General features: G+C 46.0%; 6 protein-coding genes across 12 annotated transcripts; 4 read left to right on the top strand and 2 right to left on the bottom strand.

The window, feature by feature from the left end:
* Positions 1–25,932: 25,932 nt before the first annotated feature.
* PARM1 (prostate androgen-regulated mucin-like protein 1) lies at positions 25,933–63,027 on the bottom strand. Its single transcript, XM_081836354.1, has 4 exons — positions 62,793–63,027; positions 33,339–34,055; positions 30,559–30,637; positions 25,933–27,806 (listed from the first exon to the last, which is right to left on the bottom strand). Exons 1-4 carry the CDS (start codon positions 62,848–62,850, stop codon positions 27,722–27,724), a joined length of 939 nt encoding a protein of 312 aa, XP_081692480.1. The 5' UTR covers positions 62,851–63,027; the 3' UTR covers positions 25,933–27,721.
* A 12,797-nt stretch (positions 63,028–75,824) lies between these two features.
* Positions 75,825–80,170, top strand: LOC309327202 (uncharacterized protein; the record flags this gene model as incomplete). 4 transcript variants are annotated; one of them, XM_081836366.1, is made up of 9 exons in its annotated part: positions 75,825–76,299; positions 76,644–76,705; positions 77,476–77,555; positions 78,886–78,929; positions 79,064–79,131; positions 79,230–79,512; positions 79,617–79,693; positions 79,879–79,933; positions 80,067–80,166. In XM_081836366.1, exons 1-9 carry the CDS (start codon positions 76,281–76,283, stop codon positions 80,069–80,071), a joined length of 693 nt encoding a protein of 230 aa, XP_081692492.1. In that variant the 5' UTR covers positions 75,825–76,280. The 4 variants fall into 4 exon arrangements, with proteins under 4 accessions (XP_081692492.1, XP_081692494.1, XP_081692491.1 ...); XM_081836368.1 differs by lacking the exon at positions 79,230–79,512 and having other exon boundaries at positions 80,067–80,170; XM_081836365.1 differs by lacking the exon at positions 80,067–80,166 and having other exon boundaries at positions 79,879–80,055.
* A 9,264-nt stretch (positions 80,171–89,434) lies between these two features.
* BTC (betacellulin) lies at positions 89,435–121,241 on the top strand. 2 transcript variants are annotated; one of them, XM_081836388.1, is made up of 6 exons: positions 89,435–89,531; positions 98,760–98,858; positions 114,354–114,471; positions 115,814–115,960; positions 118,976–119,083; positions 119,962–121,241. In XM_081836388.1, exons 1-5 carry the CDS (start codon positions 89,486–89,488, stop codon positions 119,079–119,081), a joined length of 516 nt encoding a protein of 171 aa, XP_081692514.1. In that variant the 5' UTR covers positions 89,435–89,485; the 3' UTR covers positions 119,082–119,083; positions 119,962–121,241. The 2 variants fall into 2 exon arrangements, with proteins under 2 accessions (XP_081692514.1, XP_081692515.1); XM_081836389.1 differs by lacking the exon at positions 89,435–89,531 and adding an exon at positions 95,606–95,654.
* A 9,267-nt stretch (positions 121,242–130,508) lies between these two features.
* Positions 130,509–169,859, top strand: SMYD1 (SET and MYND domain containing 1). Of its 2 annotated transcripts, XM_081836334.1 has the most exons (10): positions 130,509–130,703; positions 147,283–147,459; positions 153,359–153,572; positions 155,731–155,861; positions 158,769–158,807; positions 163,614–163,806; positions 164,816–164,908; positions 166,185–166,348; positions 167,774–167,942; positions 169,444–169,859. In XM_081836334.1, exons 1-10 carry the CDS (start codon positions 130,582–130,584, stop codon positions 169,600–169,602), a joined length of 1,461 nt encoding a protein of 486 aa, XP_081692460.1. In that variant the 5' UTR covers positions 130,509–130,581; the 3' UTR covers positions 169,603–169,859. The 2 variants fall into 2 exon arrangements, with proteins under 2 accessions (XP_081692460.1, XP_081692461.1); XM_081836335.1 differs by lacking the exon at positions 158,769–158,807.
* Positions 169,860–171,359: 1,500 nt separating this feature from the next.
* On the bottom strand, positions 171,360–177,781 carry FABP1 (fatty acid binding protein 1). Its single transcript, XM_081836392.1, has 4 exons — positions 177,636–177,781; positions 176,444–176,616; positions 174,474–174,566; positions 171,360–171,475 (listed from the first exon to the last, which is right to left on the bottom strand). The coding sequence occupies exons 1-4, from the start codon at positions 177,700–177,702 to the stop codon at positions 171,425–171,427; spliced, it is 384 nt and encodes a 127-aa protein (XP_081692518.1). The 5' UTR covers positions 177,703–177,781; the 3' UTR covers positions 171,360–171,424.
* Positions 177,782–198,844: 21,063 nt separating this feature from the next.
* Positions 198,845–224,931, top strand: THNSL2 (threonine synthase like 2). Of its 2 annotated transcripts, none has more exons than XM_081836338.1 (9): positions 198,845–198,981; positions 203,243–203,482; positions 211,010–211,204; positions 214,408–214,560; positions 218,019–218,249; positions 219,699–219,847; positions 221,783–221,908; positions 222,827–222,978; positions 224,601–224,931. In XM_081836338.1, exons 2-9 carry the CDS (start codon positions 203,260–203,262, stop codon positions 224,809–224,811), a joined length of 1,440 nt encoding a protein of 479 aa, XP_081692464.1. In that variant the 5' UTR covers positions 198,845–198,981; positions 203,243–203,259; the 3' UTR covers positions 224,812–224,931. The 2 variants fall into 2 exon arrangements, with proteins under 2 accessions (XP_081692464.1, XP_081692465.1); XM_081836339.1 differs by having other exon boundaries at positions 198,972–199,103.
* The last annotated feature ends 6,864 nt before the right edge of the window (positions 224,932–231,795 follow it).

Below are 231,795 nucleotides of genomic sequence, written 5' to 3'. Positions count from 1 at the left end.
CAAATAATACAGTTTTAAAATACACTATCTTCTACTTCTAACCCTACAGCCTATATCCACTTCCAAAGCTATTCTAAGATTTAAATATTAACATATTTTTTTCAAGTATTCTTTAAACTTCTTCCAATCTTCTTCCACCTCTTCTCACTGGTCTCAGAGTCTCTCAGTCAGTTCGGAAAGTTCCATATAGTCCATCATCTTCATCTGCCATTCTTAAAAATACTGTGCAACTCTTATTTGGACTAATCTCAAAATGGTATGTATGTAGTGATGTATGGAAGTGAGAGCTGGACCATAAAGAAGGCTGATCGCCGAAGAATTGATGCTTTTGAAATATGGTGCTGGAGGAGACTCTTGAGAGTCCCATGGACTGGAAGAAGATCAAACCTCTCCATTCTTAAGGAAATCAGCCCTGAGTGGTCACTGGAAGGACAGATCCTGAAGCTGAGACTCCAATACTTTGGCCACCTCATGAGAAGAGAAGACTCCCTGGAAAAGACCCTGATGTTGGGAAAGATGGAGGGCACAAGGAGAAGGGGTTGACAGAGGACGAGATGGTTGGACAGTGTTCTCAAAGCTACCAACATGAGTTTGACCAAACTGCGGGAGGCAGTGGAAGACAGAAGTGCCTGGCGTGCTCTGGTCCATGGGGTCACGAAGAGTCGAACCCAACTAAACGACTCAACAACAGCAACAACAAAATGGCAGGTGGCCTGTGTTTCTGGAATCTACTGCTAGTGTTCCATGGAACTGTTTTCCTCCATACATGCTTGGGTGCAGATGATGCCTGTATATGGTATATAGATAAATGAAAAGAACAAATGGATGAATACTTTCCATCATTTTCTCTTTGAGTAAAACCAAGCAGGAAGTTGTTGCCGAAACAGAGGCTTTTAATTCCTTTTTGCTGCGACTAAATTGTGCTTCAGTCCTGATGGCTTAGTAGTATGCCATTTCTTAATTCCCCAGGTGCCCTGACTGAGAAACTGAGGAAACACTGGCCAGCAATGACTCACATGCCGTCTAGTAGTTAAAAGCTCAAACCTATGAATGATACATGATGAGCGTTATTTTCCACCACAGTGCTGGTACCTAATGCATTAAAGGATGGTTGCAGAGATCTAGTATGATGGCTGCTAGAAATTTAGGTACAGGACAGGAAATTTTGCCAGTTCCCCCTTTTTAAAATCGGTCTAGACACACAAAATATAAAAAACAGGAACAGTAAACACAGAATCACGATGGATGAGGTAAAAAACTGGAGCCTGTTCAGTGATTCTTAACAAGGTATGTAGTTGTTACTACATTCCATCTTTTAAAAATGTTCATTACAGGTAGCACAATGGCAGCAAATACCAAATAATACTGAGGAGGAGATCTTTAACCTAGGACATCTGTTTTTCCTTGGATTTCGGTTGATCCAGATTTGTGTTTGCGCTCAGATAAAGAAAGCTCACAAGCCACTATCTGAGATTTTGAGCCATTTCTCCTCCTTCTGTAAACACAGAGATAGGCAAGGTGGCTCACTGTTACTCCGGCTTGGGGTGGCAATGTGTGGCAAAGCATTTGTCCGTAGTTTAAAGGTGCTGGGAATTGTAGTTCCGGGAGGGGTAAACTATAGCTCCCATGATTCAGGGTGGGGGCGTACACAGTCTCTGCCTGTCCATTTCCATTCACTCTCTGGTGCATGGTCAATGGGCAGCCTTCCCCTCAAAGTCCAGGTGCATAGCGGTACCCAAGGCCAAATACGTTAATTTGGCACCTGAGGCCGACAAACCTACAAGCACTTCTCCCCTTCCCCAGGTACAACAATAATGAATTAAATAACAACCCTTTTATGAGACCCAAATTCAACTCCCCAAGGCAGCCACCTCACCTTGCCTTGGGTTTGTGAGGCTAGACCTCTCTCTCACTCTTTGACCTTAAACCAAATAATAATAATAATAATAATAATAATATTTATATCCCGTCCTCCCCAGCCAAAGCCGGGCTCAGAGCGGCTAACAACAGTAAAATAATACAATATTCTAAAATTAGTTCAAATCAGATTAATGGCAACCATTGGGCTAGAGTTCTGTGAAGATTGCCAAAGGAGGGGGTCAGACTGTGCCCTGGCCAAAGGCCTGGGGGAACAGCTCCATCTTGCAGGCCCTGCAGAAAGATGTCAAGTCCTGCAGGGCCCTAGTCTCTTGTGACAGAGCGTTCCACGAGATCGGGGCCACAGCCAAAAAGGCCCTGGCTCTGGTTGAGTGCAGCCTAACCTCCCTGTGGCCCAGGATCTCCAAGATGTTTAGGTCCTCCATTGGACATACTAGGAGAGGCGATCCCGTAGTCACGAGGATCCTAGACCGTATAGGGCTTTAAAGGTTAAAACCAGCACCTTAAACCTGATCCTGTACTCCACTGGGAGCCAGTGCAGCTGGTATAGCACCGGGTGAATGTGATCTCGCAGCAAAGACCCCGTAAGGAGTCTCGCTGCGGCATTCTGCACCCGCTGGAGTTTCTGGGTCAGTCTCAAGGGCAGCCCCACGTAGAGCGAGTTACAATAATCCAGTCTGGAGGTGACCGTCACGTGGATCACAGTGGCTAGGTCAGTGGCTATTTCATCTTCTCAAGCCCCCTGTATACTGCTAACTTTCCTGTTTGATTCCACATTAATAAGGCCATATGGACAATTTAACATTCACAAGTTGCCTGGTGCAGATGATATCCACCTGAGAGTCCTTAAAGAACTCAAATGTGAATTGCTGATCTTCTAGCAAAAACATATACAGTGGTACCTCGGGTTAAGTACTTAATTCGTTCCGGAGGTCCGTTCTTAACCTGAAACTGTTCTTAACCTGAAGCACCACTTTAGCTAATGGGGCCTCCCGCTGCCGCCGCACCGCCAGAGCACGATTTCTGTTCTCATCCAGAAGCAAAGTTCTTAACCTGAAGCACTATTTCTGGGTTAGCAGAGTCTGTAACCTGAAGTGTATGTAACCTGAAGCGTATGTAACCCGAGGTACCACTGTACTTTGTTCCTAACATCAGCCTCCATACCTGAGGGCTGAAAAGTGAGCAATGTGACACAATTTTTTTAAAAAGGGAACCAAGGGGATTCAGGTAAGTACAAAATAGCTAGCTTAACATCTGTTTGGAGAAAGCTTTATTAAAGATAAAACTACTAAGCATATAGAAGAACAGTTCTTGGTGAAGCAGAGTCCTGTCTCACTACCGTCTAGAGTTGTTTTTGTTTTGTTTTTTTAGACTATGATCAAACAGAGAGAGATGATCCAGTCAGCATTATATATTCAGACCTGTGGTTCTCAAAGGTTGTGGTGCGCCACACTGATGTGGCAGGAGAGGATGGCAATATGGCAGGAAGATTCAAGGATAATATATTTTGGGAATGATTCATGTTCTTATGTAGCTGCATTGTTTTATACTTTCTGGGTGTCCCATGATCATATTATAAAGTAGTTGTGTTCTATGCTACCTATAAATAAATAAATAGATAGATGAGAGAGAGAGAGAGAGAGAGAGAGAGAGAGAGAGAGAGAGAGAGAGAGAGAGAGAGGATAGACAGACAGATAATAGATATACAGGTGAAACTCGGAAAATTAGAATATCATGGAAAAATTCATTTATTTCAGTAATTCAACTTAAAAGGTGAAACTAATATATGAGATAGACTCATGACATGTAAAGCGAGATATATCAAGCCTTTATTTGTAATAATTGTGATGATCATGGTGTACAGCTGATGAAAACCCCAAATTAACAATCTCAGAAAATTAGAATATTAAATGAAATCAGCAAAACAAGGACTGCAAATAGAGGAATATTGGACCTCTGAGAAGTAGAAGCATGCATATGTACTCAGTACTTGGTTTGGGCCCCCTTTTGCATCAATTACTGTCTCAGTGTGGCGTGGCATGGATGCTATCAGCCTGTGGCACTGCTGAGGTGTTATGGAAGACCAGGATGCTTCAATAGCAGCCTTCAGCTCTTCTGCATTGCTTGGTCTCATGTCTCTCATCTTTCTCTTGGCAACGCCCCATAGATTCTCTATGGGGTTCAGGTCAGGCGAGTTTGCTGGCCAATCAGTCACAGTAATCCCATGGGCATTGAACCAGGTTTTGGTACTTTGGGTAGTGTGGGCAGGTGCCAAAGTCCTGCTGGACAATGAAGTCAGCATCCCCATAAAGCTCGTCTGCGGAAGGAAGCATGAAGTGCTCCAAAATCTCCTGGTAGACGGCTGCATTGACCCTGGACTCAATGAAGCACAGTGGACCAACACCAGCTGATGACATGGCTCCCCAAATCTCTTTTCTGATGAGAGCAGCTTTTGTATCTCATTTGGAAACGAAGGACCCAGAGTCTGGAGGAAGAATGGGGAGGCACACAATGCCATAATAATAATAGAATCATAGAATCATAGAGTTGGAAGAGACCACAAGGGCCATCGAGTCCAACCCCCTGGCAAGCAGGAAACACCATCAGAGCACTCCTGACATATGGTTGTCAAGCCTCTGCTTAAAGACCTCCAAAGAAGGAGACTCTACCACACTCCTTGGCAGCAAATTCCACTGTCGAACAGCTCTTACTGTCAGGAAGTTCTTCCTAATGTTTAGGTGGAATCTTCTTTCTTGTAGTTTGGATCCATTGCTCCGTGTCCGCTTCTCTGGAGCAGCAGAAAACAACCTTTCTCCCTCCTCTATGTGACATCCCTTTATATATTTGAACATGGCTATCATATCACCCCTTAACCTCCTCTTCTCCAGGCTAAACATGCCCAGCTCCCTTAGCCGTTCCTCATAAGGCATCATTTCCAGGCCTTTGACCATTTTGGTTGCCCTCCTCTGGAGACGTTCCAGTTTGTCAGTGTCCTTCTTGAACTGTGGTGCCCAGAACTGGACACAGTACTCCAGGTGAGGTCTGACCAGAGCAGAATACAGTGGCACTTGAATACAGATGCTTGAAGTCCAGTGTGAAGTATCCACAGTCTGTGTTGATTTGGGGAGCCATGTCATCAGCTGGTGTTGGTCCACTGTGGGCTTTTCATCAGCTGTACTCCATGATCATCACAATTATAACAAATAAAGGCTTGACATATCTCGCTTTGCATGTCATGAGTATCTCATATATTAGTTTCACCTTTTAAGTTGAATTATTGAAATAAATGACCTTTCCCACGATATTCTGATTTTCCGAGTTTCACCTGTAAATAAAGCAAGTAAGCCCACAAGCAATTCATTTCTTTCAAAGAGTCACTTGTGAACACAAATCTCCCTTTCCTGCCTCTGGCACATGATTTGCATTGTGCTACACCTGTAGTACCTCTCCGTTATCAGTTGGGGTTGCTCAAGCCATTGTACAAGGACTGCATGGTGTCCGGCTGTCCGTCTGACAAAATGCCTGCCTTCTCAGTGGAGCCGTCCCTGAGAATTAAGAAGGTCCCCAGTTCTGCTTAGTTACGTGTTTCATTGATACGTCAGCGAGTGGTGACTATTTCTGGAAAGCTCATAACCCTGTTCACATAAGCCTCAATCTTTACTGCCAGACAGCATGAGTGTACAGTGAGCATTGCAGCTTTAAGACTTTGTGCAAATCTCTGAAACTCCTGTGGTCTCCCATATGGTGTGTCAAAGCCCACCCCCTAAATAAGGCAGGGAAAATAAAGGGGGATAATTATAAACCACCTGAGATGGAAGATTTGGAGATTAGTTTTGTCTCAGCCGTCAGCTTAGGCTGTTCAGTCCAGTCACACCTAGGCTAGTCTCACAGCTAAGCATTCAGAGGTAGCTTTGCGGTTTTATTAACTAGTGTATTGTTGCTGTCGTTTTTCACTTATTCACTGTATTTCCCCTTCAGAGTTCCCAATATGGTGTATAAACATAAAGCACAAATAAGAAGATTGGATAAAAGAACACCAATCGCAATAAAATCGCTGAAACACAAAATATCAACTTAAGCTGAAAACTTATTCTGATAAGATATTCACATGTACCACCATTCAGCCAGTGTACACCAGGCCATAAAGAGACTTTCTAGCAATTGAATCACTTGATTAACCAGGGGAAGATGGTAAGGGGTGCCACAATAGAGAAGGCCCTGTTCCTCATTCTCACAGATTATATCTGTCAGACAGAGCATGGAACACATCTTCTCTGGCAGACCCAAAGTCTGCAGAGGGACAAAGGCTGTGTGCACTCTGGCTAACTCTGCACCCAGTGTGCTCCCACACTGGGAAGTAGCGTACGCATGACGTTAGCCCCGATCCATAGCTATCCTGCATCCTGTGGTAAAATACTATGCATCTCCCCTGAAACCAATCTGAATTGAGAAAAAGAATGGCCTAGCCAGCGATCTCTATCAGACAACATCTACACTTAACCAGATCCTTTGAAGGAAGCCATGCCAGTTAGTAATTTAAAACCAGTATCTGTTCTTAACATAAATAGGATCACTGTGTCGTGGTAGGACAAATTGCCCCTAGTGGATTTTGTCCCTTTAAAGGTAAAGGGACCCCTGACCATTAGGTCCAGTCATGGCCGACTCTGGGGTTGCGGTGCTCATCTCGCCGGCGTACAGCTTCCGGGTCATGTGGCCAGCATGACTAAGCCACTTCTGGCAAACCAGAGCAGCGCAGGGAAACACCATTTACCTTCCCGCCAGAGCGGTACCTATTTATCTACTTGCACTTTGATGTGCTTTCGAACTGTTAGGTTGGCAGGAGCAGGGACCGAGCAACAAGAGCTCATCCTGTTGCAGGGATTTGAACCGCCGACCTTCTGATCAGCAAGTCCTAGGCTCTGTGGTTTAACCCACAGCGCCACCCGCATCTGTTAAAACCTACTCAATGAGCTGAGTAAATGCTGCAGTTTTGCAGTTGTCCTGGGCTTCTATGGGCTCCACCTGCCGCAGAGACATTCTTTGTACCAGAAATGTAACTGCCTCTGGGGCAGTTAGAATCTCTTTCGGGGGCCTCCCAGTATTTTAATAATTTGCTGTCTGGAGTTCAACGGGAGGGCTGTAACCTGACATGGAAACAGCTGAAAAGCTATGTGCGCTATGTGCTATTTTCTAATGGCAGTTGTTGAGTTGTTCTGGCCCGTCCATGTAATCCTATTCCAAGGATGCTGCAATGTCTGGCAGATCATATTAGATCCAGTTCACCTGCTGCCATAAGGAGCGTGTGTGTATATTATGAACAATTTCAAGTTTCTTCCATGTGGAAGCACAGTGTTGAAAATTGCTTGCAGCTGAGCAGTACCTGTTGTCTTTGTCCATGGAGTTTACTTGGCAGGGATACTGGAGTGGCTTGCCGGTTCCTCCTCCAGGAGGAACCATTCTGAAGGAAATCAAGCCTGAGTGCTCACTGGAAGGACAGATCGTGAAGCTGAGGCTCCAATACTTTGGCCACCTCATGAGAAGAGAAGACTCCCTGGAAAAGACCCTGATGTTGGGAAAGATGGAGGGCACAAGGAGAAGGGGACAACAGAGGACGAGATGGTTGGACAGTGTCTTCGAAGCTACAGACATGAGTCTGACCAAACTGTGGGAGGCAGTGGAGGACAGAAGTGCCTGGCGTGCTCTGGTCCATGGGGTCACAAAGAGTCGGACACGACTAAACGACTAAACAACAAAGAGAAGTACCAGGCCTTGAGAGTGGTTTCTTCCATAGGTGAACTTCACAGAACATTTGTTATTAGAATCACAGAATTGTAGAGTTGGAAGGGACCCTGAAGTTCATCTCACCTACCACCCTGTAATGCAGGAATATGCAGCTGACCGATACAGGAGTTGAATCTGCAACCTTGGCGTTCTCCGCATCATGCTCTAACCAACTGAGCTATCCAAGGTATTACTGAATGAGTTCCGTATACTTTATGTAAGGATGTAGACTAGCAGTGGGACGCGGGTGGCACTGTGGTCTAAACCACTGAGCCTAGGACTTGCCGATCGGAAGGTTGGCGGTTCGAATCCCTGCGACGGGGTGAGCTCCCGTTGCTCGGTCCCTGCTCCTGCCAACCTAGCAGTTTGAAAGCACGTCAAAGTGCAAGTAGATAAATAGGTACTGCTCCAGCGGGAAGGTAAACAGTGTTTCTGTGCGCTGCTCTGGTTCGCCAGAAGCGGCTTAGTCATGCTGGCCACATGACTGTCCGCTGGCTCCCTCGGCCAATAAAGCGAGATGAGCGCCGCAACCCCAGAGTCGTCCGCGACTGGACCTAACGGTCAGGGGTCCCTTTACCTTTAGACTAGCAATAAGAAACAGTCCACATTCAGGTGGTAATTCAGTACTCACTGAAGAGAACAGTAACGTTGCCTTTTCTCAACAGCTTTATGCAAGTAAGGTGTATATAGGAGAGGGGCAGTACCTCTGGTGGGGGACTCCGACTCCTCCTTCTATCCACTTTTGGTCTCTATCCTGCACCCTCACCTGTGGCTCCTAGAAGCTGTTAGCATGTGATGGCGGCCACACCCTGGGAACGTCTTCAACTGGCCGGCTAAACCAGGTGAGGGCAGCTGATGGGTCTCAAACCCTTGGTGAGTTCAGGCAAAGACAGGCTCTGGCGAATTGAGCAGATGAGACCAATAGCGGGTCCAATGGTCAAGAAGGTGGTTTCTGCGCATGCTGTAGAGGGAAGTGAGGTGCGGATGGGGCTCGTCAACCAAGCAGCAGGAAGATTATATTGCTTTGTGGGATATACAGTGGTACCTTGGTTCTCAAACTTAATCCGTTCCGGAAGTCCGTTCCAAAACCAAAGCGTTCCAAAATCAAGGCGAGCTTTCCCATAGAAAGTAATGCAAAGCGGATTAATCCATTCCAGACTTTTAAAAACAACCCCTAAAACAGCAATTTAACATGAATTTTACTATCTAATGAGACCACTGATCCATAAAATTAGAGCAATAAACAATGTACCGCAGTCACACAATCAGTCAGTCAGTCAGTCAGTTGAACTGGGTTCCACACAGTCACAAAAACAAAACAAAAAAGAGCCACAAAAACGCAAAATAAATAGCAAAAACAGACAGACCCCAGTGTAACACTCAAAATGGAAGCGTAACACTCAAAACGGAGCATGCCCAGATTCTGAAAAAAAGTTTGCAAACCGGAAAACTTACTTCTGGGTTTGCAGTATTTGGGTATCAAGTTGTTTAAGTACCAAGGCGTCTGAGAACCAAGGTACCACTGTATACATCATGGGTAGGCAAACTAAGGCCCAGGGGCCGGATCCGGCCCAATCGCCTTCTAAATCCGGCCTGCAGATGGTCCAGGAATCAATGTACTGTACTATAAAATATTTTTTTTATATATAAAATATTTATTAGGGTTTTTTATAAAAGAAATACAAAGATAATAAACAGCATTGCTTTGTTTTAACAAAATTTCATAACTTCTTTGGACTTCCTCACGTCTCCCGCTCCCGCTTACATCGTTAATAATTTTTTTCAAGCAAATTATCATCTTATTTGCAAATTTATAACCACTCAATTCAATATAGTGTAACAATTCTCCAACAAATTTTTGTTTCTCTTAATCTCATTTATCATCAATTTCCGATCCAATTTAGTGATGGCCAATTATTTATAACCAAGCATCCTTATTAACATTCCTCTAAATCACAATATTTTTGTAGATAAATCTTAAATTTCTTCCAATCTTCTTCAATCCTTTCTTCTCCCAGGTCTCGAATTCTGCCAGTCATCTCCGCCAGTTGCATATAGTCCATCAGCTGCATCTGCCATTCTTCCAGTGTGGGTAGATCTTGAGTTTTCCAGTTCTTAGCGATGAGTATCCTTGCTGCCGTTGTTGCAACTGTACTATAAAATAAATAAAAGAGCATTGTAGAGGATAAAAATTAAAATGAACATTTTGTCTCACCTGCGCTGATGATAGTCATTGTTAGGATGGAGAGCTTTTATCCATTTCCTCAGTCACACAATCAATCAATCAATCAATCAATCAATCAATCAATCAATCAATATGTAGCTGAACTGGGATCCACACAGTCACAAAAACAAATTAGGTGAAAATGCCTCAAAACCGAAAACGCAAAATAAATAGCAAAAACAAAAGCACCAAATATAAGCTCCAAATATCACCTTAGAACACTGTAATCGGAAATGGAAGGCTTGAATTACAATGGGGGGACGCAAATTAGCAGCGCAACAGGAAACACAGGGGGACTCAAAATGGAGCATGTTTGGCTTCCGAAAAAAAGTTCGAAACACCTACTTCTGGTTTTGCAGCGTTGGGGTTCCAAGTTGTTCATGAACTAAGCTGTTTGAAAATCGAGGTACCACTGTACAGTGGTGCCCCGCAAGACGAATGCCTTGCAAGACGAAAAAACCACTAGACGAAAGGGTTTTCCGGTTTGGAGGCGCTTCGCAAGACGAATTTCCCTATGGGCTTGCTTCGCAAGACGAAAATGTCTTGCGAGTTTTTCCGACTCCCCCCCTTCCCCCCCTTTTTCTAAGCCGCTAAGTCGCTTATCCGCTTATCCGCTAAAAGCCGCTAAGCCGCTAATAGCGCTAATCCGCTAAGCCGCTAATGGGCTTGCTTCGCAAGACAAAAAAAACCGCTAGACGAAGAGACTCACGGAACGGATTCTTTCGTCTTGCGAGGCACCACTGTATTTGGGAAAAGAACAGGCTCAGGAGTAAAGCCTACACAAATCCGGAGGGGAATCCCTAGGACAGTAGAATGGTTCCTTGTATGCCTTTTCCTGGCAAATCTGGCAGCCAATCTGATGCCAGACATATTGCTCTGCTTTCCCTTGGACCCCATCAGTAAGGCTGAGAGGGGGATCTTATTGTTTGGGCAGCTCAAGACCTCCACACCCACTGCCCAAACTTTCACCCTGGAGAGGTCACTTTGGTGCTGCTAACACAGCAGTTTGACTTCACCCCTGAAGGCGCACTCCATTGTCTCTTGAGACAAACGGATGCCGACAACAAATACGCTAGCAATTAAATATGCCTTTGTGCATCTGTGTAGTCAGTCATAGCCAGTTTATTTATATACTGCGTATTCCACAAATAAATCTGTGCTCAAAGGGGGTCACTTAGATTTTGCTCTGAGAAAGAGGTGCTCTTCAATTCCTCGTCCCACCTTTGGGTGAAGCTGCTTCTGTCTGATACTTAAAGGTAAAGGTAAAGGGACCCCTGACCATTAGGTCCAGTCGTGGCCGACTCTGGGGTTGCGGCACTCATCTCGCTTTACTGGCTGAGGGAGCCGGCACGCAGCTTCCAGGTCATGTGGCCAGCATTCTGGCGAACCAGAGCAGCGCACGGAAACGCCGTTTACCTTCCCGCCGGAGCGGTACCTATTTATCTACTTGCACTTTGACGTGCTTTTGAACTGCTAGGTGGGCAGGAGCAGGGACTGAGCAACGGAAGCTCACCCTGTCGCAGGGATTCGAACCGCCGACCTTCTGATTGGCAAGTCCTAGGCTCTGTGGTTTAACCCACAGCGCCACCCGCGTCCCTGATACTTATCAACATATTAAAATGTAAACCACACACTTCAAAATTCTTGCCCAGCCCTTTTACAGCAAAGTTGGAGAAACCAACTGTTGTTGGACTCCCAACGCACCTCAGCCCTCACTGGTTTGGCGGTGTGTCTGCTGCTCTATAACAAGTCCACTCATTCCAGGTTCCAATGGGATGGGCTGTTTTATTTTTCAGGGTATTCCAAAGCACTGTGGTAGTCTTTACATTGCAAATACATCCGTCAAAAGATAAACCACTACCAGAATGTTGGTCATCTATATCTGGGTCCCAGTACATTTCCAAGCACAATTCAAAGTGTTGGTGCTGACCTTTAAAGCCCTAAATGGCCTTGGTCCAATATATTTGAAGGAGCGTCTCCACTCCGATCATTCTACCCAGACACTGAGGTCCAGCACTGAGGGCCTTCTGGCAGTCCCCTCACTGCGAGAAGCCAAGTTACAGGGAACCAGGCAGAGGGCCTTCTTGGTAGTGGCGCCCTCCCTGTGGAACACCCTCCCACCAGATGTCAAAGAGAACAACAACTACCAGACTTTTAGAAGACATCTGAAGGCAGCCCTGTTTAGGGAAGCTTTTAATGTTTAATAGGTTATTGTATTTTAGTGTTTTATTGGAAGCCGCCCAGAGTGGCTGGGAAAGCCCATCCAGATGGGCAGGGTATAAATAATAAATTATTATTATTATTATTATTATTATTATTATTATTATTATTGGCAAATATATCACCTAAAGTATTTTAAAGGCAGGCAAATGCTGCTTTTCACTGAACAGCAATAATTAAAACAAGCTTTTAAAAAGTAGGAAAAGCCCAGCCTGTTTCACCGTTGCTGTTTTCAGAGCTTGTTGTTGGAGTCGCTATCTTGACCCATTCTTGTTGAACTGTAAATTCCTGAAACGCTCTGCACAGTTTGGCGGCTGTACAAACTGAAAATATCCTTACAGGGCAACCTTATGCACGTCTACTCGGAAGTAAATCTTGTCAAGTTCAATGGGCCTTACTCACTGGAAGTGAGTGTAGAATTGCAGCCTAGAATGTGTCTGGATAACTTTAACACCACCCATGCACAAAAGCAAAGTATCCGTTGGCTTAGGGCAGTTCAAAAGATACAATAAAATACATTTTTAGAAGGGGGAAAAAACCCTAAGTGGGCAAAACCCTAAAACAGCCCAATGAGTCATAAGTATGCTGTTTGACCTGTGTGTGTGTGTGTGTGTGTGTGTGTGTGTGTGTGTGTGTCTTGGATTGAAGACCGGAGGTGGAGCTGGAATTCTGAACAGAAGGACTCCATATTGCAAGTCTCACTCCTAAGGCTCAATAACAGCCTCTATAGATTTGATGAAAAAAGCAGGACAAAAAAATTTTAAATTAAATTTCACTAAAGTATTTTTGTCAGAAGAATGAAGATCATGCTGCTTTGCAAATATGGAGCACCAAGGCAAACAGCCCTTCATCCTAAACCTGCAGCACCTGCCCCATGTTGAATCCAGACCCCTTTTTGCATTGCTGATGTAAGCAACAAATAGACATGGGTCAACTCATAGGATTCCTCTAAGCAACACAGTATAGTCCAGATGCTTCATAAGGTGAAACAGTTTTGCTGATCCCAGGTACTCTGTCCTCCTCATCTGGATCTGGGCCTGAAAGACCAAGTAAAAATATGGGTGTATAGAGGGTAAATAATGCACAGATTGCTTTGGGCAGGTGGAGGTGGTCAACATTACTTTTTCCAATAGCAACAGCGATTAAATGATTAAGCTTCCTTAGCAATGGTACTGCCTGTCCAGTGCTGAAGCCTTAGATTTGTCTCCACAGTTTGTTTTATAACTTTCCTTAGAAATATTTGATTGAGTTACTTTTTTTTAAATAAAAAAATAAAGCTTAGAGTTTGGAGATGTTCTGGTTTGGGGCCTGGTATATGTATACCTCCATTGGTGACCCCACAAAAAAGACATTTATCTAGTCCCTTTTGAAGAGCTTCTTGCCCATTTGACTAGCAACTGGCAGCTTCTCACCAATAATATTGTAGGTCATGTTTATCAGGTAGTCTGTAATCATCTTTTTTGGGGTGGAATGGGAGGGCTGACACTTTTTGCAATCTGGAGAAGTGGCCAGGTAAAGGGACCCCTGACCGTTAGGTCCAGTCGTGGCCGACTCTGGGGTTGCAGTGCTCATCTCGCTTTATTGGCCGAGGGAGCCGGTGTACAGCTTCTGGGTCATGTGGCCAGCATGACTAAGCTGCTTCTGGCAAACCAGAGCAGCGCACGGAAACGCCGTTTACCTTCCCGCCGGAGTGGTACCTATTTATCTACTTGCACTTCGTGCTTTCGAACTGCTAGGTTGGTAGGAGCAAGGACCGAACACCGGGAGCTCACCCAGTCATGGGGATTTGAACTGCCAACCTTCTGATCAGCAAGCCCTAGGCTCTATGGTTTAGATCCCCAGGGTTGCTTGTTTGCTGCCAGACAGAACCTATCCTGTACATTTTGGGAACTTGGTGAGAAGGACTTGCCTGGTTGGCTCAGGAGAAATGGAGGACAAGAGATTAGGGTTTTTTTCACTACAGCCTGTACCCTTGCAGCATGACCCTTGTCTGAGATTGTTCCTGCTTCAAGTCAAATTCCTTTCTCCCTTCACATAGAGTCAATTAGCACATTCCACATCTGGGAATAGGAAGGTAAGGCTCTGGGGGGGGGGGGGGACAACGACCAGGTAGAGAATCATCTCCACAATAAGGAAAGGTACTTGGCCATTTTACCAGACCATTAAGGTAATCACCATGAGTTCCAGTGGTTTTCTTACCTCTTTGCTGCCCAAAACTACTACTACTACTAATATATTTATGGGACATGGGTGAAGCTGTGGTCTAAACCACTAAGCCTAGGGCTTGCTGATCAGAAGGTCAGTGGGTCGAATCCCCGCGACGGCTGCCCATCTGGCAGGGTTTCCCCAGCCACCCTGGGCAGCTCCCAACAGAATATTAAAAACACATTAAAACATCAAACTTTAAAAACTTCCCTAAACAGGGCTGTCTTCAGATATCTTCTGAAAGTCAGATAGTTGTTTAATCATAGAATCATAGAGTTGGAAGAGACCACAAGGGCCATCGAGTCCAACCCCCTGCCAAGCAGGAAACACCATCAGAGCACTCCTGACATATGGTTGTCAAGCCTCTGCTTAAAGACCTCCAAAGAAGGAGACTCCACCACACTCCTTGGCAGCAAATTCCACTGTCGAACAGCTCTTACTGTCAGGAAGTTCTTCCTAATGTTTAGGTGGAATCTTCTTTATTGTAGTTTGGAACCATTGCTCCGTGTCCGCTTCACTGGAGCAGCAGAAAACAACCTTTCTCCCTCCTCTATGTGGCATCCTTTTATATATTTGAACATGGCTATCATATCACCCCTTAACCTCCTCTTCTCCAGGCTAAACATGCCCAGCTTCATTAGCCATTCCTCATAAGGCATCGTTTCCAGGCCTTTGACCATTTTGGTTGCCCTACTCTGGACACGTTCCAGTTTGTCAGTGTCCTTCTTGAACTGTGGTGCCCAGAACTGGACACAGTACTCCAGGTGAGGTCTGACCAGAGCAGAATACAGTGGCACTATTACTTCCCTTTATCTAGATGCTATACTCCTATTGATGCAGCCCAGAATCGCATTGGCTTTTTTAGCTGTCGTGTCACATTGTTGGCTCATGTCAAGTTTGTGGTCAACCAAGGCTCCTAGATCCTTTTCACATATACTGCTCTCAAGCCAGGTGTCACCCATCTTGTATTTGTGCCTCTCATTTGGGTTCGGTTAGTCAGCCAGTTACAAATCCACTGAGTGGTAGCATAGTCAAGACCGCATTTTACCAGCTTCTTTACAAGAATATCATGGGGCACCTTGTCAAATGCCTTGCTGAAATCAAGGTAGGCTACATCCACTGCATTCCCTTCATCTACCAGGCTTGTAATTCTGTCAAAAAAGGAGATCAGGTTAGTCTGACATGACTTATTTTTCAGAAATCCATGCTGACTATTGGTGATCACAGCATTCCTTTCTAGGTGCTCACAGACTGTTTGCTTAATGATCTGCTCCAGAATCTTCCCTGGTATTGATGTCAGACTGACTGGGCGGTAATTATTTGGGTCCTCTCTTTTCCCCTTTTTGAAAATAGGGACAACATTTGCCCTCCTCCAGTCTGCCAGGACTTCGCCTGTTCTCCAGGAATTCTCAAAGATGACTGCCAGTGGTTCTGAGATCATTTTCCGAGTTTATTTCCTTGACATCTGGTAGGAGGGCATTCCACAGGGCGAGCACCACCCTCTGCCTGTTTCCCTGTAACCTCACTTCTCACAGGGAGGGAGGCCCTCGGAGCTGGACCTCTGTGTCTGGGCAGAACGATGGGGGTGGAGACGCTCCTTCAGGTCTAGTGGGCTGAGGCTGTTTAGGGCTTTAAAGGTCAGCACCAACACTTTGAATTGTGCTCGGAAACATGCCTTTAACAATTATTTAATGGGTTGAAGGTGATGCAAAGAGAGTCTCAAGCCCAACTAACCACTGTCATACAGAAAGGAAAATTGAATATACCACCCCTCTCCTCCGACACTAGTAATTTAATTCATGAAAGTGTGTTGTGCTGCGGTTGTGCAAATCCTGAGTACGGCAACTAAAAACTGAACACCACTCTGCTCCCAAGTGTCACAGGGCTCATTTTTCCTTTGGCTCAAGCTCTATCTAGAGTAACCAACTCTCTTGGCTGTGCTACACACAAATCACAATAGTCTCTCCACTCTCATTTTTAAGAGCAAGGGACCAGCTGGACTTGCCCTTAAAAGGTACTATGTTGGTGTGATATTTTTAGATGCTGAATTAGCTTTCAGATAGGAGCTGCAGACTAGGAGAGGGAGTGACGTGACCCAGCTAAGACTCTAAATCTATTGCCTCTGTCCCCATGGTTACAGTTTCCTCTTCTTGACTGGGATCAAGCATAACAAGACACCACAAACATAATCTTGGCGAGAATGTGGACTGCCTTGCTTAACACAGAAGGAAGATGAGCAACAAAGAGAATAAAGTGGGAAGTGATGTAATGTGAGATAAATAATTGCTAGGAAGTGCACGTGCATGTATGTGTATGTGCATTTTAAGATGGAAGCAAACTATTTGCTATGCAAAAAATAACAATCCAATCCCCAATGGGGTAGTTCACAGCCTGTCATAATTAACTGAACAGTGGTACCTCGGGTTACATATGCTTCAGGTTACATACGCTTCAGCTTACAGACTCCGCTAACCCAGAAATAGTACCTCGGGTTAAGAACTTTGCTTCAGGATGAGAACCGAAATCGTGCTCCGGCGGAGCGGCAGCAGCAGGAGGCCCCATTAGCTAAAGTTGTGCTTCAGGTTAAGAACAGTTTCAGGTTAAGAAAAGACCTCCAGAACGAATTAAGTATTTAACTCGAGGTACCACTGTACTGTAATACATATTGGTGTATATAGGAACTTGACCAATACTGGGTGCAACCACAAAGTCCTGGTCCTCATCAATTTTGGAAGTATCACCTCTTAGAAGAAATATCTTCCCCCAGTTTTCTTGCCCATTTACCCAATTTTGAAGGAATCTTTTTGCAGCTTTTCACAGTCCACTTGGGCTTTCGCCATCCTGAAACATTTGATGCCAGCGTTCAAACTTGGTGTACTTTGCTGCTGATTTCTGATCCTTTATGAAAAAGTTGAATGGCTAGGAGAGCCTTTTAGCAGCTCTGTCTAGTTTGCCAGCTATGGCCGTTCCTGGAGGGGAAGAGTCTGACCACGGTAGTGCCTCCATCGGCAATCTTGAGGCAGGATTGCTGCAACATGCTTGATGTGGGGCTGCGCTTGGTTCCGGTTTGGAAGCTCCAGCTGGTGCAGAATGCAGCGGCCGGACTGCTGATGGGGGCATATGGATGAGAGCATGTGATACCATTGTAAAGACATATGCAACTCTTCTCCCTGGTCTCGGATTCTGCCAGTCATTTTCGCCATTTCCATATAGTCCATTACTTGCATCTGCCATTCTTCCAAGGTGGGTAGGTGCCCAAGGATTAAGGCTTTCTGGGAGATGATCTATAATGAAATGAAAAAGGTATTTAAATATACTTTCCTGAAGAAACCAGAGGCCTTTCTCCTGGGCATGGTCGGCTAAATGGTGCCAAAGAAGGATAGAACTTTCCTTATGTATGCTACTGCAGCAGCAATAATACTCATCGCAAAGCATTGGAAGACACAAGATCTACCCACCCTGGAAGAATGGCAGGTGCAAGTAATGGACTATATGGAAATGGCGGAAATGACTGGCAGAATCCGAGACCAGGGAGAAGAGTTGGTGGAAGAAGATTGGAAGAAATTTAAAATTTATTTACAGAAACATTGTAAAATTTTTGAATGTTGATGACGTTGAAATGAAATGAAGGGGTTCTAGTAATAAGGCAAAATAAGAATATGTAAGAATGAATTGATACTAGATGAAAATTTGAAGCTATAATATGTGAGGGGAAAAAAATTAAGGATAAATCAACAGGGTATGAATTTGCTGAATCAATTTTTAAATGGAATACAAAAAAGGGAGGTGTGAGGAAGTCAGGAAAATAAGTTAATGAACAGTGAGAAATTAAAAAGAGGGATTTTTATTTTTATTTTTAATTTTTCTTTCTATGTTAAATGTTTGTATTTTTGTGTTGTATTTTTCTTGTGTTTTTTTCTTTTTTATTTATTGTCTTATAATTTTTTTCTTGTTAAACCTTAATAAAATATCATTTTTTTAAAAAAAGTAAAGACATATGCAATAGGCACCCATCTATTACGCAGCAAGGTTTAAGGTCCTTGTATTCATTTCCTCATATGAAACTGCCTGGGTTCTGAGATCTTTGGAGGAAGCCCTTCTCATGGTTCTACCACCCTCAGAGCCACACTTGGTGGGGACGCAGGAGAGGGCCTTCTTGTGGGATGTGACATCACTGAAGCAGTCAAATACAACATTTCCTGTTTTCCCAGAGTGGAAGCACAGGGGAATGTTGCTCCAGCCAGGAGGACTTCCTGTCACACCTGGTCTGGAGCATCTTCCCCCTGCGTGTGACCAAGTAGATGGGCATGACCCTAGCAGACCCTACAAAAGGGCTGGTCACACAGCCATCTTCCCTTTTTGCCTTTTTGCATTTCCCCTTATGCTGTCTGCTGGGTCTCAGCCAGTAGCACATGGTCTCATTCCTCACATTCTTCTCTGTACGTTTCCAAGCACAATTCAAAGTGTTGGTGCTGACCTTTAAAGCCCTAAATGGCCTCGGCCCAGTATATCTGAAGGAGCGTCTCCACCCCCATCGTTCTGCCCGGACACTGAGGTCCAGTGCCGAGGGCCTTCTGGCAGTTCCCTCATTGCGAGAAGCAAAGCTACAAGGAACCTGGCAGAGGGCCTTCTCAGTAGTGGCACCCGCCCTGTGGAATGCCCTCCCTTCAGATTTCAAAGAGATAAACAACTACCTGACATTCAGAAGACATCTGAAGGCAGCCCTGTTCAGGGAAGTTTTTAATGTGTGACATTTTAGTGTATTTTTGGTCTTTACTGGAAGCCACCCAGAGTGCAGGGTACAAAATAATAATAATAATAATAATAATAATAATAATCTGTAACTCTAACTACAAGATAAAACCTGCCTTCAGGACCATACTGTGAACTGAATGTAAGTAAACCTTAGCATTCCTTTTAAAAGAAGACTGTTGTCTCATTATTGTTTTTAAGAGGGAACTAAAAGGGATTTTGCTGTCACACGATTTCTGTTCTCATCCTGAAGCAAAGTTCTTAACCTGAGGTACTATTTCTGGGTTGGCGGAGTCTGTAACCTGAAGCAACTGTAACCTGAAGCATATGTAACCCGAGGTACCACTGTAGCTTTGTCCTTCCAGTTGACACACTTGTTGTCAATGGTATAGTCCAGAGGTAGTCAACCTTTTTATACCTACCTCCCACTAATGCATCTTTCTTGATGGTGAAATTTCCTTACCGCCCACCAGTGCTCGATGGAAGGACTCAGCTTGTGCCGTAAAACCCCCTACCGCCCACCTAGAATCCTGAAACGCCCAGTAGTAGGGTGTAGGGGCTAGGTTGACAACCCCTGGTATAGTCAATCACATATACAGTATGTATATATAACATATACCCGGTAGTTTGCATATTTTTTTAGATGTGGTTGTGAATGTAGGAAAAGCTGTTTGTGGCTGCCGCAGCAGGAAAAGGCTGATTGCATCTGGTTTTATGTTGCCTGGCCTAGTTGCCTTTGGAGATAAGATCATTGGACCTGGATTGTTCTCCACGACTTGGCTCTTGACAGTTTCTGACATGGAGATGGCTACGCAGTTAAGTGCCTGGCTGCCCTACTTGCTGTCAGCCTTCATGAAACAGAGCTGCGACTCAGCATCCATTAACAGACAAGTAACCAATTACCGGTACTTATGTTACATCTAGACACTAACACTTCACGGCTATAATAAGAGCCTGAGGTGAGTCAATCAGATGTTGTCATCAATGATGACACCTCAGCATACCTGTTCCCTTTCAAAGGTAAAGGTAAAGGAGCCCTGACAGTTAAGTCCAGTCGCAAACGACTCTGGGGTTGTGGCGCTCATCTCGCTTTACTGGCCAAGGGAGCCAATGTTTGTCTGCAGACAGTTTTTCCGGGTCATGTGGCCAGCATGACTAAGCCGCTTCTGGCGGAACCAGAGCAGCGCACGGAAACGCCGTTTACCTTCCCGTCAGAGCGGTTACCTATTTATCTATTTGCACTTTGACGTGCTTTCGAACTGCTAGGTTGGCAGGTGCTGGGACCGAACAACGAGAGCTCACTCTGTCGCGGAGATTTGAACCGCCGACCTTCTGATCAGCAAGCCCTAGGCTCAGTGGTTACACCACAGCGCCACCCGCGCCCTCTACCTGTCCCCTTATCTGAGGGATATACGCAGGACTGCAAAGTGGCAAACTTGGAGGCGGTCTTCCATATAACGTCGTCTGATTTGACATCCTGCCCACAACAGATCCTCATTGGAACAGATGCAAGACTCGCCAGAATTCAGCGACTTCTGTTACGACTCCAAAAGTTTTAATGGATACAGTAGGCCTGCTTATGCTTTTCAGAACAGCCTTGCCAACTTTGCAATTAAAATGCTGGCACGGGGTCAGGGACTGGGATTCCCGCAGCAACAGGGCTATTAGCAATGAGTGTACTTCTTCTCCCTGCATTTTTGTGGCCCTGAAGATTGAATAGTCACAGGGGCCCCTTCGCAACCAGAAACGAGGTCTGTGCAACCACAGTTATCTTCTTCTTCTTTTTTAAAAAGATTTTTATTAAAATTTTAAAGGTTACATAAGTAATAAAAAAGATAACAACAAAAAAACCCAATTAAACCAAAAAAGAAAGCAATACATAAAAACAAGTCATAACAAAGAAAAAAGATAAAAAATGGAAAACAGAAAAAAACACAACAACAAAAAAAGAACAATTCAAACCTTTACATGACTTTCCTTCTTTAAATTATTTCCTTGACCTCCTTGCACCTCCCCTCTTTGTATTCTGGTTCAGTTATCTTCTTGAATGGGATTGTTCCATGACAGATCACCACACCTTTACAACAGCTGACTCTCAAAAACTTTGGGATTGAAATATATCAATAAAATAATAAAAAATTATTATTTATACCCCGCCCATCTGGCTGGGTTTCCCCAGCCAAATTAATCAATTTGAGTTGTAGAACTCAAATTGGGTCTACTAGACCCAATTCTTTTAATCTATGTCTTTTGGGCCAAAGGAATCTGTTGGGGGTGACTTTGGAGCATGTACACCAAGGTGGAAAGGGGAGTCGAGGCAGAGCTCAACCACCCGGCTTCGAAAATGGGTGCTAAGCAGCTCAAGCATGTGCTGAAAATGCTGCTGTGTGTCTGTGTGCATGTCTGAACTCCAAGCAAACATGACCCTTGGTGTTAAAGAGGTTGCCTGACCTTGGGATGCAGGTGCCGCTGTGGGTTAAACCACAGAGCCTAGGGCTTGCCGATCAGAAGGTCGGCGGTTCGAATCCCCACGATGGGGTGAGCTCCCGTTGCTCAGTCCCAGCTCCTGCCTAATGGACCTAATGGTCCTTTACCTTTACCCAGTGGCGTAGCGTGGGGGGTGCCAGGGGTGCCGGCCGCACCGGGCGCAACTTGGGCAGGGGCGCACTCGCACTAGCAGCTCTCTGCCCCTACTAAAATCCACTGGTTAGGGAGCCCGCGCTCGCTCGGCTTGGCGAGGAGGTCGCAGAAGGGGGAGAGCAAAGCCTTCTGCCGCTGGCAAAAAAAGGAGAGGAAGCCGGGCGGGCGGGCGGGCTGGCTGGCTCGCGGGGGTCTGGCTGCGCCTGCTGCTGCCGTTGCCGCTGCTGCCGGGCTTTGACAGCTTGGCGAAGCGGAGGGAGAGGTAATTGCGTCTCTCTTTCCACTGGCCGCCTGGGTAGTGAGCCGAGCGGAGCAGGGAGTCTGGCGAGGGGGCGGGAAGAGACTTTCCCCCCTTTTTCCCACCTCGCCTGGTCAAAAAGGAGAGCGGAGTCTCCTCAGGGTGCCCTCAGGCAGGGCAGGGCAAGGCAAGCAGAGCGAGGAGGAGAGAGAGGGGAAGGGGGGGGGGAGCAGCCAGGAAACGACGCGGTGTGGAGGGGGAATCAATTAAGGAGAGAAGCCTCGCTGCTGCTGCTGCTTGGGAGAGTAAATTACTGTACTTGCCTTGCCCCGGGTTAGGGGGCGCAAATTATTTGCCTTGCCCCGGGTTGGGGGGCGCAAATTACTTGCCTTGCCCCGGGTGCTGATAACCCACGCTACGCCGCTGCCTTTACCTCCTTGACCTAGATGATTCATCTAATTATTGGCTGGCCATGAATCTTTTTCTTGGGCATGCTGATTGAGTTGATGATGGCAGCTCAGCTCTATGCTATTGGTCCTTAGTAAAGGTAAAGGGACCCCTGACCATTAGGTCTAGTCGTGGACGACTCTGGGGTTGCGGTGCTCATTTCACCTTATTGGCCGAGGGAGTCGGTGTACAGCTTCCGGGTCATGTGGCCAGCATGACTAAGCCGCTTCTGGCGAACCAGAGCAGGGCTCGGAAATGCCGTTTACCTTCCCGCCGGAGCGGTACCTATTTATCTACTTGCACTTTGACGTGCTTTTGAACTGCTAGATTGGCAGGAGCAGGGACTGAGCAACGGGAGCTCACTCCGTCGTGGGGATTCGAACCGCCGACCTTCTGATCGGCAAGCAGGCTCTGTGGTTTAACTCACAGCGCCACCCGCGTCCCTATTGGCCCTTAGTAGATGATGCTAATTATCTGGGCCCATTTCAATCTAGATTCTGGCACACACATGTCATCTAATTGTAACCCTTACAGCTATAGCATGATTATTACCCCAGATACAGGAGAGGCGTGCTCAAGGCTGCCTATTGGTTTCACGGCACAGGCAATATTACAACCAGAGATTCCTGGTTCATAACTCAAGTCTCCTAACCACAATGTTCTGCCACCTCTATGCTGCTACCTGCCTAAGTGTAACCTCCTTTATAGTATAAAAACATGACACACGTTATGGCAGTTCCTACCTAGAATTAGGAAAGGGCAAGTGTCCTGCAGCTATATCCGATGAACTACTTTGGGATTACTGTTGGGTGTTAAAATATTTTTCACGCGCTTGTTTTTTTGATTTGTTGAAGTTAACACAGTGAATGCTGTTCATATCTGAACTGATTGGGTGAGAGGCAATTCATACTAGACTTAGATTTAAAAAAAACCCTGAGGTCATCCAAATTCACCCCCAACAGATTCCTTTGGCCCAAAAGACATGGCTTAAAAGAATTGGGTCCAGTAGACCCAATTTGAGTTGTACAACTCAAATTGATTAATTTGGCTGGGGAAACCCAGCCAGATGGGTGGGGGTATAATTATTATTTTACTGTATATATTTCAACAATCCCAAAGTTTTTGAGAGTCAGCAGCACAGATGTTGTAAAGGTGTGGTGATCTGTCATGGAACAATCCCATTCAAGAATATAACTGTGTGGTTGCACAAACCTCGCTGCTGGTTGCGAAGGGGCCCCAAAAAAGTAGGCGGATGAAGTACACTCATTGCTAATAGCCCTGTTGCTGCGGGAATCCCATACCCTGACCCCGTGCCAACATTTTAATGCATGCTATCGGTTGTGAATGGCCGAAGCACACTTAATGGCTGGGTTCTCCTCCAGCAAGCATGGAAGCAAAAGACAGTACAGTGGTGCCCCGCAAGACGAATGCCTCGCAAGACGGAAAACCCGCTAGACGAAAGGGTTTTCCGTTTTTTGAGGCGCTTCGCAAGACGAATTTCCCTATGGGCTTGCTTCGCAAGAAGAAAGCCCATAGGGAAATCTCCGGGGATCTCTTTTAAATGCTGGCGGTGGGGAGCAGAGCCTTCCCCCCCCTCCAGCCTTCAGAAGAGGTCCAGGAAGGCCGGCGGGGGCCGAAAGGCTTTGCTCCCCACCGCCAGCATTTTAAAAGCGGTCCGGGATAGCAGGGAAGCGCTTCCCGCTATCCCGGATGGCTTTTGAAGGCAGGCGGGGAGGGAGCAAAGACTTTCGCCCCCCGCCGGCCTTCAGAAGAGGTCCTGGACCTCTTCTGAAGGCTGGCGGGGGGCGAAAGTCTTTGCTCCCCCCCGCCTGCCTTCCCGGGGGCTTTAAAATCGCCCCGGGACAGCGGAGAAGTCCGCTGTCCGGGGCGATCTTAAAATGCTGGCGGGCGGCAGCGAAGCCTTCGCTGCCGCCCGCCAGCATTTTTAAAAACCCCGGGACAGCAGAGAAGTCCTCTGTTGTCCCGGGGTTTTTTAAAATGCTGGGGGTGGGAAGAAAAGCCCTTGTTCCCCCCCCCCAGCCTTCAGAAGAGGTCGGGGGACAGACTGTCCCCGGACCAGGTCTGAAGGCGGTTTCCATAGGAATGCATTGATTGATTTTCAATGCATTCCTATGGGAAACCGTGCTTCGCAAGACGAAAAACTCGCAAGACGAAAAAACTTGCGGAACGAATTAACTTCGTCTTGCGAGGCACCACTGTATAGAACGCTTAATAAATGCCCAGTGCTAGTTCCCAGATTTCCCTCTTCCCGCTTTTAGCCATGTGCTCTCTAGCTCCCTCCCTCAAACCATTCCCATAGTTCCTGTGGGCAGTATTTCTTTTTGATGTTTCCCATCACCTCCTAATTATTTTATTCAGGCTTGCTTTCTTGGATGTGCTTAGGACTGTGCCCTTCATACTCTGCGGATGATGACAGCAGTGTCTGAAATTTGCCAGGTGAAATTTTGCACCAGGCTACTAGCCACTTAGGTGGTGCTGTGAGTTAAACCACAGAGCCTAGGACTTGCCAATCAGAAGGTCGGCGGTTCGAATCCCTACAACGGGGTGAACTCCCGTTGCTCGGTCCCAGCTCCTGCCAACCTAGCAGTTCAAAAGCACATCAAAGTGCAAGTAGATAAATAGGTACTGCTCCGGCAGGAAGGTAAACGGCGTTTCCTTGTGCTGCTCTGGTTCGCCAGAAGCGACTTAGTCATGCTGGCCACATGACCCGGAAGCTGTACGCCGGCTCCCTCAGCCAATAAAGCGAGATGAGCGCCGCAACCCCACAGTCGGCCACGACTGGACCTAACGGTCAGGGGTCCTTTTTTATTGGCCACTTGCGACCAAATGAAGATACCAGGACGTCTTCATCATCTGGGGATCACTGGATCTTGGCTGTTTTCACACACTAATAACACTTTAGAATTCTATTAGTGATATTTTATCTGCACAATCAGAATGAATTTCAGGAACCAAAAAGCCGTATTGAAAATTACGACTTTGGAGCCATCTGGTCCTCAAATGACAAACTAGATGTTTTGGCGACTGTAACCCTGGTTTAAGGAGTTATATATCTGAGTTTCTAACACTGGTATGGTATTACTGTGAAGGTTTTGCTACAGAAGAGAGCTAAAATGGGGGGAAGACCTACTCCTAGCCCCAAAAGGCCTTGCACTTAGATGTGACCAACAGCTTTGCAAAGCAAAAATGGGGAAGCAATTTTTTAAAGGTTAGTAAGAAAGCAAGACTGGGCGCACAATCCAGTTATTTTGCATTCAATGTGCTCCCAAACTGGTTTGGGAAGTGGCACACGACATTGGCCAGAATCCATCTTTATCCCGTCCTTTCTTTTGAAAGACTGTGTTTTGATGCATTTCCCCCCAAATCCAGCTTCGAGCCAGACTGAGAAAAGCAATGGCCTAGCTGTGCTTTAAGCTGGCAATGTGCATGCACCCCCATACTGTGTGCTAACTTCTGTTTAACAGGTTTACTGTTAGAAAACTGTTACTGTTAGGTTACTGTAGAAAAAAAGTGTGAAACAGAGATCTTTATTATTGTCAAAGTTTATTTGTAGTGCAAACAAGTAGCTGTTTAGCCTCTGGGAGGGGGGAATCAATCCCCCCCCCTTTACACTGTGCACTAAAGTGTTTAGCACAAGAATCTTCCTCCATCCAGCTTTTAATGCAAAAAAGTTGCAGAGACAAGAGTGCTACGAAACAGAAAAACGAAAAAACAGAGAAACACAGGTGTTTTGCTGGAGGTTCATACTGTGTCTCTGCCATCCAGCACAGCAGCAACTTTTTAAATGTGCGAGAATCATTCCTTCCTTCCTCACTTGCCCTAGCATCTAGCCACACACATGCTGCCCTATCTTTTTGGGGGTTGATATAAAAATAAGAGGAGGGTACCCTCCCCAACTCTGGATAATATGTTGTTCAAACCTCATTGTGACAGCAGACTTGCTTGCAAAATCAATTCAATGTACCAATGTGACTTTGTGCCCTTAAAAATGGAAGGGAAAGAGATAAAAAAAACAACAACTGGTAGACTTTGCATACTGAGAAGGCAGAAAGCAACCCTGTAGTACTGAAAATGTCTTTTCTGAAATGGAATCCTTCTTTCCTACTTTCTATAATGGAAAATCACCAAAGGCTTGTGTCTAGGGTTCAGCTTAATGTTAGCTGCCATCGGCTGGAACTCAATAATGCAGAATGAGGTGTTTTACTTCTATTTGGCTTGAGAAGTTTTGATTCGTAATGCAAATTATCCGCTGGCCTTCGCTACCTTTGCATTACAAACCTGCCTTTTCTGCTTTTTCCTAAGCTATATGCACAGAGAGGCTCAAAAGGCGAGGACCCCCCTTATCTAACACACTTCTGAAAACATGTCTGAACTGACAAGGAACAAACTTGGGGTGTGGAAAAATAGCCCTTGAGAGTTTACTTTTGCAAATGGTCCCCACAAAACAAACTTTATTGGAGACAATTCCATGGAGAGCCTCTATATTTGGGAAGTAACAATAACTTTACCATGAGCTGGTGGGCTCATGACTCAACACTGGGCTTCAATAAATTTCCAAAAACAATTGCCCAAACTGTAATAGATTTTTGTGAAAGGAGGCCCCAATGAACTGGACACTATAGAAGGCTGGGCAGGGGATCAGGACACCAGACCTCCATTTGTGACTCTAGCCCCTATTACTGTTAGCGTTACATTCTGTCTTTCTCTAGAGAAACATTTAACAAGAACTTCAGTGCTGAATCAGGTCGCTCCAACCTTCAGCTGAATTCTAATCAGAATGCTTTCTTAAGGAGACCAACTGCAAAAGGCAATTAAAGCAAGAATCAAGACCTGCCATTTAATTCTGGGAGACCCCTGAGCAACTTCTACCACGAATTTTTGCTATCTGACAACTCTAAAAGGTCACATTCTTCATTGCAGGTCTCCTGTTACAACCGAGTTGCTGGGAGCCCAAACGGCCACAGCAGAACTGGTGGCGAAACTTTCCACGGATTTCGTTCCTTTTTTGCAGGAATCCTAATCACTTTGCAGAACGTTAGGGTTTGGAGGCAACGGCACCCGCAAGCAAGTATTCTCGTAGCTACGGATTCCAACTCTTGCTCGATTTGTTGCTGAACGCTCCGCTCTGGTTGGCTCGTTTTTCGTTTGGGGCCTGCGCTGCAAAAAGGTATGGTGACAACGCATCAGCAAAACAGCAGGAGGAGCAACAACACGGACATTGTATGCGGAAGGATTATCGGACCATGGCGCTTTTGGTGAAATAAGTGCTTCATAAATACACGAGCAGTTTTTGGCTTTGATGGATTCTCCTCCATTTAAGAGTCGTCATAGAGAGGGTTGTTGTAGTTTCCCCAGGATCCATAGTCGTGGTCATCCAAGAGTCTCCCATACGAAGAATGCCTGAGGGAGGAAACAGAAAGAGAACCGTACTCCGGTCAGCCTATGCTTATTACAGAAATGTAAGGTTCTGGAGTAAAAATTATAACAATAACAATCCCTCTTTCATAGAATCATAGAATCATAGAGTTGGAAGAGATCACAAGGGCCATCGAGTCCAACCCCCTGCCAAGCAGGAAACACCATCAGAGCACTCCTGACATATGGTTGTCAAGCCTCTGCTTAAAGACCTCCAAAGAAGGAGACTCCACCACACTCCTTGGCAGCAAATTCCACTGTCGAACAGCTCTTACTGTCAGGAAGTTCTTCCTAATGTTTAGGTGGAATCTTCTTTCTTGTAGTTTGGAACCATTGCTCCGTGTCCGCTTCACTGGAGCAGCAGAAAACAACCTTTCTCCCTCCTCTATGTGGCATCCTTTTATATATTTGAACATGGCTATCATATCACCCCTTAACCTCCTCTTCTCCAGGCTAAACATGCCCAGCTTCATTAGCCGTTCCTCATAAGGCATCGTTTCCAGGCCTTTGACCATTTTGGTTGCCCTCATCTGGACACGTTCCAGCTTGTCAGTGTCCTTCTTGAACTGTGGTGCCCAGAACTGGACACAGTACTCCAGGTGAGGTCTGACCAGAGCAGAATACAGTGGCACTATTACTTCCCTTGATCTAGATGCTATACTCCTATTGATGCAGCCCAGAATTGCATTGGCTTTCACTTGCCTCCTCCTTCTGTCCTTTTGGGGATTGTAGTTCCATTATTTAAAACATCCAGGCTGATCAGACATTTAAAAGTGCTTGTGAAAGGACTGCTATCTTAGAAGATCAAATTGTGATTACAGTGGTACCTCAGTTTACGAACTTAATCCGTTCCGGAAGTCCGCTCTTAAACCAAACCCGTTATTAAAGCGAGGAACATTTTTCCTAATGAGGCCTCCTGCCGCCAGTGCCTTTCCACAGTTCAGATTCTGTTCTTAGACTGAGGTAAAGTTCTCAAACCGGGACACTACTTCCGGTTTTGCGGAGTCCATAAACCGAATAGTTCATAAACAGGACTGTTCTTAAACTGAGGTACCACTGTAATTTAAAAAGTAGATCTAAGGATTTTAGCAGACCACAACCTTAACATGAGTCAACAGTGTGATGTAGCAGTTGTTCGAGGGTACATCAACAGGAGTCTAGTGTCCACATCTAGGGAAGTGATAGTCCCACTCTATTCTGCTTTGGTCAGACCCCATTTGGAGCACTGTGTCCCGTTCTACGCAGCAGAAGAATATTGACAAACTGGAGCATTTGCAGAGGAAGGTGACCAAGGGTCTGGAAACCAAGCCAAGGAATGGTTGAGGGAATTAATATGTTCAGCCTGGATAAGAGGAGACCAAATGGAGGTATGATAAAAAGGTAAAGGACCCCTGACAGTTAAGTCCAGTCATGAACGACTCTGGGGTTGCAGCGCTCATCTCGCTTTACTGGCCGAGGGAGCTGATGTTTGTCCGCAGTTTTTCTGGGTCATGTGGCCAGCATGACTAAGCCACTTCTGGTGAACCAGAGCAGCGCATGGAAACACTGTTTACCTTCCCCCCAGAGCATGGAAACACTGTTTACCTTCCCCCCAGAGCAGTACCTATTTATCTACTTGCACTTTGACGTGCTTTCGAACTGCTAGGTTGGCAGGAGCAGGGACCGAGCAACAGGAGCTCACCCCATCGCGGGGATTCGAACCGCCAACCTTCTGATCGGCAAACCCAAGGCTCTGTGGTTTAACCCACAGCGCCACCCGTGTCCCTTCTTAAGGTATGATAGCCATCTTCAAATATCTAAAGGCCTATAACACATAAAGGATGGAGCAAACTTGTTTTCGCCTGCTCCAGAGGGTGGGTCTCAAACCAATGGCTTCAGGTTATAAGAAAGGAGATATCGACTAAAGATCAGAGAAGGACTTTCTGACAGTTGGAGCTGTTCGACAGTGGAGCTGATGGACTCTCCTTCTTTGGAGTTGTTAAAGCAGAGGTTGAGTGGCCATCTCTCATGGTTGCCTTAGTTGAGATTCCTGCATTGTAGGAGGTTGAAGACCCTCAAGGTCCCTTCCAATTCTAGGATTCTAAGTTTCTCACCTGTGGTAGCCTGTTGTCAGTTTGCTGTTGTGTTTGGTTATCGGTTGACACTCCTATCGTTGTTGGGTTTTGGCACAGCTTCTGTATGCCTCCCTGGGAATAATTTGGGGTTGGGTACTCCTCACCAAATGGGACGTGGGTGGCGCTGTGGGTTAAACCACAGAGCCTAGGACTTGCCAATCAGAAGGTCGGCAGTTTGAATCCCCTCGACGGGGTGAGCTCCCGTTGCTCGGTCCCTGCTCCTGCCAACCTAGCAGTTCGAAAACATGTCAAGTGCAAGTAGATAAATAGGTACCGCTCTGGCGGGAAGGTAAACGCCGTTTCCGTGCACTGCTCTGCTTCGCCAGAAGCAGCTTAGTCATGCTGGACACATGACCCGGAAGCTGTACGCCGCCTCCTTCGGCCAATAAAGTGAGATGAGCGCCGCAACCCCAGAGTCGGCCACGACTGGACCTAATGGTCAGGGGGTCCCTTTACCTTACTCCTCACCAGGTGTCTATATGCTATGTGGATAAGAAGTGAATTTTATAGGGGGTCTTCTCACTTTCAGCTGTGGAGGAGTGAGTGTAAGAACCATAGTTAAGAAGCCAGCCTCTCCCCAAGGAACTACTGCCTCTCCTCTAAGTAAGGGCACCAATTCTTACCTGATCTTCAGGAATGCGGCTATGCCAAACACCAACAGAACGATTGCAATCACTGTGATGGTAATAGCTGCAATGCTACCTGCACAACAAAGGAGATGTATCAGAGATCACAGTTTCACCTTCAACCATTCAGATTATTTTTCATCCTACGATTCAGTCCGCAGGCACACTGCCCTCTAATGTAGAAAACGTGGCAAACCAAGGAAGCTTTCAGCATGGAGTGCTCAAAGCATATTAAGCGTCGACTCCAAATCCTGCGATTTGAAAATCTGCACGCACGCAGACAGACAGTGTGGCGTAATTATAATAGCCACTAGGACCTAAATAGCGCCTTTCTTCTCTGAGGTCAGTCCTATCATCCTCCTATTTAAGCAGCAGAGGTGAGGGGGAGAGAATGGTTGCGTGCTTAAGGCCATCAAGTGACGTTATGGCTATGAGATTTAATCTCTGGAGCCTTGAACTTCTGCGTTCAAAGCCTGTGTGCTCTTATTAAGTGGCTAACAGCTATTCCAGCTTTTTTATACTAGCTTGTAAAAGCAAGGAGAGGGATTGGGGGGACAATATTAATCTTTGTAGTGGGGGAAAAACAGCCAATGACTGCCTGAGTACTAGAGGCCCTCCATCTGCTCTCTCTCTCTCCTTGTCTCATTCACAAAAGACAGCCTAGAAGGTTCCATGTCTTTCAAAGTCAAGACTGCAGAACCTGTGGCTTTCCAGTTGTTGGTGCTCCAGTTCCCACCAGCCCCAGTCAATGGTCAGAGAGGATGGGAGTTGCAGTCCAACAATATCTGAACCGAGGGTCCTGGCTGGTAGCCAGGTTCTGTGCCCAGATTTGTAGGCACAGATCATCCTCTAGAATAAAATAGCTTACTAGGGAAATGCTGAAGTCACCCTTTGGGGTCCCTCAGGGTCAATTTTTATGGTAGCCCAAATCTCAGTTGTACAGATACATGTATATATCTACCCCTGAGCTATTGCTGCAATCTGCTCTGATTGTATATTTTATCTTTATGAACTCTGTTTTTATTGTGTTATGCGAGCTGGTCTTTGACCATAAGAAATTATCTATCTATCTATCTATCTATCTATCTATCTATCTATCTGTGAACTGAGGATCACAGGTCCCATTCCGGTCCAATAAACATGGAAGCGCACCATCTTAGCTGTGTGTCCTGGAAGACCTGCTAGATTTTTTCCACCTGACTGAGTGACAAAAACTGAAGCTGCTGAACAGATGCTTGGGCTGAGGTATTGTTCGGGTTTCTTTTTCTTGCTCTTATTGATATTAATTTGGTGGATCTTTATTTTTCGATCTTACGGTTTATGTGGAAACTGTTCAGTTTGGTTGTGTACTTTTCTATGTGTTTTATTTATTGCTTGTGCCTATTTTGTTATACTTGTAATTATGTAGATCTTTTCGCGTAGTAAGTTGCCTCGAGCGTGGTTTTAATTATGGAAAGGTGGCATACAAATGAAATTATAATGATATTAAGGATTTATTTACAGCTTTCAAGCATGATCTCTGCAACTTCCACTATTATGATTTAAACTCTACAGACGAATTTAGACATCACTCTAAACCATGGCTAAGTTTAATTTTGCTCTGGCCTGTTGTGCGAATTGACAAGACATGGTTTGCAATTGGCTGGCAAACCGGAATTGGGAACTACAGGGAGAAGCCACCTCTCTCTTTAGAATCTGTTAATAATTTATATTTTATTCTTGGCTTCTTCCCCTGCCAGATAAACTTAGAGATATATTTTTGCAGCGACTAAGGGCCAGACAGAAGCATTATAACCCTGGTTTATTCTAATTATGATCTGGCATGATGCATCCATGGAGTGATGGGAGAAACACAATAGTTGTGGCCATCACTCTACAAGTTGCTGTATCACAGACAGGAATGCACCTTCAAAGTTGAGGGCTGAGAGGACGGCTAAAGAAAGCAGAAAAACAGCTCTAAACCACGGCTTGCCTATTATATATTGTAGTATGGCCTCTATGCTATGGTGAATAACAAACCATGGGCTAGCACAAGGTCTGCACTGAGTCCATTTTTCAGAAGATAAGCGAGAACGTTAAAATGTATCAGGGTGGACAGAAATTTTTTAGTAGGTGTGTACTGTTGTGCATTATTATTAATTAAATTTACTGGTTGCTTTTGCTTGCCAAAGTGACTTACAAACAAAACAAGCAAAAATATATTATATATTAACACACCCAATTAAAACAATACATTAAAAACGCCCCACCCACTCTTTAGAGGGTACAGGCCTGGTTAAAGAGGAAAATGGATGCATCCTTTTCTATTTTGACATTTATTTATTTTTAGGGGGGAAATACTGTATTTTTCGCTCTATAAGATGCACCAACCAGACCACAAGACGCACCTAGTTTTTGGAGGAGGAAAACAAGAAAAAAAATATTCTGAATCTCAGAAGCCAGAACAGCAAGTGGGATGGCTGCACAATGAAAGCAGCAATCCCTCTTGCTGTTCTGGCTCCTGGGATAGCTGCGCAGCCTGCATTCACTCCATAAGACGCACACACATTTCCCCTTACTTTTTAGGAGGGAAAAAGTGAGTCTTATAGAGCAAAAAATACGGTATTTATTTTTTAGGGGGGAAATAATCTGTCTTGAGTCTTTCCAATTATTTAATAAAGAATAATAATTTAAAATAATAATTTAGGGAGCCTTTTGAACTCCCTAAAACAGACAACCATAAGCCGCAAGGTTGACAAAACCATTGCCGTGCAAAGCGCGGAAACAGACCAACTCACCCGAACTCAAAGCCCGTTGAACTTCTTGTATGGTTACCCCCACAGAGAACGTGGTACTGCCAGCAGGGGAGGTCGCTGGAGTAGCCTTACTTGACACAGCCGCTTGTGAAGAAATAGTAACCCCTTGTGTGGAGCCCAGGGAGGATGCTGCCACAGATGTCTCTCCAGATGTTGCCTCTCCGGTAGGGAGTTTGCTCGAGGACACAGCTGCTGGAGATGTTCCTGCACTCGGCACTTGGGTGGCACCAGCGGTGCTTAGATAGGTGGCATTAGTAGGAAAAGGGTTGGTGGACGATCCATTTAGAGTAGGCGAAGAGCTGACTGGTGCGGTTTCCGAGTGAGGAGTGGTGCCTGTGACCAGGCCGGCAACTGATGTTGCAGGGGCTGATGTGTCTTCCGTGGTTTGTAATCCAGTGTTTGGCTGTGGTGATGAATGGGTTGCTGCTGAGCTATCCGGGGCCGTTGCTCTTGACAGGGGCGTTACAGCCGAAACGGGGTTTGCAGTCAAAGCTTCCACTGTGGTGTTAGGAGCAGTGATGCTATCCTGAGTTGAAAATCTCAATGGGAGCGAAACTGTCACGGAGGCTCCCTTCTGGGTGCTCAAAGGAGTGCCAACACTGGTTGTAGCAGCGGAATCATTCAATTCTGTTGTTCCTGAGGGAACCGTGCTTGAGGGAGGAGGTGGACCAGGTGAAGAGGCACAGGAGATATTTAAGCCTGCACAGGTGAAGCACACGCACAAATATTATTACCTTCTAGATTTATAACCAGTTGGCCATATTATTAGCGTGAGCGGGAAACAGAACCTAGAGGGGATGGGTGGGCGATGCAGGTGGATTGGAAGGGCTGTGAAGGAAGGAGGAGGCTGGATTCTCAATGACCAAAGCAGGGATATTGCAGGTTGAGTTCCCCAACCCAACAGTGCCTCTGAGTCACCCCTATACTTTCTTTGCTGGTTAAAAGAATGGATTAAACTCAAAAATACAAAACTCCTAGACCTGGAAGGATTCGACAACAGATTCGGGTGGCACGCATATCTTTGGAAAGAAAAGAAGAAGGGATATAAAACTTTTGAAAACCACATCTTCCGGAAATCGTTATGGGAAGTTTGGGACAGATACAAAAATATATTGGAAGGGGGGGTGCCACATTGGCTATCCCCGTTAGAGGTCATGGGGGTCAAAAAAGAAAATATGAGAAGCGATTGGATTACCTATGGAGATTTGGTGGAGAAAGAAGGAGGAAAGTGGAGATTAAAACCATACGAACAAGTTAAAGAATATGTCTTTGATTGGCTGCATTACCATCAAATAAATGAAATGTTTAAAAAGGATGTGAAAGAAAAGGGGTATAAAGAAAAAGATTCGAGATACCAAACAGAGATAGTGAATAACGACTCCAAAACAATTTCTAAAATGTATAAAATTTTGTTAGAATGGCACACAATAGATGAGGAGGTGAAAGTAGTTATGATCCAATGGGCCAAAGATTTAGGATACAACATAGACCTTGATGATTGGCAGAAAATATGGAATGAAAACTTGAAATTTACGGCATGTGTTACATTAAAAGAAAACGTAATGAAGATGGTTTACAGGTGGTATATGACACCAGCAAAATTAGCAAAGATGTACAAAACCTGTAATAAATGTTGGAGGTGTAAGGAGAAGGAAGGTACATTTATGCACATGTGGTGGGACTGTAAAAAAGTAAGGGGGTTCTGGGAGATGATACATAATGAACTAAAGAAAATGCTAAAATATAGCTTTGTTAAGAAACCAGAACTCTTTCTGCTGGGAATAACAAGAACGGATATAAGTAGGAGAGACTGTAAACTGTTTCAATATGCTATCGTCGCAGCAAGGACATTGTTGGCCCAGAGGTGGAAACAAGAAGAGGTTCCGACTTTGGAGGAATGGAGGTTAAAACTAACAGACTACGCAGAGTTAGACAAATTAACAGGGAAAATTAGATACCAAAAAGACCAGAAATTCATTGAGGACTGGGGGAAATTTACAGAGTATTTGAAAAACATATGTGAGGACAGCACAACGCTAGCGTGTTTCAAAGAAGCTTTGTGAAAATAGAAGGAGTATTGCCAAAAGGCAAGCAAGGATAGAAATAAAATATTTAATGGCAATATTTAATGAAGGAATGTGAGGAGAGGATTTGAACTACGAAAGATTGTCAGAGAAGTTGAGGGAGGTCCAAACAAGGCGAAATATGTGATATATAAATGGATTGGTTTATTGTTTTTTATGGAAAAATTTCAATAAAAATTTATTATAACACTATACTTTCTCCCATCTAAATGAATGGTTTACCTGAGGCCCTTCACCAGGTGTTGCCAGGTATCAGATGGCTACATATCTGACCACTGGAGAGAAGATCTTTTCTGTGGTGGCACCTCAGTTGTGAAGTTGCTTCTCCAGGCAAATTCACTTGGCACTATCAATGCATTTTGAATGTCAGGCAAAATTTGCCTGGTTAATAAAAACAGTGTTCTTTTATTGATTTTTTAAAGGTCCGTATAGTAAAAGCTATGGTTTTCCCAGTAGTGATGTATGGAAGTGAGAGCTGGACCATAAAGAAGGCTGATTGCCAAAGAATTGATGCTTTTGAATTATGGTGCTGGAGGAGACTCTTGAGAGTCCCATGGACTGCAAGAAGATCAATCCTATCCATTCTGAAGGAAATCAGCCCTGAGTGCTCACGGGAAGGACAGATCCTGAAGCTGAGACTCCAATACTTTGGCCACCTCATGAGAAGAGAAGACTCCCTGGAAAAGACCCTGATGCTGGGAAAGATGGAGGGCCCAAGGAGAAGGGGACGACAGAGGACGAGATGGTTGGACAGTGTTTTCGAAGCTACCAGCATGAGTTTGACCAAACTGCGGGAGGCAGTGGAAGACAGGAGTGCCTGGCGTGCTCTGGTCCATGGGGTCACGAAGAGGCGGACACGACTAAACGACTAAACAACAACAAAGAAGATCCCACCGCCATATACCAACTGTGGCAGATCCCACCTACATACACACCATGTAGTAACTACCACAGGTTATCTTTTGGATTTTGTGTGAGGAAATACTTACTCAGGCAAAAGTTGAACGAATAAGAAATATTTATTATATAGAACAAAGTGAATAAAACAAAGGATGTTATCAGGAGATAATGTCCTTTCAGGAAACAGTTAACCAAGTACTAAATTATACTAATTATACTAAATCTAACAGATGTTACAGGCTTCTAATCTAGCACAGCTTCTTTTAAACTTCAGTTGCTTTTGTTCCGTTACAGTGGTACCTTGGATTACAGATGCTTCAGGTTACAGACTCCACTAACCCAGAAATAGTACCTCGAGTTAAGAGCTTTGCTTCAGGATGAGAACAGAAATCACGCAGCGGCAGTGGGAGGCCCCATTAGCTAAAGTGGTACCTTAGGTTAAGAACAGTTTCAGGTTAAGAACGGACCTCCGGAACAAATTAAGTTCTTAACCCGAGGTACCACTGTATTGCGCTTCAGGTAGACCTTACAGGTTTCTGGACTAGAAGGTAAATGCTCAGCTTATTTCCAGTTCCATAACTTGGTTGTTGCAACACATCTCACTACTTTGGTTCTTAAACAAGGTGGCCCTTTCTGTCAGTGACCCAACCTTTTATCAACCACACTCCTGAGGTTCTTCCAGCAGTATAACGGACATAGAGGGTCACCATGCCCCTCTTAACTGGTTTGGGTTTCTTCTCCATCTAGGACGAACACTCCCCTCGTGACTGGGATGAGACCCAAGTAGGTTGTATCCTCACAACTTCTATTCTCCTGGCTCAAACTCAGCCCTCTGAGGATCAAGCACTCAGTTGTCAGGGGCTAGACGGAGCCTCCATAATTCCTAGCTTCTCCCCACACTCCACCCTGACTCGCATTAGCGGAGTCAATTGTGAAAAAATAAGAGACACAGGCAAATCTAATCAGCCCATCCATGCTGCAAAATCCAACTGGTGGAAAATTTAAGACTCCCGGCTTCCTTTTTGTTTGGCAAAGCACTCACTGAACCCTGCTTAGTATCTGCTTGCCCAAACGTCGCATTTGTCCCATCGAGCTGAAGCTTAGCTCATTCATTCTGGAGCGAGCAGAGTCTGCATCGCTAAATCAAGCCCAATTAACTTCCTGTTTTCAAAGGGTGAAGACAAGCGTAACATTGCAACGGGGACCGCAGCGTGTTTTCCGCCCAAAGGGCAAGAACACAGCTCAGTATGACTTTGCAATTTGTCCCCCACGCAGCTGCACACCAGCAAGGTGAATGCCGTCTCCTCCCTCGATCTTGGCTTCTCTCCTCAGGCCTCAAGGCAGGCTATCTTTAAATAAAACTAAAGTGAAAGCAGCCCACCCATTCTTGCTTTATTTGCTTGCCCTTCGTTAGATGAAAAAGTGAAAACTTTCCGAACCGGCCAAACTACTCCAGCGATCGACAGGGAAGTTGTGCCAGCCAACTGGTGTCAGCCACAGCTGTGGTTTCCTCCAGTTGAGTGGAGCAGATTCTAAAAAGCCACAGGACGCTTTTATAGCTCATCTTGAAAAATTTATAACGAATGCAATTCCAGCTCCCTTTTGCCTATTGCTCTGTGAATGGGAAATCTGTTTTCACCCAGGTTTTCATTTTCCCAGCAAGCAGGGCAGCACAAGACGTTTTGGCACCTGAGGCAAACCGCAAAATGGTACTTCTCTCTCCCACCCCCCCTGGGTACCCCTAGCCAGGAAAGAAAAAGTGAAGATCTACATCAGGACGTGGGTGGCACTGTGGGTTAAACCAGAGAGCCTGGGACTTGCCGATCAGAAGGTCAGTGGTTCGAATCCCTGCGACGGGGTGAGCTCCCATTGCTCGGTCCCTGCTCCTGCCAACCTAGCAGTTCGAAAGCACGTCAAAGTGCAAGTAGATAAATAGGTACCACTCCAGCGGGAAGGTAAATGGAGTTTCCGTGCGCTGCTCTGGTTCGCCAGAAGCGGCTTAGTCATGCTGGCCACATGGCTCGGAATCTGTACGCCGGCTCCCTCAGCCTGTAAAGCGAGATGAGCACCGCAACCCCAGAGTCGGTCATGACTGGACCTAATGGTCAGGGGTCCCTTTACCATCAGGAACAAGGGGAGAAAAGGATGTACATCAGCAGTGCTCAGTGTTAGAAACTCAGATATAGAGGCTAGGTGCCAAACGGAACCTTAAACCAGGGTTGCAGTCTCCAAAACAGAACCTCTAGTTGCTGTTTGGGGGCAAGACGGCTCTAGAATCATATTTTTCAAATGAAGGACTGATTGTATTGATTATTAGTTAAGCATACGGCTAATTTAGAAGACAACCTTGAACTAGGTTGAGAACTGTGAGAACTTAAGGAAGAAGTCACTTGATTCAGGGACATATATTATCCCTACGTCTTTTTCTTAACGGTCCATTCATAACGTAAGAATATTATTCACAACTGTGGGGAGGGCATTGGGGGGGGTTAAGTAAGTAAACATAAGCTACAACAACTGTTCGCCGCTCCTGCTCTGGCTGCACAGAGGCAGCATTTTGCTTCATGAAATTCACTCCGATTGTGCAGATAAAACACAACTGCTAGAATTTTACAGGATGGGGTATTAGTGTGTGGAAGCACACTTGGTCCATCTTCACTTGGTCGCAAGTGGCTGATAGCCCGGTCCAAAATGTGCCAGACGCCTGGCTAATTTCGAACAATGGCACTGCCACCTATTTGCCAAGAGATGGCTGTACAGGTGGCATTGTGGGGTCAGCTAAGAAGGTGACAGATCCAGCAGAAAGAGGCGATGCGTTCCTTGGAGGCTGGCTGCCCCTGTGGATCCTGAGGCCTGAAAGTCACCTCACTTTGCCTCAGGGGTGCGCCGGCTCTGCCAGAAAGCCTCTTTCCACACCCACTGTTACACCAATTTCAATCGTGGAAAATGAAACCCAACGTAACAGTATGGTTAAAGGTAAAGGGACCCTGGACCATTAGGTCCAGTCGTGACCGACTCTGGGGTTGCGGCGCTCATCTCGCTTTACTGGCCGAGGGAGCTGGCGTACAGCTTCCGGGTCATGTGGCCAGCATGACTAAGCCGCTTCTGGCGGACCAGAGCAGCACACGGAAACGCCGTTTACCTTCCCGCCAGAGCAGTACCTATTTATCTACTTGCACTTTGACGTGCTTTCAAACTGCTAGGTTGGCAGGTGCAGGGACCGAGCAACGGGAGCTCACCCCGTCACGGGGATTCGAACCGCCGACCTTCTGATTGGCAAGTCCTAGGCTCTGTGGTTTAACCCACAGCACCACCTGCATCCCAACAGTACAGTTAGGCAATAATAATAATAATAATAATTTATTATTTATACCCTGCCCAGGGCTTCCCCAGCCACTCTGGGCGGCTTCCAACAAAATATTAAAATACTATAATACATCAAACATTAAAAGCTTCCCTAAACAGGGCTGTCTTCAGATGTCTTCTAAAAGTCTGGTAGTTATTTTTCTCTTTGACATCTGGTGGGAGGGTGTTCCACAGGGCGGGTGCCACTACCGAGAAGGCCCTCTGCCTGGTTCCCTGTAGCTTTGCTTCTTGCAGTGAGGGAACTGCCAGAAGACCCTCGGTGCTGGACCTCAGTGTCTGGGTAGAACGATGGGGGTGGAGACGCTCCTTCAGGTATACAGGACCGAGGCCGATTAGGGCTTTAAAGGTCAGCACCAACACTTTGAATTGTGTTCGGAAACGTACTGGAGGCCAATGTAGGTCTTTCAAGACTGGTGTTATGTGGTCTTGGCGTCCGCTCCCAGTCACCAGTCTGGCTGCCGCATTCCGGGTTAGTTGTAGTTTCCAGGTCACCTTCAAAGGTAGCCCCACGTAGAGCGCATTGCAGTAGTCCAAGTGGGAGATAACCGGAGCAACCCACTCATAAGATCAAACAACATAATTATTATTTATTTGGACCTGGGTTGTATTCAAGCATCTCACATGTGCCTGTCTTTGGACAGAACTAGATCCTGAAATTATGCCAATTGTTTCTCTGTCCATTTGCTTGACAGGAATTGTACTGTCAAGAACTGTCGCTGAAAAATGCAGAACTGCCCTGTGGGGTTAATAATATACGCACTCAAGAACAATTTCTTTTGTCCCTGTGGAAGCGTATCTATTAAAAGTCATTATCGCTTTTGTGCTAGGAGGACTACATCTTCATGAATGAAATTCCTGAAGCTTCTGTACATCTCTTTGGTGGCAATGAAAAATAGAGAGTATCAAAACTTTCCAGTCCTTCTGAGACGGTTAATACATCTGTTTCCTCCCTCACACTTAACCATTCGGGGACCAGAAGACACTGATCTGAGCATTTCAGATAATCCACAAATTACCCCCACCCCCAAGATTCCTAAGAAGTATGTTATTTTTAAGCTTCAAGTGAATTGGTCATGGCAGGTGTTTTCCATTTAAGAGTGAATATAGATGCAATATTTAACAAGGGAGCACAGCAGGTTCATCATCCATGGTGTTAATTCTGGCTTTGCAACTTGTAGAAAGTTAAACACAGGTTCAGCTGCTTCCCCCAGAGTCATGTATTAGATAGCCAGTCCTGCTTTTTCCCCAAAGTGCCATATTTACCAATACAGTGGTGCCTCGCAAGATGAAAAGAATCCGTTCTGCGATTCTCTTCGTCTAGCTGTTTTTTCGTCTTGTGAAGCAAGCCCATTAGCGGCTTAGCGGCTTAGCGCTATTAGCGGCTTAGCGGATCAGCTGATAAGTGGCTTAGCGGCTTAGAAAAAGGGGGGGAGGGGAAAAAACCCGCAGGAACTCGCAAGACATTTTCGTCTTGCGAAGCAAGCCCACAGGGAAATTCGTTTTGCGAAGCGCCTCCAAAACGGAAAACCCTTTTGTCTAGCGGGTTTTCCGTCTTGCGAGGCGTTCATTCTTGCAGGGCACCACTGTAACTGTAGAAATACATCCACACCCAATCTTACTTTAAAAGGTCCACAGATACGGTGGCAAAATTCCTGTGGGAATTGAGGTGGCTTCCTTTTGAGTCAGTCATACTGCAAGCGTGCAAAAGGTAAAGGTAAAGGGACCCCTGGCCATTGGGTCCAGTCGTGACCGACTCTGGGGTTGCGGCGCTCATCTTGCTTGATTGGCCAAGGGAGCTGGCGTACAGCTTCCGGGTCATGTGGCCAGCATGACTAAGCTGCTTCTGGCTAACCAGAGAAGCACACGGAAACGCCGTTTACCTTCCCGACGGAGTGGTACCTATTTATCTACTTGCACTTTGACGTGCTTTCGAACTGCTAGGTTGGCAGGAGCTGGGACCGAGCAACGGGAGCTCACTCCGTCGTGGGGATTCGAACCGCCGACCTTCTGATCGGCAAGCCCTAGGCTCTGTGGTTTAGACTACAACACTCCTCGCGTCCCTTTAATACCAGTACAGTATATTAAAAATGTCTGGGGATGCGGCTGGAGTACAGTGGTAAGACATCTCCGGGTAGCGCTGAGACCAAATGCAGCGCTTGCTTGCCAGTCCAAGTAGGGAAAGCTGGAATAGCAGAGTCCAACTCTGTCGAAAGTAGCTTCCTATGTTCCTACAGCATAAAACCTAGACAGCATCTTAAAAAGCAGAGACATCACCTTGCCGACAAAGGTCTGTATAGTTAAAGCTATGATTTTCCCAGTAGTATGGAAGTGAGAGCTGGACCATAAAGAAGGCTGATTGCCGAAGAATTGATGCTTTTGAAATATGGTGCTGGAGGAGACTCTTGAGAGTCCCATGGACTGCAAGAAGATCAAACCTAACCATTCTTAAGGAAATCAGCCCTGAGTGCTCAGTGGAAGGACAGATCCTGAAGCTGAGACTCCAATACTTTGGCCACCTCATGAGAAGAGAAGACTCCCTGGAAAAGACCCTGATGGAAAGATGGAGGGCACAAGGAGAAGGGGGCGACAGAGGATGAGATGGTTAGACAGTGTTCTCGGAGATACCAGCATGAGTTTGACCAAACTGTGGGAGGCAGTGGAAGACAGGAGTGCCTTGCGTGCTCTGGTCCATGGGGTCATGAAGAGTCGGACACAACTAAAGAACAACAACAATGTTTCTGCAGTCTGATTAATGCATTGCCTTGGTTTAATTATTTTCAAATGCAAACACAATAATTAAAAAAAGGCCCTGGCTAACTCCAGCCAGTGACCAGCATCCAACAAAGAAATAAGTAGCTGACGGAAAATAACCCAGCCTGACTTTTTAAAAAGCATGTGTAATGGTCTATATATAAACAGACAGCATATGCAATTAACCTGCCTTCTAGGATGCCTCCAGCAGATAAACAGCTTGGCTTAAAAAATTCTACAACAGGATACATTTGCCCTGAGAACTGGGAAGGTTTAGCCTTTTGGTTTAAGCATTTACTATAATCTTCAGGTCAAGTTACTGAAACTGCTTTTGGGAGTTGGGTGTGGGATAGCTTTTGACACACTATAGTGGCTTGTCAGTCTGAAGCCTGACAGCTTCCTTACTCCCAACCCGCAGAAGGCTGAATAGTTGTTTTAAATGAAACATCAGCTGCTTTTTAATGTTTATTACTGCCAATCAAGTCCAGGGACACGGGTAGCGCTGTGGGTAAAACCTCAGTGCCTAGGACTTGCCGATCGCATGGTCAGCGGTTCGAATCCCCGTGACGGGGTGAGCTCCCGTCTTTCGGTCCCAGCTCCTGCCCACCTAGCAATTTGAAAGCACTCTTAAGTGCAAGTAGATAAATAGGGACCGCTTTATAGCGGGAAGGTAAATGGCGTTTCCGTGTGCTGTGCTGGTGCCGGCTCACCAGAGCAGCTTCGTCACGCTGGCCACGTGACCCGGAAGTGTCTCCAGACAGCGCTGGCCCCCGGCCTCTAGAGTGAGATGGGCGCACAACCCTAGAGTCTGTCAAGACTGGCCCGTATGGGCAGGGGTATCTTTACCTTTACCTTACTGCCAATCAAAATTTAACTAGGTTTTGGGGCTACTTGTTATTACATTTCTTATCACTGGTTTAGGTTTATGGGCTGCCTGGTGGACAGGAATACGGGCAAGAAGTAGAACGGAGTAATTTTCTTTTCTTTTCAAACTGCCCTTCAAGAAATAATAAGTTTCGGATCTCTCTGGCTGGTGAAAGGCCTGTTTGCTCCATCTGTCTCCCAACATTAGCTGGTTGGCGCTTGATAAGGGTTTTGGGTTGCCAAAGATTCTCTGGAAGAGCAGCAACAGCAACAGAGGAGGAGTTATGAGGGCCACTCCAAACTGTGACGGTGAACAGATAAAAGACATTGACTTCTCCACCCTACTGGTCCTTATCCGGTCCCTTTCAGAGAAATACAGAAGCAGCCCTAGTAGCTTTAGCAATGCAAGCGTCTGGTAGCAAATTGCTTTGTAGAATCATATTCATTATCTGGTCGCCAGATTCTGTGTACAAATCTGTAGGCGCAGACCATCGCCCAACTCAGAATAGTCCGGCATGAAAATCCCCAAACTCGGTTCCATGGGTGACTCGCGAGTCAACTCCCTGGGATAGTTTATTGTTGTACATTGTTCTTAAATTTATTGTTGCACATTGTTTTAATTGTCTGTTTTAACCATATTTGCACATCAGTTTCTAATGTTGTGAGTGTCCTCTATTTCAGAGACTTTTACTCTGCAGCCTCTTATACTTGTTTTAACTGCAAGTCTTTTAGTTCTTATGCTCTTACAGTTGTTTTAACTGTGCACTTTTGTTTTTAGTTCTTATCTGTTTTAATTATCAGTTTTTATCCATCCATTATCCGTGCTTAATCTTATACAGTGGTGCCCCGCAAGACGAACGCCTCGCAAGACGGAAAACTCGCTAGATGAAAGAGTTTTCCGTTTTGGAGGCGCTTCGCAAAACGAATTTCCTATGGGCTTGCTTCGCAAGACGAAAATGTCTTGCGAGTTCCTGCGGGTCCCCCCCCCCTTTTCTAAGCCGCTAAGCCGCTAAACCGCTAATAGCACTAATCCGCTAAGCCGTCAATGGGCTTGCTTCGCAAGACGAAAAAACCGCTAGACGAAGAGACTCGCGGAATGGATTCTTTTCGTCTTGCGAGGCACCACTGTATTTTATTCCGATGTTTTATCCTATGCTTGTTTCTTTGTCCTTATTTGCTCTAACAATTATTGGTTAAAAAAAAAATCCTAACTGCTATTTTATTTATATTTTTTGTTTGTTTCTTTGTTTTATTTGTTTGTTTTTTATCCTGGTCTGTGACCGTAATAAAGTTCATTCATGTTCACTTTATATTGGTCATTCTGTTTGCTATAATTCCACCAGGGTGGAAGCCAGTGTGGTATAGTGGTTAAGAGCGGTGGACTCGAAATCTGGTGAACTGGGTTCGATTCCCCGCTCCTCCACATGCAGCTGCTGGGTGACCTTGAGCCAGTCACACTTCTCTGAAGTCTCTCAGCCCCACTCACCTCACAGAGTGTTTGTTGTGGGGGAAGAAGAGAAAGGAGAATGTTAGCCGCTTTGAGACTCCTTCGGGTAGTGATAAAGCGGGATATCAAATCCAAACTCCTCCAAATCCAAACTCCAGGGGTGCTAAACATGGGAGGGTCAAAGCACATGTTTTGCACGCAAAATGTCCTCTCCCCAGTGCCCAGTAGCTGCATGCAGGGCTGGAAAAGATGCCAGTCTGACTGGCAATTAGATGAGCCAATGGTCTCACTTGGTACAAGGCCCTATAATGGCGGGGTTATACTATTCCTCATGTCTGCAACGGAATTTTTTCTCTAGTGAAAAATCTCCCCTATCCTCGCCTTTCCCCCCTTTGCAGAGCTGGCAGGTGAGTTTAGGGCAGGCTAGGCAAACTCGGCCCTCCAGATGTTTGGGGACTACAACTCCCATCATCCCTAGCTAACAGGACCAGTGGTCAGGGATGATGGGACTTGTAGTCTCAACACATCTGGAGGGCACAGTTTGCCTAGGCCTGGTTTAGGGGTTTGTTGGGATGAATCACAGAAGGAAAAGAGTCAAAACCATACCCCAGAGCTTCACCTCTCTGCTCTGCAGGGCAGAGCATCCCTACAGGGTTGTGAATGAGCAAAAAAACCCCAAACAGCCAGATATCAAGCTTATAATGTTTCTGTCTGGAACTCAGCCTGAGTGGGATTGAATTCAGAAACAGAATGCTGGTAGAGCCATTATATTCTGAATGATTTCCTGCAGCAATTAAGGTTTGATGTAGGGATAAAATGGCTTGGGGGGAGGGAGGGAGAGAGAAAAAGAGGTGGGGTGGGGGGAAGCATATTGTTTCAAGCCACGGAAATACAGTAGCCGCTGTAATTTTCTGTGAAGTCTGTAACTTGAGACGTTGCCTTGCTGCAGCGACGAGCCGCGATAGCAGACCCACAGGGATGTCTGAACTGGTTTTTAAACCTAGGCATTGCCAAAATACAATCAAGATTTGCTTGATGACAAGCCTGTAACATTCCGTAATTGACAGAATGCATGCAAGGGGCAAGGCTGTCAAGGAAAACAGAGACAAGGCAGATATGTCTGCTTCGAGGGTGGAAAGACCTTGCAAGAAGCCGTCACGAACTGGCCGTTACTAAAACGCGCTGTAGCTTATTGTTATCGGGACACTTAATTTCACATCTTCATTTCTGTACAGTAAAATGTCAAGATGACTTTCCTTTCCTCTTACTTACTTTCCGTACCCCACCCCCCAAAAATCACTTTCTTTTAACTCTCTGCTTAATAAGGTCTTTGCTGGGAAATTTAACCTGTGCTGACGTCGCAAGGTTGAGTGTTGTGTTTGCTGAAGGCAGGGTGAAACTATATGTGACACAGCTATTTCCCTGAAAATTTGCCCTCCCAAACCTGCTATTTGAGCCTGACGTTGCACCTTCCTATTTTCACCCTGTGAAGATAATAAGGGTTTTCTGTTATGTTTTGCAAGGGGTGGGGGGATTAAATCAGGGAAATACCATGGCAGAAAAGGATCAGACCCCCCCTCTCCCCCCAGTGCCAATTCCTTAATCAAAGCTTACAGTCTCCTACAGCTGCTTTGAAGTCAACACAAATAAACAAGCTGAATGCATGTGGAAAATTCGGATCATGCCTTGTCTGGCCCTTCAATTCCAGAGATATGGCATTTAGTCGCACAATGGCGGCAGTAGATGCTATTATTTAAAAATTCTTCTGTTTTCCCTTTTATTTTATCTGCTCTGTGGATCCCATCCCCTAGCATCGGGATATCTCAAATTGAGGGTTTTACGTAAATGTGACCTCTGGTTCAAGCACTTGAGCACATTGAGAAATGACAGAAAATGTTTCCAATGGAATGACACCTTGCGCAAATGGAAGAGGTCGCTGGAACAAATTTTAGCATACATGTGTGCTTATATAACAGTTACAGTGGTATCTCGGGTTACATACGCTTCAGGTTACAGACGCTTCAGTTTACAGACTCCGCTAACCCAGAAATATTACCTCAGGTTAAGAACTTTACTTCAGGATGAGAACAGAAATCATGCTCTGGCGGCGCAGCAGCAGCGGGAGGCCCCATTAACTAAAGTGGTGCTTCAGGTTAAGAACAGTTTCAGGTTAAAAACGGACCTCCAGAACAAATTAAGTACTTAATCCGAGGTACCACTGTATATAGAATCTTGGATGAAACTTGTAGCACAGCTGTACCTTGGTTCTTGAACAGAATGCGTTCCAGAAGTCCATTCGACTCCCGGAACTGTTAAAAAACCAAGATGTGGTTTCCAATTGGCTGCAGGAGCATCCTGCAGCCAATCGGAAGCCGCGCCGGATGTTCAGCTTCCTAAAATCGTCCGAAAACTGGAACACTCACTTCCGGTTTTTGATCATTCAGGAGCCGAAATATACTTGTTTCAAGGCGTTCGGCATCCAAGGTACGACTGTATTTCCAAAGTGACTTCAATATTAATGTCCAACCTTCTACCAGCAGGTGCCGCCAATCGATGGTTTGGGAAGGTGGGTCAGGGTGAAGAGTGTTGGACAAAACACCTGTGGTCAACTTACCTGCTGGCAGAGGGATCTAGCAGGTGCATGAGGGAGGTAAGAAGGAGTGCTGCTTATCCCTTTGCCTTGCCCTTTCTTTACCAAGTCTTGGTGCGCGAGCCGGTCTGGCAGGTAAAGGTAAAGGGACCCCTGACCATTAGGTCCAGTCGTGGCTGACTCTGGGGTTGCGGCGCTCATCTCGCTTTATTGGCCGAGGGAGCCAGCGTACAGCTTCCAGGTCATGTGGCCAGAATGACTAAGCTGCTTCTGGCGAACCAGAGCAGCGCATGGAAACGCCGTTTACCTTCCCACCAGAGTGGTACCTATTTATCTACTTGCACTTTGACGTGCTTTCGAACTGCTAGGTTGGCAGGAGCAGGGACCGAGCCATGGGAGATCACCCCATCATGAGGATTCGAACCACAGCCCTCTGATCAGCAAATCCTAGGCTCTGTGGTTTAACCCACAGCGCCACCCGCATCCCTTGTCTGGCAGGTAAGGAAGGGCAAAAGGGAAGAGGGAGACTTTGCAAGACAGAGGGAGGCTGGAGCAAAGGGTCAGCACAGAGGGAGGGAACCCCATTCCCTCCCCACACGCTGATGACCTGTGAGCCCCAGTGCATTCTCCTATTTTTAAATCAAACTTAAGCTTTTGTTTTAACCGCTGAGCAAATTCTCTCACGCCAAGTCTTTACGAATGGACAAAGGTGGTGTGAATTGCCCTTGTGATCATCTCTGTCCATATGATGGGCATATACTAAAATCAGACAGCTGCAGGAACCAGGTGTTTTTATTATTTTGTTGAGAGAACACACTATCGCCTTTCTGCAGCTAATAATCACTTTTGCAATGCAGTGTTAAAACATGGGTTGCTTATTATTTTTCACTTGTCGTTTCCTTCGCTGGAACTGTCCATCTGCCAATAAGAACTTGTTTATAGGCCTACTCTCCAGCTCAGTGATGGCCAAACTTGGCCCTCCCGCTGTTTTTGGACTACAACTCCCATCATCCCTAGCTAACAGGACCAGTGGTCAGGGATGATGGGAACTGTAGTCCCAAAACAGCTAGAGGGCCAATTCTATGATTCTAAGCACTTACTACATTCAGGTTTTCCCTTGCTGTGTTTGAGGCAGGCATAAATGTCATAAAGCACATATCCAGCCAAAGTGAAGTGCTGAGGGGTAGTTGAGGGGAACGACAAAGTGAGTTTGTTTTCTGATGCTTTTATATCGATTGAGATTAATGCGCCTGAACTCTCTGCTGCGTTATATTGCAGAATTGGCACCAGCATAGATTTATTAAGACTTTCCTTTGGAGAAAGGCATTATGGGAGATGGAAGGCTTGAGAGGCTATATGCTAAACTGCAATCAATCTGATGCAACAGCCCTATAGCATGTGGGGAAACAACAGCGAGTCTCTAAATTCACACATAATGGGTTAGGTAGAAAGGCACTCAAACCCACTTGCCACTGTAACAACAGCAACCAGTTCTGATCTTGAACTGATGACAACCACCGGAACATGCTGCCTGAGAGGACTAAATTCTCGCTGAGATGCTAAACCTATGCCTACCGTATTTTTTGCTCCATAAGGCGCACCTAGTTTTTAGAGGGGGAAATCAAGAAAAAAACCTGTCCACTTCTCCCAGAGCTTCTTTGGGCTGCCGGGGGAAGCCCGGGTTTTCCCCCCAGCCCCAAAGAGCAAAGCCAGCGGGATCCCACTCGCTGTCCTGGCTTCTTCTTTAGCTGCGCGCAGCCTCTCCTGGGCAAGGGGAGCCTTCATCCCCTGCCCGGGAGAGGCTCCCCCAAGAGCCGTGTGGAGTTTGGGGGCTTTTCCTGCCTGCCTCCCCCCTGCATTTGCTCCATAAGACGCACACACATTTCCCCTTACTTTTTAGGAGGGGAAAAGTGTGCCTTATGGAGCGGAAAATACGGTAGGTCCTAGGGTGTACCACATCAGACCGGAATTTGCATGACTAAATGCCCTGCCACACATTTCTGCCCTCCAAATCCCTGCACCTGGAAAACCAGCTGTCGGGGAGAATTCCAGCAGAATATTCTCCTTGATATACCAATTTTCTATCTGCAGGTGACTTTTAAACATGCCCCCACCTGTACCCTGAAGTGGTTCAATCCCCTCTGTGCCTTTTTGGCTGCCACGCAAAGTTTTCTGAAAATCCTAGGATTTGGCATGATGATATTTTTTGCAGGGACAGCAATACTGAGCTATAATCTTTTCCCCCAGCATACTGAGAGTTGAAGGGAAGGTTTATTCTAAGTTTCCTGTAAGAAAGACTTATCTGTTAACGATTGAGAGCAGTCTGCCTTCCCTCCAAGTAATTAGATTGCATATTCTTGGAGTCACGCATCCCTGTCGGTCTTGCGTAAATCACTCTCTATAGCTCTATAGTTCTGGGCAGCTGCTGCTTAGGAGATGACATCCTATCACCACATTAATAAGCTTCACTGCCAGGCCTATTTTATTGAGTTTACTGGTCTCTGCTTTCTGTCACTAAGGCACTGTGCAAGCCAGCCGATAATTCGCTGGCAGGCTTGGCCTCGACTGTGACAGCACACAGCCTGTTTTTGTACGGTGTTTCCACTATGAATATGCATTTAAAAGCGGGCTGTGTAGCAAAAGCTATGGGGAAAGGCATGGGAAAATGCACTCTATAAGTGTGGGATAACAACTCCTTGGCACAAGATTGGGCAAGAGATGTTGGACACAATATAATGTTTGAAGACTGGGAAAGGTTGTGGAGGAAAGGGGTTAAGTTCACTGCATGCACGGTGTTAAAGGAAAATGTTATGAAAATGATGTATAGATGGTACTTAACCCCTGTAAAATTAGCAAAGATTCACCATAAGACTGATAACCTATGTTGGAAATGTAAAGAAAAAGAAGGTACTTTTTATCATATGTGGTGGACCTGCCCCAAGGTGAAAGACTTCTGGGAAAAGATATATAATGAATTGGGAAAAAATGTTGAAATATACATTTAAGAAACCAGAAGCCTTTCTACTTGGCATAATAGGTTTGGAGTTGCCCCCAAAAGATGTTAGATTGTTTGTGTATGCCACAACTGCAGCTAGAATTTTGCTGGCCAAAAATTGGAAATTACAAGAAGTACCAACCGTGGAGAAATGGAGGATGAAGATGATGGAATTTTCGGAGCTAGCTGACCTGACCGGAAAAGTCCGTGACCAGAGGGAGGAGGACCACCAAGAGGAGTGGAAGAAATTCAAAGACTATTTAGCTAAATATCTTAAGATAATATAAACAGAATTACTTGTGAGTACCAAATAGGTCTGGGATTTGAAAATGTGATGTGTAAAATATTATGTTAAAGTTAAAAATGAAAAGAAAGTAAGACGTTAATTGACCAAGTAAATTTTATGTGAAAATACTTTTGGAAAACTATTGCAATGATTTATATGGAAACTCAGCCAGGGGGATTCGAGAAAGTCACTTAACAATGTTAACAAACGTGGAATTACTATAATCAGGATAAATGTTTGTTGGTTTGTTTGTTTTTTGATTTTCTTTTTCCTATCTGTTTGTTATAAATTTGGAAAATTAATTGAAAAAATTGAAAAAACACACAAAAAAACAACTCCTTGGCGCAGAATCGTCTAACCTCCCCACAAGCAAATCAGAATGAATGATCAATATATAGTTGATGCTGTCTAACCTCCTTGCAAACTTTGTGCCAACAAATCAGGGTTTATGCTCAATCGAACAGATTGCCTGAAGCACCCGCTGTCCTTGGCGGCTGACATTTAAATTTTTTTGGGACAGTGGTTGGACTGACTGGAAATGAAGTGCAGGCCAACCACCAGCCCACCTTCTTTTCATTCTCTGCTGGAATCCCTGTTGTGTTGGGGGTGGTCTGTGTGTGGGTGTTTTTTGGGGGGAATGGTGTATATTGCTTTCCTTATTATTTATTATTATTTTGGTACCACCATATGGTGGTTGGGTATTGCCTGTTTGTTTTCCCCTGTGTTTTGGTAGTTCAGGACATTGTGTGTGTTGCCAATTTGAGCACTGCCTTTCCTTCTTAGGAGAAAAGCAATGACAAACCTAGACAGCATCTTAAGAAGCAGAGACATCACCTTGCTGACAAAGGTCTGTATAGTTAAAGCTATGGCTTTCCCAGTTGTGATGTATGGAAGTGAGAGCTGGACCATAAAGAAGGCTGATCGCCAAAGAATTGATGCTTTTGAATTATGGTGCTGGAGGAGACTCTTGAGAGTCCCATGGACTGCAAGAAGATCAAACCGATCCATTCTTAAGGAAATCAGCCCTGAGTGCTCACTGGAAGGACAGATCCTGAAGCTGAGGCTCCAATACTTTGGCCATGTCATGAGAAGAGAAGACTCCCTGGAAAAGACCCTGGTGTTGGGAAAGATGGAGGGCACAAGAAGAAGGGGACGACAGAGGACGAGATGGTTGGACAGTGTTCTTGAAGCTACCAGCATGAGTTTGACCAAACTGCGGGAGGCAGTGGAAGACAGGAGTGCCTGGCGTGCTATGGTCCATGGGGTCATGAAGAGTCGGACACGACTAAATGACTGAACAACAATATCCTTCTTCTGTGAAATGGGTACATTTTTTGGTGACTGTGACGGTTCCTTATATTTCCGGAATGTTCCGCCCTTGAGCCTGAAAAGATCGTGGAGCCCTGTCTCAGTCTGAGGGAAGTACTGGCCTGAGAGACAGTACCGTCCTTCCACACAGTTCCCATTTTGTCCAAAGCGGTTTTAAAGGGATGGCTTCTCAAGGGTTGCCAAACAAAGGAGATGGAATTGCGTCTCTACTGACCCCAAGAACTCAAGATATCAGCTCTATAGCGGGGGCACTCCAAAAAGAACTGTAAAAGCAAACATTTTGGGTTCTCGAGTGGGCTCAAAAGCCATGCTGCTAAATGTTGAACTTATTATTGAATGATTATTCTTTTCATGTCACCACAGTGCCCTCAGGTCCCAGAAGCCAGGCTTCTGATTCTTGAAATTGTTTAGTTTGCTGTCACCCGCCTGTACATTAAAGCAGCAACAGGGCACTAGTTCAGAATTTAAACCCATAATGAGGCAACTGGCTCGTTTTGTAGCTTTTCATCTCAGCATGAGCTTTGATCTCATTAAGACAACAGTTCATGGCATCAAATCCTTCTAAATTATTCTTCGCCACCCTGCTTTTCAAAATGGAGTGTTTGTTTCTTAAGGCTTGCATTTAACAAGCTTCTTTCCAGTGCATGAGAAAAAGAAAATGCCTTAACAGTTAAATCTCAGTTGCAGCCTACAGGGATTTGAAGAACCATTATTCAGAAAAGGGGCAGGACCCACAACTAGTCATCTAAGGTTTTAAAAGAATAGCAATGGATTTCTTACAGGGTCAAAGCAAAGTGCCACATTTTTTTCTGGTGGGAACCAGAATAGATCCAGAATTATTAAGTACAGTGGTACCTCGGTTTACGAACTTAATCCGTTCCAGAAGTCCATTCTTAAACCGGGGCACGCTTTCCCTAATGAGGCCTCCGGTGCCCTTCCGCCATTCAGCTTCCCTTCTTAGACCAAGGTAAAGTTCGCAAACCAGGACGCTGCGGAGTTCGTAAACCGAATCGTTCGTAAACAGGACTGTTCTTAAACTGAAATACCACTGTATTGCTGAGTGCTGAGAGTTCGTTTCTAGACACACGGCGCTGGTATCTCATTTATGTACAAGGCATGTGAACACATGCGTGGTTTCTGCAGGAAACAGCTGTCCCTATGTAAAACTGGGAGGGGGGGATGGGGACAGACTGCTTATCACTATGGTGGCTGAGTGTGCATATATAGCAGGGAATCTATTTTCTCTGTGTATAGAGGAATGCGTCTCTGTGTGCAGCAGGGACAGGTGAGAAGGCCAACACCACAAATATAGTGTTTTGCTTTGGCCCATAGGAGTTAGGTTACCTGTTTAATATTTTTATGCCTCTCCCCTAGCATCAAGACATACTCACGGAAGTCTACAGAAGCCGTGCCAAAGCCCAGCGACAACAGGAGTGTGTCAACAGATAAACAAACACAATGGTATGTTTCCGAGCACATTTCAAAGTGTTGGTGCTGACCTTTAAAGCCGTAAATGGCCTCGGTCCAGTATACCTGAAGGAGCGTCTCCACATCCATCGTTCTACCCGGACGCTGAGGTCCAGCTCCGAGGACCTTCTGGCGGTTCCCTCATTGTGAGAAGGGAGGTTACAGGGAACAAGGCAGAGGGCCTTCTTGGTGGTGGCCCCCGCCCTGTGGAACGCCCTCCCTTCAGATGTGAAGGAAATAAGCAGCTATCTTATCTTTAAAAGACATCTGAAGGCAGCCCCGTTTAGGGAAGTTTTTAATATTTAACGCTGTATTGTTTTTAACACCCGATTGGAAGCTGCCCAGAGTGGCTGGGGAAACTCAGCGAGATGGGCAGGGTATAAATAATATATTATTATAATAATATTATTATAACAGTAAAACTGACAACAGGCTACAAGCACCCATTGCAAATTCTACCACAGATGAGAAACTTAGCATCATGGGATCATAGAATTATAGAATTGGGTCGCCTAGTCCCATGGTTCCACAGGGGAGCAATCTGATTTTTAGGGGGGCAATTAAAGAATGAGTTATTAACAGTGAATGGCCTTTTGGGCTTCCTCCACGTGAATAAGAGTTCACTTTTTGACTAATCCGAATTATATGTCACCGGGGGGGGGGGGATCAAGGTTTTAGAGATGCTTAGGTAGGGCATAGCCAAAAAAATGGTTGGGAACCGTTGGCCAATGCCATCCCTTCCAATGCAGGAAACCTGTAACGCTGAAACACCTGTAAAATTAAAACATATTCTGCCAGGGGCTGAAAAGATGTCAAGAGGTGATGGTAGGTGACTCCCCCCCCCTCAAAAAAACTGAGAAATTGCTACCCATCTCACCTCAATATAGAGTGATATAATCTTGGGTAGACTTGGGATTCCAGTCACACTGTGTGTGTGTGTGTGTGTGTGTGTGTGTGTATAATGTTTATATGTTTGTTTGTTTGTTTATATGTACGCTTAATGTATATATAATATACATATACATTACAATATAGTAGTATATAGTAGTGGGGGTGGGGTGGAAAGGCTATCACTGAGGAAATGTGGTGATTTCTTTTTTCTACTGAACCTGGAGGTCATCGATCAGAAATGGATCCCCAGATTTGTTCCCCAGCTCTACAGGAGTCAGAAGGATCACACTTGCGCAGATGGAAAGAAGATTCTGTATCAACCAAGGAGGAGTGGCAGATTAAACTACAGTGGTACCTCGGGTTAAGTACTTAATTCGTTCCGGAGGTCCGTTCTTAACCTGAAACTGTTCTTAACCTGAAGCACCACTTTAGCTAATGGGGCCTCCCGCTGCTGCCGTGCCGCCGGAGCACGATTTCTGTTCTCATCCTGAAGCAAAGTTCTTAACCCAAGGTACTATTTCTGGGTTAGCGGAGTCTGTAACCTGAAGCGTATGTAACCTGAAGCGTATGTAACCCGAGGTACCACTGTAATGGGAGCAATAAGGAACTAAGAGGAGAGAAACTTTATGAGAGACACGGGAAAATTTGTAGATTATTTGAAATGCCATTGTACGCACCAAAGTTCATTAGCAGGATTAACTTGAACCAAACAGTTAAAATGAAACTTAAAAGGAAACCAAGGAGTAGTTAATAATTGGAGTAATGAAGAAACTGCAAAAGGGGAGGGGGAGGGAGTCAAAACATTTTTGTTTATTGTAATATTGGATTTGTATTGTTGTCAAAAATTTTTTTAAGAAAAACAGAGAAATAAAATAAATATAATTTTAAAAACTGCATGCACACACGCATTCCTTAGGAGCAGTCATGTGCAATGCCAGCTGAGTTATTCTACACACCACTCCTATCTTCTAAACACCCCCCCCCCGGCGAGGCTCAGTCCCAGCCAGACACCCTGTCATTCTCTTGGGCTTTTATAAAGGCTTGTGTTGTTTTCTGATTGTGCTTTTATTTATTATGTTTATCCAAAGGTTTGTAAATCTGCCCTGAAAGATGGTACCTGGGGTTACATACGCTTCAGGTTACAGACTCTGCTAACCCAGAAATAGTACCTCGGGTTAAGAACTTTGCTTCAGGATGAGAACAGAAATTGCGCAGTGGCGCAGCAGCAGCAGGAGGCCCCATTAGCTAAAGTGGTGCTTCAGGTTAAGAACAGTTTCAGGTTAAGAACGGACCTCTGGAATGAATTAAGTACAGTGGTACCTCAGGTTAAGTAGTTAATTTGTTCCGGAGGTCCGTTCTTAACCTGAAACTGTTCTTAACCTGAAGCACCACTTTACTAATGGGGCCTCCCGCTGCTGCCACACAATTTCTGTTCTCATCCTGAAGCAAAGTTCTTAACCCAAGGTACTATTTCTGGGTTAGCGGAGTCTGTAACCTGAAGCGTATGTAACCTGAAGCGTATGTAACCCGAGGTACCACTGTACTTAACCCGAGGTACCACTGGATAAGAAGCGGTTTTTGTTTTGTTTTTAAAAAGAAAAAACAAAATGAAGAGGTTCCATTGTTATATTTCATTTCTCCCACTTCAGGCAAGTCACAACGGACTAGATGCAGTCAGAGCCAGGCTTCCTAATTCAAGAAGGAAAGAGGTATCTATTTGCCCTCCACAAAATTGAGGTAAAATAAAAATCTTAAGATCCAAGTGTCATGGTGAAAAGAGAAAATTCGCAAAGCCTTGGGTCAGCAGGTTTCCCTGATGATCTCATAAACGCTCACTAAAAGGTAGGACTTATAGCCAATAAACTGTTTTCACTGTCCAGGTAAGTAGGGGCAAGGAGGAAAGTTTGCATTCCTTTTCACGTGAGCAAGGTTCACAAAAGGCTAAGGTGTCCTGCAATTTCCTTGGTGAATTTTGGACCTAGAAAGTTACAGGATAACTAAGCAAGAATTGCATGGTGCCAAAAGTCATTCAGCATGCAGAGGATGCCATAAAGTCAGGTGGTAATAATAATAATAATAATTATTATTATTATTATTATTATTATTATTATTATTAATTATTTATACCCAGCCAAGGCAGGGCTCAGAGCTGCTTACAAGCAATAATAAAAACAAGTTGAATGATTACAACTTAAAAACAAAATTAAAATACAACATTAAAATATGGAAACATTAAAATATTAAAATGTAGCCTCATTGCAGGAGGAGAAGGAAAGGAAAAAAGAAAGAGAGGGAGGGAGGGAAACAAATTGGCTCCAAGCCAAAGGCCAGGCAGAACAACTCTGTCTTACAGGCCCTGCGGAAATAAATCAGATCCCACAGGGCCCTGGTCTCATGAGGCAGGGAGTTCCACCAGGCCGGAGCCAGAGTTGAAAAGGCCCTGGCTCTGGTCGAAGCCAATCTAACTTCCTTAGGGCCCGGGACCACTAGTCCAGGGGAGAAAGATTAAAAATGTTATTTTGGATTGCAAGGAGATGGCTCTTTGCAAAATAACTTGATTATTTAGAAAACCGGAAACAATAATAGAATTGAAGTTGGGAGGGATCCGGAAGAACATCTAGTCCAGCCCCTACAGGACCGCCTCTCCTGGTATGCCCCGTGGAGGACCTTAAGGTCCACAAAAAACAACACTTTGGAGGTCCCGAGCCTCAAGGAGGTTAGATTGGTTTCAACTAGGGCCAGGGCCTTTTCAGTGCTGGCCCCGACTTGGTGGAACGCTCTGTCACAAGAGACCAGGGCCCTGCAGGACTTGACATCTTTCCGCAGGGCCTGCAAGACAGAGCTGTTCCGCCTGGCCTTTGGTTTGGACTCTGTCTGACCCTTATGTTTCCCTCCCCTTATGGTCTTGATTTATCAGCTACATTAAAATGAGGCTGCATTTTAAATTGCATTTTAACCTGTATTTTAAATTGGTCCCCCCCCTTTTCCCCCTATTATGTTTTTACTGTGATTTTATTAGTGTTAGCCGCCCTGAGCCCGGCTCTGGCCGGGGAGGGCAGGGTGTAAATAAAAAATTATTATTATTATTATTATTAATCCAGGAATATGCAGGGCTCGAACCTCCAACCTTGGCATTATCAGCACCACACTCTAACCAACTGAGCTATCCAGGCTGACATAGCTGAATTCACTTAGGCCGAATCACACTGAAGGTGCAACCGTTTTACTGCACACTTTGTCAGGTGCATGAAAAGTTATCAAATGGATGGAGGGCTGCGTGTCGAGATTCCTGCATTGCAGGGGGTTGGACTAGATGACCCTCGGGGAGGGGGGTTCCCTTCCAACCCTACAATTCTGTCCTTCATCAGCAGGTGTCTATACATACATCATGCTAACAAGAAAAAAAGGAACCGGATCTCTGACAAAGCCTAAATGCAATACAGTGGATGCTCGGGTTGCGAACGTTCGCAATCCGCAATGCTGCGTCTGTGCACACGCAGGTTGCGATTTGGCGCTTCTGCACATGTGCAAAGCACGATTTAGTGCTTCTGAGCATGCGCCGAAACCCGGAAGTAACCTGTTCCGGTACTTCCTGGTTCAGTGTGTTGTGCAACTCGAAAATGTGCAACCCACAGCATCTGTAACCCGAATTATGACTGTATAAGGACAGAGTGATCCACTCACAGCAGCTGATTATCTGAGAGGAAGATTTGACAAAGCGCCATATGGGCTTGTACTGTCAGGAACTGTGCTCTGAAGCAAAGCACGAGGTTTGAGTGAGCTTGCAAAATACTTTGTGACAGTGGAAGCTGCTGGATACCTTTCATCAAGCTGGGCTTGTCCCAAGACTGGCTTAAAAGTCCCGGGTCCCCAGGTTGTTTTGTACAACAATAAATACTGCAGGAACAAAGGAAAGGGCAAATTATCGCAAATTATGTCAACAAGCAGAAAAGCCTTCCTGTATCCAGGCAACCACAAAACCATGCAACAACAGGCATCAGAATGGGGAGACGCCGCCTGCCACCGCTGTCGAAAAGATCCAGAAAGCGGGAACTGGGAAAACGAAAAGCACAGCTTTGATGGTGCTGCTTTGGAGACAGCTTGCAGCCCCAAACATGTTCAGCGACTTGTTTTGAGTGAGTTGCTTGCGACTAACAGTGTTTAGCTAAATTGTAGAGTGTGAGGAAGACTGTACAGTGCAAGTACAGCCCTCTTGACAGCAGGAACATGGTTAACCTTGGGAAACGTAGCAAGAAAACAAATGAAGTGGAATATTGTGGGGATAGGTAAAGATAAAGGGACCCCTGACCATTAGGTCCAGTTGTGGCCGACTCTGGGGTTGCGGCGCTCATCTCGCTTTATTGGTCGAGGGAGCCGGCATACAGCTTCCGGGTCATGTGGCCAGAATGACTAAGCCGCTTCTGGCGAACCAGAGCAGCGCACGGAAATGCCGTTTATCTTCCCACTGGAGCGGTACCTATTTATCTACTTGCACTTTGACGTGCTTTTGAACTGCTAGGTTGGCAGGAGCAGGGACCGAGCAACGGGAGCTCACCCCGTCGCGGTGATTCGAACCGCCGACCCTCTGATCAGCAAGTCCTAGGCTCTGTGGTTTAACCCACAGCGCCACCCGCGTCCTATTGTGGGGATGGTCCAGTATAAACCCACTTGCTGGCATCACAGGAGACAATGGGGTGTGCCTCTGAGGGTGAAGCCAAACCGTTGCATTAGCAGCACTGAAATGACCTCCCTGGGGCGCTGGTCTGGGCACTGTGTCTGGAGGTCCTGGGCTGCCCAGATGACAAGACTCACCCACCCCTCGTCCTTACTGATGTGGTTCAAAGGAAAGCAGAGCAAGACATTTGGCACCAGCTTGGCTGCAGGAGTTGCCAAAATTCCTTCTTTTACACATCTGTTAAAGATCACAGCCTTGCCTCTCTCTGACGCTGTGGCAGTTCTGCCAACCAGCGAGCAAGGCGTCATCCCTTTCCCAAGCTCCCTTCAAGAACAAAATCTTGTACTGAGTTACTCTGTAAAGGTAATTCTCCGAATCGTATGTTGAACATTTTGACCTTCTGCTGTAACACTGGCTGCTTTCAATTATTTACTGGATGTTGTAGGTCGGTCAATACATCTATCCGCTCTTTCTTAAGGGGAAAAAACATCTCATGGTTGCGTACTTTGCACTGTGACAGTCACCTTCGGTGAGCAATGGAATTTTACTATTTTTGGACCCTGAAGGCAAATTGCTTTGGTGACGGCAACTGACCTGATAAACTGCGCGAAACTTCCAATACAAAGTGAACCATTCTTTTAGTACTGCTTGGGAGAAACTCTATTTCTGGGGCTGGCTGGCCTGAACCATTCCAGTACAGTGGTACCTTGGTTGTTGAATGGCTTGGCTCCTGAACAAATCAGCTCACGAATGCCGCAAACCCGGATGTGAGTGTTCCAGTTTGCAAATGTCTTTCGGAAGCCAACATCCAACTGAGTGCAGGAAGTTTCTGCAGCCAATCAAAAGTCACACCTTGGTTTTCGAATGGTTCCGGGAGTTGAACGGGCTCCCGGAATGGATTAGGATTGATAACCAAGGTACCACTGTAAAGGTAAAGGGTAAAGGGTCCCCTGACCATTAGGTCCAGTCGTAACCGACTCTGGGGTTGCAGCACTCATGGCCGAGGGAACTTCTGGGTCATGTGGCCAGCATAACTTAGCCGCTTCTGGCGAACCAGAGCAGCGCACGGAAACGGCATTTACCTGCCCGCCAGGTAAATCTACTTGCACTTTGATGTGCTTTTGAACTGCTAGGTTGGCAGGAGCAGGGACTGAGCAACGGAAGCTCACTCCCTCGTGGGGATTCGAACTGCCACCTTCTGATCAGCAAGTCCTAGGCTCTGTGGTTTAACTCACAGCACCACCCAGTCAATTTTGCCCTCTCTTGAGTTTTCCTGTGACTTGAAGAACCCCAGCCTGTGGCAGCCAGGCTGCTTCCCTCTAAAGTTGCATGCTTCAAAGAAGCACAGAAAAGCCCAATAATATGGTACTGAGAGCTTGAAGTCAGCTTTGTTGACTCAAAAGCTAGTTCCACTGAGTTTAGTGTAATGTATCCTCAGGTAAGTGTGTATAGGACTGCAGTCTTCACCCCATCTTTTAAAGCAAATCTCTAACCCTCCCTTATGGAGCAGTGTGCTTGGAAGTATGCAGGCAACACCTGCTGAAATCTCAGAAGTCCAAGGAGTTTCTGAATTTTTTTTCCTGGTATTCAGGGGAGGCACTCCAATGTTTGGGGGTTTAGTTTTTCATCCTTCATCAAGCTTTGCATGAGCCAAAAAAATTATGAAAAAGAAGAAGAAATGGCGATGGGAAGCAGAAACAGATTTAGGCAAATCTATCCAATAGGCATAATCTATAGGTTATGGGACACAGGTGGCAGTGGGGTGCGGGTGGCGCTGTGGTCTAAACCACTGAGCCTAGGTCTTGCCGATTGGAAGGTTGGTGGTTCAAATCCCCGCAACGGGGTGAGCGCCCGTTGCTCTGTCCCTGCTCCTGCCAACCTAGCAGTTCAAAAGCACATCAAAGTGCAAGTAGATAAATAGGTACCACTCCGGCGGGAAGGTAAATGGCGTTTCCATGAGCTGCTCTGGTTTTGCCAGAAGCGGCTTAGTCATGCTGGCCGCATGACCTGGAAAACTGTCTGCAGACAAGCGCCGGCTCCCTTGGCCAGTAAAGTGAGATGAGCGCCGCAACCCCAGAGTCGTTCGCAACTGGACTTAACTGTCAGGGGTCCTTTACCTTTACTTATAGGTTACAATTCAGCTTTCCCAGCGTGGAATCTCTATGAAACAAAAAAAGTGGTGGCGGAGACAGGATGCCAAAGGGAATGGTGAACCCACCAAAAGGATTATCAAAGAAACTTGAAGAGAAATGGGACAACTTGGGTACAAACTTATTTTTTTAGCTCGTGGAATACAGTCTACACAGCTCTGTTTGCGCTGCTGTACTATGCCTGCCCTACGTGATGAAGAGTTGAATGTTGTTAGCCTGCTATTTCTGGGTGATGTTGTGACTACTACTGTTAACCAGTTATGGAAATCTTGCAGTGCAATGCTAATATTTTATGTTAGGATTTACTCATGTTTTCTCAGAAGTACACTAAATAGGGAGCTATAGACTCATAGAATGGTAGTTGTCTAGTCCAACCCCCTGCAATGATCTCCAAACTCTAAAATGTCATGATTCTAAAAGGGATTTATTTACAGTTATATGGTTTGCATAGGTATCTGGTATGTTGCTATGTTTAAGTATAGCATTTAAAATAGCCTAATGAATATTTTGGAAACTGATCTGGGTTTAAGAAGGATAGGATATATGTAGCAACACAAGGAAAGAAGCTAACTGTGGCACTGATCCATGTATAAATGGAATAAACAGCAGCTAAGTGAGTTTGCCACCCAATTAATACTTGACGCGCAGCCAATCCTGGCTTTTCAACTAACACGCCAAAACAATAGGTGCATTTGCAAATATATGTTGGACGCAGTCACTTTAGATGTAGGCTTTTACAAAAGTTATGAAAATAGCCCTCTGCTATTAATGACTGCCCCTCCAGCTGAACTTTTCACAGGTATTCTGTGACAGGTCACAGAAGGGAAAATTAGGGACTTGTTTTAACCCTTTGCTTCTTAGTTGCTATCCCATGACAAGGGAGCAGCCAGCTTAGCCATACCTACCTAATAGAGACGAAATAAACCCCCGGGTCCATTGCAATTTGCTGAGTAAAACTCTGGGCACGGTACAGCACCCTTTGCTTCATATTCCTGCTCTCACCAGCAAGAGAGCCACCTTTGCAACGCTTAAGTTTCGATTTTACACACCACCTCTCCTCTTTCTCCGCCAAATATTTGACGATAAGTAAGTGCCCCCCCCCCGCCCACGAGGACACGCGCGCACCCTCCTTCGAGGAACCCGGAGAGATGATGGGCCTGGGCACATTCACTCCAATCCATGCCTTCAAATGCAAACCATCGGCTTCTAACTATTGCCCTGTTCACTGGCACCCCCTGGCGCTCTTTACTCGCGAGTAAGCGCCCCCTGGTTTCAGCGTCCCATACTTCCGGATCGAACCCAAAACGCTGCGCTTGGAAATCTGGTCCTCGCGCTTTTTGGGGGAAGGAAAGGCGCGCGTAAAGAAATCTACATTTCCCCGGGGACCTACCAGACGGCTCCTTCCACCCAGTTTATTTCTGGTCTCTGCCGCCTACCCTCGTGCGCTTCCAAGCCGGTACCAACGCCTCCCAAGAGCGCAGCGCTCCCCCTGCCTACCCAAGAAAGCGAGTGGCGTCGCCTTCTGCGCGCCTCTCTCCCTCCTAAGGAAAAGCGGCGTTAAGGACGGCAAGCCTGCTTTTTTGAAAAAGAGAGGGAAGGCTCGGAGCGCGCTGCTGACTTTCCAGCCCCCGCCGCGCTTACCTGCCGCCGTGACAGCCAGGAGGAAGGCGGCGAGCGCCCGGCCACCCCGGTGCGCCATGACGCGCGCCCTGTTGCGCACGGGGGGACCGCGGCGCCGGGAGGGTGGGGAGCTTTGGCGCCCCGTTTGGAGACGGCCTTGGGGGGCAGAGGAGCTGCTGCGATCCGGAGCCGGCGGCACTTCCTCCGGCTGCTCCGAGGAGCGCGCGTCTTTCTCTCTTTCTCTCTCTCTCTCTCTCTCTCTCTCTCTCTCTCTCCTTTCCTTCCTCTCTGGTCCGGAGCTGCTGGTGCTGCAGTGCAACGCCTCCTCTCCTCCTGCTCCTCCTCCCTTCCCCGGGACTCGTCCGCTGACTTCTCGCCTCCCCTTTCGCCGCCTGCTGCAACCGGCCCTCGCTCGGCCTCAGGGCGGCCCCTGCTGGGCGTTGCGCGCAGGCTTAAGCAGCGCGCTCGCCTATCGGAAGCCCCATGGGAACCTAGAGGGGGGAAAGGAGACCCCGGGCCGGGAGGAGCAGAAGAACCATCTCCCCCCCCCCCACTGTCCCAGGACCTGACCACTGGATGGATTGATTCAGTTTCTATGCCGCTTTTCATTCAAATAAATGCCAAAGCGGCTTACAAGCAATAGAATCCTAGAAATGTAGAGTTGGAAAAGACCCTGAGGATCATCTAGTCCAACCCCTTGCAATGCAGGGATTTGCAGCTGTTGTTTCTGCTGATAATAAGTTAGTAATTATTTAGAATAATGGTTGAGGGGGATTTCTCTTTACTTATTATTTGCTGGTATTTTGAGACTTAATTTTATTGTGTATTATTATATTCTAATGAATTGTTGAATATTACTTTATTTTATAGAAGTTGTTTACAGTGGTACCTCCGGTTAAGAACTTAATTCGTTCTGGAGGTCCGTTCTTAACCTGAAACTATTCTTAACCTGAAGCACCACTTTAGCTAATGGGGCCTGCTGCTGCACGGCTGGAGCACAATTTCTGTTCTCATCCTGAAGCAAAATTCTTAATCCGAGGTACTATTTCTGGGTTAGAGGAGTCTGTAACCTGAAGCATCTGTAACCTGAAGCATCTGTAACCCGAGGTACCACTGTATTAAAAATCATTTTTTTAATTATTGACTTATTTGTACTGGGACAGACTGTTATAAGACGTGTTCTATTTATTTTGTTGGTTCTTCATCTTGTAAACCGCCTTGTGCATAAAGGTAAAGATCAAGGACCCCTGACAGTTAAGTCCAGTTGCGAACGACTTTGGGATTGCAGCGCTCATCTCGCTTTAGTGGCCGAGGGAGCCGACGTTTGTCCGCAGACAGTTTTCCCGGGTCATGTGGCCAGCATGACTAAGCCGCTTCTGGCGAAACCAGAGCAGCGCACGAAAACGCCGTATACCTTCCCGCCGGAGCGATACCTATTTATCTACTTGCACTTTGATGTGCTTTCGAACTGCTAGGTTGGCAGGAGCAGGGACCGAGCAACAGTAGCTCACCCCAACACAGGGATTCAAACTGTCGACCTTCCGATTAGCAAGCCCTAAACCACAGAGCCACCCGCCTCACTTCCGCCTTGTGCATAGCAATATGCAAATGATACAGATCACGTACCCTTCAACATTTCTCCGATGAAAATCGGGCCATCTTATTCCATTATTATTATTATTATTATTATTATTATTATTATTAACGCCCTGCCCATCTGACAGGGTTACCCCATCCACTCTTGGTGGCTTCCAACATAATTAAACATTTAGAAACTTCCCTGTACAGGGCTGCCTTCAGATGTCTTCCAAAGGTTGTATAGTTACTCATCTCCTTGGCTTGGGGGTTGTATAACTTACTCCCAACTCTACAATTCAAGTTACAAGAAAGGAGATGCCGACTAAACATTGGGGGGGGGGGGCGGAATTCTGACAGTAAGAGCTGTTTGACAGTGGAACAGTCTCCCTCTGGAAGTTGTGCACTCTCCTTCTTTAGAGGTTTTTAAGCATCTGTCATGAATGCTTTAACCTGAGATTTCTGCATGGCAGGGGGTTGAATTAGATGACTCTTGGGCCCCTTCCAACTCTAAGATTCTTTGATTCAATGAAAGCTAATGCACTAAAATGCATACATTAAATACATCTAGTCAAAATAGCAGGAATGCCAACATTTTAAACAAATATGTCCGTTTGCAAGATTCAGGACACACCAGACACTCGCCCACACTAAAGAAATAATGCTCAGAACTGTAGTTTGATAAAGGTGCTAGAATTGTAGGTCCGTGAATGGTAAATTACGGTTCACAGCAGGGGTCAGCAACCTTTTTCAGCCGTGGGCCGGTCAACCGTCCCTCAGACCATGTGGTGGGCCAGACTATACAGTGGTACCTCGGGTTACATACGCTTCAGGTTACAGACTCCGCTAAGCCAGAAATATTGCTTCAGGTTAAGAACTTTGCTTCAGGATGAGAACAGAAACTGTGTTCCAGCGGCGCGGCAGCAGCAGGAGGCCCCATTAGCTAAAGTGGTGCTTCAGGTTAAGAACAGATTCAGGTTAAGTAGGGACCTCCAGAACGAATTAAGTACTTAACCCAAGGTAGCACTGTATTTTGGAAAAAAAATAGGAACAAATTCCTACGTCCCACAAACAACCCAGAGATGCATTTTAAATAAAAGCACACATTCTACTCATGTAAAGACACCAGGCAGGACCCACAAATAACCCAGAGATGCATTTTAAATAAAAGGACACATTTTACTCATGTAAAAATACGCTGATTCACAGACCATCCGCTGGCCGGATTTAGTAGGCGATTGGGCTGGATCTGGCCCCCGGGCCTTAGATTGCCTACCCCTGGTTCACAGGAATATTGGGAGGGGGAATATGTTTTAAATATATGGTGTGTGTGCAGATTCATCTCATTCACCAAAATACTATGCTCTGCTTCTGGTGTTGCTATGAATCGCAGCCTTGCCTGCTCCCAAAACACTGGGCACTTTTAAAATACGCAATTATCCGAACAAAAGCAACAGTGATCACAAGTGAATGTGGAATGTGGTTTCGTTTTGCAGTTTACAAAATCGTGACCGCAGTCCTGATTTGTGGAAACAAACTCCTTGGGATTCCAGAGGGGTGGCCCTATATTTATCTGTTGAAGGAAAAACAACAAAACCCTCCCAGTCACCTTTAAGACAGGCCACTTTATTATGGCATAAACTTTTATGGACCAAAGTGGGTAGACTGGGAAGCGGGGAGGTTTGTCAGCAAAGAGACCTAAAGGTCATGGAATGAAAGGCGCATATCGCTAAGCAGAGTTGAAATGAAGACAACAAGATTAGAACAGGATATAGAAACCTTACTTTGAGGTTATCGGTTGGTCTGCTTGCTTGCTTGTTTGTTTGGTGTATAGACCCACCACACAAACAAGATTATATATTTAGTTTTGCTTTTGAAAGCTGCTGCGTCATCTGTTTCGGAAAGCAAAGAACCCAAAATATCAGCTGCTCCTGTATCTAAAGTTAAGGCAGATAGGTTAAACAACCTTCTGTCTAAGTCTAAGCTGTGCTTTCCCAGTAACTAAACCACCCTCTGTCTAAGTCTAAGCTGTGCTTTCTCAGAAACAAGTTTTGCTCACTTCCATGGGGAAGGTTAGCTTAAATAAATGCAGACCCTCCGAGTTTCCCCATTTTCCAGGGCCGGTCCTGGATCTGCAGAAGCCGTCCAAGTTTCTGCTTTGATTCCAGAATGACCCGCTTTTCCTTAGGACGTCCCTATGTTCATCGGAAGCTATGAAGCTATGGAGTTATCTGACCCCTGAGCCATCTGAAGGCATCCCTGTATATAGGAAAGTTTTTTAATGTTTAATTGTGGTTTTATATATGTTGCAAGCTGCTCCACTGTTTCAATAGGAAAAGCAAAGCCTGCAGGCCTTATTTGTCTCTTCCTCAAGGGAAGCCTACAAAAAAGATGGCTACCCCCCAGAGTCAGGTTTGCAGTGTCTGTAGCTAATAATAATAAATAAATAAGAATACTGACAGTGGCAGCGGGGTGAGGCAAAAGGGAGGAGGAACTGAGCAAAAATGGGGAATACTTTAAAATGTGAGGAGGGAAGTTAAATTCTGCTCCCCTCCCTAAGATATTTCATCTACATGAGCTTCCTTTCCAAAAAAAAAACAAAACAAAAAACACCAAGGAAATTGCAAAATAAAGTACTTAGCCTTAAGTTCTACACCATGCCGTGAGTATCCTGAGGTGCTTCACATAGATTCAGCACCCAGTCATGTCATTGTCGATTTAAGCTGCAAGCAGAATAGCAATGCTGCCTCTGGATTTCTCGAACCCAAATAACATTCTGTAGCCAGGAGGGAAGTCCTGAGTGTGTGTGCGTGTGCTGAAGGATGGTATGCATTTGAACAGCAGTGTGTGTGAAAGGGTTAAACACACCTACCTTTTGCTAAGTTCCTGATCATATTTCCCTTATTCACTACAAACTGTGGTTTAGGCAAGGAAGAAAATACAGTGGTGCCTCGCAAGATGAAAAGAATCCGTTCCGCGAGTCTCTTCGTCTAGCGGTTTTTTCATCTTGCGAAGCAAGCCCATTAGTGGATTAGCGGATTAGCGCTATTAGCGGCTTTTAGCGGCTTAGCGGATAAGCGGCTTAGAAGAAGGGGGGGGAGTCAGAAAAACTCGCAAGACATTTTCGTCTTGCGAAGCAAGCCCATAGGGAAATTCGTCTTGCGAAGCGCCTCCAAAACGGAAAACCCTTTCGTCTAGCGGGTTTTTCGTCTTGAGAGGCATTGGTCTTGCGGGGCACCACTGTAAATGTACAGTCATACCTCATGTTTCGTTTGATTCACGATATGTTTTTTCAGGTTGCGTCCCACGGCGACCCAGAAGTACCGGAAAGGGTTACTTCCGGGTTTCGCTGCTCACGCATGTGCAGATGTGCAAAATGACGTCACGGTCATGCGCAGAAGTGGCGAATCGCAACCTACACGTGTGCAGATGCACCGCTGTGGGTTGCGTTCTAATCATGTTGCGAACGGGCCTCCGGAACGGATCCTGTTCGCAACCAGAGGTACCACTGTATATAGAGGCAAAGGTGTTTTGAAAGTGAAGTGTTCAAGTGGTGGGACTGATTCCTAGAGAGGTGAGATGGACCATAAAGAAGGGAAGGTCTGGAGCAGGGGTAGGAAAACAATCGCCTTCTCAATCCGACCCGTGGATGGTGTTTTTACATGAGCAGAATGTGTCCTTTTATTTAAAATGCATCTCTGGGTTATTTGTGGGGCATAGAAATTCGTTCATTTCCCTCGCCCCGAAATATAGTCCGGCCCCCCACAAGGTCTATCAAGGGGCTGGAGCAACATTCCCTGTGAGGAAAAGTTACGAACAGGGCCGGCCCAAGACATTTTGGCACCCGAGGCGGACCACAAAATGGCACCCCTCGATCCCTGCTACTACGGGGGCAAGAATGTTACTTGCCCCAAAGTGGAAAGAAGCAGAAGTCCCAGCAAAGGAAGAATGGATACAAAAACTTATGGAATATGCAGAAATGGCAAAACTTACCGGAAGAATAAGAAATCAAGATAACAAATTTTTTACAAAAGAATGGAAACGGTTTATTGAATATTTACAGAGAAATTGTAAACAGATGAAAACATTGGCAAGATTATTGTAATAACCTGCAGTGCATATTTACAGTAGATACGGTAATTAAATGAGCAAGCCAAAGGAATCTGGATATGCAGAAGATATTTAAAAAATAAATTTAAAGAACTGCAGAAAGAGGGGGAAGGAAGTAAAATTTTGAAATGTGAAATTGATTGTAAAACTAATGAAATGTATAAATTTGAAAAGTATATAAAAAAAAGAAGACGCAGTGAGTGAAGAACTACATCAAAAACATTGGGGAAATGAGGATCTACATTGAGATCTGCTGCCCCGTGGATCCTGCCTCACCTTGTCTCTTTTTTTTTAAAAAAATAATTTTTAATTAATTTTCAACACAAATATACAATTTTATCCAAATTTTCACAAATTATTATTTTTTGGACTTCCTTCAGCTTCTCTGCCAGTCCTCCATATTTACCTCTCAATTACGCATTCCTTATATATATTTTGTATTGCCATTAGTCTTCCCTCCCACTTCTATTTCTTTTTAACAATACATCTTAGAATTCACAGTGCTTCTTGAAACCCCACTAACGTTGTTTGCACATCACATATACTTTTCAGATAATCTACAAATTTTCCCCAGTCTTCAATGAACTTTTGGTCTTGAAGATATCTGATTTTCCCAGTTAATTTGTCCAGCTGCCTCACCTTGTCTCATGGGTGGGCCGGCCCTGGTTACGATCTATGGGGCAAAAGGAAAGTAAGCAGTTTCTGTGGTCTAGAAAATTGTGTGTGGTGCCGGAAAGGGGATAAAGAGAGACGTTTTCCTTCTTTTCACAGAATATGGTGGTACCTTGGTTCTCAAACTTAATCCGTTCCCGGAGTCCATTCCAAAACCAAGGCGCACTTTCCTATGGAAAGTAATACAAAACGGATTAATCTGTTTCAGACTTTTAAAAACAACCTCTAAAACAGCAATTTAACATGGATCCATACAAGAAAAGAAATAAACAATGTACTGCAGTCACACAAGTCGATCAGTAGCTGAAGTGGGTTCCACACAGTCACAAAAACACGCAAAAACACAATTAATAGCAAAAACAGACAGAAATCAGCGTAGCACTCAGAACGGAAGTGTGGCACTCAAAACGGAGCACTTCTGGCTTCCGGGAAAAAAATCGCAAACTGGAACACTGACTTCTGGGTTTGCAGCGTTTGGGTTCCAAGTTGTTTGAGTACCAAGGCATTTGAGAACCAAGGTACCATTGTTCTGTCATGTGACAAAGACACATGAGAGCAGAAGCAGCAAAGCAGGCTGGGAAGTGCTGGGACTGCACAGTCACTTGGGCCTACTCAAGTTATTCAGGCCTAACTGCTAACTGTTGAGTCCCTCTGCCATGTGACTTGGCAGCCATTTTCTCTGTGTGTTCTCAGTAAGATTTCAGTCAAGAGTCAGTCTGCCTCAGTTGTGAGCGGACTCAGTATGTAATCTCAGTCAAACTGTTTGGAACCGTGCTGTTTATGAAGAAGTGTTTTTTTTTTTTTTTTTTAAATATATTTTATTAAGTTTTGAAAAAGAGAACAAACATAAGGAAAAACAAAAACAAATGCGCAAAAACACCAAACTATACAATACAATAGAAGAAAGAAAAAACAATTTAAACAAACAAACAAACCCATCTTAAAAAAGATTAAAAAGACAAAAAAGAAAAAAGAGCACAAAGAAAATCCCTCTTTTTAGTCCACAGCTTTGATTGACTTATTTTCTTGACTTCCTCTCATCTCCCTTTTTTGTATTCCTGTTAAAAATTAATTCAGCAAATTCTTGTCCAATTTATTTGTCTAGTTATCCGTCCAATCTTATTTTATACCTCATCGCTGGAACCCTTTCTGTTCATTTCAGTACCATTAACATTCAAAAATTTTACAATGTTTCTGTAAATAAATTTTAAATTTCTTCCAATCTTCTTCCACCAACTCTTCTCCCTGGTCTCAGATTCTGCCAGTCATCTCCGCCATCTCCATATAGTCCATTACTTGCATCTGCCATTCTTCCAGAGTGGGTACATCTTGTGTCTTCCAATGCTTTGCTATGAGTATTCTTGCTGCTGCTGTTGCATACATGAAGAAGTTTATTTTAACTCAGTAAAGCTTTTATTTGATTAAAAACTCTGCATTATTAATTTACGCTGCAGGTCATGTTCTAGATCCTGTCTGTGGTCACTCAGCAAAGCCAAATGGTGGAAGACGCGGAGCAGACAAAAGGGGAATGCTTGTTTGTAGGATTTGTACTGTTCAAACGGAAAGGGCTCAAACCATCGCAAGAGGTGTTGAAATTGTGGGAGGTTGGATAGTTACAATGGAATGGTCTCGGTGGCAGGGTGCACATTTTTATTCTTATTTATTTATGGTAATTTGTCAAAATAAAATAAAAATTAAAAATTAAGGAAGAAGAAGAAGAAGACAAAAGGACATGTTTCTGCACACAGCTCATGGTTGGACTGGAATTAAGCACCACAAAATACAGCTTTAAAATGAGATGGCCCAATCCAGCAGGCCTCTGTGTCCATTTTGAGCTTGCAAGCTCCTCTGAGTGGGTGATTTGTTCTTCTATATACCCTTGGTGCATAGTGGTGCCCCGCAAGACGAACGCCTCGCAAGACGGAAAACCCGCTAGACAAAAGGGTTTTCCGTTTTGGAGGCGCTTCGCAAAACGAATTTCCCTATGGGCTTGCTTCGCAATGCTTCGAAATGTCTTGCGAGTTCCTGCGGGGTTTTTTCCCTCCCCCCCCCTTTTCCTAAGCCCTAAGCCGCTTATCAGCTGATCCGCTAAAAGCCGCTAAACAGCTAATAGCGCTAACCCGCTAAGCTGTCAATGGGCTTGCTTCGCAAGACGAACAAACCGCTATACGAAGAGCCTCACGGAACGGATTAATTTCGTCTTGCGAGGCACCACTGTACTTCCACATAGGAGCTTATTGTGGACTCAGCACTGCTGAGTAAGAGCCACTGGGCTCATTTTGTGGCGCACTGTGAAACGTAGTGTTTTCACCGCCAAACATTGCAGAGGGCCTCCCCCCCCCGCCCCCCCCGCGTTTGGCACCACTTTGGAGTGAATCGGACGCCGTCGGATTTTGGGTGGAATCTTGACCCCGCGGGTTAGGGCGCCGAGGGCTCCTTTAGTACGGTGCCGGGAAACATAGTGTTTTCACCGCCAAACGTTGCAGTAGAACCAGCTTCCCGTTCTTGGTTCCCAGGAAATTGGGGAAAGCAGACTTCATGTTCCTCATCCCTTTTCTAAAAAGCACGTGTCTCCCCCCCCCCCCAAAAAAAAACAATCCTGGGAATTGTAGTTTGTGAAGGGTTCTGGGAATTGTAGGTCTATGAGAGGGAAGCACTTTAAATCATAGGATCACAGAATAGTAGAGTTGGGAGGGTCCCCGAGGGTCATCTAGACCAACCCCCTGCAATGCAGGAATTTCAGCTAAAGCATCCATGGCAGATGGCCATCCAACCTCTGCTGAGAAACCTCCAAGGAAGGAGAGTCTACTGCCTCCTGAGGGATTTCTTCCCACTGTCTTTTTTTTAAAAAATAATGATAATAATATTTATTAAGAATTTAAAGATTACAAAAAGAAAGAAAATTAAAACAAATCAATATAATACAATACAATACAAAGACAAAAACAAAAACACTACGTAAAATATTGAATTAACAAAACAAAACAAAAACAATTAAAAACACTTCCAATATTTTCAATCTTAGCTTTCATTCACTTGTTTCATTGACTTCCTCACGCCTCCCTTTTTTGTATTCCACTTCAATTAACTGTTTCAGCAATTCCTTTCCATCTTTCTCTGTTTTCTGTCCTGTAATTAATCTTAACATATTCTAACCTTATTTTTTTCCCTTTAATACATTAACAATCTATCTGTACCTAATTCCTTATAACATTTCTGCCAAAGCCATATAACTTCATTCCACCATTTTTCTAAAGCTCATTAATTTTACAATATTTCTGTAAATAATCTTTAATTTTCTTCCAATCTTCTTCCACCGACTCTTCTCCCTGGTCTCGGATTCTGCCAGTCATTTCCACCAATTCCATATAGTCCATCAGCTTCATCTGCCATTCTTCCCGGGTGGGTAAATCTTGTGTCTTCCAATACTTCGCGATGAGTATTCTTGCTGCTGTTGTTGCATACATAAAGAAAGTTCTGTCCTTCTTTAGCACCAATTGGCCGACCATGCCCAGGAGAAAGGCCTCTGGTTTCTTCAGAAAGGTATATTTAAATATCTTTTTCATTTCATTATAAATCATCTCCCAGAATGTCTTAATCCTTGGGCATGTCCACCAAAGGTGAAAGAATGTACCTTCAGTCTCATTACATTTCCAACATTTATTTTGGGGCAAATGGTAAATTTTTGCAAGTTTGACTGGTGTCATGTACCACCTATAAATCATTTTCATTAAGTTCTCTCTTAGGGCATTATTACATGCCGTAAATTTCATACCTGTGGTCCATAACTGTTCCCACTGTTAAACAGCTCTTGCTGTCAGAAAGCTTTTCCTGAAGTTGAGTCGTAATCTCCTTTCTTGTAGCTTGAAGCTATGGCTTCAGGTCCTAAGGGCTTCTAGAGTAGGAGAAAACAAGCTTTCTTCCTGTGATGGCCCTTGAGATATTGAGAGGGCCGCATGGTGTGGCTCTCATATCCATGTCCTGAGGGACAGAGAGCAAAACGTTTCTCTCTCCCCTTTCTCCACCCCAGGCAGAATTGCAAGGGGTCAGTGCATCTGGCTGGTAAGAAGATGATTGGAGTTTGGAGCCCAGCCAGGGCTGGCTGTGGGCAGGATCCTGGCATTGCCGGGGGTTGGGCTAGATGTCCCTTGGCATCCCTTCCAACTCAAGCAGCTAAAGGAAGGGTCGGGAGAGCAAGATGCAGAACCAGGGGAGGCACAACCACTCACCCCAATAGCACCCTCTGGCCTGGCCCACGGTGGTCTCATCCCAGCACCCTTTACCCGCCCCCCCCGATTTTATTTTTCTTCATTCATCTGCCTGACAACCCAGCAGCCTGGCCCCTGATTGCCAGCTGATGTAACAAAGTGCTGCTTTGCAAGCAAGCCTTATACAGTGGTGCCTCGCAAGACGAAATTAATCCGTTCTGCGAGTCTCTTCGTCTTGCGGTTTTTTCGTCTTGCGAAGCACGGCTATTAGCGGCTTAGCGGCTATTAGCAGCTTAGCGGCTATTAGCGGCTATTAGCGGCTTAGTGGCTATTAATGGCTTAGCGGCTTTAAGAAAAAGGAAACAAACTCGCAAGAACTCGCAAGATGTTTCGTCTTGCGAAGCAAGCCCATAGGGAAATTCGTCTTGCGGAACGACTCAAAAAACGGAAAACTCTTTCGTCTAGCGAGTTTTTCGTCTTGCGAGGTACCACTGTAGTGCCCTGCAAGAGGGATGCCTGTCAGATGACGGTGAGAGACTTGAGAGAAATGGATTCTGATGTTAGGAGGTTCAGAGAAGATGAGTGGCATCATCATCATCATCATTATCATTATCATTATCATTATCATTATCAAAATAAAAAAATTCCTTCCAGTAGCACCTTAAAGACCAACTAAGTTAGTTCTTGGTATGACCTTTCGTGTGCATGCACACTTCTTCAGATACCTTCTGAAGAAGTATCATGCATGAATAAGTGCATGCACACTTCTTCAGATACCACACTTCAGGTATCTGAAGAAGTGTGCATGCACACGAAAGCTCATACCAAGAACTAACTTAGTTGGTCTTTAAGGTGCTACTGGAAGGAATTTTTTAATTTTGTTTTGACTATGGCAGACCAACACGGCTACCTATCTGTAATCATCATTAGCGTCACCCCCACTGGTACATGTGGCTTAGCTTCTTGGCTTGACTTGTTGACAACTGTAGATAGCTTGCCAGGTCCCTGCGTCTCATCAATGGATGCCGTGTACACAGCCTTTGGTTTTAAGGGAAATGCTTCTGAGTTTGATCAAACGAAGTGTTGGCGATGTTACGCACAAGAGTTAGACAGGGTGCCGGCGCTTGTCACCTGTTTCGCCCATGAAGAGTCTCAGGCTTCTTCAGTAAGTTCTCTCTTTGTTGGATCAAACTTACCTTTGTTGATATCGGCAGGAGCCTGGCTAAAGGAACTTTAAAGACCGAATCTTCCTTTTGAATCAGTTTTCTGTTTGTGGCTTCTGTAGTAGATCTTGTACCTTGTTCCCTCCATTTTGGGATTATTAATATAAGATTTAGAACGTAGAATGGTTTGGTAGTGTTTTGTGTGCCGCTTATGTGCTGCTTACTTCATGCTGGGCTACTACGAGAATTGGCAGCACCCCTTCTCGTAAGTGGTGGACATACTATCAAAGGCTCATTGGCATGGATGGCCAAGGCCATCGCTACCAACAACGCTCTTTGGAAAAGAGGACAGTGGATGGGAAATGCCTCCTTAGAGGACCGTACAGTAAACTGGGTACAAGATACAGTGGTGCCTCGCAAGACGAAATTAATTCGTTCTGCGAGTTGTTTCATCTTGCGATTTTTTCGTCTTGCGGAGCACGGATTCCCTGGGTATTAATGGTTGTAAGAAAAAGGAAACAAACTCGCAAGATGTTTTTGTCTTGCAAAGCAAGCCCATAGGGAAAATCGTCTTGCGAAGCAACTCAAAAAACGAAAAACCCTTTCATCTTGCGCGTTTTTCGTCTTACGAGGCATTCGTCTTGCGAGGTACCACTGTAGTACAGATAGTCAGAATTGGCACTTGGATGCACATCTGATTAAACCTGTGGGGCCTGATTCAGCCAAGTGAAAGGAAAGCGAAAGAGCCCCCCCTTCTTCTGCAAGGGGAATAACTAACAAAAAAGGAGCAAAACACACAGAGTGAATTTTTCACATCTCCACAGTTGTTGTTGTTGTTGTTTGAGTTTATTTATTGAATTATTTAAGCATGCAAAATAGGGCACGGATGTAAGGGTTGATGGGTCCAAGTAGGCATGATGGAAGCAACAGTATTTGTTCTTTAAATGTGTCCGCCATATTTATATGTGCGTGTTATGTACTGAGTTGAATAGGATCCAAACTGCAACAGTCTGATTGGTCCTAGAACAATAGGATTCAGAATGCAGCAGTCTGATTGGTCCTAGAACAATGCAGCAGTATGATTGGTCGGCAGGAACCACCCAATCATGCTCCAGATAGAAGTGAATCCACAACCTGATTGGCCTACAGGAGAATTCCGGAATTAGCCAATCACGTGCAGCCCATTGTGTAAATAATGTATATAAAGCAGATACTTGGAGGGGGCTTTCATTCTTCCTCCTCACTACTATGAGCTGAATAAAGAGCATGAAATCACTTTGCGACTCTGAGTATATTTCAGTGCGGAAGCCAGAATCAAGCACCAATCCAACAGAATAAGAAAGCTAGCCACTATGGTCTGCACTGCTGACACACATCTAAAGAAGCAGGTAAGTTTTGGCACTTTTAAGTCAGTGGTTTTTATTCACACAGTGTCCCTAGTTGTGCCTCAGCTGTGTCATATCTATGGGAAACTGCCAAGAATAGACCCACATCCCATGTCATTCTGGCCTCCTTTGGGAGAAAGGGTGCAATGTAAATTCAACAAATAAAATAATTAAAAGTGAGTGTCCGGCTTGGGAATATTCTTTGGAAGCCCAGCGTCCGACATGGCTTCCTTCTGAGTGCAGGAAGCTCCTGCAGCCAATCGGAAGCCGTCCCTTTGCCCCCCCCCTTCTAGAACCCACCACTCTCAACCAACTCTCAACCGTCTCCCCACCAACATTCAGACTCACTTTAATAGCCTGAAAGGACCCTGAATCTTTCTACAGCTAGTATCCACTATGGCTGAGTTTCGGAAAGGTGAGAGCCTGGAAGCTACAATGCCCAGGATCATTTTGGGGACATCATGTGCTTTAAATAATCATTAGATGCACTTTAAATCATAGGATTATAGAATTGTAAAGAAAAATGAATGCTGATGGTAGATGACCCAGAGGAGATGAGTGGCATGTTGTTGTTGTTGTTGTTGTTGTTGTTGTTGGCATCACCCATCACTGATGCATGTGGCTTGGCTCCCTGGTTTGCCTTGTCCACAGATGTTGATAGCTTGGCAGGTCCTCAGCTGTGGTCCCCAGAAGATATTTTCTGCTGTGAATAACTGGTTGGTAACTTCCTCTGTTTTTATTTTCCTTTCTGTCTCACAGCTTCTCAGAAAGGAAGGCCACAACCGCTGCTCTGGCGCCGTGGGGAACGACCGGAAGTCGTGGTATGTTAATTCCATGGGGAATCCATTTCCCACATATTTATTTATTTATTTATTTATTTATTTTAATTTCTATACCGCTTTATATTTTTAATAAAAATCTCAAAGCGGTTTACAGCATAATAAATCAATCAAACACTAGCTGGGCGATGTTCCTCTGGTCTCAGGAGGAGCCTCTTCAGTAGGGCTGGCAGGTGGGTCTGGGCCTCGCCCCCCAGGCCAGGTGGAAAGGGCCTTGCAGGGAGCGGCCTTCGCCCTCCCACCTGCCCCCTAGGTCCCTCCGCTGGCTGGCCGCCCCCTGATGTGGCTGGGGGGAGGCAGCGGACTGAGGACAGGAGGGGACAGGAAATATGGAGGGCAATCTGCCCCAGAAGAAAATCTGCCCCAGAAGAAAATAATTGGAAAAGCTTGCAAATACCAGATAGCCTTAGGATTTAAATACATAATGTGATGAATTAATATGCTTAATGCTGAATTGTAAAGAAAGAAAGATGTTAAGTGATTAAGTTAATTTTTTTAGAATATAGGTTTTGGAAAACTGTTAAAATGATATACACGGAAATTCAACCAGGGGGATACGAGGAAGTCACTTAACGTTACTAAGTTTGGTTTAAATACAGTTGAGATTTATGTTTGTTTGTTTGTTTGTTTTGGAAAATTAATAAAACATTTTTTGGGGGGGAAAGAAAATCTTTGGGGAGGGCCCCTGGGACCCCTGTCCCCGAGAGTGGATGCCTATGGCAGGAGAGTAAAATGTCCTTCTTCCTTTGCAGGGCCGTGGTTTGGGAGCGCCAGTCAAGGCTCCGGCCAAGCAGCAGCCCAGCGGTGCCACGTCCCAAACCAACATCTGCAGGTATGCTGTGCCCTTCTGTGGCAGGGGTGGGGCAGTCTGAGGAGGGCACGGCCGGTGCGCTCACACTGGGCCCCACATGGCAGAGGGGGCCCAAAGAAGGCGGAAGAACAAGAGGGAGGGGTGCCAAGTTGTAGGGTTGTACAGGCAGGGCCGTAGTTAGGGGGTGGTGAGGTGGGCCCCCGCAGGTGAGGGCACAGTGCAAAATGGGCTAAAAATATGTCCATAAATATTGATTATTGCCTCATAAGGAAAGGTTTTTAGCAGAGGATGAATTGAAAGGGTGGAGGGTTGGAGGAGAGGCAGAAAGTAGAGCTCATTTGTCCGTGGCTAGGGGGCATGATCTGGACGGTTCTCCAAGGGCGCAAGATCACCCAGCTACGGCTCTGCGTATAGGGTGCCCTTGACATCTGAGAGCCCAAAGTTGGCCCTTGGTTGGGCACAGTTCCAGGTTGAAACCTGTGGAGACCCCTAGGCAGTCAAAATATCCCTGGGCTCCTTGCAAATCATATCCTGATACATTTTTTATTTTACCAACCAACAGTAATTAATAGGCAAAACAAACAGTACTTATTCTGATCCATTGTTTCCTGGCCCATAAAATGGTGCCTGCTCCGTCCATTGGGTAATCTGGCTCTGGTGGGGAATGCTTCTGTGGAGATCAATCCCAGAATTCTCCCCGCCCCCCCCCCCCGGTCATTCCTTCATTCAGACAAAAGAAGAAGCGGCTCTCTTTGCCTTCTTAGCCCATATTTTCCTCTAATTTCTGCATCCCATGCAAATGTCCTTCTTGAGATTCTAGCCAAGCTCAACTGGTGGTCTCAGTTACCATAAAGGTAAAGGTAAAGGTACCCCTGCCCGTTACGGGCCAGTCGTGTCCGACTCTAGGGTTGTGCGCCCATCTCACTTAAGAGGCCAGGGGCCAGCGCTGTCCAGAGACACTTCCGGGTCACGTGGACAGCGTGACGAAGCTGCTCTGGTGAGCCAGCACCAGCGCAGCACACGGAAACGGCGTTTACCTTCCCGCTATAAAGCGGTCCCTATTTATCTACTTGCACTTAAGGGTGCTTTCGAACTGCTAGGTGGGCAGGAGCTGGGACCGAAAGACGGGAGCTCACCCCGCTGCGGGGATTCGAACCACCGACCATGTGATCGGCAAGTCCTAGGCACTGAGGTTTTACCCACAGCACCACCCGCGTCCCATAATGTTACCATAATGAACCATAAAGTTACCATAATGAACCTTAAAATAAAAGAGATACCTGTTATTACCTATATATTTATCTGGAACTCCTCCAACCAATCATACTAACTGAACTTGTTTCTTCCTTAGGCGAGAGGCCGGCCAGAACAAAGGGGGAAAGGCTCCCAGCTCAGGTAAGTGGAAATGCCAATTGAGTGCCCCATATTCTAGGAATGCTTCCTTCCCTTGTCCCCCACCCTCATGCCCCAGACTGGGTCTAGCATGGCAGGGAGCCAGGCGCCTGCTCATGTTTCTTTTTTCTTTGCAGTGTGGGAGCCTTTCCCCAACACATATTTTGTTCTGGCCAAATCCCTGGAGAGACATGGCGAACATCAGGTACGAGGGCAGAGGGAATGAAGGGATCCTTGTGAAACATGTTTTGGGAGTCCCACCTGTGGCTTCCATTCTCATGTGATGTCCTTCTTCCTCCACAGGGCCACGCCTCCAGGGATGAGGCTCCAGATCCGGCTCCAGGGATGAAGAACCAAACAACATCCCGGCGGTTCCCGGCTGTCGTCCCTCGCGGCGTGTCCCCACTGCCCCTCCTCCGTACGGGCATGGCTCCATCCCGGCCCGGTTTGGCACAGAAGCAGCAGCCAAAGTTTCCTCCCATTAAAACAGCTTCTCAGGTGAGGGAGGAGACTTTGGCTGTTGCTTCTGTGCTAGGCCGGTCGGACGCCCGTACGGTGGAGAAGTGGGGAGCCCTTCTAAGATCAGGTAAGTGGAAATGCCCCCTCCCAGGTCCCCCACCCTCCTGCCCCAAACTGGGGCTAGCGTGGCTGGGAGCCAGGCGCCTGATGATGTCTCTGTTTGTTCTGCAGCGAGGGAGAAGTTCAGTCGTGGAACCGCCGCATTCCTGGAGGGACTGGAGCCCAGACGACGGCCTCTCGCCCCTGAGGTAATGGGACAGGGGGGAGGAGGGGGGCCTTAGGAAACACACAAGGAGGGCCTGCAGGATCAGGCCAAGGGCCCGTCTGGTCCAGCCTCCTCTTCTCCCAGGGGCCACCTAGATGCCACTGCGAAAGCAGCCAACAGGATTTGAGCCCAAGAAGCAGTGCTTCAAAGATCCCTTCTTTCTTGCAGGATCTTGATCGTGCACCGCTGTGGCTGCTGCCCAAGCCTCCCCCAAAAAGACCAGGTAAGAGGAAGGGAACCTTTGCATGGGGCGGGGAGAAGGCTGGGGGTCTTCCTACAGGGGTTGCTTCACTACAGCTCCCATTGTCCTTGACGACTGTCCTTTCCCCCCTTCTTTTTTTATAAAAAAACCACAGCTTGAGGATTCCACAGCTTGACAAATTCCAGAGTGTTTGGATCTCAGCTGAAGGACTGTATTCCGGTTTCTGATTTTTCAGCTGCTGAAGCATTTGAAAGCTTTACAAATGTGAAGAGCGAACTTTTCCCTGTTCATCCTTTGGACACAAATCAAGATAATGAATTTTTCTACTCTGAGAAATATTCTGGGGCTGCATGCACCGCTGAAGCTGCAGATGGAACTCCAAGCAGTGAAGCTGCTCCAGCGTCTTCCTTTCCTTCCTAGTTCTAACTTGTCCCTGGATATCTGGAAAGGCAACTGTGACTGCATCGGTTTTGAGGATATTCTGAACGACCCGGCACAGAGAGAAGGAATGGGAGATCCTCATCTTTTGGTTGAACACAAACTTGGTTTCTTATAATGCGCACATCCTCCATCCTTCTGTTCTTGTAAATATTTCTTACCTGTGTCCCTGTGGCTTCAAGTAAACCATCTAAACAGTAGTTGTACAGCACTTGTTTTGATACACACAATGTCTCACCTACCTTGATGAAAAAAAGGCACATTAAATGCTTAAATATATTACTTTTGTTCTGTGTTTACTGTCAATACAAATGTCTTGTAAGTAGGTATTTTTAAAAAAAAAAATCGGGAAATATCTCTATTCAGGGCAATTACTGTTTCACATCTGCAACTGTGGAACTGTAAACATTAAAAAGTCTATAGAAAAGGGACGTTTTATATTGAATGCTCTTGTTCTTTGCCATATATAACCCAGGTATTTGCTGTTTAATATTTCTTTCCTTGTGCTTGATGACATGCCATCTTTTAAAAACAATGCCATCTTTTAAAAACAATGAGTAAAATTTTCTATAAATGCAACAAAACGAAACAAAAAACGAGCTCCCCACCGGGGCAACCCAAGCTCTGAAGTGTTTAGGCTGTCTCAATTTGGGAAACGGGCCGTGGCAGCAGGGGAAGAGATCAGCTCATCAGCACACAGCCTCTAAGACTGACTCTGGAGTGAGAAAACTTCCCAAATTAAATCCCAATAAGGAGAGAGAATTCAAATAATTAGTGGAACAACTTTTGAAAAGTGTCTGGGAGTGAAAGAAGGGAGTCCACTCTCGAGCTGGTCAGAACCACGTGGGGAAAATCGGACTGGAAAGAACCGGGTACAACGAAACCTTTAGTCTCCGAGTATATGGGCATAGAAGGGATCAAAGAATTGTAGAGCTGTAAGGGACCCCAAGGATCATCTAGTCCAGCCCCTTGCAATGCAGGAGCCCCACGTTGGGCAAAAGATTCCTGCAATGCGGGGGGTTGGACTAGGTGACCCCCAGTGTCCCCTCCAACTGTACAGTTCTTTGATTTTCATACAAATGCTATGAATGGCCTGCATCTGAGGGGCTGCGATGACCCCCTAAGTTGCATCCTGCAGGGACAAATGCCTCGCCCTGAAGAGAGACTGCTTCCCATCACAGATTTAGAACTCTAAGGGCTGGACTACCAGGAGGAGGAAGAAAGTAATGAAAAATTTGTCCCAGGATCTGTTTCCTTCTTACTGGTCTGCTTGGGCCCCAGGGCACACTAGCCATCAGCAACAGGAGGGCATCTTCCGCACATATATTTTCCAAATGCATTCTAGGTGGTTGGTTCTGCCCCACTGAAGCCAGCTTGTACCTTTCCCTATTACTGTGACTCGCAGTTGCTACCTTCACACACTAAAAGCATTTACAGTGGTGCCTCGCAAGACGAAATTAATCCGTTCCGTGAGGCTCTTCGTCTTGCGAAGCAAGCCCATTGTCAGCGGATTAGTGCTATTAGCGGTTTAGCGGCTTCTAGCGGATCAGCTGGTAAGCGGCTTATCAGCGGATCAGCTGATAAGCGGCTTAGCGGCTTAGGAAAAGGGGGGGAAAGGGAAAAAACCCCACAGGAACTCGCAAGACATTTCGAAGCATTGCGAAGCAAGCCCATAGGGAAATTCGTTTTGCGAAGCGCCTCCAAAACGGAAAACCCTTTCGTCTAGCGGGTTTTCCGTCTTGCGAGGCGTTTGTCTTGCGGGGCACCACTGTACTGTATTTTTCGCTCTATAGGACGCACCTTTTGTGAGATCTTGCAGTGTGTGTGTGTTCCTGTGAGATCTCACGCGACCATACCCAGGCTCCTAGCATGCCAAGAAGGCCTTGTGCTCAGTGAGCAAGGTGGAAATGTTAAAAACTCTTTTAATGCCAGGAAAATCTTCTGCATGTTTAATTTGAGCAATTTTCACCAGGCAGCCTTCAACCGTGCAAAGTTGAAATTGCACAAGTTAAGTGCACATAAAACTATGTGCATCGTACTTAGTGGATTATGTTTTTATGCTTTTCAGACTATAAAATTGGGCATTCTTTTTTTTCTAATGCTACCTACAAAAGAAATCAACAAATTTGCAAATAACAGTGTTCTTGCAGATCTCAAAATCATTTTGCACTGTGAAGATTATTATTATTATTTAATTGAAATTCATCATGTTTTGCTTAACTGGGGTTGTAGAATAAATGACCTAATATGCTTCTATGTGCCTCATTATAAACTGCTGCCGCCATCTATTGGCCACAAATGAAAACAACCACCCAGTTTAGGCAGCTGTGCTTATTCACCAGAAAAAAATTCCAAAAGCCTCAAAGGAGTAATATTTTTTTATATATAAAAAAAAGTTTTATTAGTTTTACAACTTAATATTCCACACACTTATCATATAAAATAATAATAATAAAAGAATTCAAATATCCCCCCCACTCTATGACTTCCCCTTCCGGTTCTTTAAATATTTGCTACTTCTGCTTAATTTATTTTTCCTTATTTTTGTTAAATTTTTAGTTAAGTGCTCCTATCTTCTTATATATTTTTATACCATATTATCTTTCCAATTATATCTTACATTTAATTAATTTCCAAATTATTATTTCTTAATCTTTACATTTGTTTTCTTACTTGTAAGTGTTTACTCAAACCCTGCTAATGAGTCCATTTCTTTACAACGTTTCTGTAAATATAGCATAAATGGTTCCCAATCTTTTTTTAAAGTCTCTATTGCCATTGTCTCTAAGTCTTCCCGTAAGTTTCGCCATTTCTGCGTACTCCGTAAGTTTAGCTTGCCATTCTTCTTTCGTGAGTAATATATTTCTAAAGACCAACAGAAATGTCATGCAAAGCCATAATCATCACAATTTTAACAAATAAAGGCTTGACATATCTCGCTTTGCATGTCATGAGTCTATCTTATATATTAGTTTCACCTTTTAAGTTGAATTACTGAAATAAATGAACTTTTCCACAATATTCTAATTTTTCAAGTTTCACTTGTAGTAATTGCCGCAATAATAAAATACTGTGGTTTATGTACTGGGGGAAACATGATAGTGCCGCAAAAGAAAGATGTCTGCATCATGTGAGTTTAACAATGCAGTTATTATGTTTAAAGAAAATGTTGTCTACTGCAGCCATTTCCATGCGTAAAATCTCAGATTTAGTGGGAAAAGATAGTGGGAGAAACCTTCCATTAGGGTCAGTGTATCTGATCAGTCTCAGGGCTCTTCGGCACTGATCTCGCAAATCCACGTTGCTCTTTTGAGTGATCGGTTCCTGCAACGAGGAAGGCATTTAGAGCTCTGAAATTCCAGGCAGGAGTCAGCGACCTTTTTCAGCCATGGGCCGGTCCACCGTCCCTCAGACCATTTTTTTTGGGGGGGGGGGAATGAACGAATTCCTATGCCCCACAAATAACCCAGAGATGCATTTTAAATAAAAGGACACATTCTACTCATGTAAAATCTACTCATGATTCCCAGACTGTCTGCAGGATGGATTAAAAAGGCGATTGGGCCGCATCCGGCCCCTGGGCCTTATGTTGCATCCGGCCCCTGGGCCTTATGTTGCCTACCCCTGTTCCAGGCTATGCCCCGCTGTTAAGTTGTGGGTGAACATATCAGACGATACAGCGATTCTTCAAACAGCTCTTGTTTATTCACAGGCCAGAAAAGAACTGAACTGAAGGGTTCAGCCAGCCTGCTTATATAGAGCTCCACTACAACGCAACAGTAATCACTTTCTGTAACTATCCAATCACTGAACATCACTTTCAATCCCTTATTTGCATATGTGGACCTGAGTGAAAACTATCTACAGTATCCCCCTGCTGGCCCAGGGTGAGAACTTCAGTACATAACAGCCGCAACTTATTTAGATGGGAGATATGCCAGAATATCTGTAAATTGTTATTCATGTACAGCATCTGGAGCCAGAGAGAAGTGGGAAACACAGTGTGACATGATTGTGGGCACAGATGAGGTAGGTGCTGAATTTTGGGAAACCTGATGTAACCCCAAAACCGTGGTATGCAAAACTCGTATCTCATGGCACGAGGCAATGTGATCCTTTTAGGAAAACTTTCTGCACTACGGTCAGGTGAAAAACAGGTTTGGGCTCCAGGAGGACCAAGGTGTCAACAGGACATTAGAAATGCCATGTGGCTCATACCACAAAAATGCAGGAAAATGCAAGTTGCAAGGTGGTTTTTGAGATGGTGCGGATAAGTAGTCATTCGCCGCTCTTCACTCATCCCGAATTAACAAGGGTTGTGCATAGAGGGTGCTTTCAGATTGTGACTATTTTCAAGTGGCATTCAATCACATACCAGCAAAATGAGGGTGTCCAATTATAGATGATTATAGTATTGTTTGACAAACCCACTTCCTTCAGAGTCCGGATTTCGTACACCATGGGAAGCACAGAGGAAAGTGTGGAGATAACACTTGCTTTGATGCAACAGCATCTAACCTCTCTCCAACAGATGCTCTGTTGATGCCCAACGTAGTCTAATCTCCTTGCCAACAAATCAGGATGGGAATGCAATAAACAGGTCATCAGGAAGCGCCCAGAAATGCTTGCTAGGAGCTGGAAAAAAACAGAACAGTGCAAAACATCTTACTTCTGAATAAACAAACATAGGATGTGACTTGATAAACTGCACTAACCACTGATGGTTCATTGAGATAATGGTTCATTACGATAATTTTCAGTTCTTTTAAATGTCTGGAATGTAAGTTACACCTACCCAAGTGTGTGCGGGCCATGAGGAGGCAAAAAGCGGCAATTAGAGAAATAGATTGAGTTTTCAAGCTGGCAAGGAGCTGGTAGGAAATAGCTTGAGGTTCTTGCAAGGGTTTGTTGTTTTTTGGGGGGAGACCGAAACTGTCTATTCACTGTTAGAATTCCTGCTCCGTGATTGCAGTCATGGGATTTTTGTCTTTCACATGACGGTATATGTTTTGACTCCACAGAGTGGGAAGTGACAGAGACAGGATGTTTGTGTTACTGTGTTCCACAAAGTGGGACTATTGTCCTTTGTTCTTTTTCTCTTTGCTGTCTGATGCTAGAGAGAGAGGGAGCCATGTTGCAGTGCTCCGTGTGTGTTTATATATAAATAAAGTAGATTAGCCAAAATGCTGAGTTGCTGAGGTCTGTCACGCAAGGTGCGCAAACTCTGCGGATCCCTAAGTGTGCCGGTGTCAGCTGGCATCAGTCGCTGTGATGTTCGGGCTGAAGAAAGCTTTTGAAGCCCCCAAACGATCGACCAGGAGAGAGAGAACATGCCAGTCGGGCATGTGTCTCTGCCAGGGTCCTACTCGAGTGTAGGCTGAACTCCTGACACTCACCCTGTACCTTTAAAAGCACTTTGAAGCATGTTCTTTCCCTCAAAGAATTCTGGGAACTGTAGTTTATTGAGTGTTGCTGGGAAATTGTAACTCTGTGAAGGGTAAACTGCTTTAAAGCTATAGTGTGCACATAGCCAAGGCTGCTTTCAAACTAGCACAACCTGTATGCCATCTGCTTTACCTATATACTTATAAATAAATAGCTGTTGCTGAAAAGAGAACCCAAATGAATCACCTCACCAAGAAACTGGCGCTCTAAACCTGCCCCGGAAATTCAGGGAAATTGGAAACCTAAAACAGGGCAATGGCCTTGGTCTGTTCCCAAGGGGTTATTTGGGAACGTGTTTCCAGTTTCCAACTCATCGCCCTTTTGCATAGTGCAGTTAATTATGAAAAAAAACTGGTTCGAAGGATGAATAATGTGGTTGGCTGATAAGCACTCGATTCTAAATCCTCTAGGGCATTCTGGTTGCTGTTTTTAAAAATGCCAGTTTGCAGCGCCTAGTTCGTGCCAGCTGTGTGGCCCTGCCTCTCATAATTATTAGTACAGATTCTGCCTCGCACCCACGGTATATAATAATTCTGACAGCCGTGGCACATTTTTTCGGGTAGCGTGTTTTCACAGAGTCAGCTGCATTTACTTTTCGGTGCCACACCTCATGACGTGATTGCAAGTGTAGTGGAAAAACGGCAGTAGGCATGTGGGGTGGGGCTTTCTCACACTTCAAGTTCTTAATGGTGCTGCTTCGAACACCCAAACGTCACACACGCCCCATTCGCAACAAAGCTGAAGCTCAGAAAAGCAGGCATCTTCTGCCTATCTGAATTAATGAAAAGTGGTGAGGTGGGGGAACTCCTTTCAATGAAATAGCTGTCATTCTCTCCCCTGAATCACCCCCTTGAGCTTTTTTGGGGAAAAAATAATTAATTGGGCAAGGCTTTCCTGTGAAATAGCATTTTTGCTTTTTTAAAAAACTCTCCCTCTTTTGTCCCATATCGCTTTTTTGGGACGCGAGTGGTGCTGTGGTGTAAACCACTGAGGCTTGGGCTTGCCAGTTGGAAGGTTGGCGGTTCAAATCCCTGCGGCGGGGTGAGCTCCTGTTGCTCGGTCCCAGCTCCTGCCAACCTAGCAGTTTGAAAGCACGTCAAAGTGCAAGTAGATAAGTAGGTACCGCTCTGGCGGGAAGGTAAACGGTGTTTCCGTGCGCTGCTCTGGTTTCGCCAGAAGCAGCTTAGTCATGCTGGCCAAATGACCTGGAAAAACTGTCTGCGGACAAACACCGGCTCCCTCGGCCTGTAAAGCGAGATGAGCTCCGCAACCCCATAGTCGTTCACGACTGGACTTAACTGTCAGGGGTCCTTTACCTTTCGCCCCCCTGTGAAATAGCATTTTTGCTCTTTTTAAAAAGTCACCCTCTTTCCTTCCCTATAGCTTTAGTCTGATCACATGAAGTGCTAGAGTGCATGGAGATAAGTAACTATACAACCTTTAGAAGACATATGAAGGCAGCCCTGTATAGGGGAGTTTTATAATGTTTAATGTTTTATTATGTTTTTATACAGTATATGTTGGAAGCTGCCCAGAGTGGCTGGGGCAACACAGGCAGATGGGCAGGGTATAAATAAGGAATGTTGTAAGGTATGGTTTTACACCCTTCTTGGATATTAATTGCTATGGATGGTAGCCTCACCGCCAATGAAAGAGATTCAGCCTAGCTTGTGTGTTGACACCAAGCAATTTGCAAAAAGCGACTATGATTCACACATTGTTTTCGCTGTAAAGCTGGGTATTTTAAAGTGTGCACTTGAAACTGTGTAATGTATGAAAAACGCATGAGAACTAATTTGTGTGTTTTTCAATGTATACGGTACAGTGGTACCTCGGGTTACATACACTTCAGGTTACATACGCTTCAGGTTACAGACTCCGCTAACCCAGAAACAGTGCTTCAGGTTAAGAACTTTGCTTCAGGATGAGAACAGAAATCGTGTGGTGATGGCGCAGCAGAAGCGGGAGGCCCCATTAGCTAAAGTGGTGCTTCAGGTTAAGTACAGTTTCAGGTTAAGTACGGACCTCCGGAACGAATTAAGTACTTAACCCGAGGTACCACTGTCTATCACACACGTTCACTATTTAGGGAACCAGGATTAGGCATGGCTCCCAACTGAGCAAAGTTTCATAGCAAACACAGGTTTTGCCACAAATTAATGCGTGTGGAAAACGTCTTCTGGGGGCGGAGAAGCACATTTTAGGCACTGGAATGTCTTCACTCCAAAGGTTTGCTCAGAGTGCTTAACCTTTACAGGTACGAGGGATTAAAATATTTTCACTCATCCTACTCTTGCAGTAGTAACTGGATATTTCATTTCACAGTGGGAGGAGAACGGGCCTGATGCTGAAAATCCTGTCGTGCTTCTTCAATATACCCAATGGTGTAACTGCATTCTGGTTGCTTCTCTTGTTAGGAAATACTGATTGTTAAGAACAGGTTTTCACAGCCAAAAGAAATGCTGGAGCTTAATCTCTTCTTTCCTTCAGACTCACTTTTAAGGAAGCTGGCGTATTCTAGCAAGTAGTATCTGTGGTGCAGAGGCTTACAATACAATCCTGGGGGGTGCCAAATGTATTCCTACTGTATACCGGCTCCTCTCGATCGTTGGCAGTGAAAAACAATGGAGCGAAAGTCAGGCTTCGTAGTTTGGCAAATTGTAATGGAATTGTTAGGGTTGCGGGTGGCGTTGTGGGTTAAACCACAGAGCCTAGGACTTGCCAATCAGAAGGTCGGCGGTTCGAATCCCCACGACGGGGTGAGCTCCCGTTGCTCGGTCCCTGCTCCTGCCAACCTAGCGGTTCGAAAGCATGTCAAGTGCAAGTAGATAAATAGGTACCAGTCCAGTGGGAAGGTAAACGGCGTTTCCGCGCGCTGCTCTGGTTTGCCAGAAGCGGCTTAGTCATGCTGGCCACATGACCCGGAAGCTGTACGCCGGCTCCCTCGGCCAATAAAGCGAGATGAGCGCCACAACCCCAGAGTCGGCCACGACTGGACCTAATGGTCAGGGGTCCTTTTACCTTTACTATATATCTCCAAAATATAAGATAAAAAAACAAAATAATACCTACATACAGCAACAGTGTTTTGTGTTGTGTAGGCTCCTATGTGTTATGTGCAAATGGCTTTAGATACCTATTAGGTCCATAAATTACCATATAGCATATATTCAACACAAAACACACACACATATAGGCAACAACAAAAGCATTGAATATATATATCCAATGCAAAATTACAACAAATTTCAGTGCAAATTACAACAAATTACAAATTATATATATATATATATATGTAGATAGATAGATAGATAGATAGGCAGCAACAAAAGCATTGAATATACATATTCAATGCAAAATTACAACAATGCAAATTACAATGCAATGCAGATTACAACAAATATATATATAAAAAAAGCAACAACTCTGACAACCACCGGCAACTCTCTTTGCATCCAGCCTGTGCCCGGAACCCCCCTGGTTCCCCCAGGTGGGGCAGGACCCGCCCTCCCTCTGCTCCACCCACTGCGCCTTCCCACCGCCCGCCCGTCTCCGCGAAGGGAGGGACGCGGCTCCTCCCCCGGCCAGGCGGAGGCAGCGCCCCGGGCATCTCGGGCGCCTCCTTCGGCGCTGTCCTCCCGGGCGCGCGGCGAGGTGCGGAGCTGTGCGCGCCCGGGACTGCGCTCTGCCATGGAGCCGGCGCCGCTGCTGCGCTTCGGACCGCTGCTGCTGCTGGGTGAGGATGGGGGGCTCTGGGGGTCCGCGGTGGGGCTGGAGGGGGGTGTGTGTCTCTGCCAGCCTGTTCCCTCTCCTCTCTTCCCGGCCCTTTAAGAGCTCCGCGGCAGGCAGATGTTCAACAGGTGCAGCCGCAGCGTCTCTGCCTGTGCTAGCTGCAAGGGGGGACCTGGAAAGAAAAAGAGACAAGGGCAGGTCCATTCCTTGCCTTCCTTTTCATGGAGAAGCCGTAGAATTGTAGATGGGACCATCTAGCCCAACCCTGAGATTAATAATAATAATAATAATAATAATAATAATTTTTATTTATACCCCGCCCTCCCCAGCCAAGGCCGGGCTCAGGGCGGCTAACAAGCAATAATAAAAACAAGTTGAATAAATACAACTTAAAAACAAGATTAAAATACAACATTAAAATGTTGAAACATTAAAATATTAAAATGCAGCCTCATCAAAGGAAAAAGAAAGAGGCTGATGTTCCACCGGTTGGGCTATATAATATCAGTCTCCCTGTCTGGGAATCAGACCCTGGTCTGGTGTGTGACAGGCAGCCATACCACCAGTGCTTTTTTTCTTTAAAAAAATGTTTAGGGCTACTCTCATTTTCCTACTCATTTTGAAATACTGCCCCTCACTGAGGCCAAACTTAGATTCACAAAAGGTTTAGGGGTATGCGTCTCCCCCCAGGAAAAAGCACTGCTTGCCACTATACTAGCAGGAGTACCTTTTAGTCTTACCTCCCCACCTCCTTGCAAGGCGTTCCTGAGCCTCTATGGTACCTATCAGGCAGAAGTTCAGCAGGTGCAGTTTCCCTTGATCCATTTCTGCTTGTGGTGTCAGCAGCAGCACTGAGGGGTCTGTGGGAAGGGCCAGGATAAAAAGCAGCGGTTGTGAAGTCTGTGGATGGAAGAGGTTAGTTGCATCGACCTGAGAACTTGTAGACGGGCTGGCAGAGCTTTGCAGAATGGAAAAGTGCGGTTGGCCGGAGTTTACATCTTCTTTCTTAATATATGGTCATTGCTTCACTTCTTCTTCTTAAAAATATACATATTCCAGGGCTCATTTTGTATGCTAAAAAGTCTAGCTGCTTGATCTTTGAGGCAAGCTGTGTTCACTTAATGACAAGGAGGAAAGCACTCTGTGTATGCTCAGGTGCAGTTTTTAATTTAGTTCATTCTGGGACTCAGCCCTAATACTAAAAGCGCATTATAGTTCTGAACTTATTTAAAGCACAAATCAACGGCTTGTTTAAGGAGAAGGGGAATAAGCAGCACTAGCAGGAGAGATTTGATTTTATATATTATTATTTTTTGATGTATCAAGCTATGCCAGGCCAGCAGGGTTTGCTGCCCGTGCTGTGGCCGTGTCCATCAGGGTACCTACTGAACGGGGCCAGTCCTCTATATTTAGCTCTGTGTGTTTATTTTAGGATGCTTTAGAATCAACGGTAGTTCAGGGAATTTAAAAACAGACCGAGCCCCGGAGTGCTGGTGTTGTATATCACATGCAGTTTTAAATGGTTTTACAACCTTTCTCGCTTGAGAATGTTGCTGAATATATTATGTTTCTTTGCTGTGACGTGCAGGTGTACCTTAACCTAGCTCTGTAATGTTAAACAAACTTCTATCAAAACCCACCAGCATTAAATAACGCAGCAAATGATTCCATAGTTAATTGCGTTCTTTGCAGACTCATGGAACAGTTGCTTCCTAGAAACTAGTGCGGTTCACAATCCACAGAGGCTTAGCTCTCTATTTCCCTAGCTTACCTGTTGGAGCAGACTTGCTACATAAGCAGAATAACATGGGTAGGCAAACTAAGGCCCGGGGGCCAGATCCAGCCCAATCACCTTCTAAATCCGGCCCGCAGGCGGTCCGGGAATCAGCGTGCTTTTACATAAAATGTGTCCTTTTATTTAAAATGCATCTCTGGGTTATTTGTGGGGCCTGCCTGGTGTTTTTACATGAGTAGAAGGTGTGCTTTTATTTAAAATGCATCTCTGGGTTATTTGTGGGGCCTGCCTGGTGTTTTTACATGAGTAGAAGGTGTGCTTTTATTTAAAATGCATCTCTGGGTTACTTGTGGGGCATAGGAATTCATTCACTTCCCCCTCAAAAAAATATATATTCCGGCCCCCCGCAAGGTCTGAGGGACAGTGGACTGGCCCCCTGCTGAAAAAGTTTGCTGACCCCTGCAGCATAATCTTCAAGAACAACCATTCAGAGAGAAGAATACAGTGGTGCCTCACAAGACGAAATTAATTCGTTCCGCGAGTTGTTTCGTCTTGCGATTTTTTCGTCTTGCGGAGCACGGATTCCCTGGGTATTAACGGTTGTAAGAAAAAGGAAACAAACTCGCAAGACGTTTTCGTCTTGCGAAGCAAGCCCGTAGGGGAAATCGTCTTGCGAAGCAACTCAAAAAACGAAAAACCCTTTCGTCTTGCGAGTTTTTCGTCTTACAAGGCATTCGTCTTGCGAGGTACCACTGTATTCACTTCTGGATTTTGACAGTGAAGAGGGATGAAAGGTGTGGAAAAAACCCATAACCCAAGCCCTAGAGAAGAAAGGGTGACATAAACTGGAAACATAAATAGGATGGGGGCTAGTGTCCAGTTACACCGGTCATTCTCACACACGCCCCAAGGACAATAGCACAGGGAATTTTGCTGAACTGGTGTCAACGTGAGCTGTGCCTCACACTCCATAACGTACAGCCTTCACGATGTCGCTGGTGTCAAAAGAACCACTGAGCTTCTGAGAACATAGTTTTATCCCGCCAAAGGCTGGCTCTTGATGTGGCTTGGATTGTGAGGAGCTCTGGGAAATGTGTTCGGGGCAAAACTATATCCCACAAAGCAGCCGTGCTTCCAAGAAAGAGTCATTGGATAAGTCTGCCTTTTCATTTCATTTTCATTTCACTTTTGAATTGTTTGCAGTGGTACCTCTGGTTATGCACGCTTCGGGTTACAAGCTCCGTTAACCTGGAAGGAGCTGCTCCTGGTTGCAAACTTTGCCCCAGGATGTGAACGGAAATCGCGCGCCAGAGGCAGACCCCATTAGTGAAAGCGCTCCTCAGGATGAGAACGGTTTCAGCTTAAGAACGAACTTCCGGAACGAATTAAGTTCGTAACCAGAGGTACCACTGTACCGTCTTTCTATTTTACAATACCCAAGGCGGTTTGCAAGCTGAAGAATCAAAGAATGTACACCTTATAGCAATCTAATCCAAGACAAAAATGTGATAATAAAGCATAACTTTAAAATAACCAACTTATATCAAATAAGTAATATTCAACAATCCATTAGAACAGTAAAGGTAAAGGTAAAGATAAAGGTAAAGGTAAAGGGACCCCTGACCATTAGGTCCAGTCGCGGACGACTCTGGGGTTGCGGTGCTCATCTCGCTTTACTGGCTGAGGGAGCCGGCGTACAGCTTCCGGGTCATGTGGCCAGCATGACTAAGCCGCTTCTGGCAAACCGGAGCAGCGCACGGAAACGCCGTTTACCTTCCCACTGGACTGGTACCTATTTATCTACTTGCACTTGACATGCTTTCGAACCGCTAGGTTGGCAGGAGCAGGGACCGAGCAACGGGAGCTCACCCCGCCACGGGGATTTGAACCGCCGACCTTCTGATTGGCAAGTCCTAGGCTCTGTGGTTTAACCCACAGCACCACCCGCGTCCATTAGAACAGTATAGAATAATAATATATATCGGCATATAAAAATTAAACAGGAATCCACTCTTAACAATTATAATAAATAATTTCAAAACTATAATCAATGTCACTGGAAGGACAGATCCTGAAGCTGAGGCTCCAGTACTTTGGCCACCTCATGAGAAGACTCCCTGGAAAAGACCCTGATGCTGGGAAGGATGGAGGGCACAAGGAGAAGGAGAAGGAGACGACAGAGGACGAGATGGTGGGACAGTGTTCTCGAAGCTACCAGCATGAGTTTGACCAAACTGCAGGAGGCAGTGGAAGACAGGAGTGCCTGGCGTGCTCTGGTCCATGGGGTCACGAAGAGTCGGACACGACTAAACGACTAAAATTATTACATTGGTGGCATATTTAAAAGTTGGAACATCTTCCAGTTCTGTGCCATTTACCTTACTTTGAATGATGAACCTGCATCACATTTTTTTGGAGGCGGAAGAATTCCTGGAATGTTCTGATACCAGCACACTAAGCTTAGCACCAAAACATACCTTTCTGCTCTGCTCTGCTCTGCTCACTTTCCCTGCGGGATGCCGCCAGTGTCTGCCTGCCTCAATAGAAATAAAGTGTGCTTTCCTTTCTACAGGTCCTTCCCTGCTTCTGATGAATAGCCTCTAGATTGCAAGTGCTCAGAGGTAGCAATGGTAGGAATGCAAACTTCCACAGGCTATGGCAGTGTTCTTCTCCCTTCCCTGTTGGAGGCAAGGTGTCTCCGAATACCAGCTGCTGAGAAATTCACAAGTAGGGAGACTGCCACTGCTTTCTGCTCCTGCCCACAGTTATTTGATGTGAACTGGATGGGCTACTGTCTTGTTCCAGCGTGGCTCTTCATTGGGTGACACCTGGCTTGAGAGCAGTACATGTGAAAAGGATCTAGGAGTCCTGGTTGACCACAAACTTGACATGAGCCAACAGTGTGACGCGGCAGCTAAAAAAGCCAATGCAATTCTGGGCTGCATCAATAGGAGTATAGCATCTAGATCAAGGGAAGTAATAGTGCCACTGTATTCTGCTCTGGTCAGACCTCACCTGGAGTACTGTGTCCGGTTCTGGGCACCACAGTTCAAGAAGGACACTGACAAACTGGAACGTGTCCAGAGGAGGGCAACCAAAATGGTCAAAGGCCTGGAAACGATGCCTTATGAGGAATGGCTAAGGGAGCTGGGCATGTTTAGCCTGGAGAAGAGGAGGTTAAGGGGTGATATGATAGCCATGTTCAAATATATAAAAGGATGCCACATAGAGGAGGGAGAAAGGTTGTTTTCTGCTGCTCCAGAGAAGCGGACATGGAGCAATGGATCCAAACTACAAGAAAGAAGATTCCACCTAAACATTAGGAAGAACTTCCTGACAGTAAGAGCTGTTCGACAGTGGAATTTGCTGCCAAGGAGTGTGGTGGAGTCTCCTTCTTTGGAGGTCTTTAAGCAGAGGCTTGACAACCATATGTCAGGAGTGCTCTGATGGTGTTTCCTGCTTGGCAGGGGGTTGGACTCGATGGCCCTTGTGGTCTCTTCCAACTCTATGATTCTATGATAACAACAACAACAACAACAACAACAACAACAACAACAACAACAACAACAACAACAAATTTTATTTATATCCCGCCCTCCCCAGCCGAAGCCAGGCTCAGGGCGGCTAACAACAATCAAATAATCCAATATTCTAAAAACATCTCATTCTAAAAATTAATTAAAATCAAATTGATGGCAACCGTTAAGCAAAATTCTGTGCAGATTGCCAGAGGAGGGAGTCAGGCTGCGCCCTGGCCAAAGGCCTGGTGGAACAGCTCTGTCTTGCAGGCCCTGCGAAAAGATGTCAAGTCCTGCAGGGCCCTGGTCTCTTGTGACAGAGCGTTCCACCAGATTGGAGCCGCAGCCGAGAAAGCCCTGGCTCTAGATTAATCTGGAAGAGCTTTAGCTGGTTGTTTAGTATGGCCCAGCGATGGAGCTGTTTTGGTACTCTTAAGTTCCTCTGAAAAAGAACAATCCCCCTTTTTGGCATTTACGGTATTTATTGTCAGTAGTAGTCTCACGCTTCCTTTGAAATCTGAAAAAGGCACCTCCTTTGAAGGTGGTTTTTTTTTTAATGATGTGGGCAGTTATTTAATTAATTAAAAGGCAGGTTAAACAAATTTATTTGCATTGATATTAGCAGCTATGCTGATACCTGTTCGGGGTGCCCAAACTTTTTTCAAAGAGGGCCAGACTTGATGAATTGAACATGCGTGAGAGCCCGCCAAAGTTTCTGAGCTTTTTTTTGGATTGAAGTTGCTAAGCTTTTTTTAGGATTTTACCCCAGGACATATACTGCCATGGGGACTGGATTAAATCAACCGGGGCCGGATTAGGCCCCTGAAACGGACTTTGGACATGCCTACTGTATTTGAAGCTTTGCTACTCTCAGGTGTGCAAACCACATTTCAAGTCTAAATTTGGTTTTATGACCTGTTTATCTTCTTTAAGGGACGCGGGTGGCGCTGTGGGTTACACCACAGAGCCTAGGGCTTGCCGATCAGAAGGTCGTCGGTTCGAATCTCCGCGACGGGGTGAGCTCCCGTTGCTCGGTCCCTCCTCCTGCCAACCTAGCAGTTCGAAAGCACGAAGCGCAAGTAGATAAATAGGTACCGCTCCGGCGGGAAGGTAAATGGCGTTTCCGTGCGCTGCTCTGGTTCGCCAGAAGCGGTTTAGTCCTGCTGGCCACATGACCCGGAAGCTGTACGCCAGCTTCCTTGGCCAATAAAGTGAGATGAGCGCCGCAACCCCAGAATCGGACACGACTGGACCTAATGGTCAGGGGTCCCTTTACCTTTACCTATCTTCTTTAAAAAGCTGTCAGGTAATTTTTTTGCAGGGAGGAATGTGTGTGTGTGTATGCATGCCTGTTGGGTATTTTTAAATCAAATAAACCATCCGTATTTCATTATTGATATAATCTAATTTCACAGACTTCTGGGTCTCTGAGCAAATGGATTGAATCATGGCTGCAATCTTGCACCCAGGAATAAGTCCCATTGAATTCCGTGGAAACAGGCCCCGGTGAAGGCCTCCCAGTCTGAGCTGGGAGGAGGAAGTGTTCCCATGAAGGCTTGAAAGTGCAAAGAGCCTTCCCCGCTTTTGTGTTCAGCAACAATTGCTTTATTATTCTGGCTGCTGGTTAGCCGTCAAATCCATCCATTCAAATGCTACTGCACAGCCAAGTTTTCTATCAGTAGATTCCATCTCGGGTTGAGCTTACCTGGTGTGCCAGAGAGCCCAGGATTAGATCATATCAGAAAGCTAAACTGAAGTGGTGATAGCTCAGTCAGTAGAGCATGAGACTCATAATCTCGGGGGTCATGGGTTCAAGCCTAACGTTGGGCAAAAAGATTCCTGCAGGGAGTTGGACTAGAAGACCCGTGTGCCCCTTCCAACTCTACCGTTCTGTGATTCTGAGATAAGTCGTCATCGGTTTTCTCCTCTGTTGGGGGAGTGCGTTTGGGCTGCTCTCCTGTTCTTCCATAGCCCTGGAGCTTTGGTTGATTTAAAAACCTTGGCCCCAGTTTGTTCTCGTTGGTTGCTGGTGGAAAAATAATGAATTAAAGGGGGGAAAGTTGATGAAAGATGGGAAACAAGTATTATGATGGGATTAGAGTGAAGTCTGTCCATTGGAACTGGGGTCTGGAGGCTGTCTTACTGTCACATAGCGATTACCCGGCCCAGTGGATTCTACGGTCAAACCTTGGTTGTCGAACGTACAGTGGTACCTCGGGTTACAGACGCTTCAGGTTACAGACTCCGCTAACCCAGAAATAGTTGTCGTTTAGTCGTTTAGTCGTGTCTGGCTCTTCGTGACCCCATGGACCAGAGCACGCCAGGCACTCCTGTCTTCCACTGCCTCCCGCAGTTTGGTCAAACTCATGTTCAAGCAGATCAGGTGGCTCGCTGGCTTTCCCATCCTCGCTCGGCGCCGGGATTGCACAGGGCACTTCCCTGCTCCGCTCACAGACTCCGCAGGGAGACACGCAGGCAGCAAAGCAACCTGAAAGGGGCGGGAGAGACACGCCCACCCCACCCTGCCCTCGATTGTACCCACCAGGTGCCCAGGGGACACAAAGGGGGTTCCCTGAGCTGGACGCAGCGCGCTCCAATGGGCGGCTAAGAGGAGAGGAGCGGGTTGCCGCAGAGCGGGGAATGGAGTGCACCCTGACTCTCCTTCCCGGACACTCAGCCTGTGGCGCCCTCCAAAATCTGGTGCCCTGGCGCCCCGTGCCACTACCATCTATGGGTAAGACGCCCCTGCCAGCTGCTCTGCTGAATGCAAAATTCTCTTAATGGTTCTCACACAATGACTGCCTCCACCACCTACAGAGGCCAGCAAGACCCTCCCACTATGTTGTTGTTGTTTAGTCATTTAGTCGTTTCTGACTCTTCTTGATCCCATGGACCAGAGCACGCCAGGAACTCCTGTCTTCCACTGCCTCCCGCAGTTTGGTCAAACTCATGCTGGTAGCTTCAAGAACACTATCCAACCATCTCGTCCTCTGTCGTCCCCTTCTTCTTGTGCCCTCCATCTTTCCCAACACCAGGGTCTTTTCCAGGGAGTCTTCTCTTCTCATGAGGTGGCCAAAGGATTGGAGCCTCAGCTTCAGGATCTGTCCTTCCAGTGAGCACTCAGGGCTGATTTCCTTAAGAATGGATCAGTTTGATCTTCTTGCAGTCCATGGGACTCTCAAGAGTCTCCTCCAGCACCAGAATTCAAAAGCATCAATTCTTTGGCGATCAGCCTTCTTTATGGTCCAGTTCTCACTTCCATACATCACTACTGGGAAAACCATAGCTTTAACTATACAGACCTTTGTTGGCAAGGTGATGTCTCTGCTTTTTAAGATGCTGTATAGTACCTCGAGTTAAAAACTTTGCTTCAGGAGGAGAACAGAAATCACGCAGCAGCGGTGCGGCGACAGCGGGAGGCCCATTAGCTAAAGTGGTGCTTCAGGTTAAGAACAGTTTCAGGTTAAGAACGGACCTCTAGAACGAATTAAGTTCTTTTCCCAAGGTACCACTGTAATCCGTTGCGGAAGACTGTTGACTTCCGAAACGTTTGACAACCGAAAACTGAAAGCGGAAGCCTTAATGCAATAGGGAAACTCAAAACAGAAACCATGTTGAACGTTCGGCTTCTGCAAGTAGATAAATAGGTACCTTTGCAGCGGGAAGGTAAATGCTGTTTCCATGCGCTCTTGTTTCCGTCACTGTGTCCCGTTGCTCCAGAAGCAGTTTAGTCATGCTGGCCACATGTCCTGGAAAACTGTCTGCGGACAAACGCTGGCTCCCTTGGCCTGAAAGCGAGATGAGCGGCGCAACCCCATAGTCACCTTTGACTGGACTTAACCATCCAGGGGTCCTTTACTTTTACTATTTGACTCCAATGCATTGTGGTGCTTGGCAAAACAAACATCATGGGTGTAAAGAGGTCCTTGAAATATATATGTGTAATGTTTTTGCTTTCTCTCTCCCACCCCCTCTGAAGGCTTTGCCATTTTCGACTGTGGGACTGGCGATGGCAATGGAACCGCTGAACAGGAAACAAAGAGGCTGTCCTGCGGCTACCCAAATGGAAATTGCACAGGTAACAATATGGATTATATGTGATGATCTCTATTCTAAACCCAGATCTACAGTACATTGCATGGTTAGCCACTCCCAGTCAATTGTCTCCTCCCACTGTTTCCCCAGCTAAGGGAAATCTCTGCTGGCATTTTATTTACTTGTTGTTGTTGTTGTTTAGTTATTTAGTCGTGTCCCACTCTTCGTGGCCCCATGGACCAGAGCACGCCAGGCACTCCTGTCTTCCACTGCCTCCCACAGTTTAGTTAAACTCATGCTGGTAGCTTCAAGAACAGTGTCCCACCATCTCGTCCTCTGTCGTCCCCTTCTCCTTGTGCCCTCCATCTTTCCCAACATCAGGGTCTTTTCTAGGAAGTCTTCTCTTCTCATGAGGTGGCCAAAGTATTGGAGTCTCAGCTTCAGGATCTGTCCTTCCAGTGAGCACTCAGGGCTGATTTCCTTCAGAATGGAGAGGTTTGATCTTCTTGCAGTCCATGGGACTCTCAAGAGTCTCCACCAGCACCATAATTCAAAACCATCAATTCTTTGGCGATCAGCCTTCTTTATGGTCCAGCTCTCTCTTCCGTACATCACTACTGGGAAAACCATTTTATTTACTTATTACATGTAAATACCACTTTTATCTTCCAAGGAGTTCAAGGCTGCCTGCATGGTTCTCGTCCTCTCCATTTCATCCTCACAACAACCCTGTGAGGTAGGTTAGGCTAACAGATGGCAGCTTGGCCCAAGGTCACCCTGTGATCTTCATGGCTGAGTGGGGATTCGAACTTGCGATTCCAAGGCCATAGTATGACACTCTTTGCCATCATGCCACCCTGGCTATATCTGTGTAAAGGGTTTAAAAAGGAGAGGGGTGTGTGGAGAGCAAGGAATGAGTATGCAGTGGTACCTCGGGTTACATACGCTTCAGGTTACATACGCTTCAGGTTACAGACTCCACTAACCCAGAAATAGTGCTTCAGGTTAAGAACTTTGCTTCAGGATGTGAACAGAAATTGTGCTCTGGCGGCATGGTGGCAGCAGGAGGCCCCATTAGCTAAAGTGGTGCTTCAGGTTAAGAACAGTTTCAGGTTAAGTACGGACCTCCGGAACGAATTAAGTAATTAACCCGAGGAATCACTGTATTAAGGGCAGGGAGTTAAAAGTATAAATCATGGGTAGGCAAACTAAGGCCCGGGGGCCAGATCCGGCCCAATCACCTTCTAAATCCGGCCCGCAGACGGTCCAGGAATCAGCATGTTTTTACATGAGTAGAATGTGTCCTTTTATTTAAAATGCATCTCTGGGTTATTTGTGGGGCCTGTCTGGTGTTTTTACATGAGTGGAATGTGTGCTTTTATTTAAAATGCATCTCTGGGTTATTTGTGGGGCATAGGAATTCATTCATTTCCCCCCCAAAAAATATAGTCCGGCCCCCCACAAGGTCTGAGGGACAGTGGACCGGCCCCCTGCTGAAAAAGTTTGCTGACCCCTGGTATCAATAATAACTGCATGCAGGCTGCTTTCCTCTTATCTTCTTGCTACTCTGTTACCTCCCACCTGAGTTATGCAAGTCTCATTTTAGTTTGGGATACCACTGCAAACTGACAGTTTATTACTCATTTAAATGTTAACTGGAGATTAAAATTTTTAGAATTGTTTGGGACCAAGGTTGAGTTTGCTCTACTTTCTGCCCATGTCCAAATATAGCATTTTTTTGTAGAATATATTCAAGGCCAGCAGGTATTTTTTCAGTTCAGGCTGAAATCACTCTAGTCTTCCTAGCAGGAAGAGTTATGGGCATCTGAAGTGAAGAGTCTTCATCTGAAATCACTGACAATATGAACTTTCCACAAGACCAACGAGAGGTGATCTTGCTCGTTTTGAAGCCATTTAGGTCAGCGGGTAGAGACTGCGCTAGATCTCGGACTCCCAAATTGATTAAAATGTTTGTTCGCCTTTCCCACTAACGGTGAGCTCTTAATCAGTGGTTTTAATTTAGTTAAGGCACATAGCTCTCCACCATATCTTGTCTCCACCTCCATCGTTCTGCCCGGACTCTGAGGTCCAGCGCCGAGGGCCTTCTGGCAGTTCCCTCGCTGCGAGAAGCCAAGTTACATGGAACCAGGCAGAGGGCCTTCTCGGTAGTGGCGCCCGCCCTGTGGAACACCCTCCCACCAGGTGTCAAAGAGAAAAATAACTACCAAACTTTTAGAAGACATCTGAAGGCGACCCTGTTTAGGGAAGCTTTTAATGTTTAATAGGTTATTGTATTTTAGTGTTTTGTTGGAAGCCGCCCAGAGTGGCTGGGGAAACCCAGCCAGATGGGCAGGGTATAAATAATTTATTATTATTATTATTATTATTATTATTAGTGGAGCCCACTTTTCCCTTTCTTTGAAAGTACAATCACGGTGCGGGGGCTGCCCTTGAGACTGACCCAGAAACTCCAGCGGGTGCAGAATGCCGCGGCGAGACTCCGTACAGAGTCCTCACTGTGGGATCACATTCATCCGGTACTATACCAGCAGCACTGGCTCCCGGTGGAGTACAGGATCAGGTTTAAGGTGCTGGTTTAACCTTTAAAGCCCTATACGACCTAGGACCCTCGTACTTACGGGACCGCCTCTCCTGGTATGTCCCATGGAGGACCTTACGGTCTTCAAACAAAAACATCTTGGAGGTCCCGGGCCACAGGGAGGTTAGGCTGGCCTCAACCAGAGTCAGGGCTTTTTTGGCTGCGGCGGTGGAACGCTCTGTCACAAGTGACTAGGGCCCTGCGGGACTTGACATCTTTCCTCAGGGCCTGCAAGACGGAGCTGTTCCACCAGGCCTTTGGCCAAGGCACAGCCTTTGGCGATCCTCACAGAACTCTAGCTCAGTGGTTGCCATTAATTTGATTTTGAACTGATTTTAGAATGAATTGATTTTAGAATGCTGTATTATTTTACTGTTGTTAGCCACTCTGAGCCCGGCTTCGGCTGGGGAGGGCGGGATATAAATAAAATCATTTTATTATTAAACCACAGAGCCTAGGACTTGCTGATCAGAAGGTCAGCGGTTCGAATCCCCGCGACGGGGTGAGCTCCCGTTGCTCGGTCCCTGCTCCTGCCAACCTAGCAGTTCGAAAGCACGTCAAAGTGCAAGTAGATAAATAGGTACCACTCCGGCGGGAAGGTAAACGGCGTTTCCGTGCACTGCTCTGGTTCGCCAGAAGCGGCTTAGTCATGCTGGCCACATAACCTGGAAGCTGTACGCCGGCTCCCTCGGCCAATAAAGCGAGATGAGCGCCGCAACCCCAGAGTCAGCCACGACTGGACCTAATTGTCAGGGGTCCCTTTACCTTTACTGTATTTGAAGCTTTGCTACTCTCAGGTGTGCAAACCACATTTCAAGTCTAAATTTGGTTTTATGACCTGTTTATCTTCTTTAAAAAGCTGTCAGATAATTTTTTTGGACCTAATGGTCACGGGTCCCTTTACCTTTTACTCTTAAGGATCCCCCAGACTTCTAACCCAGACGTTATCTCTTCTCTTCCCTAACATGTGTATTGCTATGACTCCTTCAGATGTCTAGAATAGAAGTCAATGCACAGCATAAGAATAGCCTGTAGGATTAAGTCAATGGCTCACCTAATTCAGCATCCCGTTCTCACAGCAGCCTGTGCGAAACCGGCAAGCAGGATTTGAGCACAAGAGCCCTTTTCCTCCTGTTGTTTCCAGCAACCGATATTCAGAAGCACTAGTGCCTCCAAACTATGGCAAGTTCTTAAAGAAATGGGCGTGCCTGATCACCTCATCTGTCTCCTGAGAAATCTCTATGTGGGACAAGAAGCTACAGTTAGAACTGGATATGGAACAACTGATTGGTTCAAAATTGGGAAAGGAGTACGACAAGGATGTATATTGTCTCCCTGCTTAATTAACTTATATGCAGAATTCATCATGCGAAAGGCTGGGCTGGATGAATCCCTAGCCGGAATTAAGATTGCCGGAAGAAATATCAACAACCTCAGATATGCAGATGACACAACCTTGATGGCAGAAAGTGAGGAGGAATTAAAAGAACCTTTTACTGAGGGTGAAAGAGGAGAGCGCAAAATATGGTCTGAAGCTCAACATCAAAAAAACAAATATCATGGCCACTGGGCCCATCACCTCCTGGCAAATAGAAGGGGAAGAAATGGAGGCAGTGAGAGATTTTACTTTCTTTGGCTTCATGATCACTGCAGATGGTGACAGCAGCCACGAAATTAAAAGACGCCTGCTTCTTGGGAGAAAAGTGATGACAAACCTAGACAGCATCTTAAAAAGCAGAGACATCACCTTGCCAACTAAGATCCGTATAGTAAAAGCTATGGTTTTCCCAGTAGCGATGTATGGAAGTGAGAGCTAGACCATAAAGAAGGCTGATCTCCGAAGAATTGATGCTTTTGAATTATGGTGCTGGAGGAGACTCTGGAGAGTCCCATGGACTGCAAGAAGATCAAACCTCTCCATTCTGAAGGAAATCAGCCCTGAGTGCTCACTGGAAGGACAGATCCTGAAGCTGAGGCTCCAATCCTTTGGCCACCTCATGAGAAGAGAAGACTCCCTGGGAAAGACCCTGATGTTGAGAAAGATGGAGGGCACAAGGAGAAGGGGACAACAGAGGACTAGATGGTTGGACAGTGTTCTCGAAGCTACCAGCATGAGTTTGACCAAACTGCGGAAGGCAGTGGAAGTCAGAAGTGCCTGGCGTGCTCTGGTCCATGGGGTCACGAAGAGTCAGTCACGACTGAACGACTGAACAACAACAGTGCCTCCAAGCATGGAAGCAGGGGATAGCTGTCATGGCTCCCAGTACGTTTCTGAGCACAATTCAAAGTGTTAGTGGTGACCTTTAAAGCCCTAAACGGCCCCAGTCTGGTATATCTGAAGGAGCGTCTCCACCCCCATCGTTCTGCCCGGACACTGAGGTCCAGCTCCGAGGTCCTTCTGGAGGTTCCCTCCCTGCAAGAAGTGAGGTTGCAGGGAACCAGGCAGAGGGCCTTCCCACCAGATGTCAAGGAAATAAACAACTATCTGACTTTTAGAAGACATCTGAAGGCAGCTGTGTTTAGGGAAGTTTTTAACATTTGATGTTTTATTGTGTTTTTAATATTCTGTTGGGAGCCGCCCAGAGTGTCTTGTTGAGATGTGAACCTCTGGTGACCTGTATCCCTTGCCTTTGCACCGTCTCTTTGAAAGTGCCCACTGTGAGAGATCTCCTCTGTCGAGAGTGGAGACTGTGTAATCTGCCACGGTTCATTCTTAGCAGAGCATCATTTAGTATTCAGCCTGGTAACGAGATCCGCATAGCTAATCATTCTTTTGTAGCAGCATTAACTTTTAACCCCTGTGTTGATAGTTCCCGGAATGGAACGGAGCCGAGTTTTCTGTTCTCTTGTGCTGTTGGGTTTCCAAAGAGTCTGGCGCAGAGCATTCAAGGCTTCACAGTTCAATTTTCAGGTGCCACAGCCTTCATTATTTTTTTGAAATAATATTTATTACTTTTCCAACAATTTAAACACTACAAAAAAAGAAAACCAATACAATACAATACAATACAATACAATACAATACAATACAATACAATACAATACAATACAATACAATACAATACAATACAAAAACACTACATAACACTGACACATTAAACTAACAAAACAAAACAAAAACAGTTTAAAACACATCAAACAGTTTCAATATCGTATCTTTCATTCACTTATTTCAGCGACCTCCTCACACCTCCCTTTTTGTATTCCACTTCTATTGTTTCAGCAATTCCTTTCCATCTTCCTCTGTTTTCTATCCTATAATTATCTTAACACATTCTAACCTTGTTTTTTCCTTTAACACTCTATTAATCTATTTATACTTAATTCCTTATAACATTTCTACTAAAGCCATATAACTTCATTCCAACATTTTTCTAACGTTCATTAATTTTACAGTATTTCCATAAATAATCTTTAAACTTTTTCCAGTCTTCTTCCACCGACTCTCACAGCCTTCATGAATAGTAGATGGAACTGATATTTTACCTGTGGCAAGCACAAAGGGGTATCCTCGAGCAGATGTAGATAGTGGCAGCAGGGCCTGCTCCACTGGGATGAATGGGGCACTGCCCCACCTACCCATTGCATGCCTTCTCAGGAGTGTGTGCAGGAGCCAGGCCTGTAACCAGTAGGACTTTGCAGGACTGGGCACCACAGTTCAAGAAGGACACTGACAAACTGGAACGTGTCCAGAGGAGGGCAACCAAAATGGTCAAAGGCCTGGAAACGATGCCTTATGAGGAACGGCTAAGGGAGCTGGGCATGTTTAGCCTGGAGAAGAGGAGGTTAAGGGGTGATATGATAGCCATGTTCAAATATATAAAAGGATGTCACATAGAGGAGGGAGAAAGGTTGTTTTCTGCTGCTCCAGAGAAGCGGACACGGAGCAATGGTTCCAAACTACAAGAAAGAAGATTCCACCTAAACATTAGGAAGAACTTCCTGACAGTAAGAGCTGTTTGACAGTGGAATTTGCTGCCAAGGAGTGTGGTGGAGTCTCCTTCTTTGGAGGTCTTTAAGCAGAGGCTTGACAACCATATGTCAGGAGTGCTCTGATGGTGTTTCCTGCTTGGCAGGGGGTTGGACTCGATGGCCCTTGTGGTCTCTTCCAACTCTAGGATTCTATGATTCTATGACTGGGGCCTTCCTAAGTTTGTTTTGGAGAGGCAAGGCATGGCCACACAGGTGTGGCCAATTGGTAACTGAGCCAGGAAGGGATATAAGGTCAGCATTTTCCGGGAAGGGATATAAGGTCAGCCGGGAAGGGATATAAGGTCAGCTCTTTGCCACAGCAACACATTTGCGTTTGACTCCTTGACTCCTTACTTCTTGATCCTTGGACCCTTGACTTTGTGACTCCTTTCTTCTTGATCCTCAGACACTTGGCTTTTTGACTCCTGGTTTCTGGACTCTCGTTCCTGCTCCCACCCCGCCATCTTGCCCCCGGGCCCGACGTCCCCAGCCGGGACTTCGATCCCCGTGAACCGGACCGTGACACTCCTGTTCTTAGTAAGAACAGCTACGCTAGGGGGGTAGCACTGGCTGCCAGCTTCTTCCTCCTTACTCTCAATGTTGCCCTTGTGGAAATCAGCAGGGGAGAGGATGGGGATGAGCCTAGATGGCTCACTTGGTAAAGCATGAGATTCTCAATTCCAGGGTCGTGGGTTTCAGCCCCACATTGCCCTAAAAGATCCCTGCATTGCGGGGGGTTGGGCTAGATGACCCCCGGGGTCCCTTCCAACTCTACAATTCTATGATTCCTAGAGTGACAAGTTCTGCCTGTCATTGGCTCTGGCGCCACCTACTGTTGGCCACCATGCCTTGCACCTCACCTGTGCCAGGAGCACCAGCTGTCAACACTGGCTAACACCACTCTTCAGGTTGTTGTTTTTTAAAAATTATTTATAGTTTTCATTTATATGCATTATATAATGTATATATTATAAACCTTATAACAATTATTTAACCATAGTTTAAACATTTTCATCTTTAACTCCCTTCCCCCTCTTTCTGACGTTCCTTACATTTATTTTTGGCCTTTCCTGCATACTCCAAATTGCCTTAACTTATTCTTTTAATCACCTGTTCTCATATATATCTTGTATATATTTTCTAAAACTGCAGGTTTTTCCAACAATCCTGCCAATGTCTTCATCTGTTTACAGTTTGTTTTCAAATACTCGATAAACCATTTCCACTCCTTTCTAAAAAGTTTGTGGTCTTAGTTTCTTATTCTTCTGGTAAGTTTTTGCCATTTCTGCATACTCCATTCGTTTCTGTAACCATTCTTCTTTCGTCGGAACGACTCTTCAGTTTTAGTAGAGAATGATAAACAAACTAATAATGGGCTTATCCACAATTACCTTTCCCCCCCGGCTATAAAGCAAACAGATTTTTGGGTTATCTATGGATTGTTGTTTGTTCCAATTCAGCTTTAAAACCTGGAAATCATCGAGGAAAATTAAGTGTGGATAAGCCCTGTGTAAAACTGGGTGGAGCAAGCAATGACAGTGAACTTAAATCGTTTCTCATATTTAAAAAGTAGTATTATCTTCTTTACATACTACTACTACTAAGGGGAGGGACGCGGGTAGCGCTGTGGGTAAAACCTCAGCGTCTAGGACTTGCCGATCATCATGTCGGCGGTTCGAATCCCCGCAGTGGGGTGAGCTCCCGTCGTTCGGTCCCAGTGCCTGCCAACCTAGCAGTTCGAAAGCACCCCCGGGTGCAAGTAGATAAATAGGGACCGCTATAGTAAATAGGGACCGCTATAGTAGATAAATGCCGGTTCGCCCGATGCAGCTTCGTCGCGCTGGCCACGTGACCCGGAAGTGTCTTCGGACAACGCTGGCCCCCGGCCTCTTAAGCGAGATGGGCGCGCAACCCCAGAGTTGGACACGACTGGCCCATATGGTACGTTTACCGTTACCTTTACTACTAAGGGACGCGGGTGGCACTGTGGGTTAAACCACAGAGCCTAGGACTTGCTGATCAGAAGGTTGGCGGTTCGAATCCCCGCGATGGGGTGAGCTCCCGTTGCTCGGTCCCTGCTCCTGCTCCTGCAGTTTGAAAGCACCTCAAAGTGCAAGTAGATAAATAGGTACCACTCCAGCGGGAAGGTAAACGGCGTTTCCGTGTGCTGCTCTGGTTTGCCAGAAGCGACTTAGTCATGCTGGCCACATGACCAGAAAGCTGTACTCCGGCTCCTTCGGCCAATAAAGCGAGATGAGCACTGCAACCCCAGAGTCGTCTGCAACTGGACCTAATGGTCAGGGTCCCTTTACCTTACTACTACTACTAATAATAATAATAATAACTTGACTGTTACCTTGCTTCCATTTGTTAGTTTTTTTTTCTTTTTGTGTATAGCATCAGCGGTGAAGTATATGCCCGCGCTGCCCAGGGCGGGTGTGCTCCCGAGGGGTGTGGGTAGCGGAGGATGCTGTTAGTGGACTGAAATCGGAACAGGGGAGGGGGCAGGGAAATACAGAGAGCCTCCGACGTTGCTGAGGAGCAGCTCCTCGTCCAGTGGTGAGGAAAGCCACACCTCCAGTGTGGTGTTGTGGTTAAGAGCGGTGGACTCGTAATCTGGTGAACTGGGTTCGATTCCCTGCTCCTCCACCTGCAGCTGCTGGGTGACCTTGGGCCAGTCACACTTCTTTGAAGTCTCTCAGCCCCACTCACCTCACAAGAGTGTTTGTTGTGGGGGAGGAAGGGAGAGGAGAATGTTAGCCGTTTTGAGACTCCTTCGGGTAGTGATAAAGCGGGATATCAAATCCAAACTACTCCTCCTCCTCCTCCTCCTCCTCCTCCTCCTCCTCCTCCTCTTCTTCTTCTTCTTCTTCTTCTTCTTCTCCTTCTCCAGTGGAGCAGAGTGGGGGGGGATAGCCAGGCAAGGGGAGGGCTCGAAGATGCTACTGAGAGCCCAAGCGCCTCACCTAGCCTGGCTGGCCAGGAAACAGACATGCCGTTTCCATCGCCCAGCTTGCGCCGAGGGGTGAAACGTAAGGAGGGGAGGTGGAGATTTGGGCTGTCTAAGTTCTTACGTTGGGGGAGAAACTGGAAGGGGCTCCCGGAATCTGCAAGTGACTAAGACGAACATGAACTTTGGGGTTCTGCACTGTAAATAGTTTGCACCAATAAAACCTGTAAAAGACAGGTTGGAGTCCTGCCTGGTTACTCGTGAGCAACTACCTCCTCACCTGACAGGTGCCCTCCCAGGTACGGGTTAGCCGCTTGGGTGCACTGAGTGGCATGTGTGCCCTGCAGCCGGGGGTGGAGCGAGTCGACGATAGTGGACATTTGGCGCACCGCCTGCCCACGACTCCCAAGCCTCCCCCAGCTGTCAAAACGAAGGGGGAAGGGGAAAATGCCGCTGGCAAAGTGGCGCAGCTCCCCCCTTCCCCGACGGCTCAGGGTAGGCTTTTCAGTCATGGGCGGGCAGTGCGCCAAATGTCACCCCCCTCAGCGAAGACACCTGGGGCACAACGCCCCCACTGCCCCCTTCCTCCGGCCCTGTATGTTGTTGTTGTTTAGTCGCGTCTGACTCTTCGTGACGCCATGGACCAGAGCACGCCAGGCACTCCTGTCTTCCACTGCCTCCCGCAGTTTGGTCAAACTCATGCTGGTAACTTCGAGAACACTGACCAACCATCTCGTCCTCTGTCGTCCCCTTCTCCTTGTGCCCTCCATCTTTCCCAACATCAGGGTCTTTTCCAGGGAGTCTTCTCTTCTCATGAGGTGGCCAAAGTATTGGAGCCTCAGCTTCAGGATCTGTCCTTCCAGTGAGCACTCAGGGCTGATTTCCTTCAGAATGGATCTGTTTGATCTTCTTGCAGTCCATGTTGGTTTCTGCTCTCTTCACTGTGCAGCGAAGTGCTTGTCACAAGACAGGTGTTTACATTCCACAGTCAGCGTACTGTTGGGTTTTCCCATGGGAAAGGGAGACTGGATGTGACGTACACTGGTTTCCTGTTTTTCACTGTCCTTTGCAGTTCAGTGTGTTTTTTTTTTTCCTCTCCGTGCTTTAGAGGAGAGAGGATGCTTTTCTCTGCTCCGGCAGAGGCAAGATGTTTTTCTGTAACATACCAGCTTTGAAGTGTAAATAAAGAAATTTAGAGTATGTGCACGTACTCCTCATCATTCCGCTGTGCACGGGACTGCTGCTTATCAACAACATTTGGTTATGGGCCCAGAAAAACGCAGTCATCTTAAGAATGGGCTCCAGAAGTTGAATCGGAGTGCCGGCAAAGGATCGGAATGCAGGGGGACAGATCGGAACGGAATCTGCTCTGCGCGTCAAGATGATTGATGAGGTATGTGCTACTGCTCCGGGCAGCCTGCCAGCTTCTAATTAATGGCTTTATGGCTGGACTTTGAACTTTTAAAGCCGTTTGCCGGGCAAAGTTACTATGCGGGGAAATCGAAAGTAACTTTTAAAAGTGCTCTTGGAGTAAAGCAGCTGCAGAAAATAATGACGCAGCACTATTTATGGCAGCAGAGAGAAAGCACTTTAGAACTTTCCTTTTGAACTTGCCTTTGGAATAAGGTTTGAAGCAGCTGCAGATAAGCAGAGTGGCACAGGCTCACAGGCAGAGGCTGTTTTGAACTTGCCTTTGGAATGAAGCAGCACAGACGCAGCTTGTATAAAGCAGCATGATTTAAAGCAGCAGAGATGACGCAGAAGGCTAATGCCAGAGTCATGATGGCTAGCTGCAGAAGGCTGGATGAGGCAAGTGGGGAATTTGATACCACTGATCAGCCAAATGCTCAACTCACAGTAGCCAGTGATACTGCCATGATTCAGAATCAAGCAGATCGCCGGGGTGCTGGCTGCATGGGCAAGTGGGAGACTTCACAGACGTTATCCCATAGTGCAGTGGAACCACCAGATGGCGCCAAAGCTTTGAAGGCAGTGAAATGCTACTCGTGTGGACGTCTAGGCCATATGAAGAGGGAATGCAAATATCCCAGGGCCAAGACAGAGCAGCGCAGCGAAAGCTCATCGCGTGGAAGAGGCCAGAACAAAGGCAAAGGTCCAGTGTCCAGGACAACGCAGCCCAAGGCAATGGTCTCACGCTTCACTCCAAAAGTTGCAGAGGTCCAGAAGACGTCTAGATCTTTCTTCGTTGTTGATTCAGCGGCAACGCACCACATGTGCAACGATAAGCGACTGTTCGTGTCTTTTACACCGCAGGAAGGTGCGATTCACCAGGCGGATGACCACACAATCCCCAGTAAAGGCTACGGAACTGTTGTTCTTCACAGTTTGGACTTATCGATACAGAATGTGCTTTATGTGCCGGATGCCAAACATAATCTGCTCAGCGTTGGACAGCTGAATGAGCGGAATATTGACGTTTCCTTTAAGAACAAAAGGTGCATCATCACAAAGAAAAATGATTATGTATTGTATGCTGAATATGTTGATCGTTTATATGTTTTGTATTATGATGATGTTGTGCAGGATGACACTTGTTGCATTGCAGGTACTAACAAAAGTTTGCATGCAGAATGTATTCACGATTTTTATCGAAAATTTGGTCATTTGCATTTTGAGGCAGTATCTAAAATGCCTGCCTTGGTTGAAGGTATGACTATTAAACCCTGCAGGTACCACATGAAGTGCAAGGCATGCGCAGCAAACAAGGTAAAAATGGCTGCGAAAGGTAAGGTGTCTAGTAGGCAAGCTACAGAACCATACCAAATTGTTCATGCTGATTTGGTTGGACCACTAGCGCCCTCTTTGGGAGGAAACAGGTACTTCATGGTTCTCATTGATGCATTTTCCAGGTATATTTATGTGTACAATCTCAAGCAGAAATCAGAGGCTTTTCCTAGGTTCAAGGAATTCTGTGCTTGATTGGAAAATGTGCATGGTAAGAAGGTAAAGACTCTTTTCAGTGATCGCGGGGGAGAATTCACTTCTCAGCAGTTTGAAGCTTTTCTGACTGAGAAAAGAATTCAACACGATTTGTCTAGTCCTCGCTTGCCATGGCAGAATGGACTTGCGGAACGAGCAAATCAGACATTGCTTCAAGGGTTAAAAACCTTGCTGCATGATGCAAATCTACCAGAGAGTTATTGGGCCGAAGCTCTCTCATGTTTCACTTACAGTTATAATCGCAGGTTATCTTCAGCGATTGGTTGTACCCCGTATGAGAAGATGTTTGGCAAGAAGCCATACATCAAACACATGAAAATTTTTGGTTCTGACATGTGGGTTCACTCACCACAAAACTCCAAGTTAGACAAGCGTGGGTTGCATGGTATCTTTCTAGGTTATCAGAAAGGTTCTTACAGAATAATGATGACTGACTCAAAGGCAATTAAGCTCACAAGAAGTGTTGAGTACAATGCCAAGTGGGGGGAGAATGTGGGAATTTTCCAATGTTATCCTGATGACAGTGATGAGACTGAGGATAGTCAAAAGCAACCACAACAACCCACACCCACTGATGAAGGTTCTGATTCTGAGTCTGAAACTGAATCGGGTGATTCAGAGGATTTCAAGAGTGCGAAAGCCTCTATGCGACCCTCTGAAAGCTCTGATCAAGAATTGGAGGAACCATTGTTCACAATAGGTCACTTTTCTCCCAAGAAGGAAGAAGAGAGTGTTGAAGACCTACGGCTAATTCGCAGGTCACAAAGAGCCACAAAAGGCAGACCTCCAAAGAGATTTGCTGATGAATTTGCTAAGATAGCAGTAACAGCTGTTAAAAGCTCCAAGAAGGTATTTGAACCTTCAAGTTTCCAAGAAATCCAGGATTTGGATTCAAAGGAAGCTGAGCCATGGTTAAATGCAATGAAGGCTGAGCTTGATTCCTTGGAAAGGAACAAAACATGGGACCTAGTTCCAGTAGTTCCAGGAATGAAATTGTTTGGAAGCAAATGGGTCTTCAAAGCGAAGACTGATCAAAATGGCAAGATAGTCAGACACAAAGCCAGATTGGTAGCCAGAGGTTTTGCACAAGTACCAGGTGAAGACTATCATGAGACCTACTCGCCCACCGTGAGGTATGAGAGCATTAGGCTTATGCTCAAGCTAGCTGCAGAGGAGAATCTACACATTAGTCACCATGATGTGAATACAGCTTTTCTGTACGGATCTCTAGATGAATCACTTTATATGCTTCCACCTGATGGCGTACAGGTAAAACAGGGATTTGTTTGTGCTCTGAAGAAGTCCCTTTATGGTCTCAAACAAAGTGCAAGGTGTTGGCACACAAAACTCACTGAAGTATTGTTTTCTCTAGGTTTTAAGCAAGGGAAAGCTGATCCATGTGTATTTGTCAAAGAGGAGGGGCAAAAGAAACTATTGTTTGTTTTATGTTGATGATCTTTTATTCTTTTGGAAGGATGTCACAATGTACAATAATGCCCTAGCTCAACTGAAAGAGCACTTTGACATGAAAGATCTTGGTGAGGTAAACAACTACCTATCTCTGGAAATAGAGAGAGATCAAGATGGTAACATTCTAGTACACCAGTCACGGAAAATTGCTGATGTGTTAAGCAAACTAAACCTGATGGATGCTAACCCTGTAGACACACCGATGACAACAGGTTATCAGGTAGATGACACTGAAGAAGCATTTTCTGACACTACACTGTACAGAAGTGTGCTAGGCAAGCTAAACTTCGTTGCCAGATGTTCAAGACCAGACATTGCTGTTAGCTGTAATTTGCTAAGCAGACAAGTCAACAATCCTACTGTTAAGGATTGGAAAGCTCTGAAACGCATAGCGCGGTATTTGAAAGGCACTATGCATTACAGACTGAGATTTAACAATCAGAAGTCTGGTGGTCTTGAAATATTTGCAGATGCAAGTTTTGGAAGTGACACTACAGACAGGAAAAGTACGTCTGGAGTTTGCTATATGTACAATCAGGGTCTGTTTGATTGGTCATGCAAGAAGCAAACAACAGTTAGCTTAAGTACTTGTGAAGCTGAACTGAATGCACTGTCTTATTCACTTAAAGATTGTGAATGGTTGTTACAATTGTGCAAAGACATGAAAATTCCTGTCAAATGTCCAATCCAGGTTTACCAGGACAACAAAGCGTGTTTGGCTTTGCTGAATTCTGAAGGTTGTAAGCAAAGCACGAAGCACTTGCAATTGAAGTTGCAACATGCTAGGGAACGTATTCAGAAGGGACTCGTAACGGTGTCCTATATGCCAGGTAATGAAATTCCTGCTGATGTATTGTCCAAGATTGTATCAAGGGATCAACACTGTACCTATGTGCAGAAGTTGGGTTTGTACTGATATTGTACGAACACGCTGCCCAGTGATGTTCACAGAAAGGGGGAGGATGTTGGTTTCTGCTCTCTTCACTGTGCAGCGAAGTGCTTGTCACAAGACAGGTGTTTACATTCCACAGTCAGCGTACTGTTGGGTTTTCCCATGGGAAAGGGAGACTGGATGTGACGTACACTGGTTTCCTGTTTTTCACTGTCCTTTGCAGTTCAGTGTGTGTTTTTTTTTCCTCTCCGTGCTTTAGAGGAGAGAGGATGCTTTTCTCTGCTCCGGCAGAGGCAAGATGTTTTTCTGTAACATACCAGCTTTGAAGTGTAAATAAAGAAATTTAGAGTATGTGCACGTACTCCTCATCATTCCGCTGTGCACGGGACTGCTGCTTATCAACAACAGTCCATGGGACTCTCCAGAGTCTCCTCCAGCACCATAATGCAAAAGCATCAATTCTTCGGCGATCAGCCTTCTTGATGGTCCAGCTCTCACTTCCATACATCACTACTGGGAAAACCATAGCTTGAACAATACAGACCTTTGTTGGCAAGGTGATGTCTCTGCTTTTTAAGAGACCGCCCCTGTATAGCATATAGCTTTTTGCCTCCTTTCCAAAGCCCAAAAAGACCCTGAAGGTCCTGTGTTGGACTGTCCTGCCCTAATTTATCCCCCCCTTTTTTATTTCCAGGTGGCACCACAGGACTGAGGTGGAGAGGGCATTTTTCGAAATGTCCTGAGGAGTACAAACACTATTGCATCAAGGGAAGATGCCGTTATGTTGCAGCAGAACAGATACCAGCATGCGTGTATGTTGACTTTCCGAAGTACAGAGAAAGGCGTCTCTTGTCCACCGTTGAATTCTGGCGTGAGGGTTCTCTGGAAATGGCATAGTTGCCAACTGAGCCTGCTCTTCGTCAGTTCGTCTTTCAGTTCTGGGGCTTACTCCAGAGCAGGGGTAGGCAACCTAAGGCCCGGGGGCCGCATCTGGCCCAATCGCCTTCTCAATCCGGCCCGCGGACAATCCAGGAATCAGCGTGTTTTTACATGAGCAGAATGTGTCCTTTTATTTAAAATGCATCTCTGGGTTATTTGTGGGACCTGCCTTCTGTTTTTACATGATTAGAATGTCTGCTTTTATTTAAAATGCTTCTCTGGGTTATTTGTGGGGCATAGGAATTTGTTCATTTTTCCCCTTCAAAATATAGTCCGGCCCACCACATGGTCTGAGGGATGGTGGACCGGCCCACGGCTGAAAAAGGTTGCTGACCCCTCTTCCAGAGCATCAGAATATTTTGAAAAGCATATTGCCACCACTGCTGCTGAAATGCAGAGGTGAAGATGTCAAGTCTCCCCCCAGTTAAATGTCAGTCAGTGACCAGAATTTTCTTCGTCAGTTGAGGATCCCTGTTTCTGCCAGGGTAGATTTGATTCGAATCAAATCGATTTAAATCACTCGTCAGTAAGACTTGATTTAAATCATATTTTTTACAGAAAGACTCATTCTTGCTGGTATAATCTTAATATTTAAAACCAGATGAAGTGCCATTTTTGGAATAATGAATTTTCAGAGTGGTTTATACAGTTATATAAAAATTACTGATTTGATTATAGTTATATAAAAATTACTGATATACTATTAGAAATACAATAATTATGAAATTATTTTGAGGTTTAATAAGTTAACCGTTTATATTTTGACCTAATAGGTATCGAAAGCCATTTGCACTTCACAAAATATGTATTTTTATCAAATTGTTGAACTGAAACACAATTAAGAAGTCCATGCAGAATGCAGGCACCCTATATATAGAACTGAGCAAACCAGTGATATTTTTGGGAGCAGGAGCGGCCCATTACTTACATCATAGGAGCCTACACAACACAAAACACTGTTGCTGTGTGTAGGTTTTATTTTATTTGTTTTTTATCTTATATTTTGGAAATGAACATCAGGTTTTTTTCCCTTTAAATTTGTTGGGGGCCCCCAAGAGAGTGGGGCCCTAAGCTATAGCTTGTTTACCTTATACGTAAATCCGGCACTGATGTGGCCCATTGGTGAGCTTTGACACTGGCCCTGCAAGGAACTTGCTTCAGCCACAATGCCCTTTGCGTCTCACAACCCTCACTTCTCCTGTCCCTCCTTTACAGCTGCGAGAAAGGCTACACCGGCGCAAGGTGTGAGAGGTTGGATCTGTTTTACTTGAGAGGGGATGAAGGTCAGATTGTGGTGATGTCTTTGATAGGTGTGATGGTGGCGCTCATCGTCCTGACGGCATGTATATGCACCTGCGCTCAGTAAGTATGCCGACCTGAAAGCTCAGAGAGTCGATTGTGGTGTTTTGGGTCTTTTACACAAATAGCAGTATAGTGGTGCCTCGCAAGACGAAAAGAATCCGTTCCGCGAGTCTCTTCGTCTAGCGGTTTTTTCGTCTTGCGAAGCAAGCCCATTGACGGCTTAGCGCTATTAGCGGTTTAGCGGCTTTTAGCGGCTTATCAGCTTAGCGGATAAGCGGATAAGCAGCTTAGCGGCTTAGAAAAAGGGGGGGAAAGGAGAAAAAAACCGCAGGAACTCGCAAGACATTTTCGTCTTGCGAAGCAAGCCCATAGGAAATTCGTTTTGCGAAGCGCCTCCAAAACGGAAAACCCTTTCGTCTAGCGGGTTTTTCGTCTTGCGAGGCATTCGTCTTGCGGGGCACCACTGTATAGTGGATGCTCGGGTTGCAAATGTGATCTGTGTGGGATGCATGTTCGCAACCCGCAGCGTTCGCAACCCACGTCTGCACACACGCGGGTGGCAATTCGGGGCTTCTGTACATGTGCAAAGCGCGATTTAGCACTTCTGCACATGTGCGACCGCGGAAACCCGGAAGTAACCCGTTCCGGTACTTCTGGGTTTCGGCGGTCCACAACCCGAAAAAACACAACCTGAAGCGGCTGTAACCCAAGGTATGACTGTATAGTCGTGCCTTGGAAGTCGATTGGAATCCATTCCCGGAAGTCCATTTGACTTTGCAAACGTTTGGAAACCAAGGTGCGGCTTCTGATTGGCTGCAGGAAGTTCCTGCAGCCAATCGGAACCCACGTCGGATGTTCGGGTTCCAAAGAACATTTGCAAAGCGGAACACTCACTTCCAGGTTTGTGGTGCTCGGGGGCCAAAATGTTCAACTCACAAGGCGTTTGACTTCTGAGGTACGACTGTAAACGGTTCCTAATGCTACAAAAGTAGTTATATAATATTATTTCTAAAAGGGGAAATGTTTGTTGTCTCTTTTCAAGTCAGCTGTCTGGGCCTTGGTTTCCAAACCCAGGACCAACCAGTGACCCCAATCAGAAACATGAAACCCACTTTTAATTTTTTGCTTCTCTTCCCCTGCCCCCCCCCAACTCTACCTTAAATCTGAGGGGGTAGTTGAGGCCTTCCTCAGGCAGATCCCTCTCCAGGAAGCCACATTTCAAACATCCTGAATAAAGCAAAGATTGCAACTTGCTCTTAGGGCTCATCCAGACTTCCTTTCACAGCATGTTTCTAGCCACAGGTCTGGGCTTTCCTGATCTGTGTCTGATTTTGTTTGCTGGTTTTATCCCAGCACGTGAATCAGTGCAAATATCAGAGAGTGGTGCATTCTCTAGTTATCTCCCGCTTGGACTACTGCAATGCGCTCTATGTGGGGCTACCTTTGAAGGTGACCCAGAAACGACAACTAATCCAGAATGCAGCAGCTAAACTGGTGACTGGAGCAGCACTGCGACCATATAACACCGGTCTTGAAAGACCTACATTGGCTCCCAGGACATTTGCGAACACAATTCAAAGTATTGGTGCTGACCTTTAAAGCCCTAAACCAGCCTCGGCCCAGTATTCCTGAAGGAGAATCTCCACCCCCATCACTCATCCCAGACACTGAGGTCCAGCTCCGAGGGTGTTGTTCTGGCGGTTCCCTCCCCTGCGAGAAGTGAGGTTACATGGAACCAGGTAGAGGGCCTTCTTCGTAGTGGTGCCTACCCTGTGGAACGCCCTCCCATCAGATGTCAAGGAAATAAACAACTATTTTACTTTACAAGACATCCGGAAAGCAGCCCTGTTTAGGGAAGCTTTTAATGTGGACCTGTGCCTGAAAAGTGCAGCTCAAAAGGAAGCCTGGATGTGCTCTTAGGCAGCACTAAGCACTGAACTGTCCCCCTACGAAAAATGTCACTGCAAGCCGCTGTTAACGCCCCCTCTTGGGCTTGCTGGTCTGAAGGTCGGCGGTTCAAATCCCTGCGGACAGGGTGAGTTCCCGTTGCTCTGTCCTAGCTCCTGCCAACCTAGCAGTTCGAAGCACGCCAGTGCAAGTAGATAAATAGGTACTGCTGTGGCAGGAAGGTAAATGGCATTTCTGTGCTCTCTGGCACTCGTCACAGTCCTCTGTGCACCAGTAGCGGTTTAGTCCTGCTGGCCACATGACATGGAAAGCTGTCTGTGGACAAACGACAGCTCCCTTGGCCTGAAAGCGAGATGAGCGCCGCAACCCCATAGTTGCCTTTGACTGGACTTAACCATCTAGGGGTCCTTTCCCTTTCCCCTTTATTCCTCTGAGTGGCTAATAATGATGGTTCCTTCCTCAAAGGTAAAGGGACCCCTGACCATTAGGTCCAGTCGTGACCGACTCTGGGGTTGCGGTGCTCATCTCACTTTATTGGCCGAGGGAGCCAGCATATAGCTTCCAGGTCATGTGGCCAGCATGACTAAGCTGCTTCTGGCAAACCAGAGCAGCGCACGGAAATGCTGTTTACCTTCCCGCCAGAGCGGTACCTATTTATCTACTTGCACTTTGACGTGCTTTCGAACTGCTAGGTTGGCAGGAGCAGGGATCGAGCAACGGGAGCTCACCCCGTCGCAGGGATTCAAACCTCCGACCTTCTGATCGGCAAGTCCTAGGCTCTGTGGTTTAACCCACAGCGCCACCCGCGTCCCATTCCTTCCTCAAAGTCTTCCACAATTATGTGGCAAAATGAAGCATATAAGACTACTTTGGCCTGACTTGATGAGTCGCCACATGAAGGCTCACCGTATTCCTTTGACTTCTGTGGGGTTTGAATACTATGACAACGGTCATTTAGTTGCCAAAGCACAACAGGTTTCGTCATTGATTTCATTTGGAGAAAGCCCTTGCTTTCTTACTTGGGAATGTACCTGAAAAGATGATCTAGATTGATTAGAAATAAAATACGTTTAAGGTACGTGTGTTGCAGTGGTGTGTGTTTCTCTGTTCTAATCTTACGGACTAGATGTGTGCTGAATGACACATATTTGCAAATTGCTTTTCAAGTTACTGTAAAAAAAGGCGCAGGAAGAGGAGAGAGGAAGAAATGATGACATTTGAGAAGAGGCTGCCTATTAAAACAGATGATATTCTAGAGACAGACATTGCATGAAGGTATTTACTTCTTCGCTTGCTTTGATTATTTGAGGTGTCAAATAAAATGGTTGGGCTAGCTTGTTTGACTTCAAACCAACTGAGCTCAGGCTAGTCAACGTTTTCCTAAAATACTAGCTAGTGTGTTCTGCGGGGGCTCATTATGTTCTAGCTAACTCCAGATTTCTAGCTATGAGAAGGCACACTTAAGCATGTATTTTAGGAGATTCAGACTGTGTACACATTATGCTTTACTCTGACTCCAGTGCACAGCCTTTGCTGGTGTTTGAAACTAGAGTACACAAGATGTTAGCCTCAATCCATCTGCATCCTGTAGTTTCTTGAGAAATACAGTGGTACCTCGGGTTACATACGCTTCAGGTTACATACGCTTCAGCTTACAGACTCCGCTAACCCAGAAATACTGCTTCAGGTTAAGAACTTTGCTTCAGGATGAGGACTGAAATCGGGCTCCGGCGGCGCGGCAGCAGCAGGAGGCCGAATTAGCTAAAGTGGTGCTTCAGGTTAAGAACAGTTTCAGGTTAAGAACGGACCTCGGAACGAATTAAGTACTTAACCCGAGGTACCACTGTACTGCTGATTGATGCACATTCCCTCAAAGCAGCTTCCACCCAATTCAAAAACTTAAGCTGAGGTGTGTACAGTTTAGACATCCATTGCACATGTGCAGATGACAGCATCATTGAATAGGAGTTTTGGGGGAATGTGGAATTGCATGACTTGTGGGATAATAACCATTGGCATGATTCTGTAAACTGATGTGGGGAGGAAGCATGGGACCCAGATTTATTAATAACACAGTCCTCCAAACCTGGAAATGACTGCAGTGAACAGAGTAAAAAATCCTGACTGAATTACTTTCTCTCCTTACCCCGCAGGTTGTCAAAAGATGCTTGCAGGCAGGTTCCATACTTTCCAGTGCCATTTTCATCTTGACGGAACTCATGAGGGCTAGTGACTTGAAAACCAATGTGGCTAAATGGATGCAGGTGTAATAATTGCTGTGCGTTTGTGACTTTATTCCGTGAAAAAATCAGGAGGAATTGTCCACCATGGGAAAAACAGGAAATTCCAGAAGCACATAATGGATTATCACAGGGCTGCTTTTCGTATTCCCTTCAGTGCTTCAATACCCTCCTCCCCCCCCCCCCCCCGAATTTGCCAGCATGGAACAGAAGCAGTCGTTCTTTTTTATAAATAATACAGGAATTGATGTAATAATCTGTAGTATTTTTATGTACAGCAGAATTCGTGAACCAAAGTGTGCCTTTAGGAGCAAATGTAAATGCCGATGAGGTCTGGATGTTGTATTTCTACAAATAGCTGCAGCTTTAATTGATGATATAATGCTTTTTTTATTTTACGTGGCAAGGATGTTTTCTGTTGGCTGTTTCGAGTGCAGCTGACCCCTTGCTTTGCTTTAAAAAAGAGAGTTGCATTGTAACTGTAGTAATGAGAATTTGGAAAGTGTGAATTTCCCTGTTCTGTGTGTCTTGTCTCTTAGATATTTGAAAAACACAAAAGGCAGATGATTTTTTGCGGGTATCTTATGCTTCCATTATATCAGAGCAATACTAAGCAGCAAAGGGTCTCCTGCACTTTAAAATATTTTTTTTGAAGGACTCTTTTTTAAGATATAAAAGCAGGATATTTTATTATGAAACAGTGCAATGTTGTATTTAGGGACTTCCTATGCGCTGTGGGTTAAACCACAGAGCCTAGGACTTGCTGATCAGAAGGTCGGCGCTTCGAATCCCTGCGATGGGGTGAGCTCCCGTTGCTCAGTCCCTGCTCCTGCCAACCTAGCAGTTCGAAAGCACGTCAAAGTGCAAGTAGATAAATAGGTACCGCTCTGGTGGGAAGGTAAACGGCGTTTCCGTGTGCTGCTCTGGTTCGCCAGAAGCGGCTTAGTCATGCTGGCCACATGACCCAGAAGCTGTATGCTGGCTCCCTAGGCCAATAAAGCGAGATGAGCGCCGCAACCCCAGAGTCAGCCACGACTGGACCTAATGGTCAGAGGTCCCTTTACCTATATGATCAGACAAAATCTGCTTTATACATTTGGGAGCTTCCCAAACTGTTGCAAATTCTCCACTGCAAGGTTTGGCAGCGCAAAAAGCACGTTTTATCATAGACAAATAATAATAATAAAAATAAATCAGCCCTCAGTGCCTTAACCCATGCGGTCACAATTTTTTCGAAAAAAATCCCTAACCCGCGGGGTCACAATTTCACTAAAAATCTGACATTATCCAATTCACTCAAGAATGGTGCCAAACTGTTGCAAGTTCTCCCCTGGAAGGTTTGGCAGTGGAAACAGAAGGGTTTTTCTTATAGGCCCAAAAAAATCAGCCCTTGATGCCTTAACCCGTGCAGTCACAATTTTTTCCAAAAAAATTCCTAACCCGCAGAGTCACAATTTCACCAAAAATCTGACGTTATCCAATACACTCAAAAATTGTGCTATTCACTCCTTTAGTTCCTATGAAGGGTGCTAACATTGTTCAAACATAACTGGCTGATAGTTCCACCTTCTTTAAGAGAAGAGGAGGAGGAGGAGGAGGAGGAGGAGGAGGAGGAGGAGGGGAAGAAGAAGGAGAAGAAGAAGAAGAAGAAGAAGAAGAAGAAGAAGAAGAAGAAGAAGAAGAAGAAACCTGTCGTTCCAGTGCAGGAGAAGCAGAAAGCAAGACCACCAGAGAAAGTTTGTGTTGTTGTTTCAAAATGGCGGTACACCTTGGAGAAGGATGGATAAGCTAGCTGTTGTTAATAATATTTAAAGGTGAACTCTCTTGTGCTGGCGATGTATGGTGGGAGATGCATATCCCTAAAATAATTTAATACTTGTTTTCAGATGTGGGGTGGAAGGGTCTCTGTTGCTCATTATCAAAAGTGGCCTGTGATAATCTGTACAGTAAATGATGTGGCACATTACTTTTCCCCAGGTATAAGTTATTGTAATTCTATTTCTGGGGGAAAGGTGATCTCCTCAATGGAATTGTAACCTTGTGAGGAGACACTTTGACAGTATTTATTCCTTGTGTAAAGCTGCGAGGAGAGGCTTTGTTGAGTTATTTTTTGTTGCTGCTTTTTGAATAAAGTGCTCTGGGCAGCTCAGGAAGGACACATGTAATTATAGTTCAAACGGCCCATGTCAAAACTCCAAGAATTTTTAAAATATTCCTGCCTGCCCCACCCCTTCCAATTTGCACCATCCTTTGTAAGGATATTGTGTTGTGTATTTCAACTTAGAGGAACACAAACTTAAGATTCCCCCCCAAAAAATTCTGCAACGCATCTCTTTATAGCTTCACCTGGAGAAATTATTTGGGGGATGTTAATGGATTTTCAATTACACTTACATTGTGGGATTTCAAAACCACTTCCCAAAGCAAATGGGACTTCGCCCTCAAATTCCGTGACTGGTAGGAAACTTTTTATGTACTGATAACCAAAGTGTACATTAGTTTGTTTGAGCCAGACCTAGTAACCATACTCTGAATAACCGCTCACAATCACAGGGTCTGATCAGGCCACCTTTTCTGTTGTAATATGTCCGTGTTTTGGTGATATGAGATGCAACTGTCTCAGTGCTGAAACCCCAGTGGGAAAATCAGATGTGTTCGTTTCCAGTTGGTATTTTGCAGCCTAACGCAGCTAATTGCGCAAGTTTTAATGGGGAAAAGGTTTTGTCTTCTCACCGGTGAATCTGTTGGACAGGCTGTTCCCCGTTCTGTATGTCTTTATGTGTGAAGTAGAGATTCTGACCTTCAGGAATGACTGGCTCTTCAAAACCGAATGCGTGTTAATCTTCCTCGATGAATAGCCACTACAGAGGAGGATTATCATCGCCTTTGTAGTCTATAATGCGCCCACACTGTCCCTCTTATTGGCAGTTTTCTCACTCTTGGATTGTTCCAGTGAAGCGGGAAGTACCGTATTTTTCTCTCCATAAGACGCACCTGACCATAAGATGCACCTAGTTTTTAGAGGAGGAAAAGAAAAATATTCTGGATGTATGATTTTTGTGCTTCATGCTGTGGCCACAGACATGATATGTGATTTGACTGTGAGTTTGGGGTGGCCCAATGCAAAAATCCTGAGAATCCATGTGGATCCATGCTTTGTAACCATGTTTTTGCGCCATTGCGGCCCCACAAAACAATGGATGCATGATTTTTTGGTGCAGGCCGTAGCCATGGACATGCTATGTGATCTGATGGTGAATTTGGGGTGACACAATGCAAAAATCCTGAGGATCCATGTGCTTTTACCTCTCACCTCCCAGGCAGCCTCCTTTATCGCTAGTGTCCCTTATCTCCCTCCTGATCCCTTGCCGATCAGCTGCTCACTGGCTTCGTTTCAACACCCCCTTCCCTCTTGTTTGCCTTAGTGTCTTTTCCTTAGCTGGAACAGTTTTTTGCTCCTCCTTTTCTTCTAATTTTTCTCCTCATTGCTTTAATCTTCCTGTTTCCTCTCCTTGCAAGTTTGCTGTCTTTACCTCCCCCCTCCCAGGCAGCCCCCTTTATCTCTAGAGTCCCTTATCTCCCCTCCTGATCGCTTGCTCAGGGCTTTGTTTCAACACCCCTTCCCTCTTTCTAAAAAAAAAAAAAAAAAAAAAGCACAATCTGCCTTTTGCCCCTGGACAATTCGGCTCCAGGGACCACGCATTCGCTCCGTAAGACACACACAGACATTTCCCCTTACTTTTTAGGAGGAAAAAAGTGTGTCTTATGGAGCGAAAAATACAGTATAAAGGCTCATGAGACCTGATCAACCATCTCCAGAAGGACTCACCTTATATTGTCTAGCCTTTGGTTATGATGAGTCAAGTTGGACCCAGAAATAAGTCACATCCCCAACAACGCTTGCCAGACAAGAGGACAGGCACTCAGTTCATATTGTGGAAAAGTCAACAGAGATACTGACGGCGCAAGTTGTCAGTAAATATACCCAATCTGATTTAAGACTGTAATTCTATAATATTGGGACTTCTGAGTAGATGTGTACAGGGCTGCGTTGTAAACAACTGGAACTGCAGTTTACTTCCCTCCATCATGTACAAATAAATAGCATCATGGCAAATACATTTGCTGTTATTTTTGATATGGGTTGCTGCATTATACTGGTGAGCAGAAGGCAATCAATATTTTTGCTCTACTGGTAGTTTGGAGGAAAAGATGGCTACAAACACATGGACCCGTGAAAGGGAAAATAGCACCTCACGTTGACATTCTTTAGCAAAGGTGTTTCACAGCTGTGTGCTTTTTTTCCTGTTGTTTAGTCGTTTAGTCGTGTCCGACTCTTCGTGACCCCCTGGACCAGAGCACGCCAGGCACTCCTGTCTTCCACTGCCTCCCGCAGTTTGGTTAAACTCATGCTGGTAGCTTCGAGAACACTGTCCAACCGTCTCGTCCTCTGTCGTCCCCTTCTCCTTGTGCCCTCCATCTTTCCCAACATCAGGGTCTTTTCCAGGGAGTCTTCTCTTCTCCTGAGGTGGCCAAAGTACTGGAGCCTCAGCTTCAGGATTTGTCCTTCCAGTGAGCACTCAGGGCTGATTTCCTTCAGAATGGAGAGGTTTGATCTTCTTGCAGTCTTTGGCTGCAAAAAAACTAGATTGAGGGAATGGGTGTGTGAAGAGGCTAAAGAATATTATCGTTATTAAAATTTCTATACCACCCTTCATCTGAGGATCACGGGGGGGGGGGGGGTTGCAATATAGAAACACAAAAAGACATAACGTAATTATAAACATAAAACAATAAACCCCCCCGAAGTGAATCCAAAGTCAATTCACAATTTTCCAAACTTCCAATTTTAAAAGCTTAGAAAGGTCAGACGCCTTGGTACTTGCGACAATTGGCAGGAATAAAACAGATTTTTCAGAAAACCTTTGAAGCCCACTAGTTAAATATATTCCCCCCAATATATTTTTTTATCACAACAGGTCTGTTTTATAGGCTGCGGCAGCTTATGCACACGACTATGTATTGTTTGGACAAAAGGAAAAAAAAAAATGTTCCCACAAAGTCAGGTCCACAAGTGGAAGGGGAAATGCAATCTCCAAAGAAAGTGCCTATTCATTAACATTAACTCTAAGCTTATCTGATTTTTTTTGCAGCAGAAATCCCAGAATTGTGCACCAGTATTTTAGACTCTGGGACACGGGTGGCGCTGTGGGTTAAACCACAGAACCTAGGACTTGCCGATCAGAAGGTTGGCGGTTCGAATCCCTGCGACGGGGTGAGCTCCCGTTGCTTGGTCCCTGCTCCTGCCAACCTAGCAGTTCGAAAGCATGTCAAAGTGCAAGTAGATAAATAGGTACCACTCCAGCAGAAAGGTAAACGGCATTTCCGTGCGCTGCTCTGGTTCGCCAGAAGCGGCTTAGTCATGCTGGCCACATGACCCGGAAGCTGTATGCCGGCTCCCTCGGCCAGTAAAGCAAGATGAGCACCGCAACCCCAGAGTCTGTCACGACTGGACCTAATGGTCAGGGGTCCCTTTACTTTTATTTTAGACTCCAATGGGCAGGCTCCAGTTAAAAAACCATATCTGGAAATATAGAAACATGAAACCCAAGGCAAAATTCTAAAGGTGCAGAAAAAATGGGTTTTATAGATTAATCCTTCAGTAAGAATATCACTTTCCTGTCAGGGAATTTTAAAAGATATTCTGCACCAACATATATTTTCTTCCCTTGCTCTTGCTAAAACCAATTGCTAACTATATTACCTTAGTTCTATGGGCTACTTAAGGTCATCACATTTAACTCCCTTCTCCCAAACTTTAGCTGAATTGGAGCCAATATTTTATTTTTCAAATGCAAATTATTTGTACTGCAGAAGAGACCAAGCCAAATTAACCTTCCCTGCCAATTAATGAAGCTCTCGGTGACAGTTTCCTGAATTGTAGTTGCCTAGTTTTTCACCACATGATGGGGCTATATTATCAGCTTATGTCTAAGCTAAGAGAAGCCAGTCTTTTGAATGTTTGCAGCATTCTGGAACTAAAAAATCCCATCCAATGCGGTAGTGGTCTCTGGCTTGTCTTGTGAAAGGAAGAATATCTGCTGGCATTGCTTGAACTGCACATCAGCAAATTTCAGCAAGGCATTTTAATGTTTCAACTTAGCTTTTTAATTGCAGTTCTGGGTATTGCTCTGTTTGTTTAATATACATTTACTGTTTGGACTACCTGTGTCCTGGTCTGTGTGTATTCTAAGGGTGGTATATCTCGCTCCACAAGTTGCTTGTAGATTAATTTGAATAAGATTATAGTGTTGCCAACAAAGGTCCGTATAGTTCAAGCTATGGTTTTCCCAGTAGTGATGTATGGAAGTGAGAGCTGGACCACAAAGAAGGCTGATCGCCAAGGAATTGATGCTTTTGAATTATGGTGCTGGAGGAGACTCTTGAGAGAGTTGCCTGCATGACGAAGGCTGGGCGCGCTGAGCTCAACGCGCCCAGACTTTGCACACCTCCGCTGGGCTCCCGCGGCTTGCGAAGAGTTGCCTGTTCTGGGGGCTGGGGTCAGGGGAAGCTCGGGCTTCCCCCGCCCCCGCCCCGCGCCTAGGGGGGAAATAAATTTTTCCCCCTTTATTCTCCCCCCAAAAAACTAGGTGCGCCTTATGGGACGGTGCGTCCTATAGGGCGAAAAATACGGTATCTGTGGGATTGAGTGTAGGTATGTTTGAATATTTTTAAGGATTGTATGAAATATATGTTTGTACGCTTGTATATTCACAATATGTGTGTATTAATGCTGAATTATTTTAACAATAAAAACTTATTATTATTATTTTAAAAAAAAGAACGAGGAGGGTAGGTTTTTGACTAAAGGATCAAACCCAATGCCTTTCTGCCAAAGTAGGGGCTTGCGGAGATCTGCGTGAAGCCTGGAGAGCGAGAGGGGTCATTTTTGGAGGGGAAAAAGTGCATCCTATGGGGTGAAAGTAGGGGCAGGATAGCACATTCCCAGACAGGTCCAATTTGTTTGCAGGCAAATTCCTCCCTGGCCCCAAATACAGCAACTGAGTAATTCCATAGCAAAGCCATACACGTGCGATACCTGCGTAACCCCTGGGCAGAGCCGCAGGATGACCAATTTCGGACGGCACTGCCTGATCACAGTGCAGCCAGTTTTTAGGCCCCGGCAGCGGACCTGACAGAAGACTGGCTCTGCCAGGTCCACTGCCAAAGGACCACTCCTGAGACCACTAGGGTCATGATTGGCCCAAAGGAGTTTAAATTTTGGCAGGCAATTCCCACCAGCCCCCATGGCTGAACAAGGTCAACTGGGATGCTAGCTGGTTGCATGGACTAGAAAGTTGGCCGTGTTTGGCCATGGTAAAATACATCTTAGTGTATTTTTGATCTGCATCAATAGGAGTATAGCATCTAGATCAAGGGAAGTAATAGTGCCACTGTATTCTGCTCTGGTCAGACCTCACCTGGAGTACTGTGTCCAGTTCTGGGCACCACAGTTCAAGAAGGACACAGACAAACTGGAACGTGTCCAGAGGAGGGCAACCAAAATGGTCAAAGGGCTGGAAACGATGCCTTATGAGTAACGGCTAAGGGAGCTGGGCATGTTTAGCCTGGAGAAGAGGAGGTTAAGGGGTGATATGATAGCCATGTTCAAATATATAAAAGGATGTCACATAGAGGAGGGAGAAAGGTTGTTTTCTGCTGCTCCAGAGAAGCAGACACGGAGCAATGGTTCCAAACTACAAGAAAAAAGATTCCACCTAAACATTAGGAAGAACTTCCTGACAGTAAGAGCTGTTTGACAGTGGAATTTGCTGCCAAGGAGTGTGGTGGAGTCTCCTTCTTTGGAGGTCTTTAAGCAGAGGCTTGACAACCATATGTCAGGAGTGCTCTGATGGCGTTTCCTGCTTGGCAGGGGGTTGGACTCGATGGCCCTTGTGGTCTCTTCCAACTCTATGATTCTATGATTCTATGATCTTTGTGGAAGCCACCCAGAGTGGCTGGGGAAGCCCAGCCAGATGGGCGGGGTACAAATAAATTATTATTATTATTATTATTATTATTATTATTATTATTATTATCCAGTGGCTGTGTGGGGTCTCAACGGCCGCTGACGTCTGGATACAGAAAGTGGTCTTTCTACTTTTTTGCCGTCCTCCAGAGACAAACCAGACCTGCATAACAGACTGGTACATTGATACCACCCCCTTTCCTATCTCGAGCCAATATTTTTATCTCTCCTGTTATAAAAAGAAAACACCTTAAGTCTCTTCCGTCTTAATCAACCCACCTTTGTAGATTAGTTGAGTCAGTCATGTTCACAGCGAGTGCTATTTTTAACTTGGATGCTTTCTAGCCTCAGATATGAGTCACATTCTTGTACAATTTAGATTTTGATTGTACGTCTTTGTAACTTTTATCCAGTTGCTCTTTTTAAAAATACAAAAAGCCATTTGTATTTGTTGTACAGTGGTACCTCGGGTTACAGACACCTCAGGTTATAAACACCTCGGGTTACAGACTCCGCTAACCCGGAAGCAGTACCTCAGGTTAAGAACTTTACCTCGGGATGAGAACAGAAATCGCGCGGCGGCCTTATAATTGCACACATGTGCTTAAAGATGTGTGGACAATGCCTGATGAAATCTCCAAAGACAGGAATTTCAGAAATAAGACTTCTACTATTCAGGGGTGGAGTTAATCTTCAGAATTCTGCTTAAGCTATTTGTTTTTCTCTGTGACTGAGCAGAAGTAGAATGAATTAAAAGCTACAATCTATGTTATGAACAGTTACAGTCACCATGCAAATGTGCTTAATTTGCACGTGGAACACATCTATTATATATCATAATCTGGTCTAACGTGGTGTGGTTTTTTTTTGAAGGTATGTATACCTTACCTAGGGATGTGGGTGGCGCTGTGGTCTAAACCACTGAACCTAGAGCTTGCCGATCAGAAGGTCAGCAGTTTGAATCCCCACGACGGGGTGAGCTCCCGTTGCTCAGTCGCTGCTCCTGCCAACCTAGCAGTTCCAAAGCACATCAAAGTGCAAGTAGATAAATAGGTACCGCTCCGGCGGGAAGGTAAATGGCGTTTCCGTGCACTCTGGTTTCCGTCACGGTGTCCCGTTGTGCCAGAAGTGGTTTAGTCATGCTGGCCACATGACCCAGAAAGCTGTCTTTGGACAAATGCTGGCTCCCTCGGCCTGAAAGTGAGATGAGCGCCGCAACCCCATAGTCACCTTTGACTGGATTTAACCATCCAGGGGTCCTTTACCTTTACTATTTGACTCCAATGTGGTTTGAATCCCCGCAACAGGGTGAGCACCCGTTGTCCGGTCCCAGCTCCTGCCAACCTAGCAGTTCGAAAGCACGCCAGTGCAAGTAGATAAATAGGTACCGCTCCGGCGGGGAGGTAAACAGAGTTTCTGTGCACTGCTGTGGTTTTGCCAGAAGTGGCTTAGTCATGCTGACCACATGACCCAGAAAAAATGTCTGCGGACAAACGTCAGCTCCCTCAGCCAGTAACGCGAGATGAGCGCTGCAACCCCAGAGTCATTCGCGACTGGACTTAACTGTCAGGGGTCCTTTACCTTTATATCTTGCCTACACTTCCAAGCAGGTTCATGTTTGTTGTTGTTGTTTAGTCATTTAGTCGTGTCCGACTCTTCGTGACTCCATGGACCAGAGCACGCCAGGCACTCCTGTCTTCCACTGCCTCCCGCAGTTTGGTCAAACTCATGCTGGTAGCTTCGAGAACACTATCCAACCATCAATGGTTCATGTTTACATGAGTATAATCTCATCTTCACCCAAGGGACAAGCAAAGATGTCATGTCTGCTTGGGAGAAGGGTGCCAGATTTCTGCAAGACCTTTGAGTGACTTCCAAGTGCAGGTTGCATGGCTTAGTGCCCTCTGGGCAGCTTATGTGCTTAGGGGACATCGTTTCAGTGCACAGTCTTCAAATGCAGCCCCACATAACTCCACCTGTGTGTCAAACAAATGCAGCATTGTTTAATTTCTTTTTAAAACAGTGCAAACAGCGTCGAATGTTACTGGACATTGCACGCAAGGCATGCTACTTAGCACTTTCTCAGCTGTTGGCTCCTGACAGGCAGAAGCATGTGGTTTCTAAAAATACACACAAGAACACACATTATCTTTCCAGTTGGAGGGTGTAAAGTAAATGTTGTGGCTGTCGCATGCACAATAATTTTCATTTTGGGGGGGAAATAATATTGTGTTATTTCGTTGGGCTAATGAAACAAACTGCGATCCTACAGGTCCAAACTCTCCCCACACATCCAAGGACACTTTGAAGCCCTTTTTGTGTCTCCCGCCCCCTTTGCTATGGAAATTTGGTGTTAGTTGGGAGGTGCCGAGGCAGACCATTTATAGGATTGGTCATATGGAAGCTGGGAAGCCTTTAAAGAGCAGGAGTGATAAGAGATTTGAGTCACTTGGAAGCCCTCGTCTTACGAGCTTGGATGCTTTGATATAACAAGAGGGGGGGGCATGGAGAACGTGGAGGTGTTCACCTGCGAAGCCAAAGGCAGGGGGCTGAAGGCCGTGAAGGAATTTTGGGCGGGAGATGTCATTTTTGCAGAACGAGCCTATGCTGCAGTTGTATTTGACAGGTAAGGAGGACCAAAAAAATACATATGGAAGTGTGTTGCTGAAAATTTGGACCTCGCTGCTGACAGTGAATGGAAGAGGGAGCTGATGTGGAAACAGCTGGCTTTAATTCATCACAGTCTTAGCAGGGGGAATGCTGTTACTCCTTGTCTAATTTACTAATGAGAAGCATTTCAGGAAGAGAGATGCATTTGGCTGCTAACTAGAAGGTTGGTGGTTCGAGCCCACCCAGGGACAGCTGTGGGCAGGATTCCCGTAAGGGGTTGGACTTGATGACTCTCGAGGTACCTTCCAGCGCTACAATTCTATGATTCTATGACGCTATAGCCAGGATAGAGCTGGTGCAGAGTGGTAGCTCAAAGACTGAGCTGCGTCAGAAAGTTCCCAGATAAATTCTCACCTCTGCTGTGATCTCACTGGGTGGCCTTAGATAGGTCACTCGTTCTCAGCCTCAGTCTCCCCCATTTGTGCCTTGTGTGGGAATGTTCAGGGATGCAGGAGAGGATATATTGTCTGATTATATCCTTATCCAACTTGTGTTGACAAGTTCCCCAATATCAGCAGAGTAATACATTCCCCTTTACTTTAAGTTTGCAACGGCAGCGTTTGCTCAGGCTTGCTAAAGCCTCTATAACTGTTCTGGTAATTTCCCCTTATTCCCTCATAAAATAGAATAGACGACACAGTCTTTTACAAAAGTATAAAAAGAGTTTACTCACATTCTGTTCACAATCAGATCCCAGAAGGCAGACTTAAGCTTAATAAAGTAATATACATTTGGAATCTATCTTTTAAGAAGACAGTCCCTTTGTCCTCTCTTGGCTGGGAGCCTAGAGGGCATCTTTTACTCAGTAGATGTTGCTTCTTTGATGCATGTGGTGAAAAAGAGAAGGAAGAGGGAGATGGCTGCCCTGCCCTGTGCTTTTATCATTACCTGCACAGGTGAGGCCACACCCACCTCTAGTCCCATGCAGAGGAAGTCTGTCCCAGCCCAGAAGGAAAAAGGAAGTTTTACCTGCTGGCTGGACAACCATCCCTCTCCATGTGCAAACATGTTCACTCTAGGAATGTTGTACTTGACTGCTCTTGTGTTTCACATCCCACACCTTGGGGATAATAATACTGATCTGCCTTACATGGCTATAAGAATTACTGAGATATGAAGATGCTTTAGCATTCAAAGCACCGCATGGTTGGCAAACATTTATCGCCAAGGTCACCTGACACCAGCAGTGTCAAGCATATGAATGACTTGCTTGTACTATTCCGCTGAGGCTACCAGATTGCATGCTACAGGGATATTTCAGCCCATAGCTGTCAACGTTTTCCTTTTTTTTAAGGGAAATTCCCTTATTCCGAATAGGATTCCTTGCAAGAAAAGGGAAAAATTGACAGATATGTTTCCGCCTCTCTTTTATTAATACATTTACTGTACTGAGTTTTACAGAGATATGTCTCTCAAGGGGTGGGAGTAGGATTAATCAACCTTTTTATTTATTTTATTAAACAAAATTTATATAACAAGAAAACCTCTAAGCTGTTTACAGAAATATTAAACATTAAAAATCTAAATTAAAAAGTTAAAAACAGGTACTTAAATTCATTCAAAATCAACAGCAGCTACAAAAATTATAAAACACATGTAACTTCTGCATTTCTGGATAGGCTTTTTTTAACCATTTGCCAAAGGTCCCGGGGTACAGTATGCCAATGAATATTTCCTCGTTGAGTTCCTACCTTCCCCCTTATTCTCTCTTTTATTCCTTCTTCTCTGCTACTAAGTGGATGCTTTAAAACCTGGTGATTGTTTTCACATAAATATATTATTTAGTTTGGATCAAGCCTTGGAGAGGATTCCCCCAAATTTGTTTTGTTGTTGTTTAGTCGTTTAGTCGTGTCCGACTCTTCGTGACCCCCTGGACCAGAGCACGCCAGGCACTCCTGTCTTCCACTGCCTCCCGCAGTTTGGTCAAACTCGTGCTGGTAGCTTCAAGAACACTATCGAACCATCTTGTCCTCTGTCATCCCCTTCTCCTTGTGCCCTCCATCTTTCCCAGCATCAGGGTCTTTTCCAAATTACTGGGCATTAATCATTTATTATTTTTAATTATATTTATTACTTTCCAAGAAAAAGGATATAAGCATAACATGGTCAAAACAATTGGTTCCCCCTCTCCCACTCTTCCTCTGGAACAGAAGACGAATGCAGCAAATTTCCACATAAACCTATATGTGTAGTTGGCAGATACTAGTCATCAGGGTGCTCATTTGAATACTTTATAAAGGGATGCCATGTTCTAGCAAAATCATCCGTATCAGTTGCATCATTCAGGGTGTGAACTCTTAGTGCGTTTCTCAGATATTTCCTGTTTCCATGGTGTGATATGAAGACGACCAAGTCTTTCCCAATATTTCGCTATGAGCAATCGTGTCGCTACAAGAAGAAAAATGATATGTTCCTTGTGCAACAATTTACGTTGAGTATCTTAAAAAATACTTGGTGAACCCAAGCATGGGTGGCATTGTACATCCTAATTCGCAATTTTGCTTGTTTCTGTAAATACCCTTTTCCAAAATGGTTGACCTATCAATTAAATGAAATACTTTTTGAATTGAGCAGTTGAGAAGTCCCAACTGGCTCCACTGACTGACTCCACCTTGAAGCAAGGCACTTGGCAAAGGTTTCTTTGACTGCCTTCTCTCTGGTGTGAACACTATAACTCCTCTGTGCACTGTAATCAGGAATGGTGAATTTGTAGTGCATGCTGCCCTTAAGTAAAACCCAGCCTCAGGTGTCTTCCTTGAGACACTGATCTCCTGTTGCAGGCCTGTGTTAATAACCTCCCAGGGGGCTGCCTGTAAGTTAGTAAAGGTAAAGGTAAAGGTAAAGGGACCCCTGACCAGTAGGTTCAGTTGTGACCGACTCTGGGGTTGTGGTGCTCATCTCGCTTTATTGGCTGAGGGAGCCGGCGTACAGCTTCCGGGTCATGTGGCCAGCATGACTAAGCCACTTCTGGCGAATCAGAGCAGCGCACGGAAACACCGTTTACCTTTGCGCCAGAGCGGTACCTATTTATCTACTTGCACTTTGACGTGCTTTCGAACTGCTAGGTTGGCAGGAGCAGGGACTGAGCAACAGGAGCTCACCCCATTGCGGGGATTCAAACCGCCGACCTTCTGATCGGCAAGCCCTAGGCTCTGTGGTTTAACCCACAGTGCCACCAACCAAGTAAATTACTCTTCCATGTTTGGAGCCTGAAGTCCAGTGTTATTTTTCTAGAAAAAGAGGTGCTCGAACTCACCATGAACATCTCCCTCATTCTCTTAAAATGGCAATGGTGCCCACCTGAAAGGTGCCAAAACTAAGTTCCGGTGAGTTCCAGCTGAAAAAAACCCTCTCCTGAAGTCCATCTTCAAGGTTCAGCAGACAATGGGCACCCCTTTAGTATGCAGTTCAAATTCTTACTTCAAGAAATAGGCAAAAGATCTTCTAACTCTCCCTTCCAATTCATCCCTGTCTGAAAGTAGTAAGAGTTCTGATATGTACTGAGTTGAATAGGATCCAAACTGCAGCAGTCTGATTGGTCCTAGAACAATAGGATCCAAAATGCTGCAGTCTTATTGGTCCTAGAACAACAGGATTCAGAATGCAGCAGTCTGATTGGTCCTAGAACAATGCAGCAGTATGATTGGTCGGCAGGAGCCACCCAATCCAGCTCCAGATAGAAGTGAATCCACAACCTGTTGGCCTACAGGAGAATTCCGGAATTAGCCAATCATGCACAGCCCATTGTGTAAATAATGTACAGTGGTGCCCCGCAAGACAAATGCCTCACAAGACGGAAAACTCGCTAGACGAAAGAGTTTTCCGTTTTGGAGGCGCTTTGCAAAACGAATTTCCTATGGGCTTGCTTTGCAAGACAAAAATGTCTTGCGAGTTCCTGCGGGTCCCCCCCCCTTTTTCTAAGCCGCTAAGCCGCTTATCCACTTATCCGCTAAGCCGCTAAAAGCTGCTAAACCGCTAATGGCTCTAATCCGCTAAGCCATCAATGGGCTTGCTTCGCAAGACGAAAAAACCGCTAGACGAAGAGACTCGCGGAACGGATTCTTTTCGTCTTGCGAGGCACCACTGTATATAAAGCAAATAGTTTGAGGGGACTTTCATTCCCTCCTCACCACTATGAGCTGAATAAAGAGCATGAAATCCACTCTCGACTCTGAGTATATTTCAAGTTCTTTCTTTGCACACTTCATGTTCTGAATTCTGGGCCCCTTGTAGTACCCAAGTCACAAAATTTGGCAGAGGCTCTGTTGTTGTTCACACTGGGGTGTGTGTGTGTGTGACTTAAAAAGCACCCTGCCTGCATTTTGGCTCACACAGGAGAAAGTGGAACATGTGCTGCAGGCTATTGAGGGCCGCCTTGGGATTGGAGGTTGTGGCCGAGGCTGGGTGAGGTTGGAATAAAGCTGGTTGTAAATGAGAGTAAGATATTTCTTGTGAGGTGCGGAAGAGAGTCATGAATTCTCGAATTGCTATTTGAAACAAGTTGATTGCTAGAAACCGAAATTTGCAACGTTGCTTGTTTGGTTTTTATCTATGTGCTGCCTTCAACCATTTTGCACTTTTAACAAAACTGAAAAACGGGAGGAAATTGCTTCGCTTTATCTTGTATTATTTTACTGTTGTTAGCCGCTCTGAGCCCGGCTTTGGCTTTGGAGGGCAGGATATAAATAAAATTTTATTATTATTATTTATTATCTTTTTAAGGATCTAGGTGTACAAACTTTAAAACACCGAAGTTGTTACAATTTTAAGACGTGCAATTTCTTCCAAGCTCACTTGGTTTTTTGGTTTTTTTAAATTAACAGTTTTACTGGAGGCTTTTCACATAAATAGGCAAGGCATGAAAGATGTACAACAATGTCTCATTGTGGAATTCTTGATCATTATGTACAGCTGTCTTCTGACAAAAGGGTTTATATGTGTAGAAGCAGGAACTGTTGATGTTACCCTTAAGCTTGTTCCATATCACCATTGCTTGGATAGTAGGAGGTGAACATGCCATTGCTAAATAAAAAGGTAAAGGTAAAGGGACCCCTGACCATTAGATCCAGTTGTGGCCAACTCTGGGGTTGCGGCGCTCATCTCACTTTATTGGCCAAGGGAGCCGGCATACAGCTTCCGGGTCATGTGGCCAGAATGACTGAGCCGCTTCTGGTGAATAAGAGCAGCGCACGGAAACGCCGTTTACCTTCCCGCTGGAGCGGTACCTATTTATCTACTTGCACTTTGACATGCTTTCGAACTGCTAGGTTGGCAGGAGCAGGGACCGAGCAACAGGAGCTCACCCCGTTGCAGGGATTCGAACCGCCGACCTTCTGATCGGCAAGTCCTAGGCTCTGTGGTTTAACCCACAGCGCCACCCAGTCCCCTGCCATTGCTAAATACTGTATGCACAAACAGATGGTGGTAGTTTCCCCCCTGTGCTGTTGCACAACTTAGAAACCATGGCTGCTCGACTGAAGACTCATCTATACACTTTTGCTTTTTCCATGACTTTCCCCAGAACATCCAGAATTGTGTGTGAGCCTTCTTTTGATGAACATTTAATCTGGCTCATTCACCCTGCATGGAAGAAACCAACCATGGCTGGGGGTCTGACCATGTGGTCTTGGTGAATAGACTGCTAGTCTTAATCACATGAGACGATTTTATTGGTCTGGCACATCACTGGGATGAATTCTGGTCTTCATTGTGAAGTGCATACAGCTTTTCTGTTAAGGAACAAACTCCTTCACAGAATTGCTCGCAAGTGTCAAAAAGAAGCCGAGGCTGTCTTGGTGTTTCTGGGTAATAATCCAACACAGATTTAAGAATATTCAATTCTGTACTGAATCAGCGAGTTCCAGTAGCTTCTGAGAACAGAGAAATACATTGCACTGGGCCCAATCCTTGGTGCTTGCAACATATCAGATGCACAACAGCAAAGAAAATCTAGGGCGCAAGAATGTCCAACATGTGAGCTGATTGCAAGGGATAGTCAGCCATGCATTCCCAAATCTTTTCTAATCACAGGGATCTAAAAGTTATTGGTGAGATGTCCACATGCCTTAGGACTTCAGTCTCTCCACTGAATGTAGCTGGTAGTATCCAGAATGCAATGTACTGGAAATCAAGGAGCACATTCCAGAGCTTGGCTCTGTCTCTAATGCGTTGACAGCTTATTCCAGTATCTCACGTTACACTCTAAGCATTCATGTTGGGAGGGAAGCTATGGCAGCTTGTCATAATGTAATGAGCTACTGTCCTGTATCCAATTAAAAGGTTGCATCATTGCTTCGGAGGATTATGATGAAGCAGTTTTTAACGGATGAGATATTGTTTGGTAAAATATAATTGAGGTAAAGGTAAAGGGACCCCTGACCATTAGGTCCAGTTGTGGCCGACTCTGGGGTTGCGGCGCTCATCTCGCTTTATTGGCCAAGGGAGCCGGCGTACAGCTTCCAGGTCATGGGGCCAGCATGACTAAGCCGCTTCTGGCGAACCAGAGCAGTGCACGGAAACGCTGTTTACCTTCCCGCTGGAGTGGTACCTATTTATCTACTTGCACTTTGACGTGCTTTCGAACTGCTAGGTTGGCAGGAGCAGGGACTGAGCAACGGGAGCTCACCCCATCGCAGGGATTCGAACCGCTTACCTTCTGAGTCCTAGGCTCTGTGGTTTAACCCACAGCGCCACCCACGTTATGAGAAACCATATATAACTATATATGTGCCATATATAACTATATATACATATGAGGTTATGAGAAACCATATCTAACTCTGAATATCAGTGACCATACCCTTTAACCAAAGCACAACTATTTTGTGTCATGTCAACCCTGATATAGGCAAAGGTTAAGTATGCAGACTGAACAGCTCCACACTTAACAATGCTATCCTGTTTGCTTTTTTGTGTGTGAAGAATGGGGCATTTGAGGGTTTGAGTGGTCTGATCTCCCCAGAGTAATGTGTTATGTCTTTGTCCAATTTGAAATGCATCTGAAATGCACCACAAATTTTGGAACGAGGAAGCCTTGCTGCAAAGCCTAGCAGTGGGACATAGGGTGCAATCGTATCTGCATATCTACTCTGTAATAGAGGCAGATGAATGGGTCACTTTGGGTTTCTATCAGTTTCTCAGTTTTCCAGTTCTCCACACTTCTTAATTAGTTGGCCAGTTCTTTTTAATGAGTCCTTGCGGAAATTTGTGAGTATTTTAGTGACAATTTCTCTTAATGCACACCTTTCTTTGCAAGCAGTTTCCCTTAATATAATTCATTTTATAGACTATCCCCACTAATAAATGCCTTCCAATAACAGACCAATCTTTGGACACTTTATTTGGTTGGAGCACTGCGCAACAAAATTCAGAGAAGCATGAATTTCAAAGGATCGCTGTGTTTCGGTTTACGTATTGTTTTTCAAATTACAAATTGGGTAGGGTTCGCATTTAGATCCTAACCATATGGAATTCCCCCACCATCCCTACTCGGTAGTAAGTCCTGGGGCACATCTGGGAAATGAACATTTTAAAAGCTTCAAAAATTAAATGTTAAATGTTAAAAAATAAATGTTCACAAGATGGTGAGGCACTACTCTGTGAGAGGGAAGGTCTTACTGTTTTGTACTCTCCCCTGCCCTCAGTTCTGTAAAAGTCTAAATGAACAATCCGTCCAGGAGATGTTATTTCAATATTCTATATAGCTTTAACTGGATACCTCAGGTTACAGACCCTTCAATTTACAGACGCTTCAGTTTACAGACGCTTCAGGTTACAGACTCCGCTAACCCAGAAATAGTACCTCAGGTTAAGAACTTTGCTTCAGGATGAGAACAGAAATTGCGTGGTGGCAGCAGGAGGCCCCATTAGCTAAAGTGGTGCCTCAGGTTAAGAACAGTTTCAGGTTAAGAACGGACCTCCAGAACGAATTAAGTTCTTAACCCAAGGTACCACTGCAATACCCTTTTTCTATATTGGGTTGATCTGAAATTATTTGCCAGAAGGGATTGAAGAGAGCTGGGAATGGATAGAAGCAGAAAGGAGGGGAAAGTGTAAGTAGGGCCTCCCCAGCTGATTTTGGGGGGCTGGGGGCTGGGTGAGGGTTGCTTGGCATATTCCTCACCTGGGTGGCTACCTGGAAGTTCAACCATCTTGCTGGAGGTCTCCCTAGCTTCAACGTGGCACTCCAGAGGGATAGTTTCCTTTGTGGGGTCTGCAGTCTGACACCTATAAAGACTGAAAAATGAGTGAATAATAATAATAATAATAATAATAATAATAATAATAATAATAATAATAATAATTTATTTGTACCCCGCCCATCTGGCTGGGTTTCCCCAGCCACTCTGAGTTGGCTTCCAACAAAGATTAAAAATACATTAAAATGTCACACATTAAAAACTTCCCTGAACATGTCTTCAGATGTCTTCTAAATGTCAGGTAGTTGTGCCCTGTGGAACACCCTCCCACCAGATGTCAAAGAGAACAACAACTACCAGACTTTTAGAAGAAATCTGAAGGCAGTCCTGTTTAGGGAAGCTTTTAATGTTTGAAGCATTACTGTATTTTAATATTTTGTTGGAAGCAGCCCAGAGTGGCTGGAGAAGCCTAGCCAGATGGGCGGGGTATAGATAAATTATTATTATTATTATTGTTATTATTATTATTATTATTATTATTATTATTATTATTATTATTATTATGCAGCCATTACCTCTGGGATGAGAAGCATGACCTCATGCATTAGCATAGTTGTCTGCAAAGCAAAAAACCTACTTATGAATAGCTGCTTGCCCATAGGCTTCCATGCAGCCAGGCACGGCCGGCCCATCCATGAGACAACACGAGGTGACTGCTTCAGGTGGCAGGAGCAACTGGGGCAGCAAATCCTGGTGTAGACCTTTATCCCCCCTGTGTTCTTGATGTTCACAGTCCTTCTTTCCTGGTGGGGAGTTGGGCACTATTTTGTGGTTCACCTCAGGTTTCTTTTCCTGATTTAGGTTCTGTTACAGCCTTTTGCTTGACTATGGAACCAGCAGAAAATACGCTGCAGAACGTATGAGAGATGATAGTTGATGACATTTTAATACAGGTCTTTGAAATGAAGATGTCGCACCTTTCCTCTCAGAAGTCACAGAAACCTTGTTTGTTAGGCAGGCTCCACTACCTTGCGTGCTGACAAGGTCGACAGATTTATGGGGTCTATTTTTTTCTCCCTGGCAAGCGGTCACAGCCAAGACTTGGAGAAGGGCAAGCGCAGTCGCTGTGGGTTTCGTTTCAGGGACTTGAGAAGTTCATGTCCAGTGAACTTTCTGAGGAGGGGAGCTTCTGCATCCTCTGAGTCAGATGACATATGGAAGCTGTAGCCCTCCCAGGGTTGTAGGACTTCAGCTTCTATGTCTGTGGCTCTGGTGGCTGGGTGATGGAATCCAGTAACATGTGGACAGTGGCAGATTCCTCCTCTCTAGTGATGAAACACTCACAGGAATGGTCATCTTCAGCATACCTGCCTTATGTGATGGAGCTCTTGCCCAGCTTCCCATCCAGCCAGCCAGTCATCTATCCATCCATCCATCCAACACACAGAGGCGCAGAACATGTCCATGCCCACCAGGCCTGCTGCAGCATCACATATCCCAAATGCCTGCACATTGAGCGCCAATGTTGAAATAAATTTGCGAACAGATGAATGGGCTCTCCACTCAGTCAGGAACCCTGTGCGGTCGATGCTCTCAAGAGCTGTATCTTTACAAAGTCCACCTTGCAGCCACCCCCCTTTGATCAGGGCTAGCCCTCATATGGTGGTGTGGGTGGCACTGTGGGTTAAACCACAGAGCCTAGGACTTACCGATCAGAAGGTCGGTGGTTCGAATCCCCGCGACGGGGTGAGCTCCCATTGTTCGGTCCCTGCTCCTGTCAACCTAGCAGTTCGAAAGCATGTCAAAGTGCAAGTAGATAAATAGGTACCGCTCCAGCGGGAAGCTAAAAGGCGTTTCCGTGTGCTTCTCTGGTTCGCCAGAAGCGGCTTAGTCATGCTGGCCACATGACCCGGAAGCTGTACACCGGCTCCCTCGGCCAATAAAGCGAGATGAGCGATGCAACCCCAGAGTTGGTCACGACTGGACCTAATGGTCAGGGGTCCCTTTACCTTACGTGTGTATTTGGCAAAATTGCAAACGAAATGGGAACTAAAAATGCGGGTGAATTTTCAAGAGGACTCTCAAAAAAGTCAGACTGATGTGAAATGGCGGCAAAGTGAACTTTAGACTGGGAAAACAAGAAACTGAGAGAAACTGAGATTCGGCCACTTCAAGAAGTTCTGGTTTCTGTCAGCTGCCATGTCAGCAGGGTGAAAAGGGTCAGCAGAGCTTGTCGCCATATATGGCAGCAAGGAGACAAAGGCTTGGGATAAAAACAACTGCAACTGCTGCCTGAAGAAATAAACCGTCTTAGAGGAGGCCACAAGTTGTAACACTTGTAAACACAAGTTGTAATGAGGGAGGGACACTTGTATCCCATTTTACTCCTTAGGACTTATTTGTGAGCAAACATACATAGGAATGAGCCGCATGACCGCACTTCTGTTTCACATCTCCCTGAAAATAAGTCACACTTGACTTACTGCATTGTTGCTAGGATTAATGCAATGAATTATTTAGATCACTACTTCACTTGTCTGAGATACTATATATCACATTACCATGTTGCTGCAAGTGCATTGCAGGCCATGTAAGTCAGCGTCCGACTGAGATACATAAGCACTTCCAATCCAATCCAAATCTTTAATATGGTCATAGACAAGCATAAGATAAAAGCACCTCCATACATAAATAAAACCTACTAGATAGGCAGCAAGGCAGCTGCAGAAGTAGAGAGTACACTTCTGCATCATTTCACCCAGTGGTTTTGCAACTTGTTCCTGACTTCTTGTCTCAGTAAGGTAAAGAGACCCCTGACCATTAGGTCCAGTCGTGGCTGACTTTGGGGTTGCGGCGCTCATCTCGCTTTATTGGCCGAGGGAGCCGGCATACAGCTTCCGGGTCATGTGGCCAGCATGACTAAGCCGCTTCTGGCGAACCAGAGCAGCACACGGAAACGCCGTTTACCTTCCCGCCGGAGCGGTACCTATTTATCTACTTGCACTTTGACGTGCTTTCGAACTGCTAGGTAGGCAGGAGCAGGGACCGAGCAACGGGAGCTCACCCCATCCGAGATACTATATATCACAGGGATTCGAACCGCCGACCTTCTGATCGGCAAGTCCTAGGCTCTGTGGTTTAACCCACAGCGCCACCCGCGTCCCTTAAATAAACACATGCTTGCAAGCAATTTCCTAGAACACAATGCATCATTGTATGTTATTTTTTATTTTAGCATGCCTTTGATAACTACATCACAGCATGAGGAGAAGTGCTGGAAAAGAGAGGGGTGGACTTGGTTAGGGGACAGAACAGAACAAGATAAACTTATTATTTATTTACCCTTTCTAATACGGTGGAACCTCAGTTGTTGAATGTAATCCATTCTGAAAGACCGTTCAACTTCTGAAATGTTTGAAAAACAAGGATCAATGGGCGGCTGGCAAAATCCATTGAAAAATGGAAAAACATGCAGTGGAAGCCTTTGAGTTCTGAGGCACTTTTGAAAATGGAAGCAATTATTTCACGGTTTTCGGCGTTGGGGCTCCAAATCGTTTGGCTTCTGAGATGCTCAAAAACCGAGGTTTCACTGTATGTCCTTTCCTGTTTTGACCTATGTATCTCATTCCCCATTTCTTTAAGCATGCTGGAGCACTTCCTAGAGCTAAACTCCAGAAAGTTGTCTGTTTGGTCTGATTATGAAGATAGTTTTGCCTGTTTGTAGAACATGAAGCAGCTGTGTGAAGCTGTGGCTTGGATACAGAATTTGAGCACACTGCTACTGAAGAATGGAGCCTGACGAAAGGAGCCCTTGACGGAAGCATCCCAAACACCTCACCACAAGACAAAAGTTCCAGGTTAAAATGTACGGTAATTTTGGAGGAAAGCAACAGACATGTCCAACCAAACACACACAGAGCAGGGAATGCCAGCAGTGACTGGAAGGGTGTTTGGTTTTGTTAAAAGTGCAACCACAGGGAAGTGTGTGGCAGTAACAAGAGTCTATTGTAGTTTATTCCCCTTGGTTTTTTCATGTTCTGTAGGGCAAAAGCCTCACTTCTTGACACTGGGCCTCATCCTGAATTTTTTGCTCATCCCCAGCAGTTATTAACTGACACCAGAAGCTCTGTCCATTTCAGCTTCAAAGTCCCTGCCCTGTGATCTATTAAAACATGCATCTTTAAAACCCACATTGCTCTCTTGTCTGAAGCCCAAATTATTTTTGGCACTGGGCCAGTTTAAGCTGGCCAGTATGTGCACACCAAGTGGTATTTTCAAAGACCAGCAATGCCCACGGAGGTTTTATCACTGTTCCAACTTCTCTGTTGTCTGGTAGGTTCCCTATTTCTCTCAAGCCAAGGAACCATTTCAGCATCTCTTAAAAAGTGTTTACTAGTTAACGCTTTAAAACTCAAATGCCCACATTTCCTCATGCAAACCGTGAACTATAATGGAATCTGAAAGGCAGAGAGAGAGGCTGGCTTGCAGCTGTTGTGTCACCTTTGACTAAATGTCCCCTACATTTGAAATGGAATTTATGGAGACAGCTGGTTCTTGTGCAAAGAGCAGCTGCAGCCAAACCATTTGCCACGGCCTGAGAGGTCACAAAGGTGTTCTACAAACCACTAAATAAGCACCAAGTTTACAGAGACAGAAGTGCAGTTCATTATTCCATATACAGTGGTACCTATGGTTATGAACGTAATGCGTTCCAGAGGTCCGTTCTTAACCTGAAACCGTTCTTAACCTGAGGTGCCACTTTAGCTAATGTGGGGCCTCCCAATGCCACTGCGCCGCTGCCGTGCGATTTCTGTTCTCATCCTGAGGTAAAGTTCTTAACCCGAGGTACTACTTCCGGGTTAGCAGAGTCTGTAACCCGAAGTGTTTGTAACCCGAGGTACCACTGTAATACTCAACTCTATTTATGTATAACTGCCAGTTGATCCAATTCCATCACCCGTTAGGAGTATGACAGAATTGAGCAAGACATTTGTGTTTTGTTTTGTTTTTTATAAATTTTATTAGTATTTTCCACACAACAACAACATGAAAAATAGTGAAAAATAACAATACACAACACACAAAACCCAACATTCGATAAACTAAAAAAGCAACAACTAAAAAAAACAACAAATCCATATCTTACAAGTTAATAATATAAATACTAAAACAAAACAATACATTGACTTCCACCAATCCCACAGCACCTCCTTTATCTCTCATTGTGTCTTCCTATTTTCCTGTTTTCCTTATCATCTCGATCCTAACATATAGATATAAATCCTTCTTTCATGTCCTTTCACTTCACAAGGTTATTCCAGACTCAGCCAGATTTCTGTCCTCGAACCTTGACTTTTGAGGTATTCATTTAGGCACTCCCATTCTTTTTTTACTTCACTTTTTGGTTTTTGTCTTATTATGTCTGTCAATTTGGCTAATTCTAAGTATTCTGAGAGCTTACATAGCCACTCTCCCCTAGTGGGTAACTGATTCCCTTTCCAATACTTAGCCACCAGGATTCTTGCTGCAGATGTTGCGTATAAGAAAAATTTAGTTTTGTCTTTTGGAATATCATCATTTAAAAGTCCTAAAAGGAATGCCTCTGGCCTTTTACTATACGGTATTCTTAATATTTTCTTTATTTCTTCGTGGTTGAGCAAGACGTTTGTAACGTAAAGTGTCTGCCTGCCTGCCTGTGTGAATAGCAGTACATCACAAATGTATTACATCTTAGCCTCCCCCAGAGATCATTTGGGAAGTCCAAGCAAACAACTCTAGCCGCCTAGGGGCCAAACCCCCAACACAGTTTCATTTGGCTCCTCGTGATCCTATAGCCAATGAAATGATTGTCCACAGATTCACCGGTATGGAATATGTGTGTGTGGGGGGGGGGGAGTGGCGTAGCGTGGGTTGTCAGCACCCGGGGCAAGGCAAGTAATTTGCACCCTCTAACCAGTGGATTTGCGCCCCCTAACCCTAACCCCCAGATGTTGCGCCCGGTGCGGCCGGCCCCCCTGCACCCCCCACGGTACGCCACTGGTGTGGGGAGTGTGGATGTGGAGCCTCTTCTCCCAGTAGTTCCACTTTCTGCTTGTGATATCTCATGAATATTTTGCTACTTTATAAACTGCACTTTATAAATGTATGGTGCAATGCTATGAGCAGTGGTGCACAGATACCTAGTATTGCATAAACAGTATAAACCATGGAGTGCTGAGACTGGATCATGAATAATGTGCTGCCACCACTGTTGGCTGGTATATTGTGTTCCATATAAGTTGAACTGTGTTTAGGAGTGGAGGATGGTTGTGGATTAACATACAGTGTTAATTGGTTCTCAAATGCCTTGGTTCCCAAACGCCGAAATCCCAGAAGTAGGTGTTCCGGTTTGCGTACATTTTTCAGAAGCCAAACATCTGATGCGGCTGTCAGCTATTGTCCCTGGGGCACCTGCACCAATCAAAAGCTGCGCCTAAGTTTTCAAACATTTCGGAAGTCAAATGGACTTCCGGAATGGATTAAGTTTGGCACTTTTGTTTTTGCTATTTATTTTGCGTTTTTGTTTTTGAATCTGTTTTGGTTTATGTGTTTTTGTTGACTGTGTGGAACCCAGTTCAGTTACTGATTGATTGATTGATTGTGTGACTGTGGAAATGGATAAAAGCCTCCCATCCAAACAATGACTATCATCAGTGAAGGTAAGAAAAAATAATAATTTCAATTTTTACCATCTACAATACTGTCTTATTTATTTTATCGTACAGTACATTGATTATTGCTTTCATTTTATGGACCGATGGTCTCATTAGATAGTACAACTCATTTGTTGTAAATTGCTGTTTTAGGGGTTGTTTTAAAAAGTCTGGAACGGATTAATCCGTTTTGCATTACTTTCTATGGGAAAGTGCGCCTTGGTTTTGGAACGCTTTGGTCTTGGAACAGGCTGCCAGAACAGATTAAGTTTGAGAACCAAGACAAGGTACCACTGTACTAAAATGTCTTGGGCAAACCCTGCCCAAGGCTAATGTTTCTTCTGTTCTGTTTCAGAAGGATCGCTGGTCAGATTTTTACAAAGCAGGATGTACAATACAACCCATGCATACATTTAGTAACAATCTTTAAAGATACTCAATTTAAATTATTGCACAGGGAACTTAATGCTTTTATTCTTGTAGCAGCACATAGCAAAAAATAGCAAAAGATTGGATCATCTACTATATCACACAACAGGAAGTATGGACAACTGCTTTATCTGAGAAACTAGCTCATGCCCTAAACGATGCAGCTGATATGAATGATTTTGCTAGAACATTGCATCCCTTTATAAAGTATTCAAATGAGCACCCTGATGGCTGGCACCCATCAGCTATGTATATAGATTTATGGGGAAAGTTGTTGTATACAGTATATGGGAAAATTTGCTGTTTAAGAGGGGGAAAACCAGTTGTTTAGATAATGTTATGCTTATATCCTGTTATAAAATTAAAAAGGTAAGATTGGGAGGGTATTGTGGTATTTTACCAGTAAGAGACAAATTGCACTCCCCCAATGGCTGCAAATGAGTCTGCTTCCTTTATTTATTCATTTCATTTCATTTCATTATTTCATTTCATTTCTATATGCTTTATATTTTTAAGAAAAATCACAAAGCAGTTTGCAGAATATTAAAACATCAAACAAACAATATGAAGAAAGTCAAATATAGAGTATACAGGCAAAGCAACATAATTAACAGAAAACTAAAACTTTATCTTGGGACGCAGGTGGTGCTGTGGGTTAAACCACAGAGCCTAGGGCTTGCCAATCAGAAGGTCAGTGGTTCGAATCCCCGCGATGGGGTGAGCTCCCGTTGCTCGGTCCCTGCTCCTGCCAACCTAGCAGTTCGAAAGCATGTCAAAGTGCAAGTAGATAAATAGGTACCGCTCTGGCGGGAAGGTAAACGGCGTTTCCATGCACTGCTCTGGTTCGCCAGAAGCGGCTTAGTCATGCTGGCCACATGACCCGGAAGCTGCACGCTGGCTCCCTCGGCCAGTAAAGCGAGATGAACATCGCAATCCCAGAGTTGGTCACGACTGGACCTAATAGTCAGGGGTCCCTTTACCTTTACCTAAAAAGTTATCTTAAAGATTTCAAAATAAAACATTACAGCTACAGAATACATGTTTAACACAAACCAAGTTAATTTACACATTTTTTAAAAACACCATTGCTAAGTGAAGTCAAATAGAAAATGCACATTGAAAACAGCATAATTAACAAGAGAATAAAATATCATAATCATGACACGGCTGCTTGGCAGGCACCAAAAGGTGGGGCAAAAGAATCCAGTACTGTAGTTGGAGTTTGTTGTCAGGCACAGAGATGCCCCTCCGGTCTCACCAGGAACCTCTATTCCAGCCTCACTCACCTGGTCTGCCACACCTGCTTTAAGCGCCACGAGAAGCTCCAGCGCTGCGGTCAGTGCAAGTTTGCCCATTACTGTGACCGAACCTGCCAGAAGGACGCCTGGGCGAACCACAAGAACGAGTGCTCGGCCATCAAGAGGCATGGGAAAGCGCCCAACGAAAACATCAGGTGCGTGAATAGGCTGGTCGCCAACGAATGTGTGTAATTAATTGATCAAGGGCTATTAATAATAATAATAATTTTTATTTATACCCCGCCCTCCCCAGCCAAGGCCAGGCTCAGGGCGGCTAACTAGCAATACAGTGGTGCCTCGCAAGACGAAAAGAATCCGTTCTGCGAGTCTCTTCGTCTAGCAGTTTTTTCGTCTTGCAAAGCAAGCCCATTGACGGCTTAGCGGTTTAGCGCTATTAGTGGTTTAGCAGCTTTTAGCGGCTTTTAGCGGCTTATCGGCTTAGCCGATAAGCGGATAAGCGGCTTAGAAAAAGGGGGGGGGGAGGAAAAAAAACCTGCAGGAACTCGTAAGACATTTTCGTCTTGCGAAGCAAGCCCATAGGAAATTCGTTTTGCGAAGCACCTCCAAAACGGAAAACTCTTTCGTCTAGCGAGTTTTCCGTCTTGCAAGGCATTCGTCTTGCGGGGCACCACTGTAATAAAAACAAGTTGAATGAATACAACTTAAAAACAACATTAAACTATTGAAACATTAAAATATTAAAATGCAGCCTCATCACAGGAGGAGAAAGGAAAAGGGGGAAAAGAAAGAGGGAGAGGGAGAGGAAATCAAACTGGTTCCAAGCCAAAGGCCAGGTGGAACAACTCTGTCTTATAGGCCCTGCGGAAAGAAATCAGATCCTGCAGGGGCCCTGGTCTCATGAGGCAGAGCGTTCCACCAGGCCGGAGCCAGTGTTGAAAAGGCCCTGGCTCTGGTTGAGGCTAATCTAACTTTCTTAGGGCCCGGGACCTCTAGGGTGTTGCTATTTATGGACCTTGAGGCTCTCCGTGGGGCATACCAGAAAGGCGGCCCCGTAGGTACGAGGGTCCTAGTCTGTGAAGGGCTTTAAAGGTCAAAGCCAGCACCTTAAATCTGACCCTGTACTCCACTGGGAGCCAGTGCAGCTGGAGAAGCACTGGGTGAATATGCTCCCATGGCAGAGACCCCGTGAGGAGCCTCGCTGCAGCATTCTGCACTCGCTGGAGTTTCTGGGTCAGCTTCAAGGGCAGCCCCGCGTAGAGCGAATTACAGTAGTCAAGCCTGGAGGTGACCATCACATGGGTCACTGTGGCCAGGTCGGGGTGGGAAAGGTAAGGGACCAACTGCTTGATGCGGCGAAGGTGGAAAAATGTCGTCTTGGCTGCTGCTGTAATCTGCGCCTCCATGGAAAGGGAGGTGTCAAGGATTACACCCAAACTCTTAACGGAAGGCAATGACACTAATTGGGTCCCCGCAAGAGAAGGGAGTTGGTCCCTCATCCCCATGCCATCCTGACCCAACCATAGGACCTCTGTCTTTGAAGGATTTAGGTTCAATTGGCTCCCACGAAACCATCCAGCCACAGCTTCCAAGCATTTGGTCAGTGAGTCCGGGGCCGGTAACATTACCCTCACCCATGGATTTGTGCTCACACAGGTTTAGCCATGGACAAACAGAGGAAAAACACAATGGGGCACAATCTTGTCCAAACTTTACCTGTACACTGCTGCCAATCATTGTAGTCCGGGGGTCAGCAACCTGAGGCCCATTGGCCCGATATGGCCCACGAAGATCATTTTACCGGCCCACGAGCTGCCCCCAAACCAAGCCGCCCGTGCGGCGAGTCCCTGTGCACTGCGACCAGCGCAGCATGGCCCGGGGACTCGCCGAGTGGCGCTGGAAATGGCGTCTGCACAAGCGCAGATACCAGAAATCATGTCTGCACATGTCCAGATGCCCAAAATTGCTTCTGCACATACGCAATTTTCGGCGCCTGGAAGCGATTTCTGACGCCACGGACATGCGCAGAGGCGATTTCTGGCATCACACTGCGCCAGTCTGGCCCACGGACGATCTCCATGGAAGTGATCCAGCCCATGGCCGATAAACCTTGCTGACCCCTGTTGTAGACAGCACTAGGCCAGCTTGACCAATAGTCTGATTTAATATAAGATGACTTCCTATGTCCCTGTAACCACCCCATGGATTTCCAACTTGGAAATCCCTTTGGGTGCATCTACTTCTTTCCCCAGAACTCAAAACCTTCCGGAAATACTACTAGACTTCTAACCACAAGGCTTCTCCTTCAAGGATCCCCGTCTGGGCCACAAGGACTGAAGTGAAGCATTTAACAAGTCTTCTGCTGCTTGTGCTCTGTCCAGGGTCCTGAAAAATCAGTCTAGGCTGCTTGGCGTCTTGTTCTTCCATGGTCTTCACCCATGACCGTGGTCTCTCCACAACATGCAATGAGTATTGGTGACAGTAGGACAGTAGGATCAGTATTAAGAACTGTCACTTGTTAAACAGCTTTTCAAACATCTGCAGGGGACCCAGATGTTTTCAGGGGTAGATCTGGTATAGTCCCACAACCTGATGAGAACGAACAGAGATCTGTGTTCTGCATGTGATGTGGCAATTTTTAAAAATATTTCACGATGCTGTTTATTTTTTATTTCTTTATTTATTAGAATTTATAAACCGCTTACGGGAGGGGGGGGTTATTGGTTTGTTTTCCTTTTCCTTTTGTTTTATTATGCATTTTGTGTTTTTATGTTGTGAACTGCCCTGTGATCTTCAGTTGAAGGGCAGGATACAAATTTAATAAATAAATAAATAAACAGTAAGCAGTGCACACAAAAACATGATCATGGTGCACTGACTCTAGAACACCTTCTCAAGGCAAGGCTGCCTGGTTCCAAGCCTGCTGTATTTTGGGCACCAGTTGAAGACTTTTAAATATTAGCCCAATTATTCTAAATATTGCCATTATTCATATTTAAATATTGCTTAATGGCTGCTGCTCTATTATGTTTTATATAATATATAATATATTATATTATTATATATTATATATATTATGTTATATTATATATATATATTATATAACTTATTTATAAGCCTTTCTGGTTTTTTTTATAAAATTTTTATTAAGGTTTTTACATTACAAAAAAGAAAAAGAAAAAAGAAAAAATACAAAATAGAAATTGTTAAAAACAGTCAATCTTTCCATCACATTATTTTTCATTAACTTGTTTCTCGGACCTCCTCATACCTCCCTTTTTTGTATTCCAAATCAAATTATTAATTCAACAATTTCTTTCCCTCTTTACGCTACCCAAATCTTATTTTTAAATTATTACAATCTTGAATTTTTACTTGTATAAACCCATTTTTTCATATTCTTTTAACCCATTACAGCTAGAAACCACTTAGTTCCAATCCAACATTGTTCTAACATTCATTAATTTTGTAATGTCTCTGTAAGTAGTCTTTAAATTTCTTCCAGTCTTCTTCCACTGACTCTTCTCCCTGATCTCGGATCCTGCCAGTCATTTCCGCTAATTCCATGTAGTCCGTCACCTTCATTTGCCATTCTTCCAATTTATAAGCCTTTCTGAGAGCTAAAGCAACGACATATAAATGCCTAAAATGACCATTGCTAACCAAGGACAGTTTGCCCTGATTTCTATTGTGGGCACAATGATTTTAAATTATGTTTGCCACATAACCAGATATTCCCTTCTGGAGGCAAATGACATCAGTAAAAAGAAGGTGGGGAATGTCTTATTTTCCCACTGTCCACCACTTATTATTATTTTTAATTCCAGTAATTAAATAATAATAATAATTTAGAAACCTCCTTGTAACACTAAATCCTGAAACAAGAAGATACTGTATCTCAAGAAGTTAAGAGGAAGATATCTTAAGCTACCGTCAGGAATTTGCACTTGTTCTCTATCAGGTTCAGCCACTGTGGGTTCCTTTATCAACTTGTCCTATTTATAGAAGTGGCTAAAAATACTCCATTGTGATACAGGAGACTGGAAGGTATTGCGAGCTGTAATGGAAAGTATGCTTCAGGCTATGGAGTTAGTGCTTCTGGAAGGTTGCCAGCTGTGACTGTGTTTGTAGCAGGAGGAAAATACCAGCATGAATTTTCCATTCTCAAATGCACGGGGGGGGGGGGGAATCTGCTTTGTTAGCAAGAGCAACCCAAGAAGGTCTTCCTTTCTATACTGTTAATCTGATGATCCAGTCAACACCAGTGAACACAATGCCAAACCCTGGTCGATGCATTAACACTCACTGGATCCCAGTCAAAGTTCGGTTTTGTTCAGTAGCAACCCCAGAGCTACAGGGAATAAAAGCTTACAAATACCAAGACAAACCACAAGCTACTGAACATAACTGAAATAATTTAAATTTAAATTATTTATACCTCGCCATATCTGGCTGGGTTGTCCCAGCCACTCTGGATGGCTTCCAACACATATAAAAACATAAGGGCTGCCTTCAGATGTTTTGTTCTTTATCTCCTTGACATCTGATGGGTTTATTGCTATTCAGAGCTGAATTGAAATGGAAAATGGAAATGCTATGGAATGTAGAATGTACAGTGGTTCCTCAGGTTAAGAACTTAATTCGTTCTGGAGGTCCGTTTTTAAGCTAAAACTGTTCTTAACCTGAGGCACCACTTTAGCTAATGGGGCCTCCTGCTGCCGCCACACAATTTCTGTTCTCATCCTGAAGCAAAGTTCTTAACCCGAGGGACTATTTCTGGGTTAGTGGAATCTGTAACCTGAAGCGTCTGTAACCTTAAGTGTCTGTAACCCGAGGTACCACTGTATACAGAAAATGGAAAATGGAATATATATAGCAATTAATACAAAATCAGGCAAGTTATTATCAAATGATTATCAATTGAGTATGGTCTACATATGGATTAACAAATGGAATGTAATGACAAAGCAATAGGTCAAAGCCAGGGGTCAGCAACCTTTTTCAGCCGTGGGCTGTCCCATGTGGTGGACCAGACTATATTTTGGGGAAAAAATATGAACAAATTCCTATGTCCCACAAATAACCCAGAGATGCATTTTAAATAAAAGCACACATTCTACTCATGTAAAAACACCAGGCAGGCTCCACAAATAACCCAGAGATGCATTTTAAATTAAAGGACACATTCTACTCATGTAAAAACATGCTGATTCCTAGACAGTCCTAGGGCCGGATTGAGAAGGCGATTGTAGCTGCGAGAGACAGAATAACAACAGGAAAACCCCCAGAAACCCAGAAGACAGAAGTCAGAGATTCTGTCTCTCACAGCTACAATAAACCTACCATTAAAATTATGGACTGGTCATTTCTTCGTCAGAGGGCAAATGGGCAAATTTAGCACGGGATCAAATACTTATTTCCCTCACTGCAGAGAGAGAGCCCGCCCCCATTACGCCACCGTAGCGGGGAGAGCAATGACAACCTCTCGGCGTACGGCCAGGGCCTCCCCTAAAACAACCCCTTTAACGGGGAACCCTGGTATTGCTGCCGCAAAGAGGAGGGGGAGTGGGTCACCTCTGCATGCCCCCCCATTCAGGGATTCTGCCCAAGGCCTGATACCGCCAAAGTTGTGACGTTTTGCTACGGGAAAGGCAAACCTGCCAATGCAGGGGAATTCCTTTCCGGCCCTTCAACAGCGACCTTGACGTAGCAGCGCCCGCGTACCAGCGGAGAAAAGGTTAACCTGCAAAATAAGACTTAACTGAGGGTGGGTAGGGTGGGAGAAGCTCTGGAGCCAACTGACGATTCCCAGGTAAGATCCTCCCCCTATTGTGTGGGCAGGTAGTCCCTCCCCCTACCTGGCCTGATCACCTTGGCAACGCCTCCCCAGGCGGGATTGGGCAACTGGCTGAGGTAGGTGGAGACCTCCAGGTATCCCAACTGGGGGAAGGCGAAACCAAGCCTGTGCTATTGGTGCCACATAGAGTCCAGGGGGCTGCGTGTGACCATGCAAAGGGCGCCCCCCATTTAATGTGGGGAGCGGTTACTGTAACTCCTTAAGGCCCAGTGGTTAAATGCACATTTTTGGCCTACTAGGTTGGCTGCCCGAATCTTGTGGAGAATAGAGAAAGAAGGAGGAGGCCTGACAGAGGGATGCTTGGTTTCCATTGACAACCTACAGAACCACGTGGATCACTTTGGAGACGAAGAGAAGAAGGAGATGAGGATCGACCTGGAGAGCTTCTTGGAGTTCTGGCCACCTGACAACAAGCAATTTGGCATGACGTACATCTCTCACATATTGGGTGTGGTATGTCTGCCTAGTGACCCTTGAGCCTGGACCAATAAAGGAAAAGCTACAGTAGTTAGATTGTGCTGCTCATCCCACCATTTAGTGCCACCTTATGTAGGCATAAGGGGGTTATGCTGGAGCTTTTGCTGTTTATACAACAGAAGGGATCTAATGTGGGTTTTGTTTGGTTCTCAAGACCCCAGCTGACTAACCTTGCTTCAGATTTTGGAGTATTTGTAAGGCAAGAAAACCAGGCTTTCTTGTCCTCCTAGGTCTTCCCTGGTATTTTAACATCTTCTGTACTTTTTGAAGACCACTTATCTTGCAAGCTGGTTTTAACCCTATTGGTCTCTTTTTCTAATGATAGCTGGTCAGGGTTCTTTTAGCCCTCTGTTCTAAACCACTGAGCCTCTTGGGCTTGCCGATCAGAAGGTCTGCGGTTCAAATCCCCGCAACGGGGTGAGCTCCCATTGCTCAGTCCCAGCTCCTGCCAACCTAGCTGTTCGAAAGCACACCAAAAAGTGCAAGTAGATAAATAGGTACCACTCCAGCGGGAAGATAAACGACATTTCCATGCGCTGCTCTGGTTTCGGTGTTCTGTTGTGCCAGAAGTGGCTTAGTCATGCTGGCCACATGACCCGGAAAATCTGTCTGCGGACAAACTCTGGCTCCCTTGGCCTGTAAAGCGAGATGAGTGCCACAACCCCAGAGTCATTGGCGACCGGACAACTGTCAGGGGTCCTTTACCTTTGCCTTTTTCATATGATGAGGCTGTTTTTGCTCTGGTTATTCTTTAAGTATGATGTAGTATTTTTTACATTGCATTAGTTTATATCATTCTGTGCTGGCATCATCACTTTACTGGTATGCGACCTTTCCACAAAAAACTCATGCTCAAAGCTTGTAATAACAAGAATACACTGTTAAACCTACCTATTGAATGTTGTGACGAGAGAATTTTGACTAACAAAGGCAATGAATGGATGAATGAATGAATTAATAGTCAAAGAGCAGATTTGCCAATGGGCAGCCTTTGAGCCCTACCCTAACCACAATTCACTATTAGCTGGTCCGCAGAAGCCTACCAAATTTTATTCAAGATGTAGAGAAAGAGTGCGCCTGTAGGAAAGAAAGGATTATTTCCCAAGACTGTACACATGTGAGAGGTTCCAATATTAAAGATACTGTTGGATTTTATATATAAAGGGTTGATTCTAATGCTAGTCATACTCACAGCAGACCTAACATCATCATTATTTACATTTATATACTGTTCTTCATCATACGATCTCTGGACAGTTCACAGAATAAAATACAGGCTAAAAACAAGGAAATCCATTAAAGCAAAACAGCAAAACAATTACCTCCCTTCCCACAGACACATTTAAAATTTAAACACATTTAATCAGCCTGGTTGAAGAGGAACACTTTCATCTGGCACCTAAAAATATATAATGAAGGTGCCAGACGAACCTCCCTGAGGAGAGCATTCCACAAGCAGGGATTCACATAGTTTAGTAGACCTAAGTTAGTCATGCCCATTCATTTCAGTGGGCCTCCTCTGAGTAGGAATAGCACTGGCTACTTGGAGATATTGTTGCAGACCTTGTCCTTTGCTATGCTTTGGGGTTGCATGGCAAAATACTTCTGTCCTACCTCTCAAAAGGGACGCAGGTGGCGCTGTGGGTTAAACCACAGAGCCTGGGACTTGCCGATCAGAAGGTCGGTGGTTCGAATCCCCACGATGGGGTGAGCTCCCATTGCTCGGTCCCTGCTCCTGCCAACCTAGCAGTTCGAAAGCACGTCAAAGTGCAAGTAGATAAATAGGTACCACTCCAGCGGGAAGATAAATGACGTTTCCATGCGCTGCTCTGGTTTCGGTGTTCTGTTGTGCCAGAAGCGCATTTCCGTGCGCTGCTCTGGTCCACCAGAAGCGGCTTAGTCATGGTGGCCACATGACCCGGAAGCTGTACGCCGGCTCCCTCGGCCAATAAAGCGAGATGAGCACCGCAACCCCAGAGTCATCCACGAATGGACCTAATGGTTGGGGATACCTTTATCTTTACCTTTCAAAAACCATCCAGGAAATAGTCCTGAGAATACAGAACTTGGCTGCTCCTGTTCTGGAGATCCACAGATCCCCTAATCTGTCTTGCTCTTCTGTTTTGCGGAATAGATAAATTGCAATGGCTTTACTCTGAGTGATCAACGTGGACTGCAGGCAGTTGGTGTGGGTATCTTCCCAAACCTTTGCCTGGTGAACCATGACTGTTGGCCCAACTGCACGGTCATCTTTAACAATGGCAAGTAAGTCATCTCCTTCTGTGCATCGATATGAGAAACTAAGCTTTTCAACTCAGGGGTTAAGATCACGTTTTCCAGAAAATTAATCTACTCTGAGCTGAGAGGTTGCCTGGCTCTGTGGATTCGTGTTTTGGAGCTGCATGAAAATACATTCTTGTGAGCGTTTCTGTTGGCTTCTAACATTTCATTGGGACCTAGTCACTGATAAAGATCCTATCAGTTCTTGGGGCAGTGGGGAGAAAACGCATTGGAAAATGGCAAATTTCCACAGCCCGTTGGAAGGTTCTCCTCTGCAAGTCCCACTAAAATGATTGGGAGCTGTATGTGAGCGTTACTATATCGGTGGGGTATGCGCTGAGAACATTGCTAAGGGTTGTGCTCAGAATGTGTGATTTTGATAACCCTGCAGAACAATCTTGGGTCTTGAAGATAAGTTAGGGGAAATGGATAACGTGTGAAGTTTAAGCGAACACCAGAATGAAGCTGCCAAATGTTGGTCTTCAACACATCGGCATATTTCCCCACAAATCCTTTTCGGTTCATTTCTAACACAATTAAGCAACTTTGTGCATGCATTTGTGCTTCTGCAGACTTGTTGTCATGCAAACTGCATAGCTTTGCAAGATGGAAGCCCCTCTTCACCCCCCCCGCCCTAAAAGCAGACAGGTGGCACCAGCCTGGATTTTAAAGAATCTGCAGCTGTAGTTAAAGGCATAGCTGAAATATCTTTCCTCCATAACCAAAAGCTTGTAACAGAAACTATGCATTTATCTGCCTGGCAGATAAGTGGTGCTATAATCAGAATATCCTCAGTAAGGAAGGAGATGGTTTATACCAACAGTCTGATCTACAACTACGTCTTCTTTTTTTACATTTTATCCTATTAGAGAAGTTTCAGAACAGTCAGACTAAAATATTGCAATAAAAGCATATCACAGTTTGAACATAACAGAAACAGGAAAATGTAAGTCACAGGACAGATCTGATACCAACTAGTGCATGGGAAGTTGCTGGGCTAGGGAATTCATCTCATCTTTGCCATTATAGTATTTTTGGTTCTTCCCAAACAGCAAATTTATTAAAAAAAAAAAAAAAAACCCTTCCCCCAAAGCAAAAGAGATCATTCACCAAGTAGCATCAAGGAACAGATCCTATGCTGAACTTTCGAAGGCCTAAGTAAACACTCAAATAGTTGTTATGAAACAATCCATTAGCAGCCTGTTCAGTTTTTAAAGAGAGAGAAAAACTGTGGACCTGGCTATACAGCTTGCAAATAAATGTTTAAAGTGTGTTGCAAAGTGCATTATAAAAATGGGACACTAGATGGCGATGGCGAGCTACGACAAATTCATTTTTTTGAAAACGTTATTTTAAAAAGCAACGTTTTAAATATGTGTCTAGATTCCCCCTGTGTTGAGCAGGGGCAATTGGGAGTGAAGAAGTGTGTAACCGTTCTTCTGTCTGTAGTTTCTCCAGTCCCAATGGCTCCCTCGCGGCTGCTCCCCCCATGAGATTTCAAATGGTTCTTTGTCGATTGAGAGGAAGGAAGCTTCCAAATGGGTCTTGAGATCTCTCAGCCAGGCAGTTTAACGGCACAAATATGAAAAGCACATTCAATTGTACAAAACATATAGGGAGGGCCACTGATAAAATCCATTAAGAGCCTGACGGAATGAAAAGTAGAGCCCATTTGCATAGCTGTCAACCGTCCCTTATTTGGCGGGAAAGTCCCTTATCCCAGCACTGTGTCCCTCTGCTGTCCCTTATTGATGATGTCCCTTAAATTTCCTGGGTTTCAAAGGAAGCAGCTCCTCTCCCTCCCTCCTTGCCGGCCAGGGAGGAGGGAGGCTCCAACTGTGTTGCTTGGCTGCCCAGCCTGCCCCCCTCCGGCCTCCTCTCACCAGCCTCAGCCCCTGGGAGCCCCTCCCCGCTGGGATTGGTGGGAGCCTCGGGCCCTGCCACTGCCATCCTCCTTGCGGCCGCCGAACTGAGCATCTCTGCCTGGGGCCTCCCCTCTGCCCACCGCCGCTGCTCCTGCTAGACTGAACTGCGGCTGCACCGCCGAAGAACCCAGATGAGATGGGCAGCCTATGAATTGCTAAGGAGCTTTGAGAGAAGAGCGGGGGCAACTATAGAGAAAGCAGTTCAGAGAGAGGAGGAGGCGGCAGGTGTTCTAAGGGCTAACCATAGAGGGGGAAAGCGGAGGAAGGACCACAAGCGCTTCTCCCATAGATTTGTAGTGGTAGACAAGCATAGATGATCTGATCTGCAGGTTTACTTTGGGCGCTATTTCCCCCCCCCCTCCCGCCCCGCCTGATGGAACTGAGAGCTGCAGATGGAGCACGAGAGAAAAGATACAGAACTGCAGCAGCACCTTCGTAGCTTGGACTTCGTTTTGCGCGAAAAAGTGGTTGCTGCTTGTAGTTATTTAATTGCAGTGTTTCCTCAACTGGTGTCTTGAGCAGCAACCTCTGGAAATGAAGGGCTAAAAACTGGCGCTGCTCTCCAAAATTATCTGGTCCCTTTTAACTTCGTATGTCTAAAATCCCTTATTTTGACTAAAATCCCTTATTTTGGCTGCTGGTCCCTTATTTTCGAGGCTGCTGGTCCTTTATTTTCTAATCTGTAAGTTGACAGCTATGCCCATTTGAAGGCTGCAGGAAAGGGGTGGCAATTCCGTCGCCTGCCGATAGCCTTGTAAAGTCATGGAGGAGAGTGTTGTGGCTTAGGACTCCAACTTGCAATTTGATATGCTACCTTCACTGCTGCCTCTGATCTCTACATTGGCCCTCAAAAGCTGTACGCTAGCATTTAATGTACTAAATGTATGGATTCCATTTGCTTTTCTTCCTTTCTTTTTTTAGTGTGTTTACCTCTGTCAAACTGCAGATGTCTGTTTCTTTCTTTCAGTCATCAGGCTGTAAGATCAATGTTCCACACCCAGATGAGGTGGGTTGGCCTTGATACCATAATATTTCCCCTTTCACTGCTATCCCGCTCGAACACCCCCCGTACCGACCCCAAAGTCCCACAGGCAGTAATAACCAAGTTATAAAGATGACTTTGTTTTTACTCTTTCTACCACCTCTATGCAAAGTCCCACTAAACCCAACCCTTCATTTTGTAATCCCTGCATTTGTAGAGTCTTTCTTTAAAAAGTAGTCATTATGACAATAATTCCCCCTCTCCTCTGACAAACTTCCCCATACCTCTTAATGCCTGCACCAATTTATTTTTCTCTCCAATTCTTTCATTGGCAATGATAGCATGAGAATTTCTAACGATGGTAACCGTAGTAGATCCAGTAGATCTTTTATTACAAGAGCAAATAACGTGGCATTGTCTGATACTCTGATTTTGGCTGCATTGACAAACACTTTCGGGCCCCTGTTTAGAATTACAAAACCTTAAAAGCGATTAAAATGGCAAAAGCCGCAGGTGTTTATCAGTTTAGCTAGTTCTAGGCCGCAAGGTGACACCTGTTTCTGCTGAGGTCTTCTAAGCAAAGATCAGACCTCTTGGTGGATCCTCTTTCTTCATGTGGGAATGAGTAGATGTAGATCCCATGGGGACAATCCAGCCAAAGTTAAGTACTTAAAAAAAATATGTCTAATTTTACGTATTAACTTAATAACACAATAAATGCTAAATTTCATTCATTTCAATGGAAGAGAGTTGAGCACATGGCGTCTTGGACTGGCAGAGGAACGGTGGAAGGAACCAGCTGGGGAACCCCCAAGGGAAGAAAGCTCAGAGACTGGGGATTGGTGGTGGGACAGGGATGAATGACCAGAGGGAGCAGATTGGGAGGAGGAGGTGTCGGAAGATGAAGAGGCAACAGGGCTTAGTGAGCAGGAAGAGGCTGTGGCAGAGCGCAGTTCAGACTCCGAGGCAGAAGCAGAGGCTAGGGAGGAAGAGGGCAGGGTGCTGAAGAGGTGAGGGTGTCTCCTCCTGCTACAGTGTCCAGCTCCTTTCCACCTTGTCTCCCAGAACATGGAGAGGGGTGGAGAGGGCAGAGCAAAGAGAGAGAAGGCAAAGAAGCCTCAGGTTGCTTGGGGAAGGAGATTTGGGGAGCTGTAGAAAGGAAAGGATCTTCAGTCCTTGAAGCTTCTTCATTGGGGGCAAAACCTACAGGCTGTGCTCATGAGCCCTGAGCTGTTTTGTTTCTTTGAATAAAGATTTAACTTCATTGACACCTTGTGAGCTATTGCTGACCTGTCCCTGACTCCTTCCTTGACACCTGATGAACTCTCCCTATTGAAATCAATGTGTGATCTTCTTTTAATCCTTTGCCATTCATTTCATATTACAGTTTTCTGGTGTGCTCACCCTTGCCACTGGCTCCCTTTGTAATGATAACAAAAATTAATAAACCTAAGTACCTCAGTGAAGAAGGGCTTGCCAATCAGAAGGTCGGCGGTTCGAATCCCTGCAACGGGGTGAGCTCAAAGCTCCTGCCAACCTAGCAGTTCGAAAGCACGTCAAAGTGCAAGTAGATAAATAGGTACCACTCGGGTGGGAAGGTAAACGGCGTTTCTGTGCGCTGCTCTGGTTCGCCAGAAGCGGCTTAGTCATGCTGGCCACATGACCTGGAATCTGTATGCCGGCTCCCTCGGCCTATAGAGCAAGATGAGCGCGCAACCCCAGAGTCGTTTGCGACTGGACTTAACAGTCAGGGGTCCCTTTACCTTTACCTCAGTGAAGAGGGAGGGAATGACTGGCAAGAGATCGTGTGCTCAATCAATTACAAGCAGCTTAAAAATATATGCTTAGAAGGGTGAAGTCCTCTGGGCAGGCTGGGCCACGTGCTTTGGAGTGCGGAAGCAAGCACGTCAACCTCCCGCCACTGGTTACCTCCTCTTGCAATGAGGGAAGAGATTTGGGGGCTGTGAAAACTGTAAGGGTTATTCCAAGCATTCCTGGTGGTCAGGGCCAGTCCAAGACATTTTGGAACCACAAAATGGTATCCCTATGCCCCACCAGAGAAGAAGGGATGGGTGAAGTTCTGCACTGGGGACAAGCAGGGGAATCAAATCAATCTTACCAGATGGTTGAAGTGGGAATCCAAGGCTGTTGGTGGTGGGCGGTGGGGAGGATCCTGCTCTCAGTCATGCCTAGGGATGGGAGGAGACCAGCAGTGCCTCCTATTTGCCCGTGGGGGTGCTACCAAGGAGGTGGCAGGTTATGCCTTCAAGGACTGCCCTACAGCTGCCTGAGTTGGTTGGCTCACCTTGGGTCATGGGTGCAATGTAGGCTGTCAAAACTCCAATGGTTTACAAGGGAAACGGTTGCTTGCATGACTCTAGATAGAATAGCTGATTGTATATTTTAAAAAGTGCCTTTGTTGGGAGATGTTGCATGCTTGAAACTTAAGTCTCCACAACTAACACATTGCTGTCTTTTTAAACCTGTGTGTATCTAATTATGAACATGGTTAATGTGGCATGTAAAGGAACATCCTTTATAAAAAAGAGAGAGAGTGGTGCATTCAATTGAAAAGTTGTGATTGAATTTGAGTGCACTGTGGCAGATGTTTGCTATTGATCCCTGCAAATCAGGGCTGGGGAATGCCATCATCCTTGACCATTAGCTAGGCTGGCTGAGACTGATGGGAGTTGGCGTTCAACATCTGGAAGTCTACCAGTTCCTTGGTCCTGCAGCAAATGAGCAAGCACTCATAGATATGTATTCTTCATCTCCCCGACAAATCTAGGGTCCTAATGAACTGTTATGGGGTAGCACTGTTGAAATAAACAGCTATGGACCTGGTCAGGGAACTTTGTGGAGGCCTTCCTGAGCTATATGCCTAAAATAAATAATTTTTTTAAAAATTAAACAACTCTTGTGGTACCTGAAAGTCTAGCACATTTACCACTGCATAAGCTTTTGTGGTCTCTGTCCCACAATAATAAAATTGCAATAATAAATGTGTTGGTCTTTAACTTGCCAGACTCTTTATTTGTGGCAACAGACTAACACAGCTACCCCTCTGGAAATTAAGGGGAATGGTGGGGAAAACTGAAAGATCTTTACATGCAACATGCTTAGAACATGCGGCTGAAAATATTTGATACCATTCTGCAATCTGGGGAGTCCCAAAGCCTATTCAAGCGGCCCTATTGAAATGACAATAGAACACAATATGTTTTGGATGGTATGGTAGAAAAACACAGAACTTGAAATGGAGATCTTTCAAAATGCATTCTTGTTTATGGATGGCATGATGTACCTGTGAGGACAGCCCAAATGCTGGCATTCCCATGGGGGGCAAAATAAGAATGTTTTCTTTCCACATTCCCCATGCATTCTCTCAAGCCTGATGCCTTTGTCCTAGAGAATGATCGGATGGTGCATCAGTTCAGCTGCTAAAGCTAAGGGAGTCTGCCTTGAGTAATGCATGGAGGACCAGGTGAATTCAAATTTAATAAATAAATGGGATTCCTCTGGTGAATCTGGTGTCCAGCTGTGCAAAGGCTCGGCTTCTTACCACGTAATCTGGGTAACCCATGTCCTAAAATCAGACCCAGTGCTACTCTCAAGTACCGTATTTTTTGCTCTTTTTCCCTCCTAAAAAGTAAGGGGAAATGTAAGTGCGTCTTATGGAGCGAATGCAGGCTGCGCAGCTATCCCAGAAGCCAGAACAGCAAGAGGGATCGCTGCTTTCACTGCGCAGCGATCCCTCTTGTTGTTCTGGCTTCTGAGATTCAGAATATTTTTTTTCTTGTTTTCCTTCTCCAAAAACTAGGTGTGTCTTATGGTCTGGTGCGTCTTATAGAGCGAAAAATACGGTAATTTTCTGATTGAAAGGAAATTGGGAAGTGATTCTGGCAGCGAGAGGGAAAGTGCTGACAAAAATATGACCTGTGTGCGTGAGCAGCAAAAATAGAAACCCACTGACCAGAAAATATATATTGGTGCTCTGAACATATGGTCAAGGCTGTATGTATGATGTGATCATATGGAAAGGCAGAAAATGTATGCAATGTTCCCTTAGTTGCACAACTAAGGCAGCATTCATTTCAAAGCAACAGCTCTGATTTCTGAGCCCTTGTGATGTACTCTAGCAGAAGCAGGGGGAAAGAGTGAGGTAGGGGGGAAAGTCCAATTAATTATGCGAAGTAATAAACCCCACCAACATTTTCTTGATTTGCATACATTTATGCAGGTAGCTGGGGACGCGGGTGGCGCTGTGGGTTAAACCACAGAGCCTAGGGCTTGTTGATCAGAAGGTCAGTGGTTCAAATCCCCATGACGGGGTGAGCTCCCGTTGCTCGGTCCCTGATCCTGCCCACCTAGCAGTTTGAAAGCATGTCAAAGTGCAAGTAGATAAATAGGTACCACTCCGGCAGGAAGGTAAACGGTGTTTCCATGCGCTGCTCTGGTTCGCTGAAGCGGCTTAGTCCTGCTGGCCATGACCCGGAAGCTGTTTGTGGACAAACACCGGCTCCCTCGGCCTATAGAGCGAGATGAGCGCCCGCCACAGCCCCAGAGTCGTCCACGACTGGACCTAACGGTCAGGGGTACCTTTACCTTTTATGCAGGTAGCCAAATACAGCCTTCCTTCATGCAGGATTTGTGTTACCTTGGTACAGGGTTTTGGTTGTGTGGAAAGGATGCACAGCTCTGGGAAGTAATCCTTTCGTCCTAGGCATCGTGGGTGGTGGTGGGTCACTCCTGATATTATTATTACTGGAAAGCTATACAGACAAGTCTCTGGTGTTTATCTGGCGCTGTCTCTTTGCTTGTTGACACCAGGATCGAGCTGCGTGCTCTGGGTAAGATCTCCGTCGGGGAAGAGCTGACTGTTTCCTATGTAGATTTCCTCAATGTTAGCGAAGACAGAAAGCAGCAGCTGAAGAAGCAGTATTATTTTGACTGCACCTGTGAGCATTGCCAAAAAGGAATCAAAGACGACCTGATGACGGCTGTGAAAGAGGGGAATGAAAAGGTATGTGACTGAACTTGAACTAGTTCCTTCTACAGTGGTACCTCAGGTAACATACACTTCAGGTTACATATGCTTCAGGTTACAGACTCCGCTAACCCAGAAATAGTGCTTCAGGTTAAGAACTTTGCTTCAGGATGAGAACAGAAATCGTGCTCTGGCGGCGTGGTGGCAGTGGGAGGCCCCATTAGCTAAAGTGGTGCTTCAGGTTAAGAACAGTTTCAGGTTAAGTACGGAGCTCCGGAATGAATTAAGTACTTAACCTGAGGTACCACTGTACTTGGACTACTGCAATGTGCTCTGCGTGGGGCTACCTTTGCAGGTGACCCGGAAACTACAACTAATCCAGAATGTGGCAGCTAGATTGGTGACTGGGAGCGCCCGCCGAGACCACATAACACCGGTCCTGAAAGACCTACATTGGCTCCTAGTAGGTTTCTGAGCACAATTCAAAGTGTTGGTGCTGACCTTTAAAGCCCTAAACGGCCTCGGTCCTGTATACCTGAAGGAGCGTCTCCACCCCCATCATTCTGCCCGGACACTGAGGTCCAGCGCCAAGGGCCTTCTGGCGGTTCCCTCTCTGCGAGAAGCCAAGTTACAGGGAACCAGGCAGAGGGCCTTCTCGGTAGTGGCGCCCTCCCTGTGGAACGCCCTCCCACCAGATGTCAAAGAGAACATCAACTACCAGACTTTTAGAAGACATCTGAAGGCAGCCCCGTTTAGGGAAGCTTTTAATGTTCAATTTATTACGGTATTTTAATATTTTGTTGGAAGCCACCCAGAGTGGCTGGGGAAACCCAACCAGATGGGCGGGGTATAAATAATAAATTATTATTATATTATTATAAAATGAATTTCTGAGCTCTGGCTGGTGTACGCAATCAGGAATGTAATTGATCCTGGAGTTTTGCTAATGAAAAGATAGTTGGGTTGCCAGCTGGGCACTTTTGGAAAATTCTGACAGGAAGAGCTAAAGAAGCACTTTTGAATCGTTTCCCCTTGCCTCTTGCAGCCATCTAAGGAAGCGGTGAAGGACGTCATCCAATTCTCCAAGGAAACCCTTGAAAAGATTGATGAGGCTCGCACGGAAGGGATATACCACCAAGTGAGTCACAGAAGGGTTGGTCCTCTGATTATTAATGCGTTGAGGAAACCCAGACAATTACATCTCATGTCTACATTATTTTATAGCTAGGGACATGGTGGGGAAAAATTATTTTCATGATCCCCATTTGCCTGCCCAAAAGAAGGCTCTGAGTGATTGGGAAGAACAATGATAGAATACATGAAAATAGTTCCTTCCCTTAACTCAACAGAAATATCTAGCTGCCAAGCAAAGTTTAAGGTTTTACCATTTGCGTATAAAGCCCTAAACAGCCCAGGTCCTTTTTTACCTGAAAGGATGCCTCCCCCTAGGACCCTTGTACCTATGGGACTGCCTCTCCCGGTATGCCCCGCGGAGGACCTTAAGGTCCATAAATAGCAACACCCTAGAGGTCCCGGGCCCTAAGGAAGTCAGATTAGCCTCAACCAGGGCCAGGGCCTTTTCAACACTGGCTCCAGCCTGGTGGAACGCTCTGCCTCATGAGACCAGGGCCCTGCGGGATCTGATTTCATTCTGCAGGGCCTGTAAGACAGAGTTGTTCCGCTTGGCCTTCGGCTTGGAATCAGCCTGATCCCCTTTCCTTTTCCTTCTGTGATGGAACTCCTATTTGGGGACTTCCCTGGCTTTTTATCTGGCCCACGTAGGACCAGTCTGGATAGTTGGCCTTGGTGAAGATTTGACATTTTCTCCCCGCAAACAGTTTTTGATCTGGGCTTCCACTGAAATGAGGCTGCATTTTAAGTTGTATTTTAATCCTGTTTTTAAGTTGTATATTAATCAATGGTTTTTATACCTGATGTTAGCCACCCTGAGCCTGGTCTTGATGATGATGATGATGATTATCATCCAACTCAGGTGGTTAAGTGGTGTCCTCTTCTGGGTACCACATACTCCAGGAATTTGTTTAATGAGTACCTCGGACTTTTAGTGTGAGGGTTGAGTGCAGGGTTGCGGACCAAACTACCCCAGAAGGAGCACGGTGTGTCCCCCACCAGTGGTACTACCCTACCCCCAACACGCCAAACACCCCATCCCCCAAACATGATAGTGTGCTAGCTGACAATGACAACTGTACAGGAAAGGAATAGTTATCCTCTTGGGAAACAAAATACCATTTTGGATATGTGTGTTAAGCGGTTACCGAAACCGGTCGTATATGTCCCAACTCCCTTGTAAAACATCATGTCTTCAGAGCTATGCACTGCAGAGGCAGATTTGTTCTTGCACAAGTGTACCTCTTTCTACGATGTTCCTTTCTCTGTGTGGTTTGTCCTAGGTTGTGAAGCTGTGTCGTGAGTGTCTGGACAAGCAGGACCCAGTGCTGGGAGACACAAACCTTTACCTACTCAGAATCCTCAGTATCATGTCCGAAGTTCTCTCTTACCTCCAGCTCTTCGACGAGGCAGCTGGTTATTCAAAAAGAATGGTGGACGGTTACGTGTATGTATAGACATTTTATTCATTTATTTGGAATATCTCTAGGCTGCTAAAAGTTACTGAGTATTGTAGCAGCGTACAGCCGCAATAAAAATGCAATAAAATAAAAATGATTTTGAAACAGTTTTCCAAAATGAAACATGATGCTGACTGCAAGCCAACTCACCTTTCTGTAACAATGTTGTTGTTTAGTCGTTTAGTCGTGTCCGACTCTTTGTGACCCCATGGACCAGAGCACGCCAGGCACTCCTGTCTTCCACTGCCTCCTGCAGTTTGGTCAAACTCATGTTGGTAGCTTCGAGAACACTGTCCCACCATCTCTTCCTCTGTCGTACCCTTCTCCTTGTGCCCTCCATCTTTCCCAACATCAGGGTCTTTTCCAGGGAGTCTTCTCTTCTCATGACGTGGCCAAAGTATTGGAGCCTTGGCTTCAGGATCTGTCCTTCCAGTGAGCACTCAGGGCTGATTTCCTTCAGAATAGATAGGTTTGATATTCTTGCAGTCCATGGGACTCTTAAGAGTCTCCTCCAGCACCATAATTCAAAAGCATCAATTCTTCGGCGATCAGCCTTCTTTATGGTCCAGCTCTCACTTCCATACATCACTACTGGGAAAACCATAGCTTTAACTATATGGACCTTGGTCGGCAAGGTGATGTCTCTGCTTGTCTAGCTGCTTGTCTTGTCCTGTATGTTTCCGAGCACAATTCAAAGTGTTGGTGCTGACCTTTAAAGCCCTAAATGGCCTGAAAGAGTGTCTCCACCCCCATCGTTCTGCCCGGACACTGAGGTCCAGCGCCGAGGGCCTTCTGGCAGTTCCCTCACTGCAAGAAGCCAAGTTACAGGGAACCAGGCAGAGGGCCTTCTTGGTAGTGGCACCCACCCTGTGGAACGCCCTCCCACCAGATGTCAAAGAGAAGAGAAAAATAACTACCAAACTTTTAGAAGACATCTGAAGTCAGCCCTGCTTAGGGAAGCTTTTAATGTTTAATAGGTTATTGTATTTTTGTGTTTTGTTGGAAGCCGCCCAGAGAGGCTGGGGAAACCCAGCCAGATGGGCGGGGTATAAATAATAAATTATTACTATTATTATATTATTATGCATCCCAAAGATCTGTGAAATTTCATTGGCAGGATCCCAAGGGGCACCTTAAGTTTGTATGTTCACTTTTTGAACACCTATCCATCAGTTCAGCACAGCAGCAATGGCTGTGTAGTCCCAGATACCCAGCATAACTTTCCATCCATTATGGAGGCTGTAGTCATTGGAGGAAGGAAGAATGGAGTCAAACTTCCTTCTTCGGACTGAGCCCTCCCATGAGGCAAACCGCCACATCTCCAGCAAGCTGGAAACCCAGGCAATAAGCAACATATATGCCCCAGCACTGATTTGCAAATGTCAAGTGGCTTCCTTGTGTATTTCCCCTAGGAAACTCTACCACCCAAACAACGCACAGCTAGGGATGGCGCTCATGAGAGCTGGAGTGACTCAGTGGCATGCTGGCCTCATTGAAGCAGGCCATGGGATGATTTGCAAAGCCTACGCTATTCTTCTGGTGACCCATGGCTCCACCCACCCAATTACCAAAGATTTGGAGGTAAGTGACTCATGGTATTGTGAGGCTCCAGGCAGGTTTGATTGAACGTACAGTGGTACCTCTAGTTACAAACTTGATTCGTTCTGGAGGTCCTTTCTTAACCTGAAACTGTGGAAAGTTTAAGCCCTGCCTACTCACGGATTCTGCCACTGAATGAGTCAGCCTTGGGAGAGTGGCGCTCCGGATAGATAAAGTTTATTTTTGCAGCAAAAGCAAGGCTTCACAGTTGAGCAGGCAGGTATTAGCCTGCTTGCTCTGGAGCAACCCCTTGGAAACCTAACAGGTCTTGACTGTTTTATCACACTGGCAACACCTCCTGTAGAATTATATCCTCTATATTTTACCTGCACGGCCAGAATGAATTGCAGGAACCAAAAAACTCATATTGAAAAATACGACTTTTGAGTCGTCTGGCCCCCCAAAATGGCAACTAGGCATTCCATTATGGCGACTGTAACCCTGATTTAAGCAGCCATTTGGCACCTAGCTTGTATATCTGAGTTTCTAACACTGCCCACTAAACGCTCTGTCTGTAGCCTGAGCAGTGGGATCTCAACTTGAATAGAAGAGCATGTTTCTAGCTGTCAAGACAATGACACTTAAAAAGGTGTGGACTTTATGAAACATCAGAAGCCACAGAGTAGGGGCTAAATGAGAGTTACATTGGCCTTTGTTAGTTCACATAACCCCTAAGAGCAACCGCTTGCTGTATGACTAGCAGAAGCAACGTAAATTATAGAAGATTATCATAATGAAATGCAGACGGCAGATTTTTAAAAAACTTGTTTTTGCACAGAGGATGCACAACGTGTAGTATGACAAGGCAAAATGTTAGCAGTTTGCGATGGAAACTGGGTTAATAATAATAATAATAATTTATTATTTATACCCCGCCCATCTGGCTGGGCCACCCCAGCCACTCTGGGCGGCTTCCATAGAAACAAAAAATACAGTAAAATATCACACGTTAAAAACTTCCCTGAACAGGGCTGCCTTAAGATGTCTTCTGAATGTCAGGCAGTTGTTTATCGCTTCGACATCTGCTGGAAGGGCGTTCCACAGGGCGGGCGCCACTACCGAGAAGGCCCTTTGCCTGGTTCCCTGTAGCTTTGCTTCTCGCAATGAGGGAACCGCCAGAAGGCCCTCGGCGCTGGACCTCAGCGTCCGGGCAGAATGATGGGGGTGGAGACGCTCCTTCAGGTATACTGGACCGAGGCCGTTTAGGGCTTTAAAGGTCAGCACCAACACTTTGAATTGTGCTCGGAAACGTATTGGGAGCCAATGTAGGTCTTTCAAGACCGGTGTTATATGGTCTCGGCGGCCACCCCCAGTCACCAGTCTAGCTGCCGCATTCTGGATTAGTTGTAGTTTCCGAGTCACCTTCAAAGGTAGCCCCACGTAGAGGGTTTCAGGGTTGAGGGCTTCCTCACGCATTGCAAGCATAGCAGGATCCTGACTCTCAAAAAATTAGCTTTGTATCTCTTTGTCTCCATCCTTTCAGGCCATGCGCGTTCAGTCAGAGATGGAGCTGCGCATGTTCCAAGAGAATGAGTTTATGTACTACAAGATGCGAGAGGCAGCTCTTCAGAACCAGACAATCCAGGTCATGCCTGAGCCGGCCGCCAATGAGATTTCACCTGGCATCTTCCAGAAGAAATAAGAATGGGATTGTTGGCCGGCCTGGAGGTGTCTTGTTGAATCCCGACAGCTGGTGCAAAATCAGCCATTTTGGTTCTGAACAGGAAGAAAGTGCCATGAAAAGTGGGGATTTGGTTCTGAATGTTCGGCTCTCCTGAGGACAGCACCAGAGAGACATGCTTTTTCTACATGCCCAGCATGTTGAGTTAGAAACATTTCACAGGAGGAGTCAAAGCCTACATTCACTGATTTCAATGATCAATAAAGTTATTATGACACATGTGGCTTCAACACTTGTTTCATTCAGTTGTGTTTGTCTTACTTTTGGAAAAACATCACTTTGCCACAGTTTGTACATCCATCTTAAACGGAGGTTACATTTATATTATTCCTTTAAAAGCATTTGAGTGTTAAGATGTTGCCTTAAGTGTGTCCCAAGTAAGGTCAAGGTAAAGGGACCCCTGACCATTAGGTCCGGTTGCGGACGACTCTGGGGTCACGGCGCTCATCTCGCTTTATTGGCCGAGGGAGCCGGCGTACAGCTTCCGGGTCATGTGGCCAGCATGACTAAGCCGCTTCTGGCGAACCAGAGCAGCGCACGGAAACGACGTTTACCTTCCTGCCAGAGCGGTACCTATTTATCTACTTGCACTTTGACGTGCTTTCGAACTGCTAGGTTGGCAGGAGCTGGGACCGAGCAACGGGAGCTCACCCCGTCGCAGGGATTCGAACCGCCGACCTTCTGATCAGCAAGTCCTAGGCTCTGTGGTTTAACCCACAGCGCCACCCGCATCCCATTGTGTCCCAAGCACCACCCTTCATTTGCAACAGGCCTAACAGCAAGCGGCATGCCAGTTTAGCTTAGGTCAGGGGTCAACAAAGTTTACCTTGCCTGGGATGGATCACTCGGGTGAAGATCCTCCGTGGGCGCCAGAAATCGCTTCTGCACATGCCCAGAGGCCGAAAATTGCGCCAGCACAGAAGCGATTTTCGGCGTTGGTGCATGCGCAGAAGCGATTTCCTGAGCCACAGAAGAGAGTCCCCATACAGTTTAATGCAGGTTTAACACAGCACGCCGGGACTCACTGAACGGGTGGCTCGGTTCTGGGGCGGCTTGTAGGACAGTTAAACGGCCTCCGCGGGCTGCTTCTCGCCCATGGGCCACACGTTGCTGACCCCTGGCTTAGGTTTTCAGAAGATAACAAATCTGGGGATTCTTAGTTAAAGCAGCATTTATTTCCACTTAGTCCTTTCCTTTTTCTGACTGAATGTCTATCCTAGCAAAGCTATCCAGCTTTTCCGATGACCTTATGGGTGTTCAAAGGCCTTATGGGTGAAACCCAAAGGCCTCTACTGATTTGTTTCACTCACAAAGCAGCAAGCATGAATCATAAAATATTAGGAGATTAGGGTTGTCATATTACAAAATGTGAAAAATCCAGACAGAAAAGTAGGTGAGCTTTGTTTTTTGTTTTTAAAGTTTTGGTCAAAGAAATTGGGCGTTTTTGAGCTATTTCTGAGGAAAATCAGCAAAAAGGCCACTGCAGACATGGGCTGCCATATGTCTGGAGTTTTCCGGACATTAGCCGATTCCCGAGCGGACACTGCTTGCGGCTGCAGTATTCCTATATGTCCAGAAAATTCTATACGCATGGCAACCCTATAATAAATCCTGTTAAGTTGGGAGAGAGACCCAACCTGATCCTAACTGCTGCTCTGGGCGCTCTTGTCTTTGATAGCTGTCTTCTGTAGACCAATAATGACGGCAACGAAGAGGCGTTTGCATACATTTTATTTTATTGTACTACTTTTACACAGTAAAAGTACAGAAATGCCTGAGTTATCTAGATTCTTTTGCTGATCCTCTTGTATTGAATGTCACCCATGCTCAGTGTCTAGAAAGGAAAGGAAAAAACCAAGAGTTTTAATCATCCACACTTTACATTTAATTTCTTTTTTTAAAAAAATAATATTTTTTTTTCATTGATACTTTCTCCCTTTCTCCCAAAAGGGATCAGAACAGCATATCCATGTTTGCACTTCTTACCTGGCTTTAAATCTGCATTGCTAAACTCAGAGGAGCGTGAATTTCAAAGAATGACTGTGTTCCAGTTCATGGATTGCTTATGGAAAGGCTTGGATTAGGTCATTTTGCTTAGACATGCAAACTGAATTGAATTTCCCTGCACCCTGCTTCCCCAATAGCTACTGATCCTGTGCCCAGCCTACTGCACATTCGGTATATAAGGGTCTCCCAAAATTTGGTATCACCAATCATTATAACAAGGTAACAATCACGGATTTATTGTCTTCAACCAATGCCTGACACCTTGTTATCTGACCCAGATTTTGTAAACCACTCTAGAATCATTGACAGTGCTTTTTTGAAAACCCCCTAACAAATAAAAATGTGATCAATATAGGCATAAAAACCAGTAAGGGGATTTTGCCTCCTACTCAAAGTATATATATTAATACCATGAGAAATCTTTTTCAGGATGACCTCAAACTTCAAGTTAGCCTTCCCAAGAATGATTAATACTTTATTTGTTCATGGGATGGGATGCTGTTCTCTTAAACATCTGCACCAGGAGTATAAAACTTCAAACAGGATTACCTTTAAAGCCCTAAACGGTCTCAGTCCAGTGTACCTGAAGGAGCGTCTCCACCCCCATCATTCTGCCCAGACACTGAGGTCCAGCGCCGATGGCCTTCTGGCGGTTCCCTCACTGCGAAAAGCCAAGTTACAGGGAACCAGGCAGAGGGCCTTCTTGGTAGTGGCACCCGCCCTGTGGAACGCCCTCCCACCAGATGTTAAAGAGAACAACAACTACCAGACTTTTAGAAGACATCTGATGGCAGCCCTGTTTAGGGAAGCTTTTAATATTTAATAGACTATTGCATTTTAATAATCTGTTGGAAGCCGCCCAGAGTGGCTGGGGAAACCCAGCCAGATGGGCGGGGTATAAATAATAAATAATTATTATAATTCTCCACTTAGCAGATGACCCAAAGGCTGTGGCCCCCTGCCATACATTAAAATATTTACAATCTACCTGAATTTGAAACCAAACCACCCAATGCATTGAAACTGAAAAAAGTATGGATACGAGGAACATGCTAAATCCTTTGATACTCTGGTGCAGGGTAGCCTATGTGGTGGACCCCAGATATTGTGGAACTACAACTCCCATCAATAGCTATGTTGGCTGGTGTCAAAGAGCAAGCCGTCAGTAAATCACAACAGAGTTGGGAGTTATTAGCAAAAACACAATCTCTGCACTGCAGACTTGGTTGAGGGTCAGGCCTAAAGAGCACAGCAACTCTTCTCTGGCAGGTCTTGCCCCCATAAAGCAGTTGTTGAGACTGAAAGTCCCCATTTTCCCACAGCTGTCTTAAGTCCCCTTCTCTCCAGGGTTTTCCCCAAGCTATCAGAGACTGCATCTGCGTTCAGCAGATTCTGAAGAGCCCGAGTTGGCACAGCTTCCCCTGCAACAAGCACCAGCTGGGCCGAGTCAGGGGCCTGAGCCTGCCTTGGCTCCAGATGTGGGGATTACCTCGTTGCCTCCAGCTGGTAAAGGGAAGTTTTCCCTCTGCACATAATTGTTGCATTATAGGGAAGCATTGCATCGTTCTCTTTCTACACATAACTGTGGCCTTATGGGAAGCATTGCTTCTTTTCTCTTGCATTCTGGGAACTCTCGCTTATAATCTTTTCTCTGTTTCTGCACACACTGTACGAACCTGCTCCAAACACCAAGACATTCCCTCATCGCTCAGTTTACTTTAAGTTCATGGTGACTTGTACTCCATGCATAGCTGACCACATCAATAGCTATATTAATCTTTAGTTAGGAGGTTTCATGCCTGTCTAGTCCCAACCTCGTTTCCCAGCCTTTAATCTACCGGTGATTAATGTTCACATGTAATTCCCACCCCTCACATGTAATTCCCGCCTTGCATTTGCATTAACCAATAAGCAACGAGTTTCTTTGTGTTTGTATCAACCAATCAGCCACAAGTACACCTGTGGCAATGTTTGTAATATTCAATAAAAGAGAGTTCCCGGGACTTCCCCGGCAGACGCCTCTCGTGACACCCACTACTCGTCTCCCGTGATTTTCATTCCTACAAGCTGGGCCATCACTTACAGCTGCTCCACTACCAGTTGGGTCAGGAGAGGCTGAGGCGGCCCCTGGGTCTAGTAACCCACCAACGTCTCCCAAGCTGCAGAGACTAAGGTCTGAGAGAAGGAGAGACCTGAGTACTCGCAGGAGGAATGCTCATCTTTGGGCAAGACAGGGAGGTGAGTCACCAGGGTATCAGGACCGGCCGTTACCCCGACAAAGAGAAAAGTCTGCCAGACCCCACCCCAGGTTGCGGGAGCAACTTTGCTGTTTGCTAGAACCTGCCTGAGAGCCTGTGCCTGACCTTGCCTGGTTTCCTGCCTTGGCCCTGTCGGACTGACTCCTCGCGGAACCCTTGGATTTGGGACTGGACCTGGACCGCGTTGCTTGGGTTAACCCCCAGGCCCAGCACAGCCACTGACTCTCCCACCTCTCTAAGCCCTGTAACCTTTTCAGCTTCTGCCACCTCCTCTTCCAGTCTTCTCCCTCTGACTACTCATCGTTGTCCCACCACCACTCTCTGGGCTCTGAGTCTTCTTCTCTTGGTGGTTCTCCAGCTGGTTCCTCTCCCAGTCCATGACAGTTGGGACTGATGGGAGTTGTTCTCCAACAACATTTGGAGGACACTAAATTGTCTCTTCCTGTTCTAGAGGCCTTAACTTCCAAGCCCCTCTGAAAATGGAGCAGTTAGGGTAAAATATTGTGGTGGTGGTCCAGGCTGCCATGGAGGCCTCAAGTTTGACATCCCCATTCTAGGTGGACTTACATTAGTGATGGTGTCCCCGTTTATTTCAGTGACAGACTTGATGCCCTTCAGGTTCACAACCATCTTGTTGTCTCCTTCCATTTGAACCACGGCCTGTGGGAGAAGAAAAGCAGACGCGATTGGGTTCCAGTTCAAGCACTGACATTTTCATGTACCTTGTCAACATGTTCATAAGCCCAAGTTTTCCTTCACACATTTAAGAGGTGCCCAGTAAGCTTATCTTTTTATTATGATCTATGGCAGTTTCCCCAAAACTTGGGTCTCCAGCTGTTTTTGGATTACGATTCCCATTATCCCTGACCAGCCAGGGATGATGGGAATTGCAGTCCAAAAACAGCTGGAAATATAAATAATTAGAAGTCACTTGAAAGTACCAAACAGGCCTAGGATGAAATTAGGATTTAATTAAATAAATGGGATTTAGAACAGTAAGAAAAGTGAATAAGATAGATAATAGTTGGAAATATTTTTGTTTAAGAATGATATTGGAAAGCTGTTACATGCAGATACAAGGAAATTCAGAAGGGAGGGATTTGAGGAAGTCAATTAACAGTGTAAACAAAATTGGGTTTTCAAGGGATATGGGATTAAGATTACTTTTTTATTGTTGTGGTTTTGGTTCTGTTTTTTTAGTATTGTATTGTTTTCTCTTTGGTATTTTATCTGTTTCTGTTTTTCTATTTTGTTATCTTGTATTTGTTATAATTGTGAAAAATTTAATAAATTTTTTTTTTGGGGGGGGGGAACTAGCTGGAGACCCAAGTTTGGGAAACACTGATCTATGGCAATGTGTCTGTATGACTGTGTGAAATATGTTACACCTCTCTGTTTTCAATAAGTGAGAAATATGCATGTACATGATCAAAGAATGTGGTCTTCTCACATACAGTCCCTGGAAAAAAAAAAAGCTTTTGCCTGCTTCATAATATTTCTTTTGAGGCTGCTGTATATGATAGGGTTACCAGATGCCCCCAGTTCCTGGGGACAGTCCCCGGATTTGCAAATCTGTCCCCGAACAAATTCCATCCCCAGAATGTCCCCAGATTTGCAAATTTGTCCCCGGGAAACATGGCAGCGGCAGCCTCAGCAGCCCAGAGCCAGCCTGGTAGCACAGTTGGCTCTGGTTGGCTTCAGGAGCTGCTCAATGCCATGGTGCCCACCATTTTTCCTCGCCGGAAGTCCTCATATGATGTGTCTTGTGTATATTATATGTCTTGTGCGATCTTCTGCCCCCTTCCCCCTTTGTTTTGACTGATTGGGGGAGGCTTGGGAGTTGCGGCCGGCCGGCCATTGCCCATTTTTTAAAAAACTCTGCACATTTCTGTTTCACAGGGTGTGAAAGAAGGGCTTTGCACCTTTATACAAGATGTATGTGTGCTTGGGCCCAGAGTCTTTTGCCTCACCATCCCCACTACAGTGGTACCTCGGGTTACATACGCTTCAGGTTACATACGCTTCAGATTACAGACTCCGCTAACCCAGAAATAGTACCTCAGGTTAAGAACTTTGCTTCAGGATGAGAACAGAAATTGTGGTCCGGCAGCAGGAGGAGGCCCCATTAGCTAAAGTGGTACTTCAGGTTAAGAACAGTTTCAGGTTAAGAACGGACCTCCGGAACGAATTAAGTACTTAACCCGAGGTACCACTGTACTGACTCCCTGCTGCTACTCAGCTTAAAAAAAAAAGTGTCCCCGGAGTCATTGAAAAAAATCTGGTAGCCATAGTATATGGGGAAGATAGAGTTTGTGTATGTTTATAGGCGGGATCTGATTGTTCTCGTTTGAAACTAGCTTCCTGTTCAAAGAAGGCAGACCTGTATCAGGTGTGGGGAACCTTTGATCCCCCAGACATTGATGAACTACAACTCCCATCACCCATAGCAAGCCTGGCCAATGGGAACTGTCATTCAGAAAGGTCTGGAGGGCTGTGGGTTCCCCATTCCTGCCATATGTAAATGGAAAAGACTCTACCTTGACCCTCTCTCCTGTTGGCGTCTGCAGCTCAGCCTCCTCTCCGATTGTAAACTCGTTAGTCAACACCTTGCTTCCGGTTGTCACGGTGACCTTGAACTTCTTGCCATTCTGAACAATTTCAGAGATGCTTTTGAGGTCCTTGCCCTTTTCAATCAGCTCATCGGAAAGCCCTGGGCAGAAGGAAATCAACAGTCATATCAAATGACGTAATACAGGGGTGCCTCAGGTTACATATGCTTCAGGTTACAGACTCCGCTAACCCAGAAATAGTGCTTGAGGTTAAGAACTTTGCTTCAGGATGAGAACAGAAATCATGCTCTGGCGGTGCGGCAACAGCAAGAGGCCCCATTAGCTAAAGTGGTGCTTCAGGTTAAGAACAGTTTCAGGTTAAGGACGGACCCCCAGAACAAATTAAGTACTTAACCCGAGGTACCACTGTAGATCTTTAAATAACCCAATGGCCCTGAGATCTTTTGATAAAGGACAGTATATATAAATTGAAAATAAAATAATAATAATAGGAATGGGGGTGGGGGTGGGGACTTCACAGCTCTCAAACTCTCAGAACATTTCCACATGAAGGTTGCAATCCTATGCCCACTTAGGATCATGATATGACTCATTCTAAGTCATACAGATAGCATTACATTGTTTGAGAGTCTTTCAGGTGGTTGTTCAAACGAAAGAAAAAGCTATGGAGATACATTTTTGTAATGCAAATGAGCACTCTGGGAGAATGTAGATTTTATATTCACATTAGAAATCTGACTGAGGTGAGACCTGCTACAACCCTCCTTTTTGAAAATACGCTTAGCTACTACACTCTATCAGACACAACCTCTTCACGGCTTAGAATTGGATAGTACGTCAGGTTAATTCTGCTTTTGTGGCATGAAGATTGCCACAAATTTTAAGGCAGGTTATTGCCACTATGCTCTGTATGAGACCAAAAGACATATTTGTTCATTTTAATACCAGCAGGAAAGTAAGGAATATAAAAAGGACAACATGTGATCATAAAAATCCAATCTACACAAATTACATTTGAGACAAAAGCGCCATAAATCATTATTTTTTCTTTCTTTACTGCTTCCTGTTGGATTTCAAATCCCTTTTTAAAAGACAAAAATGAAGACAAGGGCGAGGCAGGGAGCACAAACAAGTTAACCACCTCATTTGACCAGCTTACCAATGGCTTTCATGAAGGGCTCAAAATTCTCATGAGTTTGGAGTTCAAACTTTCCGTTGAAGCTCATAATGGCGATGCGTTCTTTGGAGAGAAGAGAAGAGAAGGCAGCTCCTTCGGAAACTGGCTCTTCCTTTTATAACCCGTCCTTGCCTTGAAACTTGGTCAGAGGTTAAGTGATTTCACTCCTTCCCCCTTTTGCTGAAGCGTCAACTTTGTACCGAAGTGATAGGCAATATCACTAAATCACCTGAGCTAAGTGTAATTGACAAGTTGCACTTGCCGTGTCAGAAAGCCTCTGTTTTCTGCAGACGGAATGCATATAATAAGAAACATCTGTAAAAAGTTGGGGCAAAAATATGCAAGTGACGCTGAAGATCAATCTGCATTCTGTAGCAGTACTACAAATGTTGGAAATGCTTGCGAAAGATTGAAAGTTTAAGGAGGAAATTGCTGCAATAAGCATTACAAGTAAACTCAAACTCATTCGTCAATGAACTTTCCATTGATTTCTCTAGGTCCGCCCTGAGTACAGCTTAATTGGCTATCACCCATAGTGTTTTTTCCACTGGGTCGTTACTACTACTACTACAACTATTATATATTGCCCTTCATCCGAAGAACCCAGGTTGGTTCGCAACATGAAAATGCAAAATGAAAACCCATAATACTGTGATAGGAATTTTATGGTCTTAGATATATGGTAATGTTCATAAGTGTACCAACCAAGCACATACATAGATCAGCACAGGAAGGCCAACCTGGAACCGTTTTGATTCTTAAACTGACCAAATCTTTTCTCTGCAAGGTCAAAATGGAAAAGCCTCCCCATTGTCTTTTCCTTCACAAATCCTGTCTTAAGGATATGTCTGTTTGAATAGGGTGTGAGCCTGTGAACTGGCCCAGGAACATTACAAAAGACTGGCCAGGCTACCCAGGAAATCCAATCAAGTGACCATTAACAGGTAACCTGCCAGACAGGAGATAAACAAGGACCAGAGAAAAACAACATTTAAATTTCTGTGATGTAGGTATGATGTATCTGAGGGGTGGTCTTAGGTTACACCCCTTCTGTGATGTATGTATTATGTTTCTGGGGGTGGTCTTGATCTACAGGGTGGCAATTTCAAAAGTCTTTATAAGGCCTTGCACACCATTTTTCTGGGTCCTCCTCCTTTCCTGCGTGTGAGGGGAGCACCCTGTTGCAACAGATCAATAAAGATCAGGCTTACTAGCTGCTTTGCTTCTCAATATTCTCAGACTGGCCTCTGTTATTTTCTCCTACCAATAGGGAACCTATGTAAGGACTCTATATGGGCTCTTGGATACCCCATAAGGGAAAAGGGCAATTTTTGTTTACAACAATACAGAATAAATTTCTAATTAATTCATCAGTATTAACACTGATGCTGGAATTTTTCTCTAGAGCAGACTTTTAATTGGTCTGCTGCCTTAAACTGAGCTATACTGGTATGAAGGTAAAGTCAAACAATCATTTGCCCTGCTGTGAGTATGTCTGCCATTTTTACAGTAGTTTAGCTGCATGGCTTTCATTTTATTTAATACTATTTGTTTCATTGCATTTCATACTATTTGAATCCTGGAATTTGTGATTTGGTAGGGGGGCTAGGAATTATCTGTTACAGGTCCATAAGCCCTGCTTCCCACTTACAGAATTGTAAATTCCTAGATTCGTTGAGAATAAATAATTGTCAAATCACTGTACGTATGTGGTGTACATCTGCTCTAAGAATCCTCTGAGGCAAAGAAGCAAAATTGTCCGTCTTCTTCGATCTGTTGCACAATGTGGTTGCAACAGAGCAACGTGTATCACCATACTTTAAAAATAATTTTCTCTAGTCACTGCCACAGACCTAAGGAAACCCAGCTTCTAGTTTCTACCCTCCTAGAACCATTTCCTCTTTCTCCTTCTTAATCTTCCCTGAAGCTCTGCTTGCTGGCAACTCATTAAAAGGTAAAGATAGATAAGTAGAACAGTTACAGATAGGTAGCCGTGTTGGTCTGCCATAGTCAAAACAAAAAAAATCCCTTCCAGTAGCACCTTAAAGACTTTAAGGTCTTTAGGGTGCTAATGGAAGGGATTTTTTTTGTTTTAAGTAGAACAGGTTATGTATGGGGAAGAAGAGGTCAGGCGTCTTTCAGAAAAGCAGTGCAGGAATGGCCAGATCACCTCTGATAAAATTGAGTTCCGTCCCTTCCAGCCATATTTTATCTGAAGCCACTTCTGTACTGTACAGTAAAGGTAAAGGTAAAGGTAAAGGTAAAGGTAAAGGTAAAGGACCCCTGGACGGTTAAGTCCAGTCAAAGGTGACTATAGGGTTGAAGTGCTCATCTTGTTTTCAGGCCGAGGGAGCCAGTGTTTGTCCACAGACAGCTTTCTGGGTCATGTGGCCAGCAGGACTAAACCGCTTCTGGTGCAACGGAACACCAGAGCACACGGAAACGCCGTTTACTTTCCCACAACAGTGGTACCTATTTATCTGCTTGCACTGGTGTGCTTTCAAACTGCAAGGTTGGCAGGAGCTGGGACACAGCAATGGGAGCTCACCCTGTCGCGGGGATTTGTCAAGGGATGTGGGTGGCGCTGTGGTCTAAACCACTGAGCATTTTTGGCTTGACGATCGGAAGGTTGGTGGTTCGAATCCCTGCGACGGAGTGAGATCCCGTTGCTCTGTGACCCATGAGCCCTGTCATTTGGTGGACCATCTATTTCCCATCTCAATGTAAACAGCCTGAAGTAGACAGAAAGTACTTTGGGCCTTCAGAGTTTTGCCTGGAGACATATAATAAATAGTCTACCCTCCCAGCACTGAAAATTAAAGGCAGAGAGAAAGAGAATAGACCTGTTATACCATTAGGAAATGTGGGGATTTTCCCACCCGCCCACCCACTCAATTGTCTCCTGCCAAATCGACCGTCTGGTTTCCCCCCATAGGCCTGTTTTTATTTATTTTTTTATTTTGCATCTTACAAAAGCTGCAAAGCATTACTAAACTTCTTAGGCATTTAAGAAGACTTAGCTGAATCCATTTGGAGACTAGTTTAGGCTTGGGGGGGAATTCCAGCCAGAAACTGGTAATTTCCCCAGGCATCAAAGACGCTATTTGCCTCTTGTCATTTACTGCAAATGTCACTCTAATGTGATCCCCCTGGAGGCTTTACAAATAACAGTCTTTATTCTATTCCACAAATCCAGCAGTATAAAGCTTTTTAATAGATGGAATCACTGGCTGAATATACAGTTCATCCCCTCTCAATCTATTTGCATAGGCTAAACGTTCAAACTTTTAAATCACACCTTCAGGGTGGGTGTGGGTGGGTTTGTTTTTGTTTTAAATCTGATGAGAAGTTATTCCAGCTGCCACTCAAATCCTTGAAGACCGACTGGTATTCAAGGCAGGCCTGCTTCTGGAAACTCATCAGTGCTGCATGGGACAAAGTAACTAATTCCTAATGATCTAAAGTGGCTTCTCAGCAAAGAGAAGGTGGAATAAACTTGGGGACAAACTTCATGGAAAAGTCCCATGAATGGAAGATACAAAGCTCTACCTGTTCCTGGGACAGATAGGTAGCCGTGTTGGTCTGCCATAGTCAAAACAAAATAAAAAAAATCCTTCCAGTAGCACCTTAAAGACCAACTAAGTTAGTTCTTGGTATGAGCTTTCGTGTGCATGCACACAGGTATCTGAAGAAGTGTGCATGCACACGAAAGCTCATACCAAGAACTAACTTAGTTGGTCTTTAAGGTGCTACTGGAAGGAATTTTTTTATTTTGTTTTGACTGTTCCTGGGAGTTAGCCAGGGAGCAAGCCTGCTCACCCTTTCGGTGTAGTGGCATTGCACGACAGCAGAGACTCCACTGGGGCCCCGGCCAGGTAATCGCAGCCTAAGTGCCCCTTCTTGATAGGTGGGGTGTGTGTGTGTAAGCCCCCGCCGCCTATTAGGAGCCAGAACCTGGCCTGCATCCTGGATTGGCGAATGATGATGCAAGCTTGGACATGGGCTGTGCCAGGGGGTGGAGCCGATGGAGCAGGGAAGGCTTTTCTTGGGTCTACTCCCTGGCCATTTAAACAGCCCTCACCTGCTTTTCCATTGTCGGGTTCTCCACCCACCCAACCTTGGTTCAAGGTGATAGTCAAGGACTTTGCTGTGGCTACGGCAGTCGCTGTTTTATGGGGCCGGTTAAGAATTTGTCGACTGGGCAAATTGGCTCCATCCCGCTGGTTTTGCCTACCTCATAGCAATTGCTGCAACTGGGCTGGGCATTGGGGCATTGGGTTGGGCATTGGGTTGGGCATTGGGTTGGGCATTGAGTTGGGCATTGGGGCATTGGGTTGGGCATTGGGTTGGGCATTGGGGCATTGGGTTGGAAATTGGGGCATTGGATTAGGCATTGAGTTGGGCATTGGGTTGGGCACTGGGGCATTGGGGCATTGGGTTGGGCACTGGGGCATTGGATTGGGCATTGAGTTGGGCATTGGGGCATTGGGTTGGGCATTGGGGCATTGGATTGGGCATTGGGTTGGGCATTGGGGCATTGGGTTGGGCACTGGGGTATTGGGTTGGGCATCGGGGCAATCCTTTGTCTTGGACAGAGGGGAGGTAGTAGTTTCCGCCTGCCACTCCAAATCCTGGGGTATCCCATTAAAGTTATCTGGGAAGTGTGGTCATGTCCGCGTGCCCAGGTGGGGCCAGGGCTGAAGGCCCTGCCCCAGTGTGATGGCCTGGGACTCGGGCTCGGACTTGGAACCAGAGGAGTCTCAGTCTGCACTGGATCCTTTGCCTCAGGCAGCATCTGAACCAAGTTTGGGGCCTGATTCTGAAGAGCCCCACTCTGCACAGGTTCCCCTGCAACAAGCATCAGCTGGGCCAAGTCAGGGGCCTGAGCCTGCCCTGGCTCCAGATGCAAGAATTACCTTGTTGCCTTCAGCTGGGCAATCATTTGCAGCTGCTCCACTACCAGTTGGGTCAGGAGAGGCTGAGGCGGCCTCTGGGTCTAGTAACCCACCAACATCTCCTCAGCTGCAGAGACTAAGGTCTGAGAGAAGGAGAGACCTGAGTACTTGCAGGAGGAGTGCTCGCCTTTGGGCAAGACAGGGAGGTGAGAACCTGCCTGAGACCCTGCGCCTAACCTTGCCTGGTTTCCCACCTTGTGTTCTGCTTTGGTCCTGTCGGACTGACGCCTCACGGAATCCTTGGATTTGGGATTGGACCTGGACTGCATTCCTCGGGTTAACCCCCGGGCCCAGCACACCCAGACGGCGGTCCCTGCGGGGGTCACCCTATTTGATGTAAGTCTTAGGAACCCCCACCTGGATTGACCTATGCATCACTTCCAGTGGGTGGGCCGGAAGTACAGTGGTACCTCTGGTTACGTACTTAATTCGTTCCGGAGGTCCGTTCTTAACCTGAAACTGTTCTTAACCTGAAGCACCACTTTAGCTAATGGGGCCTCCTGCTGCTGCCGCGCCGCCACCACACGATTTCTGTTTTCATCCTGAAGCAAAGTTCTTAACCCGAGGTACTATTTCTGGGTTAGCGGAGTCTGTAACCTGAAGCGTATGTAACCTGAAGCGTATGTAACCCGAGGTACCACTGTATTACAAATGCCCCATGCCCAAGCCAAACCTCTTTCGTCTGTATTCAATAAAATGGTGGCCTGTTTTGATCCAAACCAGTCTTAGTGGTCTTTTATTTATCTGGGCTGGGGATTGGGGAGGATGACACCTGGGCTTGCAAGAGAAGCTTCTGTGACTAACATAATCAATTTAATTAGAGCACACAGGAGAAAAGGGCTAAAGAGCCTTGTCTCCATGCACCACAATCTTGTCCTGGATGGGGCCCTGTGGCACTGAGCCTGTTAATGGTGCTCATGCAATTGATTGCATTGCTGCAGAGGGTTGCGGGTGGCACTGTGGTCTAAACCACAGAGGCTAGGGCTTGCCGATCAGAAGGTCGGTGGTTCGAATCCCCATGACGGGGTGAGCTCCCGTTGGTAGGTCCCTGCTCCTGCCAACCTAGCAGTTCGAAAGCATGCCAGTGCAAGTAGATAAATAAGTACCGCTCTGGCAGGAAGGTTAACGGCGTTTCCATGCGCTGCTCTGGTTCGCCAGAAGCGGCTTAGTCATGCTGGCCACATGACCCGGAAGCTGTACGCCAGCTCCCTTGGCCAATAAAGCGAGATGAGCGCCCCAACCCCAGAGTCGGTCACGACTGGACCTAACGGTCAGGGGTCCCTTTACCTTTACATTGCTGCAGAGACACCTGCCCCATGATTTTTATGGATCTCTTTCTGTTCACATCAAGGAAGGTAGTTAGTTTTTTTTTCTTCCCTTTTAATCAAGTTGCTGAGCCCTTCTGCCTGCAGCCATATATGTAAATATACTGTGTGTATATATAGGTAGTCTGTTTCGTTTAACTGCTGTTTGCTCCTTTTATTGCATGCCATTCAGATCTTTTTAGAGAGGAAGAACAGGATATGAATGATTTTACATAAATACATGGGTGGAATTCAATGCCATGCAAAGGTAATCGGTCCATCAACCCCAGGATTTCTGCTTGCCAAGTGGAACAATATCATCTGTCCCTCCACTCCATGCTCTTCCAGAGATTCTCATGACCCTTTGGAGCAAATTTGGGGAGGGCACAGGAAGCCACACTGGGGGAGGAGAAGAGGAAAGTCCCGTTACACTAGCAGGACTCGCTGCTCTTCCAAGTCCACATTCCCAGCAATTTCGCAATCCTGTCTCAGCGACGTCTACACTGTAGACGTCCACAGAATGTGGTCATGTCCACAGAACAGAAGATGGCAGGATCCCCAAGGGCGTGCTCTATGGGGAGCTGGTTTCAGGCACCAGGCCCAACTCTGCATTACAGTGGTACCTTGGTTTACGCACTTAATCCCTTTCCAGAAGTCTGTTCTTAAACCAAAGCCGTTCTTAAACCAAGGCGTGCTTTCCCATAGCAGTGGGGGACTCAATATACAAATGGAACATGCATTCTGCTTCCAAGGCAAAGTTCACAAACCAAAACACTTACTTCCAGGTTTGCAGCATTCTTAATCCAAGTTGTTCATAAACTAAGCTGTTCTTAAACCAAGGTAAGGTAAAGAGTTTGGATTTGATATCCCGCTTTATCACTACCCGAAGGAGTCTCAAAGTGGCTAACATTCTCCTTTCCCTTCCTCCCCCACAAGAAACACTCTATGAGGTGAGTGGGGCTGAGAGACTTCAGAGAAGTGTGACTGGCCCAAGGTCACCCAGCAGCTGCATGTGGAGGAGCGGAGATACGAACCCAGTTCACCAGATTACGAGACTACTGTTCTTAACCACTACACCACACTGGCTCTCACATTGGTAAAGGGACCCCTGACCATTAGGTCCAGTTGTGACCGACTCTGGGGTTGCGACGCTCATCTCGCTTTATTGGCTGAGGGAGCCGGCGTACAGCTTCCGGGTCATGTGGCCAGCAGGACTAAGCCACTTCTGGCGAACCAGAGCAGCGCACGGAAACGCCGTTTACCTTCCTGCCGGAGTGGTACCTATTTATCTACTTGCACCTTGACGTGCTTTCGAACTGCTAGGTTGGCAGGAGCAGGGACCGAGCAACGGGAGCTCACCCCGTAGTGGGGATTTGAACCGCCAACCTTCTGATCAGAAAGCCCTAGGCTCTGTGGTTTAACCCACAGCGCCACCCGCGTTCCCTAAACCAAGGTACCACTGTACAAAGATATCTGGAAACATGACAACATCAATCTCTCTTGCAGAGATAGAGCCTGGAGACAGACAATCTGGTTGTGTTTTCCACAGCAGTGACCACAGAAGAAATGACCGCTGGGAGGAGCACAGAGAGATGAAATGCCCTGGTGCATGTTCAGCAGCACAACCGGACGCCTTCCTTTGCCCCAGCTGCAACAAAACATGTCCCTCCTGCATCAGTCTCTACAGTCGCAGCAAGTGCTGCAACCTTCCAGCAGTTGAACTTCACTCCCAAGGAACACTCCGCCATTGTCTCCTGAGACAGACAGATGCCAGCAACAACATGGTCCGCAGAGGGGTGGGGTGGAGTATAAGAACCACCGGTCTAGACTCTAGCCCAGGGGTCAGCAAACTTTTCCAGCAGGGGGCCGGTCCGCTGCCCCTCAGGCTTTGTGGGGGGCCGGACTATATTTTGAAAAAATAAATAAAATGAACGAATCCCTATGCCCCACAAATAACCCAGAGATGCATTTTAAATAAAAGGACACATTCTACTCATGTAAAAACACGCTGATTCCTGGACCGTCCGCAGGCCGGATTTAGAAGGCGATTAGGCCGGATCCGGCCCCTGGGCCTTAGTTTGCCTACCCATGCTCTAGACGGCAGCTAGACTGGTGACTGGGGGTGGCCGCCGGGACCACATAACACCAGTCCTGAGAGATCTGCATTGGCTCCCAGTATGTTTCTGAGGACAATTCAAAGTGTTGGTGCTGACCTTGAAAGCCCTAAACGGCCTCGGTCCTGTATACCTGAAGGAGCGTCTCCACCCCCATCGTTCTGCCTGGACGCTGAGGTCCAGTGCCAAGGGCCTACTGGCAGTTCCCTCGCTGTGAGAAGTGAGGTTACAGGGAACCAGGCAGAGGGCCTTCTCGGTAGTGGCGCCCTCCCTGTGGAACGCCCTCCCTTCAGATGTGAAGGAAATAAGTAGCTATATTCTTTTTAAAAGACATCTGTTTAGGGAAGTTTTTAGTTTTTAATGCTGTATTGTTTTTAACACTTGATTGGAAGCCTCCCAGAGTGGCTGGGGAAACTCAGCCAGATGGGCGGGGTATAAATAAATTATTATTATTATTATTATTATTATTATTATTATTATTTAAAATAATATTTATTAAGAGTTTAGAAATTACAAAATAAGGGGAAAAAAGAATTAAACAAATCAATATAATACAATACAAAAACAAAAACACTACATAAAACATTGAATTAACAAAACAAAACAAAAACAATTAAAAACACTTCCAATATTTCCAATCTTAACTTTCATACACTTGTTTCATTGACTTCCTCACGCCTCCCTTTTTGTATTCCACTTCACTTAACTATTTCAGCAATTCCTTTCCATCTTCCTCTATTTTCTGTCCTGTAATTCATCTTAACATGTTCTAACCTTATTTATTTTTTTCCCCATTAACAATCTATCTGTACCTAATTCCTTATAACATAAACAGGTGTTTCCTGCTTGGCAGGGGGTTGGACTCGATGGCCCTTGTGGTCTCTTCCACCTCTATGATTCTATGATTCTATGATTTCTGCCAAAGCCATATAACTTCATTCCACCATTTCACTAAAGCTCATTAATTTTACAATATTTCTGTAAATAATCTTTAAATTTTTTCCAATCTTCTTCCACTGACTCTTCTCCCTGGTCTCGGATTCTGCCAGTCATTTCCGCCAATTTCATATAGTCCATCAACAATAAATTGTTGTTGTTGTTGTTGTTGTTGTTGTTGTTGTTGTTGTTGTTGTTGTTGTTGTTGTTGTTATTATTATTAGGTTTCATGCAACATATGTGTGACAGTGGGATTTGACAGAGAAAAGCAATGCAGTCTTTCTGTAGGGAATGGCTTTCCCACCTACCTTGCCCCACCCTCCAGCTCCTGAGAGCCTTTCCCAGCCCATGACTTTGAGAACAGCGGAAGCAGTTGGAAAGAGAGGAATTCAGGGCAGTGGCGTAGCGTGGGGGGTGCGGGGGGGGGGCTGGCCGCACCGGGCGCAACATCTGGGGGTTAGGGTTAGGGGGCGCAAATCCACGGGTTAGGGGGCGCAAATTACTTGTCTTGCCCCGTGTGCTGACAACCCACGCTACGCCACTGGTTCAGGGACAGTTTTTAAAAATAATTTTATAAGTTGTGCGTCCTTGTTTCTCAGTTTGAGCCTTTTACATGGTTTTGTACGCTTTCTGGTATTTTACGCACTGTGATTTGCTGTTATTTTATTGATTAGAGATTAGTGATTATTTATTGCAATTGATAAGTGTAAATTGTTAAATTATTATTTGCTGGTGCTTAATTGTACTGTTTACTATTGGATTCTAATGGATCATTGAATATTGCTTTATTTTATATAAGTTGTTTATTTTGAAGTTCTTGTGATTTTTTAAAATGTAGGATCTGATTGTTACTATTAATGTTTGATGCTTTGTTATGTTTATGTGTGTTGGAAGCCACCCAGAGTGGCTGGGGCAACTCAGCCAGATGGGCGGGGTTTTTTTATTTAAAAAGAATATTATTATTATTAAGCTACCTTGGCTTCTGGTGTCAGATAAGCTGAGTGCTCTCTCTACCTCCTCTCATAAACATTTGCTTTGCAGTTTCACTTCCACTAAAGATTAAAGGAAACTCTAGTGGCTATTCTTGCAAAACTCGCCTACCCTGTTGGGAAACAGTAAAACCCTTCTTTCCCACATGCATGGTTAAATAGATGTAATAAACAAAAATCTGCCCTTGTTCCCTTACGGGGAACACAAGAGCCCTTGTAGAGTCCTTTGTAGGTTCTCCATCGGTCGGAGAAAATAACAGAGGCCAAACAGAGAATATTGAGAAGGATAGCAGCTCGTAAGCCTGCTCTTTATTGAACTGTTGCAACAGGGTGCTCCCCTCACACGGAGGAAAGGAGGAGGACCTTGAACAATGGCGTGGAAGGCCTTATATAGACTTTTAAAATTCGCTGCCCTGGAGCTCAAGACCACCCCCCACAAACATCATACCTACGTCACAGAAAAGGTGTTGTTGTTTTTCCTGTCTGCCAGATTGTTATGTACTGAGCTTAATAGGATCCAAAATGCAGAAGTCTGATTGGTCCTAGAAGAATAGGATTCAGAATGCAGCAGTCTGATTGGTCCTAAAACAATAGGATCCAGAATGCAGCAGTCTGATTGGTCCACAGGAGCCACCCAATCCAGCTCCAGGTGGAAGTGAATCTGCAACCTGATTGGCCTACAAGTGAATCCCGGAATTCGCCAATCATGTGGGGCCCATTGTGTAAATAATGCATATTAAAGCAGACATTCTGGGGGAACTTCCATTCCTCCTCACCACTATGAGCTGAATAAAGAGCATGAAATCCACTCTTGACTCCGAGTATATTTCACAGGTTATCTGATAATGCCTTATCTGATTGCCTTTCCTGGTAATCTGTCACCCTTTGAGATGGTGATTTCCCAATTCCTGAGGCAATGGGAAGGTTCCCTGACCCCCCCCTCCCTCCTCGCAGAGAAAACATTTGGTCAGTTGGGGAGTCAAAATGGTTTCAGGTCGGTCTTCCTGTGCTGATCTATGTATGTGCATGGTTGGTACATTTATGAACATTTATTATCCATATTATTATTACTACTTAGACTCACCATTCTCTTAAATAAATCATTGTAGTGAGTGTTGGAGATCAAAAGGTCTGCCCTATTTCCCCAAGCTGTTCCTGATGGGTTGCTTGAAGCAAAACAAAACCACCACAAAACCAGTTTGGTACGTTATTCCTGCTCTGTCTTTTTGCTGACTCACTTCTATGGTTTCCATTGTTGCACTGCAGTCCAGGCTGGTCAACAGTGTGACGCGGCAGCTAAAAAAGCCCATTCAATTCTGGGCTGCATCAATAGGAGTATTGCATCTAGATCAAGGGAAGTAATAGTGCCACTGTATTCTGCTCTGGTCAGACCTCACCTGGAGTACTGTGTCCAGTTCTGGGCACCACAGTTCAAGAAGGACACGGACAAACTGGAACGTGTCCAGAGGAGGGCAACCAAAATGGTCAAAGGCCTGGAAACGATGCCTTATGAGGAACGGCTAAGGGAGCTGGGCATGTTTAGCCTGGAGAAGAGGAGGTTAAGGGGTGATATGATAGCCATGTTCAAATATATAAAAGGATGTCACATAGAGGAGGGAGAAAGGTTGTTTTCTGCTGCTCCAGAGAAGCGGACACGGAGCAATGGTTCCAAACTACAAGAAAAAAGATTCCACCTAAACATTAGGAAGAACTTCCTGACAGTAAGAGCTGTTCGACAGTGGAATTTGCTGCCAAGGAGTGTGGTGGAGTCTCCTTCTTTGGAGGTCTTTAAGCAGAGGCTTGACAACCATATGTCAGGAGTGCTCTGATGGTGTTTCCTGCTTGGCAGGGGGTTGGACTCGATGGCCCTTGTGGTCTCTTCCAACTCTATGATTCTATGATTCTAGGACCAAGGAGATGGTCGAGTCAACCAAAATCCCCTTGGGGCACCTTCTAATGGCAGGGATTGGGAGCCTGGTCTCAGCATTTCCGGATCATTGAGGTCCAGATCTTCAGAGAGCAATATGTAGTTATGTGTCCTGACACAAGCAAGCGAAAGTCCTCTCCCCAATAAGGCTTAGAAGCAAAGTAGAGGTTTGCTTTCTCCTCGGTTCTTGGAGCTGGGATAAATAACTGCCTTTTTCCTCCCTTCCAATAATTTTTATGAATTTTTTCCAAATGTCTTAAACACAATGCAGCTTAGCAATGTTATTCTCCTTTCAATCTACATATATCCTATCCAAATTACCTTCCCTCCACCCCTCTTCTGGCTTCTCTACATTGCTCTTACTTAAGCATGATTACTACCGGTATATATACATTCTATAAATGTCTATAATTCTTTAATAAATTGTTGCATTATACTTTAGACATTTGTTGTTTAGTTGTTTAGTCGTGTCCAACTCTTTGTGACCCCATGGACCAGAGCACGCCAGGCACTCCTGTCTTCCACTGCCTCCCACAGTTTGGTCAAACTCATGCTGGTAGCTTCAGGAACACTGTCCAACAATCTCATCCTCCGTCGTCCCCTTCTCCTTGTGCCCTCAATCTTTCCCAACATCCCAACATTTCCAGGGAGTCTTCTCTTCTCATGAGGTGGCCAAAGTACAGGAGCCTCAGCTTCAGGATCTGTCCCTCCAGTGAGCACTCAGGGCTGATTTCCTTCAGAATGGATAGGTTTGATCTTCTTTGAGAGCTAGTGTGGTGTAGTGGTTAAGAGCGGTAGTCTCGTAATATGGGGAACCGGGTTCACGTCTCCGCTCCTCCACATACAGCTGCTGGGTGACCTTGGGCCACTCACACTTCTCTGAAGTCTCTCAGCCCCACTCTCCTCACAGAGTGTTTGTTGTGGGGGAGGAAGGGAAAGGAGAATGTTAGCCGCTTTGAGACTCCTTAAAGGGAGTGAAAGGCGGGATATCAAATCTAAACTACTACTCCTACTCTTCTTCTTCTTCTTCTTCTTCTTCTTCTTCTTCTTCTTCTTCTTCTTCTTGCAGTCCATGGGACTCTCAAGAGTCTCCTCCAGCACCATAATTCAAAAGCATCAATTCTTCGGCGATCAGCCTTCTTTATGGTCCAGCTCTCACTTCCATACATCATTACTGGGAAAACCATAGCTTTAACTATACGGACCTTTGTTATTACAGCATTACATCTTGTGGTCTAACCAAATGTTTACAATAAACGTTATGAGTTTTATTTCAGTCCTGTGAGTGGGATAAATAACTGTCATAACCACAGTGGCCTGGAAAAAAGCTGGGGTTCCACAGTGTGTGTTCACATGTTCCATTATGATCTGTGTACCTACTGTGTGCACAAATGATTGAGCTTCACAAAACCGCAGATGTGCAGCCTTCCACACAAACACTTGTACATGTGCAAAGGCAGTTTGCACCTGTGTTCAGTATAATGTGTGAACAAGCCTGATGTGAACCAGGAGTGTGGGCCCTGCTGTCTTCTTCTCTCTCTGTTGATTCAGCTCTCTCACGTTGCTCTGTGGACAAGACTGGTTGTAAAGGATGGCGCCTGCAAAACTCCTCCAGGTGGCATTTTCCGCCCTTGACCAGTGTGCAGAGTTGTAACTTGGCCATCATTTTCATTGCAGCTACAATGTTACGAAGTTATGATGATAATTCAGGATAATGGTTTTCTTTAATCAGTGGACTGCTAAGCCATGTAGTAATAACTATAAAGAAATCCGGCGGCGCCAGGTTGTGCAGATTAGATTAGATTACTGCAGTCAATGGCGGTTTATGATAGGTCTTGCAACTGATCACAGACAGTCCCTGTGTGACTGCAGACTGTATATGTACTGTTGCATTTATAAAGTAAAGGTAAAGGGACCCCTGACCATTAGGTCCAGTTGTGACTGACTCTGGGGTTGGGGCGCTCATCTCGCTTTATTGGCCAAGGGAGCTTCCGGGTCATGTGGCCAGCATGACTAAGCCGCTTCTGGCGAACCAGAGCAGCGCATGGAAACGCCGTTTACCTTCCCGCCGGAGTGGTACCTATTTATCTACTTGCACTTTGACGTGCTTTCGAACTGCTAGGTTGGCAGGAGCAGGGACCGAGCAACGGGAGCTCACCCCGTCACTGGATTTGAACTGCCGACCTTCTGATCGGCAAGTCCTAGGCTCTGTGGTTTAACCCACTGCGCCACCCGCGTCCCTCATTTATAAAGTAGTATTAATTTATTTCACACCCTTTTATATTTCTATACCCTTAGGACAGCAAGCTTACTTAGGGGCTGCAGGACAGGCCACATGGCACACGTTTCCAGGTACTTTCCGTCCCTCAGAATTTGACGCCTGAGGCGGCTACTTCGCTCTGCCTCACGGAAGAGCCGGCTCTGGCCTCCTCACTCTGCTGGACATGCCTTGGAAGAGGCAGATTCAGACAGAGTCCGTGAGTTGTTTGGAAGCATTCTGAGAGTGCAGGGTCTCTCTGTGGGTAGCAGATGTTGGAGTTGTGGAACTGCTGCCTTGTAGGAAATTGCCTTGAAAGTGTTCCTCTTTGTCACCTTCTCTCTCTCAAAATATATATACTGTACAGTGGTACCTCAGTTTAAGAAAAGTCCGGTTTAAGAATGATTTGGTTTGCAAACTCTGCAAAATAGTGTCCTGGTTTGCGAACTTTACCTTGGTCTAAGAACGGAATCTGAATGGTGGAAGGGCACCGGTGGTGGGAGGCCTTAATTAGGGAAAGCATGCCTCGGTTTAAGAACAGTTTCGGTTTAAGAACGGACTTCCGGAACGGATTAAGTTTGTAAATCGAGGTACCACTGTATATACTGATACTTATTCAAAGATACAGTGGTACCTTGAGTGAAGAACTTAATTCGTTCTGGAGGTCTATTCTTAACCTGAAACTGTTCTTTACCTGAGGTACCACTTTAGCTAATGGGGCCTCCCGCTGCCACCGTGCCGCCACCATGCCATTTCTGTTCTCATCCTGAAGCAAAGTTCTTAACCTGAGATACTATTTCTGGGTTAGCGGAGTTTTTAACCTGAAGTGTCTGTAACCTGAAGCACCACTGTACTTAGATGAAACAGTTACTTAGTCTATAAGAGAACAAAGTCAGAAGGAAGAAAAGACAAGGAAAGGAGAAACCTAAAGAAAGAGAACACAAGAAAAAAGGAAAAGAAGGAAGGAAAGAAAGAAAGAAAGAAAGAAAGAAAGAAAGAAAGAAAGAGAAGAAAAAATAAAAGGTCTTCCAGTTCTCTATCTTGCAGCTACATATGATATTCATTCCTTAAGATAGAACCATTCTATCTTTTCAGTCTTCAAATCCAGATACAGTGGTACCTCGGGTTACATACTGTTCAGGTTACATATGCTTCAGGTTACAGACTCTGCTAACCCAAAAAATAGTACCTTGGGTTAAGAACTTTGCTTCAGGATGAGAACAGAAATCGGGCTCCGGCAGTGCAGTGGCAGCAGGAGGCCCCATTAGCTAAAGTGGTACCTCAGGTTAAGAACAGTTTCAGGTTAAGAACGGACCTCCAAAACGAATTAAGTTCTTAACCCGAGGTACCACTGTATTACAAGATCATTTTCACGCAAAAAGTCTGCAACAAATTTCCAGTCCTTTGCAAATGTCAATAATGACTTCACTCTCCACTTGTATATTTGTCAATAAAGCAAGGGCTGGAAAAATCCCACAGCTCCCCTGGGCTCTCTCCAGCCAATGGCCACCATCCTGCACCCACTGGCACCCAGTACAGTTGTCCCTGCAACTTCCTGGGCCCCCAAACTGACTTGCACGAGCAGAGCTGCGGAGCCATTTCGGGAGTGACCTTTGGCTCTGCAAATTGGCCTCGTCTTGGCTCTTGTCCTTTGGTCTCAGAACAAACAGTGCTGCTGAGGTGTCTCGGTTTACAGCCTCTTGTGAAAAGCTGCCAGTTAAGGCAGCGGTACAAAGGTCTCGGCTGTATCCTTTCTCAACTCGTCCAACGGCTTCCGTCCTACAGGGCACCTTGACTTTATTAGCTCGCAAAATGGATTATGATGACATCGGGAGGTGCCTAGAAGTCTTTTTTCACATTGTCGCAGGAAACCCCCCCCCCAATCATTCAGTTTGTACGAACTTCACACACACACACACTCACTCACTCACTCACTCACTCTCACACACTACATATGCTATGCTTCTGTTATAAATTCATAGAAAATCAACCATACATCAGATCTGCACTGTCCCACTTTTATTTTACTCCATGAAGGAAGGACTACAAAATGAGGAAGGTTTGATACAGGGCAGCCATAATCCCTTGAGGATACCAGCACATACACAGGAGGCCCTGCCCAGTTCCTATGCCAACCCTGATGGTCCTAGACAGAAGACCATCAAGGTCACAAAGAACTTGCATATGGGAGTGGATTCAGCATGGACTGGAACAAAGGACAATGATCCGCTCTTCCCTTTGGGGGCAGGAAACTGCAAACTCCCCTTTGTCACCTGGAAAGTACTCATGGGGAGGGGGAAAGGAGGAACCAGCCAGGTGACAGGACACTCAGGTTACCACCACAACTCCTCCCTCAACCCCTCCTTTTTGTGATGTGATGTAGTCTTAGGGGTGTAGTTTGGGGGATTAGTAACTAATAAAAGTTGGGGTCTTCTTTTGTCCTGGGCTTCCATTTTGCTTCATCTTGTTGTGGGTGGGAGTCACGACAGTATCCCATAAAGGCCAAGCCTACAGGCTGCTGTTTTGCTTCAAGTTATCCAGGTTGGTGTCTTTGTTTTTGTCCAAGGGAGCCCTCAGATTTTTCCGTTAACAACATTCTAGCATTACCTTATGTTAAGGAACCTCATGCAGGAATACAGAAATCTGCCTTATATCAAGTCAGGTTATGAGTTTATTTAGCTCAGCAATGCCTCTATTGATGGGCAGCAGAGAGCCCAGAAGTGAGGCAGGCAATCTCTCTGAGCTCTCCCTGGAAATGAAGGTAATTGAACCTGGATTATTCTTCAAAGTATGTGCTCTGTTGCTGAGCCACACCCTTTCTCCTGAACAGATTCTTCTTCTTATTCACTTCCTTTCTGTTATGTACTGAAGTTCTCACTCTGGGCCAGCATGGGGATACTGTAGATAGTTTTGAGGGGCTGGGAGCTGGGGGCACTGTCCAACAGTGGTTCTGCTCCTTCCTCCTGGGCCATGTTGAGAAAGTGGGGTTGGGGGATGAGTGTTCAGACCCCTGGGCCCTCACTTGTGGGGTGCCTCAGGGTTCCGTCCTCTCCCCCATGCTTTTCAACATCTACATGCAGCCGCTGGGAGACATCATCAGGGGGTTTGGGCTGGGTGTTCATCAGTATGCAGATGACACCCAGCTCTACCTCTCTTTCAAATCAGAACCAGTGAAGGCGGTGAAGGTCCTGTGTGAGTGCCTGGAGGCGGTTGGAGGTTGGATGGCGGCTAACAGATTGAGGTTGAATCCTGACAAGACAGAAGTACTGTTCTTGGGGAACAGGAGGCGGGCAGGTGTGGAGGACTACCTGGTCCTGAATGGGGTAACTGTGCCCCTGAAGGGCCAGGTGCGCAGCCTGGGAGTCATTTTGGACTCGCAGCTGTCCATGGAGGGTTTACCAGCTCCATCTGGTACGCATGCTGAGACCCTATCTGCCTGCGGACTGTCTTGCCAGAGTGGTGCATGCTCTGGTTATCTCCCTCTTGGACTACTGCAATGCGCTCTACGTGGGGCTACCTTTAAAGGTGACCCGGAAACTACAACTAATCCAGAATGCGGCAGCTAGACTGGTGACTGGGAACGGCCGCCGGGACCATATAACACCTGTCTTGAAAGACCTACATTGGCTCCCAGTACATTTCCGAGCACAATTCAAAGTATTGGTGCTGACCTTTAAAGCCCTAAACGGCCTCGGTCCTGTATACCTGAAGGAGCGTCTCCACCCTCATCGTTCTACCCGGACACTGAGATCCAGCGCCGAGGGCCTTCTGGTGGTTCCCTCACTGCGAGAAGCCAAGTTACAGGGAACCAGGCAGAGGGCCTTCTCGGTAGTGGCACCTGCCCTGTGGAATGCCCTCCCACCAGATGTCAAAGAGAACAACAACTACCAGACTTTTAGAAGACATCTGAAGGCAGCCCTGATTAGGGAAGCTTTTAATGTTTGAAGCATTATGGTATTTTAAATTTTTTTTGGAAGCCGCCCAGAGTGGCTGGGGAAGCCCAGCCAGATGGGCGGGGTACAAATAAATAATAATAATAATAATAATAATAATAATAATAATAATAATAATAATAATTTTCACTCAGGTCCACATATGCAAATAAGGGATTGAAAGTGACGTTCAGTGATTGGATAGTTACAGAAAGTGGTTACTGTTGCGTTGTAGTGGAGCTCTATATAAGCAGGCTGGCTGAACCCTTCAGTTCAGTTCTGTTCTGGCCTGTGAATAAATGAACTGTTTTAAGTATTGCTGTGTCATCTGATATGTTCACCCACAACTTAACCCTTTCTATACCGCTTTATATTTTAAAGAAAAAAATAATCTCAAAAGCAGTTCACGGCATGTTATACGCTGAAAGAAAATAATGATATGTCGATGGTATTTAACTCCTAGAAAATCAGCAAAAAATGTACAAAACAGGCTCAAATGTATGCTGGGAATGTAAGGAAAAAGAAGGCACCTTTTATCATATGTGGTGGAAATGTATGGTAGTAAAAGGATTTTGGGAAATGATATATAGTGAGTTGGAAAAAAAATGGGGATTAAGGGGGTAAAAATGAAGAATGATATTGGGATATATGTATACAGAGAATAATAATAAAATGTCAAAGGATGGGGCAACTTTGATTGTATCATTGTAGCAATGTAAAATCAAATAATAATAATAATAAAGGGACGCGGGTGCCGCTGTGGGTTAAACCACAGAGCCTAGGACTTGCCGATCAGAAGGTCGGCGGTTTGAATCCCCGCGATGGGGTGAGCTCCCGTTGCTCGGTCCCTGCTCCTGTCAACCTGGCAGTTCGAAAGCACATCAAAGTGCAAGTAGATAAATAGGTACCACTCCAGTGGGAAGGTAAACGGCATTTCTGTGTGCTGCTCTGATTCGCCACATGACCCGGAAGCTGTACGCCGGCTCCTTCGGCCAGTAAAGCGAGATGAGCACCGCAACCCCAGAGTCGGCCACGACTGCACCTAATGGTCAGGGGTCTCTTTACCTTTACCGTACCCAAATAATTCAATATCTTCTCAAACCAATCCTCCTCTTTCTCACTGACCTTAAACCCTTTCATTCTGTGTATCTTCATGCTTTTATTTTCATTTGGAATGCTTATTTTTAAGACCCTCTCTTTCTATCCTGAAGAATCTGTCTCTGAAGAAGTGTGCATGCACATGAAAGCTCATGCCAATTAGTTGGTCTCTAAGGTGCTACTCTAAGGTGCGAAAGGCTGGGCTGGATGAATCTCAAGCCGGAATTAAGATTGCCGGAAGAAATATCAACAACCTCAGATATGCAGATGACACAACCTTGATGGCAGAAAGTGAGGAGAAATTAAAGAACCTTTTACTGAGGGTGAAAGTGGAGAGCGCAAAATATGGTCTGAAGCTCAACATCAAAAAAAAAAAAAATATCATGGCCACTGGTCCCATCACCTCCTGGCAAATAGAAGGGGAAGAAATAGAGGCAGTGAGAGATTTTACCTTCTTGGGCTCCATGATCACTGCAGATGGTGACAGCAGTCACGAAATTAAAAGACGCCTGCTTCTTGGGAGAAAAGCAGTGACAAACCTAGACAGCATCTTAAAAAGCAGAGACATCACCTTGCCAACAAAGGTCCGTACAGTGGTACCTCGGGTTAAGTACTTAATTCGTTCCGGAGGTCTGTTCTTAACCTGAAACTGCTCTTAACCTGAAGCACAACCTTAGCTAATGGGGCCTCCTGCTGCCGCTGCGCCGCCGGAGCACAATTTCTGTTCTTATCCTGAAGCAAAGTTCTTAACCTGAATCACTGGGTTAGCGGAGTCTGTAACCTGAAGCATATGTAACCTGAAGCGTATGTAACCTGAGGTACCACTGTATAGTTTAAACTATGGTTTTCCCAGTAGTGATATATGGAAGTGAGAGCTGGACCATAAAGAAGGCTGATCGCCGAAGAATTGATGTTATGGTGCTGGAGGAGACTCTTGAGAGTCCCATGGACTGCAAGAAGATCAAACCTCTCCATTCTGAAGGAAATCAGCCCTGAGTGCTCACTGGAAGGACAGATCCTGAAGCTGAGGCTCCAATACTTTGGCCACCTCATGAGAAGAGAAGACTCCCTGGAAAAGACCCTGATGTTGGGAAAGATGGAGGGCACAAGGAGAAGGGGACGACAGAGGACGAGATGGTTGGATGGTGTTCTCGAAGCTACCAGCATGAGTTTGACCAAACTGTGGGAGGCAGTGGAAGACAGGAGTGCCTGGCATGCTCTGGTCCATGGGGTCACGAAGAGTTGGACATGACTAAACGACTAAACAACAAATGTCTAAAGTATAATACAACAATTTATTAAAGAATTATAGACATTTATAGAATGTATATATAGTAATCATGCTTAAGTAGGAGCAACATAGAGAAGCCAGAAGAGGGGTGGAGGGAAGGTAATTTGGATAAGATATATGTAGATTGAAAGGAGAATAACATTGTTAAGCTGCATTGTGTTTAAGACATTTGGAAAAAAAATCATAAAAATTATTGGAAGGAAAAAAAGGCAGTTATTTAGCCCAGCTCGTATAAGATATAGATTGAAAGTCGGACACGACTAAACAACAACAAAGGTGCTACTGGAAGCAATTTTTAAAATTTTTGTTCCTTCTATCCAGATGAGCTTCATCGCGGGGAGGATTTTAATCGAGAACCGGAAGTGTCCGGGCGTGGGAAAGTCTCTGCGCTCCCTTACCTCTAGGGGTTTTTGGGATCTGCCCAGCAGATCTCCGGATCTCCGGCCCGTCGCTTGCTTTTGCAAGGAGCCTCGCCTCCTCGGAGGAAGGGGAAGGATCTGCGCAAGCGAGGGCTCCGTGGAGCCGGTAGGAAACGGAGTTGCCTTGATCCCAAACTGCGTTCCCACGCGAGAGGGAGTCTCCAAGTTCTGCGCGCTTTTACGCGCTTGGTGCGGAGTGGCCCGTTGCGCGCCCGCCTCGGGAACCGGGTGGGTTTTGTAGCAGCGGAACACGCATGTCTTGGGAATTCAACTTGTGGCTCACCGCGGGGACTCGGCTCTGGCATCTTGCTCTCCATCCCCTTATGATCACAGGGCGAGAGTGCTCCTGAGCAGGTGCAGAGCGTTCAGGGCCGGACTGAGACCTTTGGAGACCTTAAAAGATTTGGGTGCGCCCATATCATGGGTGTAGCCAAGGTGGGAGAAGGGAGGGGCAGCTGCCCCCCCAATCAATACAAATACAGTGGTACCTCGGGTTACATACGCTTCAGGTTACAGACTCCGCTAACCCAGAAATAGTACCTCGGGTTAAGAACTTTGCTTCAGGATGAGAACAGAAATTGCGCAGTGGCGCAGCAGCAGCAGCAGCAGCGGGAGGCACCATTAGCTAGAGTGGTGCTTCAGGTTAAGAACAGTTTCAGGTTCAGAACGGACCTCCGGAACGAATTAAGTACCTTTACTTAACCCGAGGTACCACTGTACATAGCTATTGTATTTTAGTGTTTTGTTGGAAGCCGCCCAGAGTGGCTGGGGAGACCCAGCCAGATGGGCCGGGTAATAATAATAATAATAATAATAATAATAATAATTACTGAGATTCTGTTCTCCCCCAGCAAAAGGCCTGCGCTCCCCTAACAAAAATCCTGGCAACGCCCATGGGTCATATGCTGTATATCAAATTCAGAATATAAACAATAATAAACTGTAAAATGAAATTTTATTTTGGGAAATGAAATGAAACCTGCAGTAAGATGGAAAATAAAATTGATATTTGACTCCCCCCCCTTTTTTCCAATTGCAAAGCCTTTGATTGGAGCCTCAAAAACAGGGCTCAGCAAACTTTTTCAGCAGGGGGCCAGTCCACTGTCCCTCAGACCTTGTGGGGGGCCGGACTATATTTTGGAAAAAAAATATGAATGAATTCCTATGCCCCTATAAATAACCCAGAGATGCATTTTAAATAAAAGGACACATTCTACTCATGTAAAAATTCCCAGACTGTCCGCAGGCTGGATTTAGAAGGAGATTGGGCCGGATCCAGCCCCCGGAACTTAGTTTGCCTACCCCTGTTCAAAACGAACCACACTAGGTAACATCTGAAGGACAATTGACATAAGTGAAGCCCACTCCACTCCATTGACTCAGCTGAAGCCCTTTGGCTTCTCCCTTCCCAGGCCTGTCTCCTTGCAGTGACTCTCCCTCCTACCCATAATGCAGCAGTACAAAAGGTCTGGTACCCAAGGATACTCATTTTCCAGTTGTGTCATGCCTGTAATCCATTTATAAACACACACACACAGCCAGTGTGGTGTACTGGCTGGAGAGCTGGACTAGGAGCCGAGAGTTAATTAATAGGTTAGACTGTTAAGATAAATTACCCAGTAAAAATTGAGAAAGATGGAAAGAATTTGCTGAAACAAATAATTAAACTAGAATACAAAAAGGGAGGTGTGAGGAGGTCGATGAAACAAGTAATTGGAAAATTAAGATATGGAATATTGGTTGTGTTCTTTTTTTATTGTTATTGTTGTATTGGTTCCCCCCCTTTTTTATGTTTTGTAATGTATGTTTTGTTAAATCTTTTTGCTGTTTTCTTTTTTTCTTTTTTTTCTTTTCTTTTTTTCTGTAATTTTTAAACTTTTAATAAATATCATTAAAAAAAAAAAAAAGGAGCCGAGAGACCAGGGTTGACAAAAAGACAGCACATAAATGTAGCCAATGCAGCACAGATAACTCTGTAACAATGTCCATCCCCTAAGACTCTTGGCAAATGTCTTCTGCTTCGTTGGCAGTTGTACATTTTCTGCAAAGAACGACATGCAGCCCTGGAAAACAACAACACTGATTTCAGGCAAGGCCAAAGTGCAGGCTTTTATCCAGTACTCATCATGCCGCCCCGATGAGGCCAGTCCTTCAGTGCTGCTGAACTTTGAACCTCATTCTTGAGATCAGCTGCAGTTTGCAACTCAAGCTGGGCTAGTTGGATGCTGTTGGCGCTTTGCTGGAAACGAGCAAAAATCAAAGTTCTGGAGTTCTGGCATTACAGGCAAAACAAGTGAGCCAACAAAATGCAAGGCATGAGTGTTGGTTTACTGTAGCTGGCAATTTTCAGTAAATGTCGTGGACCCTCTTTCTTCAAATTTGAAACATTTCCTTCCACCACCTCCAGTTTGCTATAAATGGAGACTTTTGCTGAGGCACCCCATGAATAATTTTGGTTCAGCCTGTGCCAAATATCTAAAGGATCTACTACAGTGGTGTCTCGCAAGACGAAATTAATCCGTTCCGCGAGTCTCTTCGTCTAGCGGTTTTTTCGTCTTGCGAAGCACGCCTATTAGCAGCTTAGCGGATTAGCGCTATTAGCGGCTTAGCGGCTAAGCGGCTATTAGCGGCTTAGCGGCTTAGAAAAAGGGGGGGAAAGGGAAAAAACTCGCAAGACGTTTTCGTCTTCCGAAGCAAGCCCATAGGGAAATTCGTCTTGCGAAGCACCTCAAAATACGGAAAACTTTCGTCTAGCGAATTTTTCGTCTTGCGAGGCATTCGTCTTGCGGGGCACCACTGTACTTCCTTCCCATCGAAGAGTTTTTATGCTTGCAAGACTAAATGCTTTCCCCTCTTCAGTGACCAAAGGCAGAGTCCAGTGCTGGATTTACGTATAAGATAAACAAGCTATAGCTTAGGTAAAGGTAAAGGGACCCCTGACCATTAGGTCCAGTCATGACCGACTCTGGGGTTGAGGCGCTCATCTCGCTTTATTGGCCGAGGGAGCCGGTGTACAGCTTCCGGGTCATGTGGCCAGCATGACTAAGCCACTTCTGGAGAACTAGAGCAGCGCAAGGAAACGCCGTTTACCTTCCCGCCGGAGCGGTACCTATTTATCTACTTGCACTTTGACGTGCTTTTGAACTGCTAGGTTGGCAGGAGCAGAGACCGAGCAACAGGAGCTCACCTCGTTACAGGGATTCGAACCGCGGACCTTCTGATCGGCAAATCCTAGGCTCTGTTGTTTAACCCACAGCGCCACCCGCATCCCTTAGCTATAGCTTAAGGGCCCCCCAATTTTTTTAAAGGGAAACAAAACTGGATTTACATTTCCAAAATATAAGATAAGAAACAAATAAAATAAAACCTACATACAGCAACTGTTTTGTGTTGTGTAGGCTCCTCCTTCTAACCTGCTGCCCAAAATATCACTGTTTGGCTCATTTCTACTTCTTAATTGTATTTCAGTTCAACAATTACTTTGATAAAATACATATCTTGTTATGTGCAAATGGTTTTAGATACCTATTAGGTCCATAAAGTACCATATAGCATGTATTCAACAACAAAAAACAGCGACAATTTGTTGTTGACAAAGGACAGCTGGACCTTTAAATGGGCCCCATTATCTTCAGGAGCTTAGGGCCTCAACAAACCTAAATCCGACCCTGGCAGATTCTCACACATTCCATTTCAAGCCCGTTTGTGTGCCTGCAGTCGAAAAGTACCAGATTCAATGGACCAAATTCTCTTAGATTGCCCTTTACACAGCAGACCTCGCCAACTGATGCTGAGCAAAATGTTGGACCTCTGGCCCACAACTCCGAGAAGAAACCAAAGAAGCTTTCTCCTGGCAGATCGGGACAAAGATATTACTGCTTTAGTAGCTTCCTTTTTAGCCACAATCTTACCCAAAAGGGTTCCCAACGAATTATCCTTTTGGGAAATAGGTTTGCACAGGCATAGGCAAACTCAGCCCTCCAGATGTTTTGGGACTACAGCTCCCATCATCCCTGACCACTGGTCCTGTTAGCCAGGAATGATGGGAGTTGTAGTCCCAAAACATCTGGAGGGCTGAGTTTGTCTATGCCTGGATATCCAAATGCACACAACCATAGTGTGACCTTGATAGCTTCACCCTTGTCTTTTTAATTATTCCAGTTAATTGAAATGTTTTATACTGTGATGCTAATAAAGGTATTTGATATTGGTTGATTGATTGTTTTTGGTTCAGGATTGGCAAATCTGGTTTCTTTCTGATTGCTAGAAATACTGGTCACAGGAAGGCAAAAGTTATGAGATGTCTCAATAGCCTGAAGATCGTCAGGTCTGAAGATAATTTGCTGTAATTGCTTTGTGTGTTGCAGGGATCAAGAACAGAAACATGAGGTATGTCAGCACCAGAGGACGAGCCGGAAGTGTCGATTTTGAAGGTGCTCTTTTATCAGGCTATGCAAGTGATGGTGGTCTTTTCATGCCTCAAAAAATCCCGGCTTTAGACTCTGCCACACTTCGAAAATGGAGCAGCTTCTCTTACCCAGAACTGGTGAAGCAATTGTGCTCTCTCTTCATTTCGCCTGAGCTTATTCCAGAAGCGGAACTAAATGGTAAATGAATCCAGATCAGCTATTGAGATTTGACAGCCTTCAAAACTATGTTAGATTTATTTCATGGGAAAATGTTATTTGCTCCCTTTCGTATAATGTAATGAATTCCGGGTGACTCGACAGCAGCGGTAGATGTGCTGGTAGTATTGATTATTCATACTGTGTTTTATTCGACTTTATCAATGTGCGTTGTGCAACAAAATTCCTGGTCCCTGCTCTCAGGGCAGTTTGAAACTTCAGCAAGAGGAGACAAGTTCCAGAGAAGCAGATGGGGCTGAACCACTCAGGGTGCTAAAGTTGGATTTTTTTTTTTTTAATATATCTTTATTAATTTAAAATAAATACATTTATGAAAAACAGACGTACATACAAGTACATACAAGAAGCCGCGCCTCGGTTATTGAACATTTCGGAAGCTGGAAGGGCTTCTGGAACAGATTCAGTTCGATAACCGAGGTTTGACTGTAGCAGTCATGGGTGGAGATCAAGATCAAGACTGCAAGAAGCAGCAGCCAGGGGGCGGAGTTAACCCTTTCCTTCTGTGCTGCATTCCCAACAAAAGCAGGCATAGGCAAAACTCGGCCCTCCAGATGTTTTGGGACTACAACTCCCATTGTCAGGGAACTGACATCGGAGCCAGAAGTGGAGGCAGGGCTCCCAAGCGATGCCGGAGAAGGGCCAAGCAGGGAGAGAGGGAACTCATCGGCTGGGGAAGGAAATCAGCGTAACACCAGGGATAAAGGGGGGCAGTTGGGGGAATCGGAGAGGGGTCTCCAGGTGTGCTGGACCCGGGGGAAAGGTACCGTGAGCGTAGTCTGAGTCCACACGAAGAGGGGCGAGGTCCGAGGCGGAGAGCCGGGCGGGGAACAGGAACGCTGGAACAGGAGGCTGAGCAGGGAACAGGAACACCGGATGGTCAGGAACAGGAGGCCGAGCAGGGAACAGGAGCACCGGATGGTCAGGAACAGGAGGCCAAGCAGGGATCAGGAACACAGGAAGGTCCAAAGCCAACAACGACGTTGCTCCCGCAACCTGGGACCGGGCTGACTGGGCTTTTATCCTCTTCTAAGGCCAGGGGCGGTCCCGGCCCCCAGGAGCCCCGCCTCCTCTGGCCTTAAGGCGAGCACTCCTCCTGGGAGCAACCAGTTCCCTTCGCCTCTCTGCCCTAAGCCTCTGCAGATCAGGAGAGGCCGAAGGGTTACTGGGCCCTGGAGGAGGCTCACCTGTAGCCACTGAGTCCTCAAGCCCCTCTGGGGCCTGAAGGGTTTCACCTGGGGCCAGCTCCTGGTGCTCTGCCACAGGTGCAGGCTCTTCAGCATCTAGGCCTTGCCCCAGTTCAGCCGGCCCTGGAGGCGGGGACTCCTGTGCAGGCTGGGATTCCTCTGGTTCATCCTCTGAATCGGAATCCCAGGCCATCACACCATCCCCCCTCCCAGGCCCCCCCCTCAACCGAGGGTCCGGACCCGGCTTGCCGGGGTACGTCGCATGGAACTCTCGGAGGCAGGCAGGTGCGTGGACGTTGGCCGCTGGTTCCCAGGAACGGTCCTCCGGTCCGTACCCCTTCCAGTCAATGAGATACTGCAGCTTTCCCCTGCGGTATCGGGAGTCCAGGATGCGTTCCACCTCGTACTCAGGCTCTCCCTGAACCAACACTGGCTGCGGTCGGGGACGGTTCGGGTGGAACTCGTCGGGTGGGGCCACTGGACTCAGAAGGGACCTGTGGAAGACCGGGTGAACCTTCAGGGTTGCGGGTAACCGGAGACGGAATGCCACAGGAGAGACTTGGTCCACGATAGGGAACGGGCCGGTGAATCGGGCGTCCAACTTCCGCGAAGGTCGAGAGGGGTGGAGGTGGCGAGTGGAGAGCCAAACCAGGTCACCGACGCGAAGTTCCGGCCCCACCTGGCGGTGGCGGTCGGCCTAGGCTTTGTACGCTTCCTTGGCCTGGTGCAGTTGCTCCACCAAAAGCTGTTGCTGGGACTGGAGCTCTTGAAGCCACTCCGTCACCGCCGGGACCGCGGATGCCGGCAGCACATCTGGAAACAGCCGTGGATGATAACCGTAACTGGCCTGGAACGGGGTCTGCTGGGTGGACGCATTCACCGCGTTGTTGTAGGCGAACTCCGCCAATGCCAGGTGGTCGACCCAGTCATCCTGCTGGTAGCTGCAGTAACACCGGAGGTACTGCTCCAGCACCGCGTTCGCCCGTTCCGTCTGGCCATCGGTCTGTGGGTGGTAGGCTGACGAGAGGCAGACCTCTGTCCCGAGGGTCTGGTGTAATGCTCGCCAGAACCGGGATGTGAACTGAACGCCCCGGTCGGACACCACGCGCTCAGGTAGGCCATGCAGGCGGAAGACATGCTGAAGGTACAGCTGAGCGGTTTCCTTGGCTGTGGGTACAGATGGGCAGGGGGCGCAGTGCACCATCTTGGTGAAATGGTCGGAGAAAACTAGGAGGCAGGTACAACCACGAGACGGGGGTAAGTCCACTACAAAGTCCAACGAAACCGTGTGCCAAGGGCGCGGTGGAACTGGCAATGGCTGAAGTAGGCCGGGGGGTCGCCCGGTAGGGCCCTTGGCGCGCCGGCAGACATCACAACCAGCAACGTATCGAGCCACGTCAGCCTTCAGGCGGGGCCACCAAAACTCACGACTGACCAGATGGGTGGTCCGATACCGTCCAAAGTGCCCCGCTGCTGGGGCATCATGGGCCATCCGGAGAACCTCCAGCCGCAGTGGCCCTGGCGGGATGTACAGACGACCGTGGTGCAGCAGAAGGCCCTGATGCAGGACCAGCCCCGGATACTGTGGGCTGGACCCTTCAGCCAGCTCCTGGAGTTGTTCCTGGGCCCAAGCGTCGACCCGCTGCTGTTTCCGCACCCGAGCCTGCAGTGGCTCCGCCTCCTGGGTGGCCAGGAATGCAGCTGGAGGTAGGATCGTGGTGGGTTCTGCTTGCTGTACCGTGTCTGAGTTGTCTTCAGGTTTCCGGGACAGGGCATCCGCCTTCTGGTTCTGAGAGCTAGGGATGTAGCGGATCCGGAACTGGAACCGGGAAAAGAACAACGCCCACCGGATCTGTCTTTGGTTCAGCTTGCGGGTGGTCTGGAGGTACTCCAGGTTCCGGTGGTCGGTTCTCACCTCCACCGGATGTCGTGCCCCCTCAAGATGGTGGCGCCAGACCTCAAAGGCCACCTTGATGGCCAGTAGTTCCCGCTCCCACACAGTATAGTTACGCTCCGCTGGTAGGAGCTGGCGGGAATAGAAGGCACAGGGTAAGAGTGGCGCTTCAGGTCCATTCTGTTGAGACAAGACGGCACCGAGAGCCGTACTGGAGGCGTCGGTCTCCACCACAAAGGGTCGAGAGGGGTCAGGATGTTGTAAGATTGGCGCCCTCTGGAAACAGGCCTTCAACCCCTGAAACGCCTCCTCTGCCTCCTTGTCCCAGGAAAACGGCGTCTTTGGGCGCAGTAGCCGGGTCAACGGGGTGGTGCGATGAGCATAATCTGCGATGAAGGTCCGGTAGTAGTTGGCGAACCCCAGGAAACGCTGTAGGTCCTTGCGGTTCCGGGGTGCCGCCCATTCTCGAACCGCTGCCACCTTCCCAGGGTCCATCTGCACCCCATCTGGAGAGAGCCGGTGTCCAAGGAAGTCCACAGTCCGCTGATGGAACTCGCACTTGCTGAGCTTTGCGTACAAACGGTGCTCACGCAAGCGCTGCAGCACGGTCCGGACATGTCCCTCATGGCGAGCCGGGTCACGGGAGTAAACCAGTATGTCATCCAAGTACACCACCACGTACTTGTCTAACAAGTCCTGGAACACGTGGTTGATGTAGCGTTGGAACACAGCAGGCGCGTTGCACAAACCGAAAGGCATAACCAAGTATTCGAACTGCCCGTACCGGGTCCCAAATGCTGTCTTCCACTCATCCCCGGCTCGGATCCGAATCAAGTTGTAGGCCCCCCGGAGGTCCAGCTTGGTGAACACCTGTGCCCCTTGCACCCGCTCCAGCAACTCTGAGATAAGGGGCAAGGGGTACTGGTCTGGGATGGTAATTTTGTTCAGGGCTCGGTAATCATGGCAAGGGCGAAGTTCCCCACATTTCTTCTTAACAAAGAGCACTGGTGCCGCGGTAGGCGAGGTGGAAGGCCTAATGAACCCACGCTCCAGGTTCTTGCGCAAGAAGTCCTGCAAAGCCTCGCGCTCTGGCTCTGTTAGAGAATATAAGCGACTCACTGGTAAGGGCGCTCCGGGCTGGAGGTCTATGCCGCAGTCAAAAGGCCGATGCGGCGGCAGCTGGTCTGCCCCCCGTTCCTCGAACACGTCCTGGTAGTCCTGGTACACGGCTGGGAGCGTGGGTGCTGCCTCCTCCGTGGGCGCGGCCGCCAGCGTCTCGGATTGAGCATGGGAACATGGGTCTGGGAAGTGCACAGTCCGTTTGACCCAGTCAATCTGAACGTTGTGAGCTTCCAGCCAGTCCATCCCGAGCACGAGGGGGAACCGGGGCATAGAGGCAATGTCCAAAGTTCGCAACTCCCGGTGCTGCTGGAGACACAGGACCAGGGGCTGGGTCTCCTGAGTAACGGCTCCTGAACGTAGAAGCCGTCCGTCAATTGCTTCCACCTGGACTGGTTCTGGCTTGTTCCGAAGTGGCACCTGATGATGGGCAGCAAAAGCAGCGTCCATATAAGAACAGGTTGCTCCTGAATCCACCAAAGCATGGGTAAGAATCCAGGGCCCACCTGGAGGGTATAAACGTACCGGAACCATAAGATGTTGCAAGTCCATTGGTGCGGGCCCATTCTGCGCTGTTTGGGACCCCCGGTAGCTAGGGCCATCAGCTACTGGGGGTTGGCGGTTTCCCTGCGGCTGGCGTTTCTCAGGGCAGGACCGAGCGTAGTGTCCACTTCCGCCACAGTAGAGACATAGATTCCCCTCCCGACGCCGCACCTTCTCTGCGGGGGAAAGGCGTGGCCGCACTGCCCCGAGCTGCATAGGCTCCTCCGATAACTCAGTTGTGACCGTGGGGCTGCCGGAAGAAACTGGTGCCGAGAACTGGAGGTGTCGTCGGCCCCGGGCCTGGCGACGATCCTCCAGCCGGTCGTCTATCTGTAGACTCCGTTGAATGAGAGTGTCTAGCGTGGTGGGGCGTTCCATTGTGGCCAGCTGGTCCAGTATCTCGTCCGAAAGCCCTTCGAGATACTGGTCCCGCAATGCCGAGTCGTTCCAGGTCAAGTCCTGTGCCAACAGCCGAAACTCCGTGGTATATGCGGCCACCGTGGACTCGCCCTGTTTCAACTGCCGAATCGCCCGGTTGGCTTGACTCCCTTTCTGGGGGTTGCCGAACGCGGCCTCCAAAAGATTGCAAAACCCCGTATAGTCTGCCAGCAAGGGGGAGTCTTGCCTGAGTAGCGGCAACGCCCACTTGGCCGCCTGGTCCTTTAACAAACTAATCAAAAAGTGCACCTTGGTGCGGTCGTCAGGGAAGTTCCGGGCTCGCCCCTGAATATACAGCTTGGCTTGGGCGAGGAACATGGGAAAGCTGGCCGGGGCTCCATCAAATTTCTCGGGCAAAGCCACTGGGTACTTGCCAGGAGCCGGGGCGTCGGCCCCAGGAGCCGGTAGGGCTTCCAAGCGCTGCTGAAGTGCCGTAACCGCGTCGGTGCTGCACGGTGTGAGTCAAGGCCTGGTTCTTCTGGGCCAAAGCCACCAGCGCAGCCGCCTGGTCAGCCATGGCCTCTGGCTCTTCCCGAACGCACCCCAACGAAGGGGGAGTGCGGGTGTGGCGGGAGCAAACTGTGCTGGACCCGGGGGAAAGGTACCGTGAGCGTAGTCTGAGTCCACACGAAGAGGGGCGAGGTCCGAGGCGGAGAGCCGGGCGGGGAACAGGAACGCTGGAACAGGAGGCCGAGCAGGGAACAGGAACACCGGATGGTCAGGAACAGGAGGCCGAGCAGGGAACAGGAGCACCGGATGGTCAGGAACAGGAGGCCAAGCAGGGATCAGGAACACAGGAAGGTCCAAAGCCAACAACGACGTTGCTCCCGCAACCTGGGACCGGGCTGACTGGGCTTTTATCCTCTTCTAAGGCCAGGGGCGGTCCCGGCCCCCAGGAGCCCCGCCTCCTCTGGCCTTAAGGCGAGCACTCCTCCTGGGAGCAACCAGTTCCCTTCGCCTCTCTGCCCTAAGCCTCTGCAGATCAGGAGAGGCCGAAGGGTTACTGGGCCCTGGAGGAGGCTCACCTGTAGCCACTGAGTCCTCAAGCCCCTCTGGGGCCTGAAGGGTTTCACCTGGGGCCAGCTCCTGGTGCTCTGCCACAGGTGCAGGCTCTTCAGCATCTAGGCCTTGCCCCAGTTCAGCCGGCCCTGGAGGCGGGGACTCCTGTGCAGGCTGGGATTCCTCTGGTTCATCCTCTGAATCGGAATCCCAGGCCATCACACCAGGACTCTTCGCTGGAGACCAGCGGGGAGAGCACAGGTCCTCCTCTGCCCACACCCACCCTGCGCAGAAGACTTCCGCGCAGGGAAAGTAGGCGTAGACTTGGCGTCAAAGAGCTTCTGTGCTGGAAGAAGTTTAAGAAACGCCCACTGACGGATTCTGCTAGCGACTGAACAGCCACGAAGTGAAGGGCTGTCCAGTCAGGAAAGGTTTAACCAGGCTACCTAGCCAGGTGTGGTGGCAACTTTCACACGAGCAACCCCCATACATTCATTACACCCATCATCCCTGACCACTGGTCCCCAGGCCTTAGGGATGAACCAGGGTTCTGCTCGCCACACCTCTTTTGTCTGACCACAAATATTAGCCCAAATTTGTGGACCCCTGGCCTTGCATTTCCCCTAATTAAATATTGTTGCCCTTATTCTGGAGTGCAGCATTACTGAGGTAAAACTTGACTTGACCGTCATGTTAATATGTTTGAAGGGCCAATATATTGCTGTGCCATTTTTAAAAATTTCCCCCCCATGGTAAATCTTTATTGGTTTAAAATACAGACGCAAATGATCATTTACAATGAAGGTAAGTATAAAAGAATTGAATACAAAACCCCCCCCAACACATCAAGATATAAGAACAAGAAAAAAGAAGATAATAAGATAAAAAAGAAAAGAAAAAGAACAAAAAATTTATGCCGAATCATAACCATCAAATTATGCCTTAAACTTCCAATCGTTCTCATTATACTGTTTATATAATCATAATTTTATCACACAGCTTTACATTATATCCTTTTTCATGTATTCCACTAAAGTATTCGTTTCATTCATTTTTGTTTACAGGTATCATCATTCCAGTTCTGCTAAGATGGTATTATTTGTACATCGTAATCTTATATATTCCTTAAATATTTTCCATTCTCTATATATTTTCTGATTTAAAGCTCCTCCAACTTTTCCCATCAATTTTGCTAGTTGGAAATATTCTATCATGAGCGTCTGCCATTCTGTTATCGTTGATATTGTTTTGCCATATTTTCTTTCATGGTTCCAAGCTAATGATGTCTTTTGACTTGTCGTCTTCCGCTAGACCTGATTGACAGAGCATTCAGCAGGTTCAGGCACAAAGATATTGTTCACTTGTCAAGACTGGAGAACGGCTTGAACGTTCTGGAGTTGTGGCACGGCGTAACGTACGCTTTCAAGGACCTATCGTTGTCCTGTACGGGGCAGTTCCTGCAATATTTCCTGAAGAAGAAGAAGAAGCGTGTCACAATTCTAGTGGGTATGTTTACATCTAGGACTAATGGAGTTCTGCTCGTTTTTAATAATTTTCTTTCTTTCTTTCTTTCTTTCTTTCTTTCTTTCTTTCTTTCTTTCCCTACCCTCCCCAGCCAAGACCGGACTCAGGGAGGCTAAAATCAGGTATAAAAACAATTGATTAAAATACGACTTAAAAACAGGATTAAAATACAGTGGTGCCTCGCAAGACAAAAAGAATCCGTTCTGCGAGTCTCTTCGTCTTGCGGTTTTTTCGTCTTGCGAAGCAAGCCCATTAGCGGCTTAGCAGATTAGCGCTATTAGCGGCTTAGGGGCTTAGCGGATCAGCTGATAAGCGGCTTAGCGGATCAGCTGTTAAGCGGCTTAGCGGCTTGGGGGATCAGCTGATAAGCGGCTTAGCGGATCAGCTGTTAAGCGGCTTAGCGGATCAGCTGATAAGCGGCTTAGCAGATCAGCTGATAAGCGGCTTAGCGGCTTAGAAAAAGGGGGGGGGGAACCCCGCAGGAACTCGCAAGACATTTTCGTCTTGCGAAGCCAGCCCATAGGGAAATTCGTTTTGCGAAGCACCTCCAAAATGGAAAACCCTTTCGTCTAGCGGGTTTTCTGTCTTGCGAGGCATTTGTCTTGCGGGGCACCACTGTACAACTTAAAACACAGCCTCATTCCAGTGGAAGCCCAGATCAAAAACTGTTTGGGGGGGAAATGTCAAATTCACCAAGGCCCCCTTTATCACATACACTGCCCAACAAAACAAGGACAAAAACCCACCAACAGCATACAAATCAATATGGCTAACCTGATCCAAAACACCAACCCACCCCACTCACACACAAAAACAAAGATCACCACAGCCAACCACAAATGAACAACCACACCCTGGGACAACCCCAACCTCTCTCACCACCAAAGGAACACAAGCAAACAGCAAAGAAGCTGCACAAGCAACGCTGACACAAAACCCCACATATAGCAGGTAAAATAGAAACATCTCCACCTGACCCCACACTGACTCATCTTTCTCCTCCCTCCACCTCTTTCCCCCTTTTCTTCCCAATGCCTCAACAAATGAAACTGATTTGTTAAAATGTTACATGGAAAAAACAAACAAATGAGAGAGACATTGCAAACACTTTTGTAAAACAAGAAAATCTTTAATAATAATAAAAACAAAACAAATTCCTTCCAGTAGCACCTTAAAGACCAACTAAGTCAGTTCTTGGTATGAGCTTTCGTGTGCATGCACACTTCTTCAGCTCATACCAAGAACTGACTTAGTTGGTCTTTAAGGTGCTACTGGAAGGAATTTGTTTTGTTTTGACTATGGCAGACCAACACGGCTACCTATCTGTAACTGTTAATAATAATAGTAAGGCTATGCACAGACTAAAAAAAAAAAAAGAACTGCCTTGAGGAGTTGGGCTTAATCTGCAATAATTAAAGCAAGGTTAATCAGCTCAATAAAGCAAGGTTAATATTAAAATAAAATAATAATAATAAAATCTTCACCACAGCCAACTATCCAGAATGGTCCTACGTGGGCCAGAAAAGCCAGGGAAGTCCCCAAATAGGGGTTCCATCACAGAAGGAAAAGGAAAGAGGGGAAGGGGATCAGGCTGATTCCAAGCCAAAGGCCAGGCGGAACAACTCTGTCTTACAGGCCCTGCGGAAAGAAATCAGATCCTGCAGGGCCCTGGTCTCATGAGGCAGAGCGTTCCACCAGGCCGGAGCCATCACTGAGAAGGCCCTGTCCCTGGTTGAGGCTAATCTGACTCCCTTAGGGCCCGTGACCTCTAGAGCAGTGTTTCCCAACCTTGGGTCTCTAGCTGCTGTTGGACTACAATTCCCATCATCCCTGACCATTGGTCTTGCTAGCAAGGGATGATGGGAGTTGTAGTCCAAAAACAGCTGGAGACCCAAGGTTGGGAAACACTGCTCTAGAGTACTGTTATTTATGGACCTTAAGGTCCTCCACGGGGCATACCTTTGCTGCCTTTGCTCAAGATGCATTTGTTGTTTCTTTTTCCCTGGCCTGAAAGTATTTGTTTTTGCATTTAGGCCCATTCTTGTGAGTTCTATAACCCATTGCCACGGGTTGCATATTTTGGGCACCTCGACAGAGTAGAGAGTAAGAAACAGGGCGGATAAAAATCAATGATTTTTTAAAAATAAAATAAAATCTGAATTTTTTATTTAAATCAGATTTCCCCCCACTCCTTAAAATTTCTGTCTTCCTGATTTCTGATTCTTCCTGTCTTTTTTGCCATTTTGGCATAATCCATCAACTTGATCTGCCGTTCTTCTGTGGTTGGGACTTTATCGGCCATGGCCATAAATTTGGCCGGCTTTAAAAGACGATTAAACAAGTTCATGGAGGATAAGGCAGACCTTGGCTACTAGCCACAAAGCTCCACTGTCAGAAGCAATATGTATTTTGGATCCCAGTTGGTTGGAATCAATAGTGGAGAGATTGCTGTTGCTCTCAGGTCTTGCTGGCAGCCTTTTCATAGGCCATTGTGAGAACAGGATACCGGACTGGATGGAATCTTCTTATGCTCAGGGCAGTGGGAATGAATGAATGAATGAATTTTTATTTGCATCAGCCGTTGGCCATAGCAATAAAACAACAATACAATATACAAAGAATAGAAATAAAAAAGTCAATTATAGAAAATACATTTTAGAGTTTTGAATCAATAGTCAAATAGTGGATCTTATTCTGATTGCCACAACTAAAAACCTTGCAACCTTTGCTGTCACCTGCTCATCTTGACCTGCTAAGAGAAAGGACACTGTGGCAGTGGCTGGGCGATGCAGAATGGACAATAAAACAGGGGTGCCAATCTCATTCCTCAAGTCTTTATAAAGAGCGCAAGCCAGAAGGGCATGCGCCACCGATTTGGTACTGCCATCTCCACAGGGACATAAGCGTTTTTCGTGTGGAATCTGTTGGAATCGTCCCTCAAGTACAGCTGAGGACAACACATTCAATCTTGTGAGAGTAAAAGCACGTCTATATTTTAGAATTGCTAGATTATGCAGATAGGGTGCCAGAGAGTCGAAATGGGTAGGTGGGAAATTGTCAAACCATGGGAGTGGGAACCTAAAGGTGGATCCAGTGTTATTGATGGCCTGGAGTGAGCTTTCTTTTCCTCTGACCTTGCAGCCTCCCAGCAAGTCTTTAACAGTCTTGGTTATTTTTCTAAACAGGGACTTCAGGGGATACTGGGAGTTCAGCCATCGAAAGTGTCCGGGGTGAAAAGAACGTGGACATATTTGTTCTGCTGCCACGTGGCCTCTGCACTCAGGTGCAAGAGCGGCAGATGACGACAGTGATTGAAGACAACGTCCATGTGTTTATCAGTGAGCGACTTCATTTTTAACTTCAGAATGCTTCTGGGTTCGGTCATTGTGGATTTGTTGCCTAGTGGCTAGGAGTGGTGAGCAGTGCTTTTTGGGGGGGGTACGCATGCCCCTAAACGTTTTGTGAATCTAAGTTTGGCCTCATTGAGGGGCAGTATTTCAATATGGGGGATGTGGGTGCCGCTGTGGTCTAAAGCACAGAGCCTAGGACTTGTCAATTGGAAGGTTATCGGTTCTAATCCCCGTGACGGAGTGAGCTCCCGTTGCTCGGTCCCTGCTCCTGCCAACCTAGCAGTTTGAAAGCACGTCAAAGTGCAAATAGATAAATAGGTACTGCTCCAACGGGACGGTAAACAGTGTTTCTGTGCGCTGCTGTGGTTTGCCAGAAGTGGCTTTGTCATGCTGGCCACATGACCCGGAAAAACTGTCTGCGGACAAACGCCGGCTCCCTTGGCCTATAGAGCGAGATGAGCGGGCAACCCCAGAGTCGTCGGCGACTGGACCTAATGGTCAGGGGTACCTTTCCCTTTACCTGTTTCAATATGAGTACAAAAATGAGAGTACCCCTAAACATTTTTTTTAATAGGAAAAAAGCACTGGTGATAAGTATTAAAGTCTGTGTGAGGATATGCAGCCAAGTTACAAATGCACGATTGCTAGATAGTCCCAAACTATCACATCCTTTAAACTTGTGTGGTGGGAAAGGGAACCACCGAAACTTAATACAGTGGTGCCTCGCAAGACGAAATTAATCCATTCTGTGAGGCTCTTCGTATAGCGGTTTTTTCGTCTTGCGAAGCAAGCCCATTGACAGCTTAGCGGATTAGCGCTATTAGCGGTTTAGCGGCTTTTAGCGGATCAGCTGATAAGCGGCTTAGCGGCTTAGGAAAAGGGGGGAAAAAGGGGAAAAACCCCGCAGGAACTCGCAAGACATTTCGTCTTGCGAAGCAAGCCCATAGGGAAATTCGTTTTGCGAAGCGCCTCCAAAACGGAAAACCCTTTCGTCTAGCGGGTTTTCCGTCTTGCGAGGCGTTCGTCTTGCGGGGCACCACTGTATTTTCTACTTTAAGTCACTGCACGCTCTTCTCTTTACCTGCAGTGGGGTAGGATGTCTGTGAGTTTTCCAATAGGGAGCTCATTCCATTTTGGGCTATGGACATTTGTAACTTTTAAGAATTATTACCTGCCTGATTTTCATCACTGTATTTGTTGAATCCTGGCAAGACTTTGCCAAGTGAGCAAACCTTGTATTTTTCTTGTTTACTTAAACAGTCTGAGAGTGATTTCATTGTTAAAAGGGAAACGTAAAAAGGGAGACAAAATCCCAGTCTGCCTAAGCATCCTTGGATATCATGATTATTCTAGAAGGCCGTGCACAGAGCTTTCTTTTCAGCCGGAACTCGCCAGAGCTCAGTTCCAGCACCTCTCAGGTGGCGCCATTGCCATTCTAAGAGAACAAGGGAGGTGTTCATAGAATCATAGACTCATAGAATCATAGAGTTGGAAGAGACCACAAGGGCCATCGAGTCCAACCCCCTGCCAAGCAGGAAACACCATCAGAGCACTCCTGACATATGGTTGTCAAGCCTCTGCTTAAAGACCTCCAGAGAAGGAGACTCCACCACACTCCTTGGCAGCAAATTCCACTGTCGAACAGCTCTTACTGTCAGGAAGTTCTTCCTAATGTTTAGGTGGAATCTTCTTTCTTGTAGTTTGGAACCATTGCTCCGTGTCCGCTTCTCTGGTGCAGCAGAAAACAACCTTTCTCCCTCCTCTATGTGACATCCTTTTATATATTTGAACATGGCTATCATATCACCCCTTAACCTCCTCTTCTCCAGGCTAAACATGCCCTGCTCCCTTAGCCGTTCCTCATAAGGCATCGTTTCCAGGCCTTTGACCATTTTGGTTGCCCTCCTCTGGACACATTCCAGTTTGTCAGTGTCCTTCTTGAACTGTGGTGCCCAGAACTGGACACAGTACTCCAGGTGAGGTCTGACCAGAGCAGAATACAGTGGCACTATTACTTCCCTTGATCTAGATGCTATACTCCTATTGATGCAGCCCAGAATTGCATTGGCTTTTTTAGCTGCCGCATCACACTGTTGGCTCATGTCAAGTTTGTGGTCAACCAAGACTCCTAGATCCTTTTCACATGTACTGCTCTCAAGCATGTTCATGGTCAGTTCCGGCACCTCTTTCCCTAAAAAATAGCACTGGTTATGGAACCTTGTACCAAATAGCTTCTGGAGATAAACCGCACACGGATAGTGATTTCTCTCTCTGCTGAAATAGGTATTTGCATTCTCACACAAGTGGAAAGAAGGAGGATAATTAACAAGTAAAATATCCTCTCCTAGTCATCTAAAACCATCCAAAAAAGCCCGCAACATAGTTTACAACATGTTGGCTGCCCTCGGTGTAGACAGTTTTGAACTCAATGGACCACTGCCAGTGTTGGGAAATCTGCAGTCAAAATCACAATTATGTTTGCTACATAAGTATATGAAGGGGTTAAGACTCACAGAGTTCTTGTATTCCTAGAGAAGACAGATCTGTGTGATATTATAGTCGTACTTTGGAAATTGAACGGAATCCGTTCTGGAAGTCCGTTTGACTTCCAAAACATTCAAAAACCAAAACACAGCTTCTGATTGGCTGCAGGAAGCTCCTGCAGCCAACCAGAAGCCAAAAGAATGTTCGCAAACCGGAAGAGTCATTTTAAGGTTTGCGTCGTTCAGGAGCCAAAACGTTTGACAATCAAGGTACGACTGTATTCCCTACATCCTGTGCTGGGAAATAGGGCTAAGGATCTTAATCTTTTCTCCTTCCTCCTTGCCTCTGTCTGTTTCTTCTTTTCAAGCCAGCAATGTGAGCAGACATACATGCCTGGCCTCTGCTCAGAGCCCAGTAAAAAGCACGAAGTGTTTTTACTCTGCTAAAAGTGCTTCGCAGCCTGATTACTCTCGTACCGTGGTACCTCTGGTTGCGAATGGGATCCGTTCTGGAGGTCCGTTCGCAACTTGAAAATAGCGCAACCCGCAGCAGCGCATCTGAACACACACGGGTTGCAATTTGCTGCTTCTGCGCATGTGCGTGACGTCATTTTGCGCTTCTGCACATGCGTGAGCAGCGAAACCCGGAAGTATCCCTTTCCGGTACTTCTGGGTCGCCACGGGACGTAACCGGAAAGAACGTAACATGAAGCGGACGTAACATGAGGTATGGCGGTATTTCTCTCACATACACACATGGGACAGGAGGTTTAAATTTTAGTTTACGGATTTCATCCTCAACCGCTCGCCATCAGCTGGTAGGTCCTTTTACAATCTTTGGTGCCCTGCTTCCTTCACAATCCCCTTCACCACTAGGCTGGCATTGAGCGCGGCACACTTCTGCGACATGACTGACGTAGCACCCTTCATGCCTGCCTCTTCCATCCCTGCTTCTCCCTCCAGCTGAAGGCAACAGTGATGAAATTGATGAGCCCATCAAAGAACTGTTTGCGGACGAAGATTTTTCAAGGAGACACAACCTGATGAGTCTGAATTCGATCAACTGGTCCAGAATTCTGGTGCAGATCGCTCATTTTTTCTATGCCTACTTCCGGTGTGCTCCATCTATGGATGTTACTCCGCTGCCAGTTGTGGAGGTGGTTGTTCCAACTGGGGGAGGAGGAAATCTCACAGGTTAGCAAAACACCACCACCACCAAAATGCTTCCTTGAGTCGTGATGAATTGTGCTGGACCTGTCTGAAAGTTGCATCGCTGGAGATGGGAGAAGCTGTAAGACGAGTAGCACGTCAAAGACAACTGTTTATTTTGCTGCTTTAGTGCAGACCTAGTACTCCTAAAGGGACGTGGGTGGCGCTGTGGGTTAAACCACAGAGCCTAGGACTTGCTGATCAGAAGGTCGGCGGTTCGAATCCCCGTGACGGGGTGAGCTCCCATTGCTCAGTCCCTGCTCCTGCAAACCTAGCAGTTCGAAAGCACGTCAAAAGTGCAAGTAGATAAATAGGTACAGTGGTGCCCCGCAAGACGAATGCCTCGCAAGACGAAAAACTCGCTAGACGAAAGGGTTTTCCGTTTTTCGAGGCGCTTTGCAGGACGAATTTCCCTATGGGCTTGCTTCGCAAGACAAAAACGTCTTGCGAGTTTCCCCCCTTTTTTCCCCTTTTTCTAAGCCGCTAAGCCGCTAAGCCGCTAATAGCCGCTAAGCCGCTAATGGCCGTGCTTCGCAAGACGAAAAAACCGCTAGACGAAGAGACTCGCGGAACGAATTATTTTCGTCTTGCGAGGCACCACTGTACCGCTGTGGCGGGAAGGTAAACGGCGTTTCTGTGCGCTGCTCTGGTTCACCAGAAGCGGCTTAGTCATGCTGGTCACATGACCCGGAAGCTGTACGCCGGCTCCCTCGGCCAATAAAGCGAGATGAGCACTGCAACCCCAGAGTTGGCCATGACTGGAACTAATGGTCAGGGGTACCTTTACCTTTAGTACTCCTAAACAATCTGGCCAAATTTCTGAGGTTTGCTGAATATTTCTCCTAGTTCGTCGTGGTTCGCTGAGCCACAGGCATTGCCTGAGCCCCTATATTTAATTGTCATAGACCTGGGATTGGGCACTGGAATACAGCCAATTTATGTAACCAGAACAACTAAATTCTGCAACCTGCATAAATTACATAAGCAGAGCAGTTACAGATAGGTAGCCGTGTTGGTCTGCCATAGTCAAAACAAAACAAATTCCTTCCAGTAGCACCTTAAAGACCAACTAAGTCAGTTCTTGGTATGAGCTTTCGTGTGCATGCACACTTCTTCAGAGCAGAGTGCATGCTTTACATATTTCTGCAGTTTTGCTGTTTTGCATAATTTGGTTTTGCTGTTTTGCATAATTTGGCCAGGTTTCATTACTCATGGGGGACCGACAAGGAACCATGCAAAACATATAACCATAAAACATAGCAATTAAATTAACAGTAAAATGCCATCAACTTCCAATATCACCAATTACAGCTGTATTCAGTATTGACAATCAGATCAAATAGAATGGTTGAAATGATTTCGGTACCATAATGTGCATCTGCTTTACATAAGATCTGTGGTACAAATTACTGATGGTTTCTTTCTTTGGTCCAGCTGGGTGTCTTGCACAGAAGATGGGGCTCCCCATTGATCTTGTGGCAGTGGTAAATGACAACGATGTGGTTCACAGAGCTATCCAACAGGGTGATTTCTCACTGTCCAGGTCTATGAAGTCAACACTGGCTTCAGCAATGGATATTCAGGTAATTTACCTGGAGAGGAATGTGCTGTTTACTATGGTAGAAATGTGAGGACCAGCTCTACCTCTCTTTCAAAACAGAACCAGTGAAGGTGGTGAAGGTCCTGTGTGAGTGTCTGGAGGCGGTTGGAGGATGGATGGCGGCTAATGGATTGAGGTTGAATCCTGACAAGACAGAAGTACTGTTTTCGGGGGGCAGGAGGCGGGCGGGTGTGGAGGACTCCCTGGTCCTGGTTGAGGTAACTGTGCCCCTGAAAGACCAGGTGCACAGCCTGGGAGTCATTTTGGACCTGCAGCTGTCTATGGAGGCGCAGGTCAATTCTGTGTCCAGGGCAGCTGTCTGCCAGCTCCATCTGGTACGCAGACTGAGACCCTACCTGCCCGCGGACTGTCTCGCCAGAGTGGTGCATGCTCTAGTTATCTCCCGCTTGGACTACTGCAATGCGCTCTATGTGGAGCTACCTTTGAAGGTGACCCGGAAACTACAACTAATCCAGAACGCGGCAGCTAGACTGGTGACTGGGAGCGGCCACCGAGACCATATAACACCAGCCCTAAAAGATCTACACTGGCTCCCAGTACATTTCCGAGCACAATTCAAAGTGTTGGTGCTGACCTTTAAAGCCCTAAATGGCCTCGGTCCAGTATACCTGAAGGAGCGTCTCCACCCCCATCGTTCTACCCAGACACTGAGATCCAGCACCAAGGGCCTTCTGGTGGTTCCCTCCCTGCGAGAAGCCAAGTTACAGGGAACCAGGCAGAGGGCCTTCTCGGTAGTGGCACCTGCCCTGTGGAAAGCCCTCCCACCAGATGTCAAAGAGAAAAACAACTACGACATCTGAAGGCAGCCCTGTTTAGGGAAGCTTTTAATGTTTGATGCATTACCGTATTTTAATATTTTGTTGGAAGCCACCCAGAGTGGCTGGGGAAGCCCAACCAGATGGGCGGGGTATAAATATTATTATTATTATTATTATTATTATTATTATTATTATTATTATTATTATTCCCTGAGCCTCCCCCAGTCATTCTCACTCCATTGATGGACCATTCCATCAGCCTTGCTGGGAGATCGGCTCCATCAGCCTCCTCTCTCCCCCAGTTGTCAGTCATCATCAGCTATTCCATCCATCAGGCTGACGCAGATGGAGGAATGGGGCTGTGGCTCTGCTTAGGAACCAGCTACATATGGCTTCCATTCCAGCTGGCCTTCACAGGAACTACTGGTGCCTGAGTTTGCCTGCCAGTTTCCTCCCCTTCTCAAGGGAAAAGGTACAGAGGGAAACACAGAGAGTCAGTTTGGGGAAGTCTGTTGGGATATTATTCCTGGATGAGGCCCTGGTTAGTGAAGGAACTCCTTGCAGAGTGACTCAGCTGCCTCAAGATCCTAAGACCATTCCCTTGAACTATTTAGAGAAGGGATGGAGAAACTGTTGTTCTCTGGGTGCTGTTGGACTCCAACTCCCATAAGCCATATCCAGTGGTCAGGGATTATGGGAGTTGTAGTCCTGAAAAATCTGATCTCCCTGATTTAGAGCCACACCCTAGCCCCATGGGCTTTCTGGAATGTGACTGTGTACAGTGGTACCTCGGGTTAAGTACTTAATTCATTCTGGAGGTCCGTTCTTAACTTGAAACTGTTCTTAACCTGAGGTACCACTTTAGCTAATGGGACCTCCTGCTGCCGCTGCACGATTTTTGTTCCCATCCTGAAGCAAAGTTCTTAACCCGAGGTACTATTTCTGGGTTAGCGGAGTCTGTAACCTGAAGCGTCTGTAACCCGAGGTACCAATGTAATGAGATTTGTTGATGGGTGCCTTTTTCCTGCAATCCATTTCCTTTGGCTCCTGCATAATCTTTCCCATATCTAAATACCTGCTTGTTTCTGAACATAAACCTCCTTCTAGAAAACGGCTTGTGCCCTCTTTTCCTTTGCTAGGAACCTTACAACATGGAAAGGATTTTTTGGCTGTCCTCTGGCTCAGACAGCAACTTGGTCCGAAGTGTGATGGAAGAATTTTACTCCGCTAAAAAAGTCCAGCTCCCGACCCAGTTGCAAAAGAAGGTTAGCTATGATTTGCCAATGATTTTTCAGTTTACTTTTAGTTTGAAGGCTCTCTTTCAGGAGCGGCTTCCGTGCGATGGACCTCACATCAGAAACATCGCTTCCTGGAAGGGAGAGGAGAGGTATTGGTGGAGAAATCATTGTGGTGCTGAGGGATGGCAGTATGCAAATGTGCCAATCAACCACTTGCGATGTTCACTGGGCAGGCGATGTCTCCATTTTCTCTGGTGGAATCTAGGTAAAGGTAAAGGGACCCCTGACCATTAGGTCCAGTCGTGACCGACTCTGGGGTTGTGGCGCTCATCTCGCTTATTGGCCGAGGGAGCCGGCGTACAGCTACCGGGTCATGTGGCCAGCATGACTAAGCTGCTTCTGGCGAACCAGAACAGTGCACGGAAACGCCGTTTACCTTCCCGCCAGAGCGCTACCTATTTATCTACTTGCACTTTGACGTGCTTTCGAACTGCTAGGTTGGCAGGAGCAGGGACCGAGCAGCGGGAACTCACCCTGTTGCGGGGATTCGAACTGCCGAGCTTCTGATCGGCAAGTCCTAGGCTCTGTGGTTTAACCCACAGCACCACCCGCGTCCCTCTGGTGGAATCTACACATATAGGAAAAAACACTGTGGAAAAAACGTACTTAAAGTGTTATACAGTGGTAAGAACTTAATTCGTTCTGGAGATCCGTTCTTAACCTGAATCTGTTCTTAACCTGAGGTACCACTTTAGCTAATGGGGCCTCCCGCTGCCACTGCACGATTTCTGTTCTCATCCTGAAGTAAAGTTCTTAACCTGAGGTACTATTTCTGGGTTAGCGGAGTCTGTAACCTGAAGCGTATTTAACCTGAGTTACCACTGTATTTGCAGCTGTATCCTCTGAGTCTGGTTTCAGCTTTCTGAGTCCTCTGTCTGGTTGCAGCTTTCTGAAGGTCTGAAGTCTTGCTCAGTCTCTGATGAAGAAATTGTCCAAACCATGAGACGCTGCTGGGAGGACAACCGCTACCTCCTCTGTCCCCATTCTGCAACTGCTGTTTGCTACCATTATAAGCATTCCAGTTGCCATCCAAGCACGTAAGCATGAATTTGTCTGCCCACTTTCGTAGCTTTCTTATTACAGAATTATATATATTAGAGAATATTGTTAGTATTATTATAATATACTAAAGCATGCAAATGAATGTGACAATTTTAAAGAAATGTTTATTATTATTAATTGCATAAATAAATTACATTGCAGCTATAATCAGATTAATAAAATAACAGTGACAACAACCACCACCATCTGTGCTTTTTGTTTCTTACTAGTATAATAGCCATCCTGTGAACATAAAATGATGTTGATAAAAATCATGTTCAGCCAGTGTGGTGTGCTGAATTCAGAGAGAGCCAGTGTGGTGTAGTGGTTAAGAGCGGTAGACTCGTAATCTGGTGAACCGGGTTCGCTTCCCCGCTCCTCCACATGCAGCTGCTGGGCGACCTTGGGCCAGTCACACTTCTCTGAAGTCTCTCAGCCCCACTCACCTCACAGAGTGTTTGTTGTGGGGGAGGAAGGGAAAAGGAGATTGTGAGCCGCTTTGAGACTCCTTCGGGTAGTGACAAAGCGGGATATCATATCCAATCCAAACATTCTGTCTGGGACAAGGCAGCAAACACAGCACCATCTTGAAGTTCACCTGAAGAATGCAAAATGTGAACAAGTGGGGACAAAACTGTTGGCAAAGGCTGCACACACTCTCTCACACACATTATGAGCTGGGGTAGCATAGTCGCTAAGAAACTGAGCTGTGAACTGAGAAGCCGCTGTTTCAGATCTTGCCTTTGCTGCAAACTCGGGCAACCTGCTCTCTCTGAGCCAAAGTGCTGGTGCTGACCTTTAAAGCCCTAAACGGCCTTGGTTCTGCATACCTGAAGGAGCGTCTCCACCCCCATCGTTCAACCTGGACACTGAGATCCAGCGCCGAGGGCCTTCTGGCGGTTCCCTCCCTGCGAAAAGTGAAGTTATAGGGAACCAGGCAGAGGGCCTTCTCGGTAGTGGCGCCCACCCTGTGGAACGCCCTCCCAGCAGATGTCAAGGCAATAAAGAACTATTTTACTTTTAAAAGACAACAGAAGGCGGCCCTGTGTTGGGAAGTTTTTAATGTCTGATGCTGTATTGTTTTTAATATTTGGTTGGAAGCCGCCCAGAGTGGCTGGGCAAACCCAGCCAGATGGGTGGGGTATAAATTTCTTCTTCTTCTTCTTCTTCTTCTTCTTCTTCTTCTTCTTCTTCTTCTTCTTCTTCTTCTTCATTATTAGTATTAGTATCCACTCCCCCATCTACAGCATGGGAGATAATACTATAAATTTACCTTGTAGTTTTTTATCTCCTTGACATCTGATGGGAGGGCGTTCCACAGGGCGGGTGGCACTACCGAGAAGGCCCTTTGCCTGGTTCCCTGTAGCTTCCCATTCCTTGGAGCTGAACGTCAGTGTCTGGGCTGAATGATGGGGGTGGAGACGCTCCTTCAGGTCTACAGGGCTAAAGCTGTTTAGGGCACAATATGTGAAAAGACCCACAAGGATTTGAAGATCAACAAATTTACTGCGGCAAGAGCATTCTTTGAGACGGAACCCGTTCAGTTCTGTCCAAATTTCAGACATGTTTAGAGGTTTGTTGCAGAGATGTGCTCATTTCCTCTTTTCTTCCACTCCAGTTCCAGGTGCTGCTTGGCTCCTGCCTCCCCTGTGAAGTTTGAAAATGCTGTTCTTAAAGCCGATCTCACCCTCGACATCTCGCCTGAGATAAGGAAGCTGAAAAACATGGAGACCAGATCTTGCGCCCTGAAGAGAGGCGATGACTGGGCAAAACTACTGCGGCTGCAAATAGAAGCAGTTGCGAAGCAGAGAAATGCTACGCCAAGCTGAACATCTGCAACGAGTCCCCTAGTTGATTGCTCCATCGAAGTCTCCTGCTGCTATGCAAGGCATATGATAAGAGAGTTGGTCTGCTTTTGCTAATGAATAAAGCATAGTTGTGTCACAGTTCTTGCAGAATCATCATCATCAACAACAACAATAGTACAGTCATACATCGTGTTGCGTTTGCTTCATGTTGAGTGTTTTCAGGTTGTGTCCCACGGCGACCCGGAAGTACTGGAAAGGGTTACTTCTGGATTTTGCTGCTTGCGCATGCGCAGGCGTGCAAAATGATGTCACACGCATGCGCAGAACCGGCGAATCGCAACACGCACAGACTCAGGTTGCGTTCTGCTCAGGTTCCGGAACGGATCCCGTTTGCAACCAGAGGTACCACTGTAATAATAAATTTATACCCCACCCATCTGGCTGGGTTTCCCCAGCCACTCTGGACGGCTCCCAAGAGAATATTAAAAACACCAAACATTATACGTTCTACATTTCATAGCATTTCCATTTTCCATTTCAATTCATCATCATAATAATTCATTATTTATACCCTACCCATCTGGCTGGGTTTCCTCAGCCACTTAGGGTGGCTTCCAACAGAATATTAAAGACACCAAACATTAAAAACTTCTCTAAACAGGGCTGCCTTCAGATGTCTTCTAAAAGTCCAATAGTTGTTTATTTCCTTGACATCCGACGGGAGGGTGTTCCACAGGGCAAGTGCCACCACCGAGAAGGCCCTTTGCCTGGTTCCCTGTAACCTCACTTCTCACAGTGAGGGAACCACCAGAAGGCCCTCAGTGCTGGACCTCAGTGTCTGGGCAGAACGATGGAGGTGGAGACGCTCCTTCGGGTATACTGGGCCTATTACCTGCTAAAAGCGATGAGCAATTGTTGTTGGCATACGCCTGCCTCGAAAGACAATGGAGTGCACTTCTGAGGGTGATGTCAAACTGCTGGGGAATCACGGTGCCTGCTGTGATTGCGGAGACCAGTAGCTTGTAACTATTGTTTCTGCTATGGAAGTGGGAGCTGGACCATAAAGAAGGCTGATCGCCAAAAAATTGACGCTTTTGAATTATGGTGCTGGAGGAGACTCTTGAGAGTCCCATGGACTGCAAGAAGATCAAACCTCTCCATTCTGAAGGAAATCAGCCCTGAGTGCTCACTGGAAGGACAGATCCTGAAGCTGAGGCTCCAATACTTTGGCCACCTCATGAGAAGAGAAGACTCCCTGGAAAAGACCCTGATGTTGGGAAAGATGGAGGGCACAAGGAGAAGGGGATGACAGAGGACGAGATGGTTGGACAGTGTTCTTGAAGCTATCAACGTGAGTGACCAAACTGCGGGAGGCAGTGGAAGACAGGAGTGCCTGGCGTGCTCTGGTCCATGGGGTCACGAAGAGTCGGACACGACTAAACGACTAAACAACAACATTGTTTCCGCATGCCTGGGCAGTGTGTTTGGAGGTCCTGGGCTGCCCTGATGCCTAGGCCCATCTCTTGGCCTCGCTGATGGGGCCCAAAGGAAAGCGGAGCAAAACGTTTGGCACCAGCTTGGCTGCAGGAGTTGACGGAAAGAGGCGTACAAGGCACCATCCAACCAACTTAGGGATTTCCTGAGGTAGATTAGACTGAGAGAGAGTGACCAGCCCAAGATCACATAGTGAGCTGTGTGTCAGCCATTGGGATAAACAGTGATGGTTTCTCTTCTCACAGCCTGGTACAGTTTCAGAAACATCAGCAAAACCTTAAAAGCATAAGGGTAGCATAAATGTAAGGGTGGCATCTTGCCACAAGGGGGCAGAGCCACCTAAGCTTTGATTTCTTTAAAAGCTCTTCTGATCCTAAATGAAATGATTCAAGAACACTCACTTCCTTGGGTCTGAATTATAGGCAAGTGAAAACACGGAGCCGAGTCTCTGCAATCCCTTCTGCTTCTTGCGTGGTTGGCAAGGAATTTTGTTCCGTTCATATTTTAATACTAGCCAACCTAATACGCAGTTTGCAAAACGATGTATGGCTTGAAGTGCTGCCCTCCTTTGATGTTTGCACTTATTCAGATTTTGTGGCACGGTTCCAGTAAAATAAAACAGAAAAATGAATGTATTGGCTGAAAGGGTGCATGAAAATACACATATTAGAGAAAGCAACGTACCAAAATACAGTCATACCTCGGGATAAATATGCTTCAGGATAAGTATTTTCGGGTTGCGCTCTGCGGCAACCCGGAAGTAACGGACCACGTTACTTCCGGGTTTTGCCGCTCGTGTATGCGCAGACGGTCAAAATGACATCACGTGCATGCGCGGAAGTGGTGAAACGTGGCACACGCAGACACGCTGTTGTGTCTTACGTTCTGTTCAGGAAGCGAACGGGGCTCCGGAACAGATCCCGTTCACATCCCAAGGTACCACTGTAATGCATTGGGTTGGTGAAAATTGCTTGCGAAATATGTATATTAGCAAAATTTCATACAAAAACGTGTCTTATCAGGAGAAATGCACATTGGATGCTGGCAGTTTTCGCGAGGACGTAAAAATATAATACAGTAATCACAAACGGATGCTGAAATGTGGTGAACTGACATTATTATTATTATTATTATTATTATTATTGCCACTCATCTGACTGGGTTCTGCCAGCCACTCTGGGTGGCTTCCAACAATGTCTTCTAAAAGTCAGATAGCTGTTTATTTTCTTGACATCTGATGGGAGGGCGTTCCACAGGGCAGGTGCCACCACAGAGAAGGCCCTCTGCCTGGTTCCCTGGGACCTCGCTTCTCGCAGCGAGGGAACCGCCAGAAGGCCCGCGGAGCTGGACCTCAGTGTCCGGGCTGAACGATGGGGGTGGAGACGCTCCTTCAGGTATACAGGACCGAGGCTGTTTAGGGCTTTAAAGGTCAGCACCAACACTTTGAATTGTGCTTGGAAACGTACTGGGAGCCAATGCAGATCCTTTAGGACCGGTGTTATATGGTCCTGGCAGCCACTCCTAGTCACCAGTCTGCCAGCCACATCAAGTGAAACAGACAGTGTTGTGCTTGTGCTTCTGCAGAAAGACAAAATAACTCAAAAAGAATAAATAGGCTTTCCTTGTGGAGGGGATGAGCTTTGGGCAGAGGAGAGCAATGCTATAGAGGTTGGGGAGATTCCATTCTTCTCCTCCCAGTCCGCCATATTGGTTGGGTGTTTCCCATCTTCCTCCCATTGACCCTGCCAATGTGATTGTGGTGGAGATTAAATATGGGCGCTCCAGAGCAGGCATAGTTTGGGTGTGTACTGGAGGAATCCTGCAGATCCCAGATCTCCTCTGATCGACTCCCAGCATGCCCCATTCAGGCCTCTACTGGTGTCAGAACACCAACGGCAAAGGAGTTGTGGCAGCAGGAGAGATTTCCGCAGCAACAATAAATGGAACTTGGGTCACCCTCAGTGGCCGGCCAAGTTGCACAACATGAGAGGTGCCCACAAAGACTGTTGCAGTGTTGCGGGTTTATGAACACCCCATAGATTATTGTCATCCCTCTTGAAATATGAAGGGTCTCTTTAAGGAGAATGGCATGTATCAGACGCTGCATAATATGTGCAAATTGGTTCCACTAAGAAAGTATTGCATTTAGCATTAATTCTTTAAAGGTAAAGGGACTGCTGACCATTAGGTCCAGTCGTGGCCGACTCTGGGGTTGCGGCGCTTATCTCGCTTTACTGGCCAAGGGAGCCGGCGTACAGCTTCCGGGTCATGTGGCCAGCATGACTAAGCCACTTCTGGCGAACCAGAGCAGCGCACGGAAACGACGTTTACCTTCCCGCTAGAGCGGTACCTATTTATCTACTTGCACTTTGACGTGCTTTCGAACTGCTAGGTTGGCAGGAGCAGGGACCGAGCAACGGGAGCTCTCCCTGTCGCAGGGATTTGAACCGCCGACCTTCTGATCGGCAAGTCCTAGGCTCTGTGGTTTAACCCACAGCGCCTCCTGATAGTTCCTTATTATGTAATTACATAAAGCTTTTTTTTAAAATGCTCTTCAGCCAACAGCTGGATTTTAGGCACACCACTTAGAAATGTGAATAATTTATTTAACAATTTAAATGGATAAATATATAGACACCTTAAAGGAAAGCTCCCAGAGCAGCTTGCAAGTGTTGATAAGAAGTCAGTTCCTGCCCTACAGTTTACCATCTCAAAGACCCGACACGAAGGGAAGAGGGATTGGGAAGGAGGAAGGAAAAAATGCAAACTTGGAACCATTTCTCAGTTATGGAATTCTTCTAATGGCCTGGGGGGAAGATTTCAAGGAGAGGAGAAGCCAGAATGTTGCTGGTCTTTCAGCAGAGTTGAGACTTCGCAGGCCCATCCATCTCGCTCCCCTATAGCTTGAGATGATAGAAGAGTCCTGTAGTGATAGATCAATGATGACTCCTTCAACATTCAGGCCGACACTTCCTGATACGCTCATCAACTGATCGGCCATTGTGTTTGAACTGAGCTATTACATTTGTGTTTTTCGATGACAGCTGTCCCTAAGGTTCTATAAGTGTGATGAGTCCCATTCATGGCCTTTCATCTGATTTTCTCCAAGGCAATGACTCAATAGTTGAATTGGAGTTGGCTTTGCTTTTGAATTTTGGTTGATGTAATGTTTATCTTTCCTTCTTTGAATCTTACTTGGGGAGAAAAAAGAAAAGAAAATAGGAAGTGTGAACTGTCACAAAGGACAAAGACCAAAGTTTTGAAAGAGGTGCAGAGAATGGCAGGGGAAATTTTGTCACCTTTCCAATTATTCCCAAGCCAATGTTTATTTCTTGTATTCTTTATTTGTTTACTGGAAGAAGGGAAGAAGGAAATATTCTCTCTCTCTCTCTCTCTCTCTCTCTCTCTCTCTCTCTCTCTTTCTCCCTCTCTCGCCCCTGCAAGGCTGTCCAAAAATCTATAGCCAGAGTACAGTGGTACCTCGGATTACATACACTTCAGGTTACAGACTCCCCTAACCCAGAAATAGTACCTCAGATTAAGAACTTTGCTTCAGGATGAGAACAGAAATCGAGTGGCGGCAGCGTGAGGCCCCATTAGCTAAAGTGGTGCTTCAGGTTAAGAACAGTTTCAGGTTAAGAACAGACCTACGGAACGAATTAAGTTCTTAACCCGAGGTACCACTATACTAGTATTATGAAGAGAATATTATGAAAACTTCTCTGAATCCACATTCTGTTCATCAGGCATGATTGTACAAATTCTTATCATACCTGCTTTGTCACATTTCCCCCTCTGAAGTGGAAAGCCCAGAACTCTTGAGCTTTTCTTTCAAGGTGATGAGCCCCAGTCCTACAAATTTGGGACACAGGTGGCGCTGTGGGTTAAACCACAGAGCCTAGGACTTGCCAATCAGAAGGTCGGCGGTTCAAATCCCCACGATGGGGTGAGCTCCCATTGCTCAGTCCCTGCTCCTGCCCCCCTAGCAGTCCATGGTCCATGGGGTCACGAAGAGTCGGACACGACTAAACAACAACAACTGCACACAAAGTAGCAGCCATATTTGGAGAGCACGGTGCTCTTTTCGGGCAAAGAGATGGAGGCCATTTTGTTACGTTTAATAAGCCAGCTATTTAAATTTGTGCTTCTAAGCCAACAGAACAAAGAGATCGCATATATGGAGCCCACAGGCTAGGCAGTTCAAGGTAAAAGTATTGAGACAAGTGGGTACTAAGCGAAAGGAAATAAGTTCTGAGAAATTCTTACTTAGTGGTTTACATGGGGAAGATGTTACAGTGAGTCAACAGCGGAGTGATCCGATACAGTTAGAATACACTTTGCTAAATCAAGTACGAAAGATTACTTAGTTGACTTAAAACAAAATTTATTATCCATCCCAAATTGGGAGTGGGGGGGGCGGTGCAGAGAGAATAAATCAAATGGCCAGGCTTTGTTCTTGCAATTTGCTGCAAGGCATTCCTAAATGTGTTAACGATAATGAAGCACCTTGCTGTTGTCTTTTAAATGGAGCTCTTTCAGGCTGTAATTAAATACAGACACCCAGCCCTACCTGTCTGAGGAAGGCAGTAGCAGGCGGGCTTTGGAGGGATTTTACAAAGTGTTGGGGGGACACCCTACCCCACAAAGGGCTCGTGTACATAAAGAGAAGAGGAACAATCCAGACCCTCTGCCTTGCAGGACACCTTTGGGAGAAGAAAAGGCTAGGAGTAAACTCTACACAAATCCTTAAGACGGCTGGATGGCACCTTCTAAGTCTCCTTCCGTCAACTCCTGCAGTCAAGCTAGTGCCAAACGCCTTGCCCTGCTTTCCTTTGGACTCCATCAGTGAGGACGAGAGGAGGGAATGTGGGGACCACCAGTGCTCACAACTGCTTCATGGGTGCAAGACCTCCTTGAAGAACTTGCTGAGACCACCAGGCCAGAGCTGGGCTTTGTTTCCTTGAAGAGTTAACTATACTGATCTCGGGTGGTGTAGAGCAGACATCCCCAAGTTCTGCCCTCCAGATGTTTTGGGACTACAACTCCCATCATCCCTAGCTAACATGACCAGAGGTCAGGGATGATGGGAACTGTAGCCCAAAAACCTCTGGAGGTCCGAGTTTGGGGGTGCCTGTTGTAGAGTTTTATTGCTTAAAGGTAAAGGGACCCCTGACCATTAGGTCCAGTCGTGGCCGACTCTGGGGTTGCGGCGCTCATCTCGCTTTATTGGCTGAGGGAGCCAGCTTACTGCTTCCGGATCATGTGGCCAGCATGACTAAGCCGCTTCTGGCAAACCAGAGCAGCACACGGAAACGCCGTTTACCTTCCCACTGGAGTGGTACCTATTTATCTACTCGCACTTTGACGTGCTGTCAAACTGCTAAGTTGGCAGGAGTGGGGACCGAGCAACGGGAGCTCACCCCGTCGCGGGGATTCGAACCGCTGACCTTCTGATCGGCAAGTCTTAGGCTCTGTGGTTTAACCCACAGCGTCACCCACCTATGCCTGAAT

Source organism: Podarcis erhardii (assembly GCF_964252035.2).
Source record: "Podarcis erhardii genome assembly, chromosome: 13".
NCBI lineage: Eukaryota > Metazoa > Chordata > Lepidosauria > Squamata > Lacertidae > Podarcis > Podarcis erhardii.
This window is presented reverse-complemented; position numbering and strand designations above follow the sequence as displayed.

What these genes read in the sequence shown, in the direction of transcription:
- BTC (XM_081836388.1), top strand. Translation starts at nt 89,486, where the DNA reads ATGGAGCCGGCGCCGCTGCTGCGCTTCGGACCGCTGCTGCTGCTGG. An exon ending in GAACAGATACCAGCATGCGT is followed by an intron (nt 114,472 to 115,813) that starts GTATGTTGACTT and finishes CCTCCTTTACAG; the next exon opens with CTGCGAGAAAGGCTACACCG. An exon ending in TGTATATGCACCTGCGCTCA is followed by an intron (nt 115,961 to 118,975) that starts GTAAGTATGCCG and finishes TTGCTTTTCAAG; the next exon opens with TTACTGTAAAAAAAGGCGCA.
- FABP1 (XM_081836392.1), bottom strand. Translation starts at nt 177,702, where the DNA reads ATGAGCTTCAACGGAAAGTTTGAACTCCAAACTCATGAGAATTTTGAG. An exon ending in GCCCTTCATGAAAGCCATTG is followed by an intron (nt 176,617 to 177,635) that starts GTAAGCTGGTCA and finishes CCTTCTGCCCAG; the next exon opens with GGCTTTCCGATGAGCTGATT. An exon ending in CAACAGGAGAGAGGGTCAAG is followed by an intron (nt 174,567 to 176,443) that starts GTAGAGTCTTTT and finishes CTTCTCCCACAG; the next exon opens with GCCGTGGTTCAAATGGAAGG.
- PARM1 (XM_081836354.1), bottom strand. Translation starts at nt 62,850, where the DNA reads ATGGCGCACCGGGGTGGCCGGGCGCTCGCCGCCTTCCTCCTGGCTGTC. An exon ending in TCAACGGGCTTTGAGTTCGG is followed by an intron (nt 30,638 to 33,338) that starts GTGAGTTGGTCT and finishes TTTGTTGTGCAG; the next exon opens with GTAGCATTGCAGCTATTACC. An exon ending in GCCGCATTCCTGAAGATCAG is followed by an intron (nt 27,807 to 30,558) that starts GTAAGAATTGGT and finishes TTCCTCCCTCAG; the next exon opens with GCATTCTTCGTATGGGAGAC.
- THNSL2 (XM_081836338.1), top strand. Translation starts at nt 203,260, where the DNA reads ATGAGGTATGTCAGCACCAGAGGACGAGCCGGAAGTGTCGATTTTGAA. An exon ending in GCGTGTCACAATTCTAGTGG is followed by an intron (nt 211,205 to 214,407) that starts GTATGTTTACAT and finishes TTTTCTAAACAG; the next exon opens with GGACTTCAGGGGATACTGGG. An exon ending in CTTCAGCAATGGATATTCAG is followed by an intron (nt 219,848 to 221,782) that starts GTAATTTACCTG and finishes TTCCTTTGCTAG; the next exon opens with GAACCTTACAACATGGAAAG.
- SMYD1 (XM_081836334.1), top strand. Translation starts at nt 130,582, where the DNA reads ATGGAGAACGTGGAGGTGTTCACCTGCGAAGCCAAAGGCAGGGGGCTG. An exon ending in GCGCCCAACGAAAACATCAG is followed by an intron (nt 147,460 to 153,358) that starts GTGCGTGAATAG and finishes TTGGCCTACTAG; the next exon opens with GTTGGCTGCCCGAATCTTGT. An exon ending in AGAATGGTGGACGGTTACGT is followed by an intron (nt 166,349 to 167,773) that starts GTATGTATAGAC and finishes TATTTCCCCTAG; the next exon opens with GAAACTCTACCACCCAAACA.